The sequence below is a fragment of the Caretta caretta genome, chromosome 2 (assembly GCF_965140235.1).
Source record: "Caretta caretta isolate rCarCar2 chromosome 2, rCarCar1.hap1, whole genome shotgun sequence".
Classification (NCBI taxonomy): Eukaryota; Metazoa; Chordata; order Testudines; family Cheloniidae; genus Caretta; species Caretta caretta.
The window spans coordinates 245,610,436-245,898,793 of record NC_134207.1 but is presented as its reverse complement, the minus strand read 5'-3'; the positions used below and the strand labels follow the sequence as shown (position 1 = coordinate 245,898,793).

Here is a 288,358-nt window from a genome sequence, read left to right as displayed (position 1 = left end):
TCCTTGAGAAGGTAGAGCTAAAACTTTACTCAATCAAGATCCAGCTATTTAATCTGTCTAGCATTCCCTGCCAGTCATCACACCAGTCCCACAGTGATCCACCACTTTGTGACTCAGCCCTCCAGCCAAGTTATGCTTTAATCCTACCCGTTCTGGAGGGAACAGGAAGCCCAACTAATAACAGTCCAATGTCCTCACAAAAGGGTCTTTGGCACCAATTTTGGGCCCTGTGGTCCTCCAACCTTCTCTTAGGATTTAGTAACCCTTATCTCCTTCTCTGTATTCAGACCCATCCTCTGCTACATTCGTGGGCCTCTTCCTACCTGAGTCTGTCACAAGACCTTTTCCCCCACACCTCTCTAGGTTCACCTTTCCCTCAGAGTTTGGACAGAGTTAGGGTTGTCCCCAGGAATCCCCCACAGGTCTCAGCACCCCCACTATACAAATTGTTCCAGCATCCCTGGAATCCCCAAATAAATCTCAAACCAGAAATTCAACTTAACCCAACTTCACCCAACTTCTACTCTCCTCAGTCTTGACCTGTCATCCCTCTGAAGTGTCTTACACAATTCCTCAGTTAAATGCCTCTCAGGGCTCTCTCCCTGGAGATAAAGTTCCTGATCGTTTGTCAGGGCTTCTCAGCAGAGCCTCCACTCTAGTGGCTGCTCTGTGTCTCCACTGGTCTCCTGCCAGATGTCTCTATTCAGGACAGGATCTCAGGGCCAACTCTCCCCCCTGAACTTTCTCCTTGATCTTCCTGGTCTCTCCCCTCTCTATAGTCCAAGGAGTCATAGCAGAGTTCCTCACACCAGTCCTCTTCTATTCTGGGCTTCCTCGCTTTATAGCCGCTACCCAACTCTTCCCTCAGCTAAGATTCATCTTCAGTTAAATCTGGGTCATCCTCCAGGTGAAGTCACATAGCACAACCAGACATTCAGGCCCACATTAAACCAATGCTTGCCTGTTTAGAGTACACACCCCATCACAGGGAGTAACATGGATATCACTGAATCATGGAAAGTTCTAGCCCTAATTTTCACTTACCCCAAAGGAAAGCAAGAAAGGCTTATAGGGGACTTGAGAATCAGGCCCTTCATGTTTTACAATTCACTGCTAGATAGGATAGTATATTGAGGATAGGAACCAAAGAAACTCTAGAATAGGGGGAGAGAGAGTGTGTGCCCACAGTAAAAATAGGCTATCAAGCAAATAAAAATACTGAATGGGCCCTGGGTTTAAAATTACAATGATTGTATTCCCTTGTTTTGGACCCTAAATGTGAAGTATCTGAAAAACTGAGTGGGCACATAATTTTATTAACATAATAGCTGGGACAGAACAAGGAAAGGATTGGAAAAATGAAAAATAAAGGGGAAAATGCATTCTTTCAAGCATGAAGAGAGGTATGGGAAGTTAAACAGAGGAAACCATTCTAACACTCTAGTCCACATGTAAAATGTGGTGCAAATTTCTGGTTACCTTATTATGTAAAATGGTATTATAGAAATAAAGAAAATAAAATCTGGGTGATACAAACACTTGAGGAACTTCTGTTATTTAAAATAGTTAAGAATATAAGAACGGCTATACTGGGTCAGACCAATGGTCCATTTATCCCAGTATTCTGTCTTCTGACAGTGGTCAGTGCAGGCTGCTTCAGAGGGAATGAACGGAACAGGACAATTTTCAGTGATCCATCCTCTTTGGTCCAGTCCCAGATGTAGTAGGAAGAGCCTGAGACATAAGCCCTTGTATCACAGGCCTGGTATGAGGCCTGAACTAAAGTAGTCAAAACTTTACTGATATAAAGCAAAGTTAAGTTGTGAACAAGAGGCAGGCCCTCCTCACAGAATTTGGCAAGCACAGATCTGATGTTGTAAAAACATATATTCCTAAGAGTTGCTAGGCACAAAGCACTCATGCAAGCACATTCCAGAAGGGTGGTACCAGAACACCCTGATACCAAACACATTCCCCAAAGATAACAGGAACATGCTGACCCTTCTTAAGGAGAAGGTCAGGATGACAGCATGATGAATAGAGATGTTTTGATCGAACCTACAGGTAGAAGGCAATGGGTGGTGCCCTAATAGTCAGAGGGTCATATGTAACTTGTTGGTATTGGTGTATAAAGATGACAGGTTTCAGAGTAACAGCCATGTTAGTCTGTCTTCGCAAAAAGAAAAGGAGTACTTGTGGCACCTTAGAAACTAACCAATTTATTTGAGCATGAGCTTTCGTGAGCTACAGCTCACTTCATCGGATGCATACCATGGAAACTGCAGAAGACATTATATACACACAGAGACCATGAAACAATACCTCCTCCCACCCCACTGTCCTGCTGGTAATAGCTTATCTAAAGTGATCATCAAGTTGGGCCATTTCCAGCACAAATCCAGGTCTTCTCACCCTCCGCCCCCCCACACACAAACTCACTCTCCTGCTGGTAATAGCCCATCCAAAGTGACCACTCTCTTCACAATGTGTATGATAATCAAGGTGAGCCATTTCCTGCACAAATCCAGGTTCTCTCACCCCCTCAGAGGGAGTGTCTTTGTCCAACCGAGGGGGCAGTAGAAAGTCCCGCCACTGACTGAGCTGCATCCATTGTCATGGGCATACATGTGTTAATGTAACTGTAGACATTGATCTGGGGAGCTAGGACCATGCTTTGCTGACAATAAACATGACCAAGCACCTTTGCACCTTAACAGATTTTCTGGTCATTGGGCAGTTTGCTCAAGATCTGCTGTGCCAGCTATCCATGCAGAGCTGGGACACACAGGGAGAACGCACACACACAACTGAACGGCTGAAAACACCAGCTTCTAGCAATTGGAGGTTTAGGGATGCAAGGAGCAGGGGGTGCATTCCTGAGCATCTTGGCTAACAGTCATTGATGGACCTATCCTCTGAACTTAGAATCATAGGACTGGAAGGGACCTCGAGAGAGCATCTAGTCCAGTCTCCTCATGGCAGGACTAAGTACTATCTAGACCATCCATGACAGGTGTTTGTCTAACCTGCTCTTCAATATCTCCAATGATGTAGATTCCACAACCTCCCTAGGCAATTTATTCCAGTGGTTAACCACCCTGACAGTTAGGAAGTTTTTCCTAATATCCAACCTAAACTTCCCTTACTGCAATTTAAGCCACTTGCTTCTTGTCCTATCCTCAGAGGTTAAGAACAATTTCTCCCTCCTCCTTGTAACAACCTTTTATGTACTTGAAAACTATCATGTCCCCTCTTGGTCTTCTCTTTTCTAGACTAAACAAACCCAATTTTTTCAATCTTCCCTCATATGTCATGTTTTCTTGACCTTTAACAATTTTTGTTGCCCATCTCTGGACTTTCCAATTTGTCCACATCTTTCCTGAAATGTGGTGCCCAGAAGTGGATGCAATACTCCAGATGAGGCCTAATGAGTGTGGAGTAGAGCAGAATTACTTCTTGTCTTATTTACAAGACTCCTGCTAATACATCCCAGAATGATATTCACTTTTTTTGCAACGGTGTTACACTGTTGACTCATATTTAGCTTATGGTCCACTAGGATGCCCAGATCCCTTTTCAAACTACTCCTTCTCAGGCAGACATTTCCCATTTTGTATGTGTGCAGCAGATTGTCCCTTCCTAAGTGGAATACTTTGCATTTGTCCTAATTGAATTTCATCTTATTTACTTCAGACCATTTCTCCAGTTTGTCCAGATCATTTTGAATTATAATCTTATCCTCCAAAGTACTTGCAACCCCTCCCAGCTTGGTATTGTCCACAAACTTTACAAATGTACTCTCTGTGCCATTATCTAAATCATTGATGAAGATCTTGAACAGAACCAGACCCAGAACTGACTCCTGCAAGACCCCACTTGTTATGCTCTTCCACACACTCTTCCACACTTCACATCAGTGATGTGAATCACTGATAACTACTCTCTGGGAATGGTTTTCCAACCAGTTGTGCACCCATCTTATAGTAGCTCCATCTAGGTTGTATTTCTCTAGTTTGTTTAGGAGAAGGTCATGCGAGACAGCATCAAAATCCTTACTAAACTCAAGATATACCACATCTACCACTTCCCCCCCATCCACAAGGCTGGCTACCCTATCAAAGAAAGCTATCAAGTTTGACACAATTTGTTCTTGACAGATCCATGCAGACATACTTATCACCTTATTATCTTCTAGATGTTTGCAAATTGATTGCTTAATTTGCTCCATTACCTTTCTGGGTACAGAAGTTAAGCTGGCTGATCTGTAATTCCCCAGGTTGTCCTTATTTCCCTTTGTATAGATAGGTACTATAATTGCCCTTTTCCAGTCCCCTAGAATCTCTCCTATCTCCCATGACTTTTAAAAGAAAAATCACTAATAGCTCAGATATCTCCTCAGTCAGCTCCTTGAGTATTTTAGGGTGCATTTAATCAAGCCCTGGTGATTTGAAGACATCTAACTTGTCTAAGTAATTTTTACCTTGTTCTTTCCCTATTTTAGCCTCTGATTTTACATCATTTTCACTGGCATTCACTATGTGAGATGTCCAATCACCACCACCCTTCTTGGTGAAAACTGAAACAAAGAAACCATTAAGCACTTCTGCCATTTCCACATTTTCTGTTACTATTTTTCCTCCCTCATTGAGTAATGGGCTTACCCTGTCCTTGGTCTTCCTCTTGCTTCTAATGTATTTATAGCATGTTTTCTTGTTACCCTTTATGTCTCTAGCTAGCTTGATTTCATTTTGTGCCTTGGCCTTTCTAATTTGGTCCCTACATACTTGTGTTTGTTTATACTCACTCTTTGTAATTTGACCTAGTTTCCACTTTTTATTGAACTTTTTTATTTTTAGATCATTGACGATATTCCAGTTAAGCTGGGGTTGTCCCTTGACATACTTCCTATCTTTCCTATGCAGTGGGATAGTTTTCTCTTGTGCCCTTAATGTTTCTTTGAAAAGCTTCCAACTGTCTTCAGTTGTTTTTCCCCTTAGACTTGCTTCCCATGGGATCTTAACTGCCAACTCCCTGAGTTTGCTCAAGTCTGCCTTCTTGAAATCCATTGCTTTTACTTTGCTGTTCTCCCTCCTATCATTCCTTAAAATCATGAACTGTATCATTTCATAATCACTTTCACGCAAGCTGCCTTCCACTTTCAGATTCTTAACCAGTTCCTCCCTATTTGTGAAAATCAAATTGAGAACAGCCTTTTCCCGAGTAGCTTTCTCCACCTTCTGAAATAGTCTCCAATACATTCTAAGAACTTGTTGGATAATCTCTACTCTGCTGTGTCATTTTCCCAGCAGATGTTTGAGAAGTTGAAGTATTACTGAATTATTTTTTGAACCCAGTTATAATTTTCGCCTTCACAGCATATCATGGCAATGAATTCCACAGATTGATTCAGCATTGTGAGAAGAAGTACTTCCTTTTGTTTGTTTTAAAGAAGCCTGATGCCTGTTAATTTGGTTGGGTGACCCCTGGTTCTTGTGCTATGTGAAGGGGTAAATAACACTTCCCTATCCACTTTCTCCATACAATTTATGATTTTATAAATATCTATCTTATCTCCTGTTAATGGTCTCTTTAATTGTCCCCGTTAATTGTCCCTTAGTCATCTGTTTTCTAAGATGGGCAATCCCAGTCTTTTCACTCTCTTCATATGGAGTCTGTTCCATACCACTAATCATTTCTGTTGACCTTCTCTGCATTCCAATATAACTTTTGTTTAAGATGGGGCAACAAGAACTGCATACTGTATTCAAGATGTCGGTGTACTGTTAATTTATATAGTGGCATTATGATATGTCCTGTTTTATTATTTATCCCTTTCCTAATGGTTCCTACCACTTTTTTTTTTAACTGCTGTTGCACATTGAGTGGATGTTTTCAGGAAACTGTCCATGGTGATGCCAAGATCTTTATCTTGAGTGGTAACAGGTAATTAAGTTCATTTTGTATGTTGTGGGTTTTTTTCCCAGTGCGCATTACTTTGCACTTATCAATGTTGAATTTCATCTGCCATTTTTTTGCCCAGTCACCAGTTTTGTGAGATCCCTTTGTAACTCTTCAGTCAGCTTTGGAATTTATCTTGAGTCATTTTGTATTGTCTGCAATTTTTTCCACCTCACTGTTCACCACTTTTTCCAGATTAATATATTGAATAAGACTGGACCCAGTACAGTTCCCTGGGGACCCTCACTATTTACCTCTCTCCATTGTGAATTCTGAGCATTTATTCCTACCCTTTGTTTCATATCTTAACCAGTCATTGATCCATGAGATGACCTTCCCTCTTATCCCATTACACTTAGTTTCCTTAGCAGCCTTTGGTGTGGGACTTTGTCATAGGCTTTCTGAAGGGCCAAGTACACTATATTGACTGGATCACTCTTATCCACATGCTGGTTGATTCCCTCAAAGTTAAACAAAACTATGTGCTATACTGCCAGACTAAAGAAACTCAGTTCATTTACTCCATCCAAGAGAAGGTTAAGAAGTGATTTGGTCACAGCCAATATGTACCTACATGGGGAAGAGATTTTGCATAGCAAGGCATAATGGGATTCAGTGGCTAGAAGCTGAAGCCAGACACATTTGGACTAGAAATAAGGCACAATTTTTTTTAAAGTGAGAGTAATTAACCATTGGAAAAACTTATATAGGTGTAATGGGGGCAGGAGATGGAATGCTCGGGCAATATTCTTTATAACTATAAACTTCCCCTTTTCTGCATCTCAGCTTAACTTTATGCTGAAAGCCAGGCCAAAGTTCTGTCTTTTCAGAACTTTTCAAAAAAGCATGACAGAGTCAAAACTTGGGCTAATCTATGTAAAACCCTGATAAATGGATGTTCATAATTCCCAATCAATTTTGAAAGAGAGAGCACCATTAACTTTAAATAGTAAATAGTATTTGGAATACTATGAGTAACTTTAAACAAAGCTGTTAGACAGTAAATCTATGGGTATTCCTTATTCAGATCTTCCCCCTTTTCTCTCTCTTACAAACATTCAAATATAAGTTTCAGTGTAATATTCTGTATACTCTAACACGCACATCAAAACACATTCCCCTCTGATTGTCTCCAGAGGACATTTCTCAATCTTTATATTATGACTGTAGTAAGTTGTGTGGATTCTTCAGAGCTTGAGAAATGGCAGCATCTCACTTTCCAACACTTTAGAACCCCGTCAGCAAACAGTCAAGGGATCTCCATAGCTAGCCATAGTCCAGCCCTTTGGGTTAATAACTGACTGCTCCTTTCAGTTCCTATGGCCTATGTCCAAAGTGGCAAAGGGCTTGGGATCACCCTATAAAATACCCATTTCTTGGATCTCAACAGGGCTCTCACTCTATAGGGCATCATCTTCTGCCTATAAGCCCAGCTGCATCAGGCAAGAGCTCACAATCCCTCATTTCACCAAGTGCTGTCCAGTTCTCTCTCCATAACTGAGACAGAATCCCAGTTTAGAGGAGTTTGCCGATATTTCCATGTCAGTTCCACAGGTTCTGTCACCTATAGGGGTAACAAATACTCCCCCAGCTCTCCCTCTGGGTCCATAACACACCACAGCGAACCAGAAATTATTCTAATGGAGGGCTTCCCTAGTAAATACAAAGTAGTACAGGGAATGGGACCCAGCCCTTGCAGCAGAGGCCTGCATCACTCAGACGCGAAGTCCACAGGACTGTCTTTCCCTCCTGTATTTATAACCTTTTCCCTCTTGCACTCTGATTGGCTCAGCTCTCAGAGGGGGACTCTGGTGTGTCCTGCCAGTTGGGTTGCCAACAATGAAGACTTCCTACACAGCCTCAGAAACTGCCACATCCTGTTCTAGAAGTTTCTACGTCCTTCTGAGTTGCCCTGCTCTGATCGCTACCAAGACCTGGCATATCCAACTAAGATCCATGCGCCCTCCACTCTGCTTCTCTTCCCCTCCCCAGGAGAAACAAAGTCAAATGCTGGACTATAAAACATTTGGGTTATGTAGGGGGATGTGGTTGATTCTTCATCACTTTAAATCAAGACAAGATTCTTTCTACAAGACATGCTGTAGCTCAAACAGAAGTTAAGGGCTTAATGAAAAATATTGGATTAGATTCTTTGGCCTGTATTATGTGTGAGGTCAGATGAAATGACCCCTTCTGGCCTTAAAAAAAAAAAAAAAAAATCTATGAATCATATGAATCTAAAACTAGCTCAATGTTCTTTAAAATAAAGAGGAGATTGAAGCAAAATTGCAAATGGAGATAGTAAGGTCTGAAGGAACAGAAGCACTAGGCTAAGAAAGGGAACCAAAGGAATTTAGGTGAGATTTCTATAGTAGGACTGCAATTAATCAGACTAAATTTTCAAGGAAAATAATAGGAGTGACTACTACTAGCAGGACTTTTTATTTTTCTAATGAATTCAACAACTATTTGAGAAGAAAAAGGTATGGATTGGGAAGCACCATAGTTCTAATTAGTTAGTAGGTTAGTTAATATTAATTCATTCAGGATACTGAACTGGATGGATCTTTGGTTTGGTCCAGTATGACAATTCCTGCTTTACTGTCTCTCTCTCTCTCTGGGTTCTGGATATATGGCAATCTCCTTGGGACTGGAGGGCCCCCAAATAAAGACATGTTTCCTTGTCTAGTAATGACAGTGTAGAAGTTACAGTCAAATGTCTCAGTTCAGTAAGGTACTTAATCCTGTGCCCAACTGTAAGCATGAGTAGCTCCTTTTTGTACACTTCAGTGGTACTATTCAGATGTCAAGTTAGGCACATTCCTAAGTATCTTGCTGAATCAGGGCTGAAGATCCCACAAACATTGGCTTCAATGGGACTAAGCACAGGACTAAGTAGAGCAGAGGTGGGCAAACTATGGCCTGCAGGACTGTCCTGCCTGGCCCTTGAGCTCCTGGCCAGGGAGGCTAGTCCCCATCCCACACAAACACGCTGCCGTGGGGATGGGGCAATCGGGGACAAGGAGCAGGGGTGTTGGAAGGAGCGGAGGTTCTAGGGGGGAGGGTCAGGGGACATGGGGGGTTGGATAGGTGTGGGAGTCCTGGGGGGCCTGTCAGGGGGCAGGAGTGTGGGTCCCGGGGGGGACGGTTTGTGGCAGGAGTCCCGGGAAGGGGTGTTCAGGGGACAGGAAGTGGGAGCGGGTGACTAGGGGGCCGGGGCCAGGCTGTTTGGGGAGGCACAGCCTTCCCTACTGGGCCCTCCATACAGTTTAGCACCCCGATGTGGCCCTTGGGCCAAAAAGTTTGCCCACCCCTGAAGTAGAGTCTTTGGGGGGGGGGGAGTCAAGACTTGATGAAAGAGATAAACACTGGAGTTAAGAGGAGCGGCCAAGGCTCACAATAATAAGGGCACGTTATGGTTAGCAATGCACACACTATGAAGCGTCAAGATTTTATATTAATTGCCATTTCTTGACACTATCTAATCCCCCAAAGCAGGTATTTTCTGTGCATGTGTTTAGTAAGAGGAAAGGGTGCACAGCCAAGGCAAACAGTACCAGCAGCTGCTTAAAGCCCTATGCTTCTGGGATGACACAATGTATGAGGTATCAGAGGGACAGCCATGTTAGTCTGTATCCACAAAAACAATGAGGAGTCCGGTGGCACCTTAAAGACTAACAGATTTATTTGGACATAAGCTTTCGTGGGTAAAAACCCACAAAAGCTTATTCCCAAATAAATCTGTTAGTCTTTAAGGTGCCACCGGACTCCAGAATGTATGAGGCTGTTCTTTGAAACGCTTGTACCATCCTAACCCACTCTCCAGCTGCAGGCACAGAGGCAGAGGTAACTCACATCTGGATTTTGCCACCCCAGCAGCACCACAGACTGAAAGGTTCAGCTCATTGGTAGCTTCTGGTTTATTCCAGGAAGATCCTGTTGTTTCTTCTTTCTCTTGCTAATCCCACTCAATTAAAAGCAGGATCAAGTGTTGCTTACAATCAGTTTTCTGTAATTACTCTTCATGAAATGTATATCCATCCACCTGACTTCATGGCATAAAAACACTCAGCTGGCATATTTCTAGGGAGCGGGCAGGGAACTAGGTTCAAGCTCTCAGATACTGTAGTGATGTGCCTGATACCAGAACCTATGGCAAGTAGGGCAGAACAGAAAATCACAAAGGAAGTTCCTAATGAGAATCAACAGGTGATCCCAGCACAAATCAGCTAAGAATACTTTTTGTTTTACACATTTAGCACCTCTGGTGTTCTGTAAAAAGTTGGGTCTGCACATTAGATTAGCCCCTGGGATAGGTCTGCCTTGTGTGACCAACACAAAAGAGGCAGCTAATCCAAGTTAAATTGTTCCCCTTCCCCCCCCCCCCCCAAGAATGCTGATAAACTCTCCATTAGAACGACAAACCCCTCTGGGCTCTGTCAATCTCCCTGCTATTTAATCCTAAATGAGGTATACCTTATCAATTCATTCCATGCCATGACCCTGCTCAAGGTCAGACCAGGGTCTCCCTACAAAGCAGGGGGCTATTATTGCCTATAACACACTGAGGAAGCAGCAGCAGGTATTCTGAGCAGTACATCCATAGGCTGGTAGCAGTTCTTCTTGGCAATACATACCTTTCAAAGAGGTTAATTTACTCAGTAAGAGGATATTCTCATTCTCAAATAATATTTTAAAAGCTGGGACTTCATAGTGAGCATTTTCTTTTCTGTTATTTTTTTTAAATCAGATTAAATCAAGGGTTTTTTTAATCAAATCTTGTTTATAGGAAATCTTATTTAAATTGATGCCACTCTTTTTGCACATTTTTCAGAGTCAAAGAAGAAAGCGAATCACATGGCAAAGTTATTCTGTATGTTATTATCAGTGGAGATGAGCCAGCCCTCCTACTGTTTGTTGTTGCAGCTGTCTACTGAACAGTAGAAAAAGAGAGAGAAAAAAAATGTCCCACTCTGGGGAGCTGTTCAGATCATGACAGTTTGCAAAAGTAATTTTCATACAACAGTTGCTGCTTGAGAGATGCGCACAGCAGTGATTCAACCGTCTGTAGCCTTTCACCTCTGGCAACCCGAGTCAACACAGGGCTTTCCTAGTGCTCTCTGATGTATTGGCTATATGGGACAAAAACCACCCAGTGTATTCGGGGTAGCTGGTAGATCACCTGTGAAGCATTACAGTTCCAGTAGAATGGCAGCACTTCTGGAATGTTGGAACTTCAAAGAACAATGCTGCTTCCTACTCTACCAACAAGCCACAACCAAGCTTGCATTAGCAGATTTGGGGTGGGGGCTGGGGATTCCTGGCCCCCCTGAAGACTTAGACTTCGAATTCCTGGCCCTAGACTTCAATAGAGCCAGGATTTCATCCCTTGTACATACCTTGTGCATTGCCTGGCTTTGTTCCTTCAACCAACCATAAAACTAATTCATTCCAGAGGTGGTTTATTACTATTAGAATAGGGGTTGTTAGTTTTAAAAGGTCCTTGTTTTGGGCCATATTGTGACACCTTTGCTCCTGTTGCAGTGGGGCTGCCAGTTGTCTACAGCATTTAACAAAAGGGGAAGGGGTTTTTCTTTCAATATATTTTAGTGGGTGGCTCCCAACTGTGCTCTGCTGAACTGTGGTGCACGGGTGAAAGTTCATCAGAAAGGCCCCACTTGGCAACCAGACTTTGGGCAAGATTTTCCAAGCTGCCTAAGTGATGTGGAAGCCTAACTGCCATTGGAAAACAATAGGACTTGGGGACTGAATTCTCTAGTCTGGTCTGTTAGGTAAGTTATACGGCATAACGTGAATTTAAAATGGACAGAGCTACCTGCCCGGACAATTCCCCCATATAGAGGGCTTTCCGGCTAGTTTAACACTGTCAGAGCTGGCTCAGCCACCACCATCGGAAAGAGCAGAGCCACCTCCACCAGAACTGCACCAGCAGCGTAAAGTGTGAGGAGGAGGCAGTGTGTCAGGGGAGGAGGCATCGTGGAGCAAGGTTCTGCTTCGCCCGATTCTCTGCCAGCAGAAAGTCTTTGCCAGCAGCATAACATAACGCTGCCTCCCTGCAGAGCAGCATCAGGGGACCTGTAACTGGGTCCCTGTCAGCATCCCAACTCCATTGTTGACAGGGCAGAAGTGAGACCTGGGGGTCCAAATACCCTAAGTAGCTTTAAAAATTCCTCCCTCAGTGTTCACTGGCATATCTCACCAGGGCCCAGAAACAGCAAGGAGAGCCAGCAGTGGGGCAGCTAAGTCACATACCAATTCTTTGGTTCCCTTGTTGGCTAAAGTTGTGTAAGACAAATGGGGAGCTCCAGAGAGGCCGAAAGGCTGGACAAGCAGTAGGTGTTTGCAGGGCCAGGAAGGAGCTGCATCAGCAGAGCTGAGAGGTGAAGCTTGTCCTCATTGTGCCTAGCTAGCATTACCAGTCCCCTACTTTCATGAGGATGAAAAAAAATCATTCAAATAAAGGCAGAAAATGTAAAAGAGCTCATGAAAAGCCACTATTCAATCAAAAAGTGTTTTTGATGTTGCACTGTATCACATCATGATGAACATATCAAAGCAGGAGGGTTTTTTAAAAGAAAAATGTAAATTGTCCTATCCAAATTCAGACTAAAGCAATGAGAAATGAGTATAGCAGCTGTCTGCCCAGTGCATCAGACAGCGGTCATAGCAAATCTGCTGCGATCAACATTGTTTTAATCATTTCATACATTTCTTATTAAAATGGGAAATGAAGACAAAGCAGGGTTTTTTGCCAGGGTTGGGGTAGATTGGCAGAGCCGGGAAGTGCTGTGGAACTGGGAGGCACTAGCAGAACTGGGGGGTTCAGGGAGATAAGGGTCAAATTAGCAGAGCGGAAGGTGCAGAGGGTTGCGGTGCACTGGCAGATCTTGGTGGTGCCATGCCTCTGTAGACCCATCCTGAACTAGGGCAAGAAATAGAGCAATACTGGCTACAGAGGCCCCACCTCTCAACAGCTGTAGGGCATACTCCCAGGAGAGGAATACTTTAAAAGGACACTGGTAGCCCAGGAAAGGTGGGGAAGGTGTTGTAGGTTGCATCAGGGAGCAAGGCTGATGCTGGGAGCTGTATTGAGAGTTAAGGCTGCTCTAGCAGCCAGGATCTGTATACCCACTCCTCCCTTTGGGAGCTGAAACTCCTAAAAGACTGCTATGAACAAGACATTAGCAGATCAAGTGTAGTCATCTAAGCCAGCAGCCAAGCCCCAAGCAGAAGAGTTCAAGTCTGGTAGGAAGTGATCCAGGGGAAAGTGTAACTTGGGGGAGATCAACAAGTGTGCTGGACACTTTGACAAACCGGTAGTCAGCTCTGAGTCAGGATCCAGTGGACTGCATGGGCCCAGGTCTCCCTACCTGGCCCCCACCTACTCCTTTGTATCAGCAGAACCCCAAAGGGACTGATAGGAGTACTCAGGAGGGATTGATGCATATAACTTCTCCAGGACCCTCCGGAATGACTAGGCTGGCAGAAACTGTAAGGCCAGGACCTGACCACTAGGCCAGCTGATCATGGGACTGTTCTGATGAAAAATTGGTGGAGAATGTGGACACTTAGGCTCTTGAGCTAAAAGATATTTGAGACATAGAAAAATGGGGGGGGTCAGGTTGTCGAGATGAATCTAGATAAGTTGCTAAAATGGGTTGTACAGAATCAACAGCAGCAACAGCAAACCTAGTTGTTGCAGAAGCTGGCAATGAATGGCAGAACAACAGGATCTGCAACAACAACAGCTGGCTTAGAGGTACAGTCCCAAGAGGCAGTGGGGCCAAAGGGTCTAACCCCAGAGAGTGAGTGTAATCCTTGATGAGGGCTGTCACACTGATGGGGGTTACTCCCAAGGACCGTACAGAGCTGAGAGTGCCCGCGTTCCCTTACACATAATCCCCCCTCCCTTCAATGCAGTCCCAAACTCCACCACTCCCCCACTATGCTGCTGCTACTAGCCCTTCCCTCCCAGGAAGAATTCACATCTTAGTCTCCCCCAGAATTAAATTGCCACCCATGACTCACAAATTTTAGAAACCTCCAGTCACTCAGTCCAAAACACCTTTTGTCTTAGGTGGGGTATTGTAATTAACTTATTCTTATTTTATTTTGTTTGAAGGCTGAGTTCACAGCCATTAATCTCAGTGAGGTATGAGAGTCATCCAGGCATCAGTACCTTTCAGCTTAACAGTACAAGGCAGCAGAAGGTTACTTTCTTTGGTAGGATCTGTAACTCAGGAACATACATGTCAAATGACCCCAAATTTGGATCACTAATGCTATCCTGCACTCCACTGAGACACACCAAATGTCGAAGCTGTCCAGTTAACCATTCAGATTTTACAGTATTTACAGGAGTCAAGCATTAAAGGGCAGAAAATGGTGGGAATGAAAACCCCCTAGGCCTTTTTCTGTATTGGTGTATGTGCACAGTAAAAAAAAAAAAATGTACATTTTCTTAAATGCTATTCTCAATCTGGGTCTCAAAGATTTAGTCGGTGTCATGCACTATCTTGAGAAAAAACAAGAGATTGAAACAATTTTGACCTGCATCACATCAATAGTTTGATCCCTAGTTCTGTGCAAAAAACCCAAAAACTTTTTGAAAAATGGTTATTTGGGGGGAAGGGGGTTTTATAACTCCACAACCTGTAGCTCAAATTACCTCAAATTTGGGTCACTAACTTTACCCTGCACCCTCCTGAGGCACACCAAGTTACAAAGGAATCCAACTAAGTATGCCAGTTTTAGAGGACTTTAGTTGTCAACCTTTAAACAGAAGTCATGATGCAACCTTAACTATGGTGGTGCTGCCATGCCACTATAACCAACACAAAGAGATGTTTCTGGACATGTATGAAACGACAAATCACTATTGCAGAAAATTATATATATAGTGAACAACTCTTCATTGCCCATATATGACCACATATTTTTAACCTGGATTTCTAATTTATGCACAAATTTTGTGTATGCAACTGTCATATGAACAAAAGATCCATTTGCACACTGAAATGGGCATTGTGACAGGGTTGGGACTCACCAACGCAGCACCTCCTTCTGGCACATCTGGGAATTAGCTCTGTCATCTGCAGGGCACCCTCTGCTGGTGGTGTCCCATCCATCTCTCACCCTGCTGGCATCTGGACCCACATTGCTCCTCGCTCAGCAGCGTCCTCTTCAGGACACTGCCCTTCAGCAGCACCCCCTAGTTCATACTCACCCCCTTTGGGGGTGGGGGTGTTATCAGCAGTTCTTCTGCTTTGCCCCAGCGGGGAAACACACCCCTAAAGTCTAACCCCTTTTGGCAGGGGTCTGCTGCAGTCCATGATGGCCACCCCTAATGGCCAGGTGTAAGTGCAAGGGGGGGACCTAGGCCCTCTCTCTACTCTGAGTCCCAACCCAGGGACCCTTTGGCAGCAGCCTTCCTGCCTGCCCTCCTTCTCTCCCCTTGTACCCATCTTTCTCCCTGGGCTGTTTCCCCTTCAGCCCCTTTGCACCGGCTAGGCCCTTTCCTCAGGGCCTGCATCCTGGCAGGTACCAGGCTGGAGTTCCCTTCTGCTCCCCCCGCCTGCCCAGTACTGCACTGTCCCTGGTGCTAGTTTCCTCACACAAAATACAGACCTTCACACTCTGAAAGCCTGGGAGAAACTAACTGCCTATCACCTGGGCAGCCTTTATATAGGGTCTAGCCTCTTGCCCAGCCCTGATTGGCTCTTTAACAGGCCCTCCCTGATTGGCTGCCACCTTACGCAGCCGCTCTGGCCTGCTGTAGCCCAATCTGGCCTGGGGGTGGGGCACCGCCTCACCACAGGCATCTACATGTTTAAAATGGGAAAGTATGACCATGAAATACCGATGAAATACCCAGAATAAAAGATAAAGAAATACCTTTCTGCACATGCAACTACTTGTTTTGCACATGCAGATGTATCTCTGAGCACTGACATGTAGGTTTAATGAAAGCAGCCTGTGCACACTAATATTCTGTGTCCATTTAAATTTGTGAAGTTACGCCAGAGATGAATTAGCCAGACCACAGATGCATATTTGATATTAAATTTACTCCTCGGTTAAGTGTTAAATCATGTCCCTAGTTTACACATTAACTTTTAATACACAAATTATACCAAGAATAGCACTGTTAGATAAAGAGAATCTATAGCTGTCTCTCAGGATTTGACACACAGTATTTATCTGAAGAATAAGATGTGTGACACCATTATTTCCAGCATCTAAAGGATCAAATGCATAAATCCCTCATGAACGAGATGGCACATACAATCAAACACAGGCTTGTATAGCAACCTCCAGAGGAATTTAGGCGGATCTTCTTTGCAAATTGGCAAAAGGAAAAATGAAATATATCAGACTCAAAAGTAGATCAAATGTAAATGAGATCTAGCTGGACAGACAGAATTCTATTGTAGCTGCCTTTTCTGTTTTGCCCAATTACTGCGAATTTGAACCAGCACTCTGCAGAAGCATTAGCTTCACATGCTAGAATGGCTCATCTCTCACAATTCTGGAAGTAGAAAAAAAACATGCAAACAACACAAGATGCAAGAGTTAGTTCCTGACCCTGCAAGTTCATATGCCTGGGCAGAATTCCATGCCTACACATAGCTCCACTGACGTAAATGTCTGGCTATGTGTATGAGCTTGCAGAAGGAACCACTGTGATCACTTACGCTGACCTTGTGTGTAACACAGGCCATAGAACTTCTCTGAAATAATTGCTATTTGAACTAGAATTTATCTTTGAGAAAAACATCCAATCTTAATTTTAAAATTGCCAGTAATGAAGAATCTGCCACGGCCCTTGGTGAACTGTTCCAATGATTACTTACCCTGGACTGTTAAAAATGTACTCCTTATTTCCAGCCTGAATTTGTCCAACTTCAGTTTCCAGTCATTGGATCTTGTTAGACGTTTGTGGAGCTATATTGGGGTAGCTGACTGGTTAATCATGTACTGCTCAGTAGGACTGCACAAAACTTGTTGTTTGGAAAGCAAAACGGTATCTTTTGGATTTTCATTGGTTTGACAACAACTTTTTAAAAAATAACTCAAGAAGCAGCAGTTGGTTATAAATTTGAATTAGATTTGGGTCAGGGTTTAGATTTTAGATATGAGGCTGAATCAGAGCTAGGAGCCTGTCTCAGATTCAACAGCACAGAAAACAAAGGTGATGCATGAGGGGTTTGCTCAGTCATATAGTGCAGCTGGGCCCCCTCCCTGTGGGGCAGCTGAGCCTGTGAGCTGCACCAGGCAGGGAAAGGCAGAGGCGGGAGGAACAGCTGGGAGCTACAGGGAGGAGCTGCTACCTTCTGTGGGGCACTGCTTTCTGGGAGGAGGGACACATGACTCGAGCTCTTCTGGGTTTGTTGTTTTTTTAAAACACCTCATATACATGTTGATGAACAAGTCACGGAAAGCTGACGAATTTCTGTTCTCAAAATGGCAGCACATTTGTGGAAGGAGAAATCAATTACATTTGGATGAAATTTTAAATGATCAAACTTTCAGACAAAATTCAATTGTTTCCATCAAAAACATGCTGTGTAAAGCAAAATACAGAGATCTCACACTTCAGCCCAAGGCTTTTCCTTTTAGAGCGATTCCTGCGTCTTAGCTGGCAACAGTTGTTTCAGAAGCTGAAACTCTGTGGAGCAATTTTATAGCATCTGGGTTCTGTCGTGAGTTTGGACTATTATTACAGTTGCCTATAGTAAGCATTAATTAGAATTTTCTTCTTTTCCATTCTTTTAGTGCCCTATCTACTGTCATATTGCAGTACATTCTCCACTTCTGTCTCTAGTAATTGTCACCTTAGTGATGTGAAAATCAAGGGTAAATGTGTGTTTTAAAAGCCATTATTGGACCACCAAATATATAGCTCTTAGGAAACAGTGACCCAGCAAATCTCTGATTCAGATAGAGGAAAGTATCTGCACAAGAGTCATTTTATTCTTTTTTCCAAGCTTAAGTGTTGCTATTATGTCACAGAGGAAAACTGCAGCCAAACTTCACCATTGTGATACAAATGCCTAACTGACTACCTGAAGATAGTAAAATGGAAGATGCCAGAAAAGACTGAGGGTACCATTATAATATATATGTACACTACAATGTATTCATTTCTTTATTCCTATGATTTGTACGATTCTACATCTCTTGCCCCATCTACCTAGGTACTTTATGGTTCCTTCCCACCTTTCCTCCCTCACCCCACCCATTGCTGTAGGCTGAGGCTGGGCTTTGGAGTGGTGCTGAGATGACACTGCCAGAAGATGTATTGCAGATAGCTCTACTCATCATGGGGTAAAGAGAAGTCTTGTTGGTGAGATGGAGTCAGTCTGCCTTTCCTTGTCAGGGTCTCCCTTCCTTTGTGAGCATGTCAAGAAGTAGTGAGAGGACCCTCCCAGCATTCGCAACCGAGTCCATGGATACCAGAAATTTTAGAAAATCATGTGAGACATGGGATGGAAATAAAGTGTCAACTCGGCAGTTTGTTCAGGTTGCTAGGAATAACTTCCTCTTTGCAAACCATATCCCTGTTTTGCCTTGCTTGGGCTGTTAACCTGAAGTTTACTAAAGGGTTTTAGGATTAAATGGGCATGGAAACTGAGCTATGGTCTCATCCTAACGCTAGCCTCTTCCAGCCAGAGTTGAGGTACACTGACGGGATTGTGACAGAAAGGTTGTTTAGGTGCATGGAAGAACATGGCCCTGATTTTGATGCTGGTGTGCGCTGATGTGGAATATAATGATATTCATATCCTAGAAGCATGTTCATGTTAAAGAAAGGGAACGTCTACACTGCAGCTGGGAGCTTGCTTCCCAATGTGGGTAGACAGATATGCTATCTCGGCTTGAGCTAGTGTGCTAAAAATAGCAATGTAGCCAAGGGTAGCATGGGCAGCAGCTCGGGATAGTTGCCTGAGTACAAACCCACCTGGAGCCTCTGGGTATGCACTTGGGCAGCTAGCCCGAGCTGCCACCTGTGCTACCCCAACTACACAACTATGTGTGACACTAGCTTGAGCAGAACTAGCATGTGTCTGTCTACCTGCACTGCAAAGCCCACTTCCAGCTGCAATGTAGACATTTCCTAAACGTTATGTTCATAGAATCATAGAATATCAGGGTTGGAAGGGACCTCAGGAGGTCATCTAGTCCAACCCCCTGCTCAAAGCAGGACCAATCCCCAACTAAATCAGCCCAGCCAGGGCTTTGTCAAGTCTGACCTTAAAAATATCTAAGGAAGGAGATTCCACCACCTCCTTCGGTAACGCATTCCAGTGTTTCACCACCCTCCTAGTAAAAAGTTTTTCCTAATATCCAACCTAAACCTCCCCGACTTCAACTTGAGACCATTACTCCTTGTTCTGTCATCAGCTACCACTGAGAACACTCTAGATCCATCCTCTTTGGAACCCCCTTTCAGGTAGTTGAAAGCAGCGATCAAATCCCCCCTCATTCTTCTCTTCCGCAGACTAAACAATCCCAGTTCCCTCAGCCTCTCCTCAGAAGTCATGTGTTCCAGTCCCCTAATCATTTTTGTTGCTCTCCGCTGGACTCTTTCCAATTTTTCCACATCCTTCTTGTAGTGTGGGGCCCAAAACTGGACACAGTACTCCAGATGAGGCCTCACCAATGTCGAATAGAGGGGAACGATCACGTCCCTCGGTCTGCTGGCAGACTTCTTTAACTTGCTGGCAAGAATACTGTGGGAGACCGTGTCAAAAGCTTTGCTAAAGTCAAAGAACAACACATCCACCACTTTCCCCTCATCCACAGAGCCAGTTATCTCGTCATAGAAGGCAATTTGATTAGTCAGGCATGACTTGCCCTTGGTGAATCCAGGCTGACTGTTCCTGATCACTTTCCTCTCCTCTAAATGCTTCAGACTTGATTCCTTGAAGACCTGCTCCATGATTTTTCCAGGGACTGAGGTGAGGCTGACTGGCCTGTAGTTCCCAGGATCCTCCTTCTTCCCTTTTTTAAAGATGGGCACTACATTAGCCTTTTTCCAGTTGTCCGGGACCTCCCCCGATTGCCATGAGTTTTCAAAGATAATGGCCAATGGCTCTGCAATCACATCCGACAACTCCTTTAGCACTCTCGGATGCAGCGCATCTGGCTCCATGGACTTGTGCTCATCCAGCTTTTTAAAATAGTCCCGAACCACTTATTTCTCCACAGAGGGCTAGTCACCTCCTCCCCATGCTGTGCTGCCCAGTAGTCTATCAAGTAGTCTGGGAGCTGACCTTGTTCGTGAAGACAGAGGCAAAAAAAGCATTGAGTACATTAGCTTTTTCCACATCCTCTGTCACTAGCTTGCCTCCCTCATTCAGTAAGGGGCCCACACTTTCCTTTGCTTTCTTCTTGTTGCTAACATACCTGAAGAAACCCTTCTTGTTACTCTTAATATCTCTTGCTAGCTGCAACTCCAGGTGTGATTTGGCCTTGCTGATTTCACTCCTGCATTCCCGAGCAATATTTTTATACTCTTCCCTGGTCATTTGTCCAATCTTCCACTTCTTGTGAGCTTCTTTTTTGCGGTTAAGATCAGCAAGAATTTCACTGTTAAGCCAAGCTGGTTACCTGCCATATTTACTGTTATTTCTACACATCAGGATGGTTTGTCCCTGTAACCTCAATAAGGATTCTTTAAAATACAGCCAGCTCTCCTGGACTCCTTTCCCCCTCATGTTATTCTCCCAGGGGATCCTGTCCATCAGTTCCCTGAGGGAGTCAAAGTATGCTTTTCTGAAGTCCGGGGTCCGTATTCTGCTGCTCTCCTTTCTTCCCTGTGTCAAGATCCTGAACTCGACCATCTCATGGTCACTGCCTCCCAGGTTCCCATCCACTTTAGCTTCCCCTACTAATTCTTCGCAGTTTGTGAGCAGTAGGTCAAGAAGAGATCTGCCCCTAGTTGGTTCCTCCAGCACTTGCACCAGGAAATTGTCCCCTACCCTTTCCAAAAACTTCTTTGTTAAAACAAAGCTAGATGGGAATCAATTTTCCTGTGAAAATTTGAGATGTCAGAACTTTTACCTGTGCTGAATTGGGCTGTAAAGCTGAAATCTCAAAAACTTTCATGAACCAATAATCTCAAAAAAAGGATTGGGTCAACCAAAATGTTTTGGTTCAATAATTTCAGAATGTTTCATTTCAATGTTGACCTTGATTTTTTTTTTTTTTTTTTTACCATTTCCTGGGTATAAATTAGGTAAGATTTTGGAATGAAAAAAATATTTTGCACCAAAAAGAATTTTTTTAAAGTTGTCAACATTTGGTGGTTCAACAATTTCAAAATAGTTTTCCAAATAGGGAGATTCATCAAAATTGACTCTTTCCTATGAACAGTTTCAGTTTAATCAAAAAAGCATTTTCTGACCAAAAAATCTGTTTGGTTGGAAAATTCCCAACTAGCTCTGTTGAAATGGGAGGTGTAGTTCCAAAGTAGACCAGTAGGAAGGAGCTGCTGATTATGGCTGCTGTCTGGTAAACCAGCAGAAATACTCTAGGAAATATGAGAATGAGTGAGGGACAGAAGGTTGTCCTAGAAGAAAAAAATGAGAATATGGTCCAATGGCTAGTGATGGCCCAGGGAGCGGATGGACTCTTTGACAGGGTCCATGACTTTCCCAGAACATCAGAGATCATCAGTCCAAAGTGTGTGCAGGGCAGATCAAAGCTAGGAAGAGCTCTGTACAGAAAGAAGAGTCCTGTCCACGATGGTTAAGAATGCATCGGGGAAGTTATGATAAGTGGCTGTTTCTGTCTTATTGCAATAAATTTCTGTTCATCCAGTGTTTCCGGGCCTGTATATTCCGCCCAACCCACCGTTCCATTCAGGGAGCAACACTTGCTCTGCTGCTGCCCATGTTGCATTTGTTCAGCAGGCAGAAAAAGAGCCTCCGTCACAGTTTCACACCTTCCACCAGAACGAAGTTCAAGCAAATATATATATTGTTAAGTACAGAAAGTGACATTTACATTGTCATCAGCCAAAATGTATTGAACTCCTGTGGTGTAATTTGTGGTGACTCGCTTGGGGAGGGAGGGGGCAGGGAGTGTTGCAGTCTAAGAAGATGATGCTCTGTGAGGTATTGTCAAGTGGGGTAGCAAACAAAAGGGCAAACCCTACCCATTTGAAATAATCCTTTAAAGATACAGGCAGAGTCTGGAGAAAATATCTCATCAGCTATTGCTAGAATACCCAAGAGTTTTCTTTTGCTCCTGATCCCTCACTGATGTAAAATATTGTCCTCTGAAGTTCTAAGTCCTTCCTGAAGTGCTCTTACTGCCCAAAAAATGCTTATTTGCTGGCAATGAACTATATCCAGAGGTGTCACACTGCAGAAAAAGGACTGCCAAAATGATGGCACAACAGTGTGGTGTCAACAGAGCCATAGGAGAAAGGGCATGCCCATGGGTGGGTACAGATGGGTAAGTAATAATTAACAATATCCCTGCACACCTGAAACACATGTGTCTAATTTCAATTTCTGCCGGTAGATTTGTTTTGATTAAGGAATAAATTGCAAGTGCGTAAAAAGCCTGGTCAGTGTTAGGTATAATTGGATATATCTATTGCTGGGTGAGTAGGAGAGCAAACTCAACATCTGCAGTCCTAGCTGGAAACGGTATGGGCATAGTCAGGGTACCAGTGTTCAGTGCTTAACAACACAGGAGCTTTGGCACATGGCCCTCTGTGCTGTGACCACCAACATATGTTCCGACCCTAATGAACGTCAAGCTCATTTAGAAAAAAAATTACATCTATCAAAGTCGAACAGCCAGCCTTGTAATGAGCCTTTGGGATATAGTTCAGCCATTTAACCAGCCAATGGAATAGCTCCATGTAGTAAAGAGATACAGTGGTGTCTGTTAAAGTCAGTATAGGTCAGCAGTTATCACAGTTCCTCTCTGTACTTTGAATAGTAGATTGCACTATCTCAGATACTGCTAGAGGCAAATGCTGATACTTAATGGTGACTACTCTAGATATTCACCTTCTTCTCTTTGGTATTCTCTCTCTTTTTTAGTTGAATATTCTGAGCAACGTTTCCAGACACTTCTTTGGGGCCCTGATCCAGGAAAACAAACTTAAGTGCTTGCTTAAATTTAAGCACCTGATTCATCCCAAAGATTTCAATGGCACTACTCAAGTGCTTTAAATTAAGCATGTGCTTAAATGCTGAACTGGATCAGGACCTAAGACTCTCCACACTGCAGAAAATTGGTTACATTCAACCACCTTACAACCCAGACCTTGCTGCCATTAATATAACTCCCCATAAAATCAGTGACTTCAGGATCAGGCCCAAAGTCTGTATTAATGGATCACCAGAATATGTACTTTTAAAATAGCTTCTTAGTGCTACATCTGATTTTTGTTTTAAGGATAAAAGGGAAAATATTGACCATATTGTGTGAAATAGAGTTCATAGTGGAAAGAAAATAGGGCATATTCTACTATTTATAATAGTTATTCTGGTGCATTTGTTTGGGGTTTTTAAAATGCAGTCCTTTCATTGCTTTAGCTTTCTTACTTCTAAACTGCCCCTCCCAGGGCCTTGAGAACAATGTGGGGCTGGAATGCCCCAGGAGGTGTACTTTGCATGCTATTCTTCAAGCTAATGCAGAGGGGAAGAAGCACTAGGATCCCATCTCCTCCCCCAGCCTCTCTGGTGTGACCTTTGACCCTTCCACCCCTCAGGGTTTTAGAAGAAAGCAGTTCCCACCAGAAGGATTATAATTGTGGCTGGCCTGCACTGGGGCAGGTAGCAAATGTCCTTGCATTCTTCCCAACCCTCCCATGTCCCAGTACAAAAGTAAGACACATTCTGTCCCTTTTTTGAGTAAGCGTCTCTTTCTCTCTTTCTCTTTCTATTTATTTTCTATCAGAAAAGTTTTGAGTTTGAGCCTTTTATGGCAGAGGGGCAGAAGGAATCGGAAGATGCAATTTGGCATTTCAAGTTAAAGAACCCAGTTATTAGTCCGTTATCAACAGTACTTCAGAGATTTCTAAATGCCTTGATGCTTTTTGCTTTCTGTGTTAACAAAAATCAAACCATAGGTGAAAAGCATTATCCAATTAAACAGTTTTTAAGAGATCTGAGCAAACTAAAATTCCATTTTTGGAGAGGCTAACATCTTGAAAACAATAGAACAAATAAATAAACTATGGATATTTGGAAATTACATTGGAGAAGTGTGCTATTTATACAAACCTGGAGTGAGTCATTTATATACTGGGTCAGATCCTTAGCTGGTGTAAATCAGCATAACTCTATTTAAGTCAGCGGTGCTACACCATTCACCCCAGGTAATTTGTCATTTTTAACAGAGATTTGTAGCTGTGATGTTGTGATTTGTAGCTGTTACTCATAAAAGCTTTATTGTCTTTCTCGGACTAGCTTTTCAACATCTGACAAAGACGATTAGTTGAAGAAAACTTTATAGAAACCTACTCTGAGATTTCATATAAGTGCCAATGCTTATTGTTTAGGTTTACAGCTCCAATTTTCAGTCTTGTTGAGAGTTTGCTTTGGTATTGCTCATTTTTTAAGACTAAAGGAACTGTGCCCAAATTTATTGTAATGAAGATAAAGGCTCTTACCACTGGAAGCCACTACAGGTCTTGAAGAAAATCATGGGTCCTTGTCGCAAATATTCCCACATGTGATCAGTGACTGACCCGTATCACGCCTTTGCATCCTAGCCAATATTAGTTAAGATATTTCCTGTCTTCTGTGAATAGTAGGAAAGATATGGATCTTTTTATAGAAAACACCAGTGGGTTTGCAATCCTTCTGGTAAAGAGGCTAGAGTTTTAAAGAATAAAATAACAGGGTAAATATTTCAGAATTTCAAGGACAGTTTTTCAGGAAAAGTGATTGACTAGGGACTCAGAACACCAAGACCTCCCATGAAGTTTCAGGCAAGTCACTTGATCTGTTTCTGATCATTAAAATGTGATAATACTACCACCCTATATCATAGGGATGCTGTGAGATAAGTCCATAAATACTCAAGAGGGATTCAGATATTGCAAATATTGGTGCCTTGTAAGTACCTAGATAGATTCATTAACATGGGCAAGAACTATAGGACAAAAAGTGAAAAAGTACGGGACACATGTTAAAGGTAAAGGTCATGATTCAACAGATTTTTTTTCTTACCTTGAGTTGGGTGATTTGGCCCTGCCCTATCACTCTTGTCAATTCCTGGTACATGAACTGACTTTCATGGACATAGCATCTCTGGTTATGACATCAACAGAAGATGCCAAAGTGCATGGGAAGAGCTGTGACATGATTTACCAGTGCTACACGGATTGGAAATGAATCAAGTGGACAAGAAATAGGTTGAATTCTTCAGCAAGTGAGAGTCTTCATCTGGAACAACATATCTAATCCATACAGATAAACCACACGTCTGAGGTGGGAGAACTTTTGTCAAGTTATATCTAGCTAACATAGCTTTACACTGCTGCCCATTACCCTAGTAATATTTTGAGCGCCTTTCATGTGCAACCAAAAGCCATAACAAGGTCCTTAGTGGACTTCATGGAGTCTCTGGTACTTCTCCCTTTGTGGGGTCAGAACTGTGCTTGGGGTAGGTGGGTCTTGTGGATGGATAAGAGGTACAGGGTATGTGCAGAACACAGAAAATGAGAGCATGTGTCAATGTGAACTACAAACTGGCCTCTTGAGATTTCTGGGCCTGAGCCAATGCAATCCATGGATTTCAGTGGACCTTTGCTCAAGGACCTCCTCTATGCCAAAAATAATTACCTAAACTGAAAGATCTCAGAGCACAAAGAGGTCCAGAGTATTCCCAGAAGAAGAAGACAGTGTAAGGCTGTTCCTTAATCATCTGCATTTCCTGCTCATGAGATAGAATTCAGGTTGTATCCCAAGAAAGCTAAAGACTAATTTATTTCAGCGCTTGAGATGGCTGTTTTCAATGACTGACCAAAGATGTCATGATTTACATATCTCTGATTTTTATTTTGGTATCCATGTCTCAGAGGATTGTTTTGATGTGGAGTAAGTTATTCACAGATGTAAAGCGAATGAACCTCAATGAACCATGTTCACGTCTTTGAATCAGTTTAGTTTTACATATCTATATATGCCTTGTCATTTACACACATTAAAGACAAGCTGAGTTTAAGACTTTGTACTAGAATTCTTTGAATCTGGCCCTATTTATTATGAGGTCTGACAACCTCCCAGTTACTGCACACTATTCCAGATACCACCACTCAGACTCACACACTGCCCCACCCCCTAACTCCTCAGACACACACATCACTTACCAGACAGGAGAATCGGAGTGGGACTGGGAGTCTGTGTCCTTCAGAGAGGGCCACCTAAAGAGTATTGTTTTTCTCATTTCCAGACTAGGGTAAGGGATCACTGCCAGAGTAGGTAACGAGAGTAGGTAACAGAGCAGGTATTCTTCTCTTCCAAGCCTCCAGCCTATGAGAGGGATCTCAAATGTGGGGCTAGGAAATTCTGCCCTTTGGACAGGGCTGCCAAAAGATTCTTCTCTCCCTTCCACAGAAGACCCCTCTTCCCTTAAGATTCCTAATGGTGAGTGACTGAGTCTGAGGATCTCTGTTGTCCAAGAGGAAACTGATCCAATCTGTGTCACAGCCGTGGTGTCCAAGCATAGGGGAAGGCACGTGCTGGGGCTGGAGTCAGAACCGTTATCAGGATTTGGAAAGAGATCTACACCCTGAATTTTAATTTTGGTAAGGTACAAACATCACAGCCTCCATCCAGTGCAGTTCTACCTGAAAGGTCACATGCATAGAGAATACTGACCGTGCAATCAGGACACCAAGTCATTTACAGAGCCCAGCAAAAGAAAAGAAAGCTGCATTGTTAGATTGCATGTAATGACATCATGGAAAGGCATCAGCCTAAGAATGATTACAACTGAGCTTTGCTGAACCCCTGTAGGAACAGGATTCTGCATGCATGGAGATTAAAGCCTTGTGCAATCACTGCCTCGCGATCACATGAAATTTCACATCAGTTGGGGTGATGAATCGTTTACATAATGTGAATCACAGTCTAATTGTGAGTTTGATTGCATCTACTGTTGTTCTGATCACACCACCACAGCCCCCGGAGTGAAGCCTCACTCTAAGCCATTCGACAGTGGTAAAAGGAGGAGGGAAAGTTGTGCAGCATGAAGGGAAATTGCCATCTCACAGGCTGTATGTTGCTGAGCAATTAAACTGCTACAGGTAGTGTATATGTTGACATCATCAAGGAGGGCAATTAGAACAGCATCTCATCCATCAATGGAAATACATTATTTCTGAAATCAGCAGGCTTCCAGGAGACCCAGATGGGAGGCTGTCAAGGTTCCTTCCCCACTCTGAACTCTAGGGTACAGATGTGGGGACCTGCATGAAAAACCCCCTAAAAAAAACCCTTATTTTTACCAGCTAATTTAAAACTTCCCCAAGGTACAAACTATTTTACCTTTTGTCCCTGGACTTTTTTGCTGCCACCACCAAGCATCTAACAAATATAACAAGAAAAGAGCCCACCTAGAACATCTTTCCTCCCAAAATCCCCCCAAGCCCTACACCCCATTTCCTGGGAATGGCTTGATAAAAATCCTCACCAATTTGCATAGGTGAACACAGACCCAAACCCTTGGATCTTAAGAGCAATGAAAAAGCAATCAGGTTCTTAAAAGAAGAATTTTAATTAAAGAAAAAGTAAAAGAATCACCTCTGTAAAATCAGGATGGTAAATACCTTACAGGGTAATCAGATTCAAAACATAGAGAATCCCTCTAGGCAAAATCTTAAGTTACAAAAAGACACAAAAACAGGAATATACATTCCATTCAGCACAACTTATTTTATCAGCCATTTAAACAAAACAGAATCTAACGTATATCTAACTAGATTACTTATTAATCCTTTACAGGAGTTCTGACCTGCATTCCTGCTCTGGTCCCGGCAAAAACAACACACAGACAGAGAGAACCCTTTGTGTCCGTCCCCCCCGCCGCCTCCAGCTTTGAAAGTATCTTGTCTCCTCATTGGTCATTTTGGTCGGGTGCCAGCGAGGTTGTCTTAGCTTCTTAACCCTTTACAGGTGAAAGGGTTTTTCCTCTGGCCAGGAGGGATTTAAAGGTGTTTACCCTTCCCTTTATATTTATGACAGAGGCCTCGTTGCTCGTAAAGAAGTAGTGACCCAGACAGCAGGAAGAAACTACCCCAGGATTCCAGCATGAGTTGGCAGAAGAGCCCAGTACTCTGAGCCCCCAAAACATCTAAGAGTAGGGTTCAGCCATGGCTTTGCCATAAGCCCAGTGCACAGAGTAACATATTGTTGTATTGCTCCAGGAGTAAACTATGTGCTGCTCCATACACTAGTTCCCTCTGCCAACACTTGTTGGTGTAACTCCGTTGTCTTCAATGGAGCTACTCCTGATTAGCATCCATGTAACTGTGGAAAATAAGGCCCCTGGAATTAAAGAGTAAATGCCTATGATGTTCTAGACACACTTGTGGATGCTGTACAATAAATGGCAGGTACAGCAATGCCTGCTCTGTTGCTAACTGTACCATGCCTTTTAGTAATACAGTTACCAATTTCAGAGGTTCTAGACACCAAGGAACAGAGTGAGTTGAAGAAAGTTCTGTTAAGGGAAAAGTCTGTCTAGTTGCAAACAAATTGTTGCCAATAAAAAAGCAAATGATGCTCTATGAAAGATAGCTTGCATTGCTATCTCCTAGGGTTAGGGAGGCAGAGTGTTGAGCAGCTCCACTTCCATTGGGCAGCTGAAACTGGTAGACTGTAATAGTCATTGTGTGGCCATTCCCCTGCTCTACTACACCCCCAAACCAACCTTCATGCTGCCTCCAATGTAGGGCATATAAAGGTTCCACTGTCCTTCCTCTCAAGCTGAAGGGCGGGAAATATTCTGGTTTTAAATCTCTGCAAAACTTCTGTGGTTTCACATGAGTTTGTCCCTCTTTCCCCCACCCCCACCTGCCTCACATATTTAAGTGTGAGGATGAGGTGAGGATGAACCCTGAAATTCAGTCTGGTTTTCACCTAGTTTTGTATCTGAAACGTGACGTAGGCCAGGTTCTTTTGAAAGGTTTACAAACCTTAGCAAATACTCTGACAAACCCAGCCTGAGATTCAAGTTTACAACAAAACTAGGTTTAATGCAGTGGTCCCCAAACTTTTCAAGGTCACACCCCTCCTCACCCCTGTTCTCCTCCTACGCCCACCGCCCCCTGGAGCCAGGAGTGGGACCATGGCTCCTGGGGTGGGGGATATGGATGGGGTAAGGAGGACAAGGCTGGAGGCAGGTCTGGGGACAGGAGCAGGGCCGGGAACAGAGCTGCAGCGAGGGGCTGAGGCTGGGAGTGGGGCTGGGACAGGGGCCGGGAGCCAGGGCTGTTGCTGTGGGAGGGGCTGGAGCAGAACTGGGAGTGGAGCAAGGCTGCGTGCCACTCACTCCCCGCCCCCTGTGGGGGCTTGCCCAGGCCCCATTGCGCCCCCCCCAAAAAATGTTTCACTGCACCCCCTAGGGGGACACGCTCTACAGTTTGGAGACCTCTGGTTTAATGTGACTTTATTGTTTTTTTGCCAACATTTTGCACAGCTCTTAAACATCCCCCTTCAGATGAATGAATCTCAGCTTCTTTGTTTGGAAAAACAATCTCTCATGAATCTTCTTGCAAACATGTAAGTGTCCAGCTGGATTTCTTTTGTTTTATATTTTAAGTGACAAACGTTAGAAATCAGTTGGCAGGAACCTTTACCTGGAGAGTGTTCTAGGTTCTGTTAACCTGGAAAGAACATCTGGCTGGCTTCTTGCTCAGTTAAAATCTTCTCTCCTCTGGAGAGTCTTGAGTTAGGAGTCAGCCTTCATGATGTGGCCAGTGCTCCACTTTAACAATGAAGATTGTTCTCTGTGTTTCTGGAGAGCTAGAAGAAAAGATAATAGGCCCAAACAGTTCAAAACAAATGCCCCATCCAGTAAATGCACATAAAACCATGCACACTTGACAAAACATGACAAAATTCAAGTCCTCTCTATGGCAATTATCTGGCTCCACTGCTACCGTGTCTGAGCACCTCACAATCTTGAAAGCCTGTACCCTCCCATCACCCGTATGAGGTAGGGGCATACTGTTGTCCCCACGTCACCGATAAAAAACTGAAGCACAGAGAGATGAAGGGACTTCCCCACAGTCACACAGGAAGTCTGTGGCAGAGCAAAGAATTGAAACCAGATCTCTGGAGTCCCAGGCTAGCACCTGAACTACTGGACAGGGCCTGGACTCCAGCCTTTCACTTGCTGACCAGCACAGCTGCCAAGGTATAAGGGGTGGAGGGAAAAATGGTTACAGTATTTCAAGGCCAGCAGTAACTTACTTCCCCATCCTGGAACAACAGAGGAACTATGTCTAGGAAAACTGAAGGGTCATGATACATGGATCCCTGACTACACAACCCCATTATTTATCACAGCACCCAGTGGAGGAGGAAAGACTGCATCTATAAAAGAACATCTCCACTTGCACTGCATGACCTTGATGAAAGCTGGGGAGAGATATTTGTTCCTCCCAAACCACACTGACTGCACAAGACCTGGGCTTCGCACAAGGAGAGAGAACTTGGCCTTAAGTAACAAAGGGCTTTTTTGCTAAAGCTTTGCTCAGTACCTGCTCAGTACCTGCTCTAAACCTACCTTACTTCCAGGGGCATCTTCCATTTCTTGGAAGACATGGTACAGCAGGATGGCAACAAATTCAACTGCTATGGAAAAGTTCTCCTGTGTTTTTTCTGTTGGCGCTGGTGTCAAAAGAGGAATCCTAAGCCCCACAACTGCCTCCCTAGCGCAGATAGATCTATTATAAACTTCCCATTTCTCTAACACTCAGTCTAGCTGGTACTATGAAGAACTTTAACCATATTATACATTTAAGACAAGAGGATATTTTTTTCTTCTCTATGGTGCAATTCATTTTTTCCCCTTCAAATTCATTATGACTGAAGGTGGAGAAGCCACTTAATACTCCAGACAATGTACAGGCAATTGGTTATTATAGTCTTACATTAGTTCAGTCTAATTTCTAGTGAGACGTGCAAGCACCTACGTTTAGTGTGGTATTAAGTGGCAGCAAATGCATGTCAAGGGTCCGATGCTCAGCAGGTGTAAATTGCCATAGCTTCATTGATGGAGCAATGACAATTTACGCCGGCTGAGAATCTGGTCCTAAGGAGCCTGAAAATGAGTCAGCAGATACTGCATAAGATGATTGTGTATGCTAGAGTGTCTTAGGCTATGTCTACACTAGAGAGATTACAGTGGCACAGCTGTACGGATGCAGCTGCACCGCTGTAAGATCTCTCATGCCGCTCTATGCCGACGGGAGAGAACTCTCACTTCGACATAATTATCCACCCCAACGAGCGGCATTAGCTATGTCAGTGGGAGAAGCTCTCCTGCCGACATAGTACTGTTCACATTAGCACTTATGCTGGTGTAATTTATGTCGCTTGAGGGGTGGAATATTCACACCCCTGAGTGACATAAATTTTGCCGACATAAGTGGTAATGTAGACAGCCTTACTCAACACTTTGCAAGCTTCTAATGCTTATTGCGTATAAAAAGCCAATAAAAAAGTGTGTGCAGACTTAGATTTTACAGAAATAAATGTTTCAAGACTGGTTTGCTGGTTTAATAAAGAACTGTGAGCTTAAGTGCCTAAGTCCCTTTTTCTAGATGTTTTTCCTGCCTAGATCTGAATATGTGCTTTTGATGTGCGGGCAGTCAACCAGAAAGCTTTGCACTCAGCATTTTCAGATCCACTACAGGGTATAGTTTAGTACAAGCTGTATAAATCTGAGTGTGGAATTAGCTTTGCTCTTTTGGGACATGGGGTTTATTTGTTAACAGGAAATTAAAACCAGCACATCCCTAGTAGCCACTAAAGTATGCATTGATGCAACTGCTTGGAAGGAAAAAATTGTGCTGAACTATTTTTCACTGCTGAAAATCCAATTATTCAACAGATGAAACATACTAAATGTAGCAGATTTTCAACTTTCTGAACTCATCTTTCAGAAGTAGCTTAACAGAAGAAGTTAGAAATGGAAATTGAACACACTGAGGTCTGCTTTCTTGATTGTGATTATTATTCTCGTGAGAAGTCTAGTGAGAATTTTTTTCTTTGTGCCTAATATACACAAGGAGTAATGACACTTCTCATGTGAATAAGGAGAGCAGGGCTTGGCATGATGAGCAGAGCGGGTGAAAAATTGTGGATCTGGATGGTAAGAATGCCATATCAATCACCCTTCTGAGGCAGATACCCCACTTTGGGTGTTCTGTGGGTATTGTAGCCTATAGGGAAGGAAGACTGGATATGGCCAGGATGACTCCCACTCTTTGCAGCACTGACCCCCAACAACCCAACCAGTTTTTTCCTAAGTAAGGTAATTCTGACTTAATCAGCGCTGCCAAGGATTCCTCTTCTTGATGTAACCTGGAAGAACACCCCCTAGATCAGAAATAGGAGCTAGCTCGTGCAAGTTGGGACAAAGCATGAGGGTATGGGACATCTGAAGGGATTGGCCTGACCTTTAGTGGACTTCAGGAGATCCACAGTCTCCTGGAACCCTCCCACATTCTGCAGGAGCAGAAGTGGTGAGCTACTTCTCAAATACAAACTCATGGAGTTCCTGACACCTTATGTGGCCATAAACTTCACAGGGACTGATTTGATCAAAGATGTTTAATACTCACTTGTAGATGTTCTTTGATTTGTCATAAGACATTTGTCATAAATATAAAGGGAAGGGTAAACCCCTTTGAAATCCCTCCTGGCCAGGGGAAAGCTCCTCTCACCTGTAAAGGGTTAAGAAGCTAAAGGTAACCTCGCTGGCACCTGACCAAAATGACCAATGAGGAGACAAGATACTTTCAAAAGCTGGGAGGAGGGAGAGAAACAAAGGGTCTTTGTGTCTGTCTATATGCTGGTTTTTACCGGGGATAGACCAGGAATGGAGTCTTAGAACTTTTAGTAAGTAATCTAGTAGGTATGTGTTAGATTATGATTTCTTTAAATGGCTGAGAAAAGAATTGTGCTGAATAGAATAACTATTTCTGTCTGTGTATCTTTTTTGTAACTTAAGGTTTTGCCTAGAGGGATTCTCTATGTTTTGAATCTAATTACCCTGTAAGGTATCTACCATCCTGATTTTACATAGGGGATTTCTTTACTTCTATTTACTCCTATTTCTATTAAAAGTCTTCTTGTAAGAAAACTGAATGCTTTTTCATTGTTCTCAGATCCAAGGGTTTGGGTCTGTGGTCACCTATGCAAATTGGTGAGGCTTTTTTACCAAACCTTGTCCAGGAAGTGGGGTGCAAGGTTTTGGGAAGTATTTTGGGGGGAAAGATGTTTCCAAACAGCTCTTCCCCAGTAATCAGTATTTGTTTGGTGGTGGTAGCGGCCAATCCAAGGACAAGGGGTGAAATACTTTGTACCTTGGGGAAGTTTTTGACCTAAGCTGGTAAAGATAAGCTTAGGAGGTTTTCATGCAGGTCCCCACATCTGTACCCTAGCGTTCAGAGTGGGGAAGGAACCTTGACAACATTAGTGCACAACTCATACCCCCAGCTGTAAACGAAGCACAATTCACCTGCTTAATATCCTGATGGAAAAATCTAGTGAAATGCAAACACAACTTTATGCCTCATGCCAGCTGTTCTTGTGACATAAATCACAGAGCCCTCATCCTGGACCATCTTGCATTCATGAAAACCAAAGAGCTTCTCAGAAGTAGCCAGTCAACCCAGACAGACTCTTTAGTGAAAGCTGCATTAAATTAAACAGCAATATTAAAAGTTCCATGATATCTGAAACTCCAACACAAGGCGATGATAATTGCTTTACCAAAGTAACTGTACATCATACAGGGGTGTGTGTGTGTGTGTGTGTGTAAAACCACAACACTTGCATAGGTCATTCTGATACTGTATTATAGTCAATCAATTAAACATGAATCGTTGGCCATGTTAAATGAATTGCAAATTATAATCATCCAACTAGCAACAAGGCATTCATTTAAGATGACCTAGATGCATTGCATAAAGAGTTATTAAATAAAAGAAGAATACAAATTACAAGTTAAAATCACTGGAACTCTTTTCTGGTTGAGGGCATCCTTCACAGATGTCATAAGAAGTCAGTAGCTGAAATCATGAAGAGTTCTACCAGGTGTGGGAGCCTCCCATCTCAGAAATTGGATAAAGAGAGGATATTCCATGTGCAGACAATCAGTAACACATTATAGATATTGCAACATTATGGCAGCTGGCAGTGAAAATCCTAGTGATGGTCTTGGATTGATGGTGGACCATATAGAGTAATAAGATGAGTTAGGTCTCTTGTGTTTGAAAATGTTTCCCAAGGTAAGAGCTGCATCCTGAAGCAGGCATATGTTGGATAATGAATGAAGATTCCTTTAGACATGTTCTGGAGTAGACATAGACAGCTGCTTGGCTTTCTATGATCTTCTAATTCAAACTGGCCCCATTTCCCTGTGGGTAATACTCTGCATAGGAGATGTAGGATCTGGTTTTGATTCTCCCACTAATCTGCTGTATGACTTTGGGTAAGTCATTTAGTCTTTCTGTGCCTCTGTTTCCCATCTCAATCTTTGTCTGCCTTGTCTATATATCCTATAAGCTCTTTGGGGCAGTAATTGTCTCTTTCTCTGTACTGCACCTAGCACAATAGGGCAACAGTCTCTGTGGGGCCTCTTGGCACTACTGTTATACAAATAATAATAAACTATTAACTGCCACTGGTATTAGCTGGGGTCAAGGAAAAGTGATTTTCCCAGTCAGTATGATGGACTGTGGGATTTAAAATACATGTCTTCTTGTCTTTCTGTTCTAATGCATCCAGAGCCTCACCAATGAGAACAAACACTAAGGACAGGTTAGTTTAGGATAGCTGTGTAAGTAAACCAAAACTGCCTATATCTTTCCTCAAAAAATACACTGCTGCTCATTGCCAAACATAAAAATAACAGAGGAAAAACACTGGACATACCATGCTACACTATAGCTATTTTTAAAAAAGAATTATGAGTTAATTTAGTATTTATAAAGGATTGTGACTAGTAGCCCAATCCAGAGGCAATTGCAATGTGACTTGGGATCATAAGAGTTCTGTATTACTGGTTTATATTATTTGAATTGTTGTACTAACTAGGGGCCCCAGCCATGGATCATGGCCCCATTGTGCTACACAAATATATAAACTCTAAATAAGCTAGCCAGGGTCATAAACTTTCCTACCAAGTTCTATATGTTCATTTCCATCCCAAATTACTTCCCTACCCTATGATTCCACTCATGGGGCTTGCTTCAGTCCTGGAATACAACAACTGGAGTACAACAAGATTTTAGATTTTGGTGTAAAAGAAACTAACCCCAAAGGATTTCTCCCTCCAGAGCTCTGGAGCCTTTTGAAATAGATTTTAAAAACACAGTAATGTAGGAGTTACAAAACAAATCATCTGGTGCAAAAGCACTTCTCATCCAATTACACATCAGTTCATCACCAGTCATGTGACCAATACAGCTTAAAAAACACCACTACATTAGAGGGATGTAGTTGCAGCTCAAGGCACCTGCAACTCCCAATAAGCCGGGACCCAGGCAGAACAGCCCTCTAACTGGGCAGCACTGGGCAGATGGGATTATACCAAGGGCACCATAGGATGAACCAATTCTTTGCATGTCCTTACTTGTCTCCATAGGATCTGTATGCTCTGCAGCACTTTCCAAGTATCTTCCCATTCAGAGGGCAGAATATGGCCCTTAATACAAAATGACAATAAAGAAAAGGAGTGCAGTATAATGATATCATCTGTAAATGAAAGGTCAAGAATCATTCTAGAAAAAAAATCAAAGCAGTTCTAAATGGGGTGCTGATTGCCTGTTACTACAGCAAACAAGATTTTATTTGTAGAAGAGCTTTTTAAAACACTCAAGAAATGAATAATTAAAAAAAATCATTTGCAGAGAGACAGAACAAATCTGATATGAATTATTATACTCAAGAAAACGGTTTGAAACTGCCTATTGTAAATACAGAACAAAGGAGACGTGACTGAAACTCATTTAAGAAGCAAATACAACTAAATACCAAACATGTAAAGGGATATATTTCACCCTCTCTGAAACCTAAACAAAGACCATTTTAAGTAGTTCTGTGTAAAGGAGAAGTTAATCCCTGATGGAAAAGTCTATGGATGAAAGATAAGTTGTCATGGATTAGACAATGTTTTGGAGACATAAAATAAGGAATAGGAATAATTGGTTACTTTTCACTTTGGTAGAAATTCAACAGGGTACCCACAGCTTTGTAACAGGACCAGAACTGTTTAATATATTTACTAATAAACTAAAAAGGGAGTGAAAGGTGAGGTGGCAAAATTTGCATGACAGAAAAATGATGTAGATTAGTAAATACTAGGGAAGATTATGAGGAACTTCAGAGAGACCTAACTGAATGTGGAGTGTGATGGCAGAAGAAATTTAGTCCTGACAAGTGTAATATAACACCCACTGGAAGGACTAATTTTAACTATTGACACAGATTGTTTATTGTAAATTAATGGAAACCACCCAGGAAATCATCAGTGTTTCACTGTAGAGAGCTCAGTGAAGATCTCTGTTCAACGTGCATTCAAGAAAGTAAACAAAGTGTTAGGATGTAAAAGCATGGGATACAAAACATTATATCATCATTCTGTTAATAGGTGGCCCACGTTCACCAGGAATATGAAGTGAAACCCTGGCCCTATTGAAGTAAATGGGAGTTTTGCCATTAATGTCAATAGGGCCAGACTTCGGACTTCACTCGTGTTCATTCTTTGTCCCTGGTGTCAATGCCAATGTAATCGATGCTTTTTGAGCCAGCCACCTCAAGCATCTGATGTCTCAGGAATAATCTGTGAGAGAGAGCCTTGGTTGTGTAAATATAAACTGTTTTGCACTTTTAGGGCCCAATCCAAATCTCATTTAAATCAACAGTAAAACTCACTGACTTCAATATCTTTTGGAGAGCTTAATGTGCAATCATCTGACCTCAACAGTCAAAGGCCTGAATTTGGCCCCCTTTGTTTAAGAAATCCAAATATTTTTGAGACTAAAATCTCCATGATGGTATTCCTTCATGGTTCCAGCTCCTCATGGAATTACTCTTTTCACGTCACTAAGAAAAAAAAGTTAAATCAGCACTTTAAATTTGGCATTTGATAAAGTAAATTACTACAGTAAACAGTCTGAAATTGATTAATTTAGGCAGAGAACAAAGAATGGTTAAGGCTGGAAATCAAATTCAATTTAAAAATAGAGTAATGACTTAGAAGTTGATTATGTTAAATTTCATCCAAACCTAATCAAAGATTTATTTATTTTTAAATGTGACTTTAAATTTCTTTGAATGTAGATATGCTACTTTTCTGCTAAGCAGATAAAAGACATTTGAAGACATGGATCCAAGTTCAAATCCTAGACCACAGGGTCAGAGGTCACATAGTCATTGGTTCATGGGCTAAGAGAAGGTGTTTGTTATGGTTTAACTCTACCCTGAGTTGAAATTTTCAATTATACAAAGTTGCAGAAATTTAGTTTTAACCTACATATGTTCAATTGTTCTTAAAAGACAGCACGGAAGGGAGGAATGGTGTGAACTGAGTCTGGCCTAACAGAACTGATTATTGGAGGTTCTCAAGGGTGCCGGTGAGTTTACAGTATTGTTACAGCAACAGACCAAAACATTCTGAACACAAGAGGTGGTTTGCACCTGTGGGACACTTGATGCTTCTTTTGAGTGGTCGATTTTGGTGAGTCAAGCTGACACCTTTCTGAACCTAGATTTAACATACTTGCACATGGCAGGGTATCTTAAACAGCATCATGGCCATCACTGCAACTAGTACATGCTAGGATGCAGAGATTTATCAATACTCCATCTTTTTTCTGACCCCGCAAGATGTTCTGACCACACCAGACAAGAAGAGGGAGCCAGATGACATCACAATCTCCTTGGCTGCATCTGGACCAAATCCTGAGACGTGAATTTAAGATTCCTACTATATTTCTGTCATGGGTGGGTTGGTTTCCAATTTTCAGCCCCACCTTATTATCTCTCTTTTTCCCTTTTGACTAATAAGAATCCTGTTCAGCCAGCCAAGACAGATATAACCTTGCAACCCTTTGCTGTGACCAGTTTAAAAGCTATTCCAGAGCAGCCCAATCTGTGATGAAAGTCAGTCTATGGTAGCCTCAGAAAATAAGAATCTCTTATAGCAGTTCTAAGAATCTTAGAACTTTTCCTACTTGAAAAATGATGCCCTTTCACTTGTCAATGTACTAACACATGTATTGCCTAACACTGTAAATTCCTCAAGACCAGATCTGTAGTAGCAGTTTTAGTACAACATAAAGGGTTAATTAGTATACATACATTTCTGCATACTCCAGACATACAAAGAAGTTGATTAACATATTAACTACTTCTATTACATTGATTATCCATAGTAGAAAATGTATCCATAATGTATATGTAATCCATAATGTATTTGTAATCCATCTGTAATCCATAATGTATCTGTAAATCACTGGATCTCTTATTTTTAAAAATAAGGTAAAACTTCTATTGAAAAACCAATGGCATAGAAACGAACAGGAGCTGATCAGCAGATTCTACTTTCATTTATACCAATATAAATCAGGAGTAACTCCTTTGATATCAGTGGCATTACACCAGTATGAAAGCAGGACCAAAGAGAACATACATGAGCCCTGAGCAAGGACTTCAGGATTTGGCCCAATAATAAAATAGTTATTGTCCAGTAACATATAACTACAAGTAATATCCAAAGAGCATTTTATGTAACTGCAATTCCAATACTCAGAATGCATGTCTATTTAAAGGAAGCAGCTTTCTTTTAACAGGTGACCACATACCACTTACCATATACATGGCGGTCACCTCACAGCATGATAAAGAACCAAACGGACTATGTAAAGATACAGGGACACTGGAAATCAAGCATCCAATTGACAAAAGACTTTCCCAAATGCAGACTGAAGGTCACATCGTCAACTGTGAGCTTCAATCATAAAATTTAAATGTAAAAAGATAAGACATTTGGCAGGTCCACTGTGTCTGGATTTGTCCAGAATCATCAAAAATTCATGACTTCTGTCCATAATGGGACTGAGGCATTGTCACAGGTGAAAAAGAAGCACAACCCAACCAGTTTTGGAATAAAATGAAAACTATCATGCTTGAAGCCACCAAAGCACACAATCTGAAAAGTCAGCATTGGCCCGCACCATGGTTAATGGAAAAGGTGTTTGAGCTGGTGAAAAAACTATGCAGAGTGAAAGAGAGTGGCTGAGAGATTGAAGAATACAAGGAATTGAGCAGACAGATTTAAAGGCAGACTAGATGAGACAAGAATGAGGAAATGTGCAAAATGTGAGGAACTTGAGAATAATAATAATATAAAAGGAATGTTTCAAAGTGGTCAGGCTTCTTACTAAAAAGTTTTCCTTCGTGATCAAGCACAATAACAGATCATAACTGCAGTGTTCTTCCTGAAGGCGATGATGTTAAGTGCAGATGGAGAGATTACTGTGCTAATCTGTACGCCTCATCAGAGTCATTTACAATACAGGACAACAGAAAAGAGTACGGAAATGGAGCCATCAATCCTGCAAGAGGAAGTGGTGCATGCTATTATGAAAATAAAGCCTCACAAAGCACCAGCACTTGATAACTTACCAGCAGAATTGCTAAAAGCAATTGGTGACTGGGATATTGATCTAATGTGGAAAATTTGCCATGAGGTCTGGACGACTAAAACTTGGTTGGATGTCCAGATGAAGGGAATCATAGAATCATAGAATATAAGGGTTGGAAGGGATCCCAGAAGGTCATCTAGTCCAACCCCCTGCTCGAAGCAGGACCAATTCTCAGTTAAATCATCCCAGCCAGGGCTTTGTCAAGCCTGACCTTAAAAACCTCTAAGGAAGGAGATTCTACCACCTCCCTAGGTAACGCATTCCAGTGTTTCACCACCCTCTTAGTGAAAATGTTTTTCCTAATATCCAATCTAAACCTCCCCCACTGCAGCTTGAGACCATTACTCCTCGTCCTGTCATCTGCTACCATTGAGAACAGTCTAGAGCCATCCTCTTTGGAACCCCCTTTCAGGTAGTTGAAAGCAGCTATCAAATCCCCCCTCATTCTTCTCTTCTGCAGGCTAAACAATCCCAGCTCCCTCAGCTTCTCCTCATAACTCATGTGTTCCAGACCCCTAATCATTTTTGTTGCCCTTCGCTGGACTCTCTCCAATTTATCCACATCCTTCTTGTAGTGTGGGGCCCAAAACTGGACACAGTACTCCAGATGAGGCCTCACCAATGTCGAATAGAGGGGAACGATCACGTCCCTCGATCTGCTCGCTATGCCCCTACTTATACATCCCAAAATGCCATTGGCCTTCTTGGCAACAAGGGCACACTGCTGTCTCATATTCAGCTTCTCGTCCACTGTAACCCCTAGGTCCTTTTCCGCAGAACTGCTGCCTAGCCATTCGGTCCCTAGTCTGTAGCTGTGCATTGGGTTCTTCCGTCCTAAGTGCAGGACCCTGCACTTATCCTTATTGAACCTCATCAGATTTCTTTTGGCCCAATCCTCCAATTTGTCTAGGTCCTTCTGTATCCTATCCCTCCCCTCCAGCGTATCTACCACTCCTCCCAGTTTAGTATCATCTGCAAATTTGCTGAGAGTGCAATCCACACCATCCTCCAGATCATTAATGAAGATATTGAACAAAACCGGCCCCAGGACTGACCCTTGGGGCACTCCACTTGATACCGGCTGCCAACTAGACATGGAGCCATTGATCACTACCCGTTGAGCCCGACAATCTAGCCAGCTTTCTACCCACCTTATAGTGCATTCTTCCAGCCCATACTTCCTTAACTTGCTGACAAGAATACTGTGGGAGACCGTGTCAAAAGCTTTGCTAAAGCTTTCTTCCCTTACCAAAGAAAGTGGATATAACAGATATAACCATCTCCCTGATATCGTATGTGAGCAAAGTGCTGCTGTACATAATTTGGGATTGCATGAAGTGAATTATAGAAGTAGAACTACCACCTCCACAAGCTGGTTTTAGAGACAGTCGAAGCACATGTGATCAAATCACGAAAATCTCCCATATTATTGAAAAATGCATGTAGTATAATCACCCATGACTTATGTGTTTTAGTGAGTACTCCAAAGCACTTCCTACCATCTGATGTAACTATCTCTGGAGGATACTGGCAGACATGGAGATTCCAAAGCACCTCACTGAATGCATTGCAAGTCTCTACTGTCAACAACAGTGTAAAGAGCAGCATTGAGAAGTGAGTGGTTTTCCAATGAGACAAGGATGCATTCTGTCCACAAGTCTTTTCAACATGTACACAGAATTAATTATGAGACAAGCCCTGGAAGGTTTGATAACGTGGTGAGCACCACTTGGTGGGCCATTGGTGGGCACCACTTAATCGACCTCAGAAATGTTGATGATACAATGCTCTTTGCTGCAACCATCAATGAAATGGAGTAAGCTTTCATGAGCTACAGCTCACTTCATCGGATGCATACTGTGAAAAAGATCTTCTACACTTTCCACAGTATGCATCCGATGAAGTGAGCTGTAGCTCACGAAAGCTTATGCTCAAATAAATTGGTTAGTCTCTAAGGTGCCACAAGTACTCCTTTTCTTTTTGCGAATACAGACTAACACGGCTGTTACTCTGAAACCTGTTATCAATGAAATGCAATGAATGTTGGAGTCTGTAAAAAGAGTTAGTAAGGAATATGGACTATCCCGGCATGCAGTGAATATGAAAAGCATGTACGTTGACACAATCAATAACAGGATGCAAGCAGGCAGTAGATGAATTTAAGTATCTGGGGTCATATATATAAAACGAGGAGGCTGCTCCAAAGAATTCAGAAGAAGACTGGAGATGGCTCACTCAGCCAGGAGCAAAAAGAAAAGGAGTACTTGTGGTACCTTAGAGACTAACAAATTTATTTGAGCATAAACTTTCGTAAGCTATAGCTCACTTACAAAAGTGGAAAAACTGTGGAATATCAAAATATACAAAGGTTTGACTGGTGAAAAGCTTAATTCTTTTCCATAGTAACTTATAGCTGGGATTCCTGGGAAACTAATGCTGCTGACAAGAGGCAAATTGAAGCCTTTGAGATGTGGTACTGGTGAAGACTGTTGTGTATCCCCTGTGTGGAAAAGACGACAAATGCTTATTAGGTACAGAACTGGAGAGAAATGGACTCTGCCCTCAGAAATCAACAGGTGCAAATTTATGTACTTTGCTCACATCAGCCATAGAGATAGAAATAACTTGTAGAAAGTTATCATGGAAGGAATGGTGGCAGATCGTCACACTAGGGAATGACCAGCAAGGAGATGGATAGATGGTGTGTGCCAGATCACTGGGAAGTCAGCTGCTGAATGTGTGATGTTAGTGGTGGATTGAGAAGGCTTCTGAAAATTCTGCTATGATGTCACTAATATTCAGACTAGTAAATGGACTTTACTTACTTATTTACATACTGCTTATTTACACACACAGAGAAGAAAAAAATGTTTTACCAGCTTATCTCTTAGATCAATAACAGCTATATGTATTTATTTGCAGTAAAAAAATGCCCCGATTTCCAAAGAGATGGATCTCACATAAGTAACAGTGAGACGTGGGCTATAAATATGACTGTGTGTCTTTAATCAGAGCACCCATCAGATGATGACATGAACTACACACTTAACTGGAAAAGGGTGAAATCTTACACATAGAATTCAGCTCTCTCTCTCTCTCTCTCTCTTTGATTTACTGATGATTCGCATTACGGCTGAAATTTTAAAAAAAGAAAGGAGCATGGTTTTCTTGTCACATTTCTGTAAAGAAAAATTGTCCAAGGTATCCAATCTGTATGAACTCTGAATTGGAAGGTATGTCTCAGGTCCATTTAATAGAACACTTGTAGCATAACCATGGTGATAGTTTAGTGCTTGGCCCTGCTTACTGTGAAGCTAATGGCGCTGGGTTGCTATCATCTTCAAAGAAAGGCTTTTAGGGCCTGAGCCCATGCCCACTGAAGCCAATAGAAAGATTTCTGTTGACTTCATTGAATATTGGACCAGGTCCTTGACTTGCTTGAATTTCTTTCCACATATGAAGTGGAAGATAACTAAAGAAATGGCAACTTTTCTGGCAATTGCAAAATCAGAGCAGCCTTGTTTACTTGTTCTCTCAGCCACCTGGGTCACTTTTCTTCTGCCCTTGTCTGAAGCAATACATTCTGTGTATGATTGTTTTGCTGGTGACTTCAGTGGGAGCAGGACTGAGCCCTAAGTTTTTTCCAGGTGGTTGCAATCATCTCATGCAATAATTTATGCATGTGCCTCAACATTCACTAGAAACATATCTCCCAGTAACAAGAGGAGGTTATTTATCCAGCTACTTACAAAGCATTTGCACCATTTCTGAAGCCATGGATAGATAGATATTTCTAGTTCATTTCCACTTTGCTCCTTGCTAGCCATCACTGCAGCATTTTAGCTCTATCAGGGAGAGCAGGTGAGCAGCTTGAGCCATACTATGCACCTGCATTAATGCTAAATCAGCCCTCATGAATTGTACATGAAGTCCAGTATGTTATAGTCATTAATTCTGGCCTTAAGTAAAAAAGCTTCTTCAGACAAGACTTTTCTTTTACCACGTAATACCCAGAAATAACATCTACAGCAGGTGGTGAATCAGAGCTTTAAGATTTTTTTTTTACTTGTACTAAAGGAAGAAAAGGTTTAAATTAGGAAACATCAATTGCAGGGGAAGAAGAAAAAGGCAAAACCGTGACATATAAGCATTACCTGTGATTAGCTGAATATATAATTTGCTTGGCTGTCCGTGATCCATAACAGTAACCGAAGTTTTAGAGTACATTTATATCCATTACAGCAAGAACAAGCCTCATAGCCTGCATTCATTTCCTTAGTCCACTAATTGCGTTTTCCCTCTGAAAAATTTTAATGTTGCCATTAAAGGCAAAGGAGTCCATCACTACACAGCTGCTCTAGCTTTCTCTTAAGCGCTGCAAACAGCTGTAATTCAGTGAGGTGCTTCCCTCTAGTGTCAAAAGACAAAACTCCAACTAGATCTCTGCAAATACTGGAAAATATTTGCTTCTGTAAGTACAATTATATGTTATCATTAATGGAAGTTAGAGTCATGGCTTGGGGCCCAGTTCTACAACCCTTATTTTCCCTGAATAACTCCTATTCCCATGAGTAGTCCCACCGATGGGACAATGTACATGAGTATATTCAATGTAAGAGTTGCAAAATCTGGCCCTTGGTGTAACCATTAGCAAATTTGTGAGCTTTTTCATTTTGTTTAGTGTATTTCCGAACTGTCTGCCTTCTTTAAGCCTAAGTCTCACTTAAGTGAATCACTTAAGTATGTTTTTCTTTGTTAATTTATCAAAACTGGACCAGTTGTATTCTCCACTTTTCAACCATTCCACCCCCACCCCCCCCCCCCCGTCTTTTCTTTGCTCCATGTTCTGTGATGGCCACCAATTCTAGAACTACTTCTCCGATTGCTCTCCTGTCTGGACTATAGTTCTACCATGGTAGAAGATAGGTTGTACCATCTTTCAGGGAAAGATCCATATCAATCTTCTCATCAGAGATTGCTTCTAGTACCTCAGTGATGCAGCCAAGTTGTCAAACAGCCACATCTACTGTAGCTGTGGAGGTTTTCATCCATATTTGTTGCTAGGATGTCCCAGTGCAAATCCATTCCAATAATGGTCATTCATCCTCGGTAAAGACATTTTTCAGATCCAGCCCACATTTTCCCAAAATAATGGCAGATCTTCTCAAAAAATCCAGATTTAGCAGGTATTCCTACCAACTACTCTTGCAAATGGATTCACTCATTGATTGGAAGAAAGGTATGATCCACCATCTTGTGCTACTCCACTAAAAGCAAAAATGACCTCTCTCTCCAAGATCTTCTCCCTTTGGTCACTCAGATCATTCTATGTCAGTGTAGTCTTATCTCTCCATTGATAGCACCATTTGCATGAGACAGTTTGTTCTGTTTTGTGTTCTGTACAAAGACACACTTTTGGTGCTTAACAAGTAATCATAATCCCAGACATTAAATTACAACTGGCCTGGCCCGTTTAGTTTCCTCAAGAATGAACATCAGTACAAAACTCGACAAAAGAGATTATGCTGGGAGCACAAGACTCAAGCCCTCTGAGCAGATACCTTTCCCTGCCTGCCCTCTAGTGTCTAAAGACAAAACTCCAATTAGATCTCTGCATTTGGAAAATATTTGCTTCTGTAAGTACAATTATATGTTGTCCTTAATGGAAGTCAGGGTCATTTGGCTTAAATATGACACTAACAAAGTTCAGCACTACCCTTCCCACCTCAGCCCATGGATTTTCTCTCTATAGAGGACCACTCCCACCATCCTTATATCTGAGTTGAGTAACAACACACCTGACTCAGTACAGCTCATGTCACCATTCCCCTGCATAATTAACACATGCTAAAAGGGTTAAAAGCTCTTAGAAGGGTTACATCTGGAAAATAATATCTGAGTGAAAGTCATTGAAGAAAGAGTCACTACAGGCCCATATACCATCTTGTCTTCTCAGGTGACTCACCAGGGCTATTTGGATTCTATTTGCAGACTGATGCTACAGAGAATACACTACTTGCAAACCTGGATCAACCAAGTTAATTCTTCTAATGTTTTTTCGTGATATCTTCCTTTCTATTGTTCTCTTCCATTCTCTTGCCATGTTAAAACACCATATTAATCTATAACACATCAAATGCAAATGACTATCAAATATTAGGCATATTGTGGGTTCATATTTTATTTTGCTGCCATATATACAAGAAATTAATCTCATTTTTTATTTATCATTGGTACCGAGGATGTGAATTCTTATATGAATTTAGTTCCAATGTTCTTTTCTTTGTGCCTGTTTAAGGAGGGATGGGGGGAGGAGAAACCTCTGGAGATCAGATCCTCAACTGGGGTAAGTTAGCATAGTTCCAGTAGAGTCCATTTACACAAAATGAGGATCTGGTATGGAAAAGATTGTGGTGACCTGCCTTACAGAGTTATTCATAACTAAATGGTAGGGGTTCCACAGGGCTCTGTCCTTAGTTCCCTTCTCTCCTCCCTCTACACTTTGTTTCGGGTAATCTTGTCTTCAAACACAAATTCAGTTACCATCTCTATGCTGATAACTCGCAAATCTACTTCTCTACTCCAGATTTGGCTCCTTCTGTTTCTCCTAAAATTTTGGTGTCTCTCTCTGACATCCTCATGGATGTCTAGCCATCAGCTCAAACTCAACATTGCTAAAGCAGAGCTCTTAATCTCTCTCCAACCCTTCCCCTCACTTCTTTTCTCCATCACTGTGGACAACACCTTCATCCTGCCTGCCGCTCAGGTCCATAACCTGAGTGTCATCTTCAATTTAGACCTCTGCTGGGTCCTCACCTCCAGGCTATGTCCATATCTTGTCATTTCTTTCTGCATAACATCTGAAACACGGCCTTTCTTCTCTATCCAAACAGCTAAAACTCTCATCCAAGCACTGCTCATCTTGCATCTTAATTACTGCAACATCTTTCTTTCTGGCCTTGACAAATGAAATCTTGCCCCACATATACCCATTCAGAATGCTGCTGTAAAGATCATTCTCCTTGCCTGCTGTTATGACCACATCGTGCCTCTCTTTACATCCCTACAGGGCTTTCCCTTCTCTTTTGTATCAAACATAAGCTGCTTGTCTTTACTATGAAGGCCCTTCATGGCCTATCCCCATTCTACTTATCACCTCTCGTTCACTATCAAGGTGGTGACTCTTGCCTCTAATCGTCTCGTGATGCCAGCCTCCATTGCCTAATTGTTACATTTTCAAACAAGCAACGTTGTGCTTTTTCCATGCTGTTCTCCACATTCGGTAGGAGCTCCTCCTAAACATTCTCAGAGCTAACAACTTACAATGCTTACAACTTACAATGCTCCCAACTTACAACTTACAATGCTCCTTGCTGTGATGCATACAAAAAGCTTAACAATGACAGGGCACCGTGCCCCGAGACCACTGCCTAGCCTACTAACCAATATTATCTTATTGTTTTTTTTACTCCCCCAACTAACTGTCTGTATCCATCTGTTGTCTCTTATCTTGTACTTAGATTGGAAACTCTTTGGGGCAGGGACCATCTTTTTGTCTGTTTGTACAGCGCCTAACACAATGGGATCCAGTCCTAGGATTAGGGTTCCCAGGCACTACAGTAATACAAATAATAAATCCATTTATCTATTATGTATTTTAAGGTGAACAAATGCTAACAAAAGGTGCTGGATTGAAACTCTGTTTATTTCTTGCTGTGTGGCATATGAGGGTGCTATGGGGCTGATTGCTGCTGTGGATTTATGGATCAGTCCTTCAAGGTGCTGAATTTCTCCCCCTCATGTTGCTGAGCACCCTTAACTCCCAAGTCAATGGGAAAAGACAACAGGAAAACTCAAGCTAGCTCAGTAAACATAAAAACAAAACTCATGTCAAAGCAGTGAATTTGAAACATGTCTGCTGAGGAAGACTCAACAGACCTTTCCTCTTTAGATAAGATAAGGATGTAATAAGTCTGATTCCTAGAAAGTTTCTTATTACTCTGACTAGCCCTTAGGGCTTCCCATTAAAAAGTTAGCATTTGTGAACAATTACCATCTGAGATACTACAGTATGCAGAATATTCTGTATGCAGAGTAGATTAATACTGTGTTTATTTCCTGTGATAAGCACAGAGAATACTGTGGCATTTGAGATGCTACTGTGCGGCAATTGTGAGTAAATACCAACTTTTTAGTGGCAACTACAGCAAGTTCTGGCCAAACAAACAAGAAAACTCGCTTCCAGGCTGACTCATTGTATCTTTCTTCTCCCTGTTGACCAAAGAGCCATTGAAGCATTCTGGTCAATTATGTGTTTTACCTGGACTGCTCTGAGCATCATTTTCACCTACGTGGTGATAAAATTGCATGGTAGCTGTTGGCCAGTGCTGACTTTTTAAAATGGGATTTTAAATAGCATTTCATGTGAAACAACAAATACCCTTCCCCTAATCAAGTGTATTTAGCCTTTTCATGTATTATTTCACTCCACCACCAGTTCCCACCTTCTGTAATTGATATCTATAACATGTACTGGGAATACAGAAGAAAGGTTGCACCATAGGGTCTTCTGCATACAGTGCTCAAAGGAGTGGGTCACTTTGTAATTTGTTTGGCAGTGTGTTCTGGAGCAACATGAATCAGAGAAGATTTGTTTTCTTTTCTAGTCACTGTGTAACTTGTGTGTAAACCACATACAGTGTTTTTTGCTTTGGGGATTCTGTGCAGACCAATCAGAAGGCTGCAGATTTTCAGAACAGATACAGTAAAGGAAGGTTGTGGATGACGTTTTATCTTTTTCTAGTCACTGTTCACACCCAAAGAAAAAATTGTACCAGTGAGGACCAATGCCCTATTACAATATCTTAATCTTGGTGCAGTCACTATGGCCAAGATTTACCGGAGTGGACAAATGAGTTAGGGTATCTAAGGTGTCAAGTTGGGCTCCTAATAACTGAGTCACCTAAAACCACTGATCACTTCTGAAAATCTTGACCTACCTGCCATCACTGCATCTTGGCCAAGATTTTTAAAACAGACACTTTCTGGAAAGTCAGGGTCCTTTGAGATGTGTCAAGTTGCGTACCAAAAGAGTGAGGCATGGTCACTTTTGAAAACCTTGACCATCATTCCTGGCCTGTAACAACCTTGCTATTGTTCCATCCTTGCTACTTTGAGATGACCTGTCCAGAGATGCAAATCAAACACATGAGGTGCTTGTGTGATGTACGCAAATGGGGCTTACGATGAGAGCAGTAATTTTTTTTTCAGTCAAAACTCATATTAGCATTTTAACCACCCTGACAGTTCTGCTCATCTTGGACATTGCAAATCACAAAACCCAGGACAAAGCATGTGAGAGCTGAGGACAAAGCATTCTTGACTGATGGGATCCAGCCAGGGAACAATCTTCTGGAGGAGATCAGTTGCATCTTCAGTCTGATCGTTTTTAGGAAATATTCCAAAATCATCTTCTCTGAGAAAGCATTTGCCCTGTCTGACACTATTAGTTTATTCTGTGACATAGGATTCAAGAGAACATTCAGATCCACAAAGTTTCAACATTCCTGAAATAGAAATGTTTATTTTGGTTTATTGAACTGACCCCAAATGCTTTGTTTTGATTCAGTTCAATATTAAATAGCATTTTTCCCACAGTGGTGCATTTGCTAATGGAAATTGTAGTCCATTCTCCCATATGGGTCAGCCTCCAAGGCAGGACTACAGCTCCCATGATGAACCCAGAGTTATGCAACTTCTATGCTGTACGATGCAGGTTGGTCAGAGGAAAATCTGCATTGCATTTGGAAGATGTAGTCTTCTGGGGAGCCTGGCCCATAGGAGAGAATGGGGGCCTGAAGAGACAACTCCCAAAAGGCACTGATGGGGAAAACGGTTTGATGCTTTCGTGAACTGATTCTAAATGAAATGTTCTGGATCAGTTCAACAAAATGAACAATTCCAATTCAAGTTGAACCAACCCCAAACAAAGTATTTCCTTTTGATTTTCCTGATTGAAAATTGGACATTTTCATCAAAATCTAAATTTTCAGGTGGAAAATTTTGAGTTTGTAGAAATGTTCATTTTCTCTTGGAAAGTTCCGAACCAGCTCTACTGGTAAGTGATACAAATGAACTGCTGCTCCCTCCTCCACACTCACCCCCAAAATCTGTGTTACCCCTCAGTAAAAATAGATTTTTACAGTTTTTCTGCTTATATTTGAGGCTCTTCATGATCCCTTAACTTCTTTCCTTTCCAGACTTTTTATATTTTTGATCCGTTATCCTATTCTAGTGCTTATTTATCCCTCCTGGAGTTGCTAGCAAGTTGACTGAGGCTGTCTGAGCTGTTAGATCCCTTGATGTTTAGAATTATTGGCCTGTAGATAGCAGGTTTGTTGGTTTTGCATGTATGTTTTTCAGAACACTGATTCACCTTTAGAAAGCACAGCTGCTGTCGTAGCGCCGTGTGTGTGTGTGAGAATTGCTCCAGTGTGTGTGTGTGTGTGTGTGTGTGTGTGTGTGTATTGCTCTGGGATTTTTATGAAGTCTGTGTTTTCTTGTACTTGCTGAAATACCTAAGCCTCAGAGTTTCATAAAACACAAACTGCAATTTTTTTAAAAAAAGAAGACAAGGTTAGATATAGGAGGTGCTGATGTTAGAGAACCAGTTCAAGTACCTAGGATTTAGCTGCTCAGGGACATGATGCTTTCAAAAGGAGTGTGTGTGTGTGTGTGTGTGTGTGTGTGTGTGTGTGTGTGTGCGTGCGCGCAAGTGTGTGTGTGTGTGTGTTGCTTTCAAAAGTTGTGTGTGTGTGAGAGAGAGAGAGTTTACATGTTCAGGAAAGATTTTGCTCTTGTTGGCTAATCCTGATTTCTAGATTACTATGGCAGGATTCAAAGCAGGACTTTTGCAGTGGCACATTCAAATAATCTTGACAAGTATAAAGTGGTAAGAAGACAAAAAAGGCCCAGTTGTCCTTTCTGTTCACAGCATGGGCCAAGGTACATCAGAATGGGCATGATATAAGAATAGCTGCTGCTTTTAAAACATTCTTTGGTGGGTGCTCTTTTGATTGGCTATTTTGTCTTTTGGATCTGTCCTTAATTTTTCCTTTGTGCACTTTACCAGTTCTCTAGCAGGGTCCGCTTTAGGTGACCTATGGGTTTGCCATAAATATAAAGGGAAGGGTAAACCCCTTTAAAATCCCTCCTGGCCAGAGGAAAAATCCTCTCACCTGTAAAGGGTTAAGAAGCTAAAGGTAGCCTCGCTGGCACCTGACCAAAATGACCAATGAGGAGACAAGATACTTTCAAAAGCTGGGAGGAGGGAGAAAAACAAAGGGTCGGTGTCTGCCTGTGTGATGCTTTTGCCGGAGACTGAACAGGAATGGAGTCTTAGAACTTAGTAAGTAATTTAGCTAGGTATGTGTTAGATTATGATTTCTTTAAATGGCTGAGAAAAGAGCTGTGCTGAATAGAATGACTATTCCTGTCTGTGTGTCTTTTGGTAACTTAAGTGGGGTGCAAAGGTTGGGAGGATTTTGGGGGGAAAGACGTGTCCAAACTACGTTTTTTCAGGAACCCAGATAAAGTTTGGTGGTGGCAGTGGAAATCCAAGGGCAAAGGGTAAAATATTTTGTACCTTGGGGAAGTTTAACCTAAGCTGGTAAAAGTAAGCTAAGGAGGTTTTCATGCAGGTCCCCACATCTGTACCCTAGAGTTCAGAGTGGGAAAGGAACCTTGGCAGGGTTATAGCTCCTGTATGAGATATATGGGTAGCCACATCGCTAGTGAAGTGGGTCTCTCATGCCCCCATACTCCAAGCATAGAGGGGACCTTCTCCTCACAAGAAGTGGGGCTCAGCTCCCTCTGTGGCACAACCCCATCCCAGACCATGTGAAGATTGCTATCCATGCTCTGACATTCCTCCTAGGGAAAGGATGAAGAAGGCACATCACCCCCACCCCTCTCCAAGCAGAAATTAGACAAAAATTGATCAAACAGCCTGTGGCTATATAATCTTTTGCACACCGCTGGGCAGAAGCCCTTCCCCAAGAGTCTAGAAGAAGTCATGACCAAGTGGAACCTCCCACCCCGCCCCCTGCCCTCACACCCTAGGTTATACCACTCCAGCTGGGGGCAAGGAAATCAGAGTCAGGGAAGAGAAAGGCCAGAGTCTTTGGATGGGGAGAAGTTGAACAGTCCAGTGGTTAGGGTGCTACCTTGAGAGTCCTTGCTTCATTGTAGACTTCCTGTGTGCCATTGGCAAGCCATTTAGCCTCTTTGTGCCTCACTTCCCCCTCTGTAAAATGGGGCTAGCAGCACTTTCCTACCTCAGGGGGTGTTGTGAGGATAAATACATTAGAGATTGTGAGGTGCTCAAATGCTACAGGAGTGGGGGCCCTATAAGTACAAAACACAGATTTGGGATGGGCCATGCAGCCTTTCTATGGAAGGTAAATCACAAGGGGAACCTCATGGTGGTTTCCACCCTCAAAGCCCCTGATGGATTTTGTGAGGAGGGGGATGGTCTGAGCCATGGTTTAACTGAATACCTGAAGTGTTCAGAGCGGTGTACCTGCTCTGTGTGAATTTGTGCCTTCACATATCTTCTATAGGGTCTAGTGTAACTGCAGGCTGTACTTCTTCTGTTCAATACAATGCACATGCTTGAAGAATAATTAGAGAGCCAACTGCATCTGTTGTGTCAGGAGAGTCCATTCTCTCCTACCTTGTGTGTTGCTCCTGACACAGATCCCCCCTGCACCAGACTTTCGAAAATGTGTTAGAAGAGCCCAGCTTCCCTTCACCACACTTGTTCACATTGGCATTCTTCCACTCATAATCCATGTGGCTGAGCTCTCTCCCTACACTCACGCAATAGCGCAGAGTGATACACTGAAGTGGAACCGGTTATTGTTTCACATATACGACATTAACACTTCCTGGTTACTTCTCTTGCCATTCCAGGCTTTGCCTTTCTCATTGCATTGCACAGTGGGCACACTGGCTGAGAGAACCGTTTATTTATTTCGAGGCATGGGATGCAAGAGAGCATTCACAGCCTCAGCAGCAGACAGGGAAGCTATCTTGCTGAGCAAAAAACAGCAACTATCCCATGCTGTGAGTGGCTAAATCAAACAACTGATCCCTGATGCATAATTTCTCCATTTCATTTAGAAGGACTCGATGGAGTGTGGCCTTCTTATGATTTCCTAGAGACTCAGAACATCCCCTGTCCGCACTGATGACAAGGAAAAGGATGAATTCAGTATGCTGCTGTTGCATTGCATTGCCTTACTGAAATGTGCTGTTTGCCATAGAAACGTAAGGGTTCTCCCCTAAAATACTCCACAGATCACTACATCCTTTCCTCTTGCTGCGCATTCCCTTCCTGTCCTCAGAGTTGAGGAAGGGGTGGAAAGTTGACCTTTGTACTCCCCCAATCCTGGGGGCTGCCCCCCCCCCCGGAGGTTGCAACAATCTGAAGACTACCTTAAAACATTCCAGCCACCAACAGTCCCAAAGGGTGGCTAAAGCTGTTGGGGATTGTTAGAGGGAGGGGAGACCTGGCCACGTCACCTTTCCTCCAGCAAAGTAGCCAGGAGGTACTGTGGAAACTCTGTGACACACTACGGTATAGATAAGCCCCCCTAGGAGCTGGTTGAGGGCTGCTTTGCACTGGTGAAACAACATAAAATAGTTGCGGTGCAGCCCAGCATCTCCACATCTGCATCCACCTGCCCTAAGGTATGCTGAGATTTGCACTGTGCCCAAGGACAACTTTGATCAAATCAATGTATGCATTTTACACAAAGGACTCTGCAGAGACGCACCACGGGTTTAAAAAAAAAACACAAATCAATGGAAGGACTTTATAGGCTACAGGTTGATGAGGGCCATATTGTCACAACCACAGTGGAATCTGGTGCAATCTAGTTAATAAGGAACTGAAACCACACGAAAACAAGATCAGAAATCCATTCAGTGAAGCTATGGATGCTTTCCATTATTTAGCTAACATGACTGATCTCCAGTACTAAAGAGATATGTTGAACAGGAAGAAGAGACACAAAAGTGACTGATATAACTTAATTTTCAGTTCTTCCTTCTTTAGTGTTTAACATTTAGGTTCCTTGTTTCTACCCCAAAAATATGTTTCTGAAAGAGGTTGGGCAGAGTTTGATACTTCAAAGTGATGTGAAGTTGTAGAAGACAGATGAGTCAAATTCAGAAATACATAATTTAGGAGACTTGAACCCTTATTGAAACATTTCAGCATGAATGGAGCGTGCTTTTAGCATGTGAAGTTTTGATTAAACCAATCCAGACAACAGGCTGGGTACTGAACAAGCAGATCCACTGGTAAAAGGTGTCTAACAGCACATACAAAAGACTGGTAGACCTAACTAGAGAGCAGGTAAGAACTTGATTGTTGTGTTTTTGTGTTATACTTACAGAATCACAAGCTTTTTTATTTAGGGAAAATAACCCAAACCTGTTAATCACCTTTTATCAGTACAAACACAACAACATTTGTATTCCTGTATTTTCCATTTGTCACAAGACAAACAATAAACCCCAGAATTCTATCATCTCTTTCGCAAGCCGTTCAGTGTGCTAACTCTCAACATTTCACACTGTACACAGATTGAGGAGCCAGAGGTTTAAATGAGAACAAACTACTCTACTAAGGACAACTGGGACTAATTCATTCAAGCACAGATGGTGCACAGTAAGGTATTACGACTCCCTCTGCTGGTGTTTTCATTTTATGCAAAGCTGTCTGAAATGAGGCATGACATATTAAGACACAATTAAATATAATATTTGCCTGTGCTATTTATGAAATTCCCTACAAGAAAAAATCATTAATTAGAGTCAAAGAAATCTGTTAGTTTGGTTATTATCCCCCAGGGATTGTTTAGAGGTGCACTGATCTAGCAGGACCGTACACTGTATCACTTTTTATAGTGAGTCAAGTACATTGGTTCAGGTTCACTTGTATTCGAAGTATAAGTCCTAGCAAGTCTACATTAGCTCCAGTAAAAATGTACTAGTTATAGTACATTAAGGACTATTTCAATCCGACTATTATTATTCAGGAATGAAATTACTGGAGTTGAAGTAACCAAAAAAAAATTCCTATACAACAATTAGGCTCGGTTACTAGGACAGCTTTCAAAGGATTTGCAATTTCCAGTGGCGCTTGACCATGATGTTTTCAGCTGTGTTACAAGTGAGATGGGCTAGGCAAGCTATCACCCCTCCAAAGACTAGAGAAGGGCAGCAGCCGCACCTGGCAGACTCAAAAAATAGGGTGGGGAGGTTAGTGGCCAGCTGATGCCCCTATGAAGGAAGGCCTCCTATTTAGTCTTCTCTCTTTGAAGCCAGTAATTGGCCACTTGGAAGCTAGGGGGCCTGGGAAACAAGGAACAGAGGGTAGTTTCTATAGAGGTGGAAATCTCATGAGTACTACTGTTCACATGATATTTCCACCATTTCGTTTGGTTACAGGATCTGAATGTAGATCTGGACAGCTACTGGAGCTTGGATAAATATGCCAGCCTTGAATTCTAACTATGGTGACATGTGAATCCAAATGCTATGTCAACCCATCTCTGCTTTAAATCTGTTGTAAAAGAAGCCAAATCAATGATGCTTCTTCATTTCCTGTGCCAATGACTTTCATAGATTTTACTGGTTGCCTATGAAAAATTATTTTCTTTGATCCATTTTAAGTATCTTCCCTTTTAATTTCATGGAACGCCTGCATATTCTCATGTAGAACTATACGAGAAATGACACACTAATAAATACATATATACAAGAAAGCTAAAGGAATCCCTCACCCCTTTTTACTAAGTAACATGCAATTTTACATACCTCAGTCATGTCCCCTCTGACTTTGCTCCTTTACAGGCTAAGGAATCTCTTCAAGGATTTTAGAAATTGCTCTTTGTATGCAATACTATTCTCGTCTCACTTATACAGATTTTTATATTAATATAGCTACTTTGACTTGAGCAGTGCTCAGATACCACAATGATGGATAAGAACCCAAATACATCAAAAAAGGGAGTTAGTCTTGGTTTACATCAGTGTGTGCAAGATCAAGTGATATTATGATAAGACAGTAAATATCATAATGCCACTATATAAATCCATGATATGCCCACATCTTGAATACTGCGTGCAGTTCTGGTCACCCCATCTCAAAAGAGATATATTAGAACTGGAAAAGTTACAGAGAATGGCAAAAAAAATGATTATGGATATGGAAGAGCTTTCATATGAGGAGAGAATTAAAAAACTGGGACTGTTCAGGTAGGAAAAGAGAGGACTAGGCAGGGCTATGGTAGAGGTGTAATAAAATCATGAAAGGAGTGGAGAAAATGAATATGGAAGTGTATTTACCCCATAACACAAGATCCCAGGATCACCCAATGAAATTAATAGCAGCAGGTCTAAAACAAACACACACTGCCCAATCAAACTGTGGAACTCCTTGCCAGGGCATATGGTGAAGGCCAAAAGTATAACTGGGTTCAAAAAGGAATTAGATAAGTTCATGGAGGATAGGTCTATCAAAGACTAATAGCCAAGACAGTCAGGGACACAACCCCATGCTCTAGGTGTCCCTACACCTCCGGCTGCTAGATGCTGGTATTAGACAACAGGGGATGGATCAGTTGTTAACTGGCCTGTTCAGTTCATTTCCTCTGAAGCATCTGGCACTGGCCACTGTTGGAAGTCAGGAGACTGGGCTAGATGGACCATTGGTTTGATGAAGTATGGCCATTCTTATATTCTTAAGATTAGGCCTTTTGTCTCTTTCCTGACCTCCTTCAAACCTGTCCTATGTCCCTTTTATCTGTCTTATAATATTTTCAGTTTGTCTTCCTGTTACAGAAGGAAGGTCATTGGAAGCATGAGCCTGAAAATTGTAAAACAATGAGCCAGATCTCCAGCTAGTGAACATTGGTTTAGTTACATTGGAGTCCATGAAACCACATAGATTTACACCAGCAGAGGATCTTTTTAATGATATTCACTACATACTAGTGACTACCAGAACTATTTTTGCTCCGTATCCCACAATTAGATCTGTATGGCTCCAAGAGTCTACCTCCATGGACAATTGCAGGACCAAGGCCTACATTTTTAAGGTTGTATAGCTATTTTAGTAGCTCATCTTCTCCCATGTTTTTTTTGTGTGTGTAAATATCCTGATGACTTACTGCAGCTGACTCTCTCTTTATCTATTCGCTCTTCCATTCCCTCTCTGTATCACACATGCCTTACCTATGAAGAAGTAACCTTTAGATATGGATAGGAATTCCCCCATCATCCTGAGCTGCAAAGACTCATGCAAAATAACTGACTAATAGCTTCTCTGCAGCCTCTTCACCCTCTTTAACGGCCCCTTAACTCTTTGGTTCTAGACCAATATGCATTTTTTAAACCCACAATTTCAAACAATCCACAAGTGCTGAGGAAGGTCACATTTTGCCCATGTGGCACAGTTTCATTAAGCTCTGCCTTGCCTATTGTTTTACACAGGTTTACACATTTTCATACAAGTTGGCACAAATTCCAGGGTGGGATTAATATACTGTAATAACCAACTGGCTCATTACTGAGCACTGTGTTAACCCCCGGTACAATATCCACCCAGCAGAGGCTTCATAATCCCTCCAGTGCGGGAAAGGGAAGATGTGCCACAGGGGAACCAGGGCTCAGGAGTGAGCCAGAAGCTGCACAGGAGCAACCTTGGAGTTGTGGAGAGAAGGATGGGCAGCATGGCACCCGGCAGTGAAGGGCTGAGAGCCAGTCTTGAATTTGCTTGTTGCTAGGATAGTGGCAGCGACAGCTGGTGAAGGGGATTGTGTGGACAGATCTGATTGAGACCACAGATGCAGACAAAAGGATTGGACTCTGGCTGGGACATCTGCAGGACAGCACATTATTGCCTCCTGGAGGGACTAGCCTGACGAAGTCTCCCTGGCATTCAAGCCTGAGGAGCCTCACCTTTATACCCCCGGACTGCCCCTAGTGGCTGGACTAGGACCCATTCTGTTTGTGTTCATCATTTTTATAATCCACCCAGCTGAGTTATTATAGGAACCTACTGAAGGGTGGAGTCTGAAGGGTGAAGACTTGGAGCAGCTACAGCACTTGCCTCCAATGGTGGGGTACATCAAGCACGCCACAGGACACCTGCACCACAGCACTTGCAGTGATGCCTTGCAGAGGGTTTGGTTAAAATACTATACTTGTTAGCTGCCTCCAAGACTCACAGAAGCTAGGCACAGTTTATGTGAGACTGCTGCCCACCCCAGGAATCAACATTGTTTTGACACTGATTTGAGTATGTGATTATGCACAGGATATTGCAGGGGCAGGGTGTGTGTGGGGGGGTGGAATCTTAATGCATAAACAACATTTATACATCTGCCTTGGAAAATTATCATGTACCAGCCCAGGCAGAAAATCTACATGGCTTTTTGGCATGCTGACAGATATTAGCTCATGGGCGGAGGAGGGGGGAGGAATGAATGTTCCAGCTGAATGAATAAGTGGAATTCTGCCCATTTTTTATACTTGTATGTGAGTTTTTCCTTTAAGTGTCACTCAACCAACACTGTAAATTAACATAGACCATTCATTCTTTGCTATCTGTCATCGTAATGGGAGTGTCAGGCTTCTGCATGTTGCAACCTGCAAGGCTGCAATTTTCCCTTTGACTCAATATTTCATCTCCATGCACAAACCGCTTGAGCTTCTAGTTCCTGACTTTATTCTCTCATTTCAAGTATGACCTGGATTCCTTCAGTTGCAATGAGTGATTTTCCCAGAGTTGTAGCATGTATGGTGCAACGTCCTTACCAGTTCCCAGTTTGTCTCTCTTCCGGCCAAAGAATATTCCACACCCACCGATTTACTCATAATCATGACAAAAAAGGACAAAATCCTGCCTGGAACCGATAAACTGGAGCCGTGAGGATGAACAGAAAGGTTGTCAGATACACAAACTGCACTCGCACTGCTGCTACTCTAGGGCAGAGGGCTAGGTGCTACAAGGTACTAAGGGAGCCCTTTCTTGTCCCGTTGAGCAGACTCTAAGTGCACACCAACTTGGCTGCCAGCTAATGCTTGCTTCTAAAGGCAGACTTGAGCAAACTCAGAGAATTTTTAGGTACGATCCCATAAGAAGCAAATCTAAGATGAGTTGGCAGTTTTTTTAAAAGATATTATTAAGGACACAAGAACAAACTATCCCAATGCATAGGAAAAATAGGAAGTATGTAAGACACCACCCTGGCTTAACCAAGAGATCTTCAAAGACCTGAAATTCCAAAAAATTGGAAACTAGTGGAAGGATGAATATAAAAAAAAACACAAAATGAATTTTGTAAGGACAAAATTAGAAAGGGTAAGGCAAAAAAATGAGATTAAATATCTAGGGACCTAAAGGGTAACAAGAAAATATTCAAAAATAAATTGGAAGCAACAGGAAGACCAAGGAGAGGGTAGGCCCATTACTCAGTGAGGAGAAACACAATAACAGAAAATGCAGCAATGGCCAAAGTGTTAAATAGCGTTTTTGTTTCAGATTTCACCAGAAAAATTAGCAGTGTTTGGATGACTGACATAGTGAACATCAGTGTAAATGGGGTAGAATCTGAGGCTAAAATAGTTACATTAAAAATTACTTAGGGCTTCTCTACAGTAAGCAGCTTTTAGCGACAAGACTGTGTCGACACAGCCTTGTCGCTAAAAGTCAGTGTGTGTAAACGCTCTCTGTCAGCATTTTGTCAGCATTTTTGCCGACAAAATACTCCAGCCCTGTGAGTGGGGTTAGCTTTATCGTCAGGAGAGCGCTTCTACCAACAAAGCCGCATTCACACTGCCATTTCTGTCGGCAAAACGTTTGTCTTTCACAGGGGGGCTTTTTTAAGAACCCGTGAAAGATTAAAGTTTTGTCAACAAAGTCGCAGTGTAGTCAAGCCCTCAAACAAGTTAGATATCTTCAAGTCAGCAGGGCCTGATGAAATACAGCCTAGAATACTTAAGTAACTGGCTGAAGAGATCTCTGAGCCATTAGTGAGTATCTTTGAGAACTTGTGGAGAATGGAAGAGATCCAAGAGGACTAGAAAAGGGCAAATATAGTACCTATCTATACAAAGGAAAATAAGGACAACCCCAGGAAATTATAAACCAGTCAGCTTGACTTTGGCACCCAAAAAGATAATGGAGCAAATAACCAAGCAATCAATTTATAAGCACCTAGAAGAAAATAAGGTGATAAGTAACAGTCAACATGGATTTTCCAAGAACAAATAATGCATACCAATCTAATCACCTTCTTTGGCAGGGTAACAAGTTTTGTGAGTGGTGGGGAAGCAGTAGATATGATACATTTCGACTTTAGCAAGGCTTTTGATGCTGTCTCATAAAACCTTCCTATAAACAAACTACGGAAATATAGCCTAGACCAACCCACTATAAGGTGAGTGCAGAACGAGTTGGAAAAGCATACTCAAAGAATAGTTACGAAAGCTTAGGGCTCCATGCTTGTCACAGAGCTCGTGGAAATCATGGATCCCATGACTTACTGTGACCACTGTGACTTCTGCAGCGGCCAGTGTGGTTAGCCCCAGGGCCGCCCGAGCAGCAGCTGATGCAGTTGTCCCCGGGGACCACCTGAGCAGTGGTACTGGGGGTGGCAGGAGCCGCTGCAGCTCGGCAGTCCCAGCAACAATCCTGAGGCAGCCATAGCAGCCACTGATGCCCCGGGGCTCCCCACTCCCCGCAGCTGGTGCCATACACATCCCTCTGACAGCACACAACCCCCCGTAAGATTCAATCAGGGATATTTATGGTATAAGTCATGGGCAGGTCACGGGGCCATGGTTTTTTGTTTCTTGCCTATGATCTGTCCATGACTTTTACTAAAAATACCCATGATTAAATCGTAGCCTTACTAATGGTTCACAATCAAGCTGGAAGGGCATATTGAGTGGGGTTTCCTCAGGGATCTGTCCTGGGTCCAGTTCTATACAATATCATCATAAATGATTTGGATAATGGCTTAGGGAGTACACTTATAAAGTTTATGGATGACACCAAGCTGGGAGGAGTTACAATTGCTTTGGAGGACAGGTTTAGAATTCAAAATGATCTTGACAAACTGGAGAAATGGTCTGAAATAAATAAGATTAAATTCAATAAGGACAAATGGGAAGTACTCCACTTAGGAAGGAATAATCAATTGCACAAATACAAAATGGGAAATGACTGCCTAGGAAGGAATATTGCAGAAAAGGATCTGGGGCTTATAGTGGATCACAAACCAAACATGAGTCAAGAAGGTAATACTGCTCTAGGAAAAGTGGGATGTGTGGGATCATCGTGGGATGTATTAGTAGGAGTGTTGTAAGCAAGACACAGAAGTAATTCTTCCACTCTCTTCAGCACTAATAAGGCTTCAACTGGAGTATTGTGTCCAGTTCTAGGCATCACACTTTGGGAAAGATGTAGACAAACTGGAGAAAGTCCAGAGGAAAGCAACAAAAATTATTAAAATGTCTAGAAAACATGACTCACAAGGAGAGATTGAAAAAAATGTGTTTGTTTAGTCTAGAGAAGACTATGGGAACATAACAGTCTTCAAGTACCTAAAAGATTATTATAAAGAGGAGAGTGTTAAATTGTTCTCTTATCCACTGAGAACAGGACTTAAATTAGAAGCCAGGGTGATTTAGGTTAGACATTAGGAAAAACTTCCTAACTGTAAGGGTAGTTAAGCACCGGAACAAATTACCTAGGGAGGTTGTGGAATCTCCATCACTGGGGTTTTTTAAGAACAGATTAGACAAGCACCTGTCAGGGATGGTGTAGATCAGGGTTCTCAACCTTTTACTTTACTAGCCCTCCCCCCCGGCCCATGCTATAAAAACTCTATGGCTCAGCGGGGGGGAGGGGCTCTGGGCTTCAGCCACAGGGGAGAGGGGCTTCTGACCTGGGAGTCGGGGGAGGGGGGATCAGGAGCTGTACAGGATGTGGGGGTTGGGGCTTGTCATAAATATAAAGGGAAGGGTAACCACCTTTCTGTATACAGTGCTAGAAAATCCCTCCTGGCCAGAGGCAAAGTCCTTTTACCTGTAAAGGGTTAAGAAGCTTAGGTAACCTGGCTGGCACCTGATCCAAAATGACCAATGAGGGGACAAGATACTTTCAGACCTGGATGGAGGGAAAAGGCTTTTGTCTGTCTGTGTGATACCTTTGCCGGGAACAGATCAAGGATGCAAGCCCTCCAACTCCTGTAAAGTTAGTAAGTAATCTAGCTAGAAAATGCATTAGGTTTTCTTTGTTTTGGCTTGTGAAATTTACTGTGCTGGAGGAAATGTGTATTCCTGTTTTTGTGTCTTTTTGTAACTTAAGATTTTGCCTAGAGGGATTCTCTATGTTTTGAATCTGACTGCCTGTAAGATTATCTTCCATTCTGATCTTACAGAGTTGTTCTCTTATCTTTTTTTGTTCTTCTAATAAAGTTCTGTTTTTTAAGAATCTGATTGGGTTTTTTGGGTCTTAAAAATCCAAGGCTGGTTTGTGCTCATCTTGTTTATTCTCAAGCCTCCCCAGGAAAGGGGGTGTAAGAGCTTGGGGGGATATTTTGGGGAAATAGGAACTCCAACTGGTCCTTTCCATTCTTTGTCTAAATCACTTGGTGGTGGCAGCATACTGTTCAAGGACAAGGCAAAATGTATGCCTTGGGAAATTTTTTAACCTAAGCTGGTAAAAACAAGCTTAGAAGGTCTTTCATGCGGGTCCCCACATCTGTACTCTAGAGTTCAGAGTGGGGAGGGAACCCTGACAGGGCTTCTGCCCCATGGCATGGCTTCTGCCAGGGCTCAGGGCTTCAGACCCACAGGGCAGCTTCTGTTGGGTCTTGGAGCACTGGGGCTCTGGGCTTCAGGCCTGCAGGGCTGGGGGACTCCGGGCTTCAGCCCCATGGGGTACCTGGGCTCAGGGCTTCTGTCCCAGGGGTGTCAGGGCTCAGGACTCTGAGCTTCAGCTGCCTGGTGCCAGGGCTCGGGGCTCTGAGCAGCCCTGCTTGTCAGACCCACTGAAATGGTTCATGGGCCCCCAGTTGAGAACTGCTGGTGTAGATAACACTTAGTCCTGCCTCTTTACAGGGGACTGGACTAGATGATGTCAAGGTTCCTTCCCCACTCTGAACTCTCGGGTACAGATGTGGGGACCTGCATGAAAGACCCCCTAAGCTTATTCTTACCAGCTTAGGTTAAAAACTTCCCCAAGGTAGAAACTTTGCCTTATCCTTGAACCGTATGCTGCCACCACCACATGTTTTAAACAAAGAACAGGGATAGAGCCCACTTGGAGACATCTTCCCCAAAAAATCCTCCCAACCCCTACACCCCCTTTCTGGGGAAGGCTTGATAAGAATCCTCACCAATCTGTACAGGTGAACACAGACCCAAACCCTTGGATCTTAAGAACAATGAAAAATCAATCAGGTTCTTAAAAGAAGAATTTTAATTAAAGAAAAGGTAAAAGAATCACCTCTGTAAAATCAGGATGGTAAATACCTTACCGGGTAATCAGATTCAAAACATAGAGAATCCCTCTAGGCAAAATCTTAAGTTACAAAAGAAACAAAAACAGGAATATACATTCCATCCAGCACAGCTTATTTTACCAGCCATTAAACAAAAGAAAATCTAACGCATTTTCTAGCTCGATTACTTATAGATTACTTACTAACTAAAACAGGAGTTGTAAGGCTGAGTTCCTGATCTGTTCCCGGAAAAAGCATCAAACAGACAGACCAAACCCTTTGTTCCCCCCAACTCCAGATTTGAAAGAATCTTGTCCCCTCATTGGCAATTTTGGGTCAGGTGCCAGCGGGGTTACCTTAGCTTCTTAACCGTTTACAGATGAAAGGGTTTTACCTCTGGCCAGGAGGGATTTTATAGCACTGTATACAGAAAGGTGGTTAGCCTTCCCTTTATATTTATGACAGATGACCTAACAAGTTCCCTTCCAGTCCTACTTTTCTATTTCTAGGATTCAGTAAAGACAAAAGACAGCAAGCTTGAGGATAGGCCTGGGGTCTGTTTTTGTTAAGGCCACATCCCACTGGTGGCAAAGCATATTAGCAGGACACACCTTCTAGAGCAGTCTGATGTATCAAGAAGATGTTCTGCCTAACTCCTTGTGCTGAGAGGAGAGGCTCTGCGCAACTTTTCTCCCTTCCTCCTTCTCAACCCAGTGTAGCAAATGACAGGATTGAGCCATAAATCTTTTATCTAAATACAGATTCTCATTAGTAAGATGGCTCTTAGAAGTCATCCGAACACCATAATACTGTACTCACGATCTGTACTGCAGACTCTACTTTAGACAACAAGTAGGCTGGGGAAGTAATCTACCATGAAAAATGCTACAAACCCAGTGACCATGCTGTTAACTACAAAAAGGAATTATTCTTCCTTAAGAGTTAATACAGTAACTCTTTATCTTGAGTAATGCAGGATAGCTTGTACTGCCATCATCTTATGAAATTCAAATCTCGAATCTACTCTTCACTCCTTTATCATTAATAGGAGTTATGCATGTGCACTGAAAGTGGGCTAGATTTCTCCAGTAGGGTCTGGGTCTCAAGTAGCCAGTAGGAGAATAATAATATAGAGTGACATGGAAGTGACAAAAGCCAGTGAGACTGCATTTAAATAAATAAAGAGGGTGGCTGGAACTAAGGCAGCTAGGCAAAATAATATCAAGTTGCTGTCTTTAATTAGGGCCAGATCTTGAGACCCAGTTATGTAGGAGTAAATCCCCCCAAGTTTGAAGCAATACTGGGCCATGGTTTAGAACTAGCTTCACTTTTGTTCCCTTTACCTGGCCTCCAAATGCATCCTCTCCAGGTTTTAGATGTTAAGCTTTTGCCTCTCTGGGACTGGATCCCACAGTTCTCCCACTTTTAGCCCAAGGTACTAGGCTACAGTGTCCTGTGACCCAACCACGCTTACTCCCAAGAAGTCCTCCTGGACTCTGTACCTGCAGTGCTTTGATCTGCGAGCTATGAGCAGTAGGTGAATACAGTGACCCAAAACAGGCTCTCTTAACAACAGAAACACAGCATAATGAGAACAAACGATTCATTCAATAAAAGGCTGTAATGCAGTAGGTAGACTCCACTCTAGCAACAAGAGTCGGTGGACCCAGTTGGCTGTGCTCCGCTGCACCTCCAGCACATATTCAGCATGGAGACGGAAGTTAAAAGGAGGAAACTTAGCCCAGTTGAGGGCTGGCTAGAGCTCTACTTCTCTGAGTGTGAGAAGCCTGGTTGCAGCCCACAAAGCTAGCTTGGTGGCTGCCCGAGCCCTGCTAGAAGGGATAACTAGACCACAGGGGGTGGGGGTGGGGGCAAAAACATGGACTCTTTGAAGGCAATCCCTAAATAGAAGGGTAGGCTGGGTGACTCTGTTTTAAGTTGTGGTTTTCTGTTCCTGATTTCTTTTGGACCTAGCAACCTGGAAAGGGAAGGACTGAAGTGTGCCTGGGCCAAAGGGCCAAAGCACCACTACCTCAGACCTCATAAGAAACAGGAACCTAGTGGCAGAGACCCATGTCTGGTGAGTTGTGCCCTAACAGGTCACAAGGGGGCACTCCAGAGGCAACCCAGTCACAAACGCCTTCACGCATGTCTGTCTTACCTAAAGCTTAGATAGGCGTAGCTTACCCAAGGAGCTTTCCCCCACGGATATACACACACACATTTCTGGGGACTAGGTCTCCCTCCCAGCAATCTCTGCCTCTTTCCATGTGCTCTCAGGGGCTGTGATTGTCTCCACCCCAAAGTCTTTGTCTTCTTTGTGCCTCATAAACCTGCTCTGTCCAATTTATGTGGCCCATCAAAGGTAGCATATCACAGTTAATAGTCCTGGGAGTTTGCTGAGAAGCTCTTACCCTGGCTATTGTCACTTTTCCTGGGTAGGTTTCCTGCTGAAGTAGCTATTGAATTAACTCAATATGCGTGCAGTAGACATCTTTCCAATACTCAGACAAACAGAGAGAGCATACAGTAGTAATAAATTATGACAGGAAACTCCAAATCCATCACACTGGGGATAGCCTTTATTGGAAGTGTTCAGAAATGTGCCTGAAGTTGAAGAAAAATATGCAGCAAAAACATGCAGGCGAAACTTTATAAGCTCCAACTAATACTAATTACAAGGAGAATCACATTTGACAGAGACACTGTACTTTTATAGCATAATGTAATCTATGTTGCCTTCTAATATGTTTTTTCACCACTTCAGTTACTCTAGACTTACAGCGGGAAAAGTCTTTGTGGGACTACAGGGTCTTTAAGAGACAGGACACATTTGGTTGTTCATGGTGACCTGATTCTACAGTGGTTATTTATGTGAATTTACTGCTATTCAGGGCTGGGATAGTGTCTCCTTCTACATTTGAACAGGGTGCAGTGGAACATGGTCCTGATCAAGTCCTCTGGGCATGGCTGTACTTCATTAATAAAATAATAATGTCCCATTCACTTCAGTGACGCTGCTCACATAAGTAGGGACTGGATTTAAAACATAAGCCACAGTTTGAGCACCTATAAAGTTCGTTCTGGTTCTAGAAGTAATTCTGGAGTTGATTCTCTCTAGTTATATCTCTAAGAGACTCAGGGCCAGCCCCAGATCCAACACAGTGTAGAGCTTCTGAGCAGCTTTAACTTGCACTACCGGTGCAGGGTCATTAATGGAACCTATGGCAGTGGTGAATTGCTGTGGCAGAGCTCTGTTGCGGCATGCTTCTCCCCATCCCCTAGCACCTAGCATTCTCTCCTTCCTCCAATCTGCCTCCTATCCTATGGGTGGGTGGGTGTGTGGGTGGAGGTTCAAGGCTTAGCAGCTGTGTAGATGTGCCAGCAGGCTTCCCACCAAGATTCTCTGATGCACATTTGCAGCTGTTTTCCAGCCTTTTTACATGAGCCAAATGATGAAAGGGTCCATGACGCAGTTTCAAAATCTGTTCTATTATCTCTAAAACTGGGCTTCACGCTCCAACACGGGGCCTCTCCCATATGTCAGCGTTCATCTTAGATATGCTCATTCCTTTGTTTAGTGGTCATTTCTCCAGCCAGACTTTCACAATGCCCTGAAGTATTCCCAACATAATAACCAGACATTGTTAGGCAAATTCTATAAAAGCTATTCAGCAACAGTAACCAATTCATTACAACCCAGTTTTGAAGACTTGCGACAAACAAGAACAAGAATGAACTAGAAGAACTAGAGATGGTTGGAAGATGGAATTGCCATTCCATGGGAAATTCCAAATTTTAAACATTTGTTTCCATTATGACTCTAATCTGGAAACATCAGACCACTGCACTAAGATAATGTTGAAATATAAAATATGATGATATATAAAACACAGTACTATACATTATTTTTATAAGTCTAAACAAAATGAATCAAGACGATAAAATTTAAACTAAATATTTTTACCCTATCAAAATGTTTTGACATTATCAAAATGAAACATTGTTTTTCTCCTGTTGCAAATTTTATAAAAACTGACACATTTCTACAAAACATTTTGATTTCAATGAAACTGCATTTTCTCACAGAAAACTCTTCCATCAAAAATATTTCAACTAGTTTTAATGAGGACTATAATAGACAATACCACAGCCTACACCTCACTGCTAATGCATCATTCATTTGGAGAACTGTGTTCCCATACTCTGTCCAGATACTAAAACTGATCTTAAACAGCAATTACTAGTATAGATGGATGAAATATTTGTAACAGAAATATTGTTAGGTTTCAGAGTAACAGCCGTGTTAGTCTGTATTCGCAAAAAGAAAAGGAGTACTTGTGGCACCTTAGAGACTAACCAATTTATTTGAGCATAAGCTTTCGTGAGCTACACCTCACTTCATCAGATGCATACTGTGGAAACTACAGAAGACATTATATACACAGAGACCATGAAACAATACCTCCTCCCATATAGTCAAACACATAAGATGTTCACAAAATGGAAATCATTTTAATAAAATGTCTAGATTTTTCTGAAAAATTGGCCTTGGTGATGCTGCGACAACTTGAGAATAGGGCGTTGTAATTTGTTTTCTGAGAACACCTGCTTTATTCTATACAGAGTGTATTTTGACACAGAAGAGAACATGGCTCTCCCTAATCTGATCATAGAATCACAGACTGGAAAAAGGCTAATGTAGTGCCCATCTTTAAAAAAGGGAAGAAGGAGGATCCTGGGAACTACAGGCCAGTCAGCCTCACCTCAGTCCCTGGAAAAATCATGGAGCAGGTCCTCAAGGAATCAAGTCTGAAGCACTTAGAGGAGAGGAAAGTGATCAGGAACAGTCAGCATGGATTCACCAAGGGAAAGTCATGCCTGACTAATCTAATTGCCTTCTATGACGAGATAACTGGCTCTGTGGATGAGGGGAAAGCGGTGGACGTGTTGTTCCTTGACTTTAGCAAAGCTTTTGACACAGTCTCCCACAGTATTCTTGCCAGCAAGTTAAAGAAGTATGGGCTGGATGAATGGACTATAAGGTGGATAGAAAGCTGGCTAGATTGTCGGACTCAACGGGTAGTGATCAAGGGCTCCATGTCTAGTTGGCAGCCAGTATCAAGTGGAGTGCCCCAAGGGTCGGTCCTGGGGCCGGTTTTGTTCAAGATCTTCATAAATGATCTAGAGGATGGTGTGGATTGCACCCTCAGCAGGTTTGCAGATGACACTAAACTGGGAGGAAAGGTAGAGGATACAGAGGGACCTAGACAAATTGGAGGACTGGGCCAAAAGAAATCTGATGAGGTTCAACAAGGATAAGTGCAGAGTCCTGCACTTAGGACAGAAGAACCCCATGCACCGCTACAGACTAGGGACCGAATGGCTCGGCAGCAGTTCTGCAGAAAAGGACGTAGGGGTTAGAAGCTGGATATGAATCAACAGTGTGCCTTTGTTGCCAAGAGACCAATGGCATTTTGGGATGTATAAGTAGGGGCATTGCCAGCAGATCGAGAGACGTGATCTTTCCCCTCTATTCAACACTGGTGAGGCCTCATCTGGAGTACTGTGTCCAGTTTTGGGCCCCACACTACAAGAAGGATGTGGACAAATTGGAAAGAGTCCAGCGGAGGGCAACAAAAATGATTAGGGGACTGGAACACATGACTTCTGAGGAGAGGCTGAGGGAACTGGGGATGTTTAGTCTATGGAAGAGAAGAATGAGGGGGGATTTGATAGCTGCTTTCAACTACCTGAAAGGAGTTCCAAAGAGGATGGCTCTAGACTGTTCTCAGTGGTAGCAGACGACAGCACAAGGAATAATGGTCTCAAGTTGCAGTGGGGGAGATTTAGGTTGGATATTAGGAAAAACTTTTTCACTGGGAGGGTGGTGAAACACTGGAATGCGTTACCTAGGGAGGTGATGGAATCTCCTTCCTTAGAAGTTTTTAAGGTCAGGCTTGACAAAGCCCTGGCTGGGATGATTTAATTGGGGATTGGTCCTGCTTTGAGCAGGGGGTTGGACTAGATGACCTCCTGAGGTCCCTTCCAACCCTGATATTCTATGATTCTATGATTCATAGAATCATAGAAGATTAGGGTTGGAAGAGACCTCAGGAGGTCATCTAGTCCAACTCTCTGCTCAAAGCAGGACCAACACCAACTAAATCATCCCAGCCAAGGTTTTGTAAGCCAGGCCTTAAAAACCTCTAAGTATGGAGATTCCACCACCTCCCTAAGTAACCCATTCCAGTGCTTCACCATCCTCCTAGTGAAATAATGTTTCCCAATATCTGACCTAGACCTCCCCCACTACAACTTGAGACCATCGCTCCTTGTTCTGTCATCTGCCACCACTGAGAACAGCCTAGCTCCATCCTCTTTGGAACCCCCCTTCAGGTAGTTGAAGGCTGCTATCAAATCCCACCTCACTCTTCTCTTCTGCAGACTAAACAAGCCCAGTTCCCTTAGCCTCTCTTTGTAAGTCATGTGCCCCAGCCTCCTGATCATTTTTGTTGCCCTCCACTGCACTCTCTCCAATTTGTCCATATCCTTTCTGTAGTGGGGGGCCCAAAACTGTATGCAGTACTCTAGGTGTGGCCTCACCAGGGCCAAATAGAGGGGAATAATCACTTCCCTCAGTCTGCTGGCAATGTTCCTACTAATTCAGCCCAATATGTCATTAGCCTTCTTGGCAACAAGGGCACACTGCTGACTCATATCTCACTTCTCCATCCACTAATCCCCAGGTCCTTTTCTGCAGAACTGCTGCTTAGCCAGTTGGTCCCCAGCCTGTAGCGGTGCATGGGGTTCTTCCATCCTAGTGCAGGACTCTGCACTTGTCCTTGTTGAACCTCATCAGATTTCTTTTGGGCCAGTCCTCCAATTTGTCAGATGATGCACTCAAAGCAATAAAATATACAAGAGAAAAACTAACATTACTGAGAGTCACAAGAAGCAACTATTATAGACAATGTTACAAGGTTTTTTTTAACTTTGCATAGGTAAGGCCCTAGCAAATTCACGGCCCATTTTGGTCAATTTTACGGTCACAGGATTTTCAAAATCATAAATTTAATTATTTCAGCTATTTAAATCTGAAATTTCACAGTGTTGTAATTGTAGGGGTTCTAACCCAAAAAGGAGTTGTGGAGTGGGGGGTCGCAAGGTTACTGTAGCAGGGGTTGCGGTACTGCTACCCTTACTTCTGCGCTGCTGCTGGCGGCGGCGCTGCCTTCAGAGCTGAGCAGCTGGAGAGCGGCGGCTGCTGGCTGGGAGCCCAGCTCTGAAGGCAGATCTGCCACCAGCAGCAGCGCACACATAAGGATGGCATGGTATGGTATTGCCACCCTTACTTCTGTGCTGCTGCCTGTAGAGCTGAGCTCTTGGTAAGCAGCCACCACTGTCCAGCCACCCAGCTCTGAAGACAGTAGTGCAGAAGTAAGGATGGCATGGTATGGTATTGACACCCTCACTTCTGCGCTGCTGCTGGCGGGGCGCTGCCTTCAGAGCTGGGTGCCCAGCCAACAGCCGCTGCTCACTGGTCATCCAGCTCTGAAGGCAGCGCAGAAGTAGGGGTGGCAATAACATGAGCCCCCTAAAATAACCTTGTGAGCCCCCCCCGCAACTTCCATTTGGGTCAGAATCCCCAATTTGAGAAATGCTGGTCTCCCCCATGAAATCTGTATGGTATAGGGTAAAAGCACACAAAAGACCTGATTTCACGCTGGGAGATCAGATTTCACAATCCATGATGTGTTTTTCATGGCTGTGAATTTGGTAGGGCCCTACATATAGGGAGTTAAATATTGGCAGAGACCCTGGGGCTTTTTGTCTTCTTCTGCAACATGGGACATGGATCACTTGCAGGTTTAACTAGTATAAGTGGCAGATTCTCTGTAACTTGAAGTCCGCAAATCAAGTTTTGCCAAATAATTAGTCCTTTCTTAGGATATGTATATACTGCAGCTGGGAGTGTGCTTCCCAGCACAGGTAGACAGACAGAGACTAGCTCTGCTTGAGCTAGGGTGCTAAAAATAGCAGTGTGGTTGAACTAGCCACCTGAGGATGTACCCAGGAGGTCCGGGTGGCTTTGTACTCAGGCAGCTAGCCCAAGCTGCCCCCTTGACACCCCCAGCTATACAATTATTTTTAGCACATTAGCTCAAGCAGAGCTTCTGTGTATCTGCTCTGCTCGCCCAGATGCATACCCTAAGAGGAGACTAGTTATTTGGATCTTAATTACCATAGAAACCAGATCTATAAACCTTTTTGGCTTCTATCTTTAGCTTGATAGCTTGAGCAGAACCAGCACGTCTGTCTACCCGCACTGGGAAGCACGATCCAGGTGCATTGTAGACATACCCTTAGAGACTTTCCACAGTAACCTAAAGAAGCCATATATTTTTATCCAGTTAACTGATGTGTTAAAAGATGATTTAATCGTTTAAAACATTTTCAGGTTAAGACACAAAACCAAAATTCTCATTCAGGTACACATTCTGCCGACCCAAATTCCTCCTATGTGTGCAGCTCATTACAGTTTCCTCTCAATACAATATTAAAAAACTGCACATTCTATCCAAGTGGCTGAAGCACTTGGAGACAGACTAAGATTCACAGTCTTAATGTTTTATAGCTAGGAAATAGCTTTTGATTCTGGATACCCTGTTGATTAGTTAATTAGTGGCCCAGATCAATCTGTGAACCAAGTAATTTAAAAATATTCTGGAAAGGAAAGCATTTGGACCATCTAAATCGAGCCACAGACCCAGCTGATTAAGGAAGTGTAGTAGCGACAACTTCATCAGTCTTCAGATTTGTTATAAACGAACCCCTGGATTTAATGTAGAAATCAGAAACTACACCTCCCAGGCTGTGGGTCAGAGGCAACAACCATAATACAGCACCTCTGAGTACTATCACTTTCTTTGGAAGATTCAGCCTTTGTGAGTAGGTCTAAGGGAGACAGACTTCCCTGAACAGTGTCACGCCCTTGTCAGCCTGCACTGATCAAACAAGATGGTGTGTTGACCAACACAATCCATCCCATCAGCCGCAAGACCAAAGCTGAAAAGGCTTCATTTCACAGTAAGCTAAGAATGGACGGCATGCTGTGCTCTTGCCTTTGTCTAGTCTCTGCGTTGCCACAACCTATCCTATTGTCTCCCTGATCTCCTCCTGACTGAGGAAAGAGGGCCTTTTTATACCCAGCATGCTTTTGTTAGTAACCTAAAGTTCCTATGGTTAGGGTGACCAGACAGCAAGTGTGAAAATTGGGACAGGGGGTGGGGAAGTAACAGGAGCCTATATAAGACAAAGCCCCAAATATCGGGACTGTCCCTATAAAATCAGGACATCTGGTCACCCTATATATGGTTGCTGTACTACACATCCCAGAAGCCCTCTGTTTTGGCAGAAACTCCTTCACAGGAGCAAGCTAACCTGGACTCTCTTAAAGGTCCGAACCCACCCTGTGTCGTGCACATTACTGGATGCACAGTGAAGCATTTTCAGCACCAAGGGATTTCACCCATCCAAGTGTTGTGGTAACATCCTCTTATTGTCAGGTTTCAGAGTAACAGCCGTATTAGTCTGTATTCGCAAAAAGAAAACGAGTACTTGTGGCACCTTAGAGACTAACCAATTTATTTGAGCATGAGCTTTATTTGAGCATCTCACGAAAGCTCATGCTCAAATAAATTGGTTAGTCTCTAAGGTGCCACAAGTACTCCTATCCTCTTATTGTGTCTATGAAATGGAAATCATTTGTTGTAACAATACTTTGCTCTTCGACAGACCCTAACATCTATTTGGGGATCTCAAAGAGATTTCCAAGCATTTATCCTTGTGTCAGATAAGTATTACTATCCTCATTTCATAGACGGGGAATGGGATAGAACATAATACTGAAAATATTATAATGTTATTATACAAACCCATGGTACACCCCGGCTTGGAACATTGTGTTTGAATCTGATCCCCTTATCTCAAACAAACAAAACAACAGTAATAGAACATGCTCCAGAGACAGGCCACAAAAATGATGATAGGGATAAAGAGATTGAAACGATTGGGATTGTTTAGTTTAGAAAGGAGGTAAAAAAGAGAGGAACATGAACAGGGTTACACTATACAATGAATGGTATACAGAAGGTTTAGTCGTCTTAGAATAGAAGAGCAAGGGGACATTCAATTAAATGGAAAAAATAAACTTTAAAACTGATAAAAGGATTTTGAAGATATCCAACACATAATTAATATGTAGAATGGTTTGCCATAAGATAGTATTGTGGTCAAAAGCTTAGTTGGATTCAAACAAGCTTAGACTTTTATATGGATAATGAAACTCTCACAGTTACATTGGTTGGGATTTTTAAAAGTTGTAAGGTATAAAAATCTGCATACTTTGGGGAACAATCCAACCACTGATTGGGAAAGAGGTGTTACCTTGTGGCAAAGATCTCCTTTTCAAGCAGCCAGGACTCTGCTCAAAAGGGCTTCCCTCCTGTGAGGACACCTCTGTGAGAAACAACGCAGACTGAAGAGTTTGCAATGAGAAATGGTACAGAGGGTTCTGCAGTGAGAAACAGTACAGATGACAGCAGCAGAGCTGCAGGTGATGCCTACCCAGCACCTTAATAAAGCTGAACTGCTATGCTGGGCTAGGTGGTGGTGCCTTCAGGTGGGACCAGCAAGCGGCTCCCTTGCCACTAGAGATAGCTCTGCAAAGAGAATCTTGGACTACTGCTACTCACTGATCCAAACAATAAGTGGAGTTTGGTGGATGGGCGAGATGGTGCAGTCAAGGCACTATTAAAAAACTTCAAATCCAGACTCCAGCGAGAAACTGCTGAATTGGAATTCATTTGCAAATTGGATACTATTAATTTAGGCTTAAATAGAGACTGGGAGTGGCTAAGTCATTATGCAAGGTAGCCTATTTCCCCTTGTTTTTTCCTACCCCCCTCCCCCAGACATTCTGGTTAAACTTGGATTTAAACTTGGAGAGTGGTCAGCTTGAATGAGCTATTGCCAGCAGGAGAGTGAGTTTGTGTGTGTGTGTTTTTTGGAGGGGGGTGAGGGGGTGAGAGAACCTGGATTTGTGCAGGAAATGGCCCACCTTGATTATCATGCACATTGTGCAGAGAGTTGTCACTTTGGATGGGCTATTACCAGCAGGAGAGTGAGTTTGTGTGTGGGGGGGTGGAGGGTGAGAAAACCTGGATTTGTGCTAGAAATGGCCCAACTTGATGATCACTTTAGATAAGCTATTACCAGCAGGACAGTGGGGTGGGAGGAGGTATTGTTTCATGATCTCTGTGTGTATATAAAGTCTGCTGCAGTTTCCACGGTATGCATCCGATGAAGTGAGCTGTAGCTCACGAAAGCTCATGCTCAAATAAATTGGTTAGTCTCTAAGGTGCCACAAGTACTCTTATTACCTGTAGGACATTCTCACAAGCAAGTGGTAAGGAAGTAAGACAGATGACTGACAAAGTAACAGGAGGCAAAGGGGAGAGAGTCATTTTATCCTTCATTTGTGTATGTATTCTATTGCTGTGTTCCCCTTTTCCTAATAAAGATTTACTTGTTTGTACACTGTCTTGGTGTGCCTGCAAGTGGGGAAGTTCTGTTTGTTAAGGGAGCGTTCCCAGGGCTCAAGCCATTTTAGTTATTTGTTAAGAGGGACTCTTGATATATTGAACCCAACCCTTATTGTTGCCATTAACCAGCTGGCAGAAGGCTTACCCAGGATTCTTACATCTGATACTAGACACGGTTAAAGACAGGATACCGGACTAGATGGACCGGGGTAAAATTCTGTGCTCCAATTAAAAACTGAAGCAAATAGAGGTTAAGTGATTTGCCCAAAGTCACAGGGAAAGTCTATTGCAGAGGCAGCAACAGAACCCAGATTTCTTTTTAATGAAGAAATGGCTTGGCAATGCTTTTGAAAGGGTGTGTATACTTGGGTATGAGGAGGAGATTATTGACATGGCATCATTGACGGTCAGAAAGCTCCATTTGCATCCAGACATTTGACCCCATAGAATAAGAGGGGTGAGAACATAATGGAAAACAATCCTTTTTCACATTTTTGCTAGATAACAGGAGAAAATTATGCAATAGCAAATTATGATTATTTATATTGAGGTAGCACATATGAGCCCTAGTCATGGACTCACTATGCTAGGCGCTGTACAAACACAGAACAAAAAGACCATCCCTGTACCAAAAAGCTTGCAATCTCAGTAAATGACGGTAAATGTCCAAATTATGTCTGTTAATTTCATAGACACAAGTGGGTGAGGTAATATCTTTTATTAAAATAAATTGTCTCTCTAATATCCTGTGATAGACACGGCTACAACACTGCTTACCATTAATTTCATGACTGTTTTGCAAAATACAAATCAAATTTGCTCCAACCAGAATACATGTCAATGCCCTTCAATGTATACATTAGAAATCTGTAAAATGTTTTCATTGTGGCACCCACTTTTGAGATGGTTATATCCAAATGGTCATCATATGCATGACCATGATACAGTGAACTTTCCAAGACATGGGCATGGAATCCAAATCTCCACCTAGTAAGGATAGAATGAGTTCTAGTAGAAATTGTAGCATCACAAAAGGTCAATCATATGACATTCTCTACCTTTAACCAAGGCAAGAAATGATTGCTTGCCATTGACAGCAACACAGAATTTTGTTGTGCACTGGGTTAAACCGTGCTGTCACGCACTGGGTATAACAACTATATATTCGGGATGAATGGAAAGAAATGATTGAAGTAATAGCAGTTTCCAAATCCAAAACACAGGCACATGTCTCTGCCCAAAACTAAGGCAAATGAAAGGCTGCACAGACATTCGAACGTGTGTGTTTGTGTGTGTGTGTCAGCCTGGATAAGCATGATGTCTGATTCTGAGAGGAGCCTAAAGTCTGCTGCTGGCTAAAGAGGCTTGGGGCTGCAAACAAAGAAATTCAGTTGTTTGGTTCCTCCTGTGTCAGGGAAGCAGGACTTTGTATATTCTTTGTAAATAAACAAGACTGCACCAAAGAAAAAACATGAATGTATTATCAGTTTCTCCTCCTAACTAACAACCCACAAATGCTGAATTTGGGTAACCGACTGGGTCAAAAGGGCGTAACAGTATCAAAGAAGTTGCTTCCACTTTGATCCTTTCAACTGATACCCCTCAAAATCAGTTTAAACAAGTGGCCAACGTATCAGCACACCTGGGGAAATGGCTTTTGGACTATAAACTTTGATCCATAGAATGGAGTTATCATTACAAGCAGTAATCAGTAAAACCAACTTCTTCTTACAATACTTCAGCTTGCCACTGCACCCAAATTTTTACAGAAGCTCCATTTCCTGTTGGTAAATCTAGCAGACTTTACAGGAATACATACAGATCTGGAGTCACTCGTGCACATACCCACTGACTGTATCACGGAGTGAAACCACAAAATAGAAAAAAAAAAAACAAGTTGACAATCATAAAAGCATTTGATAGTTATTGGGAAATGAGTTGTGTAATCTGTAGGAGTAACTTCCACCCACTCTATAGTGAAAGTGGGCTCTCCAGCCAAAGGGGAAAATCATTTTATGCTCCCCTAGCCAGGAAAACGAAAGTGAAAGGAATGAACATCACCGCACACATTCCCAAGGCATGCAATGAGGCACACTGTCCAAGTGCGGTAAAAACAACCTAAAGTAGTGTAACCCTTCTGCCCGTCAGAGTTGGCAGCAACAAGGGCCGGGTTCAATATCTAGGGGATCCATTCCAATAACACAATGCAAACCGGCTCGAGCCCCCACCCAGTGACCTGGGACAAATATATACCACCCCCACTGGGCGCTTCCAAGAGGCAATACTTCCCCTCTCGCAAGCACAGAGTCTGAGTGTAGCAAAAAGCCTTTTAATAACAGAGAGAAACAATGTGGCATTATGTTGGGGAAACACCACCAACAGGATTCACAACCCATGAGCAAAAACCCACCCCAAGCAAATTTGGGGCATGCCCTTTCCCTTTGGTTCTTGAGTCCAGCAACCCCAAATCACCCAAAGTCCCAAAAGTCCAATGACCCAAAAGTCTCTGTCCCTGGTCAGGGCAGCCCCAGAGTTCGAAAGTTTATCTGCAGAGCTTTACCTCCCAACCTGGGTGGAGGTTTGGGGGGGCAGGGGGAGAGAGAGAGAGGTAAGGGGCACATTACATGATCTGAAGCTGACCACCCCACAGCTCCATAGTCCTTCGCTCTGCTCCATTCCACCACCCAGCCCATGAACTGCTTTGCTTGGCTCCACTCTGCAGCCCACAAGCAGCTCCCGCCATTCCACGAACTGCTCCACCAGCCTGTCCACAAGGCACTCCAGCCATCCCGCAAATTGCTCCACAATATATCTTCAGGCTCCCCCACTACTTAACACAACACTCAGTGACTTCAGCTCTTAGTCAGTTCAGCTCTTTGGTGAATTCAGCTTGTAGTAGGGGAACCTCAATGCTGGTACACCATTAGCCCAAAGTGAGCTCAGCAGCCTGTAACTAGACTCCTAATGGAATCAAAATTAGCTCTGATATTCCACAGGGGAGAGAGGAGGAAGTGCAATTAGCATGTAAGGCCCTCACCAAGGGGCCCATGCCACCAAGTATTAATACTTGTCCCCAGCCTCTCTCAATTCACAGAGTTTTGGAACCCATGACCCTTGCCTAGCGAGTGCTACTTAGTTAATGGTGAGTCCCTCCATCATAACAAAAGGCCAAGTACAGTTCGAAGCACAGTTCCCATAATCAGGGTAATAACAATTTATTCTTCCTGCCCCAATAACAGAGACACTGGGGATCCCACAGCAGCCAAAGTGACCATTTGGGCAGCTATGGCCTCATTCTAGGCGGGGTGGGTGTGCCTATGCAAATGAGATCGGCCCCTGAAGTTCTTTTCCACAACTTGCCACACCTCACCACCCGATGTCAGGGTGGAGCTCATCCTGACACTGCTTACATCAGTAAGACGTTAACACATTCCAGTTACGTAACAGAACGTAATTTAGTTGTATGTAAATGAGGAGATATTTATGTATAATTTATAGCAGACTGTGGCCAAAATTAACAATTCAACATTAGAGCTGGTTGATCATTTTTGAAATTGTCAACATTTTTCACCAACATATTTATTTTTGATTTTTTTAAAAAGTCACAATTAATATGAATTTTTTAACTGTTTTTGACCAGCTCTAGGCAACATTTCCCACCAAGTGACCACACAGCAGTATCTCGGACACCAGTTGTTCCCTGTGCTTAGAAAGAGATGTGTATGTGATGGTGCCTAGGGGCAAATGTTGATTTTTAAAGTGGTGGTTTCTGTAAATGTCATACTTAGTCTTTTCATGAAAAACATTACTGTATGATACATCAATAATGCAACTGTAACCCACACACCTCCTGGGTGTGATGTTCTTTCCCCTCCAGTGGCACTGAGACCACTTAGAGGTTAATGAGTTTGCTGCAGCGTTAGCTAACAGCCATATGGATGTCAGGATTATTATTATAACAGACGTCAGGATATGCTTCTACGGGCACAACATTCTGAAGATTCAGAGCAGGCTGCGCAGTGGGGACAGGAGGACGGTGAAGAAATTTGGCAGCATGGAAGGAAAAGGCCTGGGTAGAGACTGTCAAATTGTGGAAGTCAACGAATGGCTACACAGGTGGTGTTGGAGAGAAGGCTTTGGATTCTTTGACCATGGGATGGTGTTCCAAGAAGGAGGAGTGCTAGGCAGAGACAGGCTCCACCTAACGAAGAGAGGGAAGAGCATCTTCGCAAGCAGGCTGGCTGGCTAACCTAGTGAGGAGGGCTTTAAACTAGGTTCACCAGGGGAAGGAGACCAAAGCCCTGAGATAAGTGGGGAAGTGGGATACTGGGAGGAAGTACGAGCAGGAGCGCACGAGAGGGCAGGGCTCCTGTCTCATACTGAGAGAGGGGGACGATCAGCGAGTTAGCTCAAGTGCCTATACACAAATGCAAGAAGCCCGGGAAATAAGCAGGGAGAACTGGAAGTCCTGGCACAGTCAAGGAATTATGATGTGATTGGAATAACAGAGACTTGGTGGGATAACTCACATGACTGGAGTACTGCCATGGATGGATATAAACTGTTCAGGAAGGACAGGCGGGGCAGAAAAGGTGGGGGAGTTGTGCTGTATGTAAGGGAGCAGTATGACTGCTCAGAGCTCAAGTATGAAACTGCAGAAAAACCTGAGTGTCTCTGGATTAAGTTTAGAAGTGTGAGCAACAAGGGTGATGTCGTGGTGGGAGTCTGCTATAGACCACCGGACCAGGGGGATGAGGTGGACGAGGCTTTCTTCCGGCAACTCACAGAAGTTACCAGATCACAGGCCCTGGTTCTCATGGGAGACTTCAATCACCCTGAGAGCAATACAGCGGTGCACAGACAATGCAGGAAGTTTTTGGAAAGTGTAGGGGACAATTTCCTGGTGCAAGTGCCGGAGGAACCAACTAGGGGCAGAGCTCTTCTTGACCTGCTGCTCACAAACAGGGAAGAATTAGTAGGGGAAGCTAAAGTGGATGGGAATCTGGGAGGCAGTGACCATGAGATGGTCAAGTTCAGGATCCTGACACAGGGAAGAAAGGAGAGCAGCAGAATACGGACCCTGGACTTCAGAAAAGCAGACTTTGACTCCCTCAGGGAACTGATGGGCAGGATCCCCTGGGAGAATAACATGAGGAGGAAAGAAGTCCAGGAGAGCTGGCTGTATTTTAAAGAATCCTTATTGAGGTTACAGGGACAAACCATCCCGATGTGTAGAAAGAATAGTAAATATGGCAGGCAACCAGCTTGGCTTAACAGTGAAATCCTTGCTGATCTTAATCACAAAAAAGAGGCTTAAAAGAAGTGGAAGATTGGACAAATGATCAGGGAAGAGTATAAAAATATTGCTCGGGCATGCAGGAGTGAAATCAGGAAGGCCAAATCACAACTGGAGTTGCAGCTAGCAAGAGATGTTAAGAGTAACAAGAAGGGTTTCTTCAGGTATGTTAGCAACAAGAAGAAAGTCAAGGAAAGTGTGGGCCCCTTACTGAATGATGGAGGCAAGCTAGTGACAGAGGATGTGGAAAAAGCTAATGTACTCAATGCTTTTTTTGCCTCTGTCTTCACGAACAAGGTCAGCTCCCAGACTACTGCACTGGGCAGCACAGCATGGGGAGGAGGTGACTAGCCCTCTGTGGAGAAAGAAGTGGTTCGGGACTATTTAGAAAAGCTGGACATGCACAAGTCCATGGGGCCGGATGCATTGCATCCGAGAGTGCTAAAGGAGTTGGCGGATGTGATTGCAGAGCCATTATCTTTGAAAACTCATGGTGATCGGGGGAAGTCCTTGATGACTGGAAAAAGGCTAATGTAGTGCCCATCTTTAAAAAAGGGAAGAAGGAGGATCCTGGGAACTACAGGCCAGTCAGCCTTACCTCAGTCCCTGGAAGAATGATGGAGCAGGTCCTCAAGGAATCAAGTCTGAAGCACTTAGAGGAGAGGAAAGTGATCAGGAACAGTCAGCATGGATTCACCAAGGGAAAGTCATGCCTGACTAATCTAATTGCCTTCTATGATGAGATAACTGGCTCTGTGGATGAGGGGAAAGTAGTGGACGTGTTGTTCCTTGACTTTAGCAAAACTTTTGACACGGTCTCCCACAGTATTTCTTGCCAGCAAGTTAAAGAAGTATGGGCTGGATGAATGGACTATAAGGTGGATAGAAAGCTGGCTAGATTGTCGGGCTCAACGGGTAGTGATCAAGGGCTCCATGTCTAGTTGGCAGCCAGTATCAAGTGGAGTGCCCCAAGGGTTGGTTTTGGGGCCGGTTTTGTTCAAGATCTTCATAAATGATCTGGAGGATGGTGTGGATTGCACCCTCAGCAAGTTTGCAGATGACACTAAACTGGGAGGAGAGCCAGATGCTGGAGGGTAGGGATAGGATACAGAGGGACCTATACAAATTAGAGGATTGGGCCAAAAGAAATCTGATGAGGTTCAACAAGGACAAGTGCAGAGTCCTGCACTTAGGACGGAAGAATCCCATGCACTGCTACAGACTAGGGACCGAATGGCTAGGCAGCAGTTCTGCACAAAAGGACCTAGGGGTTACAGTGGACGAGAAGCTGGATATGAATCAACAGTGTGCCCTTGTTGCCAAGAAGGCCAATGGCATTTTGGGATGTATAAGTAGGGGCATTGCCGCAGATCGAGGGACGTGATCGTTCCCCTCTATTCGACACTGGTGAGGCCTCATCTGGAGTACTGTGTCCAGTTTTGGGCCCACACTACAAGAAGGATGTGGAAAAATTGGAAAGAGTCCAGCGGAGGGCAACAAAAATGATTAGGGGACTGGAACACATGACTTCTGAGGAGAGGCTGAGGGAACTGGGATTGTTTAGTCTGCGGAAGAGAAGAATGAGGAGGGATTTGATAGTTGTTTTCAACTACCTGAAAGGGAGTTCCAAAGAGGATGGATCTAGACTGTTCTCAGTGGTAGCAGACGACAGCACAAGGAGTAATGGTCTCAAGTTGCAATGGGGGTGATTTAGGTTGGATATTAGGAAAACTTTTTCAGTGGGAGGGTGGTGAAACACTGGAATGCGTTACCTAGGGAGGTGGTGGAATCTCCTTCCTTAGATATTTTTAAGGTCAGGCTTGACAAAGTCCTGGCTGTGATGATTTAGTTGGGGATTGGTCCTGCTTTGAGCAGGGGGTTGGACTGGATGACCTCCTGAGGTCCCTTCCAACCCTGATATTCTATGATTCTATGATAGTTTATGCAGTAGAGGCTCATGCATTTGGTTCCCGAGGTTCCAAGTTCAATCCCCCGCACCAACGACTGGGGTCTGTCGGTGTTACACAACTACTATGCAGTAAAAGTATATTATTTATTTGCATAACTCCTATTAGTATTAGCATCTATGAATATAAAGTGCCATATACTAGGAGCACAATTTAAATAGTTATTTCAGGCTTCAGAGATATTACAGATCCCAGCATTGTTCCCTATACTTAAACTGGGGAATTCCACTAGAACTGCTAATATCTCTAGACCTGGAATAAATGTCTGTGTTGAGATGACAGTATAGATATCAACGTATTTCATATCATATATTTTAATTTATACTTTTGGACAGCGGCACCATTTTATCAAAGCCTGTTGGTTGCATCTCATGTTTCAGAGTGATGATATCTAGTCAGAGTGAAAACAATCCAATGCACAGATACCAAATGACGAAATCATCACCCGGATGCACAGCCAAGATAAATGGATCATGTGCTGGAAGGAGAACCTTCTACTCCTATCCCCTCTTCAGATGGCTGTCACCAGTGGCTCAGCATGGATCTTCTTATCTTGCCCCTAGTTCCTGAAATCTCTCTGCATGTTGCAGCATATGTGTGTTGCTTGGTGTCCACAGCTCCCCACCTGCTTCTGCTCACACAGGAACAGAACTGTACCTGTTGCACTGTGTTCAGCGCTTTATGAAGCCATGGAGAATGGGGAGCAGTATTTGCAAAGTATTTGCCTTTAAGTGAGACATTGTGATTAGTATCTTCCAGAGCTGTGTAGAGAAAGGTGGAGGATTTCAAAATTTCAAAAACTGGTGTAATTTCTATTAGAAACAAAAAATTCAAAGTTCTCCACAAAAAAAAGAATGGAGTGCTGGCTCCAAGCCATTGCCCCTGGTGGGCTGCCCTGGAAGTCTTGCGGTCCTTGGTCCCAGGGCAGTCTGCATAGCTGGCTTTTTTAGAGCCACAGACATGTGGTTGCTGAGGAGCCAGGTGGACAAGCTGGCAGGAAACCAGGCAACCAAAGGATCCCTACCTGACAGACAAGATTCTGTCAGAACTTTGGTGAAATCTGTCCATTGGCCCCTGTAGCAAAGCAACGACTCACTGGCACGGTGCCTCCTACTGATCGTCCTGGAAATTAGCTCTTTTCTAGCCTTGGAGCGCCCTCTGCTGGCCCATGGCTCACCTGCCTCAGGCCCCTTTACCTCAGGGTTCTGCCCCAGCAGTACTCTCACACTCTGGGTCTCCCATCCCAGGGGAACCCCCAACCCTCTATACCCACCTTCCCTCAGTGGCTACTGCCAGTCATCATCTAGCTTCCACTCACTGGGGCAGACTGCAGTGGCCACTCATCATTGGCAAGGGGGTAGGACCTGCTGCCTCTGCCTATCCCCGGGCTGCCCCTCTACAGCCCCAGTACCTTTCATAGGCCTTCAACTAGGCTTGCAGCCTGGGGGTTTACCAGGCTGGAGCTCCCCAGCTCCCTGTGCCCTTCCCTAGCACTGCTCCGCTTCAGGTACCTTCTCCCAGGCAGCTAGCCCTTGCCACTCCAGGACTAGAGTGAGACTTCTCTGTCTCCTGGCCCCACAGCCCTTTTATACAGGCCAGCTGTGGCCTGATTAAGCCAGCCACACCTGGGGCTAACTACCTCGCCAGCCTCCCTCAGATGCTCTTAATCTCTTTTACCTTGGGGTGGGGCAGCTGCCCCACTACAGCCCCCAAAATGTTCCAATTTTGATGAATCCGCAAATTCTAATGAAATAATGTTTTCGACCAATTTTGTAATTTCCCCCCATTTTATCTCGATCAGTTTAGGTCATGCTGAACTTGCTCATAATCAAAACACTGTACTGCAGGGTAGCAGGGATATCACCACCATCGTCTGCTTCTTGTACTTTTGCCAGTAAACAATATGTAATATTTTATTTTCCCTGTGTGCTTTTTCATTAGGGTTATTACATAATGGGGTCGGATGAAACTATTTAAATACTAGTAAGAATGAAACCATATTTTCATCCCAAACTCAAAATTAACTTGAAAAGCAGGAATTACTGGATATATTGTGAGATTCACACATTTTCTGGTCACCCAATTATTTAGTAGATTCAGGACTATCAAATAAAAGTTAAAGAAACATTTTGGTTGATTATTGAACCTGAACTGAACCTCCAAACTTTTTCAGACTTTCTCATCACAAATGCAAGAGAAAGATTATTTGTCGTCTTATTCATTTAAGAGACAAGGACAGAGTTAGTAGCTTTAGTTAGACATCCAGGTACAAAGAATGTAAGGCCATATTTACAGAATGGGGGACTCTATCCTGGAAAGCAGTGACTCTGAAAAAGACTTGGGAGGCTCATGGTGGATAATCAGCTGTACATGAGCTCTCAATGTGATGCTGTAGTCAAAAGGGCTAAAGTGATCCTTGGATGTATCAACAGGAATATTGAGTAGGAGTAGGGAAGTTATATATTACCTCTGTATTTGGCACTGGTCAAACTTCCCCTGGAATAGGGTATCCAGTTCTAGTGTCCACAGTTCAAGAAGGATGTTGATAAATTGGAGACAGTTCATAGAAGAACCACAAGACTGATTAAAGGATTGGAAAATGCACTTCATAGTTAACAATAAAGAGCTTAATCTATTTATCTTAACAAGGAGAAAGTTAAGGGATGACTTGATCACAGTCTATAAGTACCTACCTGGGGAACAAAAATTTGATAATGGGCTCTTCAACCTAGCATACAAAGATATAATAAGAGTCAATAGCTAGAAGCTGAAGCTAGAGAAATTCAGACTGGAAATAAGGTGCATTTTTAAACTAGTAACAAGGGTCATGGTGGATTCTCCATCAATGGCAATTTTCAAATCAACACTGGATGTTTTTCCAGAAGGTCTGCTCTAGTTCAAATAGGAACTAAAATAAGTTTTATGGCCTCTGTAATAGATGCTGTCAGATTAGATCAGGGGTCGGCAAACTTTTTGGCCCTAGGGCCACATCGGGGTTGCGCAATGGTATGGAGGGCCAGGTAGGGAAGGCTGTGCCTCCTCAAACAGCCTGGCCCCCACCCCCTATTCACCCCCTCCCACTTCCTGCCCCCTGACTGCCCCCATCAGAACCCCCAACCCATCCAACACCCACTGCTCCTTGTCCCCTGACCTCCCCTTCCTGGAACCCCCCACCCCTAACTGCCCCCAGGAGACCCCACCCCCATCTAACCCTCCCTGTTCCCCGTCCCCTGACTGCCCCGACCCCTATCCATACCCCCGCCCCCTGACCACCCCCTCCTGGGACCCCCATCCCTAACTGCCCCCCCAGGATTCCACCCCTTCTCCAACTCCCCCGCTCCCTGTCCCCCCATCCCGGGACCCCCCGACCCACTGGGACCCCACCCCCTATCCAATCCCCTTGCCCCCGCTCTCTGTCTCCTGACCACTCCCCCCTGAACCTCTGCCCCATCCAACAGCCCCCTGTCCCCTGACTGCCCCCAGGACCTCCTGCCCCTTATCCAACCCCCCTGTCCCCCACCCCCTTGCCATGCTGCTGAGAGTGGCAGGACAGGCTTATTGGAAAGCCTGGGAGGTAGGCGGGTGCAAGCTGCACTGCCCACGCGGCAGCGTCGCTGCAGGGGAGGGACCGGGGGCAAGCCTCCCCTGCCAGGAGCACAGGGGCTGGGCAGGATGGTCCCACGGGCCAGATGTGGCCCACGGGCCGTAGTTTGCCCACCTCTGGATGAGACGATCACAGTGGTCCCTTTTAGCCTTGTAATCTCTTAATACCTTGTAATGAGTTCATTGATTTTATTTAAAAAATAATTATTGAACTCTGAAAACAGAGTAGAAATCAGAATGAATGATCAAAATCAAAAGTCTTCCTGGAGGTAATGTTACATATATGTAAATCTATTTTGTTTTATTACTTTTTCTGGAATGTTTTGGAGTTTATTTGAGAAAAAATTGTATTTTTAATAAAATATCAGAAAAAGTCAAAGTATTATAATAATTATATTAGCAATTACAGGTATTTCAGATCTTTTGTTTTCAAGGTTCTCTATAAAAAAGTTATAAATTACCACCTACTTCAATTATTGTTGCATCATTATTTTCTCATGCTATTCAGAATTTTAAGTTTCCAATTCTAAAGTTTCTTGTTCATATAAATGTTTGGCATAAGGTTTCGAAATCAGCTTTTGTAAAATCCCTTTGTAACTGTGGAATATTGATTAGGTTTCATTTTACCTATGATTAGGTTTCATTTTATCTTAACTAAAAAAAATCAACCTGCTGATTGCTATTGCATGTCTAGACAGCTCTCATTAGCCCAGGCATTCTTCTGCAAGATTGGGTAAAGAATGTGTCTTTCACAAACGGCTATCAAGTTCTAGGAATCCATAAATATGCTTGTCCTTTTCTGTCACATCTGCCATCCCCTGCTTTCCATTCCTTTTGGATCTAACACCAATGCCTAAGATAAACCTCACTATGCAATAGCAAATGCAAGAGTGTGCCATGTATAAAAACTGGAAAGTGTTGTTCAAATCAGTGGTCCAAACTGAAAATAATCTTCTACAACTTCCAGGGTCTAGGGACCAAATTCTGCACTCAACATACATGATTAACATTCCCTCAACTTTCATTGAAATTAACCAAAGTTTTATTAAGTAATCAATGGCTGAATTCAGCCTTAAACCCTAATGTATATCTTCAATCTTCCTGTTCTGTTGAAATGCTGCACTATCCTGGTTTTTGTTCTTTTATTTTTCATCATTGCATAGAACATTTGATCTTATGGTTGTATACAGAGCTTAGCTTTAATGTCAGAATCTTGAGATATGACCCTTTCCAAGTTCTTATAGAGTGAGCCTCTTGAAAACTATCCAACCTCTGGTTAACATTTTACTAATTTTTGTGTGTCCTACAGTAAAAGGGGAACCTATCCAAAGCTGTCAGCATCCCTGCCACAATGTACATAAGTAAATAAAATTTAAAAGACAGGAGAACAGAAAACTTCCCCTCCCCACAAATCTGACTGCCATCAAAACCCATCCTCCGCAGCAGCCCATGCAAATAGATGCTCCTTTCAGAGTGCTCTGACAATCAAAAGACTATGGAGAGGGAAGCTTGCTCCAAAGCTGAGGACCACTCACAGAGAATGTGGGACTATCAATCCCTTCCCTTTTAAATTGAGAAAGATATGTTGGTTACACTGAATAATAAGATCATACCTTTTCTTACCACTTTCATCCACTCGAGACTCAGGGGACAGATTCTGTGTAGTGGTTATGATTGATGTCTTAGGGCTAGATTCACAAAAGAATTTAGGCACTTAAAGTGTCAGTTAGGCACCTAAAATCCAACATCAAGCCACAATGGGATCCATAAAACCCCTACTCAGCTGCCACCAAAACCGTAGGCACCTAAATTTGCTCCGCACTTAATTTTTTGCAGTAAAAGTTCCCTATTCACCTATGTTTTTGCCTGTGCAACACGTGTATTACAGTCCTACTCCAGGTGTCTAGATGCCTAAGCCCCAGAGCAGGGCACAAACCGGGAAGATAGCTGTGCCTCTGCCTAATTCACTTGTGGGATCCATCCCTAAGCATTCTCAGAGCATCGCCATGCCTACGTTTCTTTGTGAATCCGGCCTTGGTGCTTAGAAACCAAATGTTGCTTGTATAGAGGTATTATTATGTCAGAAGCCAACAGTGTATCACGTACTTGCACCACATACAAAATGATGACTCTCCTAAGGCACAAAAGAGAGCTGGAACCAAAATATACTGTCCTTGAAACAGAACATTCTCCAAATGCATCTGCTTTGCTAACCCTCCCAATGAAGTATATTTTTTATGGAATCTGAAGACCTAGTTCTGTAGTATGGACTCCAGGATTTGGTGCATTAAATTTTTATATGAAAAAGACTTATTTTATGTTATCTTGTCTACCACCTGCCAACACAGGATTTTCCCTGAAAGTAGTTAGTAGCTACTCATATGCTAAATTGTATTAGTCATTTGCCTTGAACTTGTATGTTACCAATCCGTGTATAAATGTATTACTAGCATAATGCATATAGTGAGCCAGACTCTGATCTTGGCTGCACTAGTATAACTGAGATCAGAATTAGACTCAGTTTTGTTTTGGGCTTGATATTTGCTAAGATCGTTGTAGCAGAATGGTGGCTAAGACTATTATCTCATGCTGGGATGCTGTGCTGTTAGAACATTTATAGTCAGATATGTGTTTGTTTCAGGTAAGAATAACCCAGGTAACTGCCAATTTCTGGTGTGACACCATCCTGAATTTTCTACATAAAGGAACAGAGTGGATAAACTAAACTGAGATAATGACTCAGGCCCAGATCAAGGCCAAATTACATGCAGGCACGCAGAAGCATAACGGGAAGTAAGGCTGACACGCCAACTCTTGCATGGGCTCTCCAGAATGCTGCTCTGGGTACTGGGGACAGAGCAGGCTCCATGGTCCATTTCTTGGGGATGGATCAAGATTCTGCCTTGTGATCCCATGAGCAAGTTGACAAGAATGGGCAGAATCTTGACCACACGCATATAGACCAAATGCACTGCACAACAAAGCTGAGCCAGTGTGGGAGACGTAATCTAAAACTGATGAGGGGCAATGGGTTATTTATTTCCTTCTGGAGAAAGTGGGGGAAAAGGAAAGATTTAGAACTACACCAGGCTTTGCCTAAACACACAATCTGATTCTCAGTGACCATAACAAGACACCACAGCAGGGAAAGAGTACCACAGCTGGGTGATCCCCAAGTTAAAGAATAATAAAAATTATCTTCCGTTTCCCATCAAATTAGACAAACTGTGGAATGGCATCTTCTGAGAATCTCTAATCACCAAATTTCCTTTAAGGTCATGACTTTCTTAAGTCAGCTATGGAGACCTCCCTGGAGACCACTGGAGAAACAGTGGAGTTAGAGACATCCTACAATAGGCCATAATTAATGATTGACAAATGAGGGAAGTTCATTTCCTCCAATATTTAAATAATTATCCAAACTTCTTGGCTGGAAATTCATGACCAGGGAATGTATTTGAAATATTCCAGAACTTCCATCTTCTGGTTGAGCTAGAAATATCTTAAGACCAGAACTTGCACTTTGGTCTCAGTTGAAAACAGCAAAGTTCAGATTTTGTAGAATAATATTTTTTAAAAATCACTTAACTTTTCACACACACACACACACACACACACCCCAATAAAGTTTTCTGCCTCTCTCTTCATAGAGTACTGATTGACCTAACAAGCTTTGTGGAAATGGGTGTTAGGACCTCCCCTCCTTTTCAGTGTATGTGCAGCTATCTCTGTTTCTTAGACCAGTCTTGCTCAGAAAACTAAGATGGCTGCTAAAGAATAGCTTCTTTCGTAGCCCTGCTTCCATTTTCCTGTTCTCCACCACGACTAAGGAACAAGGACTTGCAAGTAGCTTCTCCTTCCAGAAGAGCCGTGTCTTTTAAGCAGCCACACACAGAATGTCTGCAGGAGCCCTTTTGTGGCAAAAGGGGGTCTTTACACTTGATTTTTCTATGCTTTTATTTAGCATATATGATAATATGGCTTATTCATGTATTTTGTCATAATTCTCAGTCATTCACGTTTTCAGAAAAGCACTGAAGCACATGCGATCGCATCCCTATTTAGCAAATCACTTAGGCACATGTTTAACTTTAAATAGATAGGTGAGAAATCCCTGAAGTCAATGAGATTTAAGCAAGTGCTTTCCTGAATTGGACCTTAAATTAAAATTATTTACTTAATTATATTTTATAAAAGCTATAGAAACTCTGTAGTAGTTAGTCAACAATGCATTGAGAATGTATGCATTTTAATGCTAGTATGATGCTGTAGAGAAAAAGTGAAAACAAATGAACGCTAATAGGGTTTACATTCATATATGTTGAAGATAAGTGTTAAGAAAAATTGTGAACAAATTTAAGATAGTAGCCAAAACATTCAAGAGTGATTAATGAGTCTAGATGTCTCAATCTTTTGGTTGTGTAAATTGAAACAACTTAAAAGGGCTTAATTTTTGGAGGCTGAATGCTCAGCATTTTCAAAAAATCTGGCCTCTTCTACAGGTGTCTTTGCTTGGGCACCCAAAATCACAAGTCACTTTTGAAATTTTAGGCCAACCTAAATAATTTGGTTTATATTTTCTGAATAGAGTAAGAAATTTCCATTTGAATCTGTAGGTGAAAATGTATTGCACAGGGTTCTGCTCTTGGCCAATTTCAGGTGTTCCTTTTGAGATTTTGTTATCACTAAATTTACACATCAAGATCCCTTTGCTGCAAAGATTTATGCTTATCTTTAGCAAGCGAGTAGTCTGAATGACCTTGGTAGGACTGCTCCTGTGTTTAAAGTTAAGCCTGTGAGTAGTCTTTGCAGGACTGAGTTCTAACCAAGAATATGAGAATTCTTATAACTTCACACATTTTTGAATGTTTTTAGGTTTGTAATTTATGAATTCTTTCACAGTTGTTTTTGTAAGTAGAAAAAAATTACCAGCTTTAAAGATTTATGTGTGGGACTATTAAAATGATTTCCAAAAATGACAAAAGTTATCAATTTTGGTAGTGTACTATAGTATCTATGGGCGATGTGAGTTCCAAAGGTTTAAAGGCATAAGATCCTTTCATTAAAACAGTACTAAAGAAATGTGATCAAACTTTTCAGAATAACAAATAACATGGTGATTGTGCTCTCTTTTTCATATTATATATTTCTGTTCTGATTAAAAAATACCCTTCAAACACTAGATTGTTAAAAAGATGATGTAATCTAGAAAGTTTTTGAAACTAAATATGTGAACTTGGATGTTTGCCCTACTAAGAGAGGTGTGCAGCTGTGTAGCTCGGTAGAAGTATCCTGGGAAAGAGGCTCCAGTTTCAAGAACAGAAAGTAGTGAGTACAGAAAGACAATTGAAGGAAATGATACCAAAAGAAATAAGGGTTAAACATTTTCATACCTGCTTCAAATCCAGATTCAGGCATCTAGAGGACCTGATTTTCAGAAGAATTGAGCACTCACAATCTTATTTCCGTCAATGGGAGCTACAAAACCTTTGTGCTCAAAACCTTTGAAAAACAGACAACTTTTATTCAAGTGCCTACATCTGTATTTATGAGCCTAACTTTAGGTTACCAGGTTTGAATATTTTAGTCAGGCCCAATCCCATTTTCACTTAAGTTAAGAGAGAGATTTCCATTGATTTCACCAAGAGTTGGATGTTTTTTCTAAAATTTATGCTGTAGGAATTATCTTGGGGAAGTTCTGTCTGCATTGTACAGGAGGTCAGACTAGATGATCACAATGATTCCTTTAGGCCTTGGAATCTATGAATCTATGAGCTGGATTAGACCCTAAAGTGGAATTTTAGGCCAAATTTTCAAATTAGTTGTGCCCACAACATCCTAAATTTGTGCATGCAAATGGATTTATGACAAGGCTCCTGTTGAAATCAATGGCAAAACTCCCACTGACCCCCAGTAGAGTGGGTAGGCCCTTTGTACTTAAATGTCCATGTACAAATGCTTGATTGCACATGCAAATGTGGATTTTGTAGATGACTGGTTACAACCTCTTCTGAAAAAACAACTAGGAGTCCTTGTGGCACCTTAGAGACTAACAAATTTATTTGGGCATAAGCTTTCGTGGGTTAGAACCCACTTCATCAGATGCATCAGATGAAGTGAAAGCTTATGCCCAAATAAATTTGTTAGTCTCTAAGGTGCCACAAGGACTCCTCATTATTTTTGCTGATAGAGACTAACATGGCTATCACTCTGAAACCTCTTCTGAAAATGTCAGACAGCCCTTTGAGCATTTTAATCAACTTCTAGTCTGTTTTTCTTAAAGAATTACTCACAAATATTATTAATCAAATATTTAATGCAAAGAAAAGCACCTACACTTTATGCAGTGAATGATCACATGAAATCTGCTCTTAGTCTATGTAAAAATACACAGTGCTATTTGCTCCAATTCATGTAATTTGGTATCCTATCTATTCCTTAAAACTTAAAAATCTGTTTAGTATACATAAGATTGAATCTTCTGCTAACTTTCTACCTATCTCTAGTGTTCCTGAAGGAAAATAGGAGAACTAAAGTCCAGTTGTATTCAATGAGAAATGATTTGCAACAGTAACAGATACAGTATAACACTTGTAAATATCAGCCCTATTTTTTATTCATTCAAGTTGTGATGAGCTACTAACAACATTCTCATAACGAATCACCAATATCACTTCCTGGAGCATCTAAATGATCCTTGAAAATCTTCCATCCAAGTATTCGACCATCCTGCCATGACCCTGAATACCTTATGAGTAAGTCTATGAGTTGGTCACAGAGGTCACCGATTCTGTGATTTTACGTGACCTCCATGACTTCAGCTCCAGATGGCGGGCCTCAAGCTGTCACCCTTGGGTGGCCAGGTTTGGACTGTCAGTCCCGGGTGGCTGGGTTCCAGCTGTCAGCCCCACGCCATGCCACGGGACTTTGGCTCCAGCCCCACACGGCAGGGTTTGGGCTTCCCTGATTTATTGTTTCTTGCCACAACCTGTCTGTGACTTTTACTAAAAATGCCCGTGACAAAATCTTAGCCTTACTGATGAGATCTGTTGAGGTAAGGCTGCAGACTATACTACCACTGCAAGGAAATTATTAGCAAGGAATTAGCGATGCTGATGATGCCAGTTGGGAGGCACCATATTCAAGACTTTGATGCATTCCCCAATGCTCTCTCTTTTCTGATGAAGTGAGCTGTAGCTCACGAAAGCTCATGCTCAAATAAATTGGTTAGTCTCTAAGGTGCCACAAGTACTCCTTTTCTTTTTGCGAATACAGACTAACACGGCTGTTCCTCTGAAACCTCTCTTTTCCTTGGAACACAACCCAAAATTAATCGAGTCTGCTTGTTCATCTACAGTGAAATGTAACATGTTTGATCAAGATAACCTCACTTACAACTGTGTCTGTGGGCAAAATAATTCATATGGAGCTAAAAATTCATCTTAATGACAGATCATTATTCATCATTAGCATCTTCTGCATTCACCTCATGTCTCCTTATATGCTTAACTTCCTGGCTGAAGGAAAAATGTTAAATGAAGGATTATAACAGGATTTTTAATCAGATTTAGCCAATTTAATAGCTATGTCTAAACAAACTATCTAAATTTCTCTCCCTAACAGCATCAGTTGCTTACAGCTGTCCCAAACTAAGACATAAATATTCTTCCCATTCCCTAACAGATGTCACCAGGAGCTATGACATATAGACAGGCCAAGCTAACCAGTGTGGAGACAGCAGGTATCAAGATGACAAGTTTTCCTGTATATAATTTTTTAGTCATGCTGAGACTGTCTCCTCTAGGGATGATTCAATTGGCCCAGTGAGGATCGGAACTGCTCCATTCTGAAACATCTCCCAGCTCTTGGCTCAAAACTATCTTGGAGTTTCTAAATCATTTGGTGAAGAACCCACTTGCCATACATGAGGGATGTTACAACAAAGCTCCCTGTGACTTCCCACTGTTTCCCTTGCCACCTTTTTTTGTGGAAGGTTTTATTGCAGGACGAGTGGGGGAAGCTGTTGCCAGAAGTTTACAAAAGAAAAATGCCCCTCTGCTGTAGCCCTTTATGCCTGGTATTCATATTGGCTGCACTATTCACACATTCAGCAACCCTGTCATGCATTTCACAGCCCTAAAGGAATGAGGGCTGGGAAACTGTCTTTTTTCCTCAACTCTCATGCCGCCTGCTGGTTCTGAGCCAGATGGCGCTGTTGGCAGTAAGGAGGAGAAAGCAGCAGTAGCAAGTCACTGGTGGGAGAGCTGAGGGACTCTAAGGGAGAGTGAGGAATGGGGCAGAGAAGTGCAGGCCACTCCAGGTTCCCTCACTCCATAGCTACACCTCAATAACTTTCCAAGTCTTCAGGCATCCACTGGCCCCCTGTAACCTCTTAGAGTGCCCTAAGATCTTCCCTCAGGTTCTCCTGCCTCACTCTATAACAGTGGTTCTCAAACTAGGTGTGCTGCTTGTTCAGGGAAACCCCCTGGTGGGCCAGGCAAAAAGCGGCATGGGTGGAGGGATGTGCTGGCCGCCACTTCCCGCAGCACCTATTGGCCTGGAGCAGTGAACCACGGCCAGTGGGAGCCGTGATCGGCCGAACCTGCGGACTCAGCAGGTAAACAAACTGGCCCGGCCCGCCAGCGGCTTTCCCTGAACAAGCGGTGCCCCTAGTTTGAGAACCACTGCTATAACATACCTTGAGGCCTCACACTCCTTCCTTCCATAAAAAAACCCCTCTGTCAGGCTCCGTTAGGCTGCCCCAGCTCTTTCCAATGCCCTGGATCCCTCTGGCTTCTCCTTCAGTCACCACAGGCTTACACAGCCCACAGCCCTATTATAGCTTTTCTTGGCTCCCACTCTATCCCCCTGCTTCTGAGGGGCAGAAGAAGGGTAGAAACCTTCCCCACACACATTGCAAAGGGGCAGCTTGTTTCACATCAAGAAATATCACACATATTGCTGCACAAAATTTGGCAGCTGTGAGTAATTCCTTCTTAAAGTGTCATCGGGTACATTGGTGCTCTGAGGACTTTGAATGGGTGTACAGTTATGGGAAACACACACTCTCCGGTCCAGCCCTGAAGTTTTACTGCTGAGCCCCATGGGAGAATACCACTAATACAAACCCAACCAGTCCCAAGACATCTGTAATCTTATTATTGTTTATTTGCAATATTGTAGTTCCTAGAGGCCCGAAAGGAGGTCAGAACCCCATTGTGCTAGGCACTGTACAGACACATAGAATAGATAGTCCTTTCCCCCAAAGATATTTAGATATTCCTATCTAACTAGACAAGTCAGACAAAGAGAGGAGAAAGGAAACATTATTAACCCCCCTTTTACAGATGGGGAACTGAGGCACAGAGAGATTAAGTGATCTATCCAAGACCACATAAAAAGACTTTTGTTTTTTTATACTATTTTTCCAAGTATCCCTTAAATATTTCTAGGACCTAATATATGAACTTCTGAGCATCCTCTGTACATCTAAAGTAGGAGTATCACATAAATATTTAGGATTCATAGCAATAGCGGCAGGTAATAGTTTTGTGACAATAAGTCTTTTTGGAGAAGTGAAAGTACTTTTTGGCAACTACGATGGCAAAGTCATTTACGTGAACAGGACTCCACCCATCAGCCCTGAGCTGTTCTCAGCAGTGAGGTTTACACCTATGAATTCCAAAATCACCTGTATGATGATATATCATGGGTAGCCAGGAGATTAGTTTCTTTAAGATGTGGTTTGGGTTGGGTGGGTCAAGTACTACTCCCTCCTTGTGGAAATGCTCCTTATCCAGTAAATTATGTGCTTTACAAAAAAAAAAAAAAAAAAACTAGTTCACACCCATCTTAAACAAATAAAGGGATCATAAAGAATGTATCCAAGTATCTCAGTTGGAGAGATTCAGCTGCTTTTTGGCCCTTTTTGACAGAGCAGCATAACAGCATCGAATGTGGCCCCTTATCATTGGATCAAAATAATGTGAAATACTTTTATTTATTTTAATATTGTGTATATTTCTTAAGTGGAGTCTATCTTGATATTCTTCAGTGTTCTGTGTGAGGGGCAGTTTCTGAATCTGTTATACTGTTATATCTGTTAAGATTGTTAAACTTTACTGATAAAGTAGTAAGAGAAAAGTACAGCCATCTTATGCCCCAAAGAAAGACACAGACACTCAAATACATTAAATGTGAGTGCTCATACAGCCTATTAATAGTTTTCATCTTAGGGCAAGTTCTGATATCTTAATAAAAAACACTTAGTCACAAAAGTCTCTAGTCTTTTTAATTCAAAGGTTTAATTAATTACACTAAAATGGCACATAATGTGTCTATATTTCTAATTGCTGTGTACGACCACTATGCAAAATACATAACTGAACACTTAATCTTAAAGTAACATGTTCTCAGATTATGCTACTTAGGAGTCTACATTTAAGTATTTTATCTAATTAGATTCTTACCATAGCAAGCAGAAAGTATGCAATTTGAAAATGATAGAAGACGGCAAGAAAGCTACCTCAGAGTTCAGAGGAAATAAGGACAGTTCCTAAGAATACTGAAGACCAGCTACTTATGAAGATGTTTAAAAATGGTCCATTTGCAAATGATTGAAAATGAATGATGCATAAAATTGTGATGAACAACATAGAACTCTACAGTGGATTAGCATAGAATGCTAAAGGGTGCTAAAGGGTCAATACGATGCTCTTATTCTATAGCCACTGATTTCCTAATTAACATTTTACATAAAGTTGGGAAACAAAATAAAGAAAAAGTACTTCCATGAGTCAAGAAATAGCTCTTTAAAGTGTCACTCCCCAAAGGACTTAAAACATCAATTTAACATGCAGTTCAGATATAAAGGTAGTACATGAGATGAGTTAGCAGACACTACTGCCAAGGCTACTTATTATTATTTTCTTCCTGTCGTTTTTTTATTAAACACAAATGCAGTAAAGCTGCAGGAGTGAAGATGTCCTGCCCTAACTATTCATCTGGATTCCAATGCTTAAGCCAAACTGCACAGATTTTTGAATAGTAGAAGCTGATGTCAAAGGTTAAGGTGGAAGAATTGAGAAGGTAACTTTTCAAATCCACTGATCCATTTCACTCAAATTTCAGATTAAGAACAAGAAAGTTTCCTCCACTGATTTCAGAGGAACAGCCGTGTTAGTCTGTATTCGCAAAAAGAAAAGGAGTACTTGTAGCACCTTAGAGACTAACCAATTTATTTGAGCATGAGCTTTCGTGAGCTATCCAGTTCAAGTTTGTAAAGAAGTGCGTTAATACAATTACCCGACAATGAAAGGTTCATAGGAAAGACTTTTATAGATTTTATCGCAGTAAGAAGCATTGGATGTGATGGTGTGTACATTCAGTTGTTCATTTGACTTTGAATTTTGATTATTTTGGAATGATTCTCTTTGAGGTCTAAGTTACCATAGCAGTTAATTAAAATCCAGATCTTGCTTGAATAAGGTCGGATCCAAGTACCACAGAAGTCCATTGACACCTGCGAGCTTTGGATCAGGCCTCTGTAAAATAAAGTAACTTAAAAAATACTAAATCACTAGTGACACAATGTAGCTCCAGACACACTAAAGAGCACCTTGAAGATCTTATCATTCTAATTCTAAAACTAGATGGTACTGGCAGTTCATGAATGAAAGCCAACTCCTGGTATGAAATCCACACAATGGATATCTTGAAGTGACCTGAGTTTAATTGTGCATGTGATAAAAGGCCCAACATAATAATTATGGTCTGGTCACAATGTACTCTGCAGATGTCAGTAGTGTCTTATTCGGCCATCCCTATCTCTTGATCTTTTATCTCATGCTGCCCCTTATACTTGGGAGAAGCTCTCCATAAATTTCTGTAAAACTAACTCATTATCCTCCTTCAAAACCCTTCTTAAAACTCTCTTTTTCTAGGCTGGTGGTGTGCTGAGACCACAGCCCCTCATGCTGACCTATATTGTCTCATTGTTTCCTTGTACTCCCCCATCAGTCTGTCTGCATCCATCTCTTGTCTCTTGCCTTGAACTTAGATTGTAAGCTCTTTGTGTCATTTTGTTCTGTGTTTGTACAGTGCATAGCACAATGGGGTCCTGGTCCAAGAGTAGGGCTCCTAGGCACTACGGTAATACAAATAATAAATAAATAATAATCAATTAATCAAAATGGGTTAAGCAAGAAAGCAGAGGATGTTATGAGAAAGAGCATAGATACTCTTGTGCAACCCTCAAAAAGATGCTTTCTAATTAGTTACAGAGGACAATGATTATAATATCTGATCCCTACAGTTCCTTCTGATGGGAGCTGTGTTGAAATTGGTATTTTGATATTTATACTTGATATTTTTAAAATTCTCACAGTTATTGTGTAAAAAAGCATGTGGCTAAATAATATATGTGAAATTTAGACTATTTTAAAAATAAAAAAAGTATTTATTTATCTATAGTTTAAACGTTAGGGCCTGGATCTTGTAATTAGCAAAGTATATACTGTCTAATAGTACATGAATGGCACTATACAGTACATTTAAAAGCATTGTACAAACATCAGCTAATTACACATGTAACAAATCATTTTTGCTTATCTCACAAGTTAAGGTAGAGTTTTATAATTTGTTCTACATTTTTTACGGGAGGTTGTAATTATTATTTTCTAATTATTTTGAGTTGACTGTTTAGTAACTGGTAAAAGAATATCTGTACTAAATGCCATTGATTTTTGCCATTGACTTCAGTGGGCCAGGATTTCACCCGGGAAATTTAAACTACTGGTCAAGAACCTAAAATCTACAAATAACCTTACAAAGTTTAGAAAAAAATTTAAAACTTGTGAACATAAACAAACCCTTATAACTAGACTCATATCTGGGGCAAGTGATTGGTAAAGAGCAAATCACACTGCTGTTAATTTTGTATAAATGGGGCCTAAATCCAATACAACCTAACTCCTTCCATCTCCCAGAAAATGAAATGCTCACAGCACTCCGCTACCTGCCCTGACAAAAGTACCAAGTCCTCCTCAGTCCCTATGGTAGACATCAACATGCTGGGGTTTTTTCCTCCCCAAAGATGCTTGGGTTCATAAGCTCTTTGGGTTAATGGGCTTTGTACTGAATCAGGGCCCAGATCTATAGATATTACTTTCATCTACGGCTAAGAAGATGTGAATGAAAAGCACACATTTCCCAGGCTTACTAGCTAGGTATGCTAAGGCAAACCTCACTTTATAAAATCTAGCTACCCTCTTTCCAATAGTAACAAAAATGTCAGAAATTGTCCTTAAGGCCGGATGACTGGAGCATTTCTTAAAATGGTAAACAGCTGCCTGCATAGCTTTACCATCAGTGTTGTTAATTGGCACCTGTGTAGAACACTAGCATTCAGCTAAGGTCCAATACCTAGGCCATATGGATAATGCTAGCAAGGCCAGATTTTAAAGCAACTTTACATACCTAAAGATGAAGACATGCACGTGGTGGGATTTTCAGAAGTCGGGAGTTAGATGCTTAGGCACTTTTGAAAATCTCAGTAGGCTCCTAACTACATCTTTATGCCTTTATATACCTTTAAAAATTCAGCTCAAGGTACTTTCTAGCTTGTAATAATATAATGCTTAGTATTTTGGGGAGGTATATCACAAAAAAAGAAAGGAAGACATTCTAGAATGAGCATAAAAGTGACTTGAAGAACTATGAAGTAATAAGCAAGAGCAACATGGCTATCTTGTAGGGTTGTTTTGAGGCATAAGTCATTAATATTCATATAGAATTTGAGAGCCTCAGACAGTGTTGTGGACGTGTAGTTATTATTCAATAAGGCTGTGATTTCTTTCGAATTTGGTGGGAGTTGGATATATAACTCCCTTAAGCTCCTTTGAAAATCCCACAAGACAACCAAAAACCTGAGGTAATATTTTTTGTAAATCTCTCTCTATATATACCCACATGTGGATATTTATATATGTTTGTGGTTGTATATAAAACACATACATATATACCTATAAGAGGGTGTGTGTGTGTGTGTGTGTGCATACTGTACATTGTATATGTGTATGTGCATTCATCTAATTGATAGTTGTATAGATATATACGTGTGTGTGTGACGAAGTGGGATTGTTCTTAATGTTTTCTCTGAATCTTTTGGGGTTCCTCAGTTTCCCCTATGCAGTTCTTAAGTATCTAGGTGGTGGGATAAGGGTGTATGATCATTACAGAGCCCTAGAGGGCAGGTGTGTGCAGGGGTCTGGACACAGAGAATGGCCAACACCCTGTTTCCTGGCAACTGATGGCCTGGCCCTTCCCCCCTGAAAGGTGAGAGCTAAGGGGTTGGAGAACAAAGGAATCAGGTGACCTCCTGGCCTGGGAAAGGGACAAAGCCCAGAGGAGGAGGGGCTGGAGAGAGTTTCAGTTTTGGGCTGGGTGGTCGAATGCAGGGAATCCCAAAGCTGGGGTCTAAGCTCCCTGCCCCCCAGAAGGACTTGACTGAGGGGTCCTGGCTGTACCCATAAGCTCTGTTTTAGACTGTGTTGCTATTGTCCAATAAACCTTCCGTTTTACTGGCTGGCTGAGAGTCACGGTGAATCCCAGGAAGTGGGGTGCAGGGCCCGGACTCCCGCACACTTCGTGACAGTGTGTGTACACAATAGTCACAGATTAAAAAGTCCTTTTTTCCCTTTTTATTGGTAGGGAAGATATTACCGGAGCAAACGTCCATTACAAATATAGAGAATACAGTGTCTGTTAAACTGGTAAAAACCAGAGGTGTTTAGCTATGTCCTTTGTATATGGATATTTAAAAATCATTAATAGTTTACTTATTATTCAATTCCTGATGTAAAACCCAGTAGAAATGCACATTTAATATATTTCAGTCCTATTGACTTTAGTAGTATACTTCTTTATATCTGTATTTAAATTAAAACTTGCAACTTTAGCCTCTATACCACCCACACATAAAATTTTTCTAGTACCTGGAAATAAGTCTACCTGAAAGGGTGGGATATTGAAAGTAGGAGCTGTTTCACTTTGCATCAGCAGATGAAAGAGGGCAGGTCAGTGGTTTCCTAAATTGAGCAAAGAACAGTTAAAAGGACTCGGGATAGCTGGCAGAATGGTACTGCAAGAGCTGTCCAGAAGTGTCCTGTCCGAAGCTGAATCTTATCCCCAAGGTAGGATGCTTTGATTACAACACTGGAGGGCTTTTTTCATTCAGAAGAATTTATGTATAGTTTTTCCTTTAGTATAGTGATGCCTATTGATTACTATGAAACATAATACATATAAAATATATTCTTATATTGAAAGGGTCACCTTCAACTTAAAATTCAATACTTTCTGACTTTTTTAAACACACTGATGTTACAAATAGAGACTAGGATTACTATAAAACAGATTAGGGAACAATATTCTCCATTTTCAGTTTGTTTACTCTGTTCAACTGTTGTTTCACTATTTCCTCTGTATAATCAGTTTCCTATATTATTTGTATGGGTCTTACACATAAAGGCAGGGACAGAGGTATGAACATTACTTTTAACTTCTTTTTTTTTAACTGATAGTGCATCTTTCTACATATTTTTCCAGTTTATATTTAGGGTAATGTAATTCAATATAACAATGACTCTTATTACAAGTTTGCACTTGTTCATTGCTGAAAATGTTTGTAATGAAATCTACTTGCAAATGACCAGAATAACTATGAACATATTATATCCTCATAACATTAAAAGCATATATGAATATAATAACAATCAACACCTCGCCATCCTGTTTTCATTTTACCTCTGTCTGGTATAACATACTAGGCCAGATCTTTAGCTTGTTTAAGTGAGTGCAGACACACTAACTTCATTGAAGCTGTGCTTATTTATACCTGAGGACATGGCCCCCTGTCTTTACAGAGAGTAATACAGAGTATGTAAAAGCAGGTGAGTTGAACCATAACTGTCCACATTTTACAGAATTTTAAAACCACCTGAATTAGTTTTGCTCAGTAACATCCCATAAAAGTTGCACAGAGTCTGAGGATTGAATCTTTGCTTCCCCCGACCCCCTCTTAGAAAATGTACTACTTCAGGAGCCTCCTTTTCCTGATAACTGGCTGCCTGATTGCCAAGTCCCTTGGTGATCACAGAAGTAGCAGCCAGCGCTGCATGGAAAGTGTCCGATGGAATGAGATTTTGAAGGAGATTGAGAAACTGGTATGTGGCTTCTATTTTACCATCTGGATGTGTCTTTATATTTTGTTTCACAAGTTTATGGAATAAAGAACCTCTCAAAAATGTATCATGGTTGGTTAGTCAGTAGTTTTAGTGACACCAAAAAAAAATGGACCATATTGCCCCCTTCATAGAAAACCCCTGGGGAGGAGGGGCTAGAAAGTGGGAAAACAGCAGAAGGTTCACTTCCAGAATCCTTCTGCTGGACAGCTGGAGTTTGTATGTCTCCCGCACCCCACAATCCATATGATCCAGTTGTCCAGCTTCAAGCTCTCCACATAGAGATTGCATGGGGGTTGGACTAGATGACCTCCTGAGGTCTCTTCCAACCCTAATCTTCTATGATTCTATGCCTTGGGGACCAACCATGGTGCTCAGTGGCCAATGCCAGGTGCTTCAGAGGGAATGAATGAACAGAACAGGGCAATTACTGAGTGATCCATCCCCCTGTTGTTCAGTCCCAGATTCAAGCAGTCAGAGATGAGGGACACTGTCAGAAGACAGGATACTGGGCTAGATAGAACATTAGTCTGACCCATTCTGGCCTGCCCACTGCCCATCCTCACACCCACAGGGATTCACAAGCCTGATGGAGCATTCAGGGAGACAAGCAGCGGGGGCTGGGAAAATGTTGCTGTAGAAGCAGCTCTCTCCCCCATTCTGTGTAGGCATGGGGAGGTTTGTGCAGAATGGGTCCTCAACACATGCAATCAGAGGGCATGATCAAGCTCTATATTAACATAGTTCTTAGTATGCTCTGATGCATTCACATGGTCAATGACATTACTAATAACTGATTTTCTAATGGATTGTTTTTGTGATAAACCTTGTTTAAAATGTGCATAATGTATTTACACTTCATTTTCTTTAAAGAACATGAGAAGCTTTCCTCTGGAATGCACGGACATGGATAACAAAGATTTGTGTGTCCCGGAACAGATGTTAAAAGCAGTAAGTTGAAAAAATATTTGCTAAGTTGTTATCATTGTTGCATTGTAACTCAACTGCTTTGCACATTCTGTACATTTTGCAATAAGAATTTTACATCATAAGCAATAATATACTAAGCTACACGTTTAATCAGAAAAATCTATTAAATATAGAATAATTAACCTTGTTACTGGAACTTTGGAAATTTTGGGCCTGCTTCCACTGAAGTCAATGGCAAAACTCCAGCTGATTTCAAATGGAGCAGGATTTGGGGCAAAATTCACCCCTGTGCACTGGACCTGCACGAGGCCTAAAAATTTTATTCCTACTTTACATCAAGTTCAGTGTGATCTGACTGTGCAGCCCTAAAATTGCCTTAGGACAATTTTTTGCATGTAATATGCTTCTTTTTAAAAAAGAGAGAGAAAGAGAATGAAGTTGCTTGTCCTTAATATTAGAATCCAACTGGTCTGTGCAGTTCCTATGTCAGAGAGCAAGAGGGGTTGTGGAGGTAGAAAGGTGGAGAGAATGGAAAGAGTTGACATCTGGCTTTTGTTTTTGTCATTGTTTGATTACAGATAATTTTGCTTCTGCCATTGTTTGACCGGAGATAGTTAGACTGGAGACCCTTATCAGTTTAACTATGGTGTTATGACTGCACTTTCAGAATGGAAAATTTAAGTGCTTTTTTTAAAAAATGGAAGTTTAGAATTTCTGAAAAGTTGGTGAATTAGGCAATGACTTTGGAAAGAGCCTCCCTGCCTCGGAAAAAAAAAAAAAAGTCACAACAAAGACTATGTTTTCTCACAGCTGTGACTGTCTTATTTTTCTGATGTTGGGAGGCTATTTTTTAAGAGTTTTGTGATATTTAGGGTTAATTTTTTTTAAAAAAAATAGGGGCTTAGATTATGCAAGCAAAATGTATAATGGCAAATTGTGCATGCAATACCTGATGTGTGCACAAATGCAGATTCTGGTGCATAACTTCTGTATTTAATTTTAGTGGTTAGAAAAACAGAGGGCAGTCATGAAGATGAGACAAAACTTTTAGGTTTAATCTGGCAGCTTCAAAGTGCCCTGCTAATTCAGAAATCTAAAATCCAACATTTGAAAAAAACACCTAGAATTTCTTTTTTTCTGCTCCTTATAGGTTAAGCACGATAAAGCAGCCATTGTCCAAATAGTCCATGAAATTGCTGAGCTTTTTAAAACAGCCAAAGTTCCTTTTCCCCATACAAACGTTTTTCTAAAGGAAATGTATGCAACTCATGAGCAGCTCAAGACTTGTGTAAGTATGGACAATTCATGCCCCAATGTGTTCTTCAAGCTAAAGCCAAGGACATCAAAGGAAAAATGAAACTCATAATGTATAATAATGAAAATACACTAAAAAGCTTTAAAGATATAGGACTACATTTTTAAACAATGGCACGTATGATGCATACATAACATATGAATATGTAGAATTTTAACCATACAAACATATTAACATATTCAAATACCCATTTTTGCACATGTATTTCCAAGTTTTACACATACATTTTTAAGGCTTGATTTAGATGCAATGCCTTAAAATTCAGCCCAAACAGTTTTTAATTTTTGTTTGTTTACTTAGATACTACTGAGTACACAATCAATTCTTTATGCTCTGCCTCACTCTCTGAACAGTGAAGTCTTTCTTTTTATTTTGATTCATTACACATTCTTCTTAAGCCTAAAAATTACTAACCACAGTAACTGCCAAATCCCAAACCCTGCACTAAGCAATATAGGATTTAAGCAAGTGCTTAAATCCATCCTTAATCAGCAAAGCACTTAAACACATGCTTAATTGTTTTGTTTAAATGGGGTTGAAAGCTCAGGTCAATGGTAGTGTCTCTGGCAACTGCACCCTCCACCCCAGGGGTGGGGTGGGCTGAAGGACCTTTGAGGTTGCAGGCAGCCCAATGCATATATCTGTCCCAGCAATTCCCTCTTCATACTGCGCTAGAGGGAAACCACAGAGCACAGCTCTGCACCGTCAAGAGATTGGGAATTCAATGGAAACTCATACCCTGCTCCAGCCCTATGCAGCAGAACCACAGGACTTCTGCTGGTTATCAGGTTTTCTGTACCAGCAAAGGCCGGCACAAGATTTGCTTCTAAGTGAACAATAATATCCAGTGCTCATCCAAGCATACTAAGTATTTCCATGGTTTTACTATGGTAATGACGTACTGCCTTTAGAATAATATACGTATTGTACCAAATGACTAACACCATTTATTTTGAAGCTAAGGAACTTTAACCTCCTTCAAAGTAATGGTCTAAAAATGAAATAAAAAACCAAGCATTGTAAAACCATGTCACCTTGCTTAGATTCCAATTCTAGTGTACTTAATTTCCAAATCTCCATAGCTAATTAGAGACTCTATGTCTTATAAAAGCTATCAGTATAGTTTTAATTATTTAATATAGAAATTGTGCTTTCATAGTGTACATATTTTCCAAAACTAACTCCCTCCATGCAGTGCTGCCTGTCCAGACCTGCATATGAGAAAGATGTTGCTATTAGTAGCTGGTGATGCTCTCTAGTAGACTATCATAGAGCTAAAGGAGGGTATCATTTTAATAGCATATATTCCAAGCCAAATGTATTTTTATTTCCAAGTGCTCAAGCTCATAATGATCATTTGCTTTTGCTTTTATTTTTAATTCAACAGCTACAGTCCAGTCTTTTTAATGTTATCCACGAATCCATAGTAAAAGACTGCTTCAAAAGGATGAGTAATTATTTGATCAAAGTAAGTACATTGAGTACTGTCTTTTCTTCATGCTCACATCAGCAAATGTTTAAGTCATGGGAACGCTTATTACTTACTCAAGTAGTCCTGGCTTTAATAAAAAAAATTAAAAAATTATCTTTAAGAATCTGTGGATTGTGCTATATTACCAAATCCTATGTAAAAGCCAAAATAAGCATGTTTGTGTCCAAGGGCATTTTAAGCACAATGCGCAATTTTATTCCAACTTCTGAAAACAATATAACTTTTTTGCTTTAGAGATGATAGTTGTTTATGGGACTAGTCACTCTCTGCTCAGGAGCACCCAACAGGAATGTGCCAATACCTGTGTTTTAGTGAGAGCACTAATGACCACAATAATTAAGGTTGAAATACAGCTACTGCAGTTACTCAGAGCTTGTCTACACTTAAAATACTACAGCAGCACAGCTGCACTGCTTAGGGTGACCAGATGTCCTGATTTTATAGGGACAGTCCCGATATTTGGGGCTTTTTCTTATATAGGCTCCTATTACCCCCCACCCCCTGTCCCGATTTTTCACACTTCCTATATGGTCACCCTAGCACTGGTGCAGCTGCACCACTGTAATGCTTCAGTGTAGAACTACCTACGCTGACTGGAGGGGTTCTCCCATCGGTATAGGTAATCTACCTCCCTCACAAGAGGCTGTAGCTAGGTTGATGGAAGAATTCTTCCATTAACCTAACACTGTTTACACTGGGACTTAAGTCATCCCAGCTGACGTAGTTAAACTGACCTGATTTTCCAGTGTAGACCAGGTCTCATACCTTTCTTCAACACATTCCCTTTTGACTGAAATTTTTCATGCTTGCTGTCAATTTGAGGACAGTTTCAGTAAAATCTCTTCAGCTATTTTTGAATTTAACATGCCTAAAAATTAATTTAAAAACATACAAGCCCAGGTCCTCAGCTGATGTAAACCAAAGTAGCTGCATTGATTTAAATGGAGGTATGGCAATTTACAGCAGCTGATGATATGGTCTGTACTACCTTCAGTCCTGTCTTGTCATAGTCTTGACTCTCATTCTTTCAGTGCAAAGTACAATATCTAATAAATATTTCTTTGGTATCCCTTTCTTAAGCAGTCGAACAGTCACTGTGCTTGGCAAGAGGTCCACGCACAATCCAGAGAGGTTCTTCAACGAATTGAAACTTACGCATTCAAGAGAAAAGGAACACATCAGTGAACTCACATTTTACCTTAACTACTTTAAATAATTAGTGCCACATTGAACTAAAGTAAAGAATTTTATTTTTACATAAAGTAATAGCATAGCCTTTACATAGATTTTTTAAAATGTTTTACTACTTAATTTATTCATGTCATGATCTTTGTTTTTAAAACTAGTTGTAATAACTTTATTCTTAATAAAAAATATAAAGAGGCAAGTAATAGTGTTCCTACATATTTGTTTCTTGTGTGAAAGAAACAGAAACAGCCTTCAGAAAATAATTGACTGTGGCCCTGGTCCTGCAAACCCTTAAACTCATGCTAAACATTAAGCACGTGAGCTGTCCCGTTGACTTCATAGAAAATTGTTGCTTTAAACTGTGGTAATCTTCACCTGTACAAGTCAGGGTTTTTCTCCAGTGCACAATGTCTATACTAGGGGGTTTGCACTGCTGCGTCTACATCAGTATAGTTACAGCAGTGGCTAAAAACCCTACTGTAGAAAAACCCTGTTTCCATAACACCTTCCAACCAGGTTTCTGGAAACATTTTCTACAACCTGCATAGATCATCTTCAGATTTCTTTGGGGTTTGATCCTCCACATTCAATATTTACAATCTGTACACCACTGTTCTATTTATTATCTATAGACCTGATTCTATGAAAGGCTGAGTACCCTCAATCTCCCCCATCTTCCCCCAAACAAACATTGATTTCAATGGTGGCTGAGGGCACTCAGCATCTGGGAGGATCAGCCCTATATCTTTAGGCAGAATTTGAAAGCAAGTAAACTTTGATAGCGTCTATGAAATGAATAAATAGCCCTGGGGGTGCGGTAAATAAGTGGTATTCCATAACATCATCTGAGTAACAATTTTCCTAAAACAAAATGTTCTTGAGTAATCCTTTAAGATAGAGAGACAGTCAATGATGCTGATTTACACCCGCTGACAATCTGGCTCAGAAATGGGAAAGTTTGGCTCTGGATCCAAACCACTGCAATTCAGCCTCTGGGTCCAGAGCGTTTACAGTAATTTCCAAGGCTACATCTGCACTGGCATCCACACTCAATACTTACCCATGTTTATGCCCACATATGTACCCCATGCCTGCACTGAGTGCCAGCTGTGCTGCACATAGGTGCAAGCTGTATACATGTGAATACAGGCATCCATTCTGCTGCTTTGTGGTATGCGTTTTTGGCAATAGCATTTCAGGGGTAGTATCCCAGGATTCTGTGTGTCACAGCAGAGACTCCGGGAACCGCCTTGCCGTGTGTTGTTGGTGCTGCCTGCTGCCTTTGCACATTCATTGATGGCAGTTCCTGGTCACCCCTTTTTCCTGCCCAACATGGTGAAAGACATGGAGCAAGTGACAATGATATGCTTCTGCTTCTGCTCCTAGCCGCAAGGCAAATGTGTGTTACTGTATATGACTGGTGAGAATCCTGGGTGAAGGGACTCAGACCTTTCTCACAAGTGAGAAACAGATGTCTGGGGTGGTGACTGATGCACTGTCACTCCATAATACAGAGATGCAGGAGACTGCCAGCGTTCTCACTGAAAGTCCATGGGTGTACTGCTGCTTCTGGACCAGGAGAACCAGCACGGTGTGGGGGGATCACATCATCCTGAAATCTTGAGATGATGACTAGTGGCTGTAGAACTTCAGAATGAGGAAGGAGACATTCCTGGAGCTCTGTGAAGAGCTGGCCTCAGCCCTACAGGGTTAGAACATGTGGTTCCATAGACCCATACCAGTGCAGAAGTGGGTGGCTATTGCCCTCTGGAAGTTGGCAATGCCAGATAGCTATCAATCAGTTGCAAACTACTTGGGGGTGGAGAAGTCTATTGTTGGGTTTGTGGTGGTGCAGGTTTGCAAAGCTATCAATACTCTCCTCTCCCCATGGATAGTTGCCCTCCCCAAAGTTCTGGAAATTACAGCTGGGTTTCAGAGCATGGGGTTTCTGAAGTGCCCGTGGAACCTAAAGAACTAGCTGGATTTTCTGCTGCACCAGAAATACGTGGACATACATATATGAGACGAGACTAGAAGGTAGGTCTAAAGGCAATAGACCATATTCTAAAATAGCAAATGGTGTCTGAATGGAGGGGAGAAGTGAATCACTGCCAATGACCATCATCCCCCAAGTCCACACCAGCAGCATCAGGAAATCCAGCCCCTTCATCTAGCAAAGAGCAGAAAAAGGAATGAGGAAAGAAAGAGTCAAACAGCAACTGTTCTTTGTTCCATAAACTTTCCGATCAAGGACATAAGCCACTCGCATTCCCCCATCCCCTTCAAAGGGATGCTGCATTGTGTTTTTGCAGCCTCTGGATTAGATATCTCACCCACCCACCTACCCCCTTTTTCCTGACTTGTGCAGCATGGCTTTGAGAGCGGAGACCCTGGACACCAGTGATGGGAAATGCTTGAAAATCTTCATACTGTGACAGAAGACTGCTGTCACATTCCCTGGAGCAGCACAAGTTCCCCTCCTCCTTCCTGTACTGCCCAGACCTAAACCCCACCCCTTCTGTGTGGCTCCTGTTTGTAAGTGGGGAAAGAGGACTTACTGTAATGAAAGCTTGTGATCTTGAAAGGAACAGAACACAACTGTTCAGAACCATTAATCTTCTACAAATGTCCTGTCCCCCAGCTAGACCTCCCCCCTCTCCCCGCACCTCACTCTCAGCCTATTGGCCAACAAACTCGCAGACCCAGGGGCAGTATGATAGTTCGCTGGCAATCTGTTCTATGGCCTCTGCCAAAAGCTTTACAGTGGTTTGAGGTAATTCAATAAAATATTGAATGTACAGTTATGTCTTGGTCAGCGAACAGTTTTTTGGGGGAAGCTTCCAGTCCTGATTGCAGCCCTAGAGAAAGAGGGAGGGGATGTTGACAAGGAAGGTGGGGGGTTAATTTATCCAGCTCAGATTCCATTTTGAACTGTGTCTCGGAGTCCTCCTCTGGCTCATCAGGAGCGGCTTGCAGAGCCATTTCCTCCAGGTAGAGGTGCAGGATAACTTGGTCCTCTTCCTTCAAGTCTTCTGGGGCTTCCTCCACTATGGTCCCCACTGCCTCCTCACACCTTCTTTCCACTGGCCTCATTGGCATCCTGTTGGATGATGAGACCATCAGGATTCAGGAGGGGGTCAAGAGATACCTCAGGCTTGGTATTGGAGCCCAGGAGAGCACTGGGTCCAGCTGCTTGAATAAGGGGTATGCTGCAGTCGTGAAGTGCCTGTGGTCTTTAGCCTTCCAGTGCCAGAGCCTGAGGTGCTTTATCCATTCCCAGCATGGGGCCGGACTCTGGTGAATGCCCACCCGCTCCAGCCTCTCTGAAACTTCTTGGTAAAGGTCTTGGAGGGAATCCCAACATGCACTTTGAGGGTCCGATCCACATCCCACTGCAGGCATTGAGAGACATTGACTGCAGTGGGCTTTGGCTCAGGCAAGGGGAGAGCTTCTTGAGGTAGATAAAGGTCCCCTGGAAATCATCTATTATTTCAAGGTGCATTAGCTCGTATGAGGCCTGGGTACAGCTCTTTTCCTTGTTAAATGGGAGGAATTGTGTGGGTAAATAAAAATGGAAAACTGATAGCACACTAGCTATTAAAGAAAGACAATAAGGTAAACAGGTGCTTCACTTCCCCCCCACATCTCTGCAAATCCACCTCAGCTCTAACCAGCAACATACATACAAGTGACATCCTGAGTAGAACTGGTTGAGAATTTTCTGACAAAATGTTTTTTTTTCCATAGGAAAAAGGCAATTCATCTAAACCAAAACTGTGCATAGGAAAGGGTCAGTTCTGCCCCCCCCACCCCTCCCCAGCACACACACACACACACACACACACTTTTATTTTTTTTTAATATATTATATTTCATTATATTCACAATGAAAAACTCTGTTTTTCTGGTTCAAAACAATTTTTTTTCCCAAAGTTAAAACTACTTAAACTAAAAAATTGTTGATATTAAAATGGAACGCTTCAATTGACCTCAATTGAATATTTTTTCCCTTCAGATTCTCAGTTCACAAAAATAATTGAGATTTTGACATTTCATCCCAATTTGGGGTGGGATTTTTTTTTTTAATATTTTGAACATTATTGTGGGACTGGAAAAAAATGTTTCCTGTCCAGCTGTAGTCCTGAGGCTACTTGAGCAGAAGCTATAAATAGTGCCTACATGGATAGTCACTGGGAAGCAGATTGAGATTCCCTTCATTTCAACTGTGATCTAAATGTGGTTTGAATGGAGATGTACACTGAAAGGCTAGAATAGTTCAACAAAAATACATTGCTGAAGGTAGCCCTCAAGGAATACAAAGTGATGTTTTCATTAGGTACCCCAGGAAACACAAACATGAAGTCAGAAATCCCTTTTGTTTTCCCTGTTACACGTCTCTTCCAGTTAATCTAGCCAGGCATCTTCTATACAGTTGCCACAACCACTTTGGTTTGCTGGCCTTAGACTTTAATAGAGCTAAAAGATGCTATTGTGGGCCCTGAACGTCTTTCTGATAAGAAGCTAAGAGAGGCTAGTGTAGCAACTGATTCCTTGCTATGTTCAATCCTAAGAACCCCTTTCTACAAAAGAAATGTGTATACAAGCAGGCTACATGACTGTTCTGCTTACACTGAACTTTACAGTTCTACAATTACTGTACAGTGTACTTCCATAGCACCTTCCATCTAAGAATCCCAAAGCAATTTAAAAGATAAGTTAATGAGTTCAACTGCACAATTGAGGTGAAGGGTTAATCCCCATTCTACACATGGGGGAACTGATGCACACAGAAAGAGTGATTTGCCCAAAGGCATACAGAAAAGATGTGTCAAAACTGGAAATAGAATGGAGGTGTCCAGGGTCCCCATCCTGTGCTTTAACCACAACATCAGCTGCTTCCCCAGTGAGTGGAGAATATGAGCGTCAATCCCAATGACCAATGTATATAGTCTATTTGAAAAATAATCCCAACAGAATACAAGCACACCACTCGAAAAAACACATTAGTAGGTATATTTGAATCTGCAAGTGGAAAGTGTTGTTAGAATTTCCAGGTCTCTTCTTTTTTCGCAGGACATTGTGCATCTTCAGGTCTTATGAAGGGGGGCGGGGAAGGAAAGGAACTAATAGGAGGAGAGGGGACTCAGTATTATGGAATGCGAGAGGCTATATTAAGAAATAGGCTGTTCAATAACAAAACTTTTAATTAAAATAAAACACAACTTCATGTATCATTTAGAATAGTATCTTCCCGACAAACTGTATCTTGAAATGCTTTTGAGTATGAAATGAATTTATACAGAATGTCAGACAGTGTGTATTATAAAGTAGTATTTGTATTATATTAAATAAATATGGTATAAAATATGGCATTTTAAAACCAATATATATACTAGGGGCATTGAGTGAAGGAGAACGTCTGGCATATTCCATTGTAATAGCCAACAGGAACTGATATGACAATAGGATTGTTTTTAGATTAATTATTTAGGATTCATTTGGGAGGATTACATAATACATACAAAGTGGTTTCACCTAAAACATTTTGTACAAAACCTTGTTCCTGCTCAGTGTCCTTGCACAATGAGACTAGAGGACAGCATGGATGTCTGCAGATTCAATAAATGCTATATTTTAAGTGACTGATATTTTTCAAGTTACAAATACTGAGCCAGATGCTACAAGCCTAACTTACATTAAATAGTATTTCCTTGTGGGAGAAGTCCTGCTAATGAATCCCCCATTCCCACTAGAGTCTGGGGCCCTCATAATAAGAGGCTCTGAAGGAAAAATAGTGAAAGGAGAGCTATGCTCTCTGTAGGTTGGAGCTATGATGATGGGTACTTTATAGTCATAACACTCAGCTCTGGTTGGTTGGTTGGTTGGTTGGTTGTTTTTTTGTTCCATGCTGACATTGCATTTGAATGTGTGCAACATGATTTTAAGTTCTTGTTCATTCTGCATCACATAGAGTGTGGCCCCATTCTTCCATCCTTCTCTCTGAGCTGAATAATATAACATCACATCAGAGGGTTTTGTGACCCAGTTTCATGGAGTACTGAAGATCCACTTTATATGCAAAGAGCTCTTATGGTGTCCTTGAACTAGTTATTTCCTAGGAGGAAAAGTACCTGATGGCATATGAGACATATAAAAATAGCAAGTTTCTGTGCAAAGGGAAAGGAGATTGAAGTCAACAGCACATGCAAAATACAAAAAAAATAAAATAAAATAAAATAAAATCCACGTATGCTCCACTTTAGGGACTCTCAAACATTCCTATTGTGTGGGCCATGTCTTAATAGAGATAGTCTCATATCTCCCCGCCCAGTCATGTTTGCACAGGCCGCCTCTCCCACTTTTTACTGTTGTGGCAAGCTACAGTAATTGGTTAAATGGCATCAGGAAAATATTAATGTACTGTCAACTTCTTTTAATGGGATATTGCAGCTGACAGCACGGAGGAGGAGCTAGTGACAGCCAGTTCTCTGTGGAACACTAGAGATCTAATGAGGATAGTTTTGGCACCATACTGGTAATAGCAGGTGCCTGGACTCGATGACCCAAGAGCTCCCTTCCAGTTCTATGTTCCTATGTCTAAGAAGTCTGGTCTGCACACAGGACTGGGTGCCAAGAACTCCTGAGTGCTAGTGCTGACAGACCCTGACCTTTTAAGTGACCTTGGAAAATCACTTAGCCTTCCTGTAAACTGGGGATAAAAATAGCTGCCTATGTTGCCGGGGTGTTGTGAGGCCAGGTGAATGTTTTCAAAGCCCTCTGGTGGGTTGAACAGGTCCTTCATTGCCTGGGAGGGGGCCCCAAAGCTATGGTGGTGACCTACTGGGAAGGCATGACAAGCCTAACAGTGGTGTTGGTTATATTTTCTCTTAACAGGTTCACTCACCCTTATATATTTCATGACCTTGTTGCTCCAGTTCAAACCTGGAGAACAGTGATAGTCTCAGTTTTCATCCCTGTTCTATATGCGAGCATAAATAGAGAGAACCAAGACAGTATTACATTCAGGCTTTATTCCTCCCTTCACGTACTCTGTGCTCTCATCAAGCACATCCTGAAACAAAAGTTCTCCAGGTGCCCATACACAATCATACCATAGCTTCCCAGTGGACAGAGCTATTTATCACAACCTCCCATTTGTCACATTTGAAATAGCAAAATTAAACATGAATACTACAGTCATATATTTATTCTATTATACTCTACACATCATAATATAAAGTTTATCATCAACTTTTTGTTTTAATTAACTAACTCTTAACTTGTTTGGTGTCTAAGGCACTGGTTCTCAATCTTTTTTCATTTGCAGACCCCTAAGAAATTTCATATGGAGGTGCGGACCCCTTTGAAAATCTTTTGTCTGTTTATACAGTTGAATTCTGTTCAGCCTGTTTTGTCCTTGCATGGATCCCTTAGACATAGTTTGCAGACCCCCAGGGGTCCATGAACCACAGGTTGAGAACCACTGGTCTATTTTCCTTTGTGTTTGGAAGGGTTGTTCTTTCATACTCTAGAATTGTATAAAGTCTTGTATATGCCTTGAGGATGGTTTGATGTTGGAATGTGAGTCTCTCTTGTAATGATAGAAGACTGCCATGAGCTTGGTGGTGTGGTATTTTGAGAGTCTGTTCCAATATCTATCAGTCAGTTAGCAGCCTGTGCGCCTTCTGTGTCCTGCTGAGCAAGTCTCAGTGGAGTGCATATTTCACTGTCTTCCCCATCTGCGTTTTTGTCTTGTGTTTGTACTCTGTGAATGTATTTGTGGTTTCAGTGAAATATACGCCCATCCACTGCTACATTATCTGAAAGAAAGTTTATCTGTTTGACACATGTACCTTGCTTTCAAGAGTATGATTTGTCCTAAGGAAATAATTTGATCCTGACAGGATCTCCTGTTTGTAGTTCTGGGTGGTCTTTAGCTTACTGATTGCAGTAGGCTTTGGCCTCTGTTTCAGAGTAGCAGCCATGTTAGTCTACATTCACAAAAAGAAAAGGAGTACTAGTGGCACCTTAGAGACAACCAATTTATTTGAGCATAAGCTTTCGTGAGCTACAGCTCACTTCATCGGATGCATTCAGTGGAAAATACAGTGAGGAGATTTATATACACACAGAACATGAAAAAATGGGTATTATCATACACACTGTAAGGAGAGTGATCACTTAAGATGAGCTATTACCAGCAGGAGAGCGGGGGGTTCAACCTGGACCAGTCCACACAAGAGATCCACTTCCTGGACACTACTGTGCTAATAAGCGATGGGCACATAAACACCACCCTATACCGTAAACCTACTGACCACTATACTTACCTACATGCCTCCAGCTTTCATCCAGACCACACCACACGATCCATTGTCTACAGCCAAGCTCTATGTTACAACCGCATTTGCTCCAACCCCTCAGACAGAGACAAACACCTACAAGATCTCTATCAAGCATTCTTACAACTACAATACCCACCTGCTGAAGTGAAGAAACAAATTGACAGAGCCAAAAGAGTACCCAGAAGTCACCTACTACAGGACAGGCCCAACAAAGATAATAACAGAACGCCACTAGCCGTCACCTTCAGCCCCCAACTAAAAGCTCTCCAACGCATCATCAAGGATCTACAGCCTGTCCTGAAGGACGACCCATCACTTTCACAAATCTTGGGAGACAGGCCAGTCCTTGCTTACAGACAGTCCCCTAACCTGAAGCAAATACTCACCAGCAACCACACACCACACAACAGAACCACTAACCCAGGAACCTATCCTTGCAACAAAGCCCGTTGCCAACTGTGTCCACATATCTATTCAGGGGACACCATCATAGGGCCTAATCACATCAGCCACACTATCAGAGGCTCGTTCACCTGCACATCTACCAATGTGATATATGCCATCATGTGCCAGCAATGCCCCTCTGCCATGTACATTGGTCAAACTGGACAGTCTCTATGTAAAAGAATAAATGGACACAAATCAGATGTCAAGAATTATAACATTCAAAAACCAGTCGGAGAACACTTCAATCTCTCTGGTCACTCGATTTCAGACCTAAAGGTCGCAATATTAGAACAAAAAGACTTCAAAAACAGACTCCAGTAAGAGACTGCTGAATTGGAATTAATTTACAAACTGGATACAATTAACTTAGGCTTGAATAGAGACTGGGATGTGTCATTACACAAAGTAAAACTATTTCCCCATGTTTATTTCCCCCTCCCCATCCCCCCCATAAATTGGTTAGTCTCTAAGGTGCCACAAGTACTCCTTTTCTTTTGGCCTTTGTGTATCTCTCTTCCTTTTTGTCTGTTACTCCTTCCACTACTCCCGGTTGTAGTAAAGTTGGGGCTATAAGCACAAAGAAGTGTGGGTGATGGTTCTTGGGGTACCCAGGACTGCGAATCACCTTGTTACCCCCTGCCTTCCACATGAGGGATACTTCCTTGTGCTTAACTGGGTGTCAGCTCCCTGGCACCATCAGCCTGTTTGCAACCCACACACTCTCCTCTGAGCTATGCCAGTCCTTACTTTGCCTTGCAGGCTAACAGTAGGTGCACCCCAGTCTCCAAGCCCCTTTGAAGTGTTCCCCTGTTAGTGTCCAGCCCTCTATCCACTGAACACTCACATAAATACCAGATCGGCTGTCTCCAAGGGAACGGTGCACATACCAGTTGGTATGATTCAACTCAGGATCAGTATCTTGCATAATATAACAGCACTGAGATGTATTTATAGTGAAAACAAGGATAAGTGTATTACCAATGATTTAAAATTCAAGAGATGGTGAGTAAGGGTAATGGAAACAAAAGGTTACATGTAAAACAAAATCATAACACACTTTGTAGTGACTTTTGGGGTCTAGGCTCCTTTTTGAGTAACCCTATAGATTTTCCAGATGAGAATGTTCAACAAATGCGAATGCTATGGCTAAATTTTTCAACTCTATTGATGAAAATGAGATCTTGCTCCAGACTTCTAGTAGATTTAAATTGAAATGGCTCATTTCTAACTGCTCCATTTACATTATTGGCAAAGTTTTAACCATCGCTTCTTATTCTCAAGATTCCTTTCAAAATTTTAAAGACAGGCATGAATGGGGTTTAATGTGTTTCTTCCTGTTGAATCGCTCTGATCTCCAACACACTGACATGGGGATTAATAATGAGGACACCGTTGGCACCATCTGGGCAGTATGTTAAGAATTATATGGCATCTGTCGCATATTTGGAGTTCTTGATTTCTGAAAGAGATTCCCCAAATTCGAAGATTCCGCAGATACTTTTGTCCCAAGCAATCCAAATCCAGTCTGTATGTTTCTGTTGTTACTTACAGAAATCCACCTATTGTCAATTAAATACATTTGCAGATGACTCCTACTCACAGTCTGTTCAAATTGAAAAGATTCTTACATAATAATTCATTTTACAGGCCACAAATACATTGTAGAACAATAAATTATTACAGTAACCTCTGAGAGAGATCACAAACCAAGAGCTTCCAAATAAAATAAGGGGAACTCTGGCAATACAGCGTATTTAACACACTTTCTTTTCCTATTTCCATAGTTGCCTACATGCTTCTTATACAATAAGTGTGTATTTATATTTTGGTGGCCTAATATTTTAGTCCTGTAGCATTAAGCCCTGTAGTTGATGAGGAACTGGAGAAAGATAGGTTTCAGGAGGGAGCTAGTTTGATGTGAGAGCAAAGGCTCAGGAATACAAGCTGGGGCTAGGCTGCCAACACATAGGACAGCATGTAATACTGGCCTCTCATCATGCTTAATAGAGATCTCTTTCCTAAAACTCTGCTGGCCAGCTGCATCACGTGTTGCTAATGAAGCAAATCACACACGGGTTATTTGGAATAATCTTTAAGCACGCATGTAAACAACTTATTTCTCATGAATGTTAAGAATGAACAGACAGCTGAATCATTTAGATAACGTTTCTAAGTTACACTTTATTTCTACTGAATTTTGGATGCAACAGCAAACTTAAAATAATTATTTTTTTTAAAAACACCTACTCATCAGTTATAAAAAAAAAAATCCATACTCCAGTTACTGATCACTTTTTTTTAAAAAAAGCATTTTATCCAGAACTCCATGATAGGAACAGTTCTGTAAAGCCAAGAGGTCTTAGTTTTTTTTCTGCCTGCAGAGGGAGCACTGGCCCCTGAAAACAGACTAGGATTTTGTAAAAAGGAAAATGTATTTCTGTTAAAGACACAAGGCGGGTGAAGTAATATCTTGTATTGCAGTGGTTCTCAACTAGGGGTCTGGGGCCCCTGGGGGGGGCCATGAACAGGTTTCAGGGGGTCCACTAAGCAGGGCCAGCGTTATATTTGCTGAGGCCCAGGGCAGAAAGCTGAAGCCCCACTGCATGGGGCTGAAGTCCAGCACCCTGAGCCCTGTCACCCGGGGCTGAATCCGAAGCCTGAGCAATGTAGCTTCATGGGGGCCCCTGTATCATGGGGCCCCAAGCAATTGCCTTGCTTGAGACCCCTTCAAGCTGCTGCTGGCTTTTATAGGCAGAAAACCAGTTATTGTGGCACAGGTAGGCTGTGGAGTTTTTATAGCATGTTGTGGGGGCCTCAGAAAGAATAAGGTTGAGAACCCCTGTTTTATTGCACCAGATTCTCTTGGTGAAAGAGACACGCTTTCAAGCTTACACAGAGCTCTTCCTCAGATCTGGGAAAGGTACTCTGTGTGTCACAGCTAAATACAAGGTGAAACAGATCTTTCAGCATAAGAAGTTAACACATTGTAAGAGAGTATCATCAAGGATCTACAACCTATCCTGAAGGACAACCCATCACTCTCACAGATCTTGGGAGACAGACCAGTCCTTGCTTACAGACAGCCCCCCAACCTGAAGCAAATACTCACCAGCAACCACACACCACACAACAAAAATACTCACCCAAGAACCTATCCTTGCAACAAAGCCCGTTGCCAACTGTGTCCACATATCTATTCAGGGGACACCATAGAATCATAGAATATAAGGGTTGGAAGGGACCCCAGAAGTCCAACCCCCTGCTCGAAGCAGGACCAATTCCCAGTTAAATCATCCCAGCCAGGGCTTTGTCAAGCCTGACCTTAAAAACCTCTAAGGAAGGAGATTCTACCACCTCCCTAGGTAACGCATTCCAGTGTTTCACCACCCTCTTAGTGAAAAAGTTTTTCCTAATATCCAATCTAAACCTCCCCCACTGCAGCTTGAGACCATTACTCCTCGTTCTGTCATCTGCTACCATTGAGAACAGTCTAGAGCCATCCTCTTTGGAACCCCCTTTCAGGTAGTTGAAAGCAGCTATCAAATCCCCCCTCATTCTTCTCTTCTGCAGGCTCAACAATCCCAGCTCCCTCAGCCTCTCCTCATAACTCATGTGTTCCAGACCCCTAATCATTTTTGTTGCCCTTCGCTGGACTCTCTCCAATTTATCCACATCCTTCTTGAAGTGTGGGGCCCAAAACTGGACACAGTACTCCAGATGAGGCCTCACCAATGTCGAATAGAGGGGAACGATCACGTCCCTCGATCTGCTCGCTATGCCCCTACTTATACATCCCAAAATGCCATTGGCCTTCTTGGCAACAAGGGCACACTGCTGACTCATATCCAGCTTCTCGTCCACTGTCACCCCTAGGTCCTTTTCCGCAGAACTGCTGCCTAGCCATTCGGTCCCTAGTCTGTAGCTGTGCATTGGGTTCTTCCGTCCTAAGTGCAGGACCCTGCACTTATCCTTATTGAACCTCATCAGATTTCTTTTGGCCCAATCCTCCAATTTGTCTAGGTCCTTCTGTATCCTATCCCTCCCCTCCAGCGTATCTACCACTCCTCCCAGTTTAGTATCATCCGCAAATTTGCTGAGAGTGCAATCCACACCATCCTCCAGATCATTTATGAAGATATTGAACAAAACCGGCCCCAGGACTGACCCTTGGGGCACTCCACTTGATACCGGCTGCCAACTAGACATGGAGCCATTGATAACTACCCGTTGAGCCCGACAATCTAGCCAGCTTTCTACCCACCTTATAGTGCATTCTTCCAGCCCATACTTCCTTAACTTGCTGACAAGAATACTGTGGGAGATCGTGTCAAAAGCTTTGCTAAAGTCAAGAAACAATACATCCATCATAGGGCCTAATCACATCAGCCACACTATCAGAGGCTCGTTCACCTGCACATCTATCAATGTGATATATGCCATCATGTGCCAGCAATGCCCCTCTGCCATGTACATTGGCCAAACTGGACAGTCTCTATGTAAAAGAATAAATGGACACAAATGAGATGTCAGGAATTATTACATTGAAAAACCAGTCGGAGAACACTTCAATCTCTCTGGTCACTCGATTTCAGACCTAAAGGTCGCAATATTAGAACAAAAAGACTTCAAAAACAGACTCCAGTGAGACACTGCTGAATTGGAATTAATTTGCAAACTGGACACCATTACATTAGGCTTGAATAAAGACTGGGAGTGGAGTGGATGTGTCATTACACAAAGTAAAACTATTTCCCCATGTTTATTTCCCCCTCCCCATTCCACCCCCCCCCACCGTTCCCCACATGTTCTTGTCAACTGCTGGAAATGGCCCACCTTGATTATCACTACAAAAGGTCTTTTCCCCACCTTTTATTTCCCCTCTCCTACTGGTAATAGCTCACCTTACCTGATCACTCTCATTACAGTGTATATGGTAACACCCATTGTTTCATGTTCTCTGTGTATATAAAATCTCCCCACTGCGTTTTCCACTGCATGCATCCAATGAAGTGAGCTATAGCTCACTTAAAGCTTATGCTCAAATAAATTTGTTAGTCTCTAAGGTGCCACAAGTACATCTTTTCTTTTTTCAAGGTGAAGTGGGCAATTCATACCTCTACAGTCATAGAACAAAGGAAGGTGAGTGGGTTATACATTGTTATAGTTCTAATACAACATGTAGTAAATGTTCCCTAATATGTATTCCAAATGAATTATGTCGAGTAGGTTTTGGTTTTGTTTTTTGCATGGCTAATATACCATATCTTACTGCAAAGGGCATTTACAAATATAGATACATCTATGTGTGTGTGTCAGGCAGCGAGCCACGTATAAGTTGTACTCCTTTTTAGCACCCACTAATACATAATTTGAGAGCTGCACTGTAGTCTTATTGAAGATGACCTATCTTTTCAGCTGCAAGATACAGAACAGTGGTTGCAACTGTGGTTTGCAGAATGAGACTATGGGCTTGGCTACACTTGCGAGTTACAGCGCAATAAGGGAGCCCCGGGCGCACTAGCTCACTATCTGTCCACATTGGCAAGGCACGTAGAGCACTCTGACTCCGCGGCTACAGCGCTGCTGGTACTCCACCTTGGAATAAAGGTGGAATAAAGTTTGCTGCACCCCCGCTGGAGCACCGCGGCACCAGTGTGGACGAGGTGTTACATTACTGTGCTCTGATCAGCCTCCGGAAATATCCCATAATCCCCTTAAGTCAAATGACCACTCTTGTCATTGTTTTGGAATCGCTGTAGGAATGCGGACATGCCCTTTGAAAGCTCCATTTCTGACAGCCGGTTGCTTATCTGCTCCGAGACAAAGCAACCATTAGTGTGGAATGCTGTGTGTGACAGAGAGAGACGGGGGAGTGAGGGGGGTCTGCTGCTGTCTGAACTTACAAGACAGCATGTTGACATGCTCTCAGCCCCCCCAAAACCCACTCTCTCTCCCCCCACATACACACAACACATGCCCTGTCACACTCCACCCCACCCCCACCCCATTTAAAAAGCACATTGCAGTCACTTGCATGCTGGCATAGCTGCCCATAATGCACCATGCCCAATGCCGCTGCAAGTGCCGCAAATGTGGCCACACCAATGCGCTTGAAGCTGTCAGTGTGGACAGACTGCAGCGCTTTCCCTACTGCGCTCTCCAAAGGCTGGTTTAACTCAAAGCGCTCTACATCTGCAAGTGTAGCCATGCCCTATGTGGGGAAGTTGAGCAAAGAAAGATAACTGTGGTGACCAGTGAAGTGTGGGACAACAGTAGGAGGACTACTTGTGGTAGTTTTGTTAAATCAGGAGAATGGAGAACCTAGCTAACAAGAACCGACTAAACGAGGTTGGCTTGTTTAGCCTAGCAAAACAAAGGCTGAGAGGGGATATGATTGTTACCATGGAAGAAGAAGAGCTTAAGAACCCAATCATTAATAGAATATCTGCACCACTTATAGTGCAGGTAATAACATATATGAAAAAGCATATATACCATCAAATGTGATGTAACTTCATTACAACTCAGGACATTAGCACACTGTGCCGCTGCCTGCTTCTCTCAAGTACTGAACACAACGTCAGGGTAAGTTTCCAGTCACACACAGTAGCAAGTTCTTGTCCACGACAAAAACAGGTAGAGAGCTATTATTGTGAGCATTTAAAATTCTGCATCATTTCAGTTCATATATAGAACTTTGTTTGTGATACATAACTGGAATACTCATACTGGGGTAAAACCCGCCCTTTCCTCTCTGACTGCAGAGGTGCATTGGCAGAAGAACTGGTTTCCTCAGTGGGCTACTGGAGTGTAAATGAGAGAAGAATTTAGCCCTGTAGTTGAAATTTAACTTATAATTCTGTCAATGATACATTAGTCAGAGTAAAAACATATTTTTTCCCACTAAAATAAGCAGATATTACTTTGAATAGCCACAGCGAGCAGATCTGTTCAGGCAGAAGTTGCCATTTTTGGATGCACACTTTCCAAACTAGAATCACACTTTTATTCTGTTATTATGACATATGAATGAATATATAAAACTCTATCACCCCTTTCCCCAACTCCCCAGACTTTCAGCTATGAAACTATGTTCTGAACCACAGAGAGAAGAGGGAATTGTTAAATGCAGCTTGGTTTGCAGTGAACTTTTCATCCATGGAATGCTCCAAATTACAAAAGTGTACATGCTTTCTCTAACTCTCTATTTTTTTATTTTTGGCTACAGAACTGTGTCCCTCCTCAAACTAATTCGACATCGGTTCTTGTTTCAACTGTTATTAATGTTAGTTCTGATTATGTAAGGGGGGGAATAGTCCCGCTATTGTGGGGAACTTTCCTGGCTTCTGCACTACCCTGGTGAAGTGGGCTAGCGAAAGGATCTGAGTCCTCGCTCCCACTTCCTTTACCCAGTGGCCTCCCTGCCCTTGAGGGCTCCCCTTCCACCCTCCTGTCTGGCAGAGTCCTCGTAACCCCAACAAGGCTGGGCCCAGGATTCCGGGGGGCTCGACCCCCAACCCTGCTGTGGTCACCTAGGACAGGGGCTAAGGTGTCACCACTCCGGGGTACTCTCTCTGCACTGGGCACTTCTCTGACCCACTGACCATTATATACAAGTTAAAGCAAATGCAAGTTATTTAATCAACAATTAATTTTAAAAAGAATAAGGGGAAATGGGAAAGGTTACAGGAAACACATCACCCCGCTCTGTGGCAGGGAACATACAAACAGTGTCTCTGGAACGTCAGGGCAGTTCACAGTCTGTTCCTTGTAAGTCCCAGGCCTTCTTCTCAGGCCCTGGCTGTGCTGCAGGGATGCTGTGGGTTGGACACTTGCTCTGCTGGTGGCCACACGCTCTCAGGCTCTAAGTGGTAGGACCCTACTTCCCAGTGTTGCCCCCGCCCTGTCGGGGTTACGATCCAAGCCTGGCCTGCAGAGCCTCTTGGCTGAGCCCGCTGCCCAGGTTCCCCCTCGGTCTCCTCAGCTGCTCACCGCACCCAGCTCCGGCCTGCTCCAGCCCCAGCTGCACCACTCTGTCTCTGCACTGCTGCTGCTGCTCTGCCTCCGGCTCCCTGGGCTGCTTCTTTGGCGGCTCTGGTTGCTGCAGCTCTGCTCCCAGGACAGGTCTGCTCTGCAGGCTGCTTCTGTGACTCTGCTCCCAGCACTGACCTTCTTCCTGGGCTGCTTTTCTGGCCCCTCTGGCTCTGGTTGCTGCAGCTCTGCTCCCAGGGCAAGTCTGCTCTCTCTGGGCTGTACCTCTGGCTTTGGGGCTGCAGCTCTGCTCCCAGGACAGGGTCTGCTCTCTCTGGGCTGCTTTTCTGGTACCTCTAGATCTGGCCCAGCTCTGCTCCCCAGCTCAGCTTGGGCCCCTGCTTTCTCCTTAGCTCGGCCCCGCTCTGTCTGACCCAGGCAAATCCAGCTCACACCGAGGATGGGGCCTCCCTGGCCTCCTGACTCCCTGATTAGCCTGCCCGCCCTGTCATTCAGGCTGATCTGGAGCATTGGCCTCTCCCCATTGTTCCTGGGGACTGTCAGTCTCAGGGTTCTGGTTTCCCATAGACCCTTCCCCTTTTAGTACTGGGAGCTAGCCAACTAAAACACCCCCACTGAATGTTAGTAAGGGGGCAACAGTCCCCTTACATTTAGGACTCAGTGAGGAAAGTCACTGAGCAGACTGAGTCTCCAGAGCTCCAATAGATGGCACTCAAAATTCGTAAGCAAAACAACAATACATGCATATGATTCTGCAGATCTCCATGCTGCTTTTGTCTGTGCAAAGACTGCAGAAATACACTTCGTATTTCAATGTATGAGAGAGCGGGTATTACAAAGTGAAGATAAAGACAATATTTGTTAAAATAAGCATACATTAATATTTATATGTGTTTAAGGGTTAAATTTAACATCAAAATATTAGAAAATACTCTGTAGAAAGTGACCCTGTACTGTCAAGAGATAGACTGGGTGGCCTAAAAGTTTTCATCTCTAACTTTTATGGCTTTAAGAATTTGACCTTTTGTTCCTTTTTTTAAAAAAAAATATACCTTATGCTACATCAGCAACAAAAGGATCTGCTTTCTTCAGCGTTCAAATGAGGACTGAATACTTAGCTTGGGTCGGTATAAGTTATGTTACTCAGGGGTGTGAATAAGCTACCCCCCTGAACGACATAAGTTATCATGACCTAGCGCCAGTGTGGACAACACTATGTTGGTGGGAGAGCTTCTCCTGCTTACAGAGCTACCGCCACTTGCAGGGGCTGGAGTAACTAAGTCAACGGCAGAGCTCTCTCCCGCCGGCTTACAGCCTCTGCACGGGCAGCACTACAGTGGTACAGCTGCATCACTGCGGCTCAGTCTACATCAACCTGGAGTTTGTGCTTTGAATTATTAATACCCTGGCAGCTCTGACTGAAAGATAATGTCCTCCAGTCACAGGACAGACTGCACCATCCTATGATAAAACCCACAGGAGGCAGCCCAGAGAGAAAAACTCTTCAAGGTTCCTTCTTATAAAGTTTGCCCTGAATCCTTCTGTGAAAGGGATGGTTTTGCTGCTTTCAGACACTGCAGATCCTACAATTAGGATTGCCAAACATCCTTTTCGACTGCAATGCCCGGTCAAAAAGGTACCTGGTGCTGACTGATCCGTTAAAAGTCTGCTCGGCAGCACAGCTGGGCTAAGGCAGACTCCCTGCCTGCCCTGACCCCACGCAGCTCCTGGAAGCAGCTGGCATGTCTCGTTCCTAGACACAAGGGCAGCCAAGGAGGCTCCGCATGCTGCCCCCACCCCACGCGCCAGCTCCGCAGGTCCCATTGGCTGGGAACCGCAGCCAATGGGAGCACAGGGGCAGCACCTGTGGGCGAGGGCAGTATGTGGAACCCCCTGGCCACCCCTTCCCAAGTGGCCATGGGGACATACCAGATGCCTCTGGGAGCTGACTGAGATAAGCGCCGCCTGAAGTCCGCACCTCGCATCCCTTCCCACACCCCAAACCCCCTCTCCCAGCCCTGAACCCCTTCCCATACGCCAACTCCCTCCTAGAGCCTGCATCCCATACCCCCTCCTGCACCCCAACTCCCTCCCCGAGTCCGCACCCCACAACCCACCCTCTGCCACAACCCTGAGCCCCCTCCTGTACCCCAATTCCCTCCTGGAGCCTGCATCCCATACCCACTCCTGCACCCAATCTCCCTCCCAGAGTCCATACCCCCTCCCACTCTCTGAACCCCTTGGCCCCAGCCTGGAGCCACCTCCTGCAACCCAAACCCCTCAATCCTGGCCCCACCCCAGAACCTGCACCCCCATATGGAGCCCTCATCCCTCCCACACCCCAAACCCCTGTCCCAGCCCTGAGGCCCCTCCCACACTCCAAACCCCTCATCCCCAGCCCCATCCCAGAGCCTGCACCCCTGGATGGAGCCCTCACTCCCCGCACACTGCAACCCCCTGCTCCAGCACTGAGCCCCCTCCCACACCGCAAACCCCTCCTCCAGCCCTGTGTAAATGAGTGAGTGAGCGAGGGTGGGGGAGAGTGATGGAGGGAGGGGGGGATGGAGTGAGTGGAGGGTAAGGCCTCGGAGAAGGGGCAGGGGTGGGGGCTCTGGGCATGGGCGGGGCAAGGGTGTCTGGATTTCTGCAATCAGAAATTTGGCAACCCTACCTACAGGATCCATGGGTCTCTGTACAGAGACTCCATGACTGCACCAACTGTCACCCCATGCATGGTTTTCCCTCACTCCCAAGCAGTTCCATAGGAGCAGCTTTGCAAGATTCTTCCATCACATGGTACCTTCTCTCTGGATCGCCCCTAAATGGAACCCACTGTGCAGAGAATGGGGCAGCACTTCTCCTGAGTTCTGGGGTGGGGGGAGAGTTGAAACCTCTCTGCATGTGGAACTAAGGGGAATAATGCAGCCATAGTGATGGAGAGAGTGAAAGAATGGCAGGTATTTCTATACACTGATTCTAAAGTTAATTTCCAATTACATTTTATATACATGGGCTCTTTTTCATGTGCTGCACACTGAGTGATAACATAAAAGGGCTCTTTGCTTGTAAAACTAAACTGGTTCTTTATTAAGAGGTCTATTTACAGAGCCATTGCAACTGCAGCTATTATTCTACACTATTCTACCCTGAATGCATTCGATGAAGTGAGCTGTAGCTCAGGAAAGCTTATGCCCAAATAAATTTGTTAGTCTCTAAGGTGCCACAAGTACTCCTTTTCTTTTGCAAATACAGACTAACATGGCTGCTACTCTGAAACCTATTCTAGGTGTGTGCACCGAGACTGATTTCTTGGTGCCTCCTCAAAACACTTCCCTCCTGCAAGCTGTGCTCCTTCCTCCAAGTTTTATTCAGATTGCTATAGGTTTGATCACATCCCAAAGATCACTGAATGTGGGTCTCCCTGTCTACATGGAAAGAAGTAGGCCAATTGTCTCCCCTGCAATATCCTTTCCTTCCCTTGGAACCCTGCAGAGTCCTCCATGGATCCAGGGATCTGCACTGGTTGGGGGGCGGGGTGGGGGAGGGACACACACACACATACTATTCCTCCACTGATCTAGAGGAGATTTCCAAGGAAAGATTATACAACCTTAGGGCCATAACCCCCTCCTTGATGGAGGGAATCCCCTTTAAGGGGGATCATGGAGCAAGGCTGGCACAGAGGAACAGGACATTCCACTGGATGGTTTCGGGTTGTGGCCAGGGGACAAATCTTCCTCTCCATGGCAAAGAACCAAAAAAAAAAAAAAAAAAAAAAATTGGGCCAATTTCCAAAGGTGCTAAGTATCCACAATACTCATTGCAGTTAATGGGAGCCAAGGGTGCTGAGTAACTCTGAATATCAAGCCCTGGGTAAATAATTAAGATATGATAAATAATTATGACAATTTTTATTTCGACTTGTAAAGTACTTTCTGGGAACACAATTCTATAAAGCTGCTTTCTGTGCTAGCACTCAGCTATATCAGGGTTTTGTTCTTGTTCCAAAAAAGCAATTTCTGAGTCCTTTTAGTGACCAAAACAATCAATGAAAAAAAATGATAATGCAAAAGGAAAGTTGCTCAGAAGCTTTAATCACCATTTTTTAAAAAGACTACTAATAAAAGATTTAAGAAAACCTTCAACTTATAATGTGTGCTGGAGAAACAATTGTAGGACATTGCTACATCTTAAATGTTTAACAGAAACTTTGAGTATAGCTCTTTAATTTCTGGAATCATGATGGAATGCAAACTACAACCAGGATGAATTCTGTTTTCTTTTGGGAACATCTACAAGTTGTCATATCACAGCCAATACATTTTACCTAGCAAGGATGTCTCCATTCAGACATTCATACCTCTGTTTATCTTCTTTCCTACTCAGTCTTCTCTTTCTGCTTTTTACCCTTTCTTCCTACTGCTCTCTTACTTAACCGACTGTAACCCCCAAAGCTAGTTAGAATAGAGTCAATAATGTGTCTATTGTGTTAGTCAGTTTGTTTTCAGCTATGTATAATATTCTTTATCCTACTCACTAAGAGAGGGATTTTGGTTTTTCTGATGCTTGCAATCACCTATTGTTAGTGCACCTGTTCTTGTTTTAGTGCTTAGAATTAAGTTTTAAAAATCACAAAGAGCAAATTGTCATGGATCCACAGGATCAGTGCTACACCCCCAGCTTTGGCACAGTCAATAGGAGAAATCCCTTTAGTGTGCCAGACCCCCAAGGAGTCTCATTCTTCCTGCTCAGGGTAGGCCACACAGCCTCACCGCTTCCTTAGACTAAACGTTTGGGGCTCCCGCAGTCTTGCTTCACATTGTGAGCTCTGTTCAGCAAGTCCAACTGAGACAGACCCCGGGAGAGACTTGTACACTCTTCAGGGATTAATGCACCTCCCCAAGCATTTGCAGTGACACTCTATCAGCATTGTGAAAACAGTAGTGTTTATTCGTCAGCTGGAACACAGCATAGTAAGTCCTTAGGTTAACATAGACCATGGAAGGTTAAAGCATAGCCCAAGTCCATTCTGGTTAGCCAGAGTCCAGCTAAGTTGTAGTGAATGCCATTTTTCAAACTAAAACTTAGTCTCTAAGGTGCCACAAGTACTCCTTTTCTTTTTGCGAATACAGACTAACACGGCTGCTACTCTGAAACCATTTTTCAAACTCTGTCTCCTTGGTCAGATTCCAGGTGACGGCCCTAACTCCTTCGCAGCAGCCAATTCTTATTCCCCGCACGTCACAACACCCCAGTCTGTTGTTCTCTATCTGGGAAATGTTGCTGAGTTTTCCTGCTGAGAGTTGGGGAAATCCATCTCCCGCTGGGTCATTGGTTGCTAGGTGTCAATGTCCCGGTGATTGGCTTTGCCATTGTCTTCACAGATCCCCCACTGATATGGGGTCAACCTCAGCCAGTCTGTGATACTCCTGCTGGCCGTCTTGGGATTTAGCTCTGCCAGTGGGTGCACTCTCTTCTGATGGAGCCTCTCCTGCTATTGTGTCCTCTTGCAGACCCATATCACTCCAGGAACTGCAGAGTCCTCTTCATGACTCGGCCCTCAGGCCAGGTCATCATTTGTGTTTCCTCCTTCTGGAGGGTGAGCGTCACTGTCCAATAACTAGGCCACTTCCCTGGTGCTGAATGAGCCACTACGCCAGGTCCCAACCCAGGGACCCTGTAGATAGCAGCCTCCTGCTACACCTCTTTAACTTCTGGCAATGCTGCTACAATTTCCTGGGCCACTTCTCCATGACCCCACACTTTCTTCACCCTCACCTCAGTACCAGGAACCATCCACGAGCTTCCCCTTCCTCCCCCAGTCCCTGCCAGCAGCTACCCTGTCCAAGGTACTCCTTCTCTCTCAACCTGCTAGGGACACAATCCTCACTTTCAGAGCTCCCAGTCACCCACTGACTGACTGGCCCTGCAGCACCTTTTATGTGAGCCCACTGGGCCCTGGTTGGCTGCTCCTTGCAGCCTTCCTCCCATTGGCTGTTTCCCTTGTAGCCTCCCTAGGCCCCTTGGATGACTCACCTCCACTTCTCCACTCTAGGACAGGGCAGGACCAATCCCCTCTACACCTCTGTGGGGTGGACACCACATCACACAGTCTTTTTTTAATAACCAGTCCCAGCTCAGACAGTGAGGCAACATTCATATCAATAAAAAGAAAAGGAGTACTTGTGGCATCTTAGAGACTAACCAATTTATTTGAGCATAAGCTTTCGTGAGCTACAGCTCACTTCCGATGAAGTGAGCTGTAGCTCACGAAAGCTTATGCTCAAATAAATTGGTTAGTCTCTAAGGTGCCACAAGTACTCCTTTTCTTTTTGCAAATACAGACTAACATGGCTGTTACTCTGAAACCATTCATATCAATGTCTCTTAACCTGCCCTGAAAGCAAATGTCCTCCCCCGCATCCCACTGAGTAACCATGCAAAACATAGGGGAAACTGAGGAACACCTAAGGGTCATAAAAATATTACAGAAAATTCCCACTTCATCACAGAAGTGTACAGTATTTGCTTTCCTTTTCCAAAGACAGGAAAGAATTTTGCATTTTTGCGTGATCTGAGGCTGCAATAGATCTTGGCATTAAATTAAAGAGAAGAACTCATGCTGACCTTCAAAGGAGGAAATGTTGCTTTCCTACCACAATGCAGCCCTCACATGGTCCAGGCCTCTAGCTGCTACAACAATGTAAATGTTTATTGCAAATGTCTCATTAGGCATATTCACTGTTTGATGTTCCACATATATTGGTCATTTGGATAGAATGATCAAAACGGGATTCCTCAAAACTACCCTTATAATAGGATCCCATTTGTCAATATAAACACAGACTCTAGAATAAGTAAACATATTTGCACTATAATTTTTGCACCTATGTCTATAAGATGAAAAAACATCAATTAAAATTAGGACTGTCAATTAATTGCGGTTACCTCACGTGATTAACTCAAAAAAATTATTTGCAATTAAATAAATCATGATTAATCGCAGTTCTAATTGCACTGCTAAACAATAGAATACCAATTGAAATGTATTAAATATTTTGGATGTTTTTCTACATTTTCAAATATATTGATTTAAATTACAACACGAAATGCGAAGTATACAGGGTTCACTTTATATTATTATTTTTATTCCAAATATTTGCACTGTAAAAGTGATAAACAAAAGAATAGTATTTTTCAATTTACCTCATACAAGTACTGTAGTGCAATCTCTTTATTAAGAAAGCGCAACTTACAAATGTAGATTTTTTTTGTTACATAACTGAACTCAAAAACAAAACAATGCAAAACTTTAGAGCCTACAATCCACTCAGTCCTACTTCTTGTTCAGCCAATCACTAAGACAAACAAGTTTGTTTATATTTAAGGGAGATAATGCTGCCCACTTCTTATTTACAAAGTCACCTGAAAGTGAGAACAGGCGTTCACATGGCACTTTTGTAGCAGGCATTGCAAGGTATTTACATGCCAGATATGCTAAACATTCATATACCTTTTCATGCTTCAAACACCATTCCAGAGGACATGCTTCCACGCTGATGATGCTCGTTAACAAAATCATGTGCTAATTAAATTTTTGACTGAACTCCTTGTCGGAGAATTGTATGCCTTCTACTCTGTGCTACTCACATTTTGCCATATATTTCATGTTACAGCAGTCTCAGATGATGACCCAGCACATGTTGTTCATTTCAAGAACACTTTCACGGGAGATTTGACAAAACGCAAAGAAGGTACCAATGTGAGATTTCTAAAGATAGCTACAGCACTTTATCCAAGGTTTAAGAATCTGAAATGCCTTCCAAAATTGGCAGGATGAAATGTGGAGCATGCTTTCAGAAGCTTTAAAAGAGCAAATCTCTGATGCAGAAACTACAGAACCTGAACCACCACCAAAAAAAAATAAATAAAATAAAATCAACCTTCTGCTGATGGCATCTGACTCAGATGATGAAAATGAACATGCACTGGTCCACCCTACTTTGGATCTTTGTTGAGCACAACCAGTCATCAGCATGGATGCATTTCCTCTGGAATGGTCGTTAAAGCATGAAGGGGCATACAAATGTTTAGCATATCTGGCACATAAATACCCTGTGATGCCTGCTACAAAAGTGCCACTTGAATGCCTGTTCTCACTTTCAGGTGACATTGTAAACAAGAAGCGGGCAGCATTATCTCACATAAATATAAACAAACTTGTTTGTCTTAGTGATTGGCTGAACAAGAAGTAGGACTGAGTGGACTTGTGGGGTCTAAAGTTTTACATTGTTTTATTTTTGAGTACAGTAACTTTTTGTGCATAATTCTACATTTGTAAATTCAGCTTAAGTGACAAAGAGATTGCACTACAGTACTTGTATTAGATGAATTGAAAACTACTATTTCTTTTGTTTTTTACAGAGCAAATATTTGTAATAAAAATAAATATAAAGTAAGCACTGTACACTTTGTATTTTATGTTGTAATTGAAATCAATATATTTGAAAATGTAGAAAACATCCAAAAATATTTTTGTAAATGGTATTCAATTATTTTTAACAACTTGATTATCACAATTAATTTTTAAATCATGTGATTAATCACAATTAATTTTTTTAAGCGCTTGACAGCCCTAATTAAAATTAAACATTAAAAACATAAGGGTGAGGAAACCAATCCTGAATGAATCTACTCTCACATACTGTATTTCATGAAGATGTATTTGCCAAATATCTTGAAAAATCTGCCATTGCCCTCACACAGGTAAGTACAACTATTATTTACAGACAGTTGATAATCCTTTTTCTACATGATTCTGCTGTCAGGAAGTTACTTTTACTTCACTTTTCAATTGTGTCTGCCAAAATATTTTCTTAATGTAGGCCTTTTGGCATTTGGCCATCTTATTTTTATTTATACTGCTCAAAATTAGCTTAATTTGGGAGTCTGGACTATTTTTATGGAAAGACCTTGGATAAGACAGATGCAAAATATGATCAGATATATTTGAGTGCAAGCTTCACCATTAGAAACCACTTTTTAAAAAATGGATTAAGCTTAGGTTTGAATTTCTTTAGTTGCACATACATCCACTGTGAGGTTTTGTTTGTTTGTTTGTTTGTTTTTTTAACAATCATGTGTCAAAATACATTTTGTACTGCTTCCCTCAACAAGAGCAAAATAGACCATGTCATCCATCTCAGTATCCAACCTGGTTTCTTGCAAATGATGAACAACTGTATTGGCCATTAAACTCCAGTGCTCAGTGCCAGAACTAAAAGCCCTCCTTGTCTTTCTGTCACCAGTTACACTCTGATGCTTATGGTCCCATAGCACTGACCCTTGTAGCAGCCAAATAAGCAAGGGAAGCAGGCTGATTACCATCTACAAAACATCTCTGGCTTCCACTTTCAACTTTCGTGCTCACAGTGATATCAGCCATGGCTGACCATAGACTGACGTCACTTGCTATTTTATCGCTTGAAAATGCCATTGGCCAGTCTTTGGATCTCTCTCACACTGTCCTTCAGTTTGCAAGGGTAAAGGCCAGAAAATCATCCCTTTGAACTAAAGAACTAGGGTTAACAATCTAAGCTTGTCACCTACAGTAACACTATTTAATACTGGTCCACCCAATATTGGTGCACAGTTCAATTTCTTGATGTTAGTACATTTCAGTTATTCTTAAAATTAAAGTTTCTATCAGCTTGGAGGAAACAATTTTTTAAATTTGTTTATATAGCACATGAATAAAATCAGATTTATGGATCCTAGTATCCAAATGTATCATTTTATATGACAGGGATAAATCATTCATGCAAATCATGCACCAAAGTTGTGAAATGGGCAGCAAATGCAATAAAAAATAAGGTATTCAAAAGTTAAACAAATGGAGAGGGGGGCACCAGAGACACTTCTTGCCTGGGGTGCCATTTGAGCTAGGGTCAGCCCTGGATATTTAATTATATTTGACCAGATTATTTTATCTACAATACCTTCCATTTATTCAAATCTGAATTACAGGGTACATATTTTTAAGGTGAAGAAAGCATATATATTTAAATTTTTCTATAACTACAAGGCTTATAAATGTGGAAAGGGGCTGCTTTCCTTTTAAGATGAGACTCAGAATACCAAAAATTAGCTCAAAGAAAGACTAAGATTTTGAAATCTAAGAAAACAAATCAACTTTTTATTTTAAATTAAATATCTATCAAGAAACAAAAATTCAAGGGCCCTTTCCTTTAAAAAACCAATCCCTCCACTCCTTCTAGCTAATGCTGCTATACTGCCCTTTTATAGGAAAAATTTTCCAGCATGCTCTCTGGGTGGATGAGCTAAGCCCTTAAATTTGGCAAAGATTGTCAACTACAGGCTAAGAACATCTATTTTGTGGTTACTGAATCTTCCTCTTTTCTAGTCGGGAAGTTTTTCTAACTTCTATTATATTTTTCTTTAGGGTGCTTTGTTCTTCCTTCTTTCTTGCCTCTAAGGAAATGAGGCATAACTCCTAACTTGGTAGAAGAATGAGCTTAATATATAGGCATGATATGGGGAGGGGCAACAATGTATTTTCTTTCCATCCCTCATCCCATGCTTTTGACTGGCTAAGGTGGTAAGGAGCAGGCTAAGGCTGCTGCTTTGAGCAGCTGAGTTCAGCCAACTATCTTTCTCCAAAAGCTGGCCTCACAAGTTGTCTCACTTCAACCGCCTACCAATAGGGCATAGGAAGTGTGTGAGTCCTCTGTTTGTGGAGGCTCACACGCAAGTGCCAGAAGCAACCTAGAAGTGGGAGGGGAGGGCACTGGCACCTGGACTGTAGCCCCACCCCCAAGGCCCTTCCTCTTCCCCCCAGGCCCAGCCCTCACTCTGCCTCTTCCCACCCCCTTCTCTGAGGCCCTGCCCACCTACTGCTTGCTCCTCTCAGCCCCCTCCCTATATAAGAAAAAGTTCCCAACATCGGGACTGTCCCTATAAAATCGGGACATCTGGTCACCCTAGCTGCTGCTTGCTCCTCTTTGCCTCCTCCCCCGAGGTGCCCCTGCCCACTGCTCACTTCTCTCCGCCTCTTCCCCTGAGGACGTGCTGCTTGCTCCTCTCCACCCCATTTCCACAAGGTCTCCCCACCCGCCACTTGCTCCTCTCCGCACCCTCCGCAAGGTCCCTCTGGCTGCCACTTGATCCTCTCCACCCCCTCCCTCAAAGCCCCACACATGTGCTGCTCACTCCTCTCTGCCCCCTTCCCAGAACAGGGGGACAACATAGGGCCATGGCCCCATCACTTTTTCCTACCTTAGGTGAATGATAAGTGGACGGGGCGGAGAGGAGAGAAAGGCAGGCTGGGGGGCCTTGGGCAAGAGGTGTAGAGGAGCAGGTGGCAGATGAGGGGGCCTGTGGTGGGGCAGTGCCCCACCCCCAGGCCAGATTGGGCTATGGCAGGCCAGAGCAGCTGTGCAAGGCAGCAGCCAATCAGGGAGAGCCTGTTAGAGAGCCAATCAGGACTGAGCAAGAGGCAGCCAATCAGGGCCAGGCTAGGCCCCATATAAAGGCTGCCCAGGGGCAAGGCAGTCAGTCTCTCTCAGATGTTCAGGAGGAGAAGGTCTGGCTGGGCCCCTGATAGAAGGGCCCACAAGGTGCAAGGGGGCCAAAGGAGAGATGGACAAGGGAAGTGAAGGTGGGCAGGGAGGCTGCTGCCATAGGGTCCCTGGGCTGGATCCTTCCCCCTTGTACTACACCTGGCTGTTATGAGTGGCCATAGTGGACTGCACCTGACCCTTGATAGAAGGGGTTAGACTTTAGGGATGTGGTTGGCCATTGCGGCTGGGGTGAAGAGAAAAGACTGCTGTTAATCTGCCCCCCCTCCCCTCCTTGGAAGGGGGCGAGTGTGGACTTGAGGACAGTGTCCTGAAGAGGATGCTGCTGAGTGAGATGCAATGTGGGTCCAGATACCAGCAGGGCGAGAGATGGATGGGACACCATGAGCAGAGAGTGCTTTGCATGGACTAAGCTAATTCCCAGAGTGAACAGTAGGAGGTGTTGCGGTGGTGAGTCCCAACCCTGTCACACATGGTGGAGAATGTGGGCACTGTGGTCTGCCCCAATACAAGGGATAGGGCAAGGTCTGTGGAATACTGCCCAGAATAGAGAGACACTATGAGGGTGGAGAAGTTGGACTTTTATTGGAGGGCCTGGGTGGCCCAGCTTGCTGAGCAGCAGAGGGGGTTGCTCTGGCTGCTGTGGGGGTGGGCACCCAGGCCCTATAAGAGACCAGGTGCCAAGGGCAGGAGGCCAGGGCCTGGGCTCAAAAACTGTGTTGCCTGTGGGAGACTAGGACACTTCAGGAAGGAGCCTCCCCACTAGGAGGGAGCAAGAAAGCCCCACCCAGCAAAATGTCCCCTGTGAGGGTAACAGTAGAGCCCCAAACTTGTTGGGCCTGTGGGGAGCCTAGGCACATCAAGAGAGTGCCCCTATAGGACACACAGGGCCCAGGCTAGCCCTGAGGGAAGGGCTAAGCCCAAAACAAGCTGTGGGAAGGCTGTGGCCAAGGGAAGACACAAGCAGTGTTTCAGTGCCAGATAGAGGGCCATTTAAAAAGGCACTGCCCCCTTAGAGGAAGGGGAAGCACCGGTCCAGGGGCCTAGCCCACACCTGATCAGGCTGAAGGGACAGGGAAGGCAGGGACCCCAACCAAAGAATGGGGGCAGCGAGGCCCCAGACCAATCAGGGAACCCACACAAGCTACAATGGGGACCCAAACTGAGAAGAGGACCCACATAGGACCAGAGCAGTCTACAGTGGGAACCCAAACCCTAGAAGAGGGAAGCAGGTTGCTCCAGAGTGTAGAGGGCCTGTGAGAGGAGAGGGATGCCCTGTGGGCCCAGCTGCAAGGGAAGCTGGGGGGATAGGGACCCCCTTTCTCCTCCCCTAAGAATAGTCTTAAGGGGGGAGGTGTGTGGTGGGGCAGTGCCCCAGGCCAGATTGGGCTATGGCTGGCCTGAGTGGCTGTGCAAAGCAGCAGCCAATCAGGGAGGGCCTGTTAGAGAGCCAATCAGGGCTGAGCAAGTGGCGGCCAATCAGGGCCCTATATAAAGGCTGCCCAGGGGAGAGGCAGTCAGTCTCTCCCAGATGTTTAAGGGAGAAGGTCTGTCTCCTGAGCAAAGGAGACCAGCACCCAGGACAATGCAGTGCTGGGCAGGCTTGGGGGAGCTGAGGAGAGCTCCAGCCCAATACCTGCTAGGCTGCAAGCCCTGATAGAAGCACCCACAGGGTGCAAGAGGGCCAAAGGGGAAGCGGCCCAGGGAGGAGAGGCAGACAAGGGGAGCGAAGGAGGGCAGGGATGCTGCTGCCATAGGGTCCCTGGGCCGGGACCCCCCCTTATACTACACCCGGCCGTTAGGAGTTGCCATAGCAGACTGCACTTGACCCCTGATAGAAGGGGCTAGACTTTAGAGATGTGGTTGGCCGCTGGGGTGAAGAGAAAAGATTGCTGTTAACCCTGCCTCCACTCCCCCCGGAAGGGGGTGAGTGTAAACTTGAGGGCACTACCAGAGGGCAGTGTCCTGAAGAGGATGCCACTGAGCGAGGAGCAACGCGGGTCCGAGTGAACAGCAGGAGACACTGTGGTGGTGAGTCCCAACCCATTCACAGGGCCTCAGGGAAGAGGCGGAGTGCACAGCTGTCAACTTTCATGTGGTAAATAACCCCCCCAACTTTCACAATAATCCAAAAATCAAGCTAATCCCATTTCAAAACAAGCCAATCCCTAAGAACCCTAACAGTCCATGTAACTAGATCCTCCCAGCGTGCAGTCTAGGACTGTGGTGGGCCTGCTGTGCACCCCTGACTCTCTCCCACCCTTGCCCCTGCTTGCCAGGAGCCAATCAAAAAAAAAAAAAAAGCAACAAGCTACAAGCCAAAAACTACCCAACAAGCCAAAAATAAGCCTAATTTCTGCAGTTTTTTTCATAGGTTTGGCATGTCTGGTGAAGTGGGGACAGGAAGAGGCGCAGTGAGGGCATGGCCTTGGGGGAAGAGGTGGAGTGGGGTGGGGCAGAGTGCAGGCAGGGTCACGGTCCAGGTGCTGGTGTTCCTTCCCACTTCTATGGAGCTTCACTTCCGTGCCAAAGGTGGCGACTGGCTGACACACCTCTGGAAGGGTGACCCACACCACATCTACAGCATTTTACCCCTACATGGCTAGGCTTTTGGGGGGGGAGTCTTAGCTTCATCGTCTCTTATACATGCCACCCATGCAATAGGGGCTACTCTGCTGCCATGCTACTCAGGCAGGATACTACTGTTCAACTCCCCTCACCACCACTTTGGATTGGAGAGCTGAGCCACCTGGGTAGAAGTTCCAGCTACCTGCCTCCCACCCAACCCCACTCCCTTCAGAGAAAGGTGAGAACCTTAGGGGAGGCATTTTTTGCTGTGAATGGACAGTGAAGGAGCGCTGAGTAAAACAGCAGAGGAGACCTGTGTGAGAGAGAAAGGGGGTAGTGTGGGAGAAGAATGGAAGATCCTTAAGGATCATTGAGGGCTAGAGGGAAGGAATCTGGGAGGACAGAGGGGAATCTTGGGGAGGCAGGCACAGTGGTCAGCTTGGGTTTTGAGGATACTAGGGAGGGGAAGTTACAGGAGGAGATGAGAGAACTCATAAATATTGCCAGGGACACAGGCAAAGAGGGACCTTTGGGGAAGGAAGATCAGACAGGAAGAAATATTGCAGTGAGAGGCATCTTTGAGAGCTGGAGTGAAGGGAGACCTTAAGGATGGGGACCCAGGATACAGAATCCAGAGGAGGGGGGGAACTAGGTACTATGGGGAGATGATGTAGAGGGGAGATGCTGAGACTTAAGCAATTTGGAGATGGGGAGGCAGAGACAATGGGGTTCTTAAAAAGAGGCAGACAAGGGTTGAAGAAAGGAGGGATGGAGAATGGGAGCTGGATCTAAAAGAAGCAGAGAGGAGGGGGTGAAGATTGGGGGGGGTGGGAATATGTGTTCCTTGTGGAGAAGGAACTTGTATTGGTGGAAACATCATGGAGATGAGACCTATGATATTGCAGGGGAGGAGATTTATCTTCTCTCCTTAATTTTGTAGGCAAAATTACTCCACTGGTTCACAACATGTTTATTTCAATGAGCACAAGATACATCCATTACTTGTTCCATGAGTATGAATCCGATAATACTTGCAGTTTATACTGCTCTCCCAGGCATTGTTCACCCAAACTCTAGAGTGTCCCAAGGTAAAAGCCTCCTAATATGGCCACATATTAGCAGGTCACATGAGGGGTCAACGTTCTCTTGGAGATCTAGGATTCACTTAGGTCTCTTAAGAGACTGAGTTGTGCTGGGAAATGGGAGGAAATGCAGCACTCCAGCAGGACATTGAAAGGCATAATGTATATGCAAGTACACCTTGCAGAACCTGTGTAATAGGTGTAGCCTGCCCCGCACTCCCTTTTTTGCAGGCTGTGGATGTATGGCCCTGCCCATGCCCCACCCAGGCACACATGTCTTGGGGCTGCTACTGATAACAGGTCAACTCCCACTGCTGGAAACACCAGCTAATAGCTCACTATGGAAGCTCACTGGAAGAGGAAATAAAGGCTCCTTGTGTACTCCACCCTAGCATACTCAAACTAATTAGTGTCATTCACTAACTAGTTGATAAATGCAACATTTCCTCTTGTAAACCAGCTTGGGCAACCTTATCTGTTCTAAAGCCTCTATGTAGCTTGGTGCAATTGATGATACATGTATGACTTGGATGGCTCTTTAATTCTAAGCTGTGTATTGGTCTGGGATTTCTCTTGGTGGTTCTCAGCCTAGTTTTGCATTTGGGGGAGGAGGGAACACTTAGCCACAACTGTGCAATATAAGCTGAATAAGACTGTACTTTTTCTATTTTAAAGAGTTTATTCCCTCCTGTGTTTTGTTTTGTGAGTGGTTGTCCCCAAAACAGGCAAATGACTCAAGTATGTTTTCCTTAATGTGATGTGTGCCCTGTGCTTAGCAATGTTTAACAAAAGCTGACAAATGAAATTAACATACTGTGTGCATGCATTTTTTTCTCACTGATTTGACAGTACTGAATACAGGTATCCAAGCACATTCATGTGTGCATATGGTATGTCCAAATTAAAAAGTATAAGCCATGGATTCTCAAACACTTTCATAATGTGAACAATTCTCTAAATGCAGAGATTGTCTCCAGGATCCCTGGTCTTCCCATTTAAGTTTGCATGGACCACCTATCCTATCCTCCCATTCATGCTCATAACATCCCTGTAACAACTAGCTGTTCATGTGAATAACAATGTTAGGAAAATGTCTTGTATTTGTAAATGTTTCGATGCAATTTAGCCCCTCAAAACAGTGGGAAGGAGACAGCACCATATAATGAGCCAGGTGACCACTGGTTAAAGCACTGGTAAATCTTAACATAAGACAGGTACTCCTCTGCAATAATAGGTTAACATACCTCTCAATCATACAAGCAGCCTTAAGTTTTTTGCATTAACTATTTATAGATTTCTTTATGCTAGATCAGTACTGTCAGGGTGTGAACCAGGTAAGAGCTGAACCAATCTTCCTGCTTCTAAAATTAGTTTTCCTGCTAAGCCTAGGGTGGCTGGGAATTCATTTACCAATTCCTTATTTTGGTTCAAGTTCAAACTTTTTTGGAAAAACCAAAAGCTTTAGGTGAGGGGAGGGGGAAGGAATAATGAATAGAACAAATATTGCCTCATCCAGTGTCTAATTTTTATGTAAAATAATAGAAGTCAAGTAAACTTAAAGATTAAGTTAATTAAACAAATTATTTGTGATTTTGGTGTCCTATAAAACCTGATTCAACTCCCATTAAAGTCTTCTCATTGACCTTAATGAGAACTGGGTTAAAAGTCCATAGAGAAGAGTTGGATAAATCCCCAAATAATGAGTATGAAGAAACAAATAGTAACTTCATGGGAATACATTCATTATTGATACACTGAGGAGTCAAGAAGGAGTTATGACTGATGTTCAGTATCTGATTTCCCTTTTGTGGGGAATGAGCCTCCAGGGTGACATTTTTTACATCTTCTCTAGCCAAAAAAAATACACTTTCTCTTCTTTGTAGTAGGCATTTATCCACTCTGACCATCATGCTGCTGACTGGGCAAGTATTTTAACCTTGTTATGCTATTAAGTACTGTTGTCACCCATCTTTAAAATGAGGCTATACTGGCCCAATATACTGATGATGCAAGTTCTGCTTCTATTTGTTAGACAGGAATGTCATTGCCACTGGAAATTAATTACATCTTAATAGGGGAAAAATGACTTCTCTGTCTGATATGAATATGGGGGAAGAATATAGACTAATAGTTCGATTATTTAAAATAAAACTTTTGCCTGTTTGGTTATGTGTGCCTATGTTGGGGGTGGCAGGAAAATTTCTGTTCAAGGCTCTATTCATTCCTGGTCTCCTCTTAATGCGAACAAATACATTAGGAAATGTTGTTCAGGTAATTTAGTAAAAAGCTCTTTACTATTCTGATCACAGGTCTGCCTTACTTTAGTCTCAGTATCAACTTCCCACCTTTTCCCACATAAATCAAGCCTCTTCTCATCTTCACAGTGTGCCATTCCTCTCCTACAGCAAATCCCTCACACTATCTCATACACCCAGCAACACTCCTACACCCCACCCAGGCTTCTATCCATATTACATATTTGTATTAATGTAATGCCTAGGAGGCCTGAGCAAATTGAGGTGCCATTATGTTAGGTGACCTACAGTAAAATAGTCCATGCTCCAAAGAGGTGACAATGTTAGCTTATGACAAGATTTAATAGGTGGGTGAAACCAAGAGGGAAAGGATGAGGTAAGAGTAATGCAACATGCTTTAGGATAGATGAGGCATGAGCACAGTTGGTAGTGTCACGTTTTGGGGTGCAACCCAGACAACTGAGGACCTGTGTCACCACCTGCCCCGCAACTCTGTGTGCCTTAAATGGTATGCTGCTGTGGCTCACAGTACTGACACCAACAGCCAGCCTTACAAGCATGCAGGTCACACCCTGGCTTCCACCACCCAGTTACCTTTTTGCAGAGTGACCCTAACACCAAGTTCCAAACTATCTGTCTCTAGTATCCAGCCCTTTCCTGGAACACCCAGAGAAGTTTAAGTTTATTGTTCCTTTAAAGAGTCAATACGCTGCAGCTCATTAATTTAACTGGGGTTTGAGAAAGTTTTATTTCAGTCACAGCACTGAATTGGTTTATAGAAAAAGTAGAACAAGTTTATTAAACAAGTCATAGGTTTAAGTGATACCCAGTATAAGGATAGAAAGGGTTACAAGTAAACAAAAGTGAAAATATGCTTCTAAGACTAAAACTTAATTTCAGCAAATTACATTCTTTGCCTAAGCAGTTTCTTGCCTAAACTGTTCTTCAACTTCAGTCCCTTGGTTGAAGGACCCAACATTCTGTAATTTCAAGAGCTACAGCCTCTTGAATCTCCCAAGTGATAGACAACTACGGAGTTCTCCCCTTTTTATAGTCCAATAAACCTTTAAAATATCTTCTTTGAAAGATAAGCCCAGAAAAAGAGCTTCTCTCTTTCTGGGGTGTGGATTCCATGCTGTATTCCCCAAGTTCATCAATCCTGTTTCAAGATCCAGGAAGATTTCCTGGGGTGCGGTCTCCATCCTCATGCTGACTCCAATGTGACTGGAGTTTCCATTGTTTTGATTTCACACTGGTTAATTTACATTGGAGACTGGTAGGTAGCTGCATTCTCTCCTATCTGGGAGAAAACCAGTTTCTCCCTTTACTTGGTCACAGACATTAAAGCATAGTATCTGTGAGTATCCACAAGTCATCACGCTGTTAATGCATACATTTCTCAATGATATTAGTGTGACAAAGCGGAACTGTTCTTAATGTGTCCTCTGAATAGTGTGGGGGGTGCCTCAGTTTCCCCTATGCAGTTCTTAAGTATTGAGGTGGTGGGATAAGGGTGTATGATTGTTGCAGAGCCCTAGGGGGCAGGTGTGTGCAGGGGTCTGGACATGGAGAATGGCCAACACCCTGTTTCCTGGCAACTGATGGCCTGGCCCTTCCCCCCTGAAAGGTGAGAGCTAAAGGGTTGGAGAACAAAGGAATCCAGTGACCTCCTGGCCCAGGAAAGGGACAAAGCCCAGAGGAGGAGGGGCTGGAGAGAGTTTCAGTTTGGGGCTGGCTGAGGACATGGAGTGAAGTGCAGACACGGTTGTCTGGCTCACTGCTGCCCCAAAATGGACCCAGCTGAGGGGTCCTGTACTCTGTACTTACAAGCTCTGTTTTAGACCATGTTCCTGTAGTCTAATAAACCTTCTATTTCACTGGCTGGCTGAGTGTCACATCTGACTGCGGAGTTGGGGTGCAGGACCCTCTGGCTTCACCAGGACCCCACTTGGGTGGACTCGCTGGGGGAAGCGCACCGAGGGGGAGAGGATGCTGAATGCTCTGAGGTCAGACCCAGGAAGGTGAAAGCTGTGTGTCCTGAAGACAGTCTGCTCACAGAAAGAAGACTTCCCTAGAGTCCTGACTTGCTTTGTAGGGAGCAGTTCCAGAACATCGGCCGGGGACTCTGACAATTAGTCACCAGGGTGTCCCAGACTTTCCTAAAAGACCTTGCTCAATACACTGTTATAATACAATTATTGTATACAATCAGTTGTCAATTGCTTATCGTTTGAGGCTCTGTCTCTTCAGTTAATCACAGAATATCAGGGTTGGAAGGGACCTCTGGAGGTTATCTAGTCCAACCCCCTGCTCAAAGCAGGACCAATCCCCAACTAAATCATTCCAGCCAGGGCTTTGTCAAGCCTGACCTTAAAAATATCTAAGGAAGGAGATTCCACCACCTCCCTAGGTAATGCATTCCAGTATTTCACCACCCTCCCACTGAAAAAGTTTTTCCTAATATCCAACCTAAACCTCCCTTACTGCAACTTGAGATCATTACTCCTTGTGCTGTCATCTGCTACCACTGAGAACAGTCTAGATCCATCCTCTTTGGAACCCCCCTTCAGGTAGTTGAAAGCAGCTATCAAATCTCCCCTCATTCTTCTCTTCTGCAGACTAAACGCTCCCAGTTCCCTCAGCCTCTCCTCATAAGTCATGTGTTCCAGTCCCCCTAATCATTTTATTTGCCCTCCGCTGGATGTTTTCCAATTTTTCCACATCCTTCTTGTAGTGTGGGGCCCAAAACTGGACACAGTACTCCAGATGAGGCCTCACTAGTGTCGAATAGAGGGGAACAATCATGTCCCTTGATCTGCTGGCAATGCCCCTACTTATACATCCCAAAATGCCATTGGCCTTCTTGGCAACAAGGGCACACTGTTGACTCATATCCAGCTTCTTGTCCACTGTAAGCCCTAGGTCCTTTTCTGCAGAACTGCTGCAGAGCCATTCGGTCCCTAGTCTGTAGCGGTGCATGGGATTCTTCCATCCTAAGTGCAGGACTCTGCACTTGTCCTTGTTGAACTTCATCAGATTTCTTTTGGCCCAATCCTCTAATTTGTCTAGGTCCCTCTGTATCCTATCCCTACCCTCCAGCGTATCTACCTCTCCTCCCAGTTTAGTGTCATCTGCAATCTTGTTGAGGGTTCAGTCCACACCATCCTCCAGATCATTTATGAAGATCTTGAACAAAACCGGCCCGAGGACCAACCCTTGGGGCACTCCACTTGATACCGGCTGCCAACTAGACATGGAGCCCTTGATCACTACCCGTTGAGCCCGACAATCTAGCCAGCTTTCTATCCACCTTATAGTCCATTCATCCAGCCCATACTTCTTTAACTTGCTGGCAAGAATACTGTGGGAGACCATGTCAAAAGCTTTGCTAAAGTCAAGGAACAATACGTCCACCGCTTTCCCCTCATCCACAAGGCCAGTTGTCTCGTCACGGAAGGCAATTAGATAAGTCAGGCATGACTTGCCCTTGGTGAGTCCATGCTGACTGTTCCTGATCACTTTTCTCTCCTCTAAGTGCTTCAGAATTGTTTCCTTGAGGACCTGCTCCATGATTTTTCCATGGTGATTCGCGGGAAGCTGGTGGGTGGGCGGAGAAGCAGAGCAGGGTGTTGTGTTCAGGGGAGGAGGCGGAGGTGGAGGTGAGCTGGGGCCGGGAGCGGCGCGGGGAGCTGCTGGTGGGAGCTTTGCACCCATCAAATTTTCCCGGTGGGTGCTCCAGCCCTGTAGCACCCACGGAGTCAGCACCTAAGGTGCCACTTTTGGCCAGTTGTTAAATTTAGAAGCCCTTTTAGAACTGGTTGTCCTGAGGGACAACCACTTCTAAAAGGGCTTCTAAATTTAACAACTGGCTCTAGCAAACAGGTGCGAACCAGCTCCAGCTCACCACGGGTTATAGGGACCAGCAGCTCTCGCTTTTAGGATTGCAGGGAATGGCCTGGGTGCCTAGTGTAACCAGAGCAGGACAGAGGTAGGTCAAAGAGAGATGAGGGTATTATGTGCCACCTAGCTGCTTTCAGGGGTACTGCCCCTAGGTGCTGGAACTAGGGGTGCTGCCGCACTCCCTGGCTTGAAGTGGTTTCCACCATACACAGGGTTTACAGTTTGGGTCAATGGCTCTCAGCACCCCCATTAAGCAAATTGTTCCTGCACCCCTGTACTGCCCATCTTTTTATTGCCAGACCATGGAGGGCGAGGACAGGGAACAGCTCCCCGAGAGTCCCCAGACAGGCCCAGTCTACATTCCTCCCAGCACCTGCAGGCAGAGAGCCCTGAGGGCTGCTCAGGGCTGGTCTCTAGCAGGGGGAGTTGGCGGGAGGAACTGTGCAGCTCCCTCCTCCTGCGGCTCTGCCAGGAAACCAGCCGCGTCCTCTGCCCCCTCCCTCTTGCTCCAGCACAGTGACGGGAGAAAGGAAAGGAGGGGGCCGCCCTTGCACGTCTCCCCCTCTTCCCCACCCATTCTAGCCTCTCCCACCTTCCCCACCTGCCGGCCTCTTCTTCCATCACTGCCTCCCCCGCTGCGCCATCCCCACGCACGCTGCAGCATCCCAGCCCACTCCCCACCCCCGCCCGCTGCAGGCTGCCGAGCTCCTTGGGTGGCGCGCTTGCTCTCATTGGCTTCTCGCCCTGCCCTTCAGAGGGTGGAGCCGCACCGGCGCCGCGGCTGGGTTGCTCTGTGCAGAGCTGCCCGGGGTGGGGGGAGGCCGGAGCGGAGGAGGCTGGAGCCGGAGCAGTAGTAGTAGCAGCAGCAGCGGCGGCTGGGGAGGGGCGGGATGTGAAGGCTGCGCCTCTCCCGCTTTGTCTGCACGTGTTTTATGCCGTAGCGTTTCTGTTCCGGGTTCCGTCCCCAGGGCAGAGTCCCCGCAGTCAGGGACTCCCTCCGGCGCCGCCCAGGGACCTCGCTCGCTCTCTCCAACCCCCAGCCGGGCAGGGGAGCCGCGCAGCCGGCCCGCAGCTCGCTCCCTCCCCTCCCAGCACCATGGCGGACCAGCCGGCGGATAAGAAGTTCTTCGAGAATCTCTCGGGCGCAGGGAAAGCCATCGGGGTGCTGACCAGCGGCGGGGATGCGCAAGGTGACTGCCCGTGCAGCTGCGGGGGGGGGGGGGGTACGGGATGGCCGTGGGCGGTATTGGGCAGCATGGATAATGTGGGAGGGGGCAGTACAAGTGTGTGTGTTTGGGGAGGGGGGAGTGCATGTCATACGGTACATTTGGGGGGAAGGAAAGGGGCAATACGGTAAAGGGGTGCATCGGGCAGGGGTGGTATGGAGACGGGCCGGGTGCTCATGTGGCGGTGGAGTGGGCATGGGTGGGAGGTGCCTGGACTCTGGGGGCCAGTGGGTGGGCAGGCAGCATGCACACTCGGGCAGGAACACGTTGGGTCGGGGCACGGCGGGCAGTGAGGTAGGGAGCAGATGGGGCACTGGATCTGGGCTAAAGGGGGCAGGTTAGCCAGCAAGGTGGGCCGGCGGAGAGTGCCGCTTCCACTGATCTCGGACTGCTTTACTGAGATCAGTGTAAAAAAAATAAAATCGTCCTTTTGCCTAACCTCCGCGTCTGGGCTGCACACGTGCCTAGATAGGCAGGGCGGCAACAAGCTGCCTCCCCTCATCCTCCCTCCTTCCCTCGTCACATTTTCAAACGTGTGACCTCTTCTGAGCGTGCCTTCTGGAGGGCAGGGAACCGAAAGCTCCAGTAACTGTATCCCCGAGACGCCTTTCGGGGGATGGCAGGGAGAGGGGAGGATGGAGAAAGGGCTAGTGAGTGGCCAACATGTGAGGGGGGTGGGAGAAGGTGGTGGTAGGTGGAGACTTGGTGCATTGCACATGGGGAGGGGAGCTGTCTGCTGCTGGGGCAGTGCCGCCGCTCACCTCATCCGCCTTTCACTTCGGTCTTTGACGAGGCTCAGGAGCAGTAGTTTTGCATTCCTGACAACGGTTTAGGTAGCTGACACCCGCGCAAGATTAATACGTTGCAGATATCCCTTAGCTTCGATCGGGAAACCGTCCAAAGCAAGGGTAGCAGGGGTTTAATGTTGGGGCTTAGAGACCAAGGACCTACAGAAATTGAATCAAAGGGCGACCAGGGAACGGGAGAACGGGTTGAAATGTACTAACCTGGTCATGAGGTCCCTTCTCAGGCCCCCTCCCACGTGTGTCTTCAAATTAATTTATGTATGTTATTAACAGTTCCATCTTGGGTTGCTCAAGGCGCAGATTCTAGATGGGTGATGCGGGGCAATATTTTAAAAGAAAGGCTCTCGATCTCCTTAGCCAGAAGGAGAATTATCTCGTTAATGTGCACCGCTGCCATCATTCCCCATAGCCGCCTCCTGGGTGACATTAGTTTTGCTGCAGCTCCGGGAGCGCGTTGGGAAGTAGTTTAATCCGGTATCTGCCAGTTTCGCTGCAGATCGGGAGTATTTCAGGAGCGTGGGGCGCGGTGCAGGGGACAGTCTGTGTTGTCCTTTGCATTGGGGATGGGGACCGGGCCTCCCCGCCAGTCTTTCACGTGGGTGAGGGTGAAGAGAGAAGTATGGTTCCTGCAGATGTGCTTCTGGGTGGAGGGAGTTGTGGGTGTGTAAGGGTTTGGAGGAGCGGGGACTAGTTCCCCCCCCGCTTCTCTCAATGAATGTATAAGGAGAAAGCCTCACTCTCCTTGATAGAAGAAAAGGAGTACTTGTGGCACCTTAGAGACTAACCAATTTATTTGAGCATGAGCTTGATAGGTGTGTGTTTGGGATGCGGGGGGACCTGTCCTGTCTTCCCTCCCCGCCCCCTCTTTCCCTAGTGCGTAGGAGAATGCTAGTTTGCATGGACCAGTCTCTCCTGGCTCACTCCCCGCCTCCAGTGTGTACGTGATCCGCGGCCAGTCGTTGCGGATTCCTTTGTGCGTCATATCTCTGCTGAAGAAGCATCCTTCCTCCCTCCCCCTGGAGTAACGGGGTGCCTTGGGGTTTTACCTGGGGTTAGCTAACCCCTTCCACAATACGGGGGCAGAAGGGATCTGCCACCCCAGAGAACGGGGCAGGCAAGCTGCTTCCCTTGACAATCAGCGACTGGCTTGGCTCCTTTTGCAGCCGTCCGCCCTATGACGGTGCTCCCAGTTGTGCTGAAATCATTCCAGGAGCCGTCGGGATCCGGGCACCTGAGCCCACCTAGCGCCATTTTCCTTTGAAACTGTGACAGTGAGTTCCTCGGAGCAGCATAGCAGCACGTCCAGCGAGAGGCTGAGCCCTGCCACTCGCTTCCGCCTGGCTGCGGATCACATCACGCAGGAGCAGCGCCTTTAAAAAAAGAAAAAAAGTGTCTGACATCGCTGTCTCCACCGGGCGCTATAGTGCAACATTTAAACAACTCTCCAAAGTAAATCGATCGGCCCTAGATTCGATTCTCTGCAAAGTGTAGCAAAAAATAAAAAGGGAGGAGCGTTTGGGGAGCCCTGCCCAAGCTCCGGGACTGTTTTGCAAAGCCTATGAGCAGGGTACGCTGGATGTCGTCCAAGAGGTTTTGTAGGCAACATCCTTTCATTTCTCTCAGGAGAAGCGAGACTAAACCCAACCTTAGGGCTTTAGTGGGTCTGTCTGAGTGGCATTAAGGACTCATTTACATAACTGGGTTGGGATTTGGGAACAGTTCAGAAGACTGAAGTATACAACCTCCATTCTGCATCACATCCTGGGAGGGGAACAGAATAAGGAGGCGTATGAGTCATGACCTTTCAAAGTCATTTGTACCACGTGGGGCCAAGGGTAATGTAGAGAGAATATTGAGGTCTGTAGTTGAGAGTTTTTATATTAAAAACAAGCAGATTAACAGTTTTGGAAGAACTAAGTTGTACAAAGTAATCCTGTTTTAAATTGGGAGGATTTTCTATTCTTTAACTGATTTTCCATGCCCCATTTGCTTTAACTTCTTGAATATTTACAACAGAAATTTGTTTCTACGGACAACAGGAATGGATATCATTACAGTGACACCTATTAGTGCTGCATTATATGATGGCTTCTGAGTTTTCCCCCACTGTTAACCTGTATTTTCACTGAAGCAGCAGGCACATGTCTACACTGTTGCAGGCAGATGCTTGACCTAGAAAATCTCAGCCCAAGAGTTTACTATTTTGGGTGTTTTTTGTACTTTTTAATAATTTAAAAGTGGCCTTTTTTAAAGTGAAAAATTACATGTCTTTTATATTTAAAGTATATATTAATGTTCAAGATGTGGCATCTTCAAATTTACAACTGTTAATCTCCTTAAGGGTTTTTTAGTGTGTATATAGTATTATGGGTCCAAGATGCTTAAATCTGTATTAATACACATTCACAGCACATACTATAGCAGCTCCCTGCAACAGTCAGGATTTAATCAGTGTATTTACAGTGTAGATGTACTTTCCACCATTTTGTGTGGTGAATATAAGCAGTGTATTGGGGATTTAGTGTAAGTGAAAATGTTACAGATAATTTGTGCTTGTAAAGTGTACTCTGTACTTGCTGTGTCAGCACTACAATTTTGGCCACCCAGCTATTAAATGGGGAAACAAACCCAGTAACTGGTATTCTGTCTCTTGATGTATATTGTGATTGAACATTGACAGCTGATTCTCAAGGATCTATCAGCTTGATGTGCCAGATTCTGGACTGCATCCAAATGTGGTTGGTGCAGTTTTGGAGGGAGGGGCATGAGAAGGGGGTCTTTAAGCAGCTCTTATGCCCTCAGATCCTGGGGTTTGCACGTCATGGGTTGGTCCTTGGCAAAATGTAGAACAGTCTCAGGGCTACTTTATGTCGGCTGTCAATGACCCCCCCCCAAGGCCATTCTGGCAGTTACAAGTCACTGAGGCACGAAGAGTGTCCCCTAGGCAAATTGTTAATGTTAGGACCATGGGGAGGGTGGTAGAGGAACAGCAATTACAGTGGCCCAGGATCCATTATATAGAGGGAATTCTGTATTGGCTAGGGCTAACAGATTGGTGGGACAATGTAAAGTGGCCAGGGAATGGCTGAGAATCTGGACTGCTGTTCTTTAAAACTCCAGTGTAACCTTAACCACAAAACAGGATGTTCGGGTAACTTCAAGGTTTGAATGCTGTGAAAGATAATCTGAGTGAGGGGCCTGAGACTGTGAATTCCGTGTGCAGGTGCATTGGGCTGTTGGTCCCGCTGTGTTGGGCCTGGACATGTTAATACTGGCACCGGTGGATGAATTTATACACCAGCCACTGGCTCCTGAGGTGTGGATCCTCTTTCAATAGAATGTCACCCTCCCCTTATTCTCTGTCACCCACAGGAAGTGAGTTGTTCTGTGTGTTTTAGAACATAAAAATCTAAATGACAGTCGTGTAAATTTATATACTTGCCTCAGCTCTTCCTCACCCCATCCCTTCATTTGCTTGTTACTCTTACTCTTTGGTTTTGAGCTCTTAAAGTTAAGAGCTATGTCATGTTTTTTCATTTGTATGGTAAAACACCTAGCACACTTTTGGGCACTAATGAAATAGTCATAGCCTTCTGGGTTACACAGCCCAGAGCCCAGATCATGGCTCTGTGGTAGGCAGACCTGTGCAGCAGTTTCATCACCTACTGCTTTACAGTCTTATATTGCCCCAGTCCATTACATGCCCCCCCCCAAAGAAAACAAACCCTTTTCTGCACCCAAAATTGTAGAATTTATATGTATATTGTATAATGGTTGCTAAGTGTGTTATGTATATACATAATTTGAAGATAGCTTCATGGATTTGTTTTACATTTTGTAAATAAATCTGAAGAATAATTTCTTTGCTAAAAAAGTTGACATGTCATGTTTCAACATACATTTTACAGATAGGAAATGAACATTTTATAGTTAATGGCAATTTGTATAGACTTTTTCAGTATTCACTGTATCTGGTGTTTTGGAGATGTTACTTCTAAAATTAAAAAAGTGACTTGTGTCACAAATCAATTTCTAAGTGATTGGTGCTAATTTTTTTTTTAAGAGGCAGAGAAGGCATTTTGAGGGGAAGCAAGCCTAAAATGCCCAAGATGCTATTGTGTGTGTGTGTGTATATATATATGTAAAATTATTTCTCTAAACATATGCAGTATAGAAGACATGCTAGCATATGCATTTACACAATAGAATATCTTGTTGGAGAGGGTTCAGAGAAGAGCCATGAGAATGATTAAAGGATTTTAAAACCTGCTTTATAGTGTAAGACTCGAGCTCAGTCTATTTAGGTAAAGAAAGAGAAGGTTATGGGATGACTTTATTTAAATCTATAAGAACCTGCATAGGGAACAAGTATTTAAAAATTGGCTCTTCAATCTAGCAGAGAAAAGTATAACACGATGAAAAGTATAACAACCTTCAATGGCTGGAAGTTGAAGCTGGACAAATTCAGATTGGAAATAAGGTGTATATTTTTAACAGTGAGAGTAGAATCATAGAATATCAGGGTTGGAAGGGACCTCAGGAGGTCATTTAGTCCAACCCCCTGCTCAAAGCAGGACCAATTCCCAATTAAATCATCCCAGCCAGGGCTTTGTCAAGCCTGACCTTAAAAACTTCTAAGGAAGGAGATTCTACCACCTCCCTAGGTAACGCGTTCCAGTGTTTCACCACCCTCCTAGTGAAAAAGTTTTTCCTAATATCCAACCTAAACCCCCCCCCACTGCAACTTGAGACCATTACTCCTTGTCCTGTCCTCTTCTACCACTGAGAATAGTCTAGAACCATCCTCTCTGGAACTCCCTTTCAGGTAGTTGAAAGCAGCTATCAAATCCCCCCTCATTCTTCTCTTCTGCAGGCTAAACAATCCCAGTTTCCTCAGCCTCTCCTCATAAGTCATGTGTTCCAAACCCCTAATCATTTTTGTTGCCCTTCGCTGGACTCTCTCCAATTTATCCACATCCTTCTTGTAGTGTGGGGCCCAAAACTGGACACAGTACTCCAGATGAGGCCTCACCAATGTCGAATAGAGGGGAACGATCATGTCCCTCGATCTGCTCGCTATGCCCCTACTTATACATCCCAAAATGCCATTGGCCTTCTTGGCAACAATGGCACACTGTTGACTCATATCCAGCTTCTCGTCCACTGTCACCCCTAGGTCCTTTTCCGCAGAACTGCTGCTTAGCCATTCGGTCCCTAGTCTGTAGCTGTGCATTGGGTTCTTCCATCCTAAGTGCAGGACCCTGCACTTATCCTTATTGAACTTCATCAGATTTCTTTTGGCCCAATCCTCTAATTTGTCTAGGTCCCTCTGTATCCAATCCCTGCCCTCCAGCGTATCTACCACTCCTCCCAGTTTAGTATCATCCGCAAATTTGCTGAGAGTGCAATCCACACCATCCTCCAGATCATTTATGAAGATATTGAACAAAACCGGCCCCAGGACCGACCCCTGGGGCACTCCACTTGACACCGGCTGCCAACTAGACATGGAGCCATTGATCGCTACCCGTTGAGCCCGACAACCTAGCCAACTTCCTACCCACCTTATAGTGCATTCATCCAGCCCATACTTCTTTAACTTGCTGACAAGAATACTGTGGGAGACCGTGTCAAAAGCTTTGCTAAAGTCAAGAAACAATACATCCACTGCTTTCCCCTCATCCACAGAACCAGTAATCTCATCATAGAAGGCGATTAGATTAGTCAGGCATGACCTTCCCTTGGTGAATCCATGCTGACTGTTCCATGCTGATCACTTTCCTCTCATGTAAGTGCTTCAGGATTAATTCTTTGAGGACCTGCTCCATGATTTTTCCGGGGACTGAGGTGAGGCTGACTGGCCTGTAGTTCCCAGGATCCTCCTTCTTCCCTTTTTTAAAGATTGGCACTACATTAGCCTTTTTCCAGTCATCCGGGACTTCCCCCGTTCGCCACAAGTTTTCAAAGATAATGGCCAATGGCTCTGCAATCACAGCCGCCAATTCCTTTAGCACTCTCGGATGCAACTCGTCCGGCCCCATGGACTTGTGCACGTCCAGCTTTTCTAAATAGTGCCTAACCACCTCTTTCTCCACAGAGGGCTGGCCATCTATTCCCCATGTTGTGATGCCCAGCGCAGCAGTCTGGGAGCTGACCTTGTTAGTGAAGACAGAGGCAAAAAAAGCATTGAGTACATTAGCTTTTTCCACATCCTCTGTCACTAGGTTCCCTCCCTCATTCATTAAGGGGCCCACACTTTCCTTGGCTTTCTTCTTGTTGCCAACATACCTGAAGAAACCCTTCTTGTTACTCTTGACATCTCTCGCTAGCTGCAGCTCCAGGTGTGATTTGGCCCTCCTGATTTCATTCCTACATGCCCGAGCAATATTTTTATACTCTTCCCTGGTCATATGTCCAACCTTACACTTCTTGTAAGCTTCTTTTTTATGTTCCGCTAGGATTTCACCGTTAAGCCAAGCTGGTCGCCTGCCATATTTACTATTCTTTCGACACATGGGGATGGTTTGTCCCTGTAACCTCAACAGGGATTCCTTGAAATACAGCCAGCTCTTCTGGACTCCTTTCCCCTTCATGTTAGTCCCCCAGGGGATCCTACCCATCCTTTCCCTGAGGGAGTCGAAGTCTGCTTTCCTGAAGTCCAGGGTCCGTATCCTGCTGCTTACCTTTCTTCCCTGTGTCAGGATCCTGAACTCAACCAACTCATGGTCACTGCCTCCCAGGTTCCCATCCACTTTTGCTTCCCCTACTAATTCTTCGCAGTTTGTGAGCAGCAGGTCAAGAAAAGCTCTCCCCCTAGTTGGCTCCTCTAGCACTTGCACCAGGAAATTGTCCCCTACGCTGTCCAAAAACTTCCTGGATTGTCTATGCACCGCTGTATTGCTCTCCCAGCAGATATCTGGAAAATTAAAGTCACCCATGAGAACCAGGGCGTGCGATCTAGTAGCTTCTGCGAGCTGCCGGAAGAAAGCAATTAATTAACCACTGGAACAACATATGAAGGGTTGTTGTGGATTCTTCATCACTGATGATTTTTTTAAATCAGGATTGGATGTTTTTCTAAAAAATCTGCTCTAGGAATTAATTTGAGGAAATTCCATGTCCTGTGTTGTACAGGATGTCAGACTTGAGGATTGTAAAGGTCCTTGGAATCTATGGATATATAAATAATTTGGTAATAATTTTGTGTTATAGCAGTGCTTTTGTGTTTAGGAAACAATCTTTCTAAAAAGAAAATGGTAATTCAGAAGGATTTTAATTATGTTGCCATATTTTAAATGGCTATTTTAGCCACAATTTAGTCTCTAAGCCACTGTTGAAATCCTCTGTGTGTATCGTTGGTGTACTGAGTAATGAGGACAGTCTCGTGACTACTGAGTACATCCATTTTCCAGTAGTAATTATACAATTACATTTCATAGATACTCTCATGGAAATGCTGGTTGTAAGAAGCCAAAAGGTAATGAAATAAAACATTGTTTACCAGTGTTTTATTAGTCAAGTTGTGCTTCAGGAGAGACTTCATGCTTTCCTCTGTAGATATCTTTTTATATATTTGAATGCACTCTGGCCAAAATATTCAGATGTAAGTACCCAATGGTAGGTAAAGCCCTATATAGGTTTTATGACATCACTAGATTATTCAATACTGAACAGCAACAGATTCTTCATTGTAAGCTCTGAGTACTGAACACTTCTGGAAATTGGCTAGGTGCTTGCCTTTAAGCACCCAAGTCTGAAAATATTGCCATCTGTGCACAGAGGCAAACAGATTCCAAGGTCTGAAGGGACCATTGTGATCATCTAGTCTAACCTGTATAACATAGGCCGTAGAACTTGTCCAAAATGATTCCTAGAGCAGATCTGTGAGGAAAAAACATTTAGTCTTGATTTAAAAATTGCAAGCCATGGAGTGCAAAATAGTCACACAGTGTTGAGCAATGGTAACGTGTATATTAAATAGCCAAGTTATAAATTTTCAGTGAGGGTATACAGAATGGCCTGAGGCAATGGGTCTCTTCTCCATACTGGCAACCCATGATGCAATAGACAAAAGCTTTGGGATCCATCCACCTCTTATTTAGGCTACATATACAGTATGAGCCAAGGGTGTGACTCATGCGAGCTGTCATTGAGCGAGGGGGAGTGTAAATAGCAGCGTAGCTGCTGTAGCATGAGTAGCAGTAGTAGAGGCATGGTGTAGCTGTGCCTCATACAACTTGCCTGAAGCTTATGGGTCTGTACTCGGCCTGACTCAACCATGGCCTCCGCTACTGCTCCCCATGCTGCTGTGGCTACACTACTATTTATACTCACTCTATTCAATGTGAGCTAGCCTGAGCATGTGTACAAGAATAGGAGAATTACAGCCCTACCGATAGTATAGGTGTAGCTTTAGACAGAAGGGGAGAGTAGTTGTAACCTCTTGAAACCTGGTTACAAGCCTAAGTGTTGCTCACATATCCGCCTTTTGAGCCACTTCTTCTGACATGGCTTTCATACTTCGAGATTTACATAATTGTATCAATAGGAAAACACACATGAGTTTGGGGTCATCTTCCTAAAATGTTGTGTAGAAGTAATTTAAGTAGTTAGTTGGATAAACAAGTTGTTTATTGAAGAAAACTGTATGCTTAAAGTACTCTGTGGGACCGTTGCACTGTAAATCTTTTGAGGCACTGAAGTGGAACTATTGCTTTACAAATAATAATTATCAATCTAAGTATTTGGTAAAAGTTGTGAAATTCTCACTGATGGCTGGAAAACCAGGTTGTGTGAATGCCTTATTGTGTATATTAACCCAAGCTGATATTCCTGGACTAGAATCTTCCCATCTTTATCAAATAGACACGGAAAATGTAAATGTGTGGAAACAACCCTGGATTTTTATATACATTTTTAGCTTTGCATTGGCATCCTGTTTCAAAAGTAAACTTCTCAAACTGAAAGCAGCAGCGAGTTCTTAAAATGGAAACAGAAAAGAGAAGTTGGTTTAAAATGAATAAGCATGGAACCGGCAAAAAAATGCTGCTGACACTGAGAAGGAAATGAATAATTTAACATTAGAAAAAGTTTAGTACTAAAGCAAATTATATTTTCTGAGCCTTTTAGTCATGTAACTTTTTTAGTGAATTTGTTACCTGTCTTTTGAAATGCTACATCTATTGTAACTCTGATTTTTTTGGTGGAGTTGACTTCCTCAGCATTAGGAAAACTGCTCAAAATGAATACATGTAAAATCATATAAACAGACAAGAAAAAAAAAAGTTTGAACTGAAAAAAAAAAAGGTGTCTTACATAACAAATAGGGCTAAAACACACATGTAAAACCATACAGTAACTAAAATGTACTGCATCAGTAGAGACCCTCTACTTTATTAAAAAAATGAGCAAAATAGTGTTCAAAAACGTTTTTCTTTCCCTTCACGCTTTTAATGAAGAAACTGTTACAAAGGTTAATCAACCAAGGGAGAAAAATCCTATTTAACATCAGGATACCTGAATTAGTGGGATTTAGGAGCCTCTTATCCAATCATTGTGTATGAGACGGCTATAACTGCCAACTCTAAAGGGTCAGAGAAATCAGTATTTTATGCTTAATTTATTTTTTATTGATTTAAGTTGCCTTTCACCATAGCAATTAGGTGCTTACTTACATCGAGCAGCCAGCAATGGGTACTAATAATGAATCACCGCTGCTGTCTCCTGAAATGTTAGCGTATATGCTGGCACCAAGTCAAAAAGTTAAAAAAACAAAAACAAACAAAAAAAACCCACAAACAACTCAAACGAAGGTTAAACAAGTTTCTAATAACATGTCCACACTTGGATTCTGCTCAATTACCAACAATGAGGGAAAGATAAGTCACCTTACCATTATTATTTGTACTCCCATAATGCCTAGGGGCCCTAGTCATGGATCATGTCACTATTGAGCTAGGTGTTGTACAAAGTGTGGCGGTCTCATTGTTTGACCTTATAGTCCGTCTCCCCAGTGGCTTCCACTATCTCATATGGTCCATGCCAGCTGGCTAGGAGTTTGCTTTCTGCTGTCGGCACTATCACCATCATCCGTTCCCTTGGCTGAAATCTCTGTAGTTTCACCCAATGGTTGTAATATGTCCGCTGGGCCTCTTGTGCTTTTTCCAAATGTTCTCGTGCTATAGGGGTTACTCGAGTTATTCGCTCTCTCATCTGTGTCACGTGCTGAATGATATTCTTTCCTGGGTTGGGTTATTCTTCTCAGTCCTCCTTTGCAATATCTAATATTCTGTGTGGGTGGCGTCCGTATAGTAGTTCAAAGGGAGAGAAACCACTGGACGCCTGGGGGACTTCCCATATAGCAAACATTAGATACGGTAGAAGGGTATCCCAGTCTTTTCCATCCTGTACTACCACCGTCCAGATCATACTTTTAAGGGTACGGTTAAACTGCTTGACCAGTCCATCTGTTTGTGGATGGTAGACTGAGGTCCGTATGGCCTGGATGCGGGGTAGGGTTTTTGCTACTGCCTTGGATGTGGGGTTTCTTAAAGGAATGGTTTCTGGATACTGCATGGCATAGTCAAGGATGACTGGTACGTTTCGGTGGCCCCACGCCAATCTTTCCAGTGGGCCCACTATGTCCATGGCTATCCCCTCGAAAGGGACTTCAATAATAGGCAAAGGTACTAATGGGGCCCGCAAATGAGGTCGGGGGCTATGCAACTGGCATTAGGGCAGAAGGCACAATAGCGCTGGACCTCTGCACGTATTCCTGGCCAATAAAACCTTTTCAGGATTCTGTCCAGTGTCTTGTCTACTCCTAGATGTCCCCCAAATAGATGACTGTGAGCTAACTCTAGTACTGCCCTTGTGTGTTTCCGTGGGACTAAGAGTTGTTCTACTTCTTCCCCTCGTATTTGCGTTATGCTGTACAACAGATCGCGTTTGAGCACATAATATGGCCTTGGGCCTTGGTCTTTCCTTCTATGGGTACGCTATTTACTTGCACTACCTCCTCCCTCACATTCACATATAGCGAGTCATTGGCTTGGTCCTGCCCGAAATCCTCACTTGCGGTACCAATCTGACCTAATTCCAGGGGGCCTGTTTCTACTCTGCCCCCTGGGTTGCCACTACTTGGGCTAGGAACCTCCTCAGAGTCCAAACTGGCCTGAATATCTCCTGGCCTCCTGAACGGGTTCTCCTACCAACAAGGGAGGTTTTCAGGTTCTCTGCTAGAATCCTGGTCCCTAATCTTTTATCTGCCCTCCTTTCCTGCCTATACTTTTGGCGTTTTCTGGGGGATGAGAATAACTCTGGGGCAAATTCAGCAAACATTGGGGTGAGGCTATCTGTAGGTGCCTCTGTCTCAGCCTGGGGGTTGCTACCTTCCCCTGGCTCTCCTGGGAGGAGTAAGCCCTCAAACCTGGGGAAGTCCCTACCAATTAAGACAGGGTAGGGGAGCCCAGGGACCACCCCTGCAGTCACCCTGGTAGTATTCCCCTGGATCTCAATCCGTACCGGGATTGTGGGGTAGAAATTTATGGTGCCATGAACACGTTACCCCTGTGGTTTTGGCCCGGGTTACTTGGTCTTGCCCCACCAACTTCCCCAAGACCAGTGTGACAGCACTCCTGGAATCTACTAATGCTATGGTTTCGATACCATTCATTTTTATTGGTCTTGTATACCCATGCGAGGTCATTGCGACCCCTACCGGGCCGATTAGGCCACAATTGCTCTCCGTGATCCCCCAGATTACATTGCATAGGCTCTTCCCTGTTGGGGCATATAGCAGCCCAATGCCCCAATTCCCCACACTTGTTAACACCGCCCCCTTATTCTGGTTGCCACCCTCTGCCTGGGGCTCTTTGGCTGCCCCCCACCCAGCCCTCTCTTTCCAAACCCCCAGGTCCCTTCTTGGCCTCAGGCCATTCCTCGGTGTCTTTCCTCCTAGTTATGGTTCTGGAGTTCGACAGTCCGGGGCCTTGGGTTTGGGACTGGCTTCCTGGTTTGCTGTGTCTCACCCCCTGGGGTCTGGAACAGTTCGCGGGCTGCCAGCTGTCTTTCCACGAGGGAGACCAACTCATCATAGGTGGAGGGGTCATTCTGGCCAACCCAAGCCCATAGGCCTGGTGGTAGCCCCCTCCTATACTGGTCCAGTACCAGGAGCTCCATCATCTTCTCAGAGCTGAGGGCCTCAGGGCGCAGCCATTTCCGAGTCAGGTGGATCAGGTCAAACAATTTCGATCGGGGTGTCTTGTCCTCCGTATACTTCCACCTATGGAACCTCTGGGCTCGCAATGCAGTCGATAATCCAGATCTGCCCAGGATCTCTGCCTTCAATTGCGGGTAATCTGCTGCAGTCTCCACGGCCATATCGTAGACTACCTTCTGGGCCTCCCCACACAGGAACGGGGCGAGGATACCAGACCTCTGATCTTGGGGCCAGGCCTCCCACAGGGCTGCTCTTTCAAAAGCCAGGAGGTATGCCTCCACATCATCCTCCCGTGTCATTTTCTGTAGGCAGTAGCTGGGCCGTATGGTCTGGGTCCCGTCGCAGTTGTGGTTCAGCTCCATAAGGGCCTTCCTCTGGTTCACCAGCTCTTGCAGCAGGGCTCGGTCCTGGGCAGCCTGACTCATCAACAGATGATTAGTCTCCTGCTGCATCTGAGTCGCCTCCTGTTGGGCGGTTGCTTGGACCCGGGTAGCCTCCTGCTGGGCTGCGGTGGCTTGTATTAGGGCCTTGACCACGTCATCCATCTTAGGGATGGGAGGGTTTTGGCTAACCCTGGTTTAAGTCCCCAGCGCGTAGATCCCACCACTAACACCACGTGTGGCAAATTGCCAGCACTACTATCATGAATCTCCCGTTTTCTCTTCTTGGGGGGGGGGCGTGTTCAGGGCACCATTTCTTGCCCCTTAACTGGGGTATTAACTGCCACTAGTGTCCTAGGGGAGGGGAGTGGAGAGGGAGAGACCCGGGCCCGCCCTCTACTCCAGGTCCCGGTCCAGGGGCCCTAGGGATAGCAGTAAACCGCTTGAACTAGCAGTTCCTTCCCCTGGGCTACTTCCCTTTCCTGCCCTTCAGCTTGTGGGGCTTCCTGCCGTCCCTCTGCACAAACCAGGTGTCTCTTTACCTAGGGTCTTAGTCTTCTTAACCCACCACAGCACTTCTCCAAACTCTCCTCTGCTTCCCTCCAAACTGCTCTCTACTCCAACACCAATCCACTCTGCTTCAGCTCCTCCTCTTGTTTGATTGAAGCAGGGGGGTTTTATCAAGTGACTGGCTTCAGGTGCTCCAGTTTGTTTCAGGTGCTTTAATCTATAGCAAACTTTCTTCCCTCTACAGGGAAGAAGGCTCTCCTGCTGCCCTCTGGCCATGCTGTATCACAAAAGACAGAACACAAACATGGCCCTTCCTCCAAAGAGTTGACAATCGAAGTCACTGGCAGGTTCACCCCAGATAGCTGAAAAGAAAGTGCTTCCTTCCCCGGCCTTAAGAGATGTGATGCAGTTAATCTGTCCTCGACATTTCAGGGTTTTAAAGATTATCACCAGCACCTTGAGCTGAACCCAGGAGGGAGAGAGAGAAACAATACAAAGACCTGATCATGAGTGTTGTGTTCGCAGGTCTCCTCTGGTTGGGCAGAAGACAGTTATATTTTGCTCGAGCTGAAGCTTCAAGGTGGTCTTAGATGTTAGGCCTAAGTATGGGTTATTACCATAGTGTAGTCTGGAGGTGCAAAGGTGTTACTGGCTGGGAAGAATTCTGCATTAGAAGGGGGTGATCAGACTCCTCACAAGCCACAGATGATTAAAATAAATGTGTTGCAGCTGTAATCTGAAAAACCAGGATCAGCGACTGATCCATTAGGAGCTTAATTTAGAAAACATTGACAAGAGGCAGGCATGCATTGTCAGGAGATGATGCAGGTGATGCCTTTGCCCAGTCCATTAAATGCTTCTTCATGCCCACAAGAATCTCTTCTGTTTTAGCTGGTGCAAGTTACATTCATTCTGAATCTCAGCCTGTCCATTTTCCTTCCAGTCAGTCACAGACTTGGGCTAATGAAACTGTTAGTCAGTGGAAGACAGACACAGAACTCTGTGTTGGTCAGTATTTATTATATCTGCAAAACATCTTGGAATCAACCCATACATGTTGAACAGGAAAGGTGACAAGGTGGAACCCTGAAGGATGCAGCAGTTGAGAGCTTTCCAGAAGGATGAAAGTGGGGAAGGAGAAAACTCAATGAATGGCCATTCTGAACACATCTGTAAGACCCTATAGACAAATCAAGGGAACCAAAAGCAGCCGATAGTTCTAAAAAGAAGCATGGCCTTTACCCTGTTCATCACTATAGGGATGTAATTAACCATCAGTATCTATACAGACTTGGTTTAGAGAAACAGTATTCTGCATAAAAATGTTAGTATGCTAAGTGACACTTGCATCTCTTCTTGCTCTTCAGTTGGCAGAGACCGCAAATGCCATAGAGAACAGATTTTGGAGGTGAAGAGTGCCTTGTGCCACACTCTACAGCGATTACTGCATCCTCCCTGGCCTTGGTCGATACTTGAAAGGCCAGATCTTCAGCCAGTGGAAATTGATGTAGCTGCATTGACTTAAAAAACCTGACCCAAAGTGTATGTGGTTTCTGGAAGGAGAATTGCCTCTTTGAATGGATATTTGCTACTATCTTGCTCTCCCTAGCTGACAGACTTGTTCTCCTCACTGGGTATGCCTGCACTTGGAGCTGGGGTGCCATTCCCTGCCCATGTAGGCATACTTGCACTGGCTGTCATCAAACTGGCATGCTAAAAATAGTAGCGTGGCTTCTCCGCTGACATAGCTACTGCCGTTTGTTGGGGGTGGTTTAATATCAATAGGGGAGTGCTTGCCCATTGACATAGAGTGGCGACACGAGAGATCTTACAGCTGCATCAGTACAGGTCTCTCGTGTAGACATAGCCTTAATGTTCAGTTCTTCCACAATAAGATACTTCTGTTTAATAACAGATACTTTATTTGTGTTGTGTTCCTAAGTAAGAGGCACTTGAGGAAACCTCAGGGTCACTGGGACCTTCACACTAATCAATTTCAACATTCACAAAGAGGTTAGTTCAGTGGGTCTTTAAATACTTCCTTGGCAGTGATAGTATCTAGGCTCCCTGAGGACAAGCCATATGCATGACTTCGCTTGTGGGTTTGGAGATTCAGGTCAATTCTGTTGTGTGGTTTGATCATCTTATGAGTTTCAAATCAGGGATTATTTTGCACCTACATCATCAGCAGAGCTGATCTATTTCTTTGCTATTTCCAGTAACTAATGAATCCTATTGATCTGGGGGACTGTAGATACTATACTATATTTGATGCTGTGTTGTATCTGTAAATCCAAGGAGAGTGCTGATCAGCTGTTAGAGAAGTCTCTCAGCTTCCTTGCCCCTCTCTTATAGCTCTGTATTTGTTTCTTATGCCTGGGGTCTGTTGGTAATTCTCCATGGTTTTTTTCATGAGTAATATTCGCCACGGTAGATGGAGAGTGCCATTATAATAGACACCACATTCTTTTAGACTCTTTGAATTGACACCCATTGGGTGTGCTATAAAATGGTTCTGTGGAACATATTTGCTGCTTAATATATGGAAGTATTAATACTGATTTACACAAGTATGACATCATTCAGCCAAGTGTTTCAATTTGTCAGGCATCTATGAAAAGAGTACTCCGGGCTCCATTGTGAGCTGCAGAACATCCCCGCACAGGGGAGTAAGATGCCATAAGGCACTCCCTTACTCATGCTATCCACATCACAGATGTGTACTCAAGGGGAGAACTGCTGGCACTGGGTTGCTACTCCCCACTCCTCCTGCAATCATGTGGTTCTGCTCTTCGACAACACACCATCTGTGCAGCTGAGCTGGTTTGGAAGAAAGTGAGCTGGACCAGGAAAAAATGCTAGCACAGCTTACTTTCCCCTCTGGCGTGAGGGGAGGCAGGCACTGAATTGTGCCTGCAAGTCTTGCAAATTGCAAGGTGCCAAACCACCAGTCTTATGTCATTTATCAGTCACCACTTTCTAATTACTGTTTATTCTGATAATATCTTGACAATTTCATCAAGCTCCCCTGTTCAGTGTCCATATAATGATGGTACTAAAACAAATAACTCTGCCCCCTTCAACTTATAGAGCTGGCTGCATTGTCAGTATGTACATTTCTGTTATAGTAAAAGCTTTTTTTTCTGTTTAGGAACAATTTATAGCTTCCAATTCCTTTGTTGTTGTTGTTGTTGTATTTTGTTTTAGACAAAGGTATTTCAAGTTAATATTAGAAAATTGAGATAACCTTGCATAATTTTGTAATAAATGAATTCACTTTCTCTTCCCAGGTATGAATGCTGCGGTACGTGCAGTAGTGCGTATGGGAATCTACGTAGAAGCTAAAGTATATTTTATCTATGAGGTTAGTTTTCCTATTGTATTCAGTCTGTATTTGATTTTTGAATGTGTATGGACCTTGTTCTTGTGGAAATTTCACATGGACTTTAATGGTGTAAAAACTCAAAATGTTACACATGGTGTTCCTTGTTGTTACACCAAAAGCCTTTTTTACCCATGAAAGGTAATTTATCTGGTAATGACCAAGAGATGATATTCTGATTAAAATAGAAGTTTGAGTTCTGGTTCCAGACCTTTTCTGCATACAAGAGCAAGGGGTTGGGAATATTGAGAAGACTTAGCTGTGGTAGTTGATGGGATCAGGCCTTGCATTATGCAGCAATGACCTGTCTATCTATACCTGAATACCTTCTGTAAGGTATTCATCTAGGCCCCCCCCCCCCCTTTACTCTAGTATGAGCACCTTACAACTTTTGAGGTATTTATTCTGACAATACCCCTGTGAGGCAGGAAAGTAGTGTTATTCCCAGTTTACAGATAGGGAACTGAGGCACAGAAAGATTACGTGACAGGAGTAGTCTGCAGCTGGTTCTATAGCCGCTGGACAGTCTTTCCTATTCTTCAAACTAAAGGGAGCAGTTGACAGGCTACACAATGAAGTCCTATCCACTTCTTTCCAAATATCAGAAATATTGTGTCTGTGATTGATAAATATGTAAGTGAAGTTACATTCAAATTGCATGGGATATGGAAATTTGAAAGACATATACGTGTACATCAAAAGGAGAAAACTATTTATGTAAATGTTACAGGAAAATGCCAATATTGTACTCTGATTTAATAAAGAGATACATTTTAACTTTAAAGTATGTGAATATTGGAATACAGTAAACCTTTTAAACAGAGGGCCCATTTGTATTGTATGTTGGCATTATATCAGTTCTCCTTTAGAAGCCTTTAGCTTTTAAAAGTAAAGCAATCATGGGATAACATGGGCAGTCCTCTCATGGATCAGTAACTGGTTAAAAGACAGAAAACGAAGGGTAGGAATAAATGGTCAGTTTTTAGAATGGAGGGAGGTAAATAGTTGTGTGTCCCAGGGATCTGTACTGGGACTAGTGTTGTTTAGCTTATTCATAAATGATCTGGAAAAAGGGGTAAACAGTGAGGTAGCAAAATTTTGCAGATGTACAAAATTATTCAAGATAGTTAAGTCCAAAGCAGACTACGAAGAGTTACAGACTCACAAAACTGGGTGACTGGGCAACAAAATAGCAGATGAAATTCAGTGTTGATAAATGCAAAGTAATGAACATTGGAAAACATAATCCCAACTATACATGCAAAATGATGGGGTCTAAATGAGCTGTTACCACTCAAGAAAGAGATCTTGGCATCATTGTGGACAGTTCCCTGAAACCATCCACTGAATGTGCTGCAAGAGTTAAAAAAGCAAACAGAATGTTAGAGACAATTAGGAAAGGGATAGATCAGTGGCTTTCAACCTTTTTTCATTTGTGGACCCCTAAAAAAATTGAAAAGGAGGTGTGGACTCCTTTGGAAATCTATTGTCTGTGTATATAGTTGAATTCTGTTCAGTCAGTTTTCAGTCTAAGTGTTCCACAGACCCCTTAGACATAGTCCGTGAACCCCCAAGGGAGTCCATGGACCACAGGTTGAAAACCACTGGAATAGATAAAAAGACAGACAGTATCATAATACTTCTATGTAAATCGATGGTTTTGCCCATACCTTGAATACTGCGTGCAGTTCTGATCACCTCATCTCAAAAGCAGATCTATTAGAATTGGAAAAGGTACAGAGAAGGACAACAAAACGAATAAGGGTAGGGAACAGCTTCCATATGAGGAGAGATTAAAAAAGACTGGGACTGTTCAGCTGGGAAAAGAGAGGACTAAGAGGGGATAGGATGGAGATCTATAAAATGGTGACTGGTATGGAGAAAGTGAATAAGCTACTGTTGTTTACTCCTTCACATAATACAAGAACCAGGGGTCATCCAATGAAATGAATAGATAGCAGATTTAAAACAAACAAAATAAAGTACTTATTCATACAATGCACAGCCCATGGAACTCATTGGCAAGGGGTGTTGCGAAGGCCAAAACTATAACAGGGTTCAAAAACGAACTAGATAAATTCCTGGAGATTAGGTCCATCAATGGCTATTAGCCAAGATGGTCAGGTATGCAACCCTTGCACTAGCTGTTCCAAGCCTCTGAGTGCCAGAAGCTGGGAGTGGGTGACAGGGATGGATTACTCGATGATTGCCTGTCTGGTCATTCTCTCCAGAGCACCTGGCATTGGCCACTATCAGAAGACAGGATACTGGGCTAGATGGATCATTGGTCCGACCTAGTATGGCTGTTCTTCTGTTCTTATGTTTTAGAAGTTTATAAACCAAAATAAACATTTTACCTAGGCTAAAATGTGGGGTGCAGTTTTGCTAATTAAAGGTGATTTTAGTTTGTCCTATAAACCAAATTTAATTATAAAAGTGCTAGAAAATACAGCATTTGTTAGTTTGTATTTACCTAACACACTGTTTATATTTTTAAACTTGATTATTTATTCATTTTCATCCATATCTGTTTATACTCAGAGTTCAGACACTAGAGCTATAAAACACATTGTAAAGGAGTTTTTTTGTTTGTTTGTTTTTTGCTTTTGTTTTTTAATGTAAGCTATTCCTAATGCTGGGCACATTAAGCTGTAAAAGTTACTTGGCATAAGGCATTCACTGAAGTTTGTATAGTAACATAAGCAACATATACATTTATATGTGTTTCAGAATAATATGTACATATGGTTTATCCAATAGTCTGTGGCAGTTTTAAAACAAGGACATGAGTTTAGGGTTGAAAGAAAAAATAACAACAGCTATTTGAAAAATAACCATCAAGCAAATTTTGGTATTTTGGACACTTCAAAGTTTTGTTTCAAAATGCAGAAATTAATTCGACTATGTTATGAAATATGATGTAGGTTATTCTGAGGCTAAATATGGTAAAAGCTTTCCACAATTTTAGCTTGCAAGAAAGACAGCCAAAGAACTTCTTACTCTGCCCCCTCAAAATCTAAACCCTTGTCAGAAGGACTACAAATTAGCTGCGAGTTGCAAGGGGATTCTAGGAATTGGCAAGCTAGTGAGCACACCACGTATTCAGAAGTTGGTTGTTGTGGCAGCGCAGCACAAAAGATTTCTGGAGCACAGTGCTCTGCTTATTTGCATACCAATTCTCTTTTTGTAATAGGAAAATATTAATTCTACCCCTTCATTCCCTGCCCCTCCATGGTTTGAAATTAATATGTCTGCAATCTGCATGGTTTGCTACCCCTATTGTATGACTTAATGGATGACTGGCAGTGAAGTATGGATTGGGTCCTGCATCATGATGATATGGGGAAGTGAGAGTGGACAGACATTGGGGTTGAAGCCTTAGGGACAGATCCTTGGGTGCAGCCAAAATACACAGAGTGCAAGTCAAGAAGCCGTATGCAAAGATGGCTTAAAGCTCCTGTGTTACTGTCCTGCCCTGGTGTGTCTGTGTACATGGACTATATGGCTGTTCTCTTTACCCTGTGGTAGAGCAGTGTGAAGGATTCTCTTACTCAAGCCAGGCTACAGTGGTCATAAAGGGTCCAAAGTGCAGCTGAGGATCAGTGTGATGTATGGATGTTGAGCTGCACACTCTTTTCCCTGCTGCAGGGAGTATAGAAGTAAGGGCCTGGCACGTAAGACCCCCCCATGTCATGTCTGTGCGTCTGGAGGATCATCCTCACACTGGGAAGTAAAAAATTCACCCTCTTCCTGACTTTGTTTACCCTTAAATTAATAGGATAAGTGTTCAGTTCAAGCCTTCTCAGTCTTGGCTGCTCCTGGAGTTCCTACCTCAGGACTGCTCACATTCATTCACTTTCCATGCCTTTCCAAGACTAACCTGTTCTTAAATTGACCAGAAATGTTGAAATACGTCTTTATATGACATTCTGGGGTGCAATCCAGACCAGTGAGGTGTTATGTCACCCTAGCCCTGCAGCTTGGGGTGCCTCACAGTGCTTTCCTGCTATAGCTCCCAACCTGGACTTCTCACAAACAGTATGCAGGTTACACTCTGAGTGTTTGTGTATAGCCACAGCCCGGGTCCAGCAACCCTGGCCCCAGCAGCTTGTCAGCAAACACCAGCTACTCTCGGACTTCCAGCAGCCTTGAGTTCCACTTGCAGGTGACCCCAACACATGCCCAGTCCCAAATTTCCCACCCAAAAAGTATAAGCTGCACTGTCCAGCCCTCTTCTGGACAGTGCAGTTATATTAGGTCTGTTTCCCATCTAAGGGGATCAATAAACAACAGTTTGCTACCCTAAATGGAGTTACCCACACAATTCAGTTTAAACATAACACTGGATTAGTTTTGATTAATGAATAAAACAAGCTTATTTAACTTCAAGGAGATACGTTTTAAGCGAGTACCCGTATAAGGCATTAAAGTCAGAAATGGTTACAAGAGAAATAAAGATAAAATGCTTCCTAAACTTAACAAACAAGATTTGGTTCAAGGTGAACTTCTTACCATATGCTTCCAGCAACAGGGCTGACCAAACTTCAGGTCAGGATCTCTCCCCAAAGTCAAATGGGCAGGTTTCTTTTGCCTTCTTTGGTGAAAGAGTGAGAGATGGATAGGAAGAGATAACTTGGAGCGGTTTTGCCCCTTACTTTTATAGTTCAGTCACCCTTTGAAATGCATTTTCTTGAGGACAAGCCCTAGGTAAAATTCATTCAAATAATAAAGGAGGGCGGTGAAAGATTTTGCACCCTGTTTCTTTTCACCTCTGTTTGCTGAAATGCAGATTTTCCTTGTCTTCTGTCTTCCCCCTCTTGTTGTCTGAAGACACTGTTATATGTCTTCCCCCTCTTGTTGTCTGAAGACACTGTTATATGTTACAACTTATACGTAAATTGAGTTAAACACCCATTCCTTAGTTTAAGACCTGCTTGACCAGTCCTGCCTAATCAGGGCTAGTGGGTTTGAACATGTGCAACTAATATTATTCAGGGGGAATTCATAACTTTGCATATAATGTTGCCACACACATTTCATTATGATATTATTGACCAGCAAGTTATTAGTTTTCCAGTGATACCTCACAAGGCATATTTTATACAAAAATTATTACAATGGTATGTAGGGTGTGAATACAGGGATGCATTCTGTCATACTTTAGTAGACCACTTAATACACTCAAATATGTAACTGTTGATATTTTGCAATTTTTAGCTTTGTTAATGCCTTCCAGGATAAGGCAAATTGGGGATAATCACAGATTAATTACTACAGTCTGAAGACATGAATCTGTAGAAGTTGCGTGAGGTGAATATTGATGTACAATGGAGTTACTGTAGCAGAGCAGGGATTCCAACAGAGAGTAACATTCTATCTTGTTTACACTTGTGTAGGTCTGGAACACAGGAGCATATGATTCGTTGTGAGTAGGGGACATGCCTGTGAGAGAGAAATCTGCTTCTAGTTCAACCCTTTCAACATTACACTGTAGGCAGTCACCAGTTATTCTTCTTTGATTTGGGTGTTGATTAATCACGCAGTCGTTTTTCTTTCATGGGTGCATACAAATGCCTTAGAAATATGCGGTTTGCAGTATTGTTGTAACCATGTTGGTCCCAGAGAAAGACAAAGGGTGGGGGGAGGTAATATTTTTTATTGGACCAAATTCTGTGGGTGGAAGAGACAAGCTTCCAAGCTGCACAGAGCTGTTCTTCAGGTCTGGAAAAGGTAACCACAGTGTCACAGCTAAACACAAGATCATTAAACATACGGGGTTAATGCATGTTGCAAGAAACCACTTAAAATGAAGTGGTCAATTAGCACTGCTACAGTCCATAGAACAAAGAAGGGCTAGTAGATTACCAATTGTTGTAAAGAGCCATAAAACCAGTGTCTCTGTTGAGACTATGATTTTTAGTGTCTAGGAAAGTTATGAGTTTAAGTTCTCCTGCTTGTATTTTGAAGGCTTGCATTTTGATGGTTTCTTTTGAGGATGAGTACTGGTAGGTCAGCTTGTATTGTGAAAAATGTTCGCCTATGGGTGATAGGGTGTTTTTGTCTTTTATCATTTTTCTGGATGAGCTCATTAAAGAGCACAGTGATTGTCTAGTTTTACCCACATAGCTGTTAGGACATTTGATGCACTGGATGAGGTACACCACATGTCATGATAGACACATGTAGGGGTATTGATCATTATAGCAGAGAGATGTCTGTAGGTTTTCCATCTGTTTTTCTGGCAGTATGTGGTACCGCTCTGAATTGGTGTGTTCTAGCCTCTGGGGAGCTTCTGATGTTGAGCTTGGAGATGTTGGGGGGTCTTTGGAAGACTAGAAGAGGGGTTTTGGGAAAAATTTCTTTCAGGGTATCATCCACATCAAGTAAGGGTTATAATTGTTTGATGATACCCCATGTAGGTTCCAGTTTGAGGAGTGTGATCAGTGGTTGTTTGTTTTTGTATTGAAGCAAGTTCTCTCGGGTTATTTGGGTGGCCTGTTCCATGATGTGATCAACCTCTCTGGTGGAGTGAAGCTGCTCTGGGAGGTTACAAAACAAAACAAAAACACCACCAAAAACCTGAGGGTTAAAAATATTTCTGTTTAGAGCCAATTGGTGAAATTAAAGGCCTTGAAATTTTCAGCCTGACCTATTAAAGTTGATGAGCCAAAGGCAGTCCATCCCATAAATGCTTCCTCTGATGCCACATAAAATTGTTTCATCCTCTTTACTAGTTTCTTCTGCAGGGTCAAGAACTCTGCAGTTGTGGCAAAAAGTAGCCCCACATTCAGGCAAAATGTAGCTGTAATGGGCACAGCTTTGAACTGGGCAAGAACAAACTGGCTGTGGAATAGGATTGAGCTCCTTTATAGCAGCATGTTTATTTATGGAGATGTTTTACTATATGTGTAAACAGATATTAATTTAATGAGCCCTATACAATTCTTTGAAGTACTTTGTGCTGCTTGATAATAACCCAAAGGAAAATGGACCCCAGAGTATAAGGAAAATTAGCAGTTGTTATAGAATAATGAATAAGAGCACAATTTTGATCCCCCAAAAGCAAGGGCGTTTGGAAACTCCTAAATTGTTGATTTTAGTCCTGGAAGCTATATTCTAAATTTGCAGTAAAGGAATATGAGAATTCAGGGTTCAAGTATCTGGGAATACTCCCCCTAACAATTCTATCATCCTTAAGGATTGACTAGACATGAACATTAATCTGGAATAAAATAGGGTGTAAATTTAAAGCAGATTAATTATTCCTGATTAACTTCCAGTGTAGACACCCAAATTCTGGAATAAGACTGTCTTATTCTGAATTAGTGTAATGCACTTCCAGAGTGGATTAGCTAATGTGGAATAAGGCAATTTTATTGCAGGATAAGAGTGTCCACTCTTGGAGTTAATCTGGAATAGCCTTTACTCATGTTGAGTAGTATGTTGGTTTGCAAGCAAACCCATCGCTCATGGAGTAATGTACTACTCAGTATGGGTACCCGCTGTACTATATGTTAACATATAGTCAGTCACCTCCTGGATTGATACCAGAAGAGCATTCTGTCCTCACAGAAAGTATTAATACTGCTGAGTTTATTTTTATCAAGGTGTGAAAGCTCTAGCTCCGAGAGAGAGAAATATATTTAAAAATACCATATTGTTTCTGGAGGCTAGGTTAATATTTCACCTCTGAACTCCAGGAATTAAATTTGGTATAATCACTAATTGGAGATGAGTGATAATTAGTGGTTCTCATTTTGGACTCAATCCTGTTAGGTATTGAGTTCATAATGAGAGGTACTAAGGTTTTTAAACCCTCATAATCCCTTTTAAACCTTATGACAGCATCTTACAGGATTGGACATGTAGTCCCTGGTGGATGTTTGCCCATCACTAAACCACAGAATTTTACATAATTCATCTTGATTGGTAGTCTACTTCTGACAGGCTAGAAGTGAAAACACAGGGGTGTACACTGGCAGAACTCTGTGGGAAAACTTCCACAGTGGGTGTTATGCTATGTTTTATGGACTTAATACTCAGTGAAATTGGTTCCTCACTTTCTTGAACACTAGCATTCAGCAAGTGAACCACTAATTAAATAGAAAAGAATATCTAAATAGAAAAAAAAATAGCCTGGTATAATAGTAATTCAGCAGGAGTTGCTAACTCATTTGTTCTTTTCTAAATACTTTTGTCTGCCCCTTCCTGCTTGCTTTGTATCAAATGCAGCTGTTCTGTTGGGGCAAAGGCTCTGTTTTGATGGTCCACCCTCTGAGACTGATAGAGGCTGATAGTTTTAGATGTCTCTGAGATAGAGCAGTCTGTTGGATTCTATTTGGTCTTGTGGGACACTATAAGAATCCGGTGTCCACACCTACGTATATGGTGGCTCCCAAAGGCCAACTTCCTCATCTTTTTCCTTGCTGCTACTGCTGCTATTGTTTGTTTGTATTGTGGAAGCACCTAGGAGCCCCATAGTCCTAGGTGTTGAAGGCCTGGGGTTGGGGAGGGTTCTATCCAACAGAGGGGTCAGTACTCATGGGGTGTAGCCTTCTGCTTCCTGCTTGCATAGTCCCCACTGGCCTCCTCAGCAGAGGAGAGTAACTGCTGCTAGGTAGCTTGTTCAGCTGCAGCTTTGGGGAAGTGATATGGGCGGAAAGCCAACATGGAGCCCCAGCAGCCAAGAGTGCCCCTTCTGCATGGAGCCCCACCCGCTTCCCCTGCTGGGCAGATCCCCCTCCTCACCCTGATCCCTCAGTGCAGCCCCGTTGGGACTTTGCAACCGACAGTTTTGAAACCTCTGCTCTAGTTCAAACAGAAATTAATTCAGGGAGGTTCTATGGCCTGTCTTATAGAGGAGTTCACACCAGATGAGCATAATGGCCTCATCTAGCCTTATAAAATATGAATTTATGCGTGAAGGAAGATAGTTTGAGCACCAGTGGGGAAAGACCCTTTTGTCCCATATTTATTGTGATATAAAGAATATTTTGGGTTCTTTGCTTTCTGATCAAGGGACCTCTTCTGGTTCGTGAATGACTTGTTGAAACCTTCTTGTCTCCAGTTGGACTGCAGCTGAGCATTTCTTGCTGTGAGGAGATTTGATGCACTTTACTCAGATTCAAATGTAAAGCATCAAAATTAAGTCTAAATTAATTCATACTGAAGAAAACCTGGTTTTGTGGTGTGTGTGTATGTGCATGTACGCATGTGTGTTCACACATGCATTTTTCCAGTATTCTGCTTACCTTGGAGGGAAATGTGTTACCAAATACTTCAGTTTCTAGAGACCTTTTTTTAAATGTATCCTAGGAGTAAGTAAAACATAGAAAAATCACAGAAATTAGCATCTGAAAGACCTTTCATGAAGCCTGTCTATTCCTTTACCCACTGCATGATTGCACCTAAAATATATTTATTTCTCCAGTATACTTTGGGAAGAAGCTTCTACCACTTCCCTTTTGAGCCTATGCCATAAACCATTTGAGACTTCCCTTCAGAGAATTCACAGTCACTCAGGATGATACTCATAATATTTTACACAGTATATAATTTCTTCTTACTGATTTTATCTTATTACTCCTTTGGGTCACCCTAAGTACTTTTTTCTCCATCTGTAACCTTTTATGCCCATTAAAGATTGGTAGGCTTATCAGGTTCCCTGAGTAATCACTTAGTGAAACAAAAAATATTTATGCTTTTGATCTTTCCTCATTATTAATCCCTCCAGCTCATAATCAGTCATTTCTGTTGTTCTCTGAACTCCCTCCAATTTACAGCCCCAATTTTTTAGTATTCAGATTCCCCAGACTGAGAGGTGCAATCCTGCCAGAGTCCTATAGAGAAGGACCATTAACTCTTCGCTCTATAGCATGATTACTCTGCACATGCAGCCACAAGCCACTTTGCCCAATTTTGTTACCATATTGGACTGCATCCATTTTTAATTTAATGTCCACAAGGTTGAATAGCAGCTCTAAATTTCTTTCCTATCAGATATACTAGCTTGTATTTTTCCAGATTAAATTACATTTTATTTCATTCATCTCACCATCTTTTGCAGCACTTCCCAATAAATTAGAATCTGCAAATGTCAGTATCCTGTTGTTAATACTACATAGTGAATTAATGAAGCCAGATTATCACTGAGCCCCACAGCTTCCCACTAGACATCTTTCCTTTTCTCATCATGATACATTGCCTTTTAACCGTATCCAATGATTTTCCCAGCCAATTTGAATTAGGTTTTGAGGCGCAGTTTTAAATGCTTTACCAAAATCCAGGTACATTGCCTCCGCTACATTTCCTTCACCATTAGTTGTGTAAAAAAGAGCGTCTGACCCCATTTGTTCTTTGTAATCCAATTTTGCTTGTTGCTTTTGATTCTGTTTTGCTCTGAGATGTTTCAAGATTTTCCCCATTACTTTAAAATGTATTTAAATAATGCTTTCTAAATAATAAATGTCACAATTACTTTTCTCTCCTTTGTGGAGACCATAAACACACTTCCTTTCCCCTTGGTCTGTCCCCAGTACTTCATGGTTCTTCAAAAATAATAGAATGTGTAACCTTTAATGCACAGCAGATATATTGCCATTCCCTTAGACTAGCTGTCTATGTATATCCCATACTGGCACTTCTCTGAAGCCACTTTTCTTCAGAATCTCACCTTTAATTTTTATAAGTAAGTCTCTAGATGTCATGGTTGTGAAGAAATCTTCAAAAAAAAAAATATGAACTGAATGTAACTGATGCAGAGATGAGCCTTCAGAGAGGCTGGAACACTAGCTGTGAGAGGCATGAACCACACCATTCATCTTAGTGGAGGGTTAACTCAGCAATCCGGTGAGAGTTATTTAATTGTCAGTATTGTTAACTTTTTCATCCTTTATGTAAAAAAATGAGACGGAGGGTCACAGATCCTCAGAGTTTATTGAGAGTGATGACTCCTGTCAGTGCCACAAGTAGTGGTTTTTGGGAGATACCACCAAGCCTCATGAGCCAACAGGGCCTATGGGTACATTCATGTACCTCAAGGGGGGAGCTTAAGAAGCCCATTAGAACCAAGTGGCACATACGATCATATTGTGAACATCAACACAATTTACTGTGAATAGTGTATAATTTTTGTGGTTCATGTCAGTGGGGCTAAAGTTGTGGGTGGAGCTTGGGAGAGTACTACTGTCTAAAATATATGCATATTGCATATATATATATAAATGTACAACATGACCATCACCCCAGTAGTAAAATACTATGCAGAATGACATGTCAGGTTTTCTAAAATACGTTTCTCTTGTCTCAGGGTTACCAAGGTATGGTTGATGGAGGTGACAACATTGTTGAAGTGTCATGGGAAAGTGTTTCAAGCATCTTGCAAGTGGTAAGTATGGTGAACAACCGAAAACAAAGCAAAACCCTCATTTGAAATCATTAACCAGAATTTTTAAACTTAAAGATTAAGGCCAAGAATTTCAAAAGTAGTCAGTGAGGTTGACTGGCTCCATTTTGGGCATCCAACTTCAAACTCTTGTTGACAGTGCCTGATTTTCAGATAATTGCTGCTCAGCATCTTCCAGAAATCAGATCTCTATGAGGTATGTCATGCTGGGCACCTAGAAACAGTAACCCCTTTTGAAAATGTAGGTCCTAGATTTTCAAAATTGGGTGCCCAAAGTTAGGCTGCTAAATGCATGTTTAGGCATACACATTAATCAGGAGTGGCAGAATTGGGCCCAAGAAGTTTAAAACAATGTCATATTAGTACTGTAGTAGGGAAATGCTGTGTTTTATGTGATGCCATGGAAGCTGTTCACCAATAGAAGTAAACATTTACATTTTTAAAATTTATATGCAAAACAATTGCTAAAAAATGAACCATTATATGTGGAGGCTAGTGCACATACGTGGTGGGCTCCTATAACCAGATCAATGTGCAAAACAAGATTGTGCTGTAGTTACCTCTCTGCAGTATTTCTTCTTCACAAAATAGCTCTCATTTTCACTAACACATAAAAGAAAGGTAGGATGTTACTTGCAGGCCTTTCTGTTCTTTTCTATCCTATTCTAATTTTATTTTGCATAAATAAGTATTTTTTCAGGAATGGGTAATTTTTTTTTCTACTTGTTTCATAGTTCTGTTTCTGAATAGAGGCACCCACTGTTAGTAGCAAATGGGTCACATGCTTCTTTCACTTAACACAGTCTCTTGCCTATTATCATGTCTGATGTTTCTAGTGTGAGTCATTTTACACATTGTTTCCATTATGGCTGGTTACTTTTAGAACCACTTCAAGAGTGTGTGTGTGTGCCTCACTCTCATTCATGGAGTCAGGTTTCCCAGCTCTCTTCTTCCTCACTTTCATCTTCCCATTATCAGCTTGTTGTGACTTTCAACACATATGGGCAGTGCCATGAAATGGTTTAGAACAGGAAGTGCTCGATGGTGAGGCAGACTGTTTCAGATGGCAATACAAACTGTATAAATTCCAAGCTCAAATTTGGGTTGGGCCTGGCTCAGATTTCTTGTTTTTACTGTACATAGGAAATGATTATGAAACACTGAAGTGATAATCTCCAAATCTTCTGCTAGGAAAAAAGAAAAGCTTCTGCATTGTGTCAATGTTACTTTCTAGTATACATTAGAAATACAGTAAAACTACAATCAAGGACAGTAAGCTTGTATAAAAGACAAAATGATGATTATATATTTTCTGTAAAGCTTGCTGACAGATTCTGAACAAATTTTAAACAACTAACAAAATTTTCCAAAAGCCAGGACTTGATGTTCAACTACCCAGACATCTGTTGGGAAAATAATACAGCCGGGCACAGATTATCCAACAAATTCTTGGAATGAATTGGAGACACATTTTATTACAGAAAGTGGAGAAAGTGACTAGGGGAGAGTCTATTCTAGATTTGATTCTGACAAACAGGGAGGAACTGGTTTTAGAATTTGAAGGTGGAAGGCAGCTTGGGTAAAAGTGTCCTTGGGTAAAAGTGTCCATGAAATGATAAGAGTTCATGATCTAAAGAATAGTAAGAGGGAAAATAGCACAATAAAAATAATGGAATTTCAAGAAGGCAGACTTTAGCAAACTTAGAGAATTGGTAACAAAGCTCCCGTGGGAATGAATTCTAATGGAAAAAAGAATTCTGGAGAATTGGCAGTTTTTTAAAGAGATATTATTAAGGACACAAGAGCAAACTATTCCAATGCATTTGAAAGAGGAAGCATGGTAAGACACCACCTTGGCTTAACCAGCAGATCTTTAATGACCTGATACTCCAAAAAGAGTTATATTAAAAAGTAGAAACTAGGTCATATTACAAAGAATGACTATAAATAAAAACAACACAAGCAGATAGGGACAAAATTTGAAAGACCAAGGCATAAAGGGTAGCAAGAAAACATTTTACAAATACAATAGAAGCAAAAGGAAGAGCAAGGACAAAGTAGGATCATTACTCAATGAGGAGGGAAAGACAATAACAGAAAAAGCAGCAATGGCTGAAGTGTTATATGCCTTTTTTGTGTCAGTTTTCACCGAAAAGGTTAGCAGTAATCGGATGACTAACATAGTGAACGCCAGTATAAATGGGGGAGGATCTGAGGCTAAAATAGGGAAAGAACAAGTTATGAATGTCTTCAAGTCCGCAGAGCTTGATGAAATACATTCTAGAATACTTAAGGAATTAGCTGAAGAGATCTCTGAGCCATTAGCGATTAACTTTGAGAAAGTCTGGAGGATGGGAGAGATTCCAGGGGACTAGGAAAGGGGAAATATAGTACCTATCTATTAAAAAGGGAATAAGGACAACCCAGGGAATTATAGATCTTAACTTTGTACTCAGAAAGATAATGGAGCAAATTATCAAACAATCAGTTTATAAGCGCCTAGAATAAAATAAAGTGATAAGTAACAGACAACATGGATTTGTCAAGAAAAATCATGTCAAACCAACTTAATAGCCTTATTTGACACGGTAACAAACCTTGTGGATTGAGGGGAAGCAATAGATATGATATAACTCAACTTTAGTAAGGCTTTTGATACAGACGCACATACCTTCTCATAAACATGGTAGAGAAATATATCCTAGATGAACCTACTGTAAGGTGGGCACACAATAGGTTGGAAAAGCGTACTCAGAGTGTAGTTATTAATGCTTCACAATCAGACTGGAAGGACATAACAAGTGGGTCCCTCAGGGATCTGTCCTGGGTCCAGTTCTATTCAAAATGATTTGGATAATGTCACAGAATACACTTATAAAGTTTGTGGATGATACCATGCTGGGAGGGATTGCAAGCTCTGTAAAGGACAAATCTTGACAAACTGGAGAAATGGCCTGAAATACATAGGATGTAATTCAATAAGGACGCATGCAAAATTCTCCACTTAGGAAGAAACAATCAATTGCACAAATACAAAATGGGAAAGGACTTCCAAGCAGGGTGTACTGCAGAAAAGGATCTGAGGGTTATAATGGATCACAAACTAAATACGAGTCAACAATGTAACACTGTTGTAAAAAAAAGCAAACCTCACTCTGGAATGTATTAGCAGAAGTGTTGTAAGTAAGACACGAGAAGTAATTCTTCCACGGCTCTCAGCACTGATAAGACAGAGTATTGTGTCCAGTTCTGGGTGCCACATTTCAGGAAAGATGTGGACAAATTGGAGAAAGTCCAGATGAGCAACAAAAATGATTAAGGGTCTAGAAAACATGACTTGCAAGGAAAGATTGAAAAAAATGGGTTTGTTTAATCTGGAGAAGAGAAGACTGAAGGGAGACAGGATAACAGTCTGCAAGTATGTATCTACCACACTTGTTTCCTGCCTCATTGCCTGATATACATGTACCATAGTTTTTAGAATGTAATTTTCCTAGAGGTTTGGGTAACTCTCTATTATTTTCTAGTGTACTCCCATACTCTTTTTTGTTAATATTTTCTTAATTAACAAATCAACATAACAAGAATTAGCATTTAACATAACATATGACAAAGATAAATTAGAACTGATTTATTTCCTTTTTCCAGGGAGGGACAGTTATTGGTAGTGCACGCTGCAAAGAATTTCGTGCCCGGGAAGGCCGTTTGAAGGCAGCTTTCAACTTGATTCAGCGTGGAATCACTAACCTTTGTGTGATTGGTGGTGATGGTAGTTTAACAGGTGCTAATCTCTTTCGTGAAGAATGGAGTGGACTTCTAGAGGAACTGGCACAAAGTGGTAAGTTTGCATCTCTGTGGACATGCAGAACACTTAGATCTTCCTCAACTGATGAAAGAAAATTATGTGTTATTATTACACAGAAAAATTACATTCAAAGAATGTTATTTAGGTTGCAAAGTCAACCACATGACAATTAGGAAATGCTAGATTTATGATTGTTTACACATAACTTTTCAGTCCCTTTGTGCATCCATCCTGTGTTCTCAATGAGTCAGAGTTCCTGTGGGGAAAAAAAATAGCACAGGATCATGTAATTAAAGACTATCGTAATGCATACACAAAAGGGGCCAAATTAAAGTTGCAAAGTGTAACCGTGTGGCTTACCCCATGGGCTGAAGAACCTGGGTCTAAGCCATCCCGATTACAGATTGATCCATACCTTACTCCTGAGGGCATTCTGTACCAAAAAATTAAAAATACTGTGCATGGTATTTTAAAATTCTGCAAAATTCTTGCAAATTTTATTTGTCAAATAAATGTGGAGGCTCCAGTGTGGCATTGGGGAACACAGACCACTGGCTGCACAGAGGTGGGAGATCACTGTGCAGCTTCCCCTCAGGACACAGACTCAGCAGTGAGGGTGCAGCCAACCCTGACACCAGCTGGGTCTTCCTCAGTCCAGCCCCCTGCCCCACAGTGATTTAAATCTCTGCCGGCTTCCTGGGCACCCGAAACATACTGCTGGGGAGGGTCATATGACCGCTCTTGTGGCTTCCCTTTGCTCCCCCATCAGAAAGTCATTTTTCTACAGGGAAGTAAAGAAATCTGCGGAGGACATAAATTCTGCGCATGCACAGTGGAGCAGTATTCCCCCAGGAGTAACACCTGAGGGAATCAGGCAATTCACTATAAAGAGCAGAAGGTGGCTGCAGTAAGTGGGAAAGCCCAAGGAATTGCAGCTATGCTCATGGACGTTTCAGGGAGAAAAAGGGCTACTGCTGGATCGTGACACCAGGGAGCTTGGAGGGTAAAGCCCAGTGAGAAGGAGGCTCCTGAGGGGCAAGAAACTCTAACTGCATTTGGGACTGGACGTCAGAGCCCCAGCGAGGGAGATCTGGGAGGACTGGTGGGGGGGTCATATTGGTATGAAAGAAAAGTTCTGGGAATGAGAGAAAATTCACAGCAGAGTGAATGAATGGATGTTTTCTTTGTGTTGTTGGAATGAATTTTAGTTTGGGGCTCTGGGTTACTGTAAACTGGTCCTTGTATTAAATTAGCCCCAGCCAGGGATACTGTTAATCAGAGAAAGCCTCTGTGAGTTCTTAAAGGGCCCCACGGAGAGGGAAAAAAAAGAGGTTAGAAGCTGCAGAGACATCGCTGGCCACAAGGGGTGCTCAATAACACAGTAATACTTTTACACCAGAGGTGGGAAAACTATGGCCCGCGGGCCACATCCGGCCCGCGGGACCATCCTGCCCGGCCCCTGAGCTCCCGGCCTGGGAGACTAGCCCCCGACCCCTCCCCTGCTGTCTCCCCTCCCCCACAGCCTCAGCTCACTGCGCCGCCAGCGCTCTGGCCCGCCGCTCCTGCCAGGCAGTGCGCCAACATGGCTGGCTCCATCCTGCCGCTGTGAGCAGCATGGTAAGGGGGCGAGGAACGGGGGGGGGGAGGTTTGGATAGGGGGGTGGGGCAGTCAGGGGACAGGGAGCAGGGGGGGTTGGATAGGGGGTGGGGTCCCAGGTGGGTGGTTAGGGGATGGGGGTCCCAGGAGGGGGCGGTCAGGGACAGGGAGCAGGGGGGGGTTGGATAGGGGGTGGCGTCCTGGGTGGGTGGTTAGGGGAGGGGGGTCCCAGGAGGGGGCGGTCAGGGGACAAGGAGCAGAGGGGGTTGGATAGGTTGGGGGTTCTGAGGGGGGCAGTTGGAGGTAGGAAGTGGGAGGGGGTGGATAGGGGGTGGGGGCCAGGCTGTTCGGGGAGGCACAGCCTTCTCTACCCGGCCCTCCATACAGTTTTGCAATTATGATGAGGCCCTCAGGCGAAAAAGTTTACCCACCCCGTGTTACACACAGGAAACCATAAATATGGCATTTCCTAAGTTTTAAGAGCTTGACTTTGCATCCTAAATAACTTTATTTAATGTAGTCTTTATGTGTGTAACGTTCTAGAGTTTTAATTAAATGAAAAAAGGGTAAAACCAAGTTTTATGATGTGCAGTTTTAACCACTTCTCCATTATGAATCAACAGCAGGGTCTGAACCCTGGACCTCCAGCACTGCTACTTCTTGAAGTACCAGATTAACAACATTGACTGGCACCCAGAGAAGGCTGTTTTCTCTGAGGAGGGAGTGGGTTTCTGGATATATGGGATTGTTGCGGGGAAGCCCAGTCTGGCCTGGAGTTCTCTCTCCCCCAATCCCAGAAGTCAGGGGTGCTCCTGTCCCATGTGTTACCCCAGAGGGATGACTGGCTTCTGGTACCATGTGGTAGATCTGTGGGTAGTTGGCCTCTCTCTCTCTCTCTCCCCCCCCCTTCCCCTTGCCCCCAACCTGGGAGTTGGGGCAGCTTCTGCCCCATGTGATTTCCCCCAAGGGTTGGTGGGGGGAATGATAAATAGTCAAATGGTTTATGAGCAGAGAAGTCTGGTTCAGCTCAGCTCTTTCCTCCCCACCTCTGCTTCACAGCTCCTTCAGCTCCTTGGTGCTGCTGGTTTGGGGCTAGCATGAGCTTGGGCTGGGGAATTGTCAGTGAGATTTTTGGCAGGCTGCCAGAATTTCCCGCAGTTATGTCTTTTCATTGCATTAGTTTGAGTGAGAAGTTTTCATGTGTGGATAGGGTAGTGGGTAGGGGCAACAACCAAAAAGAGCCAGAGTTATTTCTGCAGTGAAGACATATCCTGAGGAACATGTGAGAGAAAGTAATGGTGATTTTTAATATCTCAGCCAAATCTGAATGGAATTTCACAGGACAAATAAGGCACTATGTATCCCGACGGGAAACCCCTACCGAATATCCAGGCTTGCTACAAACAGTAGATTTATAAGAAACCTTTTTAAGGGATAGCGTTAGGCAACCTTTATATAGACTATGCTACCACCTTCCTCTGTAATAATAGAAAATGTCCCAGCTATTGTGTGTTGCTCAGTTGCACCAGAATGGTGCAGTGGACGTGGTTGCAGTGAGGTTGTCTCCTTGATGTTATAAATTGCAGTTTATGTTTGTGTTGGCTCCAGTTCCCATTCCCTTAGTTCACTTCCTCTACTTTAGCCTCTATTTTTCTAAAAATAACTAATCTGAGATTGGAATTTACTCTTAAACACATGAATAATATACAATCTTTCAACTGAAGTCGCCGGAAATACTCAAGTGAGTAAAGCTACATACTTGTTTTCAGACTCAGCTCCAAGTGTATTGGGCTGTCACATCACATAATCGCTGAGCAACTTCTCAAGAAGATTCCCAGGAACTGAATGAACTATGCATTGCATAATACATTAGCAATGTTACATTTGTGCCCCTTTTGGATAGCCGTATTTTGGTCCTTAAATATTAGACTAAAAAAAAAAAAAAATGAAAACCCACCCTTTCATACCACATACTTTGCTAGCACAAATTAGAAATTTGTCTTTGGCAAAATTCTGTAACTTTCCTGCATGTAGAATTCTAAGTGACTGGCTCAGTATTTTTTCATTGTAGTTTGAGAGAGACATGCTTAGATTTAGAATGTGGCTTCTCCATTTCGACTCACTCCTCAGTCATGAAACAATGTACTGGAGTCTTTCAGTCACACAGAAAGGGTTTTACCCAGCATTTCATGCTGGTGACCATATATTCCCCCTCGTTTTAGAATTCCCTGTCCACTGGGAACATGCTGAGTCACATCCACAGTTCAGTTTGCACCCCTTTACTTCACTCTGTCCCATACATTGAGAGTGTAATCTAAATGATGGGTTTTGGGTTTAGGGAGTGACAACCTCAAGGCTAGTTCTAAACTCCCTGAACAAATGGCCCAGCAAATCACTCAGTGGGATGAAGTGCTTTTGGTTTGTTCCAAAAGACAGCTGATCTTAAAGAAAAGCTGTCCTCTTGCTCCAAGAAGTTTTATTCAGCTTTTTTAGCTTTGGCTAATCCTTTTCCTACGGAAATGTGTTTTTTATTTGAGAAATTTTAACTCTTACAAAAAAAAAAAAAGGACTACATTGTTACATTGCAGCTACAGTCTGATTTTGCTTCATCTCATGTGGCTGGCTATTGTTAATGGATGGTTTTACGGCTATTTCTCTGCAGGCAAGATTGAAGAAGAAGCTGTGAAGAAATATGTTTACCTCAACATTGTGGGGATGGTTGGATCCATAGATAATGACTTCTGTGGCACCGATATGACCATTGGTACTGACTCGGCCTTGCACAGAATCATTGAAGTTGTGGATGCCATCATGACCACTGCTCAAAGGTAACAGGATGCATGGGAGAATACACGAAATTTTAAATTACTACGTTTTTCCCAGTGGTAAAATCAGGCATGTTTATGATTTAGTTGTCATAGAATACTTCATATGTATGAACTAATGTGATGTAAGGTTCTTAGACTGTTTAGACCCAGAATTACATTGAGAGCAAAAGTTAACCCTCTTGAATTGCTTTGTGTGTTGTGGGAGGGAATTCGGGTGAGGATAGTCTGAGAGATAGAGCATACATGGTCAGGGAGCATTTTTATGTGTGTTTTGTGTTTGTAAATTTAATCCTTTTATTTTGCTAACTGGATTGAATTGTGCAAATATACTTTCTGTTTTCATTTGTGACTTTCTAATTAAAATATGGATGATGATGATGATGAAAGAAAGATGCTTATAACTTCAGGGAGAATGCAATGTAATCTGGGCAATGATTGTGCAGTGGTAACCTCCATCCTAAAATGCAGCAACACCTTATTTCAGTCCTGGGCCTTTTATGATTGCAGGAGACCCGTCAGGCTGCACTGTTCCAAAATTTGGGGTGTCTGTGAGATATGAGCAAACGTCCATAAGGGAAAACAATGAGAGTGCAAACCTGAGCAAGAGTTAAACTCATATCTTCAGAGGGGAAAAGTTGATATGTTAATCCAGTTTCCATTTGTCCATCACCTTACTATATTCATCATCACAAAACTTTTAAGAGTGAAATTCACTCCTGTACAGATCAGCACAAGGCCCTGTGCACTAGTTAAATGCCTCTTCAGCACAGAGGGCTGGTGATGATTCTCTGCACAGGGATGAATTTCACCCGAAGGAAACTGGAACTCTGGAAAAGACTTTTCTGAACTGGTGAGAAAAGATATATAATTACAGCTCAGCTATGTTGTCACTTTGACTGATATTTCTCACTTCGTCAGACATGTGCAATAGTATGAAAATAACAGGCTGCTTCTAGAAGGCAAAAGTATACAGACTTTAGCCAGAGGGGCAGGTGCACTAAAGCTTGGCTTTCTTTTTTAGTATCTCATGCTTCTGCGTTGGTATTCCGTGCTACAGAAATACATATGAAAAAACATAGATACTTGATTCAGTTTCACTCTTGACAAATAAATCAATGACCATGCTGGTTTTACAGTTAGCCTGGTAATCAATATAGTTATTAGAAACCAAATGGTTACAATCCTTGAAGTGAAACTACTATGATTGATGGATTAAATATTCTTTCACCCTTTGTTTTTTACATATTTTTTATGCAAAATTTCGGTCTCTTATGAAAATAAATCAATGCATTTTAGAGAAGCACTACAATAAAAAACTGGTTTGCATGTACAGTGGATGAAAAATAATTAAAGAAATATTTATTGCATTGCTCTTAAACCTTAGCACCATCCTCTCCCCCCGACCCCATCTCTCCTTGCTATCACCAGTCATTTTGTATATTCCTTACTGAGCACAGCCTGCATCTGGGTAACATCTTCTGGACCTGAAAAGTTTTAAAGAGGGTACAACATTTCCCCGGATCAGACAAGCGATTATATTTTTTACTTCTGGGTTTACTGTGTTATTCTTGGTGTCAGGGACTGATCCCAGCTCCCACTGACTTCAATGGGATTTGGATTGGGTCTTTCAATTGCAATAATGTTGTTGATCTCTCTTGTCATTTTATAGCCATCAGAGGACCTTTGTCCTAGAAGTTATGGGAAGACACTGTGGGTATGTACTGTTCTCACCAGTTTGTGTCTAGTAAAATTTAATTATAAAAAAACTAAGATTTGAAGTTTAATTGTCTTCTTATTTGTATTTTTTTAATGTGTGCTTACTAGGTATCTAGCTCTTGTTAGTGCATTAGCTTGTGGTGCGGATTGGGTATTTATTCCGGAATACCCCCCAGAAGAAGGATGGGAGGAGCAGATGTGTGTTAAGCTTTCTGAGGTAAGCTGTTACTGCATCTTGAACATTTTGTATGCCATGTGATGCTCACATCTGAAAAGAGGTGCCTAGCAACATAAATGATATGGGCCAAATCCTGTCCAGTAGGATTCAATCAAATTTTTGCTATTGATTTCAATGGTAGAACTATTTGGTTTTAAATGCCTCTATTCCCACATTCTCCCGCTGTTTGAAGCACAGTTAGATTCCCTCTAGGGCTACCATAGGTCCCACAAACATAGCCATCATGGATCTGTTTTCTGGTTTGTCATCTTTGTCCCTGGTGTCTTATGCAGAACATTTAATTTTACGCTAGAAACTTTTATACATGTGCATTATTTCAAAGAGCATTAATATAATCTAGTATAAAAGCGGAATTACGTGAGTGCTTTCAAACATGTAGTAATGCATTAGCATACGGAAAGCATACACTACAAAACCAGGATAGTATTCCCATCTCTTTGAATTCACCCACTTAGCCAGCAGAACATTTTTAAAGGGAAGACATTTCCAGCAATTAACTGGTTTCTTTGCTGATACGAGAAGCATATGAGGCACGTTAACACTGAAATCTTGAAAGGAAAAATAAGAACACTTCTTCCACAAGGCTTGTAAAAGTAACAATGAAAAATACTAAATTAAGTATATTAGTAGTAATGAGAATCTAAACTGATGCATTCCTTTTGGTCTCCCAGTGTATGTTTTTCTTTTTGTGTGAGTCTCGGGGAGTGAAAGATCTCCAGGATATGGAGCAGTGTTGAGATTTTTGACAACACTAAATTAATAACCAGGCAAAAACAGTAGAACCTCAGAGTTATGAACCGACCAGTCAACCACACACCTCATTTGGAACTGGAAGTATGCAATCAGGTAGCAGCAGACCAAAAAAACCCAAAAGTAAATACAGTACAGTACTGTGTTAAATGTAAACTACTAAAAAATAAAGGGAAAGTTTGACAAGGTAAGGAAACTATTTCTGTGCTTGTTTCATTTAGATGGTTAAAAGCAGCATTTTTCTTCTGCATAATAAAGTTTCAAAGCTGTATTAAGTCAATGTTTGGTTGTAAACTTTTGAAGAACAACCATAATGTTTTGTTCAGCGTTACAAACAACCTCCATTCCCGAGGTGTTCGTAACTCTGAGGTTCTACTGTATATAGATGTCTTTCTCTCCTTTTTGATTGGATTAGTTGAGCTACAAATACTTTTGGTAAATTATCCAAAGGAAAAGATTCTAGTCACTGGAGTTTAATATGCAGTAGTTAGCTTTCAAAACTCTTTTTTTTAATGGTGTACTTTGTTTCGGGTTTTTATTTATTTTTTTTACAACATCCAGTGTTTTTCTTCTCATAGAACCGTGCACGAAAGAAAAGGCTGAATATCATAATTGTGGCAGAAGGTGCCATTGATTCTCACAACAAACCTATAACTTCAGAAAAGGTTAAGGATGTAAGTATCAAACCTCTTTGTAATACAGTTTCTGCTGTGGCTATAATTTAGTGTAGTTCCCTTTCCACTGCTAAAACTAGAATTTCCACAGGCATTCTGGTAATACAGCCTCTTACAGTACTTGCCAGTTGCATTTTTATGCTTGTGCTTTATGGACTTAATTCAGAGCCCATTGAGGTAAACGGGAATCTTTCAATTGGTTTCCATGGACTTTGGATTGGGACCTATTTTTTGTTAAATTAGAGGGCAGTCAATGAAGTTTATTTTTAGAGACTTGATCTCTAAGAGATCTGCTTAAATTTGTCTCATATAATTAATTATTAGATGATGGTATCTGATGGTCCTTGGTTGAAAATAAGTGATGGTCTGTCAAGTTCCTGGTGGACTAATGATGCCCTTGTCACAATTTACCAGTAAAGGAAACATTTGGGGAAATCTCACCAATGCCAAGGATTAAATAGGCACTGCTAATAGAATTACCCTCTCATGCTTGGGAATGGTCCTTTTTGGAAACAAGTTTTGAAACACATTCATTGACAGAATGGTGTGAGGAAACTTGAACTGACACTGCCTGTGTGTCACCTGTTCTGTGATTACAGCACTTTGTTCTCCATAGCTGTCAGTCTGGCACTTTTCAGGAGCGCTCAAATAATGAAGTAGTCCTTGACTTATCAATATAGAATTGTACTCCATTTAAAAAACTACAAATTAGTTGCACTGATTAGAGTGTTTAAGTAAAAGTATGGGAAATAGTTGTCACTCATCTTGTTTTTTACAGAGGAAAACACTACTTGCTTGTTACACAGACTTCAGTCTGTTAAAAAGTCTAGGAAACTATAAATAGCAGGAATGTAACTCTTGGGGAGAGTGAGTGAGGTGTTCATACATCTCCTTGGTAGGAGAGGGGAAAGTATGCAGTACTTATTTCTGTTTGCTTACATCCTAACCTTACACTATAACAGAGGAGATTTTGATGAATGATCCTATTTTAGTGAGCCTGGACTTGTACGTTACTGATGAGTAAATGGACTGGAAAGAAAATGTAGCTGGAGGCAGTAAATAACTGCATATGTTTTTCTTTTGTGTCTCTTTGTGTTCTTTTTTCAGTATAAAATTATTTCATTCTCTGTGATTTTCCCAGTAAAAACATCAGGCTATTAAACTGCACAGATTTTACTGTTACTGAGAGGGATAAAAAACAACATTTTTAATTTGGTGGAGCCCAAAATTTCTGGAACAAATTGTTGTACCTCCTTTTGTTCATGGACATCAGCCAAAGGCAGTGAATCAGAAAATCTGTATAAGGCTAAATGCCTTCACAGGGGGTTTAATTGCACAATTACTCCAAGATATTTAGTACCGTATATTTATAATACGGTTATAAAGAAACCCTATTGCAGTAGATTATTTTTTCCAGGCTTCTAATTGTGATGTTTAAACCTTTTTTATAATGTTAAGGACAGCATATATATTTTCTGTTTTTCTGAGTGGTCATTTGTTACTAAATAAATGACATCAGTATGCGTCTCTCTAATTAAAGCATTTTAGCCAAAACAACTTCTTTACCATTCTTAAACTGAACATTACAGTAGGAGTCTGGAGATGAGTTTTCCTAACCTAGATGCAAAGAGACTTAAGTAAATTCTTTAGTTGTGTCACCATTGTTGATTGTGTGACATTTATATCATATATAGTATAATAATACAATATTCCCAATGTGTGCACACTGTATAACTGCCATAGTGTCGCTGGTATTTTATATTTCTCATTTATGCTTTGAAATTCTTTGCAGCTTGTGGTTCAGCAGCTGGGATTTGACACTCGTGTGACTATCCTGGGTCATGTTCAAAGAGGAGGTACTCCTTCAGCTTTTGATAGAATTTTGGTGAGTGAAGCTATGGTGATAACTTACATCTGTCTGCAAACCCTGGAAGGGTGCATGTTGCAACAGTAGTAGTAATGTGCTTGCACTTATGCATACATTTTCCTTGAAGAATTTTGAATCATTTATAAAAACCAGTTAACACCCTCAATACTTTTGTGAAGTAGCCAAATATAATTATTGTCCCCAACTCAAGCAACAGAAAAGTAAAGTGGTTTGCCCCAGGCAACATACAGAGACTGTGGCAGAGCCAGGTTTAACACTCAGTAACTACTGGCTCCTAACTCCTTGCTGATTCCATTGCCGCCTCTCTATAGGCGATTTAATCCACAATTGGAGAATCACATCAAATCCAAAATTGGTCCACTGAAATCCATACTTAACATGCTTAAATTTTTCTGGTTAGGGGCCGTCTTCTATTCTACTATTTTAGGCATCCCTCTAAATGGACAAAAGAACTGGGAGTTAGACAAAAATATGGATTATGTACAGCAAAACCCTGTACACATGCACTAGAATTGGGGTGACAAAGTGTAAGACCTTGTCTCCACTAGAAAGTGTGTGCTGGTATAGCTATACAGGTACAGCCATACGGACAAACTCCCACCGCATAGACACAGCTTAATGGTGTTAAAAAAAAAAAAAAGTGCTCTTGCTAGTATAGTGTATACCAGTTCCCCACATGAAAAAAGCTTACTGGTAAAAGAGTGTTTTTTGCCAGTATAACTACAACTACACTAAGGATATTGCTGGTATATAAATGTCATAAAAATAATCACACTACACAGAAGCAGTACTATACTGGCAAAAGTTTCTAGTGTACACCTGGCTTTAAACTGCCTTTGCTACTCATCCTTGCAGTGCTACATATCAAAGTCACCAACCTAAATGAATGAAAGGTATAGTTTGTGGATGTGCAGACAGCATGCACATACACATGCTCAGTTATTGCTGATAGGTGCTGTATATGGATATAAGTAGGTGGGTAGATTTTAAAAAAGAATGACCTTCACTATAATGTATTCATTAATAATCGTATTTACTAGTAATCCTATTTCCTTTAGAAGAGCTCTGATTAAAACCTGACTGTGCAGTGGGCTTGACAAGCCAGCTGTGAGAGCAGTCTTACTTGTCCTGTGGGTCACAATATATTAAACATAACCAGCTGTGATCAAAGTTATCAAGGAGTGATTGTTTTAACAATGTAAAGAGAAATCTCGGGTACTTCCCTGTTTCTGTGGTGGGAGCCAACTATTTTACTCCTTTTTAGTACTGAGAGCATCCCCAAATACAGAAACATCTCTCTCTGTATTTTTCAGGCAAGCCGTATGGGCGTGGAAGCTGTCCTGGCCCTTCTAGAGGCTACACCAGATACTCCTGCTTGTGTTGTGTCCTTGTCTGGGAACCAAGCTGTCCGTCTGCCTTTAATGGAGTGTGTGCAGATGGTGAGTTCCGGGAGAAGAGCCAGTTTACACTTATTCATTAACTATAGCAGAGTGCTCTAACAATCAATGGTCTGTTATTAGTTATAACACATGAATGGAACACTTAACTGTGTTTGGTAATAATGACCTCTTCTTATGTCTTTGCTGTATGTAATTACTATGTAGTTGTTTTAGGAATAATCACTGACAAATGCAGTCCAACAAAGAAACATTGCTGCTTTTTTTCAGATTTGGAAACCTGTATTGTTTTTCAGTTTCATCTGAATCTTTCATTTTGCACCTTGTCTCTTTGATTACAAAATCTCCATCCATTATAGCCCATTTGCATTAATCTGGTTTCCTCCTCCGAAATTATTCAGAGTTCATCCCAATTTAAATTTAAAAAAAATTCTCCTTCTGTGGTTGTTTTAGGTGCCAATCTTCCCTCTCCCGCCCTCAAACTTGCTTGTCCTCTATAGAAATGGAAAGAAAAATATAAAAATGCCAGTGAGATGCAGGTCACAACAGACAACAAATCAAGCAACAGATTGTCCTTTCAGTATTCCAAATAGTAGTGCTATTTCAGAACTGATCCATTTACAGTACAGTCCTTAGTTTACTAACCTTTTATTCTATTCTTTTAATTAATTTTTAAGACTCAAGAAGTACAGAAAGCAATGGATGAAAGAAAGTTTTGTGAAGCTGTCAGACTTCGTGGAAGGTACAACACATCAAATCATACCCATCTATCTGCTTTAGGAGATGCTGAACTGCTTTGTCTTCCCATTAATGTCCCAGGGCCTGGGGCTGCTCAGGCATTATTCTGCATAACTATCCACTCCCTTTTCTCCTGCACCTCAGCTTAACGCTTTGCTGAAGCACAGACAAGAGTTCAGTCTTTACAGGATTTTTCAGAAAGCATTACACAGAGTTAAACCCCAGGGATATTGTATCTAAGACTCTGCTAAATAAATGGTAATAATCCCCAATTAATTTAAAAGAGAGCACCACACTTTCTTAGTTAAGCAAACATTTAATACGCACAAAACACACTTTAAATAGGATAAAATGTTATAAATAGTATTTGGAATACTATGAATAACTTTTAAGGAAAAGCTCTGAGACAGTAAATCTGCTGGTACCTTGTACAGACCTTCCCCCTTTTGTTTCTCTTACAAACATTCAAATACAAGGTTTCAGCATAACATATTCTGTTTGTTAGCACACACATCAAAGCACATTCTGCTCTGATCTTCTCTCAGAGATGATTTTGCAGTCTTCATGATGTGACCATGGTATGTTGTGAGCACGAGAAATGGGAGCATCTCAATCCTTTAAAACACTTCAGAACCCTGTCATCAAATGAACAGTCAGGGGATCTCCACAGCTAGCAGGAGTGCAGCCTTCAGGTTAACAGCTGACTGGTCCTCTCAGTCTTTGGTAAAACAGTATCTTGTATCCAAAGTGGCACAGGGATTGGGACTCAGTCCACATGGCAGATGCGTTGCTTGGTCCTGTGTCAATCAGCTACTGAGTCCACAGGGCTGTCTTTAACTCCTATACTTTTAACCTTCCCCACCCCGGCACTCTGATTGGCTCAGTTCTCAGAGGGTGACCAGAGTGTGACCTGCCCGGTGGTTTGTGCACAATGAGAACTTCCTACAGAGCCTCAGAACCAGCTACTGAGCATGTTAGTTTAACTGCCACATCCTGTTCTACAAGTTTCTAAGCCCTTCTAGCTGAATTGCTCTGTCCTGCTCACTGCGTGTGTGCAGAGATACAGAATACCCAACCAAGATCTATGTCTCTTCTCCACTGCTTCTCTTCCCCTCCTAAGAGAAACTAAGTCAAATGCTGTAGTACCAGGCATGTGGGTTACATTAACACTGGCTATTTTATTTTAAGTAATGTTGTTAATTATATTGCTAGTAACAGTGGTAGAGGAGGTTTCAGAGGAGTAACCTAGAAAGGACAGTTATAAAAGTTCATATTCCTATAATTTTCAAAGACAAGAAACGATAATTAACTGCAGCTTGCTTTAAGACTTCAACATAGACTTTGATCCTGATGTAAGTCTACCATTCAGGCGAGAATGAGTCAACAGGATTGTTTGTCTGAGGTGATTGATAATGCTAGTGACTGAATATGTTTGCTTATGCATAAAATTTGGAACCAAGTACATCGTGTATTAGGGTGGGTGGGCCTAGTAAAGGTAGTTTGGTTGTTTTATAAGCACTGCATTAGATCACTGCAAAAACAGTGCAACTCTATTAAGGATTTGTGAAAGTTAGTATAAGAGAAACAAATCAATTATTGCTTCAACTTGTTTAATGACAAAACACCTCCTTACTTATCTGTAGTGCTACTTTGCCTGTTAAATTTTAGAGGGATCTTAGTGACCTTCTCACTGTTATTTTAAATACTTTACATTATTTTCAGAGTTCTAGACTTTTCATCTTTCCAGTTTGTAAGCTGTTTTGCATCTGTGATTTAACGTTACAAACAAACAAATTATTCCTGTTAAGTGTCTGAATTTGGAAAGTCACTGTGATTGTGGTTAAAGTGGGTGAATGCTACCTGATAAAAATGTGTTTCCTTATGTAAGTCAGTATACTCAGTTGTAAATTTATATATAACGAAGATAAGCACTTTAGAGAGTAAGATACAGTCATTATCACCTTTAATACTTTTCAATAGCTTTTGTAAATAAATAATATTACCACAGTATACTCCCTAGGCGTTCCCTATACTAAGTCATATTAACTTCCAGTAGTTGAAAAGTTAACATTGTAAAGTTTTTAAGGTCAGCCACTGTAACTTGAGTTGCTGTCTTTGGTATTATTTACTCTTTAGTTTAATAATGTTGCCCTTTTGATCTGAGCAGCTAGTCAGTTTGGGGCTCTGTGGATGTTCCAGTTGGGAATAGAAATTGGTGGTAGAAAGGTATTGCTTTGATGTAGTTTTGGTTATTTACAAAGAACGTACAAGGTCCTGCGTCTTTGAATGCAGAAGGAATTGAATAGCCAGAAACAGCTTCTTTTTCTCACAGCGCCAAGAGCATGTTAGTCAACCTGCATCCCTGACCCCCAAATTTCTCCTCGGATTTCTTCTAGGGTCGGGCGCAGTGCTTTCAGCTGCTCCATTAGGCTGTATCTCTCTGAAAGCAATACTAAGAAAAAGCTCTTGTGCAGGTTAACACTCCTTTTGTCTTAGATGGGGGCTTATGTTTACAGTTATGTTTAATGAAGGGTGAGTTCATACCTATCAGTCTCAATCCCATAACAAAATTTCACCCAGCTCAGAAGAATAACTTCTGTTGAAGAATGTGCATCTTCTAAAAAACTAAAATCCTTAGTTTCCTTTTCTCTTCTGCAGACTAGAAATAGTCATTGTCTAAAGAAAAGGAGTACTTGTGGCACCTTAGAGACTAACCAATTTATTTGAGCATAAGCTTTCGTGAGCTACAGCTCACTTCATCGGACGCATCGGAGCTGTGGGCTAAAACTCATGCATGCAGTGGAAAATACAGTAGGAAGATATATATACACACAGAGAACATGAAACAATGCGTGTTATCATATACACTATAATGAGAGTGATCAGTTAAGGTGAGCTAGTACCAGCAGGAGAGGAAAAAAAACCTTTTGTAGTGATCATCAAGGTGGGCCATTTCCAGCAGTTTACAAGAATGTGTGAGGAACAGTAGGGGGAAAAATAAACATGGAGAATTATTTGTTTTTGCATGTTTATTTTTTCCCCCTACTGTTCCTCACACGTTCTTGTCAACTGCTGGAAATGGCCCACTTTGATTATCACTACAAAAGGCTTTTTTTCCCTCTCTTGCTGGTAATAGCTCACCTTAATTGATCACTCTCGTTATAGTGTATATGATAACATGCATTGTTTCATGTTCTCTCTGTGTATCTTCCTACTGTATTTTCCACTGCATGCATCCGATGAAGTGGGTTTTAGTCCATGAAAGCTTTTGCTCAAATAAATTTGTTAGTCTCTAAGGTGCCACAAGGACTCCTGTTCTTTTTGCGGATACAGACGAACACGGCTGCTACTCTGAAACCTATAATGTGTGTGACTTCTATTTGGGATGCAGAGTGCCAAATTTAGCAATTTGTCAAAACTGCATAGACAGAGAGATCCTTATTAGTTACAAAAACACATATTTTCTTCAAAGAATTTAAAAACTACATAATGAAAATATTATTTTTCCTTCTTTAGGAGCTTTGAAAACAACCTTAACACCTACAAATTATTGTCTCACAGAAGACCAGATGCAGAACTTCCAAAGGTAAGTCATACCATTTGAATAATTAAATGAGCCGTTCTGTTTTTCTGCCCAGTGCACAGAATAATTTTTGTCTGAAGCATTTTAACAAAGAAATCTTAAAACAATATATTCAGTTTGGACTTTAACAACTGTTTCTCTAAAAATAACCTTGTACTGTATTTGGTATAATTAAAATAAAAACTTTAATGAAAGATAGAGGCTTGGTAGGAGATACTTTGAATTTCATCATAAAATTGGTATAGAGTAATAGTCCTTTAAAGCCAAGTAATATTCTTCCTAGGAAATTCCTTTCAAAGGAACTTACCTATCATGGTTATATCTATGGTGCCTGTTGCTGTCTATCTATGAGCTAGTGCCTCCTATTATGCTCTCTTATACTGCATGGCATGGAAGGATGCAAAAGCAAAGTACTTAGATTTAAAAGAACCTGAAAGTCTTGGTGGAAGGGGAGAGGGCACTGGGTAGGAGGATTCTTCACCTCAGCATCCAAACGGTTTGTGAGACCTCAGTGTGTGCGGCTAGAAGGCTAGAGGGTGGAGTTAGGGATCAGCAGCTGCATATGCCATGTGGGCCTGATCTAACCATTCATTCATTGTGCATAGATTAGTGGTAAAATGATCCTGATTTTCCCCTAGTTTACGAATTGTTCATAAACCAGTCTTGAGCCCTACCAGTATATTCATTATTAGGAAGCGTTCACCAAACAGACACTTAACAGGAATAATTTGTTTGTTTGTAATGTTAAATCACAGATGCAAAACAGCTTAAAAACTGGAAAGATGAAAAGTCTAGAACTCTGAAAATAATGTAAAGTATTTAAAATAACAGTGAGAAGGTCACTAAGATCCCTCTAAAATTTAACAGGCAAAGTAGTACTACAGATAAGTAAGGATGTGTTTTGTCATTAAACAACTTGAAGCAATAATTGATTTGTTTCTCTTATATTAACTTTCACAAATCCTTAATAGAGTTGCACTGTTTTTGCAGTTATCTAATGCAGTGCTTATAAAACAACCAAACTACCTTTACTAGGCCCACCCACCCTAATACACGATGTACTTGGTTCCAAATTTTATGCATAAGCAAACATATTCAGTCACTAGCATTATCAGTCACCTCAGACAAACAATCCTGTTGAGTCATTCTCGCCTGAATGGTAGACTTACATCAGGATCAAAGTCTATGTTGAAGTCTTAAAGCAAGCTGCAGTTAATTATCGTTTCTTGTCTTTGAAAATTTCAGCCTGTGTGTTATTCACAGTTTGTTCATTTTGACTATTCCGTTTTCATTATTTCTGATTTGTGGTGTAGGATAAATCACCTAAATCACCTGTTGTTGTTTCTTCTTCCTGGTTGGATGAGTTGTATTTTTTTATGGAAGAACGATGTGAATAATGCTGTTCCAGTATGACATTCTGAAGAAAAAAAAAAATCAGATTAAAATTAGGGAACATTCGCATGCATACCAGGTGGCCACCCAGAAATGTTGTGAACAGCTAATATCATGACCCCCACATGTAGTGCAAACAAAACATGCCATTTAGTTTGCTAAAAATACTGGGGTGGGGGAGAGCACTTGTTACTGCTACTTACAATGTTATTTTAAGTCCCTGGCTTCTATTCCCCTCATAGGAGTGGATAGTAGTGTATGTAAGCCAGTCAGTGTGGTGCTTTGTTCCCCTGTAGTGGTAGCTGGGCCAAAGAGGTTGTCCTTATACAGCCTAAGCTAACAGAGGTGAGACTTTTTGCTCAGGCAGTAGAGGCTCTATGCATTTAGAACCAGAGGTCCCAGGTTCAAAACCCATTGCTGAGGACCCATGCCCCAGGTGTGGTATTACAAATGCAGTTGCAGACCGCCAAACAATGGCATCACATCCACAAACCAAGGAAAGTACTTTGCATGGAAGCCTTGAGATCCCCAAAATGTGGGCCAAGATTTTCCATGAATCCTTGAGCTCTGTATCATTAGATGGCCATGCCTTCTCTGTAATGTTTACTAACCCTTCCTCCACTTAGGTTTTCTGTCATATATGTTCTGTAGTCTCAGAGGGGGAGGGATAGCTCAGTGGTTTGAGCATTGGCCTGCTAAACCCAGGATGCTCCGATGAAGTGAGCTGTAGGTCACGAAAACTTGTGCTCAAATAAATTTGTTAGTTTCTAAGGTGCCACAAGTACTCCTTTTCTTTCAGTGGATACAGGCTAACACGGCTGCTACTCTGAAAACTTTCCATAGTCTTTGGAAAAATGGAATTGCTAGAGTATAAACTTTCTGGCTTAGATTTATTGCCATTTATTCTTAGCCACTGGCCAAGAGTTTAAACATGAATACAGAAAATATTGATTATATATATAGGAACTGAGAAAGTATGGCAACATGCAAATAGATAAAACCAGGAAGAACTTATGCTTTAAAGGAAATCAGGCAATGAAGGAAACAAGAAATATAAAGTAGAGACAATTCTACAACTAGAAACAAATAAAATGGCAGAAAAAAAACCAAACAGGGCAGAGGAATCTTTAGGCATAAAGGCCAAGAGTTTCAAAAATAGGAGCCTAAATTAGGTTCCAAAATGCATATTTAGATGCCTAAATCAGTGGCCTGATTTTCAGGAGTGCTGAGCGCTTAGTAGAATCTGTTGATTGTAATGGAAGCTGATGGATGATCAGCGCAGCAGCTTTGAACAACCAGGCTATTTATTTAGATACCTAAACATAGGAGTTTAGCTTGAGGCTAATATTTTTTTTTAAATCTTGGCTATAGTCTTGCTGTGTATTGTGTATGCTGTGGGTGTTTTAGGTTGGCCTGTAATTGCTAGTAACTGTTAGGATTTGATCAAACAAGTGTTTCTGGTTCTGTCTTGTAAGTGTTAAGAGGTTTTGGATTTACATTCTTCAGGTGCTTGGCAGTTTAAAAATATCCAGAAAATGGTTTTTCACTAAAGATAAAAAATGTAAATGAACTATTGATATACTATGTCACAGGAGTTTATATAATTATTGTTGTCTAAAAGCAAACACACATAGAAAACTAGTCAAACTTACTGGGGAAAAAAAGATAAGAACAGGGTGGAAAAGAAGAAGCAAGAATAACAAAGCCAAGAATATAGTAACTTAGTGACCTGTTACAGAAAGAAAAATAACTAAAAAATCTATGGCAAGATAATAATCCTCAGCTGGTATAAATAAGCATTGCTCCTATACTAGGTAAGGGAATCACCCTTAGTATTCTAGTGCAAAATAAATAAATACAAATATTTGTCAATGTCTAAGTTTCTTGATGAATATTTTGTCTCTTGAGTAACTGATCAAATTTTGAGTATTATCCCATTTATACAGAGAACCCTTGCATTGTAGGATTGTAGTTACTATCTCGTTACAATCGTGAGGTTGTTAATTAGCAGAAAATGTCTGTAGGAGTAGCCTGTTACTTAAAAATCTTTCTGTTCTCTTTAACAGGATGATCTCTCATGTAGTGTACGTAATTATTTGCACAGTGACTAATCTTAGACAGCTCAGTAACCTTTGTAGGTTTTGAGACTGTTTTACTTTTGCATGGTAATGAGATTTAATTTGCCTTTTTAAAAAAATTATTTTAAACTTGTGCTCAACAGCTGGATGGTAGAATGTTCAGGACCTGTGCTTCAGTTTTGCCACAGAATTATTTATATCAAGCCTTTTTCACCCCAACCCCTCTGAATTTTAGAGTTTGTGCAATAACTCTAAAATGAAACTTAAATTGACTTCTGTAAAATGAAGATTTCATAATGTACTGATAACCATTTTTCTGTAGAAACTTTTAATGCTTATCTATCGCGGCATGTTTATCCCAAGCCATACCATGTGTATTGATAGAGGGTTATAAAAAACAGGGGGCCTGATCCTGCAAACTCAAGTAGGCTCCTTGCATGATTTAAGGGCCCAATGCTGAAAATTTAATATTGATATAAAATACTAACGAAGAATGAAGAGGTCAATGGAGAATAAAAGCAAAGAGCATAAGATCTGTAGATATCTGAATTACCATAGTGTTATCATAGTTTTAATAACTTAATGATGCTTCTTAGTCCTGGGAGCAAACAAGTGTCCACCATCTAGTTCCATGAGCAGTGGTAAGATGATTTATTGAGTCCATTCATTATTAGATGAATATAGAGGTGATGTCCAAGAAAAATGATCTTTTTTTGATTTCCAAGAGGTCAAATAATAAATTCCTCTCCTAGCTATTCTAGTCTTTAAGTATCAGGATGCAAAATTCTGGCAATGGGGCAACAGAAATATCCAAATGTTATTCGCCATCAGCCACATATAAGCAAAAAGATTTAATGTTTCAGGAGCCAGAGCCATTCCATTTTTAATAGCCACAATATTATATAAGATTTACCAATACCATGTGTGAAGGCTTAGTCATTGGGCAAATTAAACATCTCCTTGAAGGTAGCAGAAGAAAATTTAAATATCAATTTGCAGTACAAAACTTTTAATAAAAGTTGCCCCCTTGACGTCCCCCCCCCGGACTCCTGCACCATCCAACCCCCCCTGTTCCCTGTCCCCTGACCGCCCCAGGTACCCCTGCCCCTGACTGCCCCCTGCCACCTCATCCAACCCCCACCCCTCCTTCCTGATGGCCCCCCAGGAACCCCTGCCCCCCGTTCAACCCCCCCATTCCCTGCTCTCTGACCGCCCCAACCCCTATCCACACCCCCGCCCCCTGATTTCTATCTCGAACTCCCCTGCCCTCTATGCAACCCCCTTACCATGCTGCCTGGAGCACTGGTGGCTCCAGGAGCTCGCAGCCCCACCTCCCAGAGCATTGCACCAGAGGCGCAGTGAGCTGAGGCTGCGGGGGAGGGGGAACAGCAGGGGAGGGGCCGGGGGCTAGCCTCCTGGGCCAGGAGCTCAGGGGCCAGGCAGGAGGGTCCTGTGGGCCGGATGTGGCTCGCGGGCCATAGTTCGCCCACCTGTGCTTCAGATACAGGAAAATTAGACTCTTCACTACAGGCAAACACAGTCCGGCATGCACTGTCACACTCTATGGCACAATGGCCGGGAAATAACACTGCCCATGCAATATTTGAATAAATACCATGATTTTTGTTAGCAACTGTTTTGGTTTTTACAATCTGTAATCTTTAGAAAAAAACCCAAAATGGGATTGAAAATGGAAGAGTTTCCTCCTCAGTTAGGCCATTGCTATGCCAAAATCCAGGCAGAGCACTTTAATGCATGCCATTTTAATGTGGAGGTGCTGCTGAATGTGATTAACAAATTGCTTAAAGCTCAATGAGTGCTGCCACGCAAGCTCAGACTATTTTGCATTTTGCTTCTGCTGTTCACTAGCACTTGAATGCTTCACCCTTACTAAATGTAAAATAACATGGCTTACCTTCTGGAGAAGTTAAACTACGCAAAGTTTTAGTTCTCTCCTTATTAAGATTTTTTTTACCAGTATTAATTTCAACTGTGGAAATACGAAACCAAATTCTATGTATTATGAATATAGACTTACTTCTTTCATTTAAAAGTAATGGATCATATTCTTGACTGGTGTAAATCAGCATGGCTTCATGGAAGTCAATGGAGCTGCACTGATTTACACTGTCTGAGGATCTGGCCCAATATCTAAAAGTTATAATTTAATGATTTTTTGTTTTTAGTACAACTTTCAAGGATAATAACCAGTGATTAATTTGTAAAGAACACTTCTCTATTTCAGGTACTGCTTGTTGTAGAGAAGACTTGAGTTGAGTAGAGTTCTATGAACTAATGGTTAAAATTAGTCAGAAAGATGTTTTGCTAATTTTTTACTCAATAACTTGACTTTTTTTATCCTGATAAAGCTCATTTTGACTTGTCATTTCCTTTAGCACTTACAATGGAAATCATAGAGCTGTTTCTTTAGGAAAGAATCCGTGGTCTCAGTTACACCAGTCTGAAGTAGGAGTAACTCCATTGCAGAAAAGAATATTTGCTGTTCCAAACCTGGTGTGAGGTCAGAATTGGACCTTGTATATCTGACCTATAAATAAAAGGAACAGCTTACAACAACATTGTGTTTATTTGGTTACCTGAGGAGTACTGAATATGCTTTCCTGTAAAGCCCCTTACAAACAATTGTTTTGACATAACCAAGGTAAATTCATAATTAAGCAATGTAAAGAGGGACTTTGACACTGTTAAAAGCATGTGTACAAAGCACAAATTACCTGACAATGTTCTGTTTCCCTTTATTATAGCAGATCTTGTTTTATTGAGAGTTTTTCTCCTTACAGCCCAGCTTGTTCTCTGCTCTGATCTTTAGTGAAGTCATAAACCTCTATCTGATGTTGTAGCCTTAGCCGTGAAATCACTGCAATATTACATGTTCATTATCCTGACTTCACTGTAGAATTGAACACAGAGACATTCTGAGCTCTGAAAGGACTAAACACCTTTACCTAAATACATTTAATTCCAGTCAATAGCAAACATTACATACCCAAAAGTAGTTTGAGTTGTCTAAATGTGATCTCTGAACTGTAATCCCACTGTGAAAGTCTCTTTCAGTGACCGTTGTTATGGTATCTTGCCTGCATAAGGATTTGGCAGACATTTTAATTTGAAGGTGATGTCTTTTCTGTTCCATGAGTCAGCTGATAACACATGATTAGTGGTTACGCCACTGGACCAAAACATGTCCCTTCACACTCTTTGCCTTGCCTACTTTGCGGGTTTTTTTGTTGCAAATTTCTGCACTGATATTATGACACCAAGTGGATAACTGAGGTTTTTTTTTGTCATAGTTTTTGACCCTGTTAGAATGAAAATACAAGACCCTGAGTGATTTGATCTTCGAGTCAAATGTAGCTCTTGGTCAAAACTGTTTAATTTTTTTTTAGAAAAGCTAGATCTTTTGTTCCTTTTCTGATTGTTTCTATATGTTTTTTTTTTAAATTTGATGATAATGTGCTGAAACCTTTTTACCCACTTAAATCTAGAACAGCTTTTTTAAACTTTTGAAAACTGCTTTTGATCTTTTTACGATACAGTTGCTATGTAACATTAGAATATCTGTCAGTCACTTCACTGTTGTAAATTCGATCTAACAATTGTTTTCTCTTTCTTTTGCAGACTAATTTTAATGTGGCAGTTTTAAATGTAGGTGCCCCTGCAGCCGGTATGAATGCTGCCGTCCGATCTGCAGTAAGAGTTGGCATAACTGAAGGTCACAACATGTTTGCTGTCATTGATGGATTTGAAGGCTTTGCTAGAGGCCAGGTTAGTACGAAATGACTGTATTTAAAGTGCTGTAAACTGTTTTTTTTTTATTTTTTATCTTTTTGTCATATTTCTAATGGAAATACAGAAATGACTGTGATATCATTCAGTGAACTGACTCCACAAGGGTTTTTAAATTTAACTGCTTATATATAGACACACCTAGTTAATTCAGATTGGAGCTGTATACTTTATTGCCAACAAATACATAGATCATATTATAAATACATAGATCATATTATAAATATATAGATCACGTCACCTGTGTATCTCTACCATTGCTATAGAGACTAAGGATGTCTTGACACAATATATGGGTGCTGAACACCAGCAACGGAATTCCCTTACAGCTCAGAACCAGATAGTTAGGTCTATGCATTAATATTCAATTCGAGATCATTTGGTTAAGCATGGTTAAGCACCAAGTCTCTTTCCTGAGCGGGTACAATTTCGGAAGAGTGACTCTCTTGTCTGAGGGTGCAAAATTTATGCCAGCCATTGAAACACGGTTACAAATCTGAATAGTTGCACTGCTGTCTCACTGCCGGCGCAGTCCAAGTCGGCAGAGGCTCAGCCTATTTAATTTTACGCCTGCAGCTATTTTTTCACTCCGACACTTTTGCAGTTGTAGTATGTGTCTGCAAACAAGCAGCCCTGTATAAGATGTACCTCTAAGAGCATCCTGTCTTAGGTTAACCCGGTCTGAATTCTTTTGCCTCCTGGATATCTTGGATGAGAAATTCTCTGTATAAGAGGTTCATTGTTTCTGCACAGAGGACAGCTTTAATGTGACCTTGGCAGGATGTTGAGTGTTTGGCAGACTGCCTACATTGTACTGGCCATTGGAGTATGAAGCATCTGGAGATAAACAGACAGTCTAGATAACAGCGAGATAACAGACCAATCACTGAATCTGTTGTCATGTTTGTGCCTTATTATCAGATATACCCATTCAGTGGAATATGCTATACTATACAGCAACCAAGTCCTAAGATTTGTGACATGCTGTATTTTTGAAACCCTGAAGGACTTCTCTTTAGGGCAGACACAGGTTAGTTGTTTTTCAGAAAGTGGGGATAGGTCTGTCATGATACTTCCCTTCCTCCATGTCTGAGGCAATCCATCAGCTAACCTGGTCTCCCAAGGAGAAGATGGATACAGAGTTTGTCATATTCCACTTTCTAGATCGGCTGGAGGATGGGGATGGGGGTCAGGTCACAGCAGAGTGAAAATTGGTCCTTCACTCGCTCAAGAGAAGGAACAAGTTTGGGACCTGGCTTTGGATTCTTGCATTATACTATCACGAAAGGTAAGGGGAGGAGATGAGACGGAGGGAGGATGAAAGATAAGAGTTGAGGAAAAAGATGGAGGCAGGATTCATAGAGGAAGAAGGAACAAATAGACAGAGGTGAGCTAAGGGTAAAATTTCAAGGGAGAAAAGGGTAAAATTTCAAGGGAGATTAAATTAACCTCTTGAAACTGAGCTGTGGGATTTTTTGCCAGGTATCATTTGTGGTAGCTCCCATGGTGCTAAATATCTGTTCCAAAAGCTTTACATTAAACTGCATCTGTTGCATGACCAAAGATGTAGCATTGGGAAAGTTACTTACGGGAACCTCCTCTTTTTAACTTTATTTGTAGATAAAGGAAATCAGCTGGGGAGATGTTGGAGGTTGGACTGGACAAGGAGGGTCGCTTCTTGGCACAAAACGGTAATATCGTAATTTTGGCTGCGGTCACTTTACCCAAGTAGAAGAAACAGTGGCCAAAATGTACCTTTTAGTGAGCTCAGAGGTATATTAGGGGTTTGTGGGGCCTGGACCAGAGCAAGTGGGGGGCCACTCCCCACCCCTTCCTCCTGCAGTGCCCCCTGTTCCCCCCCCCCCCGCGCGGCCTCCTTCCCCCATCTTCCCCCCCTCATGCTCCTGCTGGGGAAATGAGGTTGGGGCATGGGGGCTTCCCCCACTCGTCCAGCGCTCCTGCCAGGGAGCGGGGTTGCGGTGCAAGGGTTCCCTTGCACCCTGACAGCAGCGCCAGGCAGGCGGAGTGGGGCAAGCCTCTGTGCCCTGACCCCACTCCCTGGCAGAAGAACTGGGTGGATGGGGGGAGCAGGGCAAGCCCCCGCGCCCTGACCCTGCTACCTGGAAGGAGTGCCCCCATTTTTCTGGGGCCCCTTGGGCACCTGCCCCATTGGCCCAGTGGCTAATCCGCCACTGAGTGAACTGCATGTGCTGTCTTTACTGTACATTTATGTATTGAAGCTTCTTTTGATTTTTGAGAATTTACCTGACATCTCTTCTCTTTTAAGTTCAGGGTGTTCAAATTCAGCATTTTGTGGCACTAATGGGTTTCCATCAGTGGAGACAGAATTAAAACAGTCCCTTGTTGTGTATCATTGCTTTAAGACACTTAAGGCTATTGCTACAGAGTATTGTAGGAAGTTACAAGAAGCGTGGTTACATGGCACGCTCCAGACTTATGATACACAACTTGTGAATGCATTGCTGTGTCCATGCAGACCCATGTTATGTCTATATGCATGGAACAGCCTGTGGAATCATGGCTTTATCTTGTGACTAACACATTCTTTCAACCCATTTACCTAAGAACTTAGTCAGATTTTGCATATCTGATTATCCTATTTAAATTAATTACCTCAGTAAAGTTTAGGACTGTTGGTCATGGGGAAACATTACATAAAAACTATTTGCTCCTCCATGGTTTAAAAGAACAGAGGGAGAAGACCGACTAAAGACATAATAGACTGAATTTATTTAATTTTTGGGGTGGATTTCCAAAAAAGTCCTTTCCTGGCTTCCTTTGTTACTGGCTGTAATTGTATTGTGTAATCATCTCAATGTAGATGAGAGCTAGAAAATAAAGTCTTTCTATGGCTAAGGCGACGTCTATACTACATGCCAGGGGTGTGATTCCCCTGCTCAAATACACATACTGGGCTAGCTCTCATCGAGCTGGAGTGCGTATAAATGGCAGTGTAGCTGCAGTAGTACTGGGGAGTGAGTAGGGCAGAAGAGGCATGGCTTAGGCGTGCCAAATACAAACCCACCTGAAACCAATGGGTACCTCCTTGGCATGGTGAACCTGTGTCTCCACTGCTCATGCTACCGTGGCTACACTGATACTTATACTCACACTAGATTGATGAGAGCAAGTGTGAATATGGGTACACGAGCAGGGGAATCACCCTGCCCTGCCAGCTCATAGTGTAGACATAGCCTAAGTGTGTAAAATATAGAACTTTTCACTATACTGACAATTTAACAACCCATCCTACCAAAACGAACAGGTATTGTCAGTAATATCCAATAGATATTTGACCTCTCGTCTCCTTTCGATTTAACTATTTTTTTAGTACCCTCCCTGCAAAGTATTTGGAGAAGATTGCTGACCAGATGCGCACTAATAACATCAACGCTCTTATGGTTATTGGTGGATTTGAGGTACATTACCTAGTTGTTCTGTTAACTTGTTAGTTGGAGTGGAATTGAAACACACTACACTCATTTTTAAGCATCAAAATATTTTCTTTTCCCCATAACTAAAATTTTGCTTATGTTGAATTTTGATATATGGAACAGAGCGAGAGCTTTTGAGATAAGAAATTTTGGAGATGATGTATGTCTCTGGAGCTTTGGAATGCAGAATAGTTGATAGTAAGTGTAAAACAAAATACTTTTTTCCCCCTCAATTAAAGGTAAGACAGCAGGGTAGAACAGATTTTCAAAATAGCCTAAGTGACTTAGGAGCACAAATGCAAATGGGACTTGTGTTCCTAAGAAATGTAGGCACCTTTGAAAGGCCCCACAGTAGTCTTTAAATTATAATCAAAACTGCACCCTGGCTTCTTGTTTAAGCCACTCCAGTTCATATGTTCAGTTCATTCTAATATATTTTAATTTCTGGATCAATAATCTAGAAATGTATTTTTATTTTTGGAGACAAGGATTTTAGTCTTTTCACCAAAATAACTTTTATTTCATATAGGCCCTGATTCAGGAAAGCATTCCTTTTCAGGAAAGCACGTAAGCATATGTTTAAAATTAAGCACGTCCTTAAGTGCCTTCCTGAATGTGGATGGATTTATGTGCCTGCATAAGTATTTTCCTGAATCAGGTCCATAGCGATGAGATTAAGGGAAGTTAAATGAAAATGACTATGATATTAAAATGTGTGTGAATCTGATCTATACAGTAACATTTTCCTATTATCTAGAGCATTGGGTATGTATAAAATATATATCTCATTAAGAGTGAAAGAAGTACTTATTGTTTGTCTCAGATTTTAAATGTGTGATATTTTTATGTATTTTTTGTTAGATTTTAGTGGTTCCTTATTATCCCAATGTGTGATGTGTGCTGTGGTAAAAAATGGCTCTCCCTGTGGCCTCATCCATGTTATAATTCCACCCTTGTCCTCTTTTTATCCCTTCTAATTGTTCACACCGTGCCTGTGCCCAACAGGCCTACCTGGGACTTTTGGAATTATCAGCTGCCCGTGAGAAATATGACGAGTTCTGTGTTCCAATGGTTATGGTTCCTGCAACTGTATCCAACAATGTACCGGGTTCAGATTTCAGCATTGGTGCAGATACTGCTCTGAACACTATAACTGATGTAAGTCTGTTCAAGTGTGCGTGCTTACTAACAAAGCATTCAAGTTAATGCTGATTGAATTGGCTAGAAGTGGATATTTTATAGACCAGAACATTGGAAACATAATCTGCAAAATGGTTTGGTGACTGCATGCAAGTGACACTGAACTGAAAAGTCCTGGTATACTTCACTTTTTCCAACCATTTTTCACATGCACTGTATAGAAAAACTCCATTTTCATTTTATAGATTTTTTTAACTTTTGGATTTTGGAAAGTAATAACATGACACACACACGCACACGCGACAAGGCTGGTGAGGTAATATATTTTATTGAATCAGGACTTGAAGAAGAGCTTGTCGCTCACACCAGCGGAAGTTGGTGCAATACAAGATATCACCTCACCTACCCTTGTCTCTCTAATATCCTAGGCATGATGTGGCTACAATAACACTGTATACACACAAGTAGTCTTTCCGGCATACATAGAATCATAGAATATCAGGGTTGGAAGGGATCCCAGAAGGTCATCTAGTCCAACCCCCTGCTCGAAGCAGGACCAATTCACAGTTAAATCATCCCAGCCAGGGCTTTGTCAAGCCTGACCTTAAAAACCTCTAAGGAAGGAGATTCTACCACCTCCCTAGGTAACGCATTCCAGTGTTTCACCACCCTCTTAGTGAAAAAGTTTTTCCTAATATCCAATCTAAACCTCCCCCACTGCAGCTTGAGACCATTACTCCTCGTTCTGTCATCTGCTACCATTGAGAACAGTCTAGAGCCATCCTCTTTGGAACCCCCTTTCAGGTAGTTGAAAGCAGCTATCAAATCCCCCCTCATTCTTCTCTTCTGCAGGCTAAACAATCCCAGCTCCCTCAGCCTCTCCTCATAACTCATGTGTCCCAGACCCCTAATCATTTTTGTTGCCCTTCGCTGGACTCTCTCCAATTTATCCACATCCTTCTTGAAGTGTGGGGCCCAAAACTGGACACAGTACTCCAGATGAGGCCTCACCAATGTTGAATAGAGGGGAACGATCACATCCCTCGATCTGCTCGCTATGCCCCTACTTATACATCCCAAAATGCCATTGGCCTTCTTGGCAACAAGGGCACACTGCTGACTCATATCCAGCTTCTCGTCCACTGTCACCCCTAGGTCCTTTTCCGCAGAACTGCTGCCTAGCCATTCGGTCCCTAGTCTGTAGCTGTGCATTGGGTTCTTCCGTCCTAAGTGCAGAGGAGTGCATATACAGAGGAGAGGGGAGAAAAAAAGAATAAAGCACCACCATCAAGCCCAAAGTCAAAAACTAGTGACAGTTTATGGCAGTGTAGAAGAGGAAATCCCTTCTCTACACCAAACATTAGAGTGTACCCAGTTACAATAAACAGTTACAGGGTGTCCTTATATATTGCAAAGATTAGGGTTTATTTCTCAGATGTTTCTCCAATAAGTAGGTATTCTACTAATGCTCTACTTTGCATCGGTTTTCACTGCAAAAGATGTGAGGGAAGATTCCCACACCAGAGCAGTTCTTTTTAGGTGACAAATCTAAGGAACTGTAACAAAGAACAGAATTATCAGACACATAGATGAACACAATGTGTCAGGAAAGAGTCACCATGGCTTTTGTAAAGGGAAATCATTCCCCACCAGTCTTCTGGAATTGTTTGAAGGGGTCAACACCATATGGCCAAGAGTGATGCAGGATATAGTGAGCTTGGGCTTTCAGAAAGCCTTTGACAAGGTCCATCACCAAAGGCTCTTAGGCAAAGTGAGCAATCATGGGATAAGAGGGAAGGTCCTCTTATGGATCAATAACTTGTTAAAAGATAGGAAACACAGGGTAGGAATAAATAGTAAGTTTTCAAAGTGGAGAGAGGTAAATAGCAGAAAAATATCTTGGTGTCACTCTGGATAGTTCTCTGGAAATATCTTCTCAGTGTGCAGCAGCAGTCAAAAATGCTAACCGGATGTTAGGCACCATTAGGGAAAGGATAGATAATAAGGAAGAAAGTATCATAATGCCACTATATAAAGCTATGCTATGCCCATATCTTGAATACTGTGTGTAGTTCTGGTTGCCCCATCTCAAAAAAGATATATTAGTATATAGAAAATGCACAGAGATATTACATTATTACACAAATTATTAGGGGTATGAAACAGCTTCTAGAGGAGGAGAGATTAAAAAGAGTAGGACCATTCAGCTTAGAAAAGAGACCATTAATAGGGGATATGATAAAGGTCTATAAAATGGTGATTGGTGTGGAGAAAGTGAATAAGGAAGTGTTATTTACCCCTTCACATAACACAAGAACAAGGGGTCTCCCAATGAAATTAACAGGCAGCATGTTTAAAACAAACAAAGAAGTACGTCTTCACACAAGGCCAAGTCAACCTGTGGAACTCATGGTCAAGGAATGTTGTGAAGGTCAAAAGTATCATTGTGTTGAAAAAAAGAATTAGATAAGTTTATGGAGGATAGGTCCATCAATGGCTATTAGCCAAGATGCTCAGTGAAAGATAGTGACTTTCAAGTCACTTTTGAAAATGGGACTTCAGCTCCAAAGTCACTTAGGCTAGGTCTGTACTGGAGTAAAACACCTGCGTCTGGCCCACGTCACTGACTTGTGTTCAAGAGGCTCTGCCTGGGAGGCTGTAAAGTAAACATTCAGGCTGGAGCCTGAGCCCGGACATCTACATGGCAATTTTAGAGCACCACAGCCTGAGCCCCGCAAGCCCAAGTCAGCTGATATGGGCCAGCTGTGGGTGTTATTGCAGTGTGCACATACCCTTAGGTACTTTTGAATATTTTAGTCCTTATCTGACATTTTTGAGAGATTTGAAGGATTTCTCAAGTTTCTTAATTCCAAGAACATTAACATACATTTTTTCTATATACTTAACTTACATGTATATAAAGTAGTCAACTTTTCATTTTATTTACTTTTAGCAAAATTAGACCCTCATGCATTATTAGATGTTCGTTTTCCCTTATAATATTGCCCTTGTCAAGACTGTAAACAACTGATAAAAATTTAGTTCTAAATTGTTCTTTACACGTGGTCCACGTTATATCTAAGTTGGCCTTGTTTCCAGTTCTGGTAAATAAAATTCTCCATTCCAAAAAGATTGACAGCAAATCAAGGTAAGTAAAATAATGCTGTAATGCATGATGCCTGCTTTTCTTCTCATCATAGGCTTTCTGCATTTATCTAACTGTCATCTTTATAGACCTTGTAGACAATTTCACACAGAGCAGGACACACAGCAATATTTTGCAATACACTGGGTTTAGATTTCAGGTAACCTCATTAGAGAGCAGTCAGAGAGTACTCCCATGTTGTTAATATAATAGTTTTATCTATTTTGAAGCTGATACATTTTACTGATAAAAGGCTAGAATTTTGTCCAATTCTTGTGTTTTATTTCTTCCTAGATTTTCTTTTGAGATGTATATAAAATGTAATGGTTCAGGAAGCCATAGATTCATTTCAGCTGTGAAGAGAACTAACCTTTCATTTTAAAAAAGTCTTTTGTTTAAGAAAAATAGAAGGACTTCTTTTCTTTTACAAAAGTTTGTAAGCTGTGTAAGCCTTCTGCCCTCTGAGCATCTGAACTGAAGTTATGGTGGGCCACTCAGAGAATTGGTAAAGGTACATAGATCAGTGGTGGGCAACCTGCGGCCCATGGGCGTCACAGGCTGGTCAAGGTAATCCGCTGGCGGGCTGCGAGATAGCGTTTACATTGACCGTCTGCAGGTCCGGCTGCCCGCAGCACCCACTGGCCGGGAATGGCGAACCGCGGACACTGGGAGCTGCGGGCAGCTGTGCCTGCAGACGGTCAATGTAAACACTGTCTCGTGGCCTGGCAGCGGATTACCCTGATGGGTTGGGTGCGACCTGGGGGCCGCAGGTTGCCCACCACTGACATAGATCCTTTCACTTTATAGTCATCCAAATCATACTGAGTAGTGACATCACCTTCTGTAATGGCCAGTTGGCTTGTTAAATATGAATAGGCGGACTCCTTCTAGTTCATACGAGTGAATAATGAACTCCTCCAACAGGTGATTTCCTCTAGCACAGTATTGAAGCACATTAGTAGTGAAGTTAATGGTCCTTGTACTCCTGCTGAAGTGAAATGCTGAAGTGACCTGAAACTTAGTTGTAGGGTTTCAAAGCAACTGTTTTATTGCTACTCTTCTCACTTAAATGTCAATCTTCGTGAATTTTCTCAGTTTGCAATAAGGTAAGTATGTGGTCTACGAGTGGGTAATGAGGCCTCTAGGATGTGTATAGGCAGGTTTCTGAGATCCTGAAAAAGTTTAGTGTGGCTAGTTACATCAGCTGTTAGTGCTTACATGCCTGAGTACTTTTCAGACATTCTAACACAATCTTAAATGCCATTATAGGGTACTGACTTCCTAACTGACGAGCTTTTTTTCCATAATCAGATAAATTGTCCTCTGTACATACTACAAGTATAATTTTTGGTTAGTTATTGCAGTGTATGCCTTGTGTTGCCCAAGAAATGTTTGTATATAAAATATGTTCAAGGATGATACTTATTGTCATGAAGCCTGTAAGGAAAAAGTAAAATATCTGACCTAACCACAACTAAATCATGAAGTAATCAAACTCCAAAATTAAATCATGGGTAGTTCAGGGTATTTCTCTCTATGCAGACAACTGCTAATCATCCAGTGGTGCTTTGGCATCTTTTAAAGTAATTGGTTATTTCCCATTCACTGGAATCAGGAAAAGTATTATAGAATTAATAGGTAGCAACTAATATACATATAAAAATTCTGAATTAGGGAGGGTTCATGAGAGCACTGAATGGAAGATGAACTACCAACAAATAGGACTCCCTGTCCTGAAGAATTTACAACCTAAAGAAAAGAATGGTTAGGTTCTAGTAAAGGGCCTGTGCACTCCTTAGCCATGGGACCTAAATTGTGTGGCAAGGTTCTTGGGTTCTGAGGCTCTTTAGCACTGGACCCTGGAAATTCTGTGACAGTTTCACTTGCATTTTAGAAATCAGGGTTTTTATCATTCGCATATTTAAAAAGAGAATCTTATGCCCAGTACAGTTTGTCCTGTGTTGTTTGTTTTGATGTTAAATTGAATTAATTTTATGCTGTCCCTACATTTCATTTTTGATATACCGAAGATTTTTGTAGTGACGTTGTATAACTGCATTGCAGAGATAATCTGGGGCAAACTTGTGGAGGTTTGTTTGTTGACTAGGTAGCATTTGGCACTTTTGGCACCTAGCTGGGCATAGGAGACATTTGAGGATTGTGGGATAAGCATGCTAGCTGGTAGTTATTGCTAAAAAAGAAAAATAATCAGTTAGATTGTTAACATAGTGATTATATTTAAATTAAAATGTTTACAGTGTTAACGATCCGTGAAAGTGAATGAGACAGCCCTTTCAAGGCTGTTGTTTCAGGCTGTCTGCAAACTCAGGAACACAGCACTCAGGAAGTATGTGCTGGTCAGTGTTTTCAAATTGTTTTCTTTATAACACTAAAGGCTAGATTTTTAAATGAAAGCTTGGATTCCGCAGCACAAATCTCTAGCCAGGGGAGGATTTCAGAGAAAATTCTGCAGCATGATTTTACAGAAGGCAGGGAGCTTTGCATTTGATTGAACAGAGTGAAACTAATTTACAGCCCCCTTCATACCTAACAGAGCGTGGTAAGAGGATGGGGAAAAATAATTGGAAACAATATAAACCATGATGGGCATTGAAGGGGTTAAGAGAAAGAAATACAGAGCTGAGCAGGAGACAGGAAGAAGTCTTGATTTCACGATATGTCTGCACAGCAAAAGCTGTGCACAGGCTAGCCTACCTGAGCTAGTTTGAGTCCAGCAAGCACAGGTAACAGTAGCAGTGAAGATAGCACAGTGCAGGCTTCAGAGTGGGCTGGTGAGCCAAGTTCGTACCCGGAATCTGTACCGTTCTTGAACTGCCCGTGCTGCACGCTCTTTGCTGCTGTGAAAACCACAAGGGGTCCGGTGGCATGGAGTGAAAATTACAGATGCATTATTATACTGACCAGGTATTTTCACTCCATGCATCTGAAGAAGCGGGTTTTTTACCCACGAAAGCTTATGCCCAAATAAATCTGTTAGTCTTTAAGGTGCCACCGGACTCCTTGTTGTTGTTTTTGTGGATACAGACTAACACGGCTACCCCCTGTTACTTTGCTGCTGTGGTTATCCACACTGGCCTGTGCACAGCTTTTGCTGCCCAGGATTACCCGTAGGGGATGTCAGATTAAAATGGGAGGGAGAAGGAAAGATGCCAGCCACAGATGGAGAATGGAAAAACTGGAGAGGAGCAGCCTCGCACCAGCCATGTGTAAGGGAGGAGAGACAGCCTGTCAGGGAAACAGCAGAGGTAAGGGGGTGAATCATCTAACCGTGTTGGGGAAGGAACCAGAAACTGCAGCAAATGGGAGCTGGGTAGAGGAGGGGTGATGCTGAATTATTATATGTTCTTATATAGTATCTTTGGTCACATTTTATATTAAGGGTATATTTATAAAGGGTTGGAGCTGATTCATAGATGTTATAAGCATGTTACAGACATGAGCACTTAGTGTTCTAGGCTAGTGGTTATAAGCAACCTGTTAGATTGGAATACAATCTATAACAATTGATTAACCATTTATTAAACCATCTGTTAATTGTTTAACCCTCTATAGACTGTGTGAAATATACCCTTTGTATAAAGTTACTGTTTTGGTGGATTTGCAACAGTGATACTGGGTTGTTGCATGTCTTCATACAGTAGCAGTCCTGGGTTACCACACAGTATTCACCCATGTGTTTGCTAAAAACACTTGCATCAAATGAAATGACGCAGTATTTAATGCAAGTAAAGTGTATCTTTCATTCCAGACTAACTAAATGGTTGTGCCAGTAATTGCTCCAAATCTCCCTCTAACTGTACCACTTCCCCAAAAGTCTTTGGCTAAAACGCTGCAGCTGTGCTCATCCGTGCTTTGCAGGTATCCAGCCTGCTTTGAGGCTTTATTAAACAAAACCAGTTCCCAAATCAGTATATCTTTTTCTGCTGTAAGGAAAAACTCGAAGAAGCCTGGCTGGGCTGGGCTGGGCTGGGGTAGTGGCTGTTCTGTGAAGTTCCCCCATCAAGGCTTTCCAATGGCTGAGCTTGAAAGACAAATGCCAATCCCCTCTTTCCTGCCTGTGGCACTTCTCAGCACTGCAAAGATAACTGGGCAGCATTTTAATCCAGAAGTGACACTGGGATCAGTCAAATCCCAGTTTTAGCTTTAAGTGAAAGTTAAATTTCTAAAATACCCAGGGATGGAGTGTTGGAGGTGAGATTTTCACTTCGGTCCCTTGCCACCACATCATACCTCCAAGCCACGTGAACCCTCCACATAGACTCCAATCCCCCGTCTTTCCTCCTAGAAATGTCCCAGGTAGATCATCTCTTCCCTTCCCATTTCCTGCTTACAATCCACCACTACACAGACATCTGATGCATTTTAGTTGTGGGAGGCTGATTGGCCTGCAGAGCTCTCCTCTCATGTACCAATAGGGTGTTTTATACCTGCTCCCACCCCACTGTGCACCCTTTTCCTTGCTGGGAGAGCGAGACTAGTGAAAACAAAAAGGACTGCAGGATTTGGTTAGTCTCTAAGGTGCCACAAGTACTCCTTTTCTTTTTGCGAATACAGACTAACACGGCTGTTCCTCTGAAACCTGCAGGATTTGGATTTCCTTTGGAGATTCATGAAATATGTGGGGATTTTTCACATTCTCTCTACACAATGGGTGTTCAGGATTACTGTATATTGAGGAAGAATTGGATTAGTGCACTTACTAAGTCAGAACAACTGCACATTCTACAGACGCTCCCTGGGTTATGCAAGACCTGACTTACGCAAATTCACACTTACGGAAAAAGTTCCATAAGCCAGAAATAAGTTGCAGAAATTTTTGCGTAACGCATGGGTATACATGTCTGACTCACGCAAAATTCAAGTTACATAAGGCTTTCTGGAACAGAACAGTTGCGTATGTCGGGGGTCATCTGTATAGTCCTTTGCTACAGAGTACTAGGAACTCTGGAGCCTGTGAAAATACACAGACTACCTCACATGCTATATATTTACCTTCTGCCTATATGGGATTTGAAATCCCCAAAAGACCACTCAAAAAGCCTCTAAAATGTTCCTTCAAAATATATGGTCTTGTGCAAGATCCCTGCATTTTTATGCACAATTATCCAAATTGCACACATAAAAACAGGTGTCTCCTGATGTACATGCTTCTTGGAAAACATGGGCCATATTTTCATGATTTTTTCTTTCAGTGACAGAGGTGTGTCTTCACCTTCTAGGACAAACTAGTAGCTAAAGAAAGCAGCGTCCATAATAGTCGTACTTGTGGCACCTTAGAGACTAACCAATTTATTTGAGCATAAGCTTTCGTGAGCTACAGCTCACTTCATCGGATGCATTCAGTGGAAAATACAGAAGATGGTTTTTATACACACAAACCATGAAAAAATGGGTGATTATCACTACAAAAGGTTTTCTCTCCCCCCATCCCACTCTCCTGCTAGTAATAGCTTATATAAAGTGATCACTGTCCTTACAATGTGTATGATAATCAAGGTGGGCCATTTCCAGCACAAATCCAGGGTTTAACAAGAACGTCGGGGGGTGGGTACGAAAAAACAAGGGGAAATAGGTTACCTTGCATAATGACTTAGCCACTCCCAGTCTCTATTCAAGCCTAAGTTAATTGTATCCAATTTGCAAATGAATTCCAATTCAGCAGTCTCTCGCTGGAGTCTGGATTTCAAGTTTTTCTGTTGTAATATCACAACTTTCATGTCTGTATTCGCGTGACCAGAGAGATTGAAGTGTTCTCTGACTGGTTTATGAATGTTACAATTCTTGACATCTGATTTGTGACCATTTATTCTTTTACATAGAGACTGTCCAGTTTGACCAATGTAAATGGCAGAGGGGCATTGCTGGCACATGATGGCATATATCACATTGGTAGATGTGCAGGTGAACGAGCCTCTGATAGTGTGGCTGATGTTATTAGGCCCTGTGATGGTGTCCCCTGGATAGCTATGTGGGCACAGTTGGCAACGGGCTTTGTTGCAAGGATAGGTTCCTGGTTGAGTATTTTTGTTGTGTGATATGTGGTTGCTGGTGAGTATTCGCTTCAGGTTGCGGGGCTGTCTGTAGGCAAGGACTGGCCTGTCTCCCAAGATTTGTGAGAGTGTCCAGGAAGTGGATCTCTTGTGTGGACTCGACCAGACTGAGGTTGATGCGGGATGGAAATTGTTGAAATCATGGTGGAATTCCTCAAGGGCTTCTTTTCCATGGGTCCAGATGATGAAGATGACATCAATATAGCGCAAGTAGAGTAGGGGCGTTAGGGGACGAGAGCTGAGGAAGCGTTGTTCTACATAGTATGACTCTGTATGTATGTACATACAGAGTCATACATATGTATGTTCTACATACATGAAGAGTCTACATAGCCAGATAATCCTGCTGTCAGGGTGCCAATGCCTGAGATGATGGGGCACCCAGGATTTCCAGGTTTATGGATCTTGGGTAGTAGATAGAATATCCCAGGTCAGGGTTCCAGGGGTGTGTCTGTGCGGATTTGATCTTGTGCTTTTTCAGGGAGTTTCTTGAGCAACTGCTGTAGTTTCTTTTGGTAACTCTCAGTGGGATCAGAGGGTAATGGCTTGTAGAAAGTGGCTTTGGAGAGCTGCCGAGCAGCCTCTTGTTCATATTCCGACCTGTTCATGATGACAACAGCACCTCCTTTGTCAGCCTTTTTGATTATGATGTCAGAGTTGTTTCTGAGGCTGTGGATGGCATTGTGTTCTGCACGGCTGAGGTTGTGGGGCAAGTGATGCTGCTTTTCCACAATTTCAGCCCGTGCACGTCGGCGGAAGCACTCTATGTAGAAGTCCAGTCTGCTGTCTCGACCTTCAGGAGGAGTCCACCAGCAACCACATATCACACAACAAAAATACTCACCCAGGAACCTATCCTTGCAACAAAGCCCGTTGCCAACTGTGCCCACATAGCTATTCAGGGGACACCATCACAGGGCCTAATAACATCAGCCACACTATCAGAGGCTCGTTCACCTGCACATCTACCAATGTGATATATGCCATCATGTGCCAGCAATGCCCCTCTGCCATGTACATTGGTCAAACTGGACAGTCTCTATGTAAAAGAATAAATGGTCACAAATCAGATGTCAAGAATTATAACATTCATAAACCAGTCGGAGAACACTTCAATCTCTCTGGTCACGCGATTACAGACATGAAAGTTGTGATATTACAACAGGAAAACTTCAAATCCAGACTCCAACAAGAGACTGCTGAATTGGAATTCGTTTGCAAATTGAATACAATTAACTTAGGCTTGAATAGAGACTGGGAGTGGCTAAGTCATTATGCAAGGTAACCTATTTCCCCTTGTTTTTTCCTACCCCCCCCCCGACGTTCTTGTTAAACCCTGGATTTGTGCTGGAAATGGCCCACCTTGATTATCATACACATTGTAAGGAGAGTGATCCCTTTACATAAGCTATTACCAGCAGGAGAGTGGGATGGGGGGAGAGAAAACCTTTTGTAGTGATAATCACCCATTTTTTCGTGGTTTGTGTGTATAAAAACATCTTCTGTATTTTCCACAGTATGCATCCGATGAAGTGAGCTGTAGCTCACAAAAGCTTATGCTCAAATAAATTGGTTAGTCTCTAAGGTGCCACAAGTACTCCTTTTCTTTTTGCGAATACAGACTAACACGGCTGTTACTCTGAAACCTGTCATAATAGTAGTGTATCCAGAAGCATTTTCTTCTGTTCCACGGTACACATCTGATGAAGTGAGCTGTGGCTCACGAAAGCTCATGCTCAAATAAATTGGTTAGTCTCTAAGGTGCCACAAGTACTCCTTTTCTTCTGAGTGTAGATGTTTTCCTAGTTACCTTTCCTTAAACTATTTAGTATTTAGAATAGTGTTTGTTCATTTAACTTATTTTGAGATGACTTATTTCTAGTACACTCATGCTGCCTACCTTTCTGCTTAGCTACTTCAGTCTCTGCGCTATCCACATTTCATTTTCAGTCTGTATTAACTCACATTAACTTCCTTCTGCGCTTTCTTCAGAAGAGCATTGTGCCAATGCGACCCAAGTGCACTGTTGTGGTATTTAGAGGAAACTTTTTTTTTGTCCCTCCTTAATATCACCAATTTTATTTTGTTGTGCCAATGGAAAGCCAACCCTCCCATCACATGCAAGGAGCCACTAGCTGAATGCATAATAATTTGCTATCCATATGCAAGTGTGTTTTGCTAATAATACTTGTACCGCTGCTTCAGGCCTATGAAAGTTGTCTGCAATTAGCTGAAGCACGTGCTCGCTTTGAGGAGTTTTGCATTCCTGTCTGTGTGTTGCCAGCTACTATTAGCAACAATGTGCCAGGCACCGACTTTAGCATTGGTGCTGACACTGCCCTGAATGCTATTGTGGAGGTAAGACTGCATATCCTTTGAAAATTAAATTGTACAATGTCTGTCTTTGTTGTGATACTAACAAGACCTTGAAACATTTAGTTTGCTAAAATATTCTAGTTTAAAACATTAAGCTCCTGTGATCAGAAAGTAATCAACATTTTCCAGATTGATTGAAGCTTAATCTAATTAAAATTCTATCAATTATGTTGGCTAATATTTAGCTTGTGTTTTGGTGTTTTAGATAGTGGCTTTAGGGTAACTAGTCAATGCATTCTTAGAACCTTTGTATGTTTGCAATAAGAATAAGGTACATAAAATTTTTTGTTGTTTAAAATAATTTGCATGGGACTACTTTACTATACTTAACTGAAAGAATAAAAACCCATGCACCTTAAAAAAAGTAAATGACCCAAGGAATGGACCAATGACGGATAAGATCTGAGTTCAGCAAACCACATAAGTCTAGGCTTAAAGCATGAAGCACTCCACTGGGACTAGTCATATGATAAATGTTAAGCAAATGCTGAAGTGCTGTGCTGATTTGACGCCTAATGACTGCAACACGTAAAGTATTGTATAACAAGAAAGTAAATTTTACAAGTTGGATACATCAAAGCTTGGCTTACAGGGGTATCACTTCCTTTTATAGTCAAACAGCATTGAGATACTACTTCTGATTACTATTGTGCATGCTTCCATTTAAATTGCCAACAGTTTGATTTCAAATGGGCTGTATGACCAGAATAATGCACTTTGCACATTATGGGCCTGCTCCAGCTCCCCTTAGTTGCCTGTAATCCTTGTTCTTATTTGATAAAACACGTGTGCTCTGCCATTAGACAATGTGCAGAATCCTCGGATTCTCCAATTCTGGCTCCTCAATCGAACATTTTTAGTGTGTCCTTTGGTGTCTGAAGATTTTGTCATTAATTTCAATTAGATCAGGATTTGTCCCTTAGTCCTTGCTTACCGTGGCATTCCCCCTAGTCTCCCCTTGTTGTGTTGGCACCATAACAGCTCCACTGGTGGTGGCAGCACTAGCAGAATCTGACTCTGCGTACAGCAGGTAACATGGCTGACATCAGTGGGGCCAGAGTCTTCAATAGCGATTCACCTGGCAAAGACTGAAAACGTGAGAAGTACCAACAACAAAAGTTATAAATGGTAGATGGCCACAGACAAGGTAGAAAATACCGACAGTTGTTGCTTGTATCCCACTGCCTTTTATTGTAGGCCATGCAGCTTTCAGTAATGCTTCCTCCGTGTTATTGCTCTGAGTAAAAACTAAATGAGGAGAATTTTGCCCAGGCTTGCACACATGCAATCCTCTTGAGTTCTGTAGGTTTGCACCATTGTCTTGGAGCCAGCGTCTTTGGTTGAGATTGACAGTAGTGTACTGTTGCTCTTTGCTTCTTCTTTGAATATCCGAATTCTTAGGAGAGACAGTGTGCTTCACTCTGTGGTAAAAGATTATCAGAATTTGACTCCTAAGTTCTAATTCTGCTTCCAACACTGACATTGTATGTGCCATTGGGCAAGTCACTTACCCTCTCTGAGTCTGTCCCCCTCAGCAATAAACGAGGAATAGTAATATCCTTGTAAAACACTTTGCGAGATCCTCAGCTGACGGTTTATGCAAGCTGAGGATCTGCCTCTCTGAAAATATCAGATAAGCATTAGTAACTAGAATGCTATGATAATGTAATTCATAGAAGTGCTTCTTCCCTAAATAATGTCCTATATACCAAGGGAGAACTCAGTCCTGAAAATGCTTATGCTTATCAGTAACTGCTTTTACTCACAAGTACAGTTATTAATGTATTTGCAGACTCAGGACCTTTGTATGTTGGAAGAAGTGCTGTAATAGGAAAGTAGGAGGAATAAAACCTTTCCCCAGCTTCCCAGATGCATGTGCGATCATGCAGTTAAAAGAGCAGCTTAAGCAAACAGATATTGTTATTCTTTACTTCATATTCTTCAAAAGCTTCATGACGGAATTTTAACTCCTCCGTGCTGGTGGTTATGATGTATTCATCACAGCCAGCAGAAATTGTTCTGTGAAACACTGACTCTGGTGTGAAAGGATTAAAAATAGGGCTGTTGAATAATCACAGTTAACTCATGCGATTAACTCAAAAAAAGTAATCACAATTTAAAATTTTTTTCGTGATTAATTGCAGTTTTAATAACACTGTTAAACAATAAAATACCAATTGAAATTTATTAAATATTTTGGATGTTTTCTACATTTTCATATATATTTTATTCTGTGTTGTAATTAAAATCAAAGTGTTTATTATTTTTAGTTACAAATATTTGCACTGTAAAAATGATAAACAAAAGAAATGGTATTTTTCAGTTCACCTCATACAAGTACTGTAGTGCAATCTCTTAGTTGTAAAAATGCAATTTACAAATGTAGATTTTTTTTGTTTGTTACACAACTGCACTCAAAACAATGTAAACTTCAAAGCCTGCAAGTCCACTCAGTCCTACTACTTGTTCAGCCAGTCGCTCAGACAAACAAGTTTACAAACAAGTTTACATTTGCAGGAGATAATGCTGCCCTCTTATTAACAATGTGAGAAAGTGAGAACAGGCATTTGCATGAATAGCAGGCCCTTTTGAGGTATCTCAAGTTTGGCAGCCAAGTCATTTTTGGACAGCCTGGCCTATATGTTTACTTCCCCAGCACCTAAAAGCCAGGATTTCCTTAGTGATGTCATCATGTATACACTTACTCTCCATGAGATCCCAAGCATTGTTTCCAGAGAGTTAGAATTGGTGTGATCATAAGCCAGCCATTCGTGAAAGCAGCAGGGGTTGCTACAAGTATGCTGTTGTATATTGCATATTGGGAGCTTACACTGAGCTGTACTCAGTGAGGAAAAGACTGGAGAACATAATATGGGCACAGTGTAAGAACCAAGATAGCTAGAAAGGGTTTACCATTGTAAGTAACTGATCAAGCGCATGATCTGAACTAATATGTGATGAGTTTTGTTCTGGAGCCGCTTCTTGTTTTTTAAAAGAATATGGGATAGCATGTTTAGATCAATCTATTTGATCATTTGTGGATATATATGTGTTATAGCTCTGGTAGTTGAATTAAAGTAAATATATATAAATATATATATATTATATTTTATATATAATATAGTTATTCGTGCTTTAAATGCTGTCATTCATGATAATGTTAAATGCTTATGACTTTTTAATTTTTTAGGCTTTTTTTTTTTCCCCATTTACCAGTTTAAACTTTATTTGTTTTGTGCTCTGGTAAGTAGGTATTTAATGCAAATATCAGGCTCAGAAACTGTCTTTATATGTCAAAAAATAAATGATGTTAAGGCTGTATGTGGAAAAATTAATCCACAAGCAGAATGGAAGAACATCAAATGTAGAACTGCATCTGTAGTTACCCATTCAAAAACTCAGGTCTGAGGGGTGTTTTTATGTTTCCTTCTAAATACGTTGTTAATAAAGGGCAAGAACTTCATGATCTTGAATTTGCTAGATCCTTGCACTCCTCTGGCTTCCTCTTAATTCAGCTGGACCCACAAACCATATTTGCAAAATTCTATTTGCCCTCAAGGAAAGGTTTTTAATGAGCAATTAATATCTCTTCCTCCCTCCCCATTATCTTCATACTAATAGTGACTGAATATGTAATAATTTTAAGACAGTTTTGCAAGACAGCTCTGTGCATATGTGGCTTTCACAAGAAGTGAAAATAATTACCAAAATTTGAATATCATTTGGTATATTCTTGAATATCATTTGAGTTTAGGGATGCTTGACAATCATTTTTCAAATACTCTTAGACTAGATCTCATGCTATTTTGGGGTTTTCTCTTTAGTCCTCCGATCAGAGCTGTCATCTTTGTGAAATTTATTTTTAGGGAGGCTTGTTTAAGCTACTCACAGGCAGTGCTGATAGAAGTTACTGTAAATCATCATCTCCTATGCTTCATGTAAGCCAACAGATTTCCCCATAGTGAGCAACATTTCCTACCCATTTGTAGATAAGATGTGGTTTGAGATTAGTTTCCCATAATCAGTATGTGTTTATGGACATGAAGTAGAAGAAATTGGCTCTGTTGCTGCCAAGTCATGGAAATTTGCATGAATAGCCCTCTGGGTAAGCAAACCGTGGATCAGTAGAAACCTAGGACTTCAGCCTCGTAAATTCAAATTGTAAAGACAACTTCTTAGGAAACTTAAAACTCCTCAGTATCAAAAGTGATTTCTTCAGTCATGTGCACAGTGAAAGTAGAGACTGACTAAATTTGGTTATATGCCAGATCAGAAAGCAAACTCCATTTTTATATCTCTATAAAACTCCAATATAACTACTCCAAAGATTTAAGAATAAGAATGTGCCGTGAGATTAGTTTCTTCTTTAACATTTTCAAAAAGCAGCCAGATGGAAGGATAACACAAGCAAACGTGACATTACCAAGACACCTGATTTTGAATATAGAGGTGACCTGGAAGAAATATTTTCCTCCAGAATTAACAATTGACATGAGAATGTGTGTGTGAGTGTGTGTGTGTGTATATGCATTACATACATTATATATATGTAATGCAGTTCAGTAATCTTATAACTGTGATAAAGAATCATATATGATAAATATCACAGTTGAGAGTCTGTTCACGTTTGCGTATGTCCCTAATGTTCTGTGCTTTGGTTAGACATGTGATCGCATCAAACAGTCAGCCAGTGGGACCAAGCGTCGTGTGTTCATCATTGAGACAATGGGTGGCTACTGTGGTTACCTGGCCAATATGGGGGGCCTTGCTGCAGGTGCGGATGCTGCTTATGTCTTTGAAGAGAAGTTTGATATTCGAGAACTCCAGGTATGCAGCTCAATCTTACTGAAATAATGTCTTGCTCATTTTTATATAGACTTTCAAAGTGTTGTGAGTATATAGCATTTAATATGTACGTTGTGTTGGTGTAGTTGGTTGGATGCTGTTTCAAAAGTTATGTTATGTTAGCCTGCAGCAATAAGTGGCCACTTTTAAATGCGTACGTGACACCTTCACCCCAGAGAATTGGAATATTATGCCAGTGTTAATATATTTTGTAGTAGAACTTGTGGCCAGACACTCCTTATTCACGGCATCAAGCACTGACCACTGATGGCCAAAAATTGAAACATGGTTACCACAGCACCATTAGGTAGAACAATTACATATTTATTCTTTTACAATCTGATTATTAGTACATTGTAATTGGATGGAACTGGAGCAAAATGAAAATGCAATTAAAAAAAGGATAAAAGGAAATACTTTTTCACACAATGTGTACTTAAACTGGAACTCCTTGCCATAGGGAGTTGTTGACTCCAAGAATTTAACAAGATTTTAAAAAAAGAATTGGGAATCGAGAATATCCAGCATTGTTAGAATTAATGACAACAGATTTTGGAAGGCATATAAGCCTTCATGCTTCAGGGCCAATCTCTTAACAGAGACCAGGATGAGCCCTAATGGGAGGGGCAGATTTTCCCACATCTGCCTATTGCTGAGCTCTCACACATTCTTCCGATGCATCTAGCCTTTGTTACAGATGGGATACTGGATGGGAGGGATCTGGGGTCTGATCCAATCTGGCAATTCCTATGTTGCTATGTAAAGAAAGACCAGTAGGTGCTGCATCAGTGACATGCAAATGAGCTCAAGAGCCTATTGAAATAACACTGTTGTCCAGAGATATGATGAAGCTAAAAGTTGGTGGTGTGTTTGGGGGAAAGAGGTTAATTTTAAACGAGGACCAGTAACTTTTAACCCACCCATTGTAATTTGTCCTGGAAGCCCACTACATTATTGGTCAGCTGGATTTTCACATTACAGAAGGGATTTCTTAAGTATTACTGTGCACCTTGGAATCCTTTATAGAAATTCTCTTGGTGAAGGTGGCAGTGATCATCACATTTGTTTTAGGATGCTTTGTGTGACTTTCTTTCTAGGCTAATGTGGAGCATTTGACCGAAAAGATGAAAACTAGCATCCAGCGTGGTCTAGTGCTGAGGTGAGCAAAGGTCATTTTGTTAAACTGCACCATCAAAACGAGTAATGTTTTACAACCCTCACTGCTACGTAAAACCCAGGAGCAGTCTCTAGTTAGTTAGTTAGTTAGTTATAAAAGAAGGGATTCTCAGTGGAAGAAAAAGCAGAGCTTAGAAGCAGATATAAAAACTGTTAAAATCAAAGATCCCACACCCATTCCCATTTTAACTCTTCACATCCTGTTAATGATTTGGGTTCTTAGATTATCCTTCCAAGTGCTGCACAAAGTGTTATAAGGAAGCTGCACAAAGGTCTCATCATTTATTTTACTAAGGGTGAAATTCTCCCCTATGCACAGGACCAGCACAAGACCTATGCAGCTCTGAAGTGCTGTTTAGCCCCCAGAATACGTATAAAGTGGCACAAAGGTCCCATGCTGGCCCTCTGCAAATGGATGAATTCCACCCGCATTCCTTAGACTACATGTTGTATTGGAGACCATAGCAAGCTAAGCCTAACGCAACTAAATAAAAGTTTCCTGTGTGTTAATTACAAATTGACTAGCTTTTTCCCTGCTTTAATCTTACTGCCCTGTGATGATGTTTTTGAACTATTTGTTTACCCCTTAGGGAGGATTCTGGTCTGTCTTTTGCAAAAGCAGCCAAAGGGATGTTAGCAGCAGCTCTGTCTGCCTAGTTCTGCAGACAAGCTGGATACGTCTTTAAATTTTTTATGGTGTTGTGGCTTGATTTATAGAAAAGATTCAACATATCTTTACTGGTCCAGAAATAGTCTCCCTCTTTACCCTCCTACATGACACCAAAACTTAGTCTCCATTCAGTTTATTGATCTGCTTTTCAAAACCCTGGACCTCGTCAATCTCAGGCCAAGGTCATGCTCTGTAGAAGTTCAAGAAGGTTCAGTTATTGTCTTTCAAGTTAACTCTTTGGAACTCTTCCACAAGTGAACACAACCAAGTTGCACAGAATGCCCGTAAATAACTCATGAGACATTTAGTTATCAAGCACTGGACATTTTGCAACAAAAGGGTTCTAGAGTTTCTCAGGCAATCGCTGATCAGCATGGTATATGATGGGAACAAATGAGAACTTATAAAATCTACTAGTCTGAAATCCAGAGTTTCCATCATTTCTTCTGAAAATATTACTGTTTAAGCTCTGATACTGGACCAAATGCCCTCTTTAGCCCAGCAGTTTGGCAAAACCTTTTCTTCTTGGCCTTATCTTGCCTGGGAAAAACAGGGTGTTTTAAAACAGGTTCACTAATGTCACATGTCAAAATCCTAGTGTAGATAAGGCTAATAAGGGTTAAAATTCAAATCGCCTTGTCTACACAAGGGCTCTAACGTGTTACTTAACATATTTAAAAATCACACCTTTCTTCCTAGTGTGCACAGCCTTTGTCAGTTTGTGACCTCCACCTCTTTCATGGGCATCACTTCTCAGCCTCCAGGGCGATAATCAGTTATAAGAGGAAATCACCAAATGCATTCATCTACCCACTTCACTTAGTTCAGATATGCTCAGGCATTAAAAAGAACAGGTGGGGGGCGGGGGACCTCAGGTTTCCATAGCCTAGGGCATCGACTGTGTGTTGGAAAACAGGTTACAGTACAGCTGCTCAGGTCTCTGTTGTAATTCAGTAAGCTCAGACATTGGAAGTATTGGTTTGTGGCAGAGCAGAGAGACAACTGTGTGTAAAACAAACCTGTGGGAGAGTCGGCGAGTGAGGAGGAAGGTGAAAATACACAAGACTTGCCCCTGGTTTGAGGGCAAGAGGATAACAGAGTTGTCAGGTGTGGGACATGTCCCCTCCATCAGTGACTGTGCGTCTGTAAAGAGGTCTGGTAGTTAATAATGTGGTTGTTATTTTTGTCTTGTTATAGGAATGAGAACAGCAATGAGAATTACACAACTGACTTTATCTACCAGCTCTATTCTGAGGAAGGAAAAGGTGTGTTCGATTGCAGAAAGAATGTATTGGGCCACATGCAGCAGGTAAATAAGGTTATGAACTTCCCTCTGCATACAGCAGCAGGATTAATTTAGTGTGCGTGAACTGCTGTCGCCATTCCAGGATTACGCACAAGTCATCCTCCTTGCATGCACTCTTTATCCTTTAGACAAAATTAATGGTACTAAGGGTTTCCTCCATTGTTACTATCAACTCCCAACCCATTTTTGGAGGGATGGAAGAGGGATAACTTTGTTTTGCAGAAGGAAATTGCAGCAGATTCCCTCTTTTATTGTCTCCTTTTTTGTTCTCCCCATTCCCCATTTTTTAAAAAGGGTGCTGTTGTTTTTTAGTAGCCCACTCACTGCCTCTTACAAGACCTCCCTGCAGCTGCCAGTTCAAGAGCATCTCATCCCTGGAAGAGAAATTTGTTTCCTAGAGAACATTTGTGCTCATTGTTCACTTTCCCCCGTCTTATTAATCTTCACTATGATTGGCTTTGCCCTGTATAGGACTCCTAGCTAGTGCATCCCACACACCCAAATAGGGCAGTAGTCAGCGAATAGCAGTATGAGAGTGCATAAGGGCACAAGGATAAGCAACTAGGAAACTTACAGTGGGAAGGAGGGCAGGTCTAGAGGAAAGGGTGTTTAATATGACGCTCTAGAAGTGACTGAAACTACTGGTTCACATGAACCATAAAGTTTTAATTTCAGATTTAAAGCTTCACATTTTTATGTTTGAAGTCTTAACCCTGTGCCAACATTATACAACAGTTTCCCTGCCTTGTAGCTAAGTACATTCTATATTTAATATATTAACACTGTTCCCGCTTGTCTTTATTGTATTTAGAACTAAATGCTCAGAATTTCTGTACATGCACCCAAAACAGGTTATACATAGAAATGACAGTAGAATCTGCTTTCAGGGCATACAGTTAGATCCAGTTAAGAGTCCTGTTTTGACAGCTGGAATAAGAGCAAATAATGGTACCTTTTGCATTTGTCACGTTCTGTGTTCCCACAGATGATCTAAAGCCCCTAGTGTCTGCTTGGTAGCCGTGTTAGAGACGCACCCACTTGGTAGCGGCTGGATGACAGAGGCTAGAGCTCTTTTGATTACAGCCTCCACCCTGTGACACAAGACTGCCAGTGCCCCGGAAGCACTGGCCTGGGCTGTTTGCTCCCTCACCAGTTCTTTATTCTGTCCTTCATTTGCTTCTCTCCTTGGGTGTCTGTTGCCTTTCCTTATGCTTTTTGAGCTCGCTCTACTGCTGGAAGTTGTATTGTGCCATGCTGCTCCAGCAGCACCTTGCAGAAGTGAGGTAGAAAGTACATACAAATAAGCACTCTGCTGAAGAAGGGGGGTGACTAAGTCCCATTGCCTTTAATGGGAATTAAGCATGTCTTTATGCACGCATTGTGGAATTGGGGCCAGTATCTCAAACTGTCGGGGCAAAGTCCCTTCGAGACTCCCACATCGGGAATTCTGGGGCTAAGATAAAGCACTGGTGTCTGTTTAAAAAATATGGGGTTGGGGGGGGGAAAGGAAGATAAGAGGCACAGCAGCCATAGAACAGAAATGATTGGTGGAATGGAAAGACAAGAATAATGCTCCTGGTTGGTGCAAAATTGCAGCTAATCTCCAATTACATTTTAAACTTTGACAGGGTGGAGCACCTTCCCCATTTGACAGGAACTTTGGGACAAAAATCTCTGCAAAAGCTGTACAGTGGATCTCAAAGAAACTGAAAGAAACATACCGAAAAGGTGCAGAAATATTTATGGTTATTTACTATCTTTCTCTTTTTTTCTGTTAACTCCAGAAAATCCAGCTGCTCTAGCCCTTCAAGACATTTGTGGAGTCTTTAAATATAGTAATGGAATACTAGCTTAGCATCTGTGGTTATAAAGTAGTTCTTCCCATCTTACCCGAGCTTTGTTATAGAATATTATTGTGTTTCTAGGTACCAGTGCCAAGAATATGTCTCCTGAAGAAAGTTTGATACCATAAACAAGGGTTGTCTTGTTTTTCTATGTGCTAGCATAACTAGTTTTTTTTATGCATTCAGAAATTGGTAGTTTTATAGTTACATGTATTCTTCCTTTTTTTGTTTTGTTTCTTGGTGGCTGCATGGGACACAGAAGAAGGTAATATGTCTTCTTTGGGATTTATTTCATCAGCTTCATGAAGCAATATTGACAATAATAAATCTAATTTAAAACTGGAAGTTAAGGCTGCATCACTTATTTGATTAGTAGTTAAGTACATTGCATCTTTACTGCTCAATCATTAAAACTAATAAACCACAACACAGTGGAGGTTTCCCTAACACTGTTAAACAACTAATTCAGATGCTGCTATCGTTTACTTTAAGACTTCAGTAACTCAACAAAATTAAGAATTTTACCAGAAACTCATTCCTAGATGCATTTGTTTATTACAAGAAAAGGAAATAACATTGCCTTGTTATTTTTATAGGAAAAGTGTTTGCCAACACCCAGGACTCCGTTTGTTTGCTAGGAATGCGCAGACGCAATCTTCTTTTCCAACCTGTGGTTGATCTTAAGGATCAAACAGATTTTGTGTAAGTGAAGGCAGCTCTGTGGGGCCAGAAGAGTACAACTTCCAATTCTTCTTGTTCATCCCTCCTTCCTTGCTCCATGTCAAGACGGTAACTTCACCATGTAGCCCCAACCTACCTTTCAAAGTTGCCTATGGTGGTGGCCTTGGATCACCCCCTCATCTGCTTTTCCCACAAGCAACTTCGTGCTTTCTCCAGGCTGCCCCTTTTGCGTGAGAAGGGCTTCCTGTGAGACTTCAAAGCTACCACTGTATCCTCTTAAATCCCTCCTCGCAACCTGTCTTTGCTGCAATGCCTGCAAATCACTGTCTGGTATTGTTTAGGATTAGTTTACAACTAATTTATAGGTTTCAGAGTAGCAGCTGAGTTAGTCTGTATTCACAAAAGAAAAGGAGGACGTGTAGCACTTCAGAGACTAACAAATTTATTTGAGCATAAGCTTTCGTGAGCTACAGCTTACTTCATGGGATGTATTCCAATAATTTATACATAGGCAGCCACCTCGATTAGCATCTTATTCTCCCTAACCCTCTTCTATGTGGCTTTTTATTAACTTGTTGGATTTTATTTAATTGTTAGTCTGAGTTCTCTGGGACAGGGATTATCTTTGCACAGTGCCTCGTGTAATAAGGTCGTTACATCATGCTGCAATAGAAATAATAAATTGCTTAGAGCTTGCTGAGATGGGAGGGTTAGCTGGCAAAATAGCAAGATGGAATTCATGCATGTTCTAAGGCAGGGGTTGGCAGCCTTTGGCACGCGACCCATCAGGGAAATCTGCTGGCGGCCTGGGACAGTTTATTTACCTGCCGCGTCCGCAGGTTTGGCTGATCTCAGCTCCCACTGGCCGCGGTTCACCGTTCCAGGCCAATGGGGGCTGCAGGAAGCGGCGCAGGCAAAGGTATGTGCTGGCCACCACTTCCCACAGCCCCCATTGGCCTGGAACAGCGAACCGTGGCGAGTGGGAGCTGTGATTGGCCGAACCTGCGGACGCTGCAGGTAAATTATCCATCCTGGCCTGCCAGCGGATTTCCCTGATGATCTGCGTGCCAAAGGTGCCGATCCCTGTTCTAAGGCTAGCTGGAGAGGTACATGAAAGAGGTCAAGATAATAATTTACTATGCACCACAACCTCTCTCCAAAGTAAAACTAAAAAGCAAATGCACCCAGTTACTAACAATTTTCTACATTCCTGTCAATGAGTGGAGATGGCAGCATTACTCACACAAATGAACCTAAGAATCATTGAATCCAGCAAAGTTGGTCAATATATGCTGATAAAAACTTCCCTTATAAAACTGCTTATAATTTGAATGAAGCCAAGTTTAATAGTGAATTTGGTCCTTAGGGATAACATCAATGGGGTCGTTTACATAGAATAGCTTTGACTTTTTTCTCATCTTCTGCACAGGCACAGAATTCCTAAGGAACAGTGGTGGCTGAAACTTCGACCTCTGATGAAAATTCTGGCCAAATACAAGACTAGCTACGATGTTTCAGATTCAGGTCAACTAGAGCATGTAGCTAGGCACAGCCCAAAAGAAGCAGAAACTGGAGCCATCTAAGAAGAGACCATTATTTTAGATAAAGTTGTAATAAACCTATGTTGTGCGTAACAGTGCTTTAGCATATTGATTACAGCTTTGTTTGTAACATTTAAATTATTGTACCAGCACTTTATGTGAATTCAGAAATGCAAATGTCACACAAGTTCCTTGCCCAGTATTATCCTAGGTTTAAAGCAGACCTTAGCACCCAATTTACAAAATACCAATTACTGGCCTGATCCTTAAGTTTAACACAATTCTATGCACTCAGTGTGATAAGTCATTCATCTAGCACATTTTATCTCAGAGATAGAGTCTATACTCAGAATATATGTAGAAGGCTAGTTGTGTCAAGTTACAGAGTGAATCTATGTATCTGAAGTGGAATAAAAGTATTGTTGCAAACCACATGTGTGACTTCAAGTTATCTAAAAACTAACAAATTACAGCTAACAGGAGAACACCACTGAAGAAAGTAGGAGCAACTTTATTTGCATTCTAACAGGAAGCAAATAACTGTTCTTTCTTCGCTTGTAGAACGGCAGGAGGGATTAAGAGCAGGGTGTCTGCAGATTTTTCTGTACCGCATCTGCACAATGAAGCTGCATTAATTTGAACTACCCCCCACACCTCCCCTAGAGAGGAAGTAACACACTAAAAATTACTATTAAAGGCAATACTAAAGCTGTTAACCCTGTGAAGATGGCTGTTAACCTCCTTTGTGTGTCCTTTAGGTTATGGCTACAGGACAGCTGGGAGATGAGATTCCCAGCTCATGCTAGCTTGGCTCAAGCTAAAAATAGCAGTTTGGAATGGCTGGTGGCTCAAGCTTAACTTCATGAGCTCTATCAAGCTAAAAATAGTGTGGATGTAGCTGTTCTGGCAGAGGCTCAGGCTAGCCACCTGGGTCCAAGGCTGGCTGGCTAGCCCCAGCTGTAATGTCCACACTCTTATGTTTAGCATGCTAGCTCAAGTGAAGCAAGTCTGTCTACCCATGCTGAGAGGCTCACTCCAAGCTGCAGCATAGGCATACCCTAGAGGTCATGCTCACTAACCTCAGCTTGTTGCAGACAACAGGGCAACCCTCAATCACACCCAGGACTGAGGACTCTTTTCTGTGATCAGCTGAAACATTTGAGACCAGGTTATAACCACGATGGTTAAGGTTATGGTTGACACAGCAGTTTTTTCTCCACAACAAAATCGTGGTTGTCTCACAACATTTAGCTGTCGAACTTTAGCCAAAAGGTAAACAGAGGACAAAACAGCACCTTGAGAACTCCATTCAGTACTGGGAGGAAGAACTGGCCCAGGGTCACACAAGTTGGAGCACCATCAAAATAGTCCTGTTATGAATAAAACCATCTTTTCCCTGTCCTGTAGCTATCAATTATTAACCTTGAGTTGTAGAGAGACATGTTTTGAGCCAACATTGCCACTCTTATCATTAAAAATGTAAGTTGTAGTGTAGACAATACAATGTAACAAGAATAGTTATGGAGAAGCTGAGTCTTGCACAACTTAATTATGGAAAACTCAACACACTAGGAAAGACTTGTGAAGTACCAGTGTAGGTGTAACAAATCTGTTTATGCCCAACAGTGGAGGTTTAAAAATACAGATATTGTAAGAAAACATGATTTAAGCTAAACATATTTTAAAATTTAAGTCTTAGCTTGATTTTTACAAAACAATGTGTATATTTAGAAGTTATTAAAATCCACATTTTTGTGCGGCAGTTAATTATGGAGGAACTGAAGAGTTGCTTTAGCTATAGATGAACAAATAGTTTTCATTCTTAAATACAATGCAGTTGTAGAGATGAACCTTCTTTGGCAGACTTAATTTCTTTGAGGAAAGACAGCTGAGTGGCCTGTTGCATGTAAAGTTGTATTGATGACCTTTCACTTGGACCTTAGCAGGAAAATTAAAAATTCTAATGTGCCTTAGTCACTTATGAATTGGCTTGTTTTATTTCTTTTAAGCCATTGTCAGTAACAAACATTATCAGTGATAACAAATGTTATCGTTTGACCCAGGATGGATCTTTGGCAATGCATGGATTCTCTGGGCCTAGTACAGCCAGTCCTCGGGTGCTCTTCCCACCTGCAAGGTATCTGCAAAAGAGAGACAAATTATGAAAAGGTACCACAAAGCTGTTGAAGTGTAAGTCACATTATACTCAGTCTGACAGCAGCCTGACACGTTCAGATGAAACCTTTCACCTATATAGTACCTTCTGAATTAAAACTCTTCCTTTCACACATCTCTTCCCATGTGTCTCAAAATGATTATATAAATATTGGAGGAGAGTATTGTGCTCCTTAGACATTACAGGAGAAAACAGATGCACAATTAATGTCAAGTATTCTCATTAGGGCTACACTGTACCAATATGCCTAGTTTTAAAACAGATTGGTTTGAGCTAGTCAATTTTTGTTTTGAAGTATCTGAAAAAAAATCTGTAAGGTATTTGTTTCTCCTTTCCCCCAAAGTTGACACAGGTCCTCATATTTTTCAGCTCTGTGCTGAACCTAAGCAACAGAAAATAGGGGCACAGATGGTCAATGTCAGTTTTATTTGACATACTCTACCACCTCTCTTGCCCATGTGAGTGGATCTCTCCATTTCTCCCAGACTGAACTCTGACTCACTTTAGCCAAGACAAAGAATAATCTGTTACTTGCTGTAACTGTGGTTCTTCGAGATCCTATGCCCTTTCATCTGTATGTTTCTCCCCAACCTCACTTGGGATAACTAACTTAATATGACAAGACTGGTGAGAACAATACAAAAGAGGTGCACACTTGGTAGCAGAGCAAAGGGCTACTCCAAAGAGCACACAGGGGCAGGATGTCACTTTCTTAAAAGGAAATAACATTCTAGCCCATTAACAGCATGAACACTAGTCAAACTGGTAAAGATGATTTACACCTCCCTGTTTAAGAGGCACTGGGCACAGCAGTCTCTTGAGATTCAATATCCCTCAATTGTAAACAAAGAACATTTAATCTTTTAAAGGGACTATATGTTTCTATGAATAAGAATGAGACAGGCAGTTAGACTGCATGGAATACAAGTTGCAGAGAGGGAGTGAGCAAACCTGAGTGAGTGAGATTCCCAAACCTAAGACGTCTTTTGTAGGTGACAAATCTGAGGAATTGTCACAGATTGAAGTGTCACTAGAGGAGGTTTTGGAATTAATGGAGAAACTTAGCAGTAACAAGTCACCGGGACCAGATGGCATTCACCCAAGAGTTCTGAAAGAACTCAAATGTGAAATTGCAGAACTATTAACTATGGTTTGTAACCTGTCCTTTAAATCAGCTACTGTACCCAATGACTGGAAGATAGCTAATGTAATGCCAATATTTAAGAAGGGCTCTAGAGGTGATCCTGGCAATTATAGACCGGTAAGTCTAACATTAGTACTGGGCAAATTAGTTGAAACAATAGTAAAGAATAAAATTGTCAGACACACAGAAGAACAAATTGTTGTGCAAAAGTCAACACAGTTTCTGTAAAGGGAGATCACGTCTTACAAATCTATTAGAGTTCTTTGAAGGGGTCAACAAACATATCCAGTGGACATAGTGTACTTAGATTTCCAGAAAGCCTTTGACAAGGTCCCTAACCAAAGCTCTTACATAAATTAAGTTGTCATGGTATAAGAGGGAAGAACCTTTCATGGATTGAGAACTGGTTAAAAGACAGGGAACAAAGGGTAGGAATAAATGGTAAATTTTCAGAACAAGAGAGGGGTAACTAGTTGTGTTCCCCAAGGGTCAGTCCTAGGACCAATCCTATTCAACTTATTCATAAATGGTCTGGAGAACAGGGGAAACAGTGAGGTGTCAAAGTTTGCAGATGATACTAAACTGCTCAAGATAGTTAAGACCAAAGCAGACTGAAGAACTTCAAAAAGGTCTCACAAAACTAAGTGACAGGGCAACAAAATGGCAAATGAAATTTAACGTGGATAAATGTAAACAATGCACATTGGAAAAAATAACCCCAATTATAAATACAATATGATGGGGGCTAATTTAGCTACAACTAATCAGGAGAAAGATCTTGAAGTGATCATGGATAGTTCTCTGAAGACTTCCACGCAGTGTACAGCGGCAATCAAAAAAGCAAACGGGATGTTAGGAATCATTAAGAAAAGGAATAGAGAATAAGACGGAGAATTTCTTATTGCCCTTTTTAAATCCATGGTATGCCCACACCTTGAATACTGCGTACTGATGTGGTCCCCTCATCTCAAAAAAGATATAGTGGCATTAGAAAAGGTTCAAAAAAGGACAACTAAAATGATTAGTGGTTTGGAACGGGTCCCATATGAGGACAGATTAAAGAGGCTAGGACTTTTCAGCTTGGAAAAGAGAAGACTAAGGGTGGATATGATAGAGCTATATAAAATCATGAGTGGTGTGGAGAAAGTGAATATGGAAAAGTTATTTACTTGTTCCCATAATATAAGAACTAGGGGCCACCAAATGAAATTAATGGGTAGCAGGTTTAAAACAAATACAATGAAGTTCTTCACACAACACACAGTCAACCTGTGGAACTCCTTGCCTGAGGAGGTTGTGAAAGCTAGGACTATAATAGGATTTAAAAGAGAACTGGATAAATTCATGGAGGTTAAGTCCATTAATGGCTATTAGTCAGGATGGGTAAGGAATGGTGTCCCCTAACCTCTGTTTGTCAGAGGGTGGAGATGGACGGCAGGAGAGAGATCACTTGATCATTACCTGTTAGGTTCACTCCCTCTGGGGCACCTGGGATTGGCCACTGTCGGTAGACAGGATACTGGGCTGGATGGACCTTTGGTCTGACCCAGTAGGGCCATTCTTATGTTCTTATTACACAATAGTAGGAAGAAACTTCCCTGTGATACACACTCTCCCAGCAGGTATTCAGAGAAAGGTGCAAACATCTGGTACCTCTTGGAGACAAGATCCCTGTCCAGGTGGCCCATTCACCTGACATTATATATAATTCAGTATGGTTTAGCAGATGATTTTATACCAGTGGTTCTCAACCAGAGGTACATGTACCCCTGAGGGTACAAAGAGCCCTTTTAGTACATCAACTCATCTAGATATTTGCCTAGTTTTACAACAGGGTACATAAAAAGCACCAGTGAAGTCAGTAAAAACTAACGTTTCATACGAACAACTTGACTATACTGCTCTATATGCTATACACTGAAATCTAAGTACAGTATTTATATTCCAATTTATTTTATAATCTATATAGTAAAAATGAGAAAGTAAGCAATTTTTCAGTAATAGCATGCTGTGACACTTGTATTTTTAGGTCTGATTTTGTAAGTAGTTAAGTGAGGGGTAAATTGGGGGTATGCAAGACAAATCAGACTCCTGAAAGGGGTATAGTAGTCTGGAAAGGTTTTGAACCACTGATTTAGACACCTAAAAGCAGGCGAAGAATGATAGAACTGGGTCTAGAAAAGCAAATTCATCTCCAAATGGACTAAATCTGGAGCCATCTTGTTTGAGCTAAAAGAACAAACAGTTTCTGATCCAGTCAGAAGCAGAACAGCAATCTCAGCAAATTAAGAACTGCAACAGAGTTCACAAACAAATTAGAATGTTGACTAAAAAGCTAAATGGAAAATGGCGATCCTCCTTTCGCAGGCACAGTGATGATATGAATGCAGGTACAGGAAAAAAGTTACCTCAGTGGTCAGTCTTAGAAGGAGAAAAGGGATGGTGGCTTCTTTCAGGCAATGTAATAATGCAAACCTTTACCAGCTATTTTACATCAGACAGTTTTTAATCTGTCAAACTCTTACAAGGGATCTGGGTTTACTTGCATTTCTAAAATGAGCACAGACTCACTTGTTTGCCACATCGATCAGGTGATCACGGCTGACAGCAAAAAGCTGCTCCCTGTGTCTCTGCTTCATCTCATCTGAGATGCCGTTCAAGAAATAATTCATCCCTAAAAGTAAGAACGTGACTTGGTAAGTGTACTGAGTCTCTGGCATCGAAGGATAAAAATCAGATACATGCACCGAGTTCTCCAAAGTAGGATAGCTGGGAGAGGAATGAATACAGTTTGCAGCTAGTTAAGAGCTCCACAATTCTAGGCTCGTCATAAAAAGTACAGTACAAATGTCTCATTGTTAACCAGTGTCAAGGCTAGAGCTGGGCAGAGAATGGATGTTCCATTTTGTGGAGAATTTTAAAAAAATGTTTTGACAAAAATCAAAGAAGTTTTGATTTGAACTTAAATACAAAATGCAAAATTTTAACCAAAAAGCCGTTTGGAATGAGAAGATATATATATATATAAATAATTTATTCCAAAAGTGTCCAAATGGGACATTTGACATTGTCCGAACTTTTCCTCTTTTTTCTCCAAATAGAATTTTGGTGAACTCAGAATGATTTCATGAAGGTTCTGATTTTAGCAACCCTGTTATCCAATGGAAAGCTGTTCTGTCAAAGTTTTGCAACCAGCTCTAGTCAATGCTGCTAAGACAAAGATCTGACCCACCTTTTTCTCTATATACGGTCTACATAATTCTGCAAACAAATGCTTCTATATACTTACAAGAAATCCTGTAACAAGAATCACTTCAGTGATCAAAGAGGTTAAAAATAATCACAGAGGGACTTCTTGACACTGCAACTTATGACCCAGTAAGGGGAACGTTAAGCAATCACCATACATTTGTGGCTCTACAGCTCCGTTCAACTCTCTCTTCTCTCTCCTTCTAGCTACTGGGAAGGATTTTAAGGGTGTTTTCTTTCCTCTCCTCTAAACTCCATCTCACTGGAGGAGCTCGTTCATTTCCTCAGTCCTCACGAACATTGCTATTTTCAGTGCTTCACTAACTTTGCCTGATACCAGTTAGAGTGTGAGCAGCTCCAGACTAACCTGTGCACTGCACAGGACTGCCAGGCAGCTCAAGCTCCAAAGGACGAGAATCATTACTCTCTGACAAGCCACCGGCATGCGACATTGAAGCATTTTGCTCACATATGAGCACCTGAAAATTGACAGTGCCTAGCCTGTTTTCATTGTTCAAGCTAACAGGCAGAAAAGCCCACGAAGGGTGGAAAAGTAAACGATTCTTGAAGTTTTTTTGTTTAACAACCTAAATGGCCTTGCTTGTGTTAACACTTTACAGACATACATTGATTTTTAATCTTAGTGTTCCTTTATTTATACTTAAGGGATGGAGTAGGTGCCTTAAATCCAAACCGAAATTTAAAGTTATCAGTGGGGAGAGCTGTTCTCTCAAACTGCAGACTATTTTGAACCGTGTTTAAAAAAAGTTCTAAAAAGAAAAGAAGCTACCATTCATCATGACATCCAAACATGCAGCTAATTTTACTAAGTTATTTACACTTAGTACTTTTCATCAAGTATCTCCAAAGCACCAAACAAATTTATGCGTTCCCCATCTCTAAAAATAGAGAAACTGAGGCAGAGAGGTTAAGCAAATTCAGGATCAGTGTACACATCTGGCTAAAACAGGTATATACTCCATACACTTTTCCAAGTATTCCATTTAACCAACAGACCTATATGGTTTTCCTATGTGCCAGAACAGGTGCAATTTTTTTAGGCTGAGAAAGACAGGTTAAAGGTTTAGTTATTTGAGTTCCCCCTATTCTCCCATGACAATATTATGATCACAAGCAGCAATAAGAACATTTCAGTGAAAAGACATTACACGTGTGATCTTTAAGGTGAGCAGTAGCATCTTGCTGTTTTATAGAAACTAATCCTTATGTTAAATCCACTGAAACCAAACATGAGCTTATGAAAGGGAATAGATGAGCAGACTAGGAATCATTCACTTCCTTCTAAGCCTAGCTAGAACACTGGATTCCCTTGCTGGGGAACTAAGAACATAGAACATACCTTTGTCTGAAGGAGCTATAGGAGTATCTACAGCTGAAAACACCGCAAGCTTGGCTTCGTCAATGTCTTGCTGTGCAAATTCCCCAGACTGAGCCCATTCAGCTGCTTTTTCAAAAGTTGAAAAGGTTGATATAGAATTTGGATCCCTAACAAATTAGAAGAAATTCCTTTTGTATTACAGATGACAACCTGTGTCTGTACAACTTTTAATACATTTGTTTTTAAACCCACTGCCTTTCATTCAAAGATTCCTAATCACTCACCAAATTCTATAAACTACATCTAGACCACACACATACCATATTCGATGAAGGCAGCTGTCTTCATACAGCAGATAGAAACGCTATACAATACTTTGAGATAAGGAGTATTTTATTCAACAGAAGTTATAGCAGATTGTACGTAGGCAGAGTGGGCCAAATTCAGTACTGATGTAAATAGTTTCTAAGCTGGTCATGAAAAAGGTACAATTAAATGGAAGTGCTAACTCAGTGTAACTTGCACAGATTTAGCATTCAGCAAATGTGAAAAAAAAAAAAAAAACCTACAGTGATATATTATTTGGGGACCAAATTTAGTGCCTGGCATAAGAAGGTGTAACTTTCATTAGTATCAATATCAGTTATGCTTACTCCAAGGATGAATTTGGTCCTTGAGTTCTGAGCATGGTGTAGCATAAGGTGGGGTGGGCAGAGGTTACACCTTTCTGCAAAATTGCTTTTCCTGCTTACACCCATTTTGCAAACCTACGGATGTCCAAAATTGGTGAAAATTACACTATGTCGTAACTCTCACCTGCTGTGAGGCTGACAAATGCTTACAACACCACTGAATTTAGCTCAGAGCCTTCTGTAGGAGCTGTGCTAGGCTGCATGCAACCCATTATAATTATTTAATTAGTCTAAAACAGTGGGCATGTACTCCATCTCTGGTGAAGAGTCATGGAGTTAATTACCACCTGGTTTGGACCTCTGTTTCAAGTTTAAGACGAACAGCAGAAGCTTCAGTAATCATGTACCTCATAAGACCAGACAGAAACAATTGTTCAGGGCTGATATAAGGAAAAAAAGTGTAATCTAGTCAGTCACCAGCACCACTTTCTGCTGTAATCAAGTCTTCCTTGGAGGTCTCCAGCCCAATCACCCCACATGGAGTCATGTCTGGTTCTGCTACGGAGGGGAGAGGCCATGGCTTTTGGGAGAAGCCAGTTTAGATCTACATGTCAGGAACCTCACTACCTCCCTCAACTACTGTTCTTAAAATGCCTCAGTTCCCTCTCTTCATCCCCACCGCCAGGCCAGGAAGAAACGTGCTGAAGCTGGCATACAGTTGAGGCTGGTAGTAAAACTAGCACACTAGTCACCACATGCACTGAGTAAGGAGGCAACAGGGTAACAGCTACCACCAAGCTGGGCTGAAGTGAAGCCTAGGATGTGAGAGGGGTTTTACTGAATCCTGGAAGGAGCAAGGAGAAGGGGAGAAAGCCAGAAGCCAAGTGACAGATCTCAGTGATGTCAGCAGTAAGCCCCCCTTTCCTCATCTCTAGCTCAAGCCTCATTTTCTTGTCCTATTCAAGTCACTTACAGTCCTGGCAGGTAAAGTTAAATTGAGTCTGAAATGATGGCTGCATATGCAGAGACCATGGCTACATTTCATAGACAGACTCTACAGAGGACACACAGTGTTACCTGTAAGAATAGAAGGTGAATATGCCACTATGACTGAGTGTAGCACCTCCTCCATAAGCACCTCCTTTCTCTCTGATTTCCCTATGCAAGAATTTAGCTGTCATCAACCGTGCAAGGATCCGAAGGCTGAAACAAAAGATTAAAGCAAAGGTGTTAAATCTGCCCTCTGGCTATTGGGTATCTAATCTACCACCTCTCCACTTGACCAGAGTTTTTCAAAGATCTAAGTTATACAAATGAAGTATTCCTAATTGCACCCTACAGTAACAATGATGGTTTAAGCACAAAAATGAAAAATTTTAAATTGAGCCATCTTCAATACAAAGTCTCTTGATTTCTCCATACTAGAATAGCCCTACCACTATGCTCCCTAACTTCCCTAAATAGTTTAAATTTCATCTCTCTCCAGGAAATGTAAAGTTCTCTAAGCCACCTATTTGGTCACATATCATGTCATCATATACACAAAGAAACAGGATCAGGGTGTGTAGGGTTCTCCTTCAATTTGGAAGTTATAATTCAGTTGCTTTTGGTACCCAAATTCTAACAACGTGGCAAATTCTGTCATTGTAAAAAGACTTCAGCAGGAGTCATGAGCAGAAACAGTAGATTTTGATCCAATGACTCCACCCTCCCTTACAGAACTTGTTAGAACACAAGCAGGTGATATTTTCAGGCAATTATTTAAACACAAGATCAACAGCTGCGTAAAGACTGCCTTCAGAGGATTTCTCATGAGTGTGGTTCAAAAATATATGGAGGTTACTTACCTGTAAATGGAAGTTCTTTGAGATAGGTGATCCCTATGTGTATTCCACAAATTGGTGCGCATGCATGCCATGCATCCAACTCTGGAAATTCTAACAAGCAGCATCCACTGGCCCGCACATGCACAGTAGTTCATCTCATACTCCAGATCGAGGACATAAAAGGCGATGCAGGCCAATGGCTCTCCAGTTCCTCTTCTTACGAATCCAAAAAGATCCAAAGGGACAGAGGGTGGATACTGGAATATAGATTGGGACCACATACCTCAAAGAACTTCCAGTTGCAGGTAAGTACCTCCATTTCTTCAAGTGCTGGTCCCTGTGTGTATTCCACATGTGGATGACTGACAAGCAGTATCCAGACTGGAGGGGGGTACAAGGATGCTTAAACTATTGCAGTTTCCACTGCTGTGTCCGCAGCAGAGGCTTGAACTAGCATGCGATGTTTAACTCTAGCTAGCCACCCTGGACATGTCCATTGTGCACTCCATTGTGCAGTGATGTTGCAGAGGCAGCTTGCGCTCTGGTGGTAAGTGCCCTTACCCTGTCAGGTGGAAGGATGTGTGTCAATTGGTAGCACACAATGATGCACCCACAAACCCATTTAGAGATCCTCTTAGAAGATATAGTTTGTCCTCGTGAACTCTTTGTAAGAAAGAGCCTAGGAGACTTCCTGATAGCATTCTACCCGCACAGGATCAAATCTAAGGTGTGTCTGATGTCAAGGGACTGAAGCTTCCTTAACAGAGTTATGGCGTTTTTGGAAGAAAACAGGTAAGTGGATAGCTTGGTTGACATGAAATTCCAAAATAACCTTGGGGAGAAATTAAGGATTCAATCAAAGAAAGACCTTTTCTTTGTGAAAACAGTATACAGTTGGTCTGCCATGAGGGCTCCCATCTTGCCCACCCTTCTGGCTGAGGTAATAGCCACGAATAATATGACAGGTTAAACATGCTGCCAAGGGTTCAAATAGCAGCCCAGTGAGTGCTGACAGCATGAGACTGAGGTCCCTCTGAGGCGTAGATTTGATGATTAGCAGAAAGGTTCTAACTAGGCCTTTCATAAGCCTCAATGTTGTAGGGTCGATAAAGATAGAATGCCCATCTACTGCAGAAAGGATGACACTGTGTTGTTCAGGTGAACACCCTGACCCATAAGGGATGAGTCTGTTACAATGGGGACTGTGGAGGTGGGAGTGACAAAGGGAAAGCCCACTCTCTCTCAGAGACTACCTATACCTGCTGATAGTGCAGGGGTTACAATTTAAATGTACGGCCACCCCCAGAACAGCTTGAGTGATGCCCCCTCCCAGGCAGGTCTCCCCGCTTACCCTGTCTCCCTACCTGAAAAGTACCAGGCCCCTCCCTGTAGCTCCCAGCTGTTGCTCCTACCTCTCCGCACAGTGTGCAGCTCACAGCTTGCCAGCTCTGGCAGCTGCCACGCAGGGACAAGCCCTGGCCGCACCATGTGACCAAGCGGGACTGACAAACCTTGGCAGAAATCTGCGGGACACGTGACCTACATACCGTCTCACACGTCGCCTCTGCTGTCACTTCACCTGGGTTTGACCACCAAATAAGAGAGGCGATGATTCTGGTGGGAATAGTTACACTGGTGTTAATGCGATCCTTTTCAGATGAGTAGACTGAACAGAGCAAGGTTTGTAGGCAGCATATATGAAACCTGGAGGAATGGGTCACATAAGTGCATGAGGCCATGTGGCCCAGAAGAAAAAGGCACATCCTGAGCGTAGTTCTTGGTCTGTGAGTAATCTGTGCTATCAGATAACTCATTAGCTGAAATATTTCCATGAGGAGGAAAGCTCTTGCTGTAGTGGAGTCCAGTGTCACTCTGATAAAGTTTATCATCTGTGTGGGTATTAAAATGGTCCTTTCTTCATTTACACAGACTCCTACTATGAATACTTTGGGCGCGATCATCAGTCTAAACTCTGAACCGGAAATGCTCTTGCTCCACTAGAAATGAAGGAACTTTTTTGAGACGGCTGAATATCTATCTACATGGAAATAAGGATTCTTCATGTTGAGAGCCACGAACCACATTCCCTCCTGTCCTGAAATTTGACTTTTGAATAAAAATGTTCAGCTGTTGAAGGTCCAGAATGGGTATCCACCCTTCGTCTTTTTAGGGGCCTTAGAAGTAAGGGGAATAGAACCCCTTTTCCTTGACACTGAGGTGGTACTGCTCTATTGTCCCTCATAGGAGGAAGGATGCCTGGCAAAGAATCACCTTGTAATAGTGATCCTTGAAGAGGGACTTGTGGGGGGGGAGGAAGGGAGAAACTTTATGGAGTATCCTTGATGTATAATTTCTAGGACTCAGCTGTCTGTCATGATGGAATCCTAATTGTGGGTGAAAAGTATGAGGTGGCCCTCAAAGATCATGGGGGTAAGAAGTGACTGGCATCAACAGTGGTAGATGGATCTCAACTATGCATCAAAAGTAGCCCTTGGCAGGTGGCTGAGAATGGGCAGAGATCATGGTAGTAGAGGTGGCTGATAATCAAGGTCTCTGAATCCTGTCATTTACAGGGAGGCTGAGCGTTGACTGGGGAGGGGGCAGCCTTGGTTTATATCCCTGCCTCTGGTGCATTCTTCACGGGACTGGGGTGTAAACCCCCAGGGAGTGTAGAGTCATCCAAGTCTTTCTACAAGTGTAGGGATGTGCCCATTTTCTCAATGAACAAACTCAACTCATTGAAAGGCAGGTCCTGTTTGGTGTTCTGGACCCCCTTGGGAAGCTGTGAGCAGTGAAGTGAAGACTCATGCTTCATGACTATGCTTGTGGTTAAGTCTCTGGATGCAGTGTCAGCTGCATCTACCGCAGCTTGAAAGGAAGTCTTAGCCACTAATTTGCCCTCCTCTAAGAGAGTCTGAAACTGGGCTCTGTCATCAGAGGGAAGATTGTCCTTAAAATCCTATTTCACTAATGAGGCCTGATAGTTAGTGATACAGAATTGTAAGCTCATAGACGAGAAGACCGTTTTCCCCATAAGGTCCGATCTCTTTGAGCCCTGTCAGCCTGTGTGGTCTTGGGATGCTGTGACTTTGCTCTCTCTAGGGCTACAAGGGAGTTGTGCGCCGGGTGGGAGAAGAGAAATTTAGCCTCTCTGGCAGGGACATAATAGCATCTCTCAGCCCTCTTAGATGTGGGGATGTATGAGTTTGGAGTGTGCCAGACTACTCTGGCTGGCTCCATGACTGCCTTGTTGATCAGGAGCGCCACCTTGCTTTGACCAGATGCTGGGAATTCTGGACCTCCTCAAGTGTGTCTGGAGGTCACTGGCAATTGTATGAAATAGCTCCTGGTATTGCCTATGGTCATTCAGTGGAGATAGTGAGGATCGAGTGACGGCTTCATCTGGGAGACAAAAATGAGTTTCCCGTCGATAACTGCACATCCGGGCCTATGTCCTCCTTCTCGTACTCCAACGGATCCAGTGGTGCCACGTAGGAGAGTTGTTGCAGGATTTGTGGACAGATCCAGGGCATCTTCCACAGGGATGCCAGGGCCCCCAATAAGGAAGGATCAACTGCACTTGGTGTGAAGCCCATGGCATTGTGTACCAGTGATCCCTAGGGAAGTCAGAACTGGGAGGATGGAGCTCAGATCTCCTTGACTGTCTATCGTGGCTCAGCTCTCTACAAGGAGATGACAGAACAGCAAGAGCGTCCTATCTATCCAAGTCTGACAACTGCTCTCACTTCACTGGTGGAACCAACAATACCGGAGGGTTGGAGAAGGGATGGCTCCAGTGACAAAAAAACATAGCTTTGTCCTCTACTGTGGCAACGTCCCTCATAAGCACCAGGCCAGAGAAGAGAAAAGACTGAGCATGAGAGAGGAATATATCCTCCTGTGTAGTATAGAAGTGTCCATAAGACTTAGTGCTCGAAGCATTCCAACAGTCAGCACTGATGGTTCCGACTCGTCCCAGGGAGTTGTAGCCAGGTGGTCCTGAGGAGGATGGGACAGTACTGAGGAAGAAGTAGGCCCAGCACTTCTGGATTGAGCCAGTGGGTGTCAGTCCTTGCGTTTTGGAACTGGAGCTACCAGTGGTACCAACGGCTCCTTTTTCCATACTTTACCCATCAATCTGTGGGTCTTTGATGATCCTGGACCCATCAGATTCGCACGCAAATGCTCACCCAGCCTGGATGGGCTCGGGAAGGATTCCTTCCCTTCACAGGCAGATCCGGAAGGACATCTGTCCTTACGAGCATAAGAGAGTGTTCCTCAGCCCTGGTCTACACCGGGCGGGAAATCGATCTAAGTTACGCAACTTCAGCTATGTGAATAATATAGCTGAAGTCAACATACTTAGACCTACTCACCGTGGTGTCTTCACTATGGTGAGTAGACGGCTGCCGCTGCCCCGTCAACTCTGCCTGCACCTCTTGCGGCGGTGCAATACAGGAAGCAATGGGAGAGTGCTCGGGGGGGTTGATTTATCGCTCTAGACTAGATGTGATAAAATCGATCCCCGCTGGATCAGTCGCTGCCTGCCAATACGGCAGGTAGTGCAGACATACCCGTAGTCTCATGGAGAACCCAGGAAGAAGAGTACTTGAGCTAAGCAGCTGTAGATTCCACTCTTAAGCTCGTGGTCGGAGGGGTGTTGCTCATCTGATGGGGCAAATGTACGGCAGGGGGGTCTCCCTGGCCTGGATCAGAGAAAGGCCTCAGCCTTCTCCATAAGGTGTTTTCTTAATCAAAGTTCACAAGCTTTGCAAGTTTGCAGCAGAAAAGCGTGACAGATGCTGCACTTTGCAGCAATACAGGTTTCATCCAAACAACAGAGACAGGGTTGATGATTGTCATTCATGGAAAAGGAGCAAGGGCAGGGGAGATGGTTCTTGAACCCTAGGACTTTAAAGCACAGTCCCAGACCACAGGGAGGAAGTCCCCGGTATTGGAGGGGGGGGAACCTTACCTATACTAATAACTAACTATGCTAATATAAACTATACCCTGTTTAGAAATGTATTTACAGAGTATAAGGATAAAAGCTGGAGAAATATGTGGACACAGGGATTCCAACTCAGGCCATGAGGCAGTAAGAAGGAACTGGAGAGGTGTTGACCCACACTATCTGTTATTCCTGGGTCTGGCGCACAAGGTGAACTTCTGTGCATGTGTGGGCCAACGGACACTGCTTGTTAGAATTTCTGGACTCGGAAGCTTGGCGTGCATGCGCACCTACATGTGGAATACACAGAGACCAGCACCTAAAGAAGAATTTCTGCATACATCCTGGTTAATGGTTTTCAGTCTAAAACGAGGTCAGTTTTATTTTTATACACTGTGTTTCACTGCTGATCCTTTCTGTTTCCCACCTTGCATAATCAGGAGCTGTGTAGGGAACAGTTCGAATGCATTCTCCAACATAATTCACTGGGAAGGAAAGTAGAAAATGGGTCTTCATCTGACATGGTTTGAAAGTGGGCTCCTGAGAGAAAATTGCATCTGGGTTGATTAACATTGCAGTTAGAGATTTTAAGTAGCTACAACAATCCATTCATTTGAGAATATTAGCACCATTGCATACTTCTTAAGAAGAGCCTGACACTCTCAAACACCAGCACCCAAGCATTCAACCTAGCACGGGTTATTCTGTTAAAAAATGATGAAATTGTGCGCATACCCCTTGTAATAAATCATACATACTGAAATTGTCTTGGTCTACTACAGCAGAGGGATGTTGTACAAATACTACCTCATCATCACACTGCACATTCTCAGTTATGCAATCCCTGTACCTTACTGATTTGCATAACCCAACCCAACCCTCTCCTCTCTGCAACGCCTTCAGAACAAACCATTCAACGCACATAACTCCTGATATTCAAATACCACAAAAATGAAATAAATAAATTACTCTTAGTAATCAAGGGTGGGGTAGGATGGGTCAGATTTCATGGCCGTAGGCCTAGGAAGTTCCAAGGACAGTATCCAATGACAGTGCAAGATGAGAAAGCACAACATATTTCAGTTAAGCATGAGTAACTGGAGAGAGTACTGTTCATTGGAATAACTATAAAAAGGGCCAATTAGATCAGTAATATGATTAACCAAAGTCAAATAAACTGTACTTACAGTAATTAGTTTTCTTGTGATTTGTGAACAATTAAGCCTTTCCCTTCCAATAGGCACGGGCTCTGGAGATTTCTACAAATATAGGACTTTGTATTAGAGTTTCAAAAGTCAGAATAAGGAATATTACAAAAAGTCCCCAGATTTTTCCCCGGAGGGTCATGCATCACCTTTTGCCCTCCTTCCCCTACAAACAACAAAAACATCAAGGGAATTTGATTACTTGTTTCTACTTGCATTTATGAGGAAACACTAAAATGGACTTCATCCCATGGGTAACCTGGCAAAAAGCTGTGCCATATGATAACCTGAAGTTCCTAAGGGCTGTATTGCCAGGCTTTAGACAATGACTTTGGGCTTCTTAAATCCATCTATCGTGCACTAGCCCAAGAGGTTTGCACAAGTTACGGTACTCCTCCTTGGACACAGTCCTTAAAGCTTATTTCCGTTGTCTTATATGGTCCATGCTTATAGATCAGAATTTGCTCCATCTGAGTGTGAACGCCACTGAGCACACAGAATACTTCCCTAGATGTCCTAGCCCAGGAATGAGTTATTCTACAGCTGAATGACTGTTTGGAGCTGCACAGCACAAGAGATTTCTCTCTGCAATACATCTTAAATGGCGCTCAGCTAAAGAGAAGTGACAGGACTTACGCGATGGGAGGAAAAAACATCCCTCCTCCCCAACACCTGAAACAGCAATCAGGGTGTGGGATACAAGTCCCAGTAGTTGAAATCAGAAGTTCAACCCCCACCTAATCAACCAAGAGGAGTCCTTCCACTGAAGCCACACAAAGGTTTATACATTCTCCTAGAGATGTGCCCAAATAAGAAAGCTGAGATGTTCAGGGACAGAAGGAAGCATATTTTTCATTAGTTGTGTGAGAAGCTACTGTATTAGATTTTCCCTAAGATCTCCATCCACCCCTTAAATAGATAAATAGTTTGTGGCCCAGCAGATATTTACATTAGATGACATTATAAACTATTTTCATTATCACTGAGTTGAATAACTAAACAGTAAAAAGTGCACAATAGCTGGGCAAACAGTTTGAAGGTCACATTGCATACCGAAGGAACTGATTTCTCTTTGAGACGCCACAAGCCTCTTTGTATGGACAGGATGTGTATAAGTTCACCAAACCATTTGCCTTCCATTTGAGCAGCCTTAGTCTGTCTGCTATTAATCTTACTCAGTATAGTAATTCAAAAATAGTGGTTAACAAAAAATTTTACTCACAAATCAGATTTTTTTGCTTACCTCAATCACATAGGGGCGGACAGGTTTTCTCTCTCTTTTGCTTCTAGCGATGCCCTTTAAAAAGTTTTCTACTTCTTTAGATGCTTGTGACATCTGTTGAGGTGTAGCATTCACTGAACATCTGTTTAAAAAAAACACACCTCACACATAGTAGCATGTTTCTTGCAGTTTTATAACCTTTTAGGTTTCAACTATTTCCCATCCTTGTACACGTTTTTTTTTAAAGCATCATCCAAATCTCACAAAATCTCTGTGCCAGTGACCCTGATGATAAACACAAATTACAGCTGTAAATAAGGAAAGCATTGACAATTATGACTGCAATATACCACCAGCGCTCTGTCATGAGAAAATCCCATTGGATTCTCATTGCTTTCCCCAAGACAATGAATCAAAACTTGTTCAACAGCATCAGACTTAGCACTCTACAGTAGTTGACAACCTGGCATTCCTGCCCTGAAGAGACAGATAAACTATGTTTAAGCTGTAAAAGGCAATCTCTCCACGCCACTATTACCAATTCTTTCTTTACAACTATTTCTCACCATAGATTCTTGCATTTAATAAAAAAAAACTGCACATAGGTTATTTCCCTGCCCCCAAATCAAGGTACAATATCCTGCAAACTAAAAAAATTCAGAATAAGTTTAGTACTTCAGTAGCAACTTTTGAAATTACAGTGCCTGAGTGCAAACATTTTGACTTTAGCATTTCACTTATCTTTCTTAATATTGCAAAAAATGCAAAGTGGATTCCAAGACCTCACTATTTCCCCTTAGAAGTAGACATGCCAAACCTGCTAAACCCCCCACCCCACATACAAAAACAGAAATTGGGCTTGTTTTGGTCCTAATTGGCTTGTGAGTTGCTTGTTGGGCTTGTAGCTTGTTGCTTCTTTTTTTTTGATCGGCTTCCAGCAAGCAAGAGCAAGGGGGGAGAGAGAGTCAGAGGTGCACAGTCGGCCCACCAGTCTCAAAACACATGACAGGCGCAGGAAGGGGAGGGATCTAGTCACAGAGATTTGGGGTTCCTAGGGATTGTCTTACTTTAGTCTTGTTTTGAAATGGGTTTAGTTTGATTTTTGGCTTATTGTGAAAGTCAGGGTGCTTATTTACCGCATGAAAGTTGGCAAATGTGCTTAGAAGCAGGAACTTCTCCAACCTGCATTGCATGAGTTTAAGGATAACAGTCAATGAAAAATCTTAACAACAGTAAAGGAACATTAACAGGTTCTCACCTCATGTTATCACTGTTTAATAAATATTTCTTAATGCGTGGTAGTTTGCGTAGTACTGGTTTAATATCAGACATTTCTGCAATTCGCTTAATCAGTTTCACCTGAAAAGGAGGAAAGAAATAATCAGCAAATGTGACGTATACATTAGCATAAATAAGCACAGCATTATAAGAGAGTTTGACATCAGTTAAATGAACCACCTCCCCTTTACCTGATCCATGCCATTAAACATTTCTTGTAACTCTCCAGCAGGCGTAAGGGTTTTGCTAGCTCGAACAGATGCATATAAATGCCCAGAATCAGGAATGCCATTTGACAGCTCTTGTGCAGTCATCTTAACCAGTACCCTAAAATGTTCCTCTTCTTCAAAGTGTGGGCTATATCGGAAAGGGAGAAAACAACAGTCACTTGCTACAATAGTACAAATTCATTAAACAAAACAAAAAAGACAAAGGAACTACGGAGAAAAATGCAAGAATTCTCCAGATCTCATGCAGAAATGTTCTAGTCTACTTTAAAGTATTAAATGGTTCATTGTGACAAATTCTAAAAATAGCCTTTACCCATTCAGCTGATTAATGCATTATATGGTTTGTATAGAGAGCAGAATATTTTGATTTAGAGCATGCTGAAATTAAGTTATGCAAAACCAGAACTGCTCCAGAAAAACAAAGTAGGAACTTTTTTTTTTCTTTTTTTTTGGGGGGGCAAAGGGGAGGGAGAGAGAGCGGAAGGTAGAAAAGGGACCAAAAACACAAAAAAACCAATACACTACTTGTTAAAGATTTCACTCCATAAGTGCATCATGTCTGGCAGATTTCTATCCAGGCACAGAGAAGAAAAGAGCACACCCTAAAGGAAAAATGAAGATACTTCACACACAGGATAAACCAATAGAAGACAACTGAAATAAAGGCTGCAGAAACACGCGGTAGCATTTTATGAAAGTGATTATCCAATTTCAGCGTAATGGCCTACATCACAGAACTACAACCAGATTTACACTTTATTCAAGAGAGACCCACTGCTAAAACTTCAGGGCAGACAAGAGGCGTAGTTACATAGCTCTACATGAATGGTACCTTCCCTACAATGGGGTAAACCCTACCCCATGTGCCAGTAAGAGCCAGCTTCTGTGCCTCTATGTCAGCTCATCACATCCAGATGGTAGTTAAATGTGGTGTAGAAGGAAGGCAGTGAGACTCTAGATCAAAAAAAGCTGTTCAGGGGATGGAGAGCTCCTGCAAATGAGTCTCTAATCTAATCCCCTAAAGAACCCTTCAGATATACTGGTTCCCCTCTCTCCATACACTGTGGGCAGTAACTACTGCACAGCAGTTACAATAGGAGAAGAGGACCACAACAGGTCAACATTAAGAAAAATTAAGAGTCTTAATTGGGTTGAGTGGGGAAGTCTTAACAAATCTGACCCCCCTAATGAGCTTGAATACGTTGAATATTTGTTAACTATCAATATCAATGTCTATCTTTAAAGATTTTCAAAATTTTTATCCATTTCAATTGTCACAATGAGAGATATCATGGGGGAGATCAGACAATTATTTAATGACAGTAAATGCTGAGAATCAAATTGTTAAAACTTTAACCATTGTAACACAAATTGTGAACATCACACATCAAAATATAAAGTCAATAACCTTATATCAAACACTAATAAATTCTCAATCAACATTTTTCTTACTTTGCCTATTTGTAAATTTCTATTATCATCAATGAAAATATATTTTGGTCTGTGTGTGTATGGTGAAATCAATGCTTTCTGACAAAAATCTAAGCTTTCATGTTTATACATATATTAAAAAGTCCTACACTTATTGTGCCATGCCCCTTTGTCACAGAAGAATTGAAACAGGAAAACATCTTTTGTTCTTAGTTTTTTTTTTTTTTTTACACTACTTGGATACTGTGGTGAGAGAGGTTATAAAAAACAATCTGAAGATAAAGAGTCATGTAAAACGTTACCTTTGGGATAAAGGTAAGTTACGGTGATAGTGAAATTTATATGTTACATAAGCCAACAAAAGCCCACTTCTACACCAATTTTCAGCCCACCATGTTTTGAAATCATTGAAGTGTTCAACATTAAGTGCCTGCTTTATGGAGAAATTTTGCTCCACCCTTAACTACAGTGCTGTCAGTGTAACATAACAGCATATATACTGTTATGATGTACCTGTTCATACGCATCCAGATGCGAATCATCTGGAACGATGTGTGGGCTGACAGACATGCCACCTGTTTTTAGCTCCATTTGCTGGGCTTGCTCTCTGTAACCAAGCGCTCCGCAGCCCATTCTGAAGGGGGAAAAAAAGTAGCGTTTTATTTCCACATACAGTAAAACCAGAAACAATCCAATTTGTCCAATACAAATACACAAGATACCTTAAAAGGGTAAGGTTACGTAATCTGAGGCTATCATCAAATACATGTTTTTTTAAATTAAAGACACTAGGTTTTTGTTTTTTTTTTTTTAATGTCAGCAAATACCCAATATATGCTATTAAACAAAGAAAAAAATTAGAATACAAGAAGAGAATTAAAAATGTATTTGATAAATCAAGCGGTTTACAAGCTTACTGGCTAACTGTCTCAGACCCTCTCCCATAATCAAAATTATTTGTACTATTGAAACATCACTGATATTACACAAAACAGAGGTAAGATAGAAAGTAATTGTTCTAGGAATTGTTCACTATCAATATTTCCATGTATTGTAACACATCATATCATCCTCAACTTCAAATACGCTAATTATCTTACTTAGTAATGACCCTGCAGAAGAGTGGCACGTATGGTTTGAGCTCCTCTGGAAGTGTATTCAAGCTGGAAACAGCTCTGAAATATACCATCCCATTGGTTGGCTGAGAACAGTATTGGACAGGGATTTCATCAGCTATGAACAAGAGAAAAACATTGCAGTCTGCATCCCTCACTTTGAACACATTGTAACTATGACATTTGCCAAAAGTACTTTAGACTAGTTATTTTTGACACTACAAAGGTAATAGGAAGCCACTTCCTGTTTTAACTGAAGGTATTATGATGAGTCCTGGACTGAATCATGAGTTTTCTAGGCCAGTATATAGTTATACTCAATAGGAATCACCTTCCAAATTACCAGATTGAGAAAGATCATTAAATATTTAAATTTTAGAGTCAGAGAAGGACAAGATAGGTGTGGTATCTTTTTATTGGACCAATAAACTACTGTTGGTGAGAGAGAAGAACCTTTTGAGTTACAGCGCTCTTCTTCAGGTCTGTGTAACTCAAAAGCTTGTCTCTCCCACCAAACAGAAGTTGGTCCAATAAAAGATATTACCTCACCCACCTTGTCTCTCTAATAGCCTGGGACTGACACGACTACAACAACACTGCATAGAAGGATAAGAGAAAGCCGTCAAACAACTGAAACGCAAACTGTTTTTGAAAACTGCACTAAGGAACCCTTTGTCCCTTTTTCCCCTTGACCCCATCATCTCCAAAGAATAGCTGTGATTGTAAACAAAACCAGTGGAAAACCCAAATATATTGTGGTTATTGATGCGTAGACAACAGCCTTGCTGACCTGTGGGAAAGGAAGGAGGGTATTGTTTGGAGGAGTACAGGAGAAAAAGGGGGAAGGAGAAAAAGGAAACAAAGCAATTTTCAGCCCCATTTTCTTTGCTTTATTTTCCTCCCCCGTTTTAAGTAAATTGGGGGGAGGGGTTGCTTGTGCTGAAATGAGAAAGAAGCAGAGGTGGCATAGAGGTGACAATAGAGCAATGTGTACACAAAGAAGTACGCTTACTAAGGAACACTATATAGCACAATTGCATAAGTCAATATCTATCAAAACTCAGGGAACAGCATGACTGAGACAAACCCAAACATTTATGAACTCTGATGGCCTGAAGTAACTCAATTTTTGCATCAAACTTTCCGACTGCCTTTAATAGTCAGAAGCTCTCACATGCTCCTCTGGGACCAGAATTTGATCCTTCAACATTTTTTTAGAGGCAGAGGTGCTCTATTATGCTGCTCTAGTTATAAAGGTGTTTTCTAATTATTATGTGTTACCACAACAATGTATGTTGACTAAATTATGCATTAGTCTCAATTATGACATTTAAATTTTGAAAGAAATACCTTTCCATTTCTCACCAGAGAAACAGCTGCTTTTTGGAATTCTGCCCAGTGGTGATATTTAGTGGATAGCCATTGTAATTTTTACATTCTGTACAGGTTCCTGTAATAACTGGGAGATTATATTCACTTGCTAGCAAGTGGCAACAAAAGAACAGCTGTTCAGTATACACCTATTAGTTTTTCCTCTTTTCAAATTTAGTGATTTCAGTCTGATGGATAATGTTTCTTACCACTTTTAGTTGCTAAAGCAGCAGATTCTGTTCTATAGCCTACACTAACAGATGACAAATCCAGGCAATTTGGGAATCTGAGATAAATGTACTTCCAGTTCATTTCGACTGCTGCTGTCAAAGGCTGCTGTTTTGCAGAAAATCTCCCACTGAAAATTTTGTACAACCCAATAATACTTTCAGGATTTTGCTAAAATTAATCTTTTTATAATTAATACAAGTAATCTACAATTACTTGTTCTCCCTTGATTTAGGGGTATGGAATAAAAGCCTCAGTTCGAACCAAGTCCCTGACTCCCTCAGGAAACCGATGGGCAAGATCCCCTGGGAGAATAACATGAGGGGGAAAGGAGTCCAGGAGAGCTGGCTGTATTTTAAAGAATCCTTATTGAGGTTACATGGACAAACCATCCCGATGTGTAGAAAGAAGAGTAAATATGGTAGGCGACCAGCTTGGCGTAACAGTGAAATCCTTGCTGATCTTAAACTACAAAAAAGAGGCTTACAAGAAGTGGAAGATTGGACAAATGACCAGGGATGAGTATATAAATATTGCTTGGGCATGTAGGAACGGAATCAGGAAGGCTAAATCACACCTGGAGTTGCAGCCAGCGAGGGATGTTCAGAGTAACAAGAAGGGTTTCTTCAGGTATGTTGGCAATAAGAAGAAAGCCAAGGAAAGTGTGGGCACCTTACTAAATGAGGGAGGCAACCTAGTGACAGAGGATGTGGAAAAAGCTAATGTACCCAACGCTTTTTTTGCCTCTGTCTTCACGAACAAGGTCAGCTCCCAGACTACTGCACTGGGCAGCACAGCATGGGGAGGAGGTGACCAGCCCTCTGTGGAGAAAGAAGTAGTTCGGGATTATTCAGAAAAGCTGGACAAGCACAAGTCCATGGGGCCGGATGCGTTGCATGCGAGAGTGCTAAAGGAGTTGGCGGCTGTGATTGCAGAGCCATTGGCCATTATCTTTAAAAACTCATGGCGATCGGGGGAAGTCCCGGAAGACTGGAAAAAGGCTAATGTAGTGCCCATCTTTAAAAAAGGGAAGGAGGAGGATCCTGGGAACTACAGGCCGGTCAGCCTCACCTCAATCCCCAGAAAAATCATGGAGCATGTCCTCAAGGAATCAATTCTGAAGCACTTAGACGAGAGGAAAGTGATCAGGAACAGTCAGCATGGATTCACCAAGGGAAAGGCATGCCTGACCAATCTAATTGCCTTCTATGATGAGATAACTGGTTCTGTGGATTAAGGGAAAGCAGTGGATGTGTTATTCCTCGACTTTAGCAAAGCTTTTGACACGGTCTCCCACAGTATTCTTGTCAGCAAGTTAAAGAAGTATGGGCTGGATGGATGCACCACAAGGTGGGTAGAAAGTTGGCTAGATTGTCAGGCTCAACGGGTAGTGATCAATGGCTCCATGTCTAGTTGGCAGCCGGTATCTAGCGGAGTGCCCCAAGGGTCGGTCCTGGGGCCGGTTTTGTTCAATATCTTCATTAATGATCTGGAGAATGGTGTGGATTGCACCCTCAGCAAGTTTGCGGATAACACTAAACTGGGAGGAAAGGTAGATACGCTGGAGGGTAGGGATAGGATACAGAGGGACCTAGACAAATTGGAGGATTGGGCCAAAAGAAATCTGATAAGGTTCAACAAGGACAAGTGCAGAGTCCTGCACTTAGGATGGAAGAATCCAATGCACCACTACAGATTAGGGACTGAATGGCTCGGCAGCAGTTCTGCAGAGAAGGACCCAGGGGTGACAGTGGACGAGAAGCTGGATATGAGTCAACAGTGTGCCCTTGTTGCCAAGAAGACCAATGGCATTTTGGGCTGTAGAAGTAGGGGCATTGCCAGCAGATCATTCCCCTCTATTCAACATTGGTGAGGCCTCATCTGGAGTACTGTGTCCAGTTTTGGGCCCCACACTACTAGAAGGATGTGGAGAAATTGGAAAACATCCAGAGGAGGGCAACAAAAATGATTAGGGGACTGGAACACATGACTTATGAGGAGAGGCTGAGGGAACTGGGATTGTTTAGTCTACGGAAGAGAAGAATGAGGGGGGATTTGATAGCTGCTTTTAACTACCTGAAAGGTGGATCCAAAGAGGATGGATCTAGACTATTCTCAGTGATAGCAGATGACAGGACAAGGAGTAATGGTCTCAAGTTGCAGTGGGGGAGGTTTAGGTTGGATATTAGGAAAAACTTTTTCACTAGGAGGGTGGTGAAACACTGGAATGCGTTACCTAGGGAGGTGGTGGAATCCCCTTCCTTAGGGGTTTTTAAGGTCAGGCTTGACAAAGCCCTGGCTGGGATGATTTAGTTGGGATTGGTCCTGCTCTGGGCAGGGGTTTGGACTAGATGGCCTCCAGAGGTCCCTTCCAACTCTGTTATTCTATGATTCAATATATTGCCATATATATGAAGCCTTTTGATTTCCCATTCATTCTACTTCTCAAAGTAAAATGTCAGCAAATTAAGCTGTTTCTTCATTTTATAAAAGATTTAAGTTCACTAACCTGCAAATGTCATCTCCAGCTCAGTGAATGGGATTGTGGGCTCAATATCAGATACTTTTAGAGCTGGGAGACAGGAGGTATCCTGAGGTTTGCTTTGAAGAGCAATTAATTCCAAACCTAATAAAAGCAGAATACTAAGATTAATGCTTAAAGGTTTCCAATAAAAACTATCAAAACCCAGTGAAATTATGTAGCTAAGGAAAAAAAAAAAAACAAACACATTTCTGTGACAGATAAGAGTGATACTTCCCATTCCCAACAGCTCCCGCAAACTATTATAATCACTGTATTTTATTGAAATGCACATCAGAGGGCATCATAGAAAATCCATCATCATCCTAACAGAATGAAGTGTTTCTATCTCCACCCTTTAGGATAGCTCATGATCCAGAGATTAAAATATTTAACAGACACCTACCAGCCAGATGTCAAAGACCTCCCGCTAACAGCAAACTCCAGGGACGACAACACAGCTTTCAGGTGAAAAAGGTCAGTATCCACCTGGAATTCTTACCAGAGTGCTCTCTCTGGACCTTGCTACATGTTGGTTGGCTAAACCTGTTAGTCTGTTTGAAAACCTCAACCTCTATATCTGCCTCTGGCTAGTGGTTGCTTTAAAAAACCTCAAGTTCACCTTATAATGTAGGCGATCTCACCTAGCTGCTAGAAAGCTGCTCTCCCTTTCCCAAGCCCAGAACCTCCAGGCTACTCTGATGTAGTATCTCAGCTTCTCTACTCTTCTAGATTTTGTTTCTTTTTTCGTCAGTGAATACTTTATAGTCTGCCCTACTGCTGATGTTTATAGCTTTCCCAAGCACCAAGGCGTGTAACTGACATGATGTTTGTATGTTTCACAATTGCACACAGATTCCAAGTCCTGTTAATTTCATTTAGGAGCTGCTTGAGTAAGCTACAATGTTAGAGAGACCACAATCTGCAGCCTGAAAAAGACATCATTGTATCAGTTCACATTCAGCCTAGAATAATAAAGAAAGCTCAAACTTTTCGGAAGTGCTATATAGGTCTTCTCAGTTGGTCATACAAATTTCCCTCACAACAGTGATGGAACTGATGATACATGTCTGCTGTCCTGAGAGCAAGTTCACTATATGTTTCTAGTATTAGCAGGTTAATGTTAAAAAGAACATTGCCTCCCCCCTCTCCTACAAGGCTCTGATCAATTTCTTCATTTTTTTAAGTGAAGAGTACTCTAGATAGTTTTCAGAATAACAGCCGTGTTAGTCTGTATTCGCAAAAAGAAAAGGAGTACTTGTGGCACCTTAGAGACTAACCAATTTATTTGAGCATAAGCTTTCAAGAGCTACAGCTCACTTCATCGGATGCATACCTCTAGATAGTGGAATCTATTGGTGATGTCTTTAACCGTACAGTTGTCTTTTACATGCACATTTGAGCACACAGATTATTTAAAAAAAACAAAAACAAAAAACCCACACACACACACCAGTAAAATCTTCCACTTTCAAAACAAATGCTGATGGACTTTTGGTGTATATATATATATATATATATATATATATATATATATATATATATATATATAAAAAAGAACTATAAATATTCTGTAAGTGACAAATAAAATAGCTGATTGTCATTTTTTTAAACCGTTATCAGAACTAAAAAAGCATTACAAGATGCTAACCTTTTTCATACGTTTGTTTCTTCTCTTCTTCAGAAAGAGCATTAACTTTTTGTTTCAGTTTTTCGGCTTCCAATTTTGCTTGTTTTTCATAGTAGCTTTCATCTGGACTCATCGACAGAGTCAATCTATGTGGATTATCCTGTACAAATACATTCCCATAACAAAATATTAGGTTTAAGGACTGTTTCTTCCTCCCTTTCATCTTTAGATCCCTAGATTATTGCCATCACCAAGCAGACATATGCCGAATGCATATTATTTTGCTTGCATATCATTTGAAGCCACTTAAGGTCTCATTATTTCTTTCAGTTAAAATCCTACCCTTTGATACATTAATAAATAAGGGGTAGAAAAGGATGCACATAGCCACAAGCATGAGCACAAGCATCCCTCTGTGACACTTGAGCAGCCAGCATCCTTCAATGACATATTGGTCACTGGTCTAATTAAATCAATATAAAATACACCAGTGTAACTTTCTCACATAGACAAGGTCACAGACATGAATGTCCTAGAAAATAACCTAATTAACGTGCTAGGATAGTTAGAGCAGCCTAATTAGACCCTTTCCCCAGGCACTTCCCACCGTCTACCTAAGAGCAAGAGCTCAGACTCCACGTGAAACGGAGCTCCAAGCCACAAAGAGGGTAGATGCATCCTATACAGCCACCTGAAATCCTGCCTCAGAGGTGTAATGAATAACCCCAGTTCTCCAGCCAGGGAGCCCACCTGCAGTGTGCAAATTTTATAATTGCTATTAAATTCTTTGTTTTCTACTCTGAAGCGGGGAGCTGATATATTTACTGTGAATTTTAACCTTACAACTCAAATAGTTTCTATTTTATATAATATTGGGGAGGCTAGTAAAAGGACACAGTGAACATGAAAACCGTCCATTTAAAATATTAGTTTAAAAAGGTCAAGATCACTTGCTTCTGGGGAAGCAGCCCAAACCATTTCCTCAGAGACAAAAGGCAAACTGATATTTCAGCAGGTGTCAACAAAACTGAATGGACTATCACCTTTAGCCTCATCTCTACTTATGGCATCAGCACCGTTTGAAAGACAAAAGATGCATCATTGAACTGGGAGAAATCCAGCCAGACTGCTGTAAGCATATGGTGAGAGCCTGTGTTTTGCCTTTTATTTCTCTGTAACCAATTCTGACTTTTATGCCTTATTAATTGTAATCACTTAAAATCTATCTTTCAGTAGTTATTGTTTTATCTAAATCAGTGTGTGTTTGGATTGAAGTGCTTGGGAAACTTCATTTGGGACAAGATTTGTGCACATCATTTTCTATTAATGAAATGACAGATTTTCTATGAGCTTGCACTACACAGAAGGAAATAGCAGGGCAGTACAAGACGCACATTTCTGTGGACAAGTATCGGACTGGGAATTTGCTAGTGTCATTCTGCAATACAATTCAGGAATGGCTGGCTAGGAGCACTCATAACTTAGATGGGAATAATTTACATGCTAGAGGCTGTGTGTGAGCAAGGCCAGGAGTGATTGCTCTCACAGCAAAGCAGTGTAAAAGGCTCCCCAGGGCACAGCTGTTCAGCAGGCCAGACTGTACGCTGGGCAATGTCACACTTACATTTTGCCCAGAGAGTTCATGTACGCACTTTAGTTGGACATTTGGCAAAAATGGGCAGTAGCTTCATTTTTGAAAGGTTTAAGGTGTATATGATGAATGGACTGCATCTGTTAATGCTGACATTTAATCTACCTGTAATACTGGGTTTTATAATTAGGAAAAAAATCAAGAGGCCTAAAGCTAGTACTATTGTCACAGGCTCAAACAGTGTGATATAGAAATTAGTATTAAAAGAGCTTTTTCTTTAGTCTCTTACCTTAAAATACTGTTTAACTTTTTCTTGAAGAAATGTTGGGCTGTCCTTGAGGTGCTGCCTGAACTGAGTCACTTTGTCTGAAATCTTCAAAAGTTCCACAGGGTCTCCTTCATGATTCCAGCAGGAGGCTATGTACTTGAATGACAAGAAATTAGATAAACATGACATTTAACTGAATACACAGGCATTTCATGGATTGGTATTCATATTCCATAACACACACATTACCAGTCCTGTTTATATATGTATAGCAGACAAGCAACATGCAACACTTCAGTAATACCGCCATTTGATATGTACATAAGGTAAAAGTGACAATATTGTTTGTTAAGAGAGACATCAGAGGTTAATTCCCTCCCTCCCCCTCAAAAAAAGTTAACTTGGCAGGCTCCCAATTTTCTAAGTTTTCACCTTAAGGAGTCTTTTCACATTTCTCCCCCTTAGCCCAGATCTCACCCATCCCCTTACTTTTGAGAATACACAAATATTCAGTCCAACTCGGAGGAAGGGCATGAAAAAAGTAAAATTGAACCAGAACTTCCAAGAGAGATCAGATTCTACAGTCAGTTACACATTTGTATGAGTTTTTCAGCCTAAAGAGAAAACTGTGTTTTTACATAACTCTGTTATGCGTTTAAATGGGACCACTGTTAACATAGATAAGATTTTATAAGCAGAAGTCTGCTGAGCCTTTTTGTTTTGGAGGTTTTGTTTTCGTTGTTAGGACTTGTGGTATGGGAGAAGTTATTAATTTTAAAATTTGTGAAACTACTATTGAAAGTTGATCAACACACTATACAAGAACCTGAACTGAAGAGATTGATAGTTTCTGTTCAGTAGAAGAAACACATTGGGGATGGGGTGGGGGAGAGAGACTTGAAATAAAGTATATTACAAAGCAAATTTTAAATAAATGAAGAAAAATTGTTCTTGAACTGCATTTATCAAAATTATGTTTTCTACAGTTCTCCATTCTCATTTACTGAATATATATTTATACACACACGTGTCCTAAGCATATAACATCTGTCAAAACTCTAAAAAATATTTAAGAATTCCGTGGGAACTTTCTGTTGCAAAGAACATTATTCTTTCTCATATATCAATTGAAATATCAACTGAAAAATGGGTAGGTTAGGTCTTGGGCAGAGGTAAATTTTTCTACAAACCTTGGAACAATAACAGTCTGTATTAAAAGAATGCTTCAAGATTTGGAAGAATTTAACATTACTCACTCATTAACTTTGATCATTCTAGCAACAATTTGACAAGTTCAATGTGGCTCTACAAATGTCAAAAAAAAATAATCAGACAAATTCCTCTCTGACTGCACTCTAAAACTAAAGTGTTCCAAGTTCAATAAATCTAACTTTTGCTTTTTTGTCACTGTTGTAACAAGAAATTAACAAAAGAAAAGCGAGAACTCAGTTACTGTACTGAACTTCCGGAGTTAAGTTCTAGTGTTTTTAAACTACCATCCCTAGAAAATGAAGTTATTTCCATTTTTATTATTAATAGAAATATGGAGAGATTAATATGGGATATCACTGCTGGAGACTTAAGCAGTTTCTTTTAATAAAGTACATTTCTAGAATATTTTCTTGAAGAGATAATCCTCAAACTTTGAATTAATTGCTTGCAAGTCTTATCAATTAAAAAGAGGGTTTTTTGCAGCAGAATTTAATCAGACAAGCTGAAGACATTTTTGAAAAATGGTGATCACCTTAGTGAGAAACTTATAAAGCTCTTTTTGCCAGATGCTAAGTTGAAAAGAACAATGAGACATTTTAAATTGAGTTTGATTTGATTATTCTATTTCATGCATTTCTCTTGCTGCTGTCCCCTCCCCAACTCTCCTGGTAACCCCACTATCCCACTCTAGAAGACCTCCTAAAATGCTCACTTCCTTTAGATCTTAGGGAGGTCCACTGGTGGGATTTGCAGGCTGGAGAAAGCATGGAACTTGGATTACATAGTGGAGAACGGGATATAGAGAGACCCAGCAAAGTGCGGGAGGGTACAGTGGTGAAGACAAGAAGGGTGACAGCAGAGTGAGGGATAGTGGACACGTGGAACACAGGGTGTAGCAAAACGGGGGAGAGTAGAGGAGTTGATCATTGGGAAAAGCAGAATGTGAAATATTCCACCTCACCTGCAGATCCTATAACTCACAGAGCCCCCACACTTGACAAAGCTTAGAAGGCTTCTCAGGGTTCCTAAGAGCCACCCACATTTTCTAGGGGGCTCATCTCTGCAATTGCTTCTATGTGGAAATTTTAGGTAAATATTCAAGCCAGTGCATATTTTCATGTTTAAACTATGAACTTTAATTACAGCAGCAAAACTAAGTACAGGGGACCAAGTATTCAGTCATTATTTATATAGCGCTATAGGGTGCAAGAGGCCTTACAAATGTGTAAGTCCATGCCCTGAGTTTACAAGCCCAGGAGAAATCGTTACCCAAGCAAGCAATCCCAGGGGACCTAATCATGTAAAGATTAGGGGATTGAGCCCTAAATTAGACAACTAATACAAAGTCTAATGACAACAGACCTTTGTTGATATTGAGGGGAACAAAGGAAGGAAGACAAAAAAAAAAAAAGATATTTCAGGAGAACGTCTGCATGAGAAAGGCCTTGCAAAATCTGACCCAGAATTCTAAGACACTGCTGAAAACTGACATTTTACCTATACAGAAAAAAGGAGCACTTACTGATGTCAGGGCAAGTCCAAAACTTGTAGACTGATGCTTCATCTGGATTTCAATTTTGTGAAGTAGGGCTTCAATCCTCTCTTCCTCAAATCCTTTCCTTTGGGGAAAGTTTTTGTTTTTGTTTTGTTTTTTTTAATATAGATATAGTGTGTGTACATATATACAAATACCCCCACATCCCCGAGAGAAGAACGCATGCACCCATTAACACATGAAAATGAATTATAATATTGATGAAGACGTGAAAATGAATGATAGTATTGATGAAGCATTGGTACTTAGTATGTACCATATAGAATAAAACCAATATGAAGTATGATCATACTGTGTCATTTAATGAAATAGCACTATTAACTCCGAAATATTATGGTGAGGGGCACACTATAGGACAAGTATTTAAGGAAGCAGGGAGGAGAGGGGCAATAAATAAGATTAGTTCTTAAAAGTATTGAACCATTGGAAATTGCTACTTTAGTGTAGTTTTCATACATTTAAAAATACATATTTTAAAAATACACTTCTAGTAATAGTTTTTGGTAAAAGAATACTTCGAGAATTTAACATTACTCACTCAATAACTTCATCTATTGTTCTAGCAGTAATTTGTTTGATGGTTTCTATGTCTTTCTCAGCAATTCCCTGCAGGCCTACACTGAAGTAAGCCTCTTGCGTGCAGCCATTAAACCTAGAATTAAAAAAAACATTTATTCCAGTGGTAGGTACTGAAACTTTGACACAGAACCACAGAAAGGTAATAACTAGTTAATGAATGTAAAAAAAAAAAAAAAAAAAAAAAGTTAGAATTTACAAGATTTAGACTAAGATGGAAAAGAAAAAACCTAACAAAAAGGCAAGGAGCCAAAATCTTCAGCTATTTATTTTTCAGTCTCAGTAGGAATGGTACACGGTTTTTAAAAGTTTCAGCCATACTTCAAACTAAAGAATGAAGAACAGCTACAGAACCAAAACTAAAATAGGAAGGACTGAAAAAATCTTGGAATTAATCTGTATGAGTGTTTTCAAATACAGAAGATTTTTCTGTATTTATATTATTTTTTTTTGATGGCAGACACGAAGAGGAAAACTCTTTTTAAACCAACACGTTCATTTTACTTATGACAGTGAGTAGAAGGGGTCTACAATTTAGTCTTCATATAGCAGTCTTTGAAAATTGAGTGCAGAGATGATATTTTGGGGGTTCCATGTTTGTGTCTCAGTGACTCAATAGATTTAGGGAAACTGGGATAAAGAAATTGTAGTCCAAGTTTTCACAAGTGACTAACTTTAGGGCTCAACTCTAAAAACTTAAGGTCCCATTTCCAGAAGTCCTGATCATCCTACAATTCCAACAGCAGCCAATGTAATAGGAGCTGTAGGGGTTCAGCACTGGTGAAAATCAAATCCCCTGCACTTAAAATTTAGCACACCAAAACTGAGCCACCCAAATTAGAGGCCATTTACATTTCCCCCACCCTCCTAAATGACTTGTCAAAGACCATAAAGTGATCCAGAATTCAGAAGTGTCTAATTCTCCGACTTATGCTCATTCCTCTAGACTATTACTCCAGGGGGAATTGTGCACAATTGTGCATGCGCAGAATTTATGTCCTCCGCAGACTTCTTTGAAACACAAACACTCAAACCGCCCACCCCCGCCCCGCAGATCCCCACTCCCCCTGCATCTGGACCAAGCCGAAGAGCCATCCACACCTGGATCCCAACCCCACTGAGCCCCACTCTCCAAGCATCTGGACCCCGCACTGAGCGCCCCCACACCCAGATACCCCACTGAGCCACGTTTATCCAGATTGCCCCACACAGAACCCTCATCTCACACCTGGATCCCCCACACTAAGCCCCTCCATATTTGGATCCTGCCTTGCTGAGCCTGCCTGCCCACATCTGGTGCACCTGGCACAGCTGGGCAAGGCTCTGGGGTGTTTCTGGGGCAGGCCCAGTCCTTGCGCTGTGTCAGGGTTGGGTGCAACCTTGCCACTGAGTCTGTGTCCCAGGGGGAGCTGCACAGTGGCCTGCCGTCTCCAAACAGCCAGGGGCCTCTCCCCCCAGAACCATGCTGGAGCCTCCTCTTTTATTTGAGGAATAAAATTTGCAGAATTTTAAAATATTGTGCACGGAATTTTTATTTTTTTTGGCACAGAATACTCTGGGGAGTAGACTATGCTGCTTCTTAACGTTGCACTGATAGATACATATAAGCTAAATTGGAAGTTACCAATGAGTTTCTTGCCAAGAAGTTGCACATTAACCTAGTAGGTACTAAATACTGTCATTTTAATTGGAATGAAGTGTAATTATTTAAAACATTAAGTACTCAGAAATGATTCTACCAGCAGTTATACACATGGGTATCTTTACTCATATAGAGTCCCATTTCTCTGTTCAATATATTACAAAACAATATCTGTACAATGCTCTATGTCTACAAGAGACTTTTGGAAATGCAAGGTAACTTAGATATTGTACTATGAAAATCTGATGGTATTTCATTATACCAATAAAGATGTGTTTGTGACAATCTTCATAGTACACTAAATCAATCAGAAAAAAAAAAAGCGCACCATAAGTAAATAAAAGCCTATCAAAGATTAAATTTACTGACTTTTCCGAAGTAATCCTAAAGCACTTAAGATGTCAAGATAAAATAGTTTTGGATATTGAAAAAAAATACTTTGACATGCGAGAGACTGCCACAGGGTTTCAATCCACTTGCTCCAGTGTATAGAGACAAACATACATCTGAAAACAACTGTTTAAACATTGCATGCAAGTAATTGGTAATAGCAAAATAGCAACATGGATTGTGAATTATGGGCCTTATTCTCAACTCCATTAAATCAATGTAAGTCAAGAATAAAACTATTTGTGTATCTTGCAAGGTCAAAATTTACACTTGAAGATACTTCACTGTTCCACTATGGAAAAGAGTAAAATACACCAGAAGATTCTTGTATAAAAATAGCCTGAAAATAATAAGAGTTAGCTTTCTCCCCACCTATCCTTCGATTTATTTTTTAAAAAAGGAAGTAATTTTATAACAAGAGCAGTATCAACGTTACAGGAGTTATAGTCATTAAAAGGTGATGCAAAGTGAATTGCGACACTTACCCAACATCAGGAGAAAAGTCTGTACCAAGATTGGCCTCAAGTAAGGCTTTGTAGAAGGGAGAATTAGGTCCACCAACCAACAGCGAAGACAACAGGTTAAGCGTGAAAGTTTCATAAGTATCTGTAATGCTAAGTAAAAAAATAAGTTTCAAAAAAATCAGTGTTACAGCATGGTTTTCTTTAAAATGGGATTGTGGGTATTATGTATTATATTTAAGTTATTGTTGGTATCAAACTACAGGGTGTGGGCTGGGAAGTGTGTGTGTGAGGGGGAGAGCAGAGGTTTTTGTTTTGTTTTTTAAAGTCACTGACAGTTGTGCACACACAGCTTGGGATCCTAGAGTTAAACTGGGTTCTTTCCACCTGCTACATCATTGCCAGTCAAAGGTTTTACTGGTTGAATTAGGCCCTGAGGTACATCTGGGCAACCCCATTACATGTAATAAGTCTGCCTAGATGCAACTCATTAGCATACAGTGAACCATTGGTCCCTAAACACTGGTCCGCAGAATACATGGTATTGGCTCTTTATTTCCACCCGCTAAAGTGGAAGACAGTTAAAAATACATTATTGCTTTCTTAACATTAACTGCTCTACATAATGACAGGTTTCAGAGGAACAGCCGTGTTAGTCTGTATTCGCAAAAAGAAAAGGAGTACTTGTGGCACCTTAGAGACTAACCAATTTATTTGAGCATGAGCTTTCGTGAGCTAGCTCATGTTCAAATAAATTGGTTAGTCTCTAAGGTGCCACAAGTACTCCTTTTCTTTTTGCTCTACATAAGAAATTGATGTAATTGTCACAGGGATGTTAATTTAATTGGAAAAGGGAGAGAAGGGAGGGCCACACAGTCATGATGGGATGTGAGGTGACCCACACTATGAAACAAATTTGAGAATCCTTATAGTAAACAATTTTGATTAAGCTCATGGTGAAATAAACTCTTAGTAAGTTCCTGATTTAAAGGAATAAGCATGATTCTTCTGTTGAAATTTCAATACACTTACTCTGTCAGCAAGAAGCTAACACTGATAGTTGTCTGCTTTGTAGGGTCTGCAGCAAATGAATCTGAGCCACATTTCACATGATGCTCTCTCTGTCAAGTATAATAAATAAGTAACTAGAGGCAGTAACATGATTTGAAACATTAAACTTGAACGGAAGTTAATAATAAAGCATAATTTGTGTTTCTATAGTATCTTCCTTCTGAGGATTTTAATACACTTTATAAACATTAATGAGTTAACTTGTAAATTCATGAATACGTCATCCCTGCTTGTTATCACCCACGTGAGGTAGGTAGTATCTCCATTACAAGTGGGAAATTGAGAAAGAAAGGGCCAAACAAATCCTGCCCTAACTTCCATCCCATTTGCATCCTGGTTGCAAATTAAAGCAGGAATTGGTCCAGAGAACAGAGCAAGCTTCTGGCAGAGCTAGGAATTAAGCCCACATCTCCTAACTCCCAGAACTCTGTGTCAATTGCTAGATGGATAATTCTCTAGTTAGTGAATACACTGTGGCAGTCTTCAAACACTGAGGGATCATTGAGACCCTAAATATAACAGTATACAGATCCTAGAAGTCAATCATTTAAATTTATCATAAGGCCCAAAAACTGTTAACACTTTTACAACCAAACAAAATGTGTGAGTTTTCTATAAAAACAAACAGTAAGTTGAATAGCATTGCAGAGCAGACTCAATATTTAAAGTAGTGCAATATAAAGGCTTGTTACATATTTATCTTTTACTTACAGGCTTATCCCAGAGTTGCTGTACTGGGATGGCAGTATTTGGTTCAATTCTATGAAACTTAGTCAGCGCTTCTTCATGAATTTGTTTTAAATGCTGCTCCAATGGGAAGTTACCATAAGTGAAGAACCTGCATTTTAAATGTAAGATTAGGATTTAATTTTTTAAAATTAATACAGCAGCAATGAAGTCTGACTTTCATGCATCTTTTAGTGAGTTATATGCAGAAATGAATGTGTCTTCATGGCCCCCAAACCTGTCAAAAATGTCACCAAAAATTCTGCTGCAGAAATAGAACTAGCACACACTAATCAGAAAGTTATTCAGAGCTGAAGATCCCATGCCATTTTCCAGTTTCATGCACTGAAGTCAAGAGCACTAAAAGCCAGCAGCTAGTTTGTAGGACAATCATACAGTACTCTTGGCGGGAAAAAGCTGCGTGTCCAAACAACCTAATCCCAGCAGGAAAATTCCCAAAACACTGTGTTTTTTAGAAGAGAAGCAAGGTTATTTAGCTTCTTGCAATACAGATAAGATCGCACAATCCTTGCCTCAGTGAGGTTACAAATTTTGGCCTCATCCTGCAATTGGGTCCACTGAGGCAGACCCTTGCACTTGCAAGGAGCATTATCGATTGATGGTGGCTCTAGGAGCTGCCTATGCTGATCATATTGGATTATCAAGATCTATATTTAGACATGTTAGTAAAAGCAGGATGAAGAGAGAAACAAAACAGGGGGATGCGGCTGGGAGGTCATCATTGCAATAGCTTAATCAATTTCTCATGAAAGATGCTGGATTGATAGCCCTCTAAGCTGAATTTCTATTTATCCACATAATTGGTTCAGAAAAGGGAGAAGCAATACAAGTTTCCCCACTAGTACCCCTCAATTCTATCTGAAGGAATCACCTTTCAGTCTCCATGTCAAGTGAATTATTAGCTTCTATGCAGGCCTTGCCAAATATACCAACAGTTAATGGCTGAGCAATGTCAACACCTACCAGTAGGAATCCAATACCATTACCTCATGTCACACAAGCCACTGAAGAGCCATCAGATTATAACATCTTTCTGTGACTTCCAATGTGGGCTGGATTTGAATGAGTGACAAAATTTAAAAAAAAAACAAACAAAATAAAAAAACCCTATACCCATTTATCCATTCTTGGGGCTATAACATTTTTCCTCACGCCTTACTTAGTAAACACTAATATAAAGAAAATACCTGCTTTATTGCGAGAGACACAGGTAAACATATACACGGTTAACCCAGTATATCACCTAAGTCGTCAGCAACAACAATTTAAAGTACCTAGCATTGCTTGGATGATAATGAGTGGCATGGAACTGTTTAAGCTGTTCCCATGTAAGGTCAGGAATACTTAATGGGTCTCCACCAGATATTACACCATAAGTGTGATCAGGAAGGAGTTTATTCTGTAGGTGTTGTGAGAATAACCTCTCATTGTCTGTCTTAAGGGGAAAAAAAAGATACATTTTAGCAAGCCATCGGAAGAAACTTTAAGATTAAAAATATTTAACAGTAAGACCTAATCTTATAGTCCTTATTCATAAAAGTAATTCTTACACAAGCATGTAGTCCACCAGTTTCATTGACTTTAATACAACAATTTTTATTAAAAAGTTTTTGTCACTTTAATCAGATCACTAGTGGCCTATTGCTGCAACATCATAATTCCAACCTTTGCTCAAAAGATAGGACAACAGCAAGATTCACCACTTAAATACTACATTTATATAAATAATAAGCTTTTCAACAGACTATCCTTCAAAATAAATCTTATTCAATCTATCTTCAGAATTACTATTGAGTATATGAGGTTAATAGTGGGGAGAGTAGAGCTATTCAAACTCAATGAAACTATGAAATTGTTAATCTGCAATCTCAACTATTTTAGATATTCACAATGCACTTTTATAGTGTTGATAATAAAAGCCAGAACTTACAAATGCCCCTTTCATTTCATTAAAAACAATTCCTTTGAAGACTAGTGGTGTCTGAGGATCAGTTGGATTCTCATGCTCTAACCTCCAACCTTCTTGCCTGTAAAAAAAGTTTTAAAATTATAAGCAAGTCTTTGATTTTTAATGTTTATACACACAACTGTACAAGTCTTACCAGAAATCTAGTTGTCGCAAACATGGGAAAAAAGCAGCATCCAAATACACAGACAGGAGATTCTGAAAATCCTTTGGATTTTGTGTTGAAAATGGGTAGAGTGTGTAATCACTGGCTGTATACAAACAAAGTCAAATATTAATGACCAAAGTATTTTAGGAAGTTTGCAGTGCATTTCACTTCCTATTTTTATTTTAAGTTTGATTGTCCAAATAATTAACTGGAACAGAGTAGAAGCTCGCTAATTTGCACACCCAATAACTTCTGTAGAATGTGATGGTTTCTCCCCACTCCTCAGCAAAGATCTAATACTATAGTAAGGAATTCATTGCTAAGATAGCTGTTTTGTAAAAGTGATGCTAACAGAACATTTACTTATATGCTATGAAATACCAAATAGTACACCTCTACCCAGATATAATGCGGTCCTCGGGAGCCAAAAAATCTTACTGCGTTATAGGTGAAACCGCGTTATATCGAACTTGCTTTGGCCTTGAGCATTTCCGTTATTAATAATCACTTCCCGGCAGACTGACCTCTCAGAACCCCCGACCGATCCAACCCCACCGCTCCTTGTCCCCTGACTACCCCCTCCAGAGACCCCTGCCCCTAACCACCCCCAGGACCCCACCCCCTACCCTACACCCCTGCTCCCTGTCCCCCGACTGCCCCGCCCCCATCCACACCCCTGCCCCCTGACAGGCCCCTCCCAGGACTCCCACGCCCTATCCAACACCCCCGTTCCCTGTCCCCTGACCGCCCCCCGAGACCCTGTGCCCCTTATCCAACCCCTCGGCCCCAGCCCGGCACCCTTAACACGCCACTCAGAGCAACGTGTTGGAGCCAGACGCGCTGACGCGCCAGAGCGTCAGCCCCGCCCCCCGGAGCGCTGCTTTACCGTGTAATATTTGAATTTGTGTTATATCAGGTTGCGTTATATCGGGGTAGAGGTGTATATGAAAATTAATCTATACTTGTCAAATGAACAAAATACATTTTATGCATCAGCACCGACTTGCTTGTTTATAAAATTCAACATTTTGCAATGGATCTCCCAGTCAATGTAATTAGAAAGGTTCAACAATATTTATAAATAACTATAGCAAAAACAAACAAACATGGTATTTAGGAAGTAAGCCGTAATCATAAAGTAAAAGATAATTAGCAATACTGTATATGCCAGGGGTTCTCAAACTTCATTGCACCACAATGGGTGCAGGGGGTGGAGGGATGGCTCAGTGGTTTGAGCATTGGCCTGCTAAACCCAGGGTTGTGAATTCAATCCTTGAGAGGGCCATTTAGGGATCTGGGGCAAAAATTGGTGATTGGTCCTGCTCTGAGCAGGGGGTTGGACTAGATGAGCTCCTGAGGTCCCTTCCAACCCTGAAATTCTATGATACGACCCCCTTTTGACAACAAAAATTACTACACAACTCCAGGAGGGGGGAGCGAAGCCTGAGCCTGCCCGAGCCCCACCACCCCAGGTGGGAGGGGAAAGAGGGAAGAAAGCCAAACCCTGAGCCCCACTGCCCTGGACAGAGGGGGTGAGATGGGTGCAGAGCCAAAGCCTTGGGCTTCAGACCAAGGTGGCTGGACTCGGGCTTCAGCCCCACAAGTCTAAACTAGCCCTAGTGACCCCATTAAAACAGGGTCGCAACCCACTTTGGGGTCCCAGATTGAGAACCGCTGAATTATACGCTCTTAGTTATCTTGAACTTACCTGTGAATGCATTCATGAAAGTGGACAGTGATCTGTTTAACATTTTAAAGAAAGGATCTCTGCAAGGATACTTCTGAGAACCACAAAGCACGGTGTGTTCAAGGATATGTGGAACACCAGTACTGTCCAATGGGGTGGTACGAAATTGTACACTGTAAAAGAATGCAACACAATAGTTTGTGACCAAAAGACAGCACATCTATTACTTGTTTTGCAGTTTAGCCTTAAGTGAAAGGCAGCATGCTTTAGTAACTAAACTAGTCTTCCAATACTGGTGCTGCTGGGAGGCAGAAACATCATATCTTTTAAGGGGAAAAAAAACAAGCTCACAATTAGAGGACTTTTGGGGGCTCGCCAGGAGAATGTATACCTTTTGGATGATATATGGTGTTTTTCCAGTGCATGATATGCGGTTCAGCAGACAAATTAAGTAGCTAAGGTTGTTGATAAAACAGCTGCAGTAGCTAACACCTATATAGTAAATGTACGTCCCCTTTTGACAGTGACTATAGCAATAATTGTTACTAACCTTACAGGTAAATTGTGTGAATTAAGTTTTTGACAACATGTGAAAATTGTACCACTTTAAGTTAAAAACAGCAGCATCTTCTTGCGTAGAAGCTCTTAAATCCATTTAAGAGGGTCTTACACCAACTTAGTTTACAAAGATAAGCAATCAACATAAGAGAAATTGATAAAGCACTCTGAAATGGATTTCCTTACTGAAAAAATAAACTCATTTCACTAATTAAAAGGCAGAATTCAAATTAAGTTTTTCAACAGTTTTGGTAAAATAGGATTTTTTAAAATCTTGCAACTATGAGCTTCTTAAATGGAAAGTATTAGTAACGTTTGAGTATTATGAAGCTGTATTAGCATTTGCAGGTCTCAGGTCGATCTTCATATGGAAAGTGCCTTATAAATACTAATACTAAAATGAATACCTGAATAGATTATTGGAGTCCTCACGTGCCACATGTAAATATTTGGCTCCTGTGTTCTCATGACTAAGCTTCACTGCAGTTAGGAATAGCTCAGGAACAGCTTCTACCTACATTGGAAGAAAACTTCCATATTAGTATTTATATAAATTCTAGGTAAAATAATTTGAGAACACTATGAAAAGAACCAGCTAGCCTCTGCTGCACATCAAACACTAGAACTGAATTAGAAGAAATTAAGGTTATGATGGAAAGCAAAAGCAAAGAATTACATACGGAAGATTACACCACCATATCATTCAATATTATATTAAAGTCAGGCACATTCAAAGGATTAACAGTCATCCCACTATGTTTTACATGCAAGTATGCTTTACCTTCCTTGTCTTTGTTGTTTTATGTTGCAACCCTTTTTTGATATATTACAAAAAAGTCACCAATATTTTTAAGAAACAAAGTATTAAGGAGTAACGTAGAAAAGCCTAGGATTTTACTGTGTTCCCGTTTGCTGAAAGGTGCACTGTTATGTACGCTGTCATTGACAGATACTTTCCACGTGCTATAAATGATTTTGCAAGACCATTTGCTGCTTATGTACCTCCATGTTTCTGAGAGCCAGATGAAGCACTTATACCCCCATCCTGCAGCTGGATTTATGTGTAGGTCCTGGCCCTCACACCCAAATGGAGTCTGATTAATATCAATGGGACTCAAGAAGTCACTAAATTGCATCTATTTCAGGATCAGATCCTTAGGTTGTAAATAAAACTTAGTTGGTGAATAAAACATTAGTGGTACGGGTCTATTTTTAGCAGATAGTTTTCATAGCATGTTGAATCAGAGGTGAATAAATACAAGAAAAGTAAATTAAACAACACATTTACCTGAAGGGCAGAAATTGTGTCAGAATTAGTAACCAACAATACTTGTCTGGTATAGGAAACAATCTTTGAACAATTTGGCCACTTGTATAAATTGTAAGGAGAAGATAAAGTGTAAATTCAGAAGATAGGGTACTGCGCTAAGGATCTACTTGCTATTACTCGCTTCAGCTCAGATCACTGATTTTGGTCAACTTACTTCCAACTCTATGTGCTAAAGTTTCCCCTCTGTAATATGGGGATAATGACAGACTTCCTTTAAAAGGATATCAGATGAAAAGAGCTATATAAATATTGCTACTTCCACTACAATAAATAGGGTATGCCTCCCTGACTTAAGAAGAGTTCATATTTTTGTAATGACTTACAGAAACAAATAGCAAAGAACACACAGTGAAATACAAGTACTGACAGATGACTGAATGTTTAATATAATAGTTTTCAATGGCTTGAGTTTTTCTCCAAAGTTTACATACAAGTCACTGTGTTTTCCTTATAACAAATTCTAACAGAATTAGTATCTTCTTTTAAAGCAGGCATTTTGTTTTAGCACTGCCTAAAGATTTTTGTCCACAAGAATATTTTAGCTGCTTCTATTTGATATAGCATATATACTCAAAGCATATATGTAAATATTTACCCTGCAACCCTAACTCTTGGTCTCAATTTCTGCAGGGAAACATCTAACACTAAATTCTTTTGTCCAGTTATAAAGTACTCACAGTGAGACTGAGAAAAAGACAATACTGTACCTGGTTTACAGTGAACCCATGGATTTGTTCTCCTATCTTGTACTGTAGTGCTCTTTCATTTGCAGGCCCACTCTTCCACCTCCATGACTTTTGATTCAAAGTCCTGAAATAACATTTTCTTTTTGAAAAAAGATGCAACCGCAAGAGTAGGTTTCTCTGTACCTTATCCCCTTTCTGTGCTTAATTTTGGGGGTGGGGAAAAGGGTGTATTATTACAAATATTGCATTCTATAGACCAGTGATTCTCAACCTATTTACCATTGTGGGCCACATGTGTGTTATGTGGGCTGCATCCAATGCTACCAGCATGGCCCTGAGGATGTCACCTGGGCCGCAGCTGGGTGCTGACTGGGTTGCAAGCAGCCCATTGGGCACAGGTTGAGAACCACTGCTACAGACAAATGCCACGTTCCTACCTAGAAGACTTTACAAGATAAAGTTGAAATTATTGCAAGATCGGAGCCTCATATGAACAGCCCCTCCTTCCCCCACGCACACAACATTTCACTGACTTCAATGGGCATATGCCTATATTGAGCTCATTTCAGGATTGGGGCCTAAAACAAAAGAGGCAAACATTGGTTAGGGTGGGTGTCAACTTTAGGGTCTTGTCTATATTGGGAAAATTTCAAAACAAAAACAAACATTCCCATCAGTTCACCAAAGCCCTCCTGCAATCAAAACTCCAGAGGCCAGACCTATTTTTACCTCTGTGTTAGTTATGTCAGTTTTTCTTGCTGAACTGGTAGGAATTTTTGTAGATGCTTTCCAGTGTAGACATGGCCCAGAATTATGCAATATTTTAAGGGAGTAATGTGAGGACTGGGGAGAGCAATCAGCATCATTGGGTTATGTCACATTGATCAGAGTTATAGGAAGTAGAAGACTGAGTGAAGTAATGGTTTTGCTGGGGTAATATCAGGGAAATAAACAAGTTCTAGATAATAGGATGGGGGAGGTTGTGTGTCAGGGTAATAGTAGAAATGTAGCTGGGAAGGACAGTTAGAAGGAGGGACCACAGAGTGATTAAGATCTATGGAGTGTGAAGGAGGGGTTTCTGTGAGGCAGTGTCAAATGGATTATGACCTCACTAGGGGAGGTATTTCTGTAGCAGATTAACAGCAGGGGGTGAAATTGTGCATGTTGGTATAAGGACCCTGTGTGTAAATGAAGAGAGGGAGCATTATCAGGAGTAGGGACTGTGAGGGGGTCATATTAGAGACGGTCAGGATGATATGTTAGGATGTGTATGGATGAGGGGAATGTAAAATTTATAGGGGATAACAGGAAGTTTGGTACTGTAAGCACACAAACTGGGGGTGGGATGGGGAGAACGATGCTATTGGGGTGGTGGGGAAGGATATAGAGGGCTCAGGAAGGAGGATGATATGGCAGGTGGAGGAGGGCTACGAGAAGGATAGAGGGGATGTGTGGGGAAGAGGATAATATGGGAATATGTAGGGTTGGGAGAACGAGGACATGGGGTGTGCTGGGGGGAGATGTCTGGAAGAAAGGATGATATGGGGGAATATATAAGATGTGGGGGGTAGGGGAAAGGAGGGGATGTGGGGAGAAGGATGGTGTGGCAGCTGGGGGGGAAATAGAGGATGTGTAGGAGATGTCTTGAGGGGCAAATGCTGTAGGGTATGTGGTGAGGATAGAGGGGATATGGGGGTTGCTGGGGAAAGATGGATGTCTAGGGAGAAGAATGGAGCGGGGGGAGGATACAGGGGATGGGGAAGACGTCTGGGGAGACAAATGCTGTGGGGGGAGGATACACGGTGTGTGTTGGGTCTGGGAGAAGGGGGCTACGGAGACGAATACTGTGGGGTATGGGGGAAGATACAAGGGGTGTGGGGGGCTGGGGGAAGAGAGGATGTCTAGGGAGGCAAATGGTGTTGGGTAGGATATAAGGCGTGTGGGGAGTCTGGGGGGAATGTCTAGGGAAACAAATGCTGTGGGGGAGGATATAGGGGGTCTGGGGGAAGGGGGGTGTCTGGGGGAGACAAATGCTATGGGATGTGGAGGAGGATATACAGGGTGTGGGGGGTCTGGGGGAAGGGGGGGATGTCTAGGGAGATGAATGGTGTGGGAGGAGGATACAGAGGGTGTGGGGTGCCTGGGAGAGACATATGCTGTGGGTGGAGGATATAGGGGGAAGGGGGGGATGTCTAGGGAAATGAATGGTGTGGGGGGAGGATACAGAGGGTGTGGGGAGGCTGGGGGGTGTCTGGGGGAGACGAATGCTGTGGGGTGCAGGGGAGGATATGGGGGGATGTCTAGGGAGACGAATGGTGTGGGGTGCGGATACAGAGGGTGTGGGGTGCCTGGGAGAGACATATGCTGTGGGGGGAGGATATAGAGGGAAGGGGGGGATGTCTAGGGAGACGAATGGTGTGGGGTGCGGATACAGAGGGTGTGGGGTGCCTGGGAGAGACATATGCTGTGGGAGAGAATACAGGGGGTCTGGGGGAAGGGGGGCATGTCTGTGGGAGACGAATGCTATGGGATGTGGGGGAGGATACAGAGGGTGTGGGGAATCTGGGGGAAGCCTAGGGAGACAAATGGTGTGGGGGGGGGGAGAATACAGAGGGTATGCGGGGTCTGGGACAGACATATACTGTGGGGGGGGTATAGGGGGGATGTCTAGGGAGACGAATGGTGTGGGGGGAGAATACAGAGGGTGGGGGGGCGGCTGGGGGCGTCTAGGGGAGACGAATGCTGTGGGATGTGGGGGAGGATACGGGGTGGGCCTAGGGGAAGGGGGGTTTCTGGGGAGGAAGATGCTCGGGGCGGGCGACGCGTGTGAGCCGGTGGATGGGGCGATCGGGCCCCAGGACCGCCGTCCCCGCCCTACAGCGCCCCCCGCTCGGCCCCTCCTCACCGGCTGAGGCTCAGCAACAGCAGCCGCCGCGCCGCCCGGTAGCGGCCCCACATGGCGCAGCCCGTGACCCCCGGCGCAGGAACCCGACTGAGGCGCCACGCCGGGCCGCGTCCGGGCCTGCCGCTGCCTGGGGCCTCTGGCGGGGCGGCTCCGCCCCGAGACCCGCCCTGCACCGGGCCCTCATTGGCGCGGCTGCCCGTGGCTCCGCCTCCCGCCGGCGGGGAGAGACGCCCCGGTTCCGGCATGGGCCCGCGGTCGCCCCGGCGCCTCCTCGCCCGGCGCTCGCCGGTTGAGGGCAGCCCGCGCGGCAGCGACAGCCGCCCCGGGGCGCTCTTGTCTCAGGCTCGACAGCGGGAGGCTCCGAGCACGGTCACCTCGCACCCCCTTGGGGGGGCTCCCGGGCATTTCCCGCCGCGAGGCTGGGCTCGGGGGCGCCCGGTGTGGCTCCTCCGCGGGGTCAGCCCCGCTCCCCTGGGGCTGGAGGGCAGCCCCGCTCCGCTGTGCTCAGAACTAGTCACCTGGTGGAAAAGACACAACTTGGAAAGGCGGGGGGGGAGGGCGCTGTCTATTGTCAGGTTCGCAACTCCTCGCTCTGTCTATATCAGAAACGCTCATCATTGCCGCAGTCCGCCTTGGGTTAAAGAGACGGGAATATTCGGGAAGTCGCTCATCCAGTTTCGAACCGGCCACCCTCTTGGGGTGCTTTGTCCCCCAGCTGGTTCTGGCAAAGCTGGACATGGCTTTGTCCAATATCTGATCGGGGGTGGCGCACGTTTTAAGAGTGCCCCACTTAGGCACAACTTCACCTGCACCAGTACACACGAGGTCATGGCCGCCAGTGCCGGTGTGCTTTTGGGAGAATGGTGCCCTTCCTGCTCCCTTTCTCCAGCCGGTTGGTGTGTGCAAGGTGAGACTGGAGGAGGTGGGGTGATGCCACCAGGCGTGAGTCCATGTCATTCCCAGAAGTACCAGAATATCTAGTATTCTGGGAATGCCTGAGTGGCCACCCTAGATATGATACAGAAACACGGTAATCCGATCTCTCTCTAATAGGGCTCTACATCAATAGAGCACCTATGGCATCGTTTCTAGTATTTATTTCTCTGATTACACAAATTTAATAGGCCAGGCATGCCAGTTAGTATTAAAAAAAATTGAACAAGTGTAGGGTGAATGTACTTTCTCTGAATATCTAAGCATCTGTTTGTCCTCTATTTTGCTGGACATGTAACTGATGGGTTCACTTTTAAATAATAATTACCTCCTGTATTTTTGAGCCATTCCGCTACAGTTGGATTATTTTTCTTTTTCCAGTGAGACGCTACCAATAGTTGAGCAGCTACTAAAGATGAGAGATTAATTCTTCATGTCCTTTTATATGTCCATTTCCACTAGGAAGTGCTAGGAAAATTACCTAAGGATCATTTGGTAATGAATAAGTAAGTAAGGAAGTGTTATTTATTCCTTCTCATAACTCAAGAACTAGTGGTCACCAAATGAAATAGGTTTAAAACAAACACAAGGAAGTTTTTCTTCACACAACATACAACCTGTGGAACTCTTTGCCTCAGGATGTTGTGAAGGCCAAGACTACAACAGGGTTCAAAAAAGAACTAGATAAGTTCATGGAGGATAGGTCCCTCAATGGCTATTAGCGAGGATGGGCAGGGATGGTGTCCCTAGCCTCTGTTTGCCAGAAGCTGTGAATGGGCAACACAGGATGGATCACTTGATGATTACCTGTTCTGTTCATTCCCTCTGGGGCACCTGGCATTGGCCACTGTCAGAATACAGGATATTGGGCTAGATGAACCATTGGTCTGTCCTGGTCCTCTTTGTTACTGGTCCTCTTTTTCCAGATCAAACCCCAACCCTCATGAATAATTTGTACTTTCCCCGGCATATTGTATAAGGTTATTTTTTGTGTTAGGAAAGTTGTCTGCAAAGATTAATATAAATTAGTTTCAATGTTTTTGTTTCCTAATTGACCAAATATTGTCACTTCTATGAAAGGTAGCTTTCTGTATTGTGACGGGGCAAGGCCAGATGGCTATAGAAAAGTAGTGGGAGATAGATATATTAGCTCCAGGCTAAACAAATCCCTGGTACTAGGATAAGTGAAATGGCAGCTGCTCCAGGTCAATTAAGACACTTGGGGCCAATTAAGAACTTTCCAGGAGGCAGGGAAGATGCTAGGTTGATGGGGACACCTGAAGCCAATCAGGGACTGGCTGAAACTAGTTAAAACCCTCCCAGTTAGTCAGGTGGGTATGCATGTCAGGAGCTGTAGGAGGAAGTTATGCTGTTGGAGAGATTGAGTAGTACATGCCATATCAGGTATAAGGAAGGAGGCCCTGAGGTAAGGGTGAAGTGGAGCTTAACAAAGTCAGGGTTGCTGTGGGGGAAGTAGCCCAGGGAATTGTACATGTCATGTTTCTAAGAGGTCAGCTACCATAGCTGATACTATTAGGGTCCCTGGGCTGGAGCCTGGAGTAGAGGGTGGGCCTGGGCTCCTTTGCCCCCTGATTAATCATTGAGACTGGGAGACAACAGAGACTGTGCAAGGAAGGATAACTTCTCCTCACCTCCCTTGCTAGCTTATGATGAAAATGGCTCAGTAGACTGTAACCCTTGTCCCTAGAGAGAGAAGGGTTATGTGGAGGGTCAAAGTGAGCCTCTGAGGCTAGTGAAATCCTCCAGGAAACATGAGACCCACAGAGGCAAGGACAGAGCTTTGTCACAGCATACAACTATTTTTTCCTAGAAAGTTGAAAAACATAATACCTAACTTGAAAGTATTGGTACCATGGGAGAGTAGGCCAATTAGTTTTGATCTCTAAATGCAAGTTGGCAAATTTCTACTTCCAAGGTGGAAAAGTTCAGAAATTTACAGGCAACTCAGAATAGTGGGTCAGAACAAAAATCATTGTGCAGTCTTAAAGACAATCCTGAAAACCTACTCAGTTTTTAAAAAACTAAGTTCTAATTAATTTCACATACCGCACCTGTTACTGATGGCTCGCACATTCTCCTAACTTGTGGTTTTACAATCACATCTCCTTAGTTTTGGAAAAAAAAATCTATTTCCTGTTACATGAAGACAGACACAAACAACAGGGGAAACTAATCAAGGCCTGCAACTGGATTCACATGTGCAGATACTTGTACCGAAGCACAGCCCTATAGATACAGTAGTAACATGTTTTAAGTGGAGACCTGGTATGTAGACTGGGCAAGTACATCTTTGATGTCATTTGATTGACCTCAGTGGAGATTCACTAGAGATCAGTTTAACTCTGTGTGCCTACTGAAGAATCTATTGTATTTCAGTCTTCTATTCTTGTTCTGATCTTTACTGGCGATGGTCTGATATTTGATTTAGGTGATAAATTGAAATAATACATTTTTAGGTACTAATACAGGAATTGATGTCTCATCTTCATTGTATGGGCTCTAATACATATTCCAAAAGAGACCAAGAAGCTGGGGAATTAAGTATGTCCCCAAAAATTTTCAAACCCATGTTTCTACATGTAGATTCCTACATTTATATTTAGACACTTAGACATAAGCGGCCTGATTTTCGGAAGTGCTGAGAAACTTGTGAATCCATTTTAAGTCAACAGGAGCAGCAGGTGCTCAGGTCCTTTGAAAATCTGACCATTTCTATCTAGGTACCAACATTTTAGACACCAAAATTTTGGCTATGGCATTTTCTGAAAGCTTTGAAATCTTATGTGGCCCAACAATTTCCATTTAAAATATTTTACTAAATCAGCATCTATATCTTTCTGACTCCAAGCATGACAACACAGGTTTTAAAAAGGACACACTGTTTAACAACAGTTCAGCCACTTTAGTTCCTCTCTCTATACAGCACAGCATCCTCTGATCTTTATTTCCCTTTTCATCACTGTATGGCACAACTCTCCCCTCTTTCCCACTACATTGTGTACCCCCTTTATTCCTTTCATCTTCATTACATGACTCAGCTCCCTCATCTGTCTTCTCTCTCTTTTCCTCTACTACAGGGTGCAGCTCCACCAAAACACAGTGCAGATATTACTCCCTTATCTCTGTTCACCAGCTACAATGTTGCAGCCTATCCTTAGCGTCTTTCTGCCTCTCCCACTTTCCCTCTCAACTTACATGTTTTTCACTTTAGTTTTCTGTTATCTTTTGTTTTTACTTTTAGATTTTAACATTGGGAGCCAAATTCATTTCTGGTATAACTCTGATGTAGTTAAAGAAGGTTTTGGAAGATGTGCACTAACTAGGGTAACCAGATATCCCAATTTTATAGGGGGACAGTCCCGATATTCAAGGCTTTGTCTTATAGAGGATATTATCTCCCACCCCGTCCTAATTTTCACACTTGCTATCTGGTCACCCTAGCATTAACTCATCACCTGTATAGAACAGTGTCCTTCTATTTTCATTACCCTTGTCTGCCTTTCCTCCGCTCTCCTTCCTTCTCCCCATTTCACTTCTTTTGTTTCTTATTTCATTTGTTGAATCTTGGTTCAACTTAAATTTTAAGTTCTTTGGGGCAAGGACTATTTTTACTGTGTGTGTACAAGACCTAGCACAATGGACTGGAGCTTCTGGGCCCTACCGTAGTAGTAGTAATACCATAATTACACCAGGAATTAATTAGGTTTCATCATAATTTTTTAAATATAATAAATTATGTTCTTGAAACAATAAATAAAAAGGGGTAGTTTCTGGAACTCCAAAGAAATGAGTTTACACTTCATAGTGTTTTGTTCAAATACAGTTTGAAATATTTTCTATTTATTTCCTCACACTAACACCATAATGTTAGCGTTTGACACCACGGAGCAATTTTTACTTTAAGAACATTATGTTGACCTTCCTCTTTCTATTTAGTTATGTTACTTATTTTCTAAGGTTTAGTATGAAGCATTTCCTTAATTTGACCATGAACTACCATATCTTATTACAGGTTTTTGTCATTGTTCCTTTGTTTGCCTCCTGTAATTTGTGACACTAACTGGAAGAGTTTTCTATTGCCATCTTTTATTTTTCATTGGGGTGTTTGTACTGGTATGAAGGCCCATTGCCTGTCTGTATTCATACCAGTGCATTTGACCAGCAGCATGTATTTGCAAACTCAGACAGTCTGCTGGGGCAGAGTTTCAAAGTGCAGCAGTTTTTTATTCCTAAATGTAGGGATTAGTTACAAAAAAATTTCTTATAACACCCTTCTAGATAGCTTTACATCATTTTTCTCTATTGATCTTACCCTTACTAACCTCATACATTATTTTTTTTCTCTTTCTGAAATGGAACTGAAATTCATGTGGCTATTTTGCTTCATTTCCTAATTGTGCTAGCTTACTCATGCAAAAGTAACATAATAGTGAGAATATAGTTTGTTTGTGGATACATATTGTTTAAAATGTCTTTGAAATGGAGCAGTGAATTTAAGACAAAAAGGAGAATTCAGAGGAATCTCTCCACCAAATAAAAAAATATATATAATGGGTCTAAAATGAGCATAGTCTTAGTTCTGCACAACATCATATAAAGAATTTTGAGTTATCAGGGCCAAAGTCTACTCAGTTATTTTAATGTAAATTCAGATTCACTGGACTGACTTCAGTATACTTCTTCATTGATGAAGAGTAAGAGTGGAATTTGGTCCACAGTGTTTTATTGACCCTTTATTTAATAGAAATTATAGATTCAAGGGCCAGAAGGGACTATTGTGGTAATGTAGTTTGACCTCCTATATAACATAGGCCAAAGAACTAAAATAATTCCTAAAGCATACCGGTGACACTAAGGACCCCTGTATTCATACCTTACATGCTATTGTAATAATCTTTGTGCAAAATATGCTTTGTGAGGTACCATTTGAAAACTAATAATTTACTGATCATTTATATTATTGCATGATGTATGTATGGTATGTGTATTAAGAGTTATGAATATAGTCTGAAATTATGACTGAAGTATATGTAAACCGGGTATGTTAGGTAGTTGCTAAACAGATCTATCTGAGAAAAAGGGAATATGTATTTGATTATCTGACCAGCCCAGTATTCGGGCAAAGACAATGAAAGTCCATATTTACGTATCAGCAGAAACAGGACCATCAAGACATCAGGGTGAGGAGATGGCAGGAAACAGAACAATTTGCATTTCAGAAGAAAAAGCATGGGCTTCTATCAAGGTTCCTTCCCCACTCTGAACTCTAGGGCACAGATGTGGGGACCTGCATGAAAGACCCCCTAAGCTTATTCTTACCAGTTTAGGTTAAAAAGTTCCTCAAGGTACAAACTTTGCCTTGTCCTTGAACCCTATGTTGCCTCCACCAAGCGTGTTAAACAAAGAACAGGGAAAGAGCCCACTTGGAGATGTCTTCCCCCCCAAGCCCTACACCCCCTTTCCTGGGGAAGGCTTGATAAAAATCCTCACCAGTTTGCATAGGTGAACACAGACCCAAACCCTTGGATCTTAAGAACAATGAAAAAGCAATCAGGATCTTAGAAGAAGAATTTTAATTAAAGAAAAAGTAAAAGAATCACCTCTGTAAAATCAGGATGGTAAATACCTTACCGGGTAATCAGATTCAAAACATAGAGAATCCCTCTAGGCAAAACCTTAAGTTACAAAAAGACACAAAAACAGGAATATACATTCCGTTCAGCACAGCTTATTTACCAGCCATTTAAACAAAAGGAAATCTAACACATTTCTAGCTAGATTACTTACAAGTTCTAATACTTCATTCCTGTTATGTTCTCGGCAAAAGCATCACATAGACAGACAGACAGACCCTTTGTTCCCCCCTCCCTCCCCCAGCTTTGAAAGTATCTTGTCTCCTCATTGGTCATTTTGGTCAGGTGCCAGTGAGGTTATCTTAGCTTCTTAACCCTTTACAGGTGAAGAGGTTTTGCCTCTGGCCAGGAGGGATTTTATAGTTCTGTATACAGAAAGGTGGTTACCCTTCCCTTTATATTTATGACAGCTTCCTTCACAACCAGACTCCATGTTGTCTTCCTTACAGTTTGAATAAACTTTACTTTTGAGGGTTTACCCTCAGAAGAATCAATTTCAAAAGTTTGCTGGCCTATAAAGACAGGGGTTCTGAACCTCAAGTGATGAGCATTGAATCAATTCATTCCACACAATGCTATTGTATTATACAAATGTATAGAGTAAGGCCTTTTCTGAAAGCTAATGACACACTGTGATTAACAACACTGTAAAATGTATGTATTAACATTATGTAAGGAATTATGGACTCTCATTGATATTAGGCTGTACAGTCTGCCCATACAGCTATCTACCAGTCTCCTATGTAAACTAAGCATTGTAGAATTAGAACCAATGGAAGCCCCATTTTCATAGAAATAATACAGGGGGGTGGGAAGCCCACAGGAGGGAAAGGACAGCGTGAGGTTATCCTGTCATTCATTGAACTTTGGAAGATATAAGCAAGGACAGAAGTTATCTTTGACATTCATCACTAGACAGACACAAGAGGCCAGAGCCCTTGCAAGCTGGGAACGATGGGGCCTTCAGTCAAGGGGATAGAGGGACTTGAAATATCTGGAGTTGAATATAGGCGAGAAGCCTGTGTAGGCAAAGATCTTTCACTTAGGAAGATAAGGGAAACCAGCCACTTGTGCTTTCTTTGAAGGTCCTGACTGAAAGTCAACCATGGCTGGGAAGAAGAATGATTAGTGAGAGAAAACATATTGAACAAAGCCTGTATCTTGCTAGATTGAGTTTTAGATTTTTAGATGTGTTTTAACTTGTATTTGCTTGTAATGCTTTCTCACTTTATTCCTTTTTATTTAGCATCACATAACCTATGTTCTGTTAATACATTTGTTTTATTAACCAACTTAGTGCTGTGCTTAAAGAAAAGGGTATATTTAGCCCAGTAAACAGAATACACTGTATTGTGTCTTTGTGTCGTTAGAGGAACAAACCAACCATATTATTTCTCTGAACTATTCAGGAGAGGGTTAGACTTACAGAGCACATGGTTTCTGGGGAAATTCAGGAGTGGGAGCATGTTCGTTCACCCTGCAAGTAGTAATCAAGGCTGTTGGAAGCTGCTGTGGGGCTGTAGACAGGCTGCTGGGGTCAGAGCTGCTGAGCCAGGGCTCTTTAGTACACAGATGCTCAGGGTTTGACCTGCATGCTGGTAGGCTGGTTGGGAGCGGCCCAGGTTGGGAGCTACAGCAACAAGGCATTGTGAGGTGCCCAAGGTTACAGGGCAGGTATTGTTACCGGAGGTTTTCACTTGTTTGAATCCTGTATAGATTGCAATACCCTGGATAGAGATACTGACAGTTGAGGGCAGGGAGGAGAGTGAGGAACATCATGAACAATTCACCTCTCCCAATTAACATTACAAAGGTAGGGATAGCGTTAGACGGCTTTAGTTTGTAGGGGACAATAGTTAGCTTTAGACCTTGTCTACACTGCTACTTACAGCGCTGACGCTTTCTTCGCTCAGGGGTGTGGGGGGAAAAACACACCCCTGAGATATGCACGTTTCAGTGCTGTAAAGGTCAACCAATCAGAGGAGACCAGAAACTGAATATAAATGGCAAGCTAGAGCGTGTGGTGGATGAGAGAGGGGAAGAGAGAGTGGAGAAGATCAAGAGAAGGCAACCAGACAGCAGTGCAGAGTTGAGAACGGAGATTGACAGAGCAGAAGGACCCCTGGCAATCAGAGGGATTGGAGTGTGAATCTGATTTTTTATTTATTTTAAAGAGACTGCTTGTGCATGTTTGTCAATAAAGCGGGATGTCTGCTTCTGAATGTGATCTGCCCCACCCCATCCTGTGAGCGACTGGCCACTGCTCACAGTATGGTAACTGTTAATTGTTCAATGTTTCTTTAATGCTATGTTGTAGTGTTGTTTTAGCCATCTGGTACTTGTATGTTACACTGTAATAAGTCCAAAGCTATTATATTGGAGGCCTTCTGCATAGGTATGAAAAGTTCAGTCTGTACCAACTCACAACATTGTATTTTGTCTCCTAGTCTGTTTAGTCTTCTGAGTCAATTGAATGTATAATCTTTAAAAGTAATCCAAGTGTGCTTTATGACACATTATAATTTTTTTCCTTTCCTTGCTTACTTTACAATATATTAGGTAAAGAAAGAATGGAAATGAAAAGGTTGCAATGTATACTATTCGGTAATCACCTAATTTTCTCTAAATAAGACTGTTTTTGAAGTATTACTGCTTGTGTGCCTATTCTTGATTGGAAGGCTGTATCCATGTCCTTTCAAGGGTTTGCTGGATTAACCTGCTCCAGGGAATCCTCTTGTTATACTTAAATTTAAACCAGCAGGATCTCATTTAGGGGGATAAGGCAATATGCCATGTTTGTTGTGAATACAGAGAGAATTATAGCTGTAACGTTTCACTCACTCACACATTCACTCGTGCACACGCACGCAGGTTCTGCCAGGTTGTTGTTATAGTTACCAGCCTTAGAGTTGCTCGTGCCAAGTCACTGGCCAGGTAGCCTGGACACAAGGATGGAGCCAAGTCTTGTCAGATGCACATCCAATGCTCCTGGAGAGTGGTTGCAGAACCAGACTCAAAGTTCTCAGTCTTCAGAGTCTGTCTTTATAGGGATTCATCCTCATTCAAATCTATAGGGTTTGCTTTGTCATGTTGCTCTCATGTTTCAGATGATAGTTCATCATGCAGATGGCCCAACAGTGATGGCTTGTTGTTTTCTTGTTCTTCGGTTCTTTGGCCCCTTCGTCCTTGAGGCAGTTGGAGATGGATTCTGGTTTGCCTTACAGGGTCGTGCAGTTATCTCCATCCTGCTCATTCTTTGGCCGAATGTTCCTGGGTAGTTATTATTTATTAGGCTGGCACGTCAACTTTTTATTACTCATTTAAACATACTTTTACAATCACACCCTATTTCACTGAACATAACTATTCTCAAATCACTGGGGCATGACAGACTCCAATGAATCTATCCTTGCCACTTGTCACACTTGAAAAGAAAACAAGCAAGATAGGAATATAAAAGTGAAGGAACAACAAATCTTTTTCCTGAGTTTAGAAAAAACATTCGTAACATGTTATCACTTTTAGGACAAACTCTTTGTCTCTAAATGTTTTTCTACAGTTAACACAGACCTTGCAAACTGGCAGGCCTGTTTCAATTAGCACAAACTCAGCAGGTTGAGAGAGCAGGCTGAGAGACATTTCTTTCTAATGGTCAGGCCAAATCTGGGGTCTGTTCTGGAATCACTCTTATATTTTCCACAACATAAATGTATTAATTATTACTTTTAATCCCAGGTTTCAGAGTAGCAGCCGTGTTAGTCTGTATCCGGAAAAAGAACAGGAGTATGTGTGGCACCTTAGAGACTAACAATTTCATTAGAGCATAAGCTTTCATGGGCTACAGCCAACTTCATTGGATGCATAGAATGGAACGTATAGTAAGAAGATTATATATATATATATAAACATACAGATAAGTTGGAAGTTGCCATACAAACTGTGAGAGGCTAATTAGTTAAGATGAGCTATTATCAAGCATTCTTAAAACTACAATACCCACCTGCTGAAGTGAAGAAACAGATTGACAGAACCAGAAGAGTACCAGAAGTCACCTACTACAGGACAGGACCAACAAAGAGAATAACAGAACGCCACTAGCCATCACCTTCAGCCCCCAACTAAAACCTCTCCAGAGCATTATCACAGATTTACAACCTATCCTGAAAAATGATCCCTCACTCTCCCAGATCTTGGGAGACAGGCCAGTCCTTGCTTACAGACAGCCCCCCAACCTGAAGAAAATACTCTACAGCAACCACATACCACACCACAGAAACACTAACCCAGGAACCTATCCTTGCAGCAAAGCCCGTTGCCAACTGTGCCCATATATCTATTCAGGGGACACCATCGTAGGGCCTAATCACATCAGCCACATTATCAGGGGCTCGTTCACCTGCACATCTACCAATGTGATATGTCATAATGTGCCAGCAATGCCCCTCTGCCATGTACATTGGCCAAACCGGACAGTCTCTATGCAAAAGAATAAATGGACACAAATCTGACATCAGGAATCATAACATACAAAAACTGGTAGAACACTTCAACCTCTCTGGCCACTCAGTAAAAATTTAAGGGTGGCAATTTTGCAACAGAAAAGCTTCAGAAACAGACTCCAATGAGAAACTGCTGAGCTTGAATTAATATATACATCTGATGAAGTGAGCTGTAGCTCACGAAAGCTCATGCTCAAATAAATTGGTTAGTCTCTAAGGTGCCACAAGTACTCCTTTTCTTTATGCAAACTAGATACCATTAACTTGGGAGTGGCTGGGTCATTACACATATTGAATCTATTTCCCTAAGTTAAGTATCCTCACACCTTCTTGTCAACTGTTTAAATGGGCCATCTTGATTATCACTAGGAAAGTTGTTTTTTCTCCTGCTGATGGTAGTTCATCTTAACTAATTAGCCTCTCACACTTTGTATGGCAACTTCCAAATTATCTGTATGTGTATATATAACTTCTAAGTATATGTTCCATTCTATGTATCCGATGATGTGGGGTGTAGCCCACGAAAGCTTATGCTCTAATAAATTTGTTAATCTCTAAGGTGCCACAAGTACTCCTGTTTTTACTTTTAATCCAACACTCTGCAGGTCAGAGACAAACCCTCTGGCAATACTTTAGGGTGGATCACCACTTTTTTCCCCAGTTGGATAGGTGGGCCAGTATTGGTATACCTTAAGTCCAAACAGTGAGGTAACAGTAGTGACATCACCTCTCACTTTCTGGATTTGCACCTCTGAGTGTCACAATGTCTTTTAGAAAAATATCCATTAATTCTAGCATTACCTAACTTGTAAATGCTTGACTTTGGAACTTAAGCAGTCTTTCAATATAGGTTGTTTATATTCCTCTGAGTACTCTAGATTCTTTACAGTGGTGGCTTAATGCTCAAAACTTTATCTACAGTATCACATTTGAAGGTGAGGAAAGTTGC

At 42.2% G+C, this 288,358-nt stretch overlaps 2 protein-coding genes across 7 annotated transcripts; one reads left to right on the top strand and one right to left on the bottom strand.

Moving 5' to 3' along the window:
• The first annotated feature begins 146,102 nt into the window (after window positions 1-146,102).
• PFKP (phosphofructokinase, platelet) lies at window positions 146,103-230,414 on the top strand. Of its 6 annotated transcripts, XM_048837680.2 has the most exons (24): window positions 146,103-146,503; window positions 163,746-163,819; window positions 175,146-175,223; window positions 178,890-179,079; window positions 183,306-183,471; window positions 185,141-185,185; window positions 185,296-185,404; window positions 186,754-186,849; window positions 188,642-188,734; window positions 190,051-190,176; window positions 190,812-190,876; window positions 194,389-194,458; window positions 197,914-197,931; window positions 201,565-201,711; window positions 203,353-203,423; window positions 205,085-205,172; window positions 206,193-206,345; window positions 217,749-217,901; window positions 222,582-222,746; window positions 223,862-223,923; window positions 225,808-225,919; window positions 227,545-227,644; window positions 228,357-228,462; window positions 229,871-230,414. In XM_048837680.2, exons 1-24 carry the CDS (start codon window positions 146,410-146,412, stop codon window positions 230,022-230,024), a joined length of 2,535 nt encoding a protein of 844 aa, XP_048693637.1. In that variant the 5' UTR covers window positions 146,103-146,409; the 3' UTR covers window positions 230,025-230,414. The 6 variants fall into 6 exon arrangements, with proteins under 6 accessions (XP_048693637.1, XP_048693639.1, XP_048693638.1 ...); XM_048837682.2 differs by lacking the exon at window positions 206,193-206,345 and having other exon boundaries at window positions 146,104-146,503; XM_048837681.2 differs by lacking the exon at window positions 197,914-197,931 and having other exon boundaries at window positions 146,105-146,503.
• On the bottom strand, window positions 229,871-276,479 carry PITRM1 (pitrilysin metallopeptidase 1). Its single transcript, XM_048837679.2, has 27 exons — window positions 276,324-276,479; window positions 273,440-273,542; window positions 271,810-271,916; window positions 270,866-271,017; window positions 269,146-269,260; window positions 268,974-269,070; window positions 268,318-268,478; window positions 267,008-267,134; window positions 266,258-266,346; window positions 265,250-265,378; window positions 262,695-262,808; window positions 262,124-262,220; window positions 259,411-259,545; window positions 257,552-257,690; window positions 255,889-256,005; window positions 251,766-251,898; window positions 251,179-251,299; window positions 249,760-249,836; window positions 249,196-249,361; window positions 248,985-249,085; window positions 247,748-247,868; window positions 246,487-246,558; window positions 245,727-245,839; window positions 239,600-239,725; window positions 237,912-238,057; window positions 235,874-235,976; window positions 229,871-232,123 (listed from the first exon to the last, which is right to left on the bottom strand). Exons 1-27 carry the CDS (start codon window positions 276,374-276,376, stop codon window positions 232,030-232,032), a joined length of 3,108 nt encoding a protein of 1,035 aa, XP_048693636.2. The 5' UTR covers window positions 276,377-276,479; the 3' UTR covers window positions 229,871-232,029.
• Window positions 276,480-288,358: the final 11,879 nt, after the last annotated feature.

What these genes read in the sequence shown, in the direction of transcription:
- PITRM1 (XM_048837679.2), bottom strand. Translation starts at nt 276,376, where the DNA reads ATGTGGGGCCGCTACCGGGCGGCGCGGCGGCTGCTGTTGCTGAGCCTC. An exon ending in GACTCCAATAATCTATTCAG is followed by an intron (nt 271,018 to 271,809) that starts GTATTCATTTTA and finishes ATTCTTTTACAG; the next exon opens with TGTACAATTTCGTACCACCC. An exon ending in GAAACAAACGTATGAAAAAG is followed by an intron (nt 256,006 to 257,551) that starts GTTAGCATCTTG and finishes TGCTTTTATTAG; the next exon opens with GTTTGGAATTAATTGCTCTT.
- PFKP (XM_048837680.2), top strand. Translation starts at nt 146,410, where the DNA reads ATGGCGGACCAGCCGGCGGATAAGAAGTTCTTCGAGAATCTCTCGGGC. An exon ending in CTCTGAACACTATAACTGAT is followed by an intron (nt 206,346 to 217,748) that starts GTAAGTCTGTTC and finishes CCGCTGCTTCAG; the next exon opens with GCCTATGAAAGTTGTCTGCA. An exon ending in CCCTGAATGCTATTGTGGAG is followed by an intron (nt 217,902 to 222,581) that starts GTAAGACTGCAT and finishes TGCTTTGGTTAG; the next exon opens with ACATGTGATCGCATCAAACA.